General features: G+C 37.5%; 3 protein-coding genes, 1 long non-coding RNA gene, 1 other non-coding gene and 1 pseudogene across 15 annotated transcripts; 2 read left to right on the top strand and 4 right to left on the bottom strand.

Moving 5' to 3' along the window:
* Nucleotides 1-24324: 24324 nt before the first annotated feature.
* LOC133081893 (thymosin beta-4-like) lies at nucleotides 24325-25359 on the bottom strand. The gene is made up of 2 exons (XM_061178214.1): nucleotides 25347-25359; nucleotides 24325-24706 (listed from the first exon to the last, which is right to left on the bottom strand). The coding sequence occupies exons 1-2, from the start codon at nucleotides 25357-25359 to the stop codon at nucleotides 24498-24500; spliced, it is 222 nt and encodes a 73-aa protein (XP_061034197.1). The 3' UTR covers nucleotides 24325-24497.
* A 38794-nt stretch (nucleotides 25360-64153) lies between these two features.
* On the bottom strand, nucleotides 64154-179642 carry STAG2 (STAG2 cohesin complex component). 5 transcript variants are annotated; one of them, XM_061179392.1, is made up of 34 exons: nucleotides 179413-179642; nucleotides 139650-139793; nucleotides 136365-136443; nucleotides 132996-133160; nucleotides 127248-127344; nucleotides 122562-122638; nucleotides 119289-119493; nucleotides 117165-117316; nucleotides 114645-114718; nucleotides 113388-113511; nucleotides 112486-112584; nucleotides 112310-112389; nucleotides 106749-106856; nucleotides 105675-105786; nucleotides 101104-101221; nucleotides 100575-100678; nucleotides 99440-99532; nucleotides 99201-99290; nucleotides 98410-98613; nucleotides 96797-96867; nucleotides 96381-96468; nucleotides 96208-96288; nucleotides 93945-94037; nucleotides 91483-91657; nucleotides 87339-87478; nucleotides 85770-85871; nucleotides 83607-83755; nucleotides 81865-81993; nucleotides 78011-78234; nucleotides 75365-75554; nucleotides 75164-75274; nucleotides 71601-71727; nucleotides 70539-70616; nucleotides 64154-66068 (listed from the first exon to the last, which is right to left on the bottom strand). In XM_061179392.1, the coding sequence occupies exons 2-34, from the start codon at nucleotides 139691-139693 to the stop codon at nucleotides 66045-66047; spliced, it is 3807 nt and encodes a 1268-aa protein (XP_061035375.1). In that variant the 5' UTR covers nucleotides 139694-139793; nucleotides 179413-179642; the 3' UTR covers nucleotides 64154-66044. The 5 variants fall into 5 exon arrangements, with proteins under 5 accessions (XP_061035375.1, XP_061035376.1, XP_061035374.1 ...); XM_061179393.1 differs by lacking the exon at nucleotides 179413-179642 and adding an exon at nucleotides 178846-178925; XM_061179391.1 differs by lacking the exon at nucleotides 179413-179642 and adding an exon at nucleotides 178423-178549.
* On the bottom strand, nucleotides 114908-115014 carry LOC133082832 (U6 spliceosomal RNA). The gene has a single exon (XR_009699048.1). It is a non-coding gene; the product is annotated as a U6 spliceosomal RNA (small nuclear RNA).
* On the top strand, nucleotides 179054-200091 carry LOC133082690 (uncharacterized). Its single transcript, XR_009698975.1, has 3 exons — nucleotides 179054-179091; nucleotides 188093-188146; nucleotides 200038-200091. It is a non-coding gene; the product is annotated as an uncharacterized LOC133082690 (long non-coding RNA).
* Nucleotides 200092-214736: 14645 nt separating this feature from the next.
* On the bottom strand, nucleotides 214737-255490 carry XIAP (X-linked inhibitor of apoptosis). 7 transcript variants are annotated; one of them, XM_061177882.1, is made up of 9 exons: nucleotides 255388-255490; nucleotides 254996-255122; nucleotides 254554-254729; nucleotides 231395-232303; nucleotides 230190-230289; nucleotides 228443-228521; nucleotides 226579-226621; nucleotides 222791-222991; nucleotides 214737-216757 (listed from the first exon to the last, which is right to left on the bottom strand). In XM_061177882.1, the coding sequence occupies exons 4-9, from the start codon at nucleotides 232269-232271 to the stop codon at nucleotides 216564-216566; spliced, it is 1494 nt and encodes a 497-aa protein (XP_061033865.1). In that variant the 5' UTR covers nucleotides 232272-232303; nucleotides 254554-254729; nucleotides 254996-255122; nucleotides 255388-255490; the 3' UTR covers nucleotides 214737-216563. The 7 variants fall into 7 exon arrangements, with proteins under 7 accessions (XP_061033865.1, XP_061033866.1, XP_061033863.1 ...); XM_061177883.1 differs by lacking the exon at nucleotides 254554-254729 and having other exon boundaries at nucleotides 254774-255122; XM_061177880.1 differs by lacking the exon at nucleotides 254554-254729.
* Nucleotides 240043-241590, top strand: LOC133081892 (partitioning defective 6 homolog beta-like; annotated as a pseudogene).
* Nucleotides 255491-288358: the final 32868 nt, after the last annotated feature.

The following is a 288358-nucleotide window of genomic DNA, read 5'->3' as shown; positions in this document are numbered from 1 at the left end:
GTAACTCTATGTTATTTGAACCTTTAGAACAGCAGTGAATTCAGCTCACTAAAAAAAATCATCTAGTTCAAAAACTTGTTTAAGATAAGCTTTTAGACAACATTAACACACATTGGGATGGGGGAAATCAGTAGTAGCCCCATTACTCTAGCAGCAACAAGCATAATTAGAGAATGCCAGAGCCCAGCGTGAATTTATAGATCACAACCTCAAGAGATGCGACTCGCCCAAGTTGACATAGTGAGTTAGTGACAAAGTTAAGTGTACACCCAGGTCTCCTCAATGCCATAGGAAAACTGTATTCGAAAACCACAGAGAAAACTGGAAATGATAGTAGGAACCAGTGAACCACTAAATCTGAGACGCGTGCCGCCCAGTCCTCCATCTCAGTGAACAGTGAAAGAGAGAAGGACAGAGGCTTGTTATGACACCACGGAAGGTATCAGGTTGGAGGTGTTCAAGAAGAGGCTGTGCATTTTGCCTTCTCGGAGGCTTCCAGTGCTGGTACCTGTCACTTAGAATTCCCCCAAAGAGCTGTTTGACAATTAGAAAAGGAAATTAAGCACCTCAACGGTATCTGCGGAGTCACCGACTTTAAAAGAGCCCCATGCCATGTTTAGCTCTTCGAAGCAGCAGCAGTAACAAGCTGTTCTCTCTCTTCGAGGTATACCTTTTTACTAATTGTTTTACTCAGAGAAGCTAGGAGAAGGGCGGCAGAATCCAACTCTGGCTCATTTGAGTAAAAAGGGAATTTACTGGAATGGCCTGGTCGGTGGTACACTGGTAAATATTTAACAACCAGCTCTTCAGAACAACAACAACAAAAAATCTGACTCGTACGGTTTACTTATTTCCATCATATAAATACTCCCACCATGGCCAATTGCAAGCTACTGATGTGACATTATCTGGTTCCCAAAATTCCTGAAAAGTTAACAATAGGCCCTCAGAGCTGATAGGGAGAAGCTCACAGGATGGAAGGGAGACAGAAGAAGGTCAGCAACTAGGCAGTACCAGAGGGTCTTCATAGCAAGAACTACTCAACATCACAGTCGGGTCACCACCATATTAGCCTCTCTACGCAGACCTCTATACTGCCCCGACCACCTCTCATAGGCTTTATGCCCTGTAGGGGGAAAGTCACTCATTCACCTCAATATCCATAAACTATGCAATCCAAAACTAATGCTCATGGCCACACACTTACATCTCAAAATACCCTTACTTCTGGGCCCCAGTTCATACTTGCAAGCCCCAACTTGCAAGGTCCCTTCCTGCTAGCTCCTAAGCTGTAGAAAACGAGTTTGTAACAAGAAATTGGGGCAACATCTAAATTCAGGGTTTCTTACTGTTTTTTGTCTTTTTACAACATTTTCTTATGGAAAATTCCCACACACATATAGAAAGTAGAGGGAAGAGTACAATGAACCCACGTTCTCAATAATCATCAACTTATGGCCAATTTTGTTCCATCTATATTCCCATTCTTTTTTTTTATGGAAGAAAAGCATCACAAGAAAGATCAGAAGAGTGGTTAAGACTGTTACTTGGAATTGGAATAACCTGGTAAAATAATAATAGTTACAATTTTCAGCGTAACTATGGGTTAAGTGCTTTACATAAATTATCTTGTCAGATCTTCACGACAGCCCTGCTAGATTGGCATTATTATCTTAGTTTTTCAGATGAGGAAATTAAGGCTAGGAAAAGTTAAAAACTTGCCCAAAGTCAAAAAGCATTAGCAGAGTCAGAATTCAAACTTGGAAGGTTATAAACTATATTGTACCCAAAGTGTTCATGGTGGTTGCCTCAGGATGGCAGAATTGTGGGATTTTACTTTCTTGTTTTTGCTCATTTTCCCTTATTTCTCTGGAATTAACATTCCTGGGCAGCATATCGGTGCAGACACGCTGGTGGGCGCTAAGATGTTTTCTTTCACAGGCACAACTGGTTTGCTGCCAGTGCGTCCCTTTGAAGCAGCTTCAAGAAAATGCAATTAAGCAAGCTTCTGGACTTTTTTTGTGGGGTTTGTGAGGAGTAGAAGTGAGCTCAACAGTCATCATGGAGCTATTGCTATCATGTTCCCAAATGTGGTCTGAGCTCAGTGGACTACGTTCAGATAAGCATAGCATCCCGGCCAAAGAAAGAATCCCTCCAACTCTCTTCTGCACCAGTCTGTGTGCACGATTGAACCCAATGCCAATTTGACTGCATCCAGAAGACTGACCAGGAGAGTGATTAGTATAGAAACCACGTTAATGGATCAATGACTAAGCACCTACTCTGTGCCAAGCCTTAAGGTATAGTTCCTGCTGTCAAAAAGCGGACTCAAAGCGGACCGTGAGGAACAGCTGAGGGAACTGGGAAGTATGTCTAGTCTGAAAAAGAGATGGCTCCAAGGTAGAGGGAAGGAACGAGGTCAAGCAGAGTCTGAAGCTTGTTTTAAACTCTTGAAAGGAATGTTGTATAAAAGAGGAATTGACTTATTCTACCTTATTCCAAAAGGCAGAATAATTCATACCTTGAGAACACAGCAAAATGTAGTCCACAAACAGCACTGGGAAGGGCTATAGTTGGAAATTTGCTAGGCCCCCTGTGATGGGATATAAATAATTGAGGAAAGGTGAACTTCTGGATTGAGCTGAAGGTCTGGGGATAAACTAAGCTGGCAGACATGTGATGAACATCTCACTTCTGTCCACCCAGCATCTGCGTCCCCTGCACTTCTTAGGATTCTGTTGTACTGCCAATCACTAGCACACAAGGATGCGCACGTGACCCGAGCCAGACCAACTTAACTCCCTCTTCCAGGAATCTGACTCAAGGGGAGACACATAAGTGCCGAAGGAGATGGGAGTTGTGTAAATCAATGACAGCGCTCTAAAGATTTGGTTCATGAGTCCCCACTCAGAAGCTTCTCTGTTTTCTATCCTCTTAGTGCCTCATATGTGGGCTGCAGTGAGAACGTGGTGAGAGCAAAAGTGTACCTCACTCAGGCCCCAGTTATCAAACCTGAAGGAGACTGGGTCTCAAGAAGAAGGCAGCTGACCAGTTATCAGAAGTGGGACCTGAACTTGAGGCTGGCCCAGAAGCAAGAGTGACCTGAGGAAGAGTGTCAGAGTGCTGGCTTACCATCACTGACTTCCCTCTGGCCTGTGGTCAGGGTGGGTCCTAGAGCCTGGGACAGAGCTGACACTGTAGCTCAGGAACTGGATGATCCCCTAGTAAATGGTCCCAGCAGGGGGAGTGCATCAGTCAGGGTTTAATTCAAGAAGCAGAGGCGCTAGGAGTGGCCCTAGCCACTAGGAGCCACTATACCTACATATATATCCTGTATATATGTAGGTTATATGGGTTTGCTACAGAGATTTGACATTATATAATTGTGAAAGCTGGTTAAGCATTCTCTGGATCTCTATCAGGCTGTGGTCTTTGCATCGGATATTCCAGCTTGAAGTCCACAGGGCAGGCAGTTGGCAAGGGAAGATGGATGTAAAATGCAGCAGAGCAAAGACACGCTGAAACCCACAAGCACAAGCTGAAGCCCGGGAGGACAAACCAAAACCCGTGTCAGTTCTGGTCGCCACTGACTTTGGTAGTATGGGTGTCCTGAGAAACACACACACCTGTCCCAGGAGTTGGAGATGCTGAAGAGAGATCCGTGGGAAGGTGGGGCAGTGGCAGGCCCAGACTTTGCCTCATACCAGCGAAGTGAGTCAACAGATGAGCAACATGTATGAGCTACAAAATGGCTACTGCTTCATTTCCACCTTGCAAATGTCACACAGGAATCTGTCTTCCCTACACAGGGAAGGAAATTCTGGGAAAGGTAGTTCAGCTTAGCCAAGTGAACTGCACAGTAAGGACAGAAGTAGAGGCTGGAAACCAGGAATGGCCTGATGGGTAGACTTCGGGCTAATAAATGTTACAGGAATAACTGTCAAACAACTTGAGTTATCTGATAATCGTTTTGACTATATCATAAGTCAGGAAGCTCCTCATCTCTGGATGTATTCAAGTAGAGATTTACAGCCAAAATATTTGGAATACTTAAGACAGCTAGGATCCACACTTTGTTTTTAGAACAAAAAACATCATTCATCTGGTAGATGAATCGGAGGAGGTAAGACTTAAGAAAGGGAGACTAGGGACTTCCCTGGTGGCGCAGTGGATAGGACTCCATGCTCCCAATGCAGGGGACCCGGGTTCGATCCCTGGTCAGGGAACTAGATCCCACATGCATGCCGCAACTAAGGAGCCGGCGAACTACAATTAAGTAGGCTGTGAGCTGCAACTAAGGAGCCCACAAGCCACAACTAAGGAGCCTGTGAGCCGCAACTCAGGAGCCCACCTGCTGCAACCAAATAAATAAATAAATGAATAAATATTTTAAAAAAAAGAAAGGGAGACTAGCTAGAAAGCTATTTCAGTAACATGGGGGAAAGGTCATGAGAACTTGAACTGGGCCTTAGTGGTAGCCATGCTGTGGGGAAGAATGGATTTGGAAGACAAGTAGAGGGAGACTCAAAAGGACTTAGCAATGGATTTGAGGTAGGACAGTGTACTCATTTCCTATTACTGCTGTAACAAACTACCACTAATTTAGTGGCTTAAAACAACAGAAATTTATTCTATTATAGTTCTGGAGGCCAGAAATCCAAAAGGAGTCTTATGGGTCTAAATTCAAGGCTTAGGCAAGGCTGGTTCTTTCTGAAGTTTCCAAGGGAGAATCTGTTCCCTGTCTCTTTCAGGTTCCGGTGGCTGCCAGCATTCCTTGCCTTGTGGCTGTGTCACTCCAATCTCTGCCTGCACAGTCACATGGCATTCTCCTCTTCTGTGTCAAATTTCCCTCAGCCTCTCCCTTTTAAGGACACTTGTGATTATATCAGACTCACCCGGATAATTTTCCCATCTCAAGATTGTTAATCAGGGCTTTCCTGGTGGCGCAGTGGTTGAGAATCTGCCTGCCAATGCAGGGCACATGGGTTCGAGCCCTGGTCTGGGAAGATCCCACATGCCGCGGAGCAACTAGGCCCGTGAGCCACAACTACTGAGCCTGCGCGTCTGGAGCCTGCGCTCCGCAACGAGAGGCCGCGATAGTGAGAGGCCCGCGCACCGCGATGAAGAGTGGCCCCCACTTGCCACAACTAGAGAAAGCCCTCGCACAGAAACGAAGACCCAACACAGCCAAAAATAATAAATAAATAAATAAATAAATAAATTTTTTTTAAATGTAAAAAAAAAGATTGTTAATCATATCCGCAAAGTCCCTTTGCCATACAAGACGACATTCACAGGTTCCAGGGATTAGGGTGTGAATATCGTGTGAGGAGCAATTATTCACCTATCACAGGTAGTAAAAAGAAGGAAGGCAACTGTAACTCTGGGACCTCAAATCTGCATGACTCAAATCATGATAGAATTATTAACACAAGTAAGAATATCAACAAGAAGTGAAAACAGTTTGGAGGAGAAGAGTTTAGTTTGGGCTATGTCATATATAATATGAGGGATTGATGGGACATACGTATGGAGATGACCAGGAAAAAAAAAACTAGAAGCTTTGGAAAAGTATCTAGGCTGAAGATAAAGATTTGAGAGCATCTACAGAGATATGATAGAGGAAGCGTATAAAGCCTTTGAAGGTAGGGCTTAGACACTTATAGTTCTATCCTTGGTGTCTAGCATGGGGTTTGGCACATAGTAGATGCTCAACAAACGTTCACTGAATGAATGGATGAAAGTAAGCTCCCAGAGGAGAATGGCAGGGATGGGTAGAGAGTATGGATGAAGGAGTGAGCTTTGGCTGGAAGGAGAAAGCTTTCTTCTTTGAAACAAGAGGTAATAAAAGGGGGAAGAGGAAGCTATGCAAACTAATTTTGAAATGGACAGGATATATTGCAAGATCTCACTGGACAATTTGGGGATTACAAAATGGAAGGTGAAGTCATCAGTAAGAAATGTGACTGGGATTGGATTGAGGTTTGAGGAAAGTAAACCCTAAAATGTCAGGACTTGAAAGGACCTTGGAGAGTATCTACCCCATAGCCCTCATTTTACAGATAGGGCTTAGAGAAAGGAATGTATTTTCTTGGGTCACCAAGCCAAATAGACTTTGGTTCAATTCATGCAATAAATATATATTGAGGGGACTTCCCTAGTGGTCCAGTGGGTAAGAATCTGTGCTCCCAATGCAGGGGACCTGGATTCAATCCCTGGTTTGGGAACTAGATCCCACATGCCACAACTACGAGTTTGCAGGCCGCAACTAAGAGTCTGCAGGCCGCAACTTAGAACCTGCATACCGCAACTAATACCCGGCACAGCCAAAATAAATAAATAAATAAATACGAAAAAAAAAATATATATATATATATATTGAATGCTGACTCTATGCCAGGCAGAGCCTACGCCAGGTGTGGCAAGTACAGTGGAGAACAAGGCAGACTTAGGCCCTGGCCTCATGGAGCTTTTAGGATAGTGGGGAAGACAAAGTAAGCAGGGTGCTAAATGCTATGGAGGGAAAAGCTTAACTTGCTTAGGGGAGCATAGAGGAGGAAGCATGAGGGTCAACAAGAAATGAAGAGTGCAATTGGTGAACTGGAATACCAGCCCGGCTGAGGGTAGACGGTATCTTGGCTGTTAACTGGGTAGCAGTTTCATGACTTAAATGATATTTATAATTCCGAGGAGAAGAAAAGAAGGCAACTCCCAGGACCTTGACTTGGTCCAACATTCCTTTGTACTTGGCTCTTTTCTTCACGTTCCCCAGGCAGACCAGAGCCACAGGACGGGGAGCACTTCAGTACATTGAGTGGTCAACTGGTGGACTAAATCCTATACCTTTGAGCAGATGAACAAATAGGAAAAAAAATTCAAAAGTTTTGTTCCACTTGTCCAAGGACACCCAGGATTAAAGAAGCTGACAGAGCAAGGATTAACTTCCCAAAGAAAATGAGGTTTGCAATGAGATTTGATGTCCACAACAGGCAAGATTAACAGAGAGGGCAGTCCACTTTGTTCCACTCCTGTAATATGTCATCACATCTCTCTTACGGCCAGTTGTGCTCGAAGCCAATAATGACTTAAGGCAATTATGTTTTGGAAAAGAACAAATTAAAAGTGTAAAAAAAAGTATATACCATTTATCTAGCGTGAAGTGAAACAATTAAACTTCTATTACTTTTCTAATTAAATTCTCCCTAGCCCCTCACTTTACCTATCATTGGAATACACTTCTGCCCTCTCTAGGGTGCGTCCTCTCACAAGAGTTCAACAAATCTCAGGGGTACATATTCATTTCAAAGGGTCAGTGCTGGTTTCTGTTGCTTTGAGGAAAGAAAGCTGGAAGCCTGCTCGGTCCACCTAGGAAATGTTTTCTTCAGCTGTTGTCGCTGTTTCTACAACATGGCATTGCTAGGAGCCCAGCAGTCCAACCCCATCCCTGGTGTCATGGTGGTTGAAGCTTGCACAGGCACAGAAGCTTCTCTGGGTATTGGAGGGGGTAGCAGAAGTGTTATATTCAGGTGTGGGCAGGGCATGCCACCCGTAGGCCTCAGCCTCAGAGCCTGTCAAGCCGGAGTAGTAGCAAGCCTCCATCTGCATTCAGATGAAGAAGCCAGAACACTCTGCAACTCTTTCTCTTGAGGAGATGAGTTAAGTTTCTCAAGGAAGAGGGTTAGAATGCTGGAGGGACTTCAGAACAAGTACTGGGGGGACATGAGAGAGAGAGGGGTTGAGAGAGACAATGCAAGGGGACACCCCTCTTCTGAAGGCCTAAAATGGTGAGAGTTCCTCCCATCCTCTTGTGTAGTTCTTGTGAAAGATAAAGCAGAGCTTCCCGACCGACGGGCCTTGGCACACTGGGTGCTGTCAATGGGTGAGAAGTGGGCAAGAATTTTTTATCTTCTCAGGGTTTGGAGCAATCAGACAGGGCTTGGGGGAGCCAGAGCCCCCAGGCCAGTCACCACCAGCTGCTAGCAGCCTTGATAGAGTTTTTTTTCCTTCAGAAGACAGAGCCTGTAGAACAGAATCTGGAATTTTGTCCTACGGTCTTCACGGGCAGCCAGCACTAAGGGCACTTCCGGCTGCTCCACTGTTTCTCGCTGAGTGCACCCAGGACAGAGATTTGAAGGAGGTTGGGGGAGAGAGTGAGGAGGGGAGCTGCTGGGTGGCACAGCTCCAGGTACCAGACTCAAATCCATATCTTCACATGCCACATACTTAACATCTGTTTGATACACCCTTTTAGTTGCATCCAAGTTAGCCACATGTGACTGCATGTGTGTGCTGCAATTTGTAGCATCATCGTTGTTTTGAAATACCGCACTTGACATGAAAAGGTTCGATTGGAATTGAAATCCATTTGTGTCATCATAAGATATTTCATCATAGTATTTATCAATGAAATAAAATGAAAAGCTGTTAGACTCTAAAGATAATTTCAACTGTTGTAAATTTTGGAATGACTGTAAAACACAGTTTAAACTGTCTTTATCACCTACTTGTGGGAACAAAATTCCTTGTCAGTGGTGACCTGGAAGAATTCAAAGAGTCATCACTAAAATCTTGATAGGGAATTGTACATAATCATTTCAAGCACAACACCAGATGTAAAATGTTATATTGAAGGAAGCAACCTCAAGTTTTTCATGAAACATTTTTGAAAATATTTTACTTATAAGTTTGACATATTTAATATCTTCTTGAATATTTTCTATTCATTTTTCTTACCAAAATTGAATGATACAAACAAGTTACGAATGTTGTCCCATATAGACACCCACAAATCCCCTCCAGCTTACCCCCAGGTGCCATACAAATGTAATCACTTTCCATTTGTGTTGTGATGTAAAAGAGTTGGGAAACACTGACATAAAGTCACATTAAAATAAGAATAAGAAGAGAGAGAGTTGCTTAAACCACTTTATTAATCAGGACTCATTTAGTTGTAAGTGGTAGAAGTTCAACTCAAACTAGCCTGAGCCAAATAAGCAATGCGGGTGGGGGAGTACCTTTATTGACTCAAGAACCAAAAATGTATAAATGGCAGGGATGGAGCTGACCTCACTGATGACTGGCTGAAGGGACACAAATACCATTAGCTGGCTCTCGCTCACTATCTCTAGATCTCCATTTCTCTATTTCTCATCGCTGCTTCTCTTGGAATGTTTACTTTTCTACCTCCTGCTGTCAGATTTTCTACACAAGGTAGGGAAGAAGGCTTTAAACAGATCTTGGCTTATATCTTTACAGCTCATGTCCTATATTAGTATGAAAAATTCTGGGGAAGGATTCTGATTAGTCCACTTCAGGCCAGGCGGTCACCTCTTGACTAAGGGTACAGGATCTGTTAGCAAAAGAATAGTCACTGAAGGAATCATGACTCAGATAGCCCTCGAATTTTTGTTTTACAAGACCTACAGTGTAGTTCAGTATGCCTCTGGTCCGGAAGAGACAGGATTGGAGGGTTTCTGGAAGGGAATTGTATCAGCTTACAGATTACCTTCCAGGATTCCAATTGTTATAGGGCTGAGAGGGCACCAGTCCTACCTGGGTTAATTATTAGGTGAAGCCACCAAATAGCCTGAGAGGGAAACTACAGATGGACAGATGGCTCCTCTAGCATAACAGACTTTCGGATTAACATCCCCAATTTCTCCTCTGTATGGTAGCAAGGCCCTTGCTACACCTGTGTGTATCAATTAGGATAAGCTAGGATCTGCTAGGGTAACAACCCTCAAATCTCAGTGGCTTAAAATAACAAATATTTATTTCTCACTCATGCTTCATGTCTGTCATGAGTTGGCAGGGTTCTCTGCTCATTAAGATTGCTCATGGACCCAGCGTGATGGAAAGAGAAAGCTCCAGAGTCCTACCATTGGTAACTAAGTGCTCTGGTCTAGAAATGACATATCATTACCACTGTCTTATTCAGCTTGGGCTGCTATAACAGAAAACCATAGACTGGATGGCTTAACAGAGATTTATTTCTCACAGTTCTAGAGGCTGGGAAGTCCAAGATCAAGGTGCCACCTGATTTGGTTCCTGATGAGAATTCTCTTCCTGGCTTGCAGATGGTCTCCTTCTCACTGTGTCCTCATATGGGAGGGAGAGAGAGCATCTCTCTTGTGTCTCTTCTTTTCTTCTTCTTTCTTTGTTATTCATTACTTTACTCTTTTTTTATTTTTTCACGTCTCTTCTTATAAGAGCACTAATCCCATTCATAAGGGCTCTGCTTTCATGACCTAATTACCACCCAAAGGCCTACCTCCTAATACCGTCACACTGGGGATTAAGGCTTCAATATATGAATTTTGAGGGGACACAAACATTCAGTCCATAGTAACTACTCACAACCTACATGGCCCCACCCAACCCCAAGGAGGCCAAGAAGTGAAATCCTACCATGTGCCCCAGAGAACCCGAAAAACTTGGTTAATAGCACTAATGTCTACAACACTGGTTTACAACTGTACATATTGGAAAGTGGGTGGTTAGAACTTACCAAGAATAATTACATGAGTAACTAATTTCTCAGGATTATTGTACCTGACCTTAGAAAAATCCAATATGAAAAATGCAAATTATTAAACCAGATCAAGTATGGGTTACTTATTCACAATGCATGAATTATCTAGTTTACAAAAGGATTCAGCTTAGAATCTCCTTAAAACTTTGATCTTTTTTAACACAGGTAAATGTTTATTTAGAGATCATTTACTAAAGAATTCTGCAACCCTTGTGTTGAAACTTAGGTTAATTCTTATCACAAACCTTTGAATTTTTACTGTACCTTGCCTATCTCAGTGTTTCTAGGACATAACATATAAATGAATCCATAGGTTCTCTGGGGTGAGTTGTAAAGGGTTCATGGTTAGTTAAACTCCAGGAGAAGACTAAAAGGCACAGTAAAATCAAAACTGTGACATTCATTATACAGAGGGTACGACAAGAGTAATCTCTTCCTCCAGATGTAAAGTGCCCCTTTTTCTTTTCAGAAGTGGCTGGTGGGATTTTCCAAGGAGACTCCGTAGTTGACATGTTTACACATTAAAATGAATAACAAAGACCTGGGGAGAAACTTTATTCCCACAGCAAAGTTGTTATAACAATAACCCAGTATTAGCATATGGCCATGCCCGCACTCAAGAGGACACCCCACACCACTACAAAACAAGGGCAAGAGCACGCTTCTCATCCGGTTATCTTTGCCAGTGAGCCTCAAAATCATCAGCAACCAATCAGCAACGGCCAAACTTTGCTACCTCTGGCAAGGTGAGCTAAACAAAGCATTCAGTCAATCTCCCTGCACACAAACTTTCAATCAGCCCCTGGGGCTGCTGCTTTATCTACTGGTAAGCACTGGGCCAGCAAAGTTGGAGGCCTCCAAAAGTAGTAGAAAACTTGGCACCAGTCCTCATGGAATTGGCATTCCACTTGAGAGAGACAGATGTGATATGAAGAAAAATTTTAGGAATCACTATGTTGTGCACCTAGAACTAACATAGTGTCATAGGTCAATTATACTTTAATTTAAAAAAATCTCTGTGATGCAAGAGGCAATGGCCATGACACTGAGGACCCAAAAATGAAGAGGAAATGCTGTAGGTAGTGTAAATGAATAACTATACTAGTGTAAATGAATAACTAATCACTAGAAAGTGATTCCTGCGCATATCTTTATGATAACATTTATTACATTGTGTTGAAATTGTCTAAAAAATTTTGTAATTACAAGTATGAATAAAACAGCCTTCATCTACACAGGCAATACTACTAACCTACCAGGAACACAAGCACCACCACTGCCCTATTGCCTCATCCTCCAACCCCTGAACTTGGCTGCTTTGCCCTGTGTGTATCTGGAAGATTGTGCCGCATGTATGGGTCAAATTAAACAAGAAAATCGGTGGGAGTTCCTTCCCAGGAAAACTCAGCAGTTTCTTTGGAGGCTGAGGTACCGGGAGAATCCTGACATCAGGAGTTACAGAATGTCTGACATTCATTCATTCCTTTACTTAGTAATTCATTCACAAACGTTTATGAACACCCATTAATTGCTAAGCCATGTGCTAGGCATTGGACAAGACAGACGTGGTGGTCTCTGCCCTTATGGAGCTCACATCCTGGTGAGGAAGACAAACTGTCCTTTCTCCAGGGGATGGAGAGAGCCCACATGACAAATGACCTTGTCAGTGCTGACCAGAAAGTTCCAGACTGGGTGATGAAGATTACATTTCCAGTGAATGTCAAAATTGCAATTATGTTAGGCATTAAATCTAGGTTTGGTATCATAGGCCTTAGCACAAGTGACGCTATTTTGGGCCTGGAGCTTTTCTTTTTAACAAGGTAGTGGGGAGCCTTGCAAACCATGAAATCAGAACTTGGACTTTATCCTAATGGCAGTAGGAGTGGGAGTGAGTTTTTCTAAAAACAAATGGCTCCTTCGTCTACACCGTGTGCCACAGCCATACATCTGACAGGCTTGTATTTTGTGGCTAAGAACCATACATTTCCACTTATGTTTTATGACACAATAACTTGCAAGACAGGGAAAGAGCCTCAGTTGTGCACCTCTGTGGTAGAGACTTCTCACGCTCATTGATGTCTGATTCTCCTCTCCTTCCAAGCACATAGGAGATTACACTTCTCCATCTATCATGAACTTGGTCAGGGCCATATGACAAGTTTGGCCAGTGGCTTACGGGCTGAAGTGGCATGTATCACTTCTGGAACAGAGTTTTTTTTTTTTTTTTAATATTTATTTATTTATTTTATTTATGGCTGTGTTGGGTCTTCGTTTCTGTGCGAGGGCTTTCTCTAGTTGTGGCAAGTGGGGACCACTCTTCATCGCGGTGCGCGGGCCTCTCACTATCGCGGCCTCTCTTGTTGCGGAGCACAGGCTCCAGACGCGCAGGCTCAGTAATTGTGGCTCACGGGCCTAGTTGCTCCGTGGCATGTGGGATCTTCCCAGACCAGGGCTCGAACCTGTGTCCCCTGCATTGGCAGGCAGATTCTCAACCACTGCGCCACCAGGGAAGCCCCCTGGAACAGAGTATTTAATTACTTGTGCAAGATCCTCAAACTCTCTTTCTTCCCATATTACACCAACTAAGGTTAAAACAACCAGATGTTTAAGAGGGTACGATTATCGGATGGCAAAGTCGCCATCAGTCTGGAGGGAATAGTTACCACATAGAGGTACAGTTGCGCTAGGAAGTCCCTCAGACCTACATTGGATATGAGAGACAAATACATCTTTGTTGCATTAAGGCACTAACATTGGGAGTTATTTGTTACCATGTCATAACCTAGAATATCCTCAACGAATGTCCCTACAGACTTGGAGGGACAGGAGGAGGCAGGTGGCCAGCTTTAACCAAATTGTCCATTCTTCTCCTTTGCCTAAGAAGCAACTGACTCCCTCCCTCCCTCCCTTCATCCTTTTTTCTGATGGATTTTCTATTACACAGAGACACTCTCCCTCCATTTCCCATCCATACCCACTATACAAAATTCCTCGTGTTAAAACGAATTGTTCTAAAACTCAATATTTTAAGATGCTTCTTTGAAACATCCTGTACTTATATCAAATAATGAATGAAAACTTGCTAGACAGTGAGCACTAATTTTCAAATTTAAAAACCATTAGAGAGCCCCTTCAAGTACCACCCTCTTTCTTATTCATATTCTTCCTTATTCATTATTCTTCCTATTCAGTAAACACCTCAGCTTGGGCTTCTTAGCCAGCCAAAACACAAGACCAAAAAATGTAAAGCTAAACAGTTGACTCCATTGTACTAAGGGCAATTAACCAAAACAATTGCATTTCTGGCAGGTACTGGTAGAATGGAAATAGCATCATTGGAATAAAATATTGCCACAGAGGTGCCTGTTTTTTATAAGCAAATGTGTTGGCAAGACCTATTCAGCAACAGGCAGCTTTTATGAAAGGCAGCATTGCAGGTTATCAACTTTTGTTCCATTTAAACTATCCAAGGTTGGGAACATGAACAATAGAGGAAAGAGTCAGTTGGACTCTGCCTGTTAATGATGGAAAGTTAACAAGGTGCCTAGAATGAATTGTGAGGTCTAGGAATTTTTTGAAAATATTGGTGCATAAAAGTTGAGAAGGTTGTTATTTACAAAAAACAAGCACAGAGCTCGGAAACTGGAAATGTGAATCCATCTTTAATTCAAACTGCTCCTTCCTGGGGAGAGGTTGGGGAGAACCCTTGAATGGGCCCTTCAGTTCCATACATGCAAAGCAAATAATGATACTTTGTTTGTTTTGTTTTGTTTTTTGGCTGCGTTGGGTCTGCGTTGCTGCACGCAGGCTTTCTCTAGTTGAGGCGAGCGGGAGCCACTCTTCATTTCTGTGCGTGGGCTTCTCACTGCATTGGCAGGCGGATTCTTAACCGCTGCACCACCAGGGAAGCCCAGATGCTTTGTTCTTGAAGGAAACTATGAAGCAACCTGAATGAAGATGTTTTTAGACTGATGAACTGAGTTCTGTTGGGTAATGTAAACTGTTGCAAAAATCGTTGGGTGTAGTTGAACTAGAGTTACCTTATGTTTCTGCAGGTTTTTGTTTTGTTTTTTTGCCCTGGGGAACTGTCCTTTGCCTTATAACTACTGCTTATTCTTGTGGAAATATATCTTCACATACAGGAGATGAGAAACTGAGCCTGAAAGAACAGACAGGAATGGCTCTCACCTTGCAGAAGAGATAGAAAATAAAATGGGATGGAATTAAATGCTAGCTTCCTAATTCTGGTCATTGAGGGCTAGATTATTTGGACAACCCTCCTACTGAAAACAACTGAAAACCCTGGATAAAAATATAAAAATTACCATCTTAAAAGCATAAAAGACCCAACAAGACAGTGTGGAACTACCAGACCAAAAGTAACGGGAAAATATTCACCAGAGAGGTGAATAAGAACAAAAGGAACTTCTTCCCTGGGGGTTTTTGACAATTCCAAAAATTTCATATTTTCACATTGGAAACTCACAGAACAAGTGGCAGCAGGACAGAAGTCAAAGCCCAGAGCCCTCACAAACAGGAGACTCTCCCCACAATAAGCTTGGACCCCAAAATGCTACACCCTCAGGGAAATGGTGAACCAGAATTGGGACAGTCCTTACATAGGATACAGCCCAAATCTGACTCTTTGGGTCATTCTGAGAACTTCAATCCTTGAACTAGACTTAAGGCAGTCCCATATTGCTGGTACCCCCAAGTGCCTAACAGAAACAAATCCATATCCTCTTCGGAGGAAGACACCTTTACTCTTTTTTTTTTTTTTTAATTGAAGTATAGTTGATTTACAATGTTGTGTTAGTTTCTGGTGTACAGTAAAGTGACTCAGTTACATATATATACATATATATGTATATATATATTCTTTTTCATATTCCTTTCCATTATGGTTTATTACAGTATATTGAATATAGTTCCCTGTGCTATACAGTAGGACCTTGCTGTTTATTTTATATTTAGTTGTTTGTATCTGCCAATCCCAAACTCCTAATTTATTCCTCCTCCACCGCCTTTCTCCTTTGGTAACCATAAGTTTTTTATATCTGTGAGACTGTTTCTATTTTATAAATAAGTTCATCTGTGTCATATTTTAGATTCCATGTATAGGTGATATCGTATGGTATTTGTCTTTCTCTTTCAGACTTACTTCACTTAATATGATAATCTCTAGGTCTATCCATGTTGCTGAAAATGGCATTATTTCATTCTTTTTTATGGCTGAGTAATATTCCATTTCATATATATATGTGTGTGTGTGTGTGTATATAAATATATAAATATAAATATATATAGACCACATCTTTATCCATTCATCTGTTGATGGACATTTAGGTTGCTTCCATGCCTTGGCTATTGTGAATAGTGCTGCAATGAACATTGGGGTGCATGTATCTTTTCGAATTAGAGTTTTCTTTGGATATTATGACCAGGAGTGGGATCGCTGGATCATATGGTGGGTCTATTTTTAGTATTTTAAGGAACCTCCATACTGTTTTCCATAGTGGCTGCATCAGCTTATATTCCTACCAACAGAAAACACCTTTACTCTTGATCTCAAATTATTCTTACAAAAAAAATTAAATACAATGAGCAAGACACAGTCCAAGATGACCAAGCACACAAGGAAACTAGACTCCAAGAGCAAGAACCAGTAGAAATAACCAACAAAATCAACATTGCATTTTAAACAAAGTGCAAAAAACATGATACTAAATAGGCTGCAAAAAGGACACTTGTTTATAGTAGGAGAGCTGAAACAAGAAGGCAGAGCATCACCTTGTTTGACCTCAGCTGGGAACATGCACATCAAGTGACTCAAATTTTTTGCCACTCTGCGCATGTCCAGGAATGCCCACAAAACACTACAAAGTATTGATTTTGCGGTTACAAATAAATTTTAGCAAGTAGGTGAATTTGCAAATATGGAATCCACAAATAATGAGGATTTACTGTATTTCATAAGAGTTCCATAGAGAGAGGAGAGAAAGATTGGACAAAGACAATATACAGGAAAGTAATGACTGAGAATTTTCCAGAACCTATGAAGGACAGCAATAAACAGATTAAAGAAACCTGATGATTCCCAAGCAGAATACATATAAAGAAAGATACTTCTTCACATATCACAGACAGCACAACTAAATGTATGATGGTCCTGGGGTGGTTCATGGATTTTTAAAAAATGTGTAAAGGACATTATTGGAATAATTGGGGAAATGTAAATGTGGACTTAATGTTTGGTAATAATATTGTATTAACATTAGCATCCTGTAATAATTATTTTGTGGTAATACAGGAGAATGTCTATGTTCTCAAGAGATACATACTGAAGAATTAGGTGTGAAGTGTCATAATATCTACAATGTACTCTTAATTGGGTTAGTGTTAACAAGAAAGAGAAAAAGAAGAGGAAGAAAAAGGAGGAGAGAGGAAGAAGAAGGGAGGAAGAGAAAGAGGGGAAGAAAATGAGAAGAAGAAAGAAAATGTAGCAAAACATTAACAGTTAGTGAATCCAGGTAAAGAGTATACAGGCTGTCAATTTCTCTGTAGGACTGACAGTTTTCAAAATTAAAGGAAAAAACTATACAAACAAGAACAACAATAAAATAAAGCAAAATTTGATATTGAGTGAAAAAGGAAACAATAAGAAAGTAATGATGACACTGTTCATTTTTTACATGTACTTTTTGGTAATTCCAATTTAAATTTTGAGATGAAATAAAGACATTTCTAGACAAGCAAAACCTAAGAGAGCTTGCTAGCAAGAGACTCACACTAAAGGAAATTCTAAAAGACATACCTCAGGCAGAAGGAAAATTATTCCAGATATAAAACCTGAGATTTAGAAAGAAATGATGATCAAAAATATATATATATGTATGAGTACATAGGTAAGTGTAAGTGAATATTGACTATATAAAATGATATTAATAATTCTTATGGAGATTTGTGAAAATTAAATAATAATATTTAGTAACATGAAACATTTATCCCAATAAGAAAAACACAGGCTAATTTCACTAACAGAACCCAATATGCCATAGTTGGATAGTTGGATATAGTCATGAGGTATAGTGAATATCAAATATGAGTAATGGAATTTTTTAGCGTAGCAACTTGTTTAATGTATTATAAAAGGAAGAGCTAAAAGGAGAAAGTTTAAAATACAAGGGTTTTAGGATTAATATTATGTGAAGCAAAATTCATTTTAAGCATGAGTCTCTAGAAAAGGCAAATCTTTTTTTTTTTAGATTTTTGAAACATTTTATTTTGACATAATTTCAGACATAAGAAAGTTGCAAGAATGCTAAAAAAGAATTCCCATATACCTTTCACCCAGATTCCTCAAATGTAGATGTATTACCACATCTCTCGCTCTTTCTCTCTCTTTATTTACACACACACACACACAAAGATAACTAGAAAATGTCCATATGCTTAGGAATTTGAAAATAGACTTCCAAACAACTCAAAGGTTAAAAAAGGAAGAAAGAAATCATAAATTATATTAAAATAAGAAAATATATTGAACTGAATGATAACAAAAATTCTAAGTATCAAATCTTGTGGGATTGTCCCACCAACAAAATTAAACAGATATTGATAATTTACCTTATTTGCTTTACATCTTTATTTATAGTTTAAAGTTTTCTTTGTAAGAAATAAAATATTACACATATATCCCTTTACCTCCTTTCCTTCCCAGAGGTAACTACTACCCTGAAATTGGTGTGTATATTTCCCATGTATGACTTGTACTTTTACTACCAATAAATGCACTCATAAACAATAAATAACTTTGTAATATCATTTTTTTTAACTTGTGGGAAATATTGCTTACAGCAAACCTTTTTAGCCTTAAGTATTAGAATGAATCACATTAAACTGCCAATATTTGATCATCATTTTCCTATAAAAAAGACAATTTTATATAGCCCAGCCTAATATATATATGTATATATATATATATAAAAAAGGCTGAAAATCAATGAATTAAAACAAAAACCAAAGTGCAGAAGAAAGAGAAAAAAAAATAGAGACTAGTGACATAGAAACTATACATAAAATAGAAAAAATCAACAAATCCAAATTTTTTGAGATTAATAAAATTGGTAAAATTTTGGTGAGATTATTCAAGGAAAAAAGGAAGAAGACATAAATAAGGAAGACAAGATCAGAAGTGAAAAGTAGATTTCATGCATATGTTGAAAACACTTTTAAAAGGGACTTCCCTGGTGGCACAGTGGTTAAGAATCCACCTGCTGAGGCAGGGGACACGGGTTTGATCCCTGGTCCAGGAAGATCTCACGTGCTGTGAAGCAACTAAGCCTGTGAGCCACAACTACTGAACCCACGTGCCACAACTACTGAAGCCTGTGCACCTAGAGACTGTGCTCTGCAACAAGAGAAGCCACCGCAATGAGAAGCCCACACACCGCAACGAAGAGTAGTCCCTGCTCGCCACAACTAGAGAAAGTCTGCGTGCAGCAACGAAGACCCAACTCAGCCAAAAATTAATTAATTAATTTTTAAAAAAACACTTTTAAAAAATAAGTAAGATAAAAATTACTGAAACTGACTTGAGAAGAAATAGAAAATTTGAACAGATCTATAACAAGTAAAGAAATGGTATCAGTAATCAAAAACCTTCCAGGGACTTCCCTGGCAGTCCAGTGGTTAAGACTCTGTGCTTCCAATGCAGGGGGTGCGGGTTCGATACCTGGTCAGGGAACTAAGATCCCACATGCTGCAGCATGGCCTAAAATACAAACAAACAAAAACAAGGGGAAAAAAAAAAAACCTTCCAATAAAGAAAAACCCAGGACCAGATGTCAATACTGGTGAATCTTACCAAACATTTAAAAAATAATTAACACCAACCCTTCTCAAACTCTCCCCAAAAAATAGAATTAGAGAGAATACTTTCTAATTCTTGAAGCTAGCATTACCCTGACACCAAAGCCAGACAAAGCCATCACAAGAAAGGAAATTTACAGACCAACATCCTTTATGAATATAAATGTAAAAATCCTCAAGAAAATAGTATCAGACCAGATTCTGCAGTGTATCAGAAGGATTATAAACCATGACCAGGTGAGATTTATCCCACAAGTGCAAGGGTAGTTCAACATAAGAAAATCAATCAATGTAGTAATACGCCACATTAGTAGAATGAAGGAAAAAGTCTACACAATCATCTCAACTGATGCAGAAAAAAATTTACAAAACTTAACACTCTTTCAGGATAAAACACTCAGAAAACTAGGAATATAAAGGAAATTTCTCAACCTGATAAAGGGCATTTATAAAAAATTCACAGCTGACATCATACACAGTGGTAAAAGACTGAAAGCTTTCCTCCTAAATTCAGGAACAAGACAAAGATATCTCTTCTCCACTGCTATTCAACATAGTACTGGAAGTTCTAGTCAGGTCAATTTGGCAAGAAAAAGAAAAGGCATCCAGGACTTCCCTGGTGGTGCAGTGGTTAAGAATTCACCCACCAATGCAGGGGACACGGGTTCGAGCCCTGGTCCGGGAAGATCCCACATGCCGCGGAGCAACTAAACCCGTGCGCCACAACTACTGAGCCTGCGCTCTAGAGCCTGCAAGCCACAACTACTGAGCCCACGTGCTGCAGCTACTGAAGCCCACGTGCCTAGAGCCTGTGCTCCGCAACAAGAGAAGCCACTGCAATGAGAAGCCTGTGCACTGCAATGAAGAGCAGCCCCCACTCGCCGCAACTAGAGAAAGCCCACACGCAGCAACGAAGACTCAACGCAGCCAAAAATAAATTAATTAATTAATTAAATAAATCTATTTTTTAGAAAAAGCTACAGTTTAAAAAAAAGAAAGAAAAAGAAAAGTCATCCAAATTGGAAAGGAAGAAAAATTTATTCACAGATGACATGATCCTGTATACAGAAAATTACAAAGACTACAGAAAAATCTACTTAGGCTAATAAATAAATGCAGCAAATTTGCAGAATACAAGATCAACATCCAAAAATCAATTGTATTTCTATGCATTAGCAATGAACAATCCAAAAAGAAAATTAAGAAAACATTTGCATTTACCATAGCATCCAAAAGAATGAAATCCTTAAGAATAAATTAAACCAAAGAGGTCCAAGACTTGTGTACTGAAAACTGCAAAACATTGCTGAATAAAATTAAAGAAGACCTAACTAAATGGAAAGACACCCCATATTGATGGATTGGAAGGCAATATTGTTTAAGATGGCAATACTATCCAAAGTGATCTGCAGATTCAAAGCAATCCCTATCAAAATTTCAATGGCCTTTCTTGCAGAAATGGAAAGGCCAATCCTCAAGTTCATATGGAACTGCAAAGGACCCTGAATAGCTGAAACAATCTTGAAAAGGACAAAGTTGGAGGACTCACACTTCCTGGTTTCAATACTATGAAGTTACAGTAATCAAAAACAGTGTAGTATTGGCTTAAGGGCAGACATACAGGCCAATGGGACAGAACTGAGAGTACAGAAATAAACCCACATATCTCTGGCCAATTGATTTTCAACAAGGGTACCAAAACCATTCAATGGGGAAAGAATAATCTCTTCATCAATTGGTGCTGAGACAACTGGATAGACATATGCAAAAGAATGAAGTTGGATCCCTAACTCACACCATATATAAAAATCAACTCAAAATATATCAATGACAAATATAAGAGCTAAAAATCTTAAAATTCTTAGAAGGAAACATAGGAGTAAATCATGTTCATTAGCAATGGTTTCTTAGATATGACACCAAAAGCACAAGAAACAAAAGAAAAAAATAGATAATTTAGACTTCATTAAAATTAAAAACTTTATGCTTCAAAGAATACCAGCAAAAAAGTGAAAAGAAACCCTAAAGAATGAGAGATAAATATTTGCAAATCATATATCTGATAATGGTATTGTATTCAGAATATATAAAGAACTCTTAGAACTCAACTGCAACAACAACAACAAAAAAACAATTAAAAAATGGACAAAGAACTTGAATAGACATTTATCCTAATAAGATATACAAATGGCCAAGTAGCATATGAACAGATGCTCAACATCTTTAGTCATCAGGGAAATGAAAATCAAAACCCCACAATGAGATACCACTTCACACCAACTAGGATGGCTATTAAAAAAATAAAACACAGAAAGTAACAAGTGTCGGTGAGGATGTGGACAAATAGGATCCCTCATACATTGCAGATGACCATATAAAATAGTGTAGCTGCTGTGAAAACCAGTTTGGTGGTTCCTGAGTCAGTTAAACATAGAGATAGCATATGACCCATCAACTCCCCTCCTAGGCATATGCCCAAGAGAAGTGAAAACATTCACACAAAAACTTGTAACAAACCTTCATAGTAGCATTATTCATAATAGCCAAAAAGTAGAAACAACTCAAATGTACACTGACTGATAACTGGATAAACACAATGTGGTATATCCACATAATGGAATATTATTCAACCATATAAGGGAATGAAGTACTGATACATGCCGCAATATGGGTGAATCTTGAAAACATTACACTAAGTGAAAGAAGCCAGACACAAAAAGTCATATATGATTCCATTTATATGAAATGTCTAGAATAGGCAAATCTGTAAATATAGGAACCAGACTAGTGTTTGCCAGTGTGGCTTATGGGAGAGAGGAATGGGAAATGACTAATTAATGGGTACAAGGTTTCTTTCTGAGGTGATGAAAATATTCTGGAATTAGACAATAGTAATGGTTGCACAGCACTGTGGATATATTAAAAACCACTGAAATGGTATACTTTAAAATAATTAAAGTGATGAATTTTATCTCAATTTTTAAAAAATTCCTAGGGCCATTAACTCTGATTATGCTAGACTTAACTACTGATCCAATATGGTGTCTGGCACCTATTATATGCTCAATAAACATTTATTGAATGAATGCTCAAATGAGTAAATGAATAAACAGAAATACCCATCAAGCATACTAGATTGTAATCTCCTTCAGGACAGACATTTTTGTCTGTTCTGTGTATTTTATTCACTGCAGTATTTCCCAGTGCCTGTAACAGTGCCTAGCATGTGGTCAGTATGCAATAAATACTTCCTGAAGGAATGGATAAAAGAGTTTTGCTGATCTCTTATAGGGGCTATTGCCTGGGTGGGATCACAATAGTCTAGGGTCTGATCCTCACTTCTGGAGGTCTAGAAACTTGGTTCAGTCAGGGTACCAAGACTTGCTCAGTCTCTACAGAACTACTGCACACTAATCAAACTGGCAGGAAGTTCTTTTTTGTGGTAGGGTGCTGGTGAAAAGGGTAACTTGAACAAATTATTATTTTCTTAAATCAAAAAGAAAACTGCCATCTTCTTCCCTGTAGAGGAGATTCAGAAAATTCTGTTGGATCACATTCATTCAGGGAGAGTGTCTTGAAGAGTGCCTCTCTCTCAAAGGAGAGGAGTGGAGCTAGCTAATACTCTAAATAAAAGGATAACAGGATCTTTCATGTCCTCACAACATCTGCCCCTCAGGCACGCAGAGCTGGGAAAAAGACCATAGAGCGTAGAGCCTTCTGGGGTGGAAGGGAATGAGAAGGGAACTGCTCACTTTCAGATTCTAAGTTCAGGAAACCTGTCAAGTTAGACCCAGCCGCAAAGGCCCTTACCAAAACAGTGCCCTGTTTCTCCACCCCCAAGTCAACACAATTATCAATCTTCTCAATTTTTATCAATCGAAGAGATAAAAATGATCTCAATGTTGTATTAATTTGTATCCCTTTGATTATTAGTGAGGTTGAGCATTTTTATGTGTCCATCGACCATTTGGGTTTTTTTTTTTTAATGAATTACTCTTTCATATATGTTGTGGAAATAAAACCACAGCCTTGGAAATTTTGAAGTATGGCTTTTGTCATGGATCAGCATGCAAGAAGAAATGAGAGGGATTGAGTGAAACCAACCAGAATTCAGCAACTATCACACTCTCAGATCTTAGCACATCACTTCTACATTTCTTTTCAAATGAGTACAAAGATCTATCCCCGTATCTTTTCATGTATTCTTTTGGGATCCACAGGAAAGGGAGGCCATTGTGCTCACAAGTAAACATATTTCAAAAGGTAAATGTACATTTGAAAAGCAGTTGAAGTATACATTTTGAAAACAAGGGCAGTCAAAATAAAGACGGCAAAATATTCATCTGAACAGAGATTCAGATTATGTATTTGAGAAAAGATTCAGTCTTGGTCCAGAAAAACAAAGGAGATTAAAAAAATAAAGTATGAGAGGATTTTTAGTTGAATTTTTTTAACATCTATAATACTTGACAAAGTTATTTGATTATGGAGAGACTAATCAGGTAATCAACATCCATTGGCCATTTTTTAATTCTGGTGTTGGGCTTTTTCTTACTGGATTTAAAAGAGCTCTTTATATACTAAGTAAAATTTCTCTTTATCATAAATGTTGCAAATATTTTCCACAGATCATTGTTTTTATTTTAGTTTTCATGTGCTATTAGGAAGCTATACATTTTTTTTCAGGTTTTAAAACTTTTTATTTGTATATTTAAAAAGTGTGCATTCCAATAATTAAAATCATTTGAACAACAACAAAAAAAATGGCACTCCGATTAAACTGCATTTTACAGCCCACAGGACACCGTGGACCGGCTTGCTTTTTACTCTAGATTTCACTGTCATCCTGCCCAGCTTCCTCCTTCACCAACAAGCAAGTTCTTTTCCTTCCTTGCCAGCCAGACAGGCGGATGGGAGAGGCAGGCGCAGCCTTCGTTGTCAGTAGTTGTCCATTCTCTGATGTGAAAAGAGGCAGCACAGTCATTTAAACTTGATCCAACCTCTTTGCATCTTACAAAGTTAAACAGCTAAAATAAGTAAAATAAGAAGGCAATGCTTGTGGAATGTACAGTGCATATTGGCGGTGCACGCCTCATTACAACTCGCCTGCTTGCTTCTCCTGTTCAATCGTTTCTTTTGAAGGCAGTGGATTTTTCTCTTGCGTTTCTGTTTTCTTCAATTTCGACTTATCAAATTTCTCTGTCTCAGCCATATCAGGTTTATCAGACATGGCTGCCGAGGAAGCGGAGCGAGTTGCCAGCGAGCGAAGTCCGGCTTGTGCGGTGGTTGCCGCCGAGTAGGAAGCTATACATTTTTTGTTGTTTCTGAGTTTAGGATAATATCAATACCTATATTTTCTTCTAATACTTTTGTTTTAATATTTAAATCTTTGATCCATCTGGAATTTATTTGGTATAAGGAATGAGGTAGGGATCAGTTTGCCCCCGCCCCCCCAAGGCTAACTAATTGTTCCGACATCATTTCCTGAAAAGTCCATCCTTTCTATACTGGTTTGAAATGCTACTTGCATCATGTAATTAATTTCCCAAGAGATTTGGGTCTGTTTCTGAACTCTTTATTCTAATTTATGAATTTTAAGTGGAGTTCTATTTTTCCAGTTACCATTTTATTTCTGCTCACCGCTCTGAATATTCCTTTCCTGATATGGTATCTCTAAGACCAAGTCAGAAAACAACTTGGTAAGCATGAAATGAGAATAAAAAGAAACACATGGCTCAGGAATATTTCATCCAAGCTATATGTACCATCCTTGCCCAACAAGAGAAAACACCTCTCTAGTGATCAGTGGTATACAAAACCCTTTTGTGATCTAGCTCTTGTCCCTTTCCAACATCATCTCTGGCCACTCCTCATCCTCTCCTCCCATCACCATTTGCCTATAAGTATCCAAAACATCTTGTCATTTCACATCTTCTTGTCTTACACTTGCTATTCATTCTGCCTGAGAGCTCTTCTCTTCCTTGTCCACCTGGCAAAGTCCTATTCAAACCTTTTACACCCAGTCACACATATAAATTGTCTGTCACTCCTCCCACCCCATGATGTCCCTTAAAAGAGTGAACTCTTTGAGTCAGGGACTATCATATTCATATTTGTATTTCCGATGCCTAAAACAAGGAGCACACAGATGTTCAACTAATGTTTGTTGAATGAAAGAGTTAATTCAAATCATGCCAAAGTTTCCATTGTTATAGGTGTTTTTTTTTTCTTTTCTTTTTTTTAACATCTTTATTGGAGTATAATTGCTTTACAATGGTGTGTTAGTTTCTGCTTTATAACAAAGTGAATCAGTTATACATATACATATGTTCCCATATCTCTTCCCCCTTGCATCTCCCTCCCTCCCACCCTCCCTATCCCACCCCTCTAGGTGGTCACAAAGCACCAAGCTGATCTCCCTGTGCTATGCGGATGCTTCCCACTAGCTATCTATTTTACGTTTCGTAGTGTATGTATGTCCATGCCACTCTCTCATGTTCTCCAAGCTTACCTTTCCCCCTCCCCGTATCCTCAAGTCCATTCTCTAGTAGGTCTGCATCTTTATTCGCGTCTTGCCCCTAGGTTCTTCTGACCATTTTTTTTTCTTTTTTTTTTTAGATTCCATATATATGTGTTAGCATACGGTATTTGTTTTTCTCTTTCTGACTTACTTCACTCTGTATGACAGTCTCTAGGTCCATCCACCTCACTACAAATAACTCAGTTTCGTTCCTTTTGATGCCTGAGTAATATTCCATTGTATATACGTGCCACATCTTCTTTATCCATTCATCTGTTGATGGACACTTAGGTTGCTTCCATGTCCTGGCTATAGTAAATAGAGCTGCAATGAATATTTTGGTACATGGCTCTTTTTCAATTATGGTTTTCTCAGGGTATATGCCCAGTAGTGGGATTGCTGGGTCGTATGGTAGTTCTATTCTTAGTTTTTTAAGGAACCTCCATACGGTTCTCCACAGTGGCTGTATCAATTTACATTCCCACCAACACTGCAAGAGGGTTCCCTTTTCCCCACACCCTCTCCAGCATTTACTGTTTGTAGATTTTTTGATGATGGCCATTCTGACCGGGGTGAGATGATATCTCATTGTAGTTTTGATTTGCATTTCTCTAATGATTAGTGATGTTGAGCATCCTTTCATGTGTTTGTTGGCAATCTGTATATCTTCTTTGGAGAAATGTCTATTTAGGTCTTCTGCCCATTTTTGGATTGGGTTGTTTGTTTTTTTGATATTGAACTGCATGAGTTGCTTGTATGTTTTGGAGGTTAATCCTTTGTCAGTTGCTTCATTGGCAAACATTTTCTCCCATTCTGAGGGTTGTCTTTTCGTCTTGTTTATGGTTTCCTTTGCTGTGCAAAAGCTTTTAAGTTTCATTAGGTCCCATTTGTTTAGTTTTGTTTTTATTTGCATTTCTCTAGGAGGTGGGTCAAAAAGGATCTTGCTGTCATTTATGTCATAGAGTGTTCTGCCTATGTTTTCCTCTAAGAGTTTGATGGTGTCTGGCCTTACATTTAGGTCTTTAATCCATTTTGAGTTTATTTTTGTGTACGGTGTTAGGGAGTGTTCTAATTTCATTCTTTTACATGTAGCTTTCCAGTTTTCCCAGCACCACTTATTGAAGAGGCTGTCTTTTCTCCATCGTATATGCTTGCCTCCTTTATCAAAGATAAGGTGACCATATGTGCATGGGTTTATCTCTGGGCTTTCTATCCTGTTCCATTGATCTCTATTTCTGTTTTTGTGCCAGTACCATACTGTCTTGATTACTGTAGCTTTGTAGTATAGTCTGAAGTCAGGGAACCTGATTCCTCCAGCTCCGTTTTTCTTTCTCAAGATTGCTTTGGCTATTCGGGGTCTTTTGTGTTTCCATACAAATTGTGAAATGTTTTGTTCTAGTTCTGTGAAAAATGGCAGTGATAGTTTGATAGGGATTGTATTGAATCTGTAGATTGCTTTGGGTAGCAGAGTCATTTTCACAATGTTGATTCTTCCAATCCGAGAACATGGTATATCTCTCTATCTATTTGTATCATCTTTAATTTCTTTCATCAGTGTCTTATAATTTTCTGCATACAGGTCTTTTGTCTCCATAGGTAGGTTTATTCCTAGATATTTTATTCTTTTTGTTGCATTGGTAAATGGGAGTGTTTTCTTAATTTCACTTTCAGATTTTTCATCATTAGTGTATAGGAATGCCAGAGATTTCTGTGCATTAATTTTGTATCCTGCTACTTTACCAAATTCATTGATTAGCTCTAGTAGTTTTCTGGTAGCATCTTTAGGATACTCTATGTGTAGTATCATGTCATCTGCAAACAGTGACAGTTTTACTTCTTCTTTTCCAATTTGTATTCCTTTTATTTCTTTTTCTTCTCTGATTGCTGTGGCTAAAACTTCCAAAACTATGTTGAGTAATAGTGGTGAGACTGGGCAACCTTGTCTTGTTCCTTATCTTAGTGGAAATGGTTTCAGTTTTTCACCATTGAGGACGATGTTGGCTGTGGGTTTGTCATATATGGCCTTTATTATGTTGAGGTAAGTTCCCTCTATGCCTACTTTCTGGAGGGTTTTTATCATAAATGGGTGTTGAATTTTGTCAAAAGCTTTCTCTGCATCTATTGAGATGATCATATGGTTTTTCTCCTTCAGTTTGTTAACATGGTGTATCACATTGATTGATTTGCGTATATTGAAGAATCCTTTCATTCCTGGGATAAACCCCACTTGATCATAGTGTATGATCCTTTTAATGTGCTGTTGGATTCTGTTTGCTAGTATTTTGTTGAGGATTTTTGCATCTATGTTCATCAGTGATATTGGCCTGTAGTTTTCTTTCTTTGTGACATCTTTGTCTGGTTTTGGTATCAGGGTGATGGTGGCCTCGCAGAATGAGTTTGGGAGTGTTCCTCCCTCTGCTATATTTTGGAAGAGTTTGAGAAGGATAGGTGTTAGCTCTTCTCTAAATGTTTGATAGAATTTGCCTGTGAAGCCATCTGGTCCTGGGCTTTTGTTTGTTGGAAGGTTTTTAATCACAGTTTCAATTTCAGTGCTTGTGATTGTTCTGTTCATATTTTCTATTTCTTCCTGGTTCAGTCTCGGAAGGTTGTGCATTTCTAAGAATTTGTCCATTTCTTCCATGTTGTCCATTTTTTTTTGGCATATAGTTGCTTGTAGTAGTCTCTCATGATCCTCTGTATTTCTGCAGTGTCAGTTGTTACTTCTCCTTTTTCATTTCTAATTCTATTGATTTGAGTCTTCTCCCTTTTTTTCTTGATCAGTCTAGCTAATGGTTTATCAATTTTGTTTATTTTCTCAAAGAACCAGCTTTTAGTTTTATTGATCTTTGCTATCATTTCCTTCATTTCTTTTTCATTTATTTCTGATCTGATCTTTATGATTTCTTTCCTTCTGCTAACTTTGGGGGTTTTTTTGTTCTTCTTTCTCTAATTGCTTTAGGTGTAAGGTTAGATTGTTTATTTGAGATGTTTCTTGTTTCTTAAGGCAGGATTGTATTGCTATCAACTTCCCTCTTAGAACTGCTTTTGCTGCATCCCATAGGTTTGGGGTCATTGTGTTTTCATTGTCATTTGTTTCTAGGTATTTTTTGTTTCCTCTTTGATTTCTTCACTGATCTCTTGGTTATTAAGTAGTGTGTTGTTTAGCCTCCATGTGTTTGTATTTCTTACAGATTTTTTCCTGTAATTGATATCTAGTCTCATAGCATTGTGGTCGGAAAACATACTTGATAGGATTTCAATTTTCTTAAATTTACCAAGCCTTGATTTGTGACCCAAGATATGATCTATCCTGGAGAATGTTCCATGAGCACTTGAGAAGAATGTGTATTCTGTTGTTTTTGGGTGGGATGGCCTATAAATATCAATTAAGTCCATCTTCTTTAATGTATCATTTAAAGCTTGTGTTTCCTTATTTATTTTCATTTTGGATGATCTGTCCATTGGTGAAAGTGGGGTGTTTTAGTCCCCTACTATGATTGTGTTACTGTCGATTTCCCCTTTTATGGCTGTTAGTATTTGCCTTATGTATTGAGGTGCTCCTATGTTGAGTGCATAAATATTTACAATTGTTATATCTTCTTCTTGGATTGATCCCTTGATCATTATGTAGTGTCCTTCTTTGTCTCTTGTAATAGTCTTTGTTTTAAAGTCTATTTTGTCTGATATGAGAATTGCTACTCCAGCCTTCTTTTGATTTCCATTTGCATGGAATATCTTTTTCCATCCCCTCACTTTCAGTCTGTATGTGTCCCTAGGTCTGAAGTGGGTCTCTTGTAGACAGCATATATATGGGTCTTGTTTTTGTATCCATTCAGCCAGTCTATGTCTTTTGGTTGGAGCATTTAATCCATTTATAGTCACTGTAAACACTGTTCATCACTGTTTGTTTGCTCTTTAGTTCTTCTAGGTCCTTGTTAAAAGTTTCTTGTATTTTCTCCATTCTATTTCCAAGATTTTGGATCATCTTTACTATCATTATTCTGAATTCTTTTTCAGGTAGACTGCCTATTTCCTCTTCATTTGTTAAGTCTGGTGGGTTTTTGCCTTGCTCCTTCATCTGCTGTGTGTTTCTCTGGCTTCTCATTTTGCTTAACTTACTGTGTTTGGGGTCTCCTTTTCGCAGGCTGCACGTTCGCAGTTTCCATTGTTTTTGGTGTCTGTCCCCAGTGGCTAAGGTTGGTTCAGTGGGTTGTGTAGGCTTTCTGGTGGAGGGGACTAGTGCCTGTGTTCTGGTGGATGAGGCTGGATCTTGTCTTTCTGTGGGGCAGGTCCACATCTGGTGGTGTGTTTTGGGGTGTCTGGGGCCTTATTATTATTTTAGGCACCCTCTGTTCTAATGGATGGGGTTTTGTTCCTGTCTTGCTAGTTGTTTGGCATAGGGTGTCCAGCACTGTTGCTTGCTGGTCGTTGAGTGGAGCTGGGTCTTGGCGTTGAGATGGAGATCTCTGGGAGATTTTCGCCATTTGATATTACATGAAGCTGGGAGGTCTCTTGTGGACCAGTGTCCTGAACTTGGCTCTCCCACCTCAGAGGCACAGCCCTGACGCCTGGCTGGAGCACCAAGAGCCTGTCCTCCACACGGCTCAGAATAAAAGGTAGGAAAAAAAGAAAGAAAGAAAGAAAGAAGATGATAAAATAAAATAAAATAAAGTTATTAAAATAAAAAATAATAAATATTAAGAAAAAAATTTTTTAATTAAAAAAAAACAAACGGACAGACAGAACCCTAGGACAAATGGTAAAAGCAAAGCTATACAGACAAAATCACACACAGAAGCGTACACATACACACTCACAAAAAGAGAAAAAAGGGAAAAAATATATATATCGTTGCTGCCAAAGTCCACCTCTTCAATTTGGGATGATTCGTTGTCTATTCAGGTATTCCACAGATGCAGGTACATCAAGTTGTTTGTGCAACTTTAATCCGCTGCTTCTGAGGCTGCTGGGAGAGATTTCCCTTTCTCTTCTTTGTTCCCACAGCTCCCGGGGTTCAGCTTTGGATTTGGACCCGCCCCTGCGTGTAGGTCGCCTGAGGGCGTCTGTTCCCGCTCACACAGGACGGGGTTAAAGGAGCAGCTGCTTCAGGGGCTCTGGCTCACTCAGGCCGGGGGGGAGGGAGGGGTACGGATGCGGGGCGAGGCTGCAGCAGCTGAGGCCTGCATGACGTTGCACCAGCCTGAGGCGCGCCGTGCGTTCTCCCGGGGAAGTTGTCCCTGGATCACGGGAGCCTGGCAGTGGCGGGCTGCACAGGCTCCCGGGAGGGGCGGTGTGGAGAGTGACCCGTGCTCGCACACAGGCTTCTTGGTGGCGGCAGCAGCAGCCTTAGCGTCTCATGCCCGTCTCTGGGGTCCGCGCTCATAGCCGCGGCTCGCGCCCGTCTCTGGAGCTCGTTTAGGCGGCGCTCTGAATCCCCTCTCCTCGCGCACCAGGAAACAAAGAGGCAAGAAAAAGTCTCTTGCCTGTTCGGCAGCTCCAGACCTTTTCCCGGACTCCCTCCCGGCTAGCTGTGGCGCACTAGCCCCCTTCAGGCTGTGTTCACGCAGCCAACCCCAGTCCTCTCCCTGCGATCCGACCGAAGCCCGAGCCTCAGCTCCCAGCCCCGCCCGCCCCGGCGGGTGAGCAGACAAGCCTCTCGGGCTGGTGAGCGCTGCTCGGCGCCGAGCCTCCGTGCAGGAATCTCTCCGCTTTGCCCTCTGCACCCCTGTGGCTGCGCTCTCCTCCGTGGCTCCGAAGCTTCCCCCCCCCACCCAACCCCCCATCTCCGCCAGTGAAGGGGCTTCCTAGTGTGTGGTAACCTTTCCTCCTTCACAGCTCCCTCCCACTGGTGCAGGCCCCGTCCCTATTCTTTTGTCTCTGTTTTTTCTTTTTTCTTTTGACTTACCTGGTTACGTGGGGAGTTTCGTGCCTTTTGGGAGGTCTGACGTCTTCTGCCAGCGTTCAGTAGGTGTTCTATAGGAGCAGTTCCACGTGTAGCTGTATTTCTGCTGTACTTGTGGGGAGGAAGGTGATCTCTGCCTCTTACTCTTCCGCCATCTTGAAGCTCCTCCTCTGTTACAGGTGTTTTTATACTGCCCTGAGGTGGTTTGCATTCAGCAATTTTTCAGAAAAAAGTTTACTCCAACCAATATATCACTCCTTCCCACCCCATCCCATTGGTCTAGTACACTTTACTGAACTGGGCAGGGGTGAGGATGGGGACAAAAGAGGGAAAAGGGGGGAGGGAAAAATGAGCAGCCTCCTTAATCAGCAGAACCATATTAGACAATATCAGTGGAGGATAATAGGATTCTATTTCCATGTGTATTTTTCTGAATTCATTGCTAATGTAAAATAAGGCATACCATAAAAGCAGCAGGGTATCAATACTGTAATAGCAGGGTATTGAAATTCTTATAATGGAATTAAGTCAGATATGGTGCCGTTTTGATTGGACAAATAGTAAAAAATAATTGAACTGTTTTCTTATACTGATAGGTACCTTATGGTATAGTTTTGAAACTAGAGACAGTTTCTCTCATAAAATAATGTTCATTTGGGCCCAAAGAGACCTTTATTTGCATGAGCTACATTTCTAAAAAATAAAAATTTTAGTAGCAAATGTGAGCTTTAAAGTCTTCTCAGAATTTTACTAAAAATATGGCTGACATAGAAAAGTACTTATGCATTCAAATCCCTTCTCTCCAGGGACTAGTCATTTTAATCTGGTTTAGACACACAGTCCTTGGAGTCAATTGTACTGTATTATAAAATGACAAAGGTTGACTTGAATTCTGTCAAATTGTCCTCCAAGTTCTCCGTGTAATTTTTTAATCTCAATATTTCACTTTAAATTTTTTCCTCTTGATTTATCAGCATACTTTTCACCATATACAACCACTATCTAATTTTATAGAAACAAAAGGTGAGGTTATTACCAGGTGATGAAGACATGGTTGATTTGTGTTAAAACCAGCAGTGAAAACTCCATAATTCATTTTGTTTCTCTTAAACATATTTCTTCGAAGTGGAATATATAAAGACTTCCTTAAAACCTAATGTATTTACTTTGCATGACCTTTTCTGATGGTATTGTTCACAGAATGATGGAGGAAATAGGAAGGTTTATCTGGATAAATTGCTTTGAACCAGTCAAAGCAGGCAATCTAGCCACTGAGTTATTTCCACCCTCTGATGATTTGTTTGGAACAGCTGAGGAGGGATGAGCAGTAGCTTTGTATATTTCACTTTGGCAGAGCTGTTCAGCCTCCACCACTGGTCTTGTTAGCAGACATCAATCGGCAGGTGGCTGGGATGTCATTGAAGAGAAGGGAAGCAGTGTGATGTGGTAGTGGTAAGCCTCTCTGACATGGTGCTTATGGTCCGTTTTTACTTTCTATCTTGGTCTTTTAAAATGTCCTATGTTTACACTGTCATAGAATAAATAGAACCATGACATATTTTACCAGCTTTCCCCCACCCAACATCTTTTATATGGGTAATCTGATCTCATTAAACTGAGACACATTCTTGCTAATCCCTGATGTCATCACCATATCTTACAACAAATACTATTGAACACCATCTTGGCCAGGCTTGGTTAATAATACCCCAAAGCAAGGACTCTAATAAGAAATTTCCTGGCATCAGACCAGCCAGAGAGCTATTTTGGGGTGGGAGGAAGAGGCTACACAGATGACTGGCTCTTCTGACGGAGTTAGAGTGTCTTTTTCTCAGTATATTCCCTAATCTTGATCCTTCAGTCAACTGAAGATTTATTTACAGGATTCTGCAAGAATGAGGAAAGTTGGTATGAGTATAAGCCTTTATAGGACTTTAAAAAGAAAACATAGGATCACATAAAATAAAAATTAAAAAAAAAAGAAAAAGACAACAGAGGGTTTAATCTTTGCCATTAAGACTTTTACAGAAGCTTTCTGGGAACCGAAGTTAGGGGAGACTTCAGAACACTTGGCAACAACCTGAACTAAGTGAGGTAACTTCCAGTGGCCTCTCACCATCTCATTCTACACCTCATCATTCACCTCCACAGACCCCCAAAGGGGCTATTGCCCATACTCTATACTGAAGATCTTTTCGGATTTCTCATCCAAGTTTACCAGTCTCTAGGATAAGATAAACCAATCTATGCTAAGGTATGCTTGATCATACAGTATTCCAAAGAGCAGTTGCACTCAAATAGGGTAGTCCAGATAGCATATGCTTTTTTCAAAAGGAATTTGTGGAGCAATGTTCATAAAAATGACCAGAGGGGATGAGATTGTGTCTTTTGGCCCACCTATGGTGGGGCAGGACCTGGAAGTGCTGGGCTTAATTAGATCACTGCTGCACAGATTTCTTCAAACAACTTCTTTGTTGAGACACAGTAGTTGGACTTTTAACCCTATGCCCTTCCATAGCCCCTACAGTCTTCATACTATATAAGATAAAACTAACACCAGTATGCGTTTACCCCATTAATAAAATGGACCTTGAATCAAAAGATAAACAAAAAGCTTTAATTCTAGACATGAACTCCAGTAGAACTTAACATCTGTACTACTTGATATTTAATATTATACTCCCTTGTAGTGTTGGTTTATTTTCTCATAGACACATCTTCCTAACTCAAGTGAGGGCTGAGACCATATCCAATACTTCTTTTCTGCCCATGGTACTTAGCCAAACCTATGCACAAAGTAAATATTCAATATTCTTTGAGGAATTGAAGCAACATTTGATGCTTAACTCTAAGAGGATGTTCAATATCACATGGTTTGTGTGCTTGTGTGGGTTTCACACAACAATCAGATCTCTTCTTTCTGCTCTGCATTATGGTTATCACCATTTCCTTTAGTAGATAACCTTTGAGGTGTCTGCATAGCTCACAGCACTTCTTGTTTCTCTCAGTACTATTCTACTTATATGGATAGGAAGCCACGCTTACACTATGTGGCTCTGCCTCCATGGTTTCAGTTTATTAGACTAAGGGTCGTGTCTGCCAGAGTTAGCCAATCAGATTTTTTTCTCTCTGGCGAATTTTTCATGGGGCCTAGAGTCAGACAGTCAGTCTCTGTGTAGACAGAGAAGCCAAGAAAGTCATTCTGCAAAGAGAAGCAAAGATGAGAGGCCAAAAGAGAGTATGCTTCCTGGGTTCCTTGCTGGCTTTCTGGTTCCTGGTTCTAGTTTCCGCCTGAGACCCACCTACATTCTTGCCTGTGGATACCATGAGGCCTGCACCATTTCCTTTTTGTAAATGACAATGTATAGGTTTTTTGCTTAAGCTGGCTTGAGGCACTATTTACTATCTAAAACCAAAATCTTACCCAGTCCACCTTCCATTATCCAAGTCTACCAAAAGGGAGTGAGGCAACTAAACTGGTTGGCTGGCACAATTTACACACCTAGCATTAGAGAGCAGGCTAGGTGGTGGAATGTCTTGTGACTTGTTACACGCGTAGTAACCATTCAGAAATCCAAGAAGTTGTGATCTAAGGCCCAGCCATCATTTACAGACTCAGGGGACATGAAGAAGGCCTAGTCTCATTACCAAAGCATGCTTCTTGTATTATGTGGTTTTAAAAAAAAAAGGTGGATGTGGTTTATGATCATGTTTGAAGCTGTTTAATTTTTTAAATGCAGAATTTGATACTACGAAACAACATGCTAAGAAGAAAAAAATTGAACCATCTCACTCAAAAACTAGAGTTTAACTGCAGCTCACATCTATAGGGAAGAAGGGAAGAAATATATCTGGTGTCCTGTAACTCTCACCAAAGGTGGCAAGTATCAGTTCCATGTGAACTGAACATTGGCTAATGACTAAAGGATAACCTATGTTAGAGAATGAGTTTGTATTAGGCCAACCATTACTATTTCATTATAAAACGCATATTACTATTGAGGTATTTTCCTTAAAATTTATACTAAGTACCCCGATGCGAGTCTGCCCACTTCTTTCCTTAATTGTGTTCCATCCCCTTACTTTCTAGTCCATACCTAGAGCAGTCCTTTCATCTTTCTAATCTGACCTCTGTTGAGTCTGTCTTGCCCCAAAGGCAACACTTCTCTACCAAAACCCAGCATCCTTCTTTCAAATTGAAGCCTTCTTTTTTTACCCCCAGCTTTAGTTATTTTTAAGTTTTTTTAGTAATTTTAGATATACAGAAAATTTGTACAGAGAATTCCCATTTACCTCCACTCAGTTTCCCCCAAGGTTACTATCTTATATAACCATGGTACATTTGCCAAAACCAAGAAACCAACATTGGTACATTACTATTAAGTAAACTCCAGACTTAGGTTTCACCAGTTTTTTCCACTAATGTCCTTTTTCTGTCCCAGGATCCAATCCAGGAAACCGCATTGCATTCAGCAGGCCTTCCTTTTAATCTGCAATAGACAACCAGGAGCTGGAAGGAAACCCATCTTTTGTGCTTTGTTATAGCAAAGTGATTCTCACTTTTTACAAAACCATAAAGACATCAAACTGGAAAGTCTGCCTAGTAAGAATGTTTGCTGGTTTCAGAGAATATCATCATTCCATTGGTTTTTCCTCCTCACTGCTCCTGAGATCCTGCCTCAGCAACTTTCTTCAACATTTAACGTGGCTTCTTCCACCAAACAGTGTTTTCCTTAAAACTTAACAATTTTCACGCCCATACCTAGGGGAAATTAGAAACAATGAGTAACCTCCAACAATTGTTTAATAACTCAAACGATGCCCTACCTCTGCAGCCTTCTATTCTCTAAAGAAAACCAGAGTCCTCCCTGGTTCTTCTCATATCCTCTCTTAGTCAAGTTCGTTCATCTCTTTCTAGTATCTCTCTTTCCCCACTACAGGTGCACTCCCCACTTACTGTCCCCCCCTATTAATCTTAAAAGAACCCAGCTCACAAATGGAAGAGATTAGTGTTTCTTGGGGCAGGTATGGGGTGTTAGTGAAAACACATGATGCTATGTGGAAGTGGAGCTGAATGAAGCAGGATTTTATGATGTTCCTCTGTGTGCTGCTATGGATAAAAATCATCCCAGAACTTTTTCAAGTCACATAATCCAGGAAAGTTCTGGAGCAGGGGAATTACTGAATGTCAACTGTAGGGGTGTACTGAAGTATTTGGCCAAAATCTCTCAGCTATGGCCTCACTCTTTTAAAGGCCAAATGTCGACCTCAATATCATTTCTGCCATCCTGGAACACGTGCAGAATGGAATCATGTATGTTACCATCATTTATAATCAGTCTCCAAATGTCAGAAAAAATGAACAAAGAATATCACCTGCATTTATTTTTAATAGCTAAACATTTATTTTCAAATATAGGTAAGCATTCTAGACATCAGTTGGAGTGAAAAATCTCCCTATATGCTTTATATGTTGAAACCTCTCAGTCATTTGAAGTATAAATGCATATTTATCATGGCAGGAGTAAAATGCTATGATACTTATTGATGATTATGAAAACTTTCAATTTTATGTACAAAAATAATTATTAGGAACTTACAGTTAAATAGGGAAACATATGAAGTCAACACAATTATTAAGAAAACCTGAAGTGACCAAATAACTTTAAAAGTATCGTCTTCTTTGAGCCAATAATTTTTAAATTAAAGACAAAAATAAAAATTAGATACCATATGCTAACCTTTGTAGAGTTGTCTTTTGTATTAGCATTCATAACAGTAAGCAAAATAGCCTTTAAGGACTATATTTGATTTTTAATTATTTAATTATAATGAATGTTTTAAGAAAAAGCCTTATTTGAAAATCCTTCATGGTGTATGAAGCTGTAATAAAAGCTAAATGTCAACTTTTCCATCTCAAAATTTTATAACGAAGAAAATTTTCAAAACCATGCACAACACCCATGATAAATTGTGTTCTATCCAAATGTAGTGATAAAGATTGTAGTGACTATAAAGAGAAGGTATTAGAGACAAGTGAGATAGCCAAAGATTGATTCTCACTAAGCAAACTTCAAAACAACAGACTTTACAGGAATGCTTTCAACTTCTTCATAATTTTAGGTCTATGGAGTTCAAAAATCTAAACAAAACTTGTTGAAATGATGCTTATAGACTGCCAACGATTTTCAGTAGTTGAAATGGAAGGATTTTGAGATGTGCCCAAGCTATAAATCCCAGGTACAAAGTTTCTGCTAGAAATTAAGTTACTGGAAAACGTTTTTTTTCTGAATTATATTCTACTGTGCACAAAATGATTAGTGATACCATTAGATGTGCTATTTTTTAAGTTTTGTGCATCATACACTTGGACATGCAGAAACACCCAGAAAAAAATTTTTAATCAGACAGCACAATGGATTAATGCTTTTGTTTTACTTGCTTACAGAATCAGCTATTTCTATGTTAAAAAAAAAAAAAAAACTACCCCAAAGCTTAGTGGCTTAATAATATAACAATCATTTATTTAGCTCACAATTTTTTGGGTTGGCAGTTCAGTCTGTGCTCAGCTGGGCAGTTCTGGTCTCAGCTGAGCTTCTTCATGTGTCTATGAGCAGTTGTGGGTCAACTAGGTAAATCTGCCTCTGGGGGTTGATTGGATATATACATGCAATGAATACTAAGATATAGGTGGAAATTCATAGATGATTTTAATACCTTGAGTCAATTACATCACTCCATTGTCACATTTCTAGATCCAAAAATTAAAGGCAAATTTTCTTAAATGATTTTAAAAAACAGCAAGGGCTGGTTTCCATTCCTGCTAAGATGTATACACTCCATTCTGTCTCTCTCACTGAATGCAGCTATAAAACCTGGACAGAATGCATGGAGCAGCTATTTAAGAACTCTGTAAAGTAAGTGCTAGCACACATCTTGGAAAATAAGAATTCAAAGTACCACCAAATTGGCACCCCTAAGCAATCCTGTGATGGCAGGGGAAACAGCACTGACAGTAGCAGTAACAGGGACCCGTGGAGGCCTAATACTCTCAGAGAGGGGAACCTTCCTCTTCAGGAAGATGTAGTACCAAAAGGGTGAGGCAAACTACCATTGCTTTTTTTCTCTTTACTCCAGACATGGACACAATCACAAGAGGTACGTGGCAGAACAGGGTAACGAAAGTCCCAGCTTTCTGTCCAGAGGACCGAATAGGGGAGCCCTAGGAACCAGAAAGGACCAGGGAGTTGGTGGAGAGGGAGGGACTCAGGAAAATGACACTAGAAAGTGGTTTATGGACTCCTTATAGAACTATACACCAAAAATAAAGTAATTTTACTGTATGTTAAATTGAGAAATAGAAGAAAAATAAGATAAACACTATTTAAAATAAAAATTAATCAAAAGATATTGCTAAGACCAATGTCAAAGAATCTACTGCATATGTTTTCTTCTAGGATTTTTATGTTTTCAGGTCTTATAATCAAGTCAATCCATTTTGAGTTGATTTTTGTGTATGATTTTTGTGAGATAGTGGTCTAGTTTCATTCTTTTGCATGTGGCTGTCCAGTTTTCCCAATACCATTTATTGAAGAGACTATCCTTTCTCTATTGTATGTTCTTTGCTCCTCTGCCATAAATTAATTGTCCATATATATGCAGGTTTATTTCTGGGTTCTCAATTCTGTTTCATTGATCTATGTGTCTATTTTTCTGCCAATACCATGCTGCAGCCACTATGGAAAACAGTATAAAGAGAGTCCTCAAAAAATTAAGTATAGAACTACCATATGATCCAGCTATTCCACTTCTGGGAGTTTACCCAAAGAATACAAAAACACTAATTTGAAAAGATATATGCACCCCTATGTTCACTGCAGCATTATTACAGTAGCCAAGGTATGGAAACAAACTAAACGCCCATTGACAGATGAATGGATAAAGAAGATGTGGTTGGTATAGAAACACACACACACACACACACACACACACAATGGAATACTACTCAGGCATTTAAAAAAGGTGAAATCTTGCCATTTGCAACAACATAGTTGGATCTTGAGGTTACTATGCTAAGTGAACTAAGTCAGATGGAGAAAGACAAATACTATACAATTTCACTCAGATGTGGAACAAAACCAAAACAAAGTAAGTCAACAAACCAAACCAAACACAAACAAACACATAGATACAGAGAACAGAGTAGTGATTACCAGAGGGGAAGGGGGTTGCAGGAGGGTGAAATGGGTAAAGGGGATCAACTGTGTGGTGATGCATGGAAACTAAACTCCTGGTGGTGAGCACACTGTAGGGTATACAGAAGTCGAAATGTAATATTATACACATGAAACATATAATGTTACAAACCAATAACAATAAATAAATAAAATTAATCAAAAGGAAGAAAACACCAAGGGCATACAAAATATCAGAAACAAAAACATAAATGAGGGCAGCAATCTTAAAATGGCATCTAAAAAATCTTAAGAAAGCAAAACTTCCAGTTTCCAGTCCAGCATGAAAGAAGTTTGTAAGTCTCCACTAGGAGGGAAAATAGTTCTTTTCCTATATTTGATACTATACATTTGGGCGAAGAATTGGGGAGTTCATGAGGAGGCTATAAAACATTTGAAGATCTCACTGAGGACATCTGTGAGTTGTTTTGCCAATACTCATTCTTTCATTCATTTATTCTCTCACTTAACAAGTATTAGCTGAGCACCTATTATGTGCCAGGCGTTATGTAAGTTGCTGAGTTTATGACAAAGTTCAAGACACAGTTTCTGGCCTAAAGGATCTCAGAGATTACTAACAATACAGGTCCAGTTTCCAGTCCAACATGTAAGGAACTTAGAAGTCACCTCTCCAACCTAACAAGTAAAAGGCTGAACAGACTGAAAACTCAGCAACTCTTCTTAGATCCGTGACAGAAATGATGTCACAGGGCAGACTGCTGCTCACCAAATGGGAGAGACTAACGGGTGAATGCAGGAGAATCACAACTTACCTGAGCAGAAACTTCCGTGGGAACCAGTGCTGGGCAGGGAAACCTAAGCTGTAATTGACGAATTGCTGGAGGCTCCGTGTGGCCAAGTCTGAGAGTTTAAAACTGCAGGGGGTTAGATTGTTTATTTCAGATTTTTCTTGTTTCTTGAGGTGAGATTGAATTGCTATAAACTTCCCTCTTAGAACTGCTTCTGCTGCATCCCATAGGTTTTGGGTCACTGTGTTTTCATTGTCATTTGTTTCTATGTATTTTTTTATTTCCTCTTTGATTTCTTCAGTGATCTCTTGATTACTTAGCAGTGCACTGTTTAGCCTCCATGCGTTTGTGTTTTTTACGGTTTTTTTCCTGTAATTGACTTCTAATCTTAGAGTGCTATGGTCGGAAAAGATGCTTCATATGATTTCAATTTTCTTAAATTTTCCAAGGCTTGATTTGTGAACCAAGATGTGCTCTATCCTGGAGAATGTTCCATGTGCACTTGAGAAGAATGTGTATTCTGCTGCTTTCATGTGGGATGTCCTATAAATATCAATAAAATCTGTCTGGTCTATTGTGTCATTTAAAGCTTGTGTTTCCCTATTTATTTTCTGTCTGGACGATCTGTCCATTGGTGTAAGTGGGGTGCTAAAGTCCCCCACTATTATTGTGTTACTGTCGATTTCCCCTTTTATGGCTGTTAGCATTTGCCTTATGTATTGAGGTGCTCCCATGTTGGGTGCATAAATATTTACAATTGTTATATCTTCTTCTTGGATTGATCCCTTGATCATTATGTAGTGTCCTTCCTTATCTCTTTTTTTTTAACATCTTTATTGGAGTATAATTGCTTTACAATGGTGTGTTAGTTTCTGCTTTATAACAAAGTGAATCAGCTATAAATATACATATGTCCCCATATCTCCTCCCTCTTGCATCTCCCTCCCACCCTCCCTATCCCACCCCTCTAGGTGGTCACAAACCACTGAGCTGATCTCCCTGTGCTATGTGGCTGCTTCTCACTAGCTATCTATTTTACATTTGGTAGTGTACATATGTCCATGCCACTCTCTCACTTCATGCCAGCTTACCCTTCCCCCTCCCCATGTCCTCAAGTCCATTCTCTACATCTGCGTCTTCCTTATATCTTGTAACAGTCTTTATTTTAAAGTCTATTTTATCTGATATGAGTATTGCTACTCCAGCTTTCTTTTGATTTCCATTTGCATGGAATATCTTTTTCCATCCCCTTACTTTCAGTCTGTGTGTGTCCCTAGATCTGAAGTGGGTCTCTTGTAGATAGCATATATACGGGTCTTATTTTTGTATCCGTTCAGCCAGTCTGTGTCTTTTGGTTGGAGCATTTAATCCATTTACATTCAAGGTAATTATCGATATGTATTTTCCTATTACCACTTTCTTAATGGTTTTGGGTTTGTTTTTGTGAGTCTTTTTCTTCTCTTGTGTTTCCCACCGAGAGAAGTTCCTTTAGCATTTGTTGTAGAGCTGGTTTGGTGGTGCTGAATTCTCTTAGCTTTTGCTTGTCTGTAAAGCTTTTGATTTCATCTTCAACTCTGAATGAGTGCTGGGTAGAGTAATCTTGGTTGTAGGTTTTTCCCTTTCATCACTTTAAGTATATCCTGCCACTCCCTTCTGGCCTGCAGAGTTTCTGCTGAAAAATCAGCTGATAACCCTTGTGTGTTATTTGTTGGGGGATTCCCTTGTATGTTATTTGTTGCTTTTCCCTTGCTGCTTTTCATATTTTTTCTTTGAATTTAATTTTTGTTAGTTTGACTAATATGTGTCTTTGTGTGTTTCTCTTAGGGTTTATCCTGTATGGGACTCTCTGTGCTTCTTGGACTTGGGTGGCTATTTCCTTTCCCATGATAGGGAAGTTTTCCACCATAATCTCTTCAAAAATTTTCTCAGACCCTTTCTTTTTCTCTTCTTCTTCTGGGACCCCTATAATTCGAATGTTGGTGTGTTTAATGTTGTCCCAGAGGTCTCTGAGACTGTCCTCAATTATTTTCATTCTTTTTTCTTTATTCTGCTCCTCAGCAGTTATTTCCACCGTTCCATCTTCCAGCTCACTTATTTGTTCTTCTGCCTCAGTTATTCTGCTACTGATTCCTTCTAGTGTATTTTTCATTTCAGTTATTGTGTTGTTCATCACTGTTTGTTCTTTAGTTCTTCTAGGTGTTTGTTAAACATTTCTTGTATTTTCTCGATCCGTGCCTCCACTCTATTTCTGAGATTTTGGATCATCTTTACTATCACTACTCTAAATTCTTTTTCACGTAGGTTGACTATTTCCTCTTCATTTATTTGGCCTTGTAGGGTTTTACCTTGCTCCTTCATCTGTAACATATTTTTTGTTGTCCTTAAAACTGCAGGGGGACCCAGCCATCAGGGGTCCCCCAGACTTTTGTGAGTTTTACCTCCTGGATCTCTACCAGGTTCTCATAGTGAATGTCAGAGAACAATCCCCTCCTGCTTCCAGCAAGGGGAGGGGAAAAGGAAATACGCTGGAGCATTCTTTTCTCCTTAACAAGCTCTGCCCTCAGGATAAACTATTTAATAACTAAAGCCTAACTTGCTGGGGTTTTATCAGAGCCTAACTGACCTGGAGAAGGGAAATAAATACAGCCAACTCTAGCCTTCCACCTGGGAAAAGGGAAATACCCAACTCCAGTCCACTCAAGCCATCTTGTCCCACCTAGGGGGGAGAAAAAAAACCTGAGAAGCACATGTGAAGTGCACAGTCCAGAGGGACAGGTCTCCCTTAAAGTCTGAGATCTGTCAACCCCCAAAAAATGCACAACCTAAAAGGTGAGAATTATGTTTTATTTGGAGGAATTTCTGAGGACTTAAACCCAGAAGACAGCCTCTTAGATAGCGCTGAGGGACTGCTCCAAAGAGGTAAGGGAGGAGCCAGGATATATAGGAGTTTTTGCAGCAAAAACCAGGTAGTTGGAACATCAAAAGATTGCTGGTAATTAAAGAAAACCAGACATCTCAAGTTAATGAATTTAGCACTTTTCTAAGTATAGAAAAATGTAAGAGTCTGGGCTCATTGAAATCATTCCTTTGATACGCACCTTAAGGGCAAGTACCCTGCTTTTCTCTATCCTGAATCCCCTCAGGGGGCACAGTTGAGGGTGGCTGCAGTGGCTGAAGGCTTGATGGCATCTTTTGTTTACTGATATTGCAGACAACATTCTTCCACAGATCTAATACAGGACTATAGAGTCCGTCCCCTTCCCCCACACCCTATCACCACACCACTAAAGGCCTATTTACAGCCGTTCCTTTTACACAGTACATCATACCTGCCTATCAAGAAAAAATTACAAGACATTAAAGGGCAAAAAAACAGTTTGAAAATATAGAGCAAGAATCATAATCAAACTCAGACATGGCAGGGATGTAGGAATTATCAGGCCAGGAATTTAAAACAACAATGATTAATATGCTAAGAACTCTAATGGATAAAGTAGACAGCATGCAAGAACAGATGGACGATGTAAACAAAGAAAGAACCAAAAAGAAATGCTAGAGATCAAAAACACTAACAAAAATGAAGAATGCTTTTGATGGGCTTATTAGTAGACTAGAAATGGCTGAGAAAAGAATCTCTAAGCTTGAGGATATCTCAATAGAAACCTCCAAAACTGAAAAGCAAGCAGATAAAAGATTGAACCTACCCCCCAATATCCAAGAACTGTGGAACAACTACAAAGGATGTAATATTTGCATAATGGGAATACTGGAAGGAGAAGAAAGAGAGGAAGGAACAGAAGAAATATTTGAAACAATAATTACTGAGAATTTCCCCAAATTCGTATCAGACACCAAACCACAGACCCAGGAAGCTTAGAGAACATCAAACAGGATAAATGCCAAAAAACTACACCTAAGCATATTATTTTCAAGTTATAGAAAATTAAAGATAAAGAAAAAACTCCTGAAAGAAATCAAAGGGAAAAAAAACACCTTACCCATAAAGGAGCAAAGATAAGATTTATATCCAACTTCTCAGAAACCCTGCAAGCAAGAAGAGAGTGAGTATATTTAAAATGTTGAGTGAAAAAAAAAAAGAAAACCACCAATCTAGAATTCTGTACTCTGCAACAGAATCCTTCAAAAATGAAAGAGAAATAGAGACTTTCTCAAAAAAAAAAAAAATTGAGGGAATTTGTTGCCAGTACACTTGCCTTGCAAGAAATGTTAAAAGAAGTTCTTTAAAGAAAAGGAAAATTATAGAGGTCAGAAACTCAGATCTATATAAAGAAAGGAAGAGCATCAGAGAAGGAATAATTGAAGGTAAAATTAAAACTTTAATTTCTATTAGTCTTAATTGATCTAACATATAATAGTTTGTCCAAAATAATAATAGCAACACTGTATTCAACTATTATGCCTGTGTGTATGTGTGTGTGTGTACAGGCACACCTTGGACATATTGCAGCTTCAGTTCCAGACCACAGTAAAGCATATATTGCAATAAAGCTAGTCACACAAATTTTTTGTTTTCCCGGTGCATATAAAAGTTATGTTTACACTATAGTGCAGTCTATTAAGTGTGTAATAGCATTATGTCTTAAAAAACAATGTATATACCTTAATTTAAAAATATTTCATTACTAAAAAATGCTAATCATCATCTGAGTCTTCAGCAACTCATTATAGTAACATCAAAGGGTGCTGATCACAGATCATCATAACAAATACAATAATAATGAAAAAACTTGAAATATTTCAAGAATTACCAAAATGTGACACAGAGACACAACACAAACAAATGCTGTTGAGAAAATGGTGCCATAGACTTGCTCGATGAAGAGTTGCCACAAACCTTCAATTTGTAAAGTACATAATATCTATGAAGTGCAATGAAGTGAGGAGCAATAAAATGAGATATGTATACGCTTATGTATAAGTGAAATAAATGACAGCAATAACGCAGAAGACAGGAGGGATGTATTAGGATTATCTTGTTATTATAAGGTACTTGTATTACCTGTGAAGCAGTATAGTCTTATTTTAAAGTGAACTTGGATTCTTCACAAATGTATATTGCAAACTCTAGGGCAACCACTAAAAAAAGTTTTAAAAAAAAGTATAACTGATATGCTTAGAAAGGAGAGAAAATGGAATTACATAAAATGTTCAATTAAAACCATAAAAGGCCAAAAAAGAGGAGAAGACAAAAATAGGAACAAAGAACAAGGATAAGTAGTAAAAAACAGTAACAAACATGGTGGATATTAATCCAACTATATCAATAATCACTTTGAATATCAAGAGTCTAAATGCAACAATTAAAAGACAGAGATAGCGTGGACTGAAAAAACAAGACCCAACTATATGTTGTCTACAAGTAGCCCACTTTAAATATAAAGACACATATAAATTAAAAGTAAATGGATGGAGAAAGATATACCATGCTAACACTAATCAAAAGAAAGTAGGAGTAGTTATATTAATTTCAGACAGAGCAGACTTCAGACCAAGGAAGGTTATCAGGGATAAAGAAGGGCATTACATAATGATAAAGGGGTTGATTCTCCAAAAAGACATAACAGTCCTTAATGTGTATGTGCTCAAAATCAGAGCATCAAACCAGTGAGGCAAAAACAGATAGAACTGCACAGAGAAATAGATGAACTCATTATCATAGTTGGAGACGTCAACACCCCTGTATCAGAAATAGATCCAGCAGGTACATGTAAAAGTATGAAATTAGAACACTCCCTAACACCATACACAAAAATAAACTCAAAATGGATTAAAGACCTATATGTAAGGCCAGACACTATCAAACTCTTAGAGGAAAACATAGGCAGAACCCTCTATGACATAAATCACAGCAAGATCCTTTTTGACCCACCTCCTAGAGAAATGGAAATAAAAACAAAACAAAACATATGGGACCTAATGAAACTTAAAAGCTTTTGCACAGCAAAGGAAACCATAAACAAGATGAAAAGACAACCTTCAGAATGGGAGAAAATATTTGCCAGTGAAGCAACTGACAAAGGATTAATCTCCAAAATTTACAAGCAGCTCATGCAGCTCAATAACAATAAACAAACAACCCAATCCCAAAATGGGCAGAAGACCTAAATAGACATTTCTCCAAAGAAGATATACAGATTGCCAACAAACACGTGAAAGAATGCTCAACGTCATTAATCATTAGAGAAATGCAAATCAAAACTACAATGAGATATCATCTCACACTGGTCAGAATGGCCATCATCAAAAAATCTAGAAACAATAAATGCTGGACAGGGTGTGGAGAAAAGGGAACACTCTTGCACTGTTGGTGGGAATGTAAATTGATACAGCCACTATGGAGAACAGTATGGAGGTTCCTTAAAAAAGTAAAAATAGAACTACCATACGACCCAGCAATCCCACTACTGGGCATATACCCTGAGAAAACCATAATTCAAAAAGAGACATGAAAAAAAAAAAAAAAAAAAAAGAGACATGTACCAAAATGTTCATTGCAGCTCTATTTACAATAGCCAGGACATGGAAGCAACCTAAGTGTCCATCAACAGATGAATGGATAAAGAAGATGTGGCACATATATACAATGGAATATTACTCAGCCATCAAAAGAAACGAAATTGAGTTATTTGTAGTGAGGTGGATGGACCTAGAGTATGTCATACAGAGTGAAGTATGTCAGAAAGAGAAAAACAAATACCATATGCTAACACGTATATATGGAATCTAAGAAAAAAAAAAAAAGGTCATGAAGAACCTAGGGGTAAGACGAGAATAAAGACACAGACCTACTAGAGCATGGACTTGAGGTTATGGGGAGGGGGAAGGGTAAGCTGTGACAAAGTGAGAGAGTGGCATGGACATATATACACTACCAAACGTAAAATAGATAGCTAGTGGGAAGCAGCCGCATGGCACAGGGAGATCAGCTAGGTGGTTTGTGACCACCTAGAGGGGTGGGATAGGGAGGGTGGGAGACGCAAGAGGGAAGAGATATGGGAACATATGTATATGTATAACTGATTCACTTTGTTATAAAGCAGAAACTAACACACCATTGTAAAGCAATTATACTCCAATAAAGATGTTAAAAAAAAAAAAAAGAAGAAATAGATCCAGCAGGCAAAAAATCAGTAAGGACAAAGTTGAACTCAACACCACCATCAACCAGCTAGATATAATGGACATCTATAGACTACTTCATCAAACAACAGCAGAATACACATTATTCCCAAGCTCACATGGAACATTCACCAAGATAGACCACATTCTGGGCCAAAAACCACACCTTAACAAATTTAAAAGAGTAGAAATCATACAATGTATGCGTTCAGACTACAATGGAATTAAGCTAGAAATCAATAACAACAACAACAAAAAGTAGATGGAAAATTCCGAAATACAACCCATTTCCAAATAACACATGGGTCAAAGAAGAAATCTCGATAGAAATTTGAAAATATTTTGAACTAAATTAAAATGAAAACCTAACTTGTCAAAATTTGTAAAGTACAGTAAAAGCAGTGCTTAGAGGGAAAATTACAGCATTGAATGCATATATTAGAAAAGAAAAAAGATGTAAAATCAATAATCTAAGCTTCCACTTTAGCATACTAGAAAAAGAAAAGCAAATTAAATCCAAAGTTAGCAGAAGGGAAAAAATAATAAGAATTAGAGCAGAGGGACTTCCCTGGTGGTGCAGTGGTTAAGAATCCGCCTGCCAATGCAGGGGACATGGGTTCGAGCCCTGGTCTGGGAAGATCCCACGTGCCTTGGAGCAACTAAGCCCGTGCGCCACAACTACTGAGCCTGCTCTCTAGAGCCCATGAGCCACAACTACTGAGCTTGCGTGCCACAACTACTGAAGCTTGTGCGCCTAGAGCCTGTACTCCTCAAGAGAAGCCACCGCAATGAGAAGCCCGCACACCACAATGAAGAGTAGCCCCCGCTCGCTGCAACTAGAGAAAGCCCACATGCAGCAACAAAAACCCAACACAACCAAAAATTAATTTATTAATTAATTAATTTAAAAAATAATTAGAGCAGAAATCAATGAAAATGAAAACAGGAAATCAACAGAGAAAAATCACTGAAACCAAAAGCTGGTTCCTTGAAAAGATCAATGAAAGTGATAAGCCTCTAGCCAGGCTAATTAAAAAAAAAGAGAGAAGATGCAAATTACTAATATCTGGAATGAAAGAAAGAACTATAGATCTGATAGTCATTAAAAACGTAACACAGGAAGGCATACCACCAACAACTTTATGCCAACAAATGTGATAACCTAGATGTAGTGAACCAATTCCTTGAAAGATACAATCCACCAAAACTCACGTTAAGAAGCAATAGACGATCTGTGGTGGGAATGTAAATTCATACAGTCACTATGGAGAACAGTATGGAGGTTCCCTAAAAAAACTAAAAATAGAACTATCATATGACCCAGCAATCCCACTACTGGTCATATACCCTGAGAAAACCATAATTCAAAAAGAGTCATGTACCACAGTGTTCATTGCAGCTCTATTTACAATAGCCAGGACATGGAAGCAACCTAAGTGTCCATCAACAGATGAACGGATAAAGAAGATGTGGCACATATATACAATGGAATATTACTCAGCCATAAAAAGAAACAAAATTGAGTTACTTGTAGTGAGGTGGATGGACCTAGAGTCTGTCATACAGAGTGAAGTAAGTCAGAAAGAGAAAAACAAATACCGTATGCTAACACATATATACGGAATCTAAAAAAAAAAAAAAAAAAAAACAAGGTTCTGAAGAACCTAGGGGTAGGACAGGAATAAAGATGCAGACGTAGAGCAAGAAGCAAGAACTATAATCCTGCAGCCTCTGGAACAAAAACCACATTCACAGAAAGATAGACAAGACGAAAAGGCAGAGGGCTATGTACCAGATGAAGGAACAAGATAAAACCCCAGAAAAACAACTAAATGAAGTGGAGATAGGCAACCTTCCAGAAAAAGAATTCAGAATAATGATAGTGAAGATGATCCAGGACCTCGGAAAAAGAATGGAGGCAAAGATCGAGAAGATGCAAGAAATGTTTAACAAAGACCTAGAAGAATTAAAGAACAAACAAACAGAGATGAACAATACAATAACTGAAATGAAAACTACACTAGAAGGAATCAATAGCAGAATAACTGAGGCAGAAGGGGTGGGGAGGAACAATATAGGGGACGGGGAGCAGGAGGTACAAAGTATTGTAAGATAGGCTCAATATGTATTGTACAACACGGGGAATATAGGGAATATTTTGTAATAACTGTAAATGGAAAGTAACTTTAAAAATTGTAAAAAATAAAATAAACTTTTAATTAAAAAAAAGAAGAAATAGACGATCTGAATAGGCCTATATCTATTAATAAAATTGAACCAATAATTAATAACCTTTCAAAACAGAAAGCACTAGGCCCAGATGAATTCTACCAAATATTTAATACCAATTCTCTACAATCTCTTTCAGAAGATAGAAGCAGAGGAAATACTTCGTAATTCATTGTGTGAGACCAGCGTTACCCTAATACCAAAACCACACAAAGACATTAGAAGAAAAGTACAGACCAGTATCTCTCATGAGCATAGATGCAAAAATCCTCAACAAAATATTAGCAAATCAAATCCAACAATGCATAAAATGAATTATACACCACAACCAAGTGGGATTTATCTCAGATATGCAAAACTGGTTCAACATTCAAAAATCAGTTATTTAACCCATCACATCAATAGGCTAAAGAGGAAAAATCACATGATCATATCAGTAGATGAAGAAAAAGCATTTGACAAAATCCAACACCCATTCATGATAAAAACTCTCAGTAAACTAAGAATAGAGGGGAAATTTCTTCAACTTTTGTAGAAAGCATATCTACAAAAATCTTATAGCTAACATCACACTTAATGGTGAGAAGCTTGGAGCTTTCCCACTAAGAACAGGAACAAGGCAACATGTCCCCCTCACCACTGTTTTTTAACATCATAAACTCTAGCAAATGCAACAAGACAAGAAAAGGAAATAATAGGTATACAGAAGATTGGGAAGGAAGAAATAAATTGTCTTTATTCCAGATGACATGATTGTCTATGTAGAAAATCTGAATGCATAGACCAAAAAAAAAAACAAAAGAACTCCTGGAATTAATAAGCAATTATAGTAGCAAGGTTGCAGGATACAAGGTTAGTATACAAAAGTAGTCAGTTGCTTTCCTATATACCAACAATGAATAAGTGGAATTTAAAATTTAAAATGCAATGTCATTTACATTACCACACCAAAAAATGTAAAACTTAGCTATAAATCTAACAAAACATATACAAGATCTATATAAGGAAAACTATAAAACTCTGATGAAAGAAATCAAAGAACTAAATAAATGGAATGATATTCCACGTTCATGTATAGTAAGACTCAATATTGTCAAGATGTCAGTTCTTCCCAGATTGATCTGCAGATTCAATGTAATCCCAATTAAAACCCCAGTAAGTTATTTTGTGGATATCAACAAATTGATTCCAAAGTTTACATGGAGAGGCAAAAGACCCAGAATAGTCAGCACAGTATTGAAGGAGAGAAACAAAGTTAGAGAACTGACAGTACCCAACTTCAAGACTTACTATAAAGTAGTCAAGACAGTGTGGTATTGGTCAAAGAACAGACAAGTAGATCAATGGAACAGAATAGAGAGCCCAGGAATAGATCCACATAAATATAGTCAGCTGATCTTTGACAAAGGAGCAAAAGGAATACAATGGAGCAAAAATAGTTTCTTCAACAAATAGTGCTGAAACAGGTGGACATCCACATGCAAAAAAGAAAAAAGAATCTACACACAGACCTTCAAGAAACTAGCTCAAAATGGATCACAGATCTAAATGTAGAATGTAAAACTATAAAACTAGAATATAACTTAGGAGAAAATCTAGATGATCTTGGATTTGATGGTGACTTTTTAGATACAACACCAAAGGCACAGTTCATAAAAGGAAGGATTAATAAACCAGACTTCATTAAAATTAATACTTTTCTGCTCTGCAAAAGACACTGTCAAGAGAATGAAAAGTTGATTCACAGACTGGGAGAAAATATTTGCAAAAGACATATCTGATAAAGGATTGTTATCCAAAATACACAAAGAAGTCTTAAAACTAAACGAGAAAACAAAAAACCTGATTTAAAAAAATGGGCCAAAGACCTTAATAGCCATCTCACCAAAGCAGCTATACAGATGGCAAATAAGCATATGAAAAGATGCTACACATCATATGTCATCAGGGAAATGCAAATTAAAATAATAATGAGATACCACTACATACCTATTAGAATGGCCAAAATCCAGAACACAGACAACACCAGTTGCTGGCAAGGATGTGGAGCAACAGGCACTCTCAGTCATTGCTGCTGGGAATGCAAAATGGTACAGCCAGTTTGGAAGACAGTTTGGTGGTTTCTTAAAAAACTAAACATACTCTTACCATACAATTCAGCAATCATGCTCCTTGGTATTTACCCAAAGAAGCTGAAAACAGGTCCACGTAAAGACCTGCGCACAGATGTTTATAGCAGCTTTATTCATAATTCTGAAAACTTGGAAGCAACCATGATGTCTTTCAGCAGGTAAATAGATAAACTGGTACATTTAGACAATGGGATATTATTTAGTGCTAAAAACAAATAAGCTATCAAGCCATAAGAAGACATGGGAGAATCTTAAATGCATATTACTAAGTGAAAGAAGCCAATCTGAAAAGGCTACATACTGTATGAATCCAACTATACGACATTCCGAAAAAGGCAAAACTATGGAGATGGTAAAAAGATCAGCGGCTGCCTGGGGTTGGGGGTGGGGATGAGGGATGAATAGGTGGACCACAGAGGATTTTTAGGGCAGTGAAAATACTCTTTTTGATACTCCAATGATGGATACATGTCATTATACATTTGTCCAAACCCATGGAATGTACAACACCAAGAGTGAACCCTAATGTAAACTATGGACTTTGGATGATAATCATGTATCAATATAGATTGATTGATTTTAACAAATGTATCACTGTGGTGCAGAGTGTGGATAATGGGGGAGGCTATGCATGTGAGGGGGCAGGAGGTATATAAGAAATCTCTATATCTTCCACTTAGTTTTGCTGTGAACCTGAAACTGCTCTAAAAAATAAAGTCTATTAAAAAATATTCAGAAAACATTTTCTTCAAGCAGTGCACAAAACTGACAGTGCTGAGAAATTAGTGTTCCTGCATCATAATGTCAAAATGTTTTAATGTGAAAAACCTCATTTTTAAACAAAAATTTAAAATAATTTTTCAATAAAATTTTGGATTTACTCTTCTATTGCAGAAGTTTTTTCTACGATAGTGTTATTTAGTTTTGGCCTTAGCTTCAGGAAAATATTGTTTTTAACATGTGGCCATTTAACATTTTGCCTAAATGTATATTCAGTGCACCTCTAGCCACCAAGTAAACAAGAACAGCAGAATCACTAGGAATATTTCACTTAACCCATTGTAAGTTTTCTGATTCATCCAATGGGCACGTATTCTAGCTCCTCCTCAGTTTAGGTGTACCTTCATAACTTAATATCACTTTTAAAAAATCAAAGTCACCATTTTGGGTAGACATTCCCCAACATTTATCAAGTTCAGCACTAACAATCTTATTCAGTAAGTCAATTCATTCGGTTACCTGGGCATACCTTCTACAACTAGTTCCTCTTCGGTGGCTGGCTCATCAGGAAGTCACACTGTTCAAAGCTAAATCTTTCCTGCTGTTCTTTTTTCATGGCAGATTTGGTTACTGCTTTAAATTTTTTCCAGCCTAAAATTGCTATAGTGTTGCTCTCTACTTTAGAATTTGGGGATCTGATTCATCTGTGTGCTAAAGCAAATCCCAACTTAATTCTTGAGACTTATATTGGCCCTGACAGTGAGTATTCCCTTGGCCTGCCTTCACACTGAAGGGCAGTGGCTTTCTACTCCGGGATGGGTTCTTGTTTGGGTCATCTTTTACTTAGGCTGACTTTTAAAACACATGGCTCTGTACTTTGGCAGACACAGACTAGTTGTGCTCTAAGGACTTGTCAGACCGCATACCCTCAAACCCACAGTTGCTCAACTTATCAAAAGCTCTGCTGAGAGAAATCAAATTTTATGGAGGATTGCCTGAAGGCTATGAAGTCCATCCATTTCTCTGGTCTAAAATTTATCCCTGGATAAAAGTGTACCCCTGAATACAAGAAAACTGTATCCCTGGACTGAAGTGCTTTGGCCCCGACTTAACTGCTTTTTAAAAAATTGAGATATAATTCACATACCATAAAATTCTCCTATTTAAAATGTACAATTTGGGCTTCCCTGGTGGTGCAGTGGTTGACAATCCACCTGCCAATGCAGGGGACATGGGTTCGAGCCCTGGTCCGGGAAGATCCCACATGCCGCGGAGGAACTAAGCCCGCAAGCCACAACTACTGAGCCTGCACTCTAGAGCCCGTGAGCCACAACTACTGAAGCCTGAGAGCCTAGAGCCCGTGCTCTGCAACAAGAGAAGCCACGGCAATGAGAAGCCCAGGCACCGCAACGAAGAGTAGCCCCCACTCGCCGCAACTAGAGAAATCCCGCGTGCAGCAACAAAGACCCAACAGAGCCAAAAAAAATAAATAAATTTATTATAAAAAATAAATAAAATGTACAATTCAATGTTTTTTTAGTATATTCACAGAGTTGTGTAACCATCACCACAGTTAGTCTTTGGAACATTTTCATCACCCCCCTCCAAAAAAAATCCCATACCCATTAGCTGTCACACCCCCTTTCCCCTCACCAACCACCACCATCATCCACTGCAAACCACTTCTCTTTTCTCTTATAGATTTGCCTTTTCTAAATGGTTCATGAATGGAATCATCCAATATGTGGTCTTTTCTGACTGGAGTCTTTCACTAAGTATATTTTCAAGGTTCATCCATGTTGTAGCATGTATCATTACTTCATTCCTTTTTTTTTTTTAATAAACCACTTTATTGAGATAATATATCACACAATTCTCCCATTTAAAGTACACAGTTCAATGGTTTATAGTATATTCACAGACTTGTACAACTTCATTCCTTTTTTATGGATGAATAATATTCCATTTGTGGATATGCCAAATTTTACTCATTCATTCATCAGTTGATGGACACTTGGGTTGCTTCCACTTTCTGACTATTGTGAATAATGCTGCTGTGGAACTACTTTTTTTTTTTTTGGCCATGCTTTGTGGCTTGTGGGATCTTAGTTCCCCTACTAGGGATCGAACCTGGGCCCCTGCAGTGAAAAGAACCAAGTCCTAACCACCGGACAATCAGGGAATTCCCTGGAATTACTTCTAATGAATTGCACTTTAGCATTACACTAGTAGCTTACACTGAGGGATGTCACAAGAAATATACTAGAAATGTGAGATTTTTGACAGTAAGTAAAATTTATTGCCCAGGATCCTATTTATAAGAATTCATAAGAGTTAAGCTTAATCTGAAAAACTGGTTTTGGTTTAGATGCTTAGAGACACTGAATCCTGTAACTATTTTTTCACTCTTGGTGTTCACCTTTAGAAAGCTCGGAAACAAGTTTATGGCCCACTTCTAGCAGGTATAGAGGACCTTGATTTTGTACTTGTAATTGTCTTTTGTCCTGCTTGCTTGCTTATTTTTATATTGTTGTATTATCCTTTTTTGAACAGCATGGGGTATAAACATTAGTGGCCATTTAGCCCCCTCTACAAGTCATGACTGAACAGAAACAAGGCCTTGAATATTGAGAGAAAGCAAACTAGAAGTCATTTGGGCAAGAGGACATTATACACATCCTCTTAAATTTCAATAACTGCCTTCAAGGCAGAGGTGGAAAATCGTAAGTTACCAAGACATAAATTAAAAAATCATTTTACCTTTATCCACATTTTCTAAAATGGGATCCTAGAAATAGTAGAGATTCTTCAGTTAAATGTTTTCTACCAGAGATTCAAACTACCTACGGAACTCATTTGTTATTTTCATCCATTTCACATATAGGGGTTCCATGTACAATTTCAGTTTACAAAATAGTTCTAAAATGTTTGAAAATCCCTGGGAGTGAGAAAAACAAGAGACAGGGAGTTGGAAAACTTGGGTTTGCCCTTAACTTGCTTTGTTATTCCCTGGGCATGCTTTCTTCTGTGTAGAACGAGGTGAGTTGGATTAGAAATTTCTGAGGTTCTTTCCAGCTCTGCCACTCTATGATAAGTCACAAAAATTAAATAGCTTTCTGAATGCAGCCACACTACCAATTATTTAACAAGGCAAAATCTTATTTAAATAGATTGCATTGATTTAAGTTTGAGGAGTTCTGCCATAGGGGAAGTGAATAAGCCATCAGTGGTGTTCTTGTTGCTTTTTTACTTAAACTCTTGAATTAAAACCGTATGTATTTTTTAAAACAATGGTAAATTAAGTGGTCTTCCAAAACCGTATACTGTCTGCGTACGATCGGTGAACTACCTAGTCTCTTTATTTGGTACTAGGAACAGATTGTTAACCTTCCTTGTTTCCACGGACCACATAGTCCTAGCTTAAAGCTAGTGATAAGTGATTCTTCCCTCTCCCTCTCTTCTTCTCCTCCCCTCCTCCACCCTTCCTCTCTGCTCATTCCTTCCTGTTCAACATTTTGCTATGGAGATTTTCAAACACAGAAGTTGAAAGATTTCTACAATGAACACTCATATTCCCACCACCTGGAGACTACAACATTTTAACTACACATATCTATCCATCTAATCCAGCTCATCCATGAATTACTCTTATTTTTGGTACGTTTTGAAATAAGACAGCAGTTCATTTCACACCTAAACACTTCAGTATAAATATTAACTAGAGTTAAATGTTTGTTTATGGTTTTTGTTATTAGGTAAAATATAAATAATGTGAAATGCACAAATCTTAAGTCTAAGCGTTTGAGTCACACAGGACAAAGTTTATCCATCACCACATATTGTTCGCTTGTGTCACTGTCCAGTCAATCCTGGCCTCTACACAGTGGAGACAACCACTGTTACGATTTTTTCCACCATTTCTTTTTATTGCTGAGTCATATTTACTGTATAAATATACCTCGGTTTACTTATCCATTTTCCTGTTGATGGAACTTGGGCTATTTCCAGTTTGGGGCTATTATAACTAAAGCTGCTATGAATATTCTTGTTCAAGTCATTTTATAGACATATGCTTTCACTTCTCTTGGGTGAACACCTAAGAGTAGAATTGCTGGTTCATAGGGTATGTATGTGTATGTTTAGTTTCCTAAGAAACTGCCAGACTTTTTTCCAAAACAAAATAGCAGTTTCACTTTCTCCACATCCTTACCAATATTTTATGCCGCCAGTCTTTTTGATTTTGACCATTCTGGTGGGTGTGTAGTGGTATCTCATTCTAATTTGCATTTCCCTCATGACTAATACTATAGAACACGTTTTTCATGGGTTTTTTTTCCCCACTCGTCTATCTTTCACGGTGAAGTGTGTGTTCAAATTTTTGCCCATTTTTATTGGGTATTTATTTCATTTGAGTTGTCAGGAGTTTTTTTTTTATATATCCTGGATACCAGTCCTTTTTCAGACATATGTTTTGTATTTTCTCCCACTCTATAGCTTGCCTATATATTTTCTTAATGGTGTCATTTCAATAGCACAAATTTTAAATTTTGATGCAGTCTATTTTATCAATTTTTTCTTTGGTAAATATTGTTATCTATGTCCTAAGAAACCTTTGCCTACCACCAAATAACAAAGATATTCCCCTCTGTTTTCTTTCTTTCTTTTTTTTTTAAGATACTGATGATGTATTTTCTTTTCTTTTTTTTTTAATAAATTTTGTTTATTTATTTTTGGCTGCGTTGGGTCTTCGTTGCCGCGCGCAGGCTTTCTCTAGTTGTGGCAAGCAGGGGTTACTCTTCGTTGCGGTGAGCGAGCTTCTCATTGCGGTGGCTTCTCTTGTTGTGGAGCACGGGCTCTAGGCACACAGGCTTCAGTAGCTGTGGCACACGGGCTCAGTAGTTGTGGCTCGCGGGCTCTAGAGCGCAGGCTCAGTAGTTGTGGCGCATGAGCTTAGTTGCTCCGTAGCATGTGGGATCTTCCCGGACCAGGGATTGAACCTGTGTCCCCTGCACTGGCAGGCGGATTCTTAACCACTTGCCACCAGGGAAGTCCCTCCCCTCTGTCTTCTTTTAGAAGCTTTAGATCTATAATCCATATCAGATTGATTTTGTGCATAGTGTGAGATAAGGGTTGAGGTTAACCAGTTATTCCAACACCATCTTATCCAGTAAGATAGCAGAATATAAAAGTGAGATACAGAAATGAATAGCCTTCATATACACAAGCAATAATAGGGGAGATAATGGTAGAGGAAAACCCCATTCAACTTGCAATAATGAAGATAAAATACTTAGAAATAAACTTAACAAGAAATGTGCAAAACCTATGTGAGGAAAACATTAAAACGCTCCTGAAAGATACAAAGCAGACTTGAACAAATGGAAAGATACCCCTTGTTCTTGAATAGAACAGCTTAACATTATAAAGATATCAGTTTTCCTCGTGTTAATTTTTAAATTTAACGCAGTAAAATACTAAAAAGTAGTTGCAAAAAATGACAGAACTTCTCACTGTCAGCCTGGATAACCACATAGGAGTGACATCCTAACCTAGAACAGCTACCCTGGATTATAGAAGAGCAGGAAAAAACCCTCTTATGTAAGCCACTGTATGTAAGCCATTGTTGGATCTTAACAGCAGGGTATCCTGCACCAACTAGTACAGATCAGGTACCTTAAAGCGGCATGCTGCCAAACAAAATAAAGTATTTGGCATTGCCCAATTCAGAGGTGGTCATGGAGAATAAAGAACAAGGAAAAACTTCCAGGAGGAGGATAAGGAAGACAAAGGATAAGGAAATCCCATCCAGAGAGCAGAACGAGAATCTGACCAAAGGACTTCCTCCACTGCCATCCTTCTCTCTTCTGAATGTGGGTCATTGCGGTTATTCTGTCCATGCTGCGCTATTCTATATTGGGTGTTAGAGGATATCCATCTGTATCTGGACCTGATGGAGAAGACTGAGCATAACGCAGAGAAACTAAATTTTGAGTTGCATGTAGTAACTGGATAGGACTTTGGATTGTTTCCCTTGGGGAATGGGGCAAGCACGTCCTAAGAATGGCGAGAGGGATGTACACGGATGGCCAGAGGGGAAAGTCTGAGGCAAAGAATGTCAGTGGTCAGCCAAAATCCATTCCTCCCTTCTTCCTGGGCATATGGCTAGGCTACATTTTCCAGCCCCCTTGCAAGTTAGGTGTGGCCATATAACAAAGTTCTCTCCAATGAAATGTGAACAGAAGTGATGTGTGCGATTTTCAGGCGCACATCCATGATCTTTCCCCACCTCCTGTGGACTAGAATGGCGATGACCAAACAACCTTGGAAGCCATGTATTAAAGATGTCAGAGTCGCCTGCCATTAGCCTGTGTCTTTAAACAACCACATAGAGAAAAGGCACCTGCCAATTTGGAAGAGCTGTCCTGAATTGCTACCAGCGGGAGAAAATTTATGTATTAAACCAGTGAATTGCTATTGAGTCTCTCCTTGCAACAGCTTAGCCTTCTGAAGTTAATACAGAGGCCACTGGGGCTCTCAGAGCAGACAATTCTTAACAAAGGGCTTTTGAAGGTGCTAAAATCCTAAGAAATGCCAGATAAACCTTTAAATGCTATGGAAGGGCCAGTTAAATGTGTCTACACTTACACTGAAACTTGGTACAAAGGACACTGGTCCCAAGAGATTTAGAATCAGAAAATGAATCTGACCCAAACAGGTTTTGGCAGGCGTGAAATCGAGTGCCACGCTCTGCTCCAAGCTTAATCTGAACACCCCATCCAAACCTCTCTCAACTCACTATCAAAGCCATTTGCAAAGGAGGAGATGATGAAATTGGTTGCTTCATTAACAAGGAAAGCCAGGAAATCACTGGCAAGTTTCCATGTGGCATAAGCCAGACCCTGACAGCTATGGAGGTTGGGGGCTTCATATAACAGTTATAAGTTGTTACTATTGCACAGGCTATGGGAAAGCCACATGGGAACACCCTTCTGTCGGTTCCCTGAGAGATGGCTGCCAAAGAAATGCATCCCCAGAACTCCACCAAAAGGGTGCGATTCTCAACCTGCCATCAATGAGTTAGCTTGGGGCACAGAGCGAGAAATTGTGATTTGGAGGAGGAAACAAAGCTCTGTAGATAGGTTAGAGAGAATATTGGTAAGGAAATCCAGCAAAATGAAGGTCACTGGGACATGGAAGAGTTTCATTGGAGTGGTAGGAAGGAAGGCCTGATTGGAGAGCTTTCAAGAGAGAATCGGAGAAGAGGAAGTCCAGACAGCAAAAGGAGAAAAACAGGGCAGTGGCTAAAGGGAGATGTTTAATCCAGGGAATGCTTTTTTCCCTAGTTTTGAAGATGGAAGGTTTGCATGTTGTTAGGAATGATCGAGTTGAGGGGAAAACTGATAACGCACGGAGGGGAGAGAGGGAAATCCAGTGTCTTAGATACAGGGACAGTTTATCCACTGTAACAAAAGGAAATGCAGTGTATACAAATAGAGGCAAGTAGCTGGGTACATTTAGTAGCACAAAGATGAAGAGAGGTGGTTTAAGAGCATGCACTGTGGAGTCAGATGATGGGTTCAATCTAAATTCCATCACTTTGGAGTTATGTGCCCTTAGGCAAGTTGATTTAACCTGTGCGTCATTTCCTTATCTGTAAAATGTGGACAATATCAACTAGAAATCTGATGCAAGAATTAACTACCAGTGAAGTGCTTTGAATAGTTTGGCATACAGTAAACATCCAACAAATATTGGCTGTTATTTCTTCAAAATTAGTTATAATTTTGCTATAAGTACCGTAAAATTATTTAAAAGCTAACTTGCCAAAGATTCACTAAACTCCTCCCGCCTATCCTGAACTTAAGATGGAAGAGGTAAAATAAAAAGCAAGTAAACTTACTGTAGCTGACCCTCCATTTTAAGTTTGCTCGATCAGCCCCAAACTGACTTCTACTGAGGAACCTACTTCTCAGGAATTTAATACAACTACACAACTGAAACTGTAGGAAATGTATTATTTTTCTCAATGGTAGAATAAGGCCTAATGTGACTAATCCATATTAGTATACAAATCAATTTGTTACAGCTCATTTAAAGGCACATTACTACTATTATCTTGGATATTTGCCAATTCTGAGAACACTGCATGTAACAATGAAGTGACCAAAGGTACAGCTGTGAATGCCCTTTTTCTTTTTTAAAGCTGATGTGAGGTAGTGGGTGGCCAACTATCTTCCAGTTTTGCCCCACCCACTCCTAAGTGGCTACTAAATAGTTCTTACACCCATGATGGCCACTTTTTAAAAAACTGAAGTACAGGTGACTTACAGTGTTGTCCATGATGGTCATTTATGCTGTCCCCTTTGCCTGGAATTCTTGGCCTTGGTCACCCTGCCCCCATTTCTCCTAGCCCACCTTTCAGCTTTTAAAATTCAACTCAAGTAGCAGCTTTATTCATAAGTCAAAAAGTGGAAACAACCCAGATGTCCATTAGCTATTGAACAAATAAACTGTTGATACACACAGTATGGATAAATCTCAAAAACAGGCTGAGTGAAAGAAACCTGGCACAAAAGGATATTGTATGATTCCATTCATATCTAGTTCTAGAACAGCCAAATTTTATCTATGGTGGAAAGATAAACAAGAGTTGTTGCAGAGGGGATGAAAGCAGAGATTGATTGGTAAGGATTACAAACGAACTTTCTGGATTGATGGTAATGTTCAGTATCTTTGATAGGGGTTTGGGTTAAACAGCTGTAAACATTTGTTACAACTCAGCAAATATATACTTACAGTTTGTGTATTTCATCATATATGAATTTTATACTGAAAGGAAAACATGGTAAATATTAAACTCCTAATGATAAATGCTGGAATATTTAGGGGATAGTGTACCCATGTTTGCAATTTACTTTTAAACTACATGAAAAAGACATATTGATAGATGGATATATGGTAAAGCAAGAATGTAAAATGTGTTCACTGTAAAATTCAGCGTTGCTGCGTGAAATTTTTCATAGTAAAACGCTGAGGGAAAAACTCAAGTGTCAGCCTTATAGGAAGCCTCCCAGAGCACACCCACAGTAAGTGCCCCTCCTCTGGGCTCCCATAACACCCAGTAAAAACATTGAACTTACCCCATTTTATTAGTTCTGCATCTGCACCCCAACGCCCAGCAGAACTGTAATTAACTTGAAAACAAAGTCTGTCTTCTTGGTCTCAGCAGCTAGCACAAGGCTAGGCACACAGTAGACACTAAGATTTGGTGACCTGAAGTGATGCTTAGTGAACTCATCTCCTAGTTTCCTTATAGTCAAAGACCTTGGCTCATTTTCTTTTGCTGAATCATTACAGCTCCCAGAATAATCTACCTGACCCGGAATTCATCCATGTGAATCCTTACAAGTTCCCTTTTTGGCAAGATTTTGAAGACATCCCTTCTGGTTAATCCTACTCCTCTTCCCCAGTCTCTCAACTTTAAAAACTATTAACTAGTAACTATCGATGGGCTCAGGGCTCAGATTTAATTTATACTCTTTACAGAAGCCAGCTGGGTAGCATATTAAGGACTATGTTGACTCATACTACTCAATTCTATAGCCACCTGGACTCCTTAAAGATGCTCCATTTCCTCACCATGGCACAATGAATATGTGCCATTTTATCTTTATGCAATTATCTATGTAATCCTTATGTATCAAATAGTTTCCATACTGCCAGGACTTAATGCAGCCAGACTGTCTGGGCTTGAGTGCCAACCGCATCACCTACTAGCCATATAACCTTGCCCAAGGTGTTTTAACTTTTTTGTGCTTCATTTTCCTCACTGCCTCCTGATTTAAAAAGTCGAGGGGAGGGACAGGGGTGGTGTAGGGGAGGGGGGATGATAATAACATGTTTCACCTGTTGTCATGAGCCTTATTAGTAAGTTACTGCATGTAAACCAAACAGTGCCCAGCTTTTAGCTGTCATTTAGTATGTTCAGTTCCACATCACCAATGGCAGAAGACTGGGCTTATAATATCTACAAAGTAGCCTAAACGACCAGTGTGCCAGTGTTACATTGATATAAATCATTTTTTAAGAGTACAATGCAGGGTGGTGACTATAGTTAATAATACTGTATTGTATATGTGAATGTTGCTAAGAGAGTAGATCTTAAATGTTCTCACCATATACACAAAAAATGGTAATTATATGAGGTGGTAGATGTGTTAACTAATCTTTGTGGTAATAATTTCACAATATATGCATGTATCAAATATTCACGTTGTACACTTTAAACTTACACAATGTTATATGTTAATTACATTTCAATAAAGCTGGGGAAAAAACGGGGAAAAAAAAAGGGTACAATGCAGGGAACTCCCTGGCGGTCCAGTGGTTAGGACTCGGTGCTTTCACAGCCATGGCCTGGGTTCAATCCCTGGCCAGGGAACTAAGACCCCACAAGCTGCGTGGCGCGGCCAAAAATTTTAAAAAAAATTTAAAAAATTAAAGAGTACAATGCAAATCTTAACACTTTGAAGACTAAGAGTTTTCAATAAGAATTCAATTAGTAAATTCTTTTTCAATTATGGGCTTTCACTCACCTCCAAGCATCAGTCCCTTATCTAAGGGAGGTTTTACACACACACAAACTCTTTCTCTCACTCTCTAGCTCAGCACACCCTGCTGGTTTCCTTCCTAACACTTATTACAAGTTTAATTATTTTATTTGATTCTTTCCTTATTTGTTTGCCACACTAGATCTATGAGGGAGGGGCCCTGTCTATCTTGTTCACTACTAGATCTCTAACACATGCCTTAGCATATAGCGGGCATACTCAAATGTATCCTGGATGAACAATGCAGATATTTTAAAGAGCGTTTAACTCATACCAGATAAAAATTAAAGTAATAATGGTCACAGGTTTCTATTTTAAAGTAATAACCCAATTAGGGATTTAGTCTCATTTAAAAAAACATACGATTTATTAAAAATATAAAATGGCAATGCTTTCTATAAATTATTCCCACCCAAACATGTTAAAAGATATGATAACAGGTACACTTTCTAAACCATTTATAGCCACCCTCCTCCTTCAATTACAAAAGATAAAACATACAACATACTGTAGGTTTATTTTTATTCAAAAAGTTACTGTCTCAAGACATAAATACAAATCAGAAAACAGTACAATTAGGACAATAGAATGTGGAGGACAACAGGTTAGAGTAATATATAAAACATTTTTAGCTGGTTGAAAACAAAGCTGTAAGAACTGCTTTCACAAAGAAGTACTCCTTTCAAGAGTGAGAAAAAAAATCAACTTAGGTTTAAAATCATATATACAGTCCTCTCAGCAGTTCTAGTAAATGCAGTGGTGTGAAAAACAACATAGGCAATACTTTTTTGCACATAACAATATTTGTTGATGGAAAATCTGTTAGACAAGTCTGATTTCATTTGTTATTAACCATGATTTAATAAAATAATTGTATTTTATCATGATCTTTAGCTAACCTATGGTTTTTGGCTACCACAGCCCAATGCTTGTTGATTTCTGACTCTAAGAACTGGAAGCCTTTTGGTATTCACCCATCTGAAGATATTCTTGTATTGCAAGCATATTAAGGCATGGAATGATTAAAATAATATACCTCAAGAACTGAGAGACGACTGACAAAAGATAGATACACATGTAATATAAGTTAATATTTTGTTTTAAACGATGTCTAGCTGCCTAAGCCTCGCAAAATGAGTTGATGTCAAAATGGCAAGTAGCCACTTTCTGTTTTAAACTAATTTGTGAAAGGACATAAAATGAAGTTTAAAGCTTAGCTTTCAAAGAATATTATGGGTTATGAATTCTATTATCCCATCTAATTTACATACAGAGGAAATGTACTGTAACCTGTTAGAAGTATCTTTAACCTGAAGACTGCTTGCAAAGACAGATAGATAAAACAATATAAAATACAAATTTAAAAATCATTTTAAAGCATGAACACTCATGCTTTTCTATTTTTAAACATTGTTAAACTTTCAATATATTTCTGAAACCTCATAATTTTAAGTTGGAATTTAAAAGTAAGAAAAAACTAAACAAACTGCGCAATTATAAAATCAGCACCAATTTATATATATATATAATTTTATTTAAAATTTAGATCCCTATTCCCACACTCTAATAAGCTGTATAATTTTTGTTTAGAATTTTTCTGCAAACATACTACAATAAGCTTCTTTTATTTGGAGACAAAATACAGTGGCACTACTGGAAGGAATATCACAACATTACATTTTTATCTTAAAGGACAAGCAAACTTTCAGGGTTGATAATGGGATAAGCATGTTTGAGACTGGTTACCTTCTGGCAGTTCACTGCATCTGGGTATTTCTGAAAAGTATAGAGAAGCTCTTGGATTTTAAAAATATCTTAAAATACATTTTAGATGAAAAAATTGTAAAAGTTCTGCTTATAAGTTTACTTTTCTCCACAATTACAATATTTTAAAAGAAAGCTTTGTTGATTGATGTTTCAAGCATTTAAATTTAGAATGCTAAAAACAATTCTATCCTATAATTTCAGGGTAGGGGAATAAATTCATCCTTAACTTTGTTTCTTGGATGTAAACAGAAATCCAGCAGAGGTCATCATTACTTAGTACACCCAGTAAATAAATGTGAGAGGATTCATGTCTGTACCAAATGCCTCTTCAGATTGTTATATTTTCTTTAAAAAAAGCATGAAATAATTGATTCAAAAGCCAACTAACAGCGCATAAATAAAATATTTACTTTCTAAGAAAAACTGTAGCTTATCATCAAATTGTTTACTTGTCCTTTACTTTTTTCAGGCAAACAAAACTGCCCCTCAAATGCACTTGATCTTGGTAAGTATAAGCACGTCATATTCTCCTTAGAGAAAAATCTGTACAGAATTTCACTGTATCTACCACACTTTATTTTAAAATTTCCTCTTCCACTTAGAAAATGACTTCACCACAGATTTAATTGTGTACTGGTATTAAAACATTGACACCCCAAGAACCTAATGAGAGAGAGGAAAAAAAATCTTGTTAAAATTGTCATTCATTTCTTTGTAAAATATATTACATTGATACTTGGTAATATTAAGTTTAATAACATGCTAAAAATCACTTTGAAAAATTCCCCTCTCCTCAGATATATAATTCTAAAATTGTAATTACCATTAACATATAATGAAATAACATCAGGCCTAACCACAATGCTACTTACCTCACAAATATAACTAAAAGCAAAGATCATGTCTCATTTATATGTTTATACACACCCCTAATGCCTAGACAATGCCCTGAACATAGGCACCCGACATCTGTTGAATGAACAAATGAATGTGCTTCTTGACATACACTTCTGGCACAAGATGTACGGCAAACTCGGTCATTTGCACTGTGAAGTGGTTATAGTTTTTAAAAAGGCATTTGAACATGCAGACCAAAAACATCCTAAAACAATATAAATATGTAGAAAACAGGAAGCTTTCTGAGTGAATGAACAGGACTACAAATTTTAAGAAATCAAATAAGTACGGTAAACTCTGAGCAAACAAAGTTATATTGATGCTTTTCGTTACATTTCAGTTGGGAAAAGAATGTTAAGTAAAATCTAATAACTACTTGTCACTAACTTAAAAAAGTAAAAGCAGGTAATAAATGGAGCAACTCCCTCTCGTTCATTAAATAAGAATAAGATATAACCTTCAGTTGTATATACTAAAAGTTAGGCTCTTCAATTAAAATTCCAGCACTTACTATGACAATTAAGTAATATTTTAAAATACTATAATAAACTAGTAAAAAACTGATATTAAAGCCAGAGGTAATGAGCTAAGACTGAGATTACGAAGGGCTATTACTTGTAAATTATTAAACCTCACTTTAACAAAAGTCATAGAACTCATGAATTGTTCTGATCTGAATTGAAGGAATTGTGTATTTTCAGACCAGAAAACAAATATCTATCTCATTGCAGGCTCATTGTAGTAAATTATCAAGTAAAGTGTTTGGAATCCCCAGTAATGAAAGCAATAGAGAATTAATGTACCCCATTTCTTACCTGTCATCCACCAAAACCACCACCACTACTCACCCCTTGCCCGCCCCCACCCAAGTTTCAGGGTTCTCCTTTTTTGGTTAGAGTCAGAATTTGGGTGATTAGAATGTTTCCACCAAAGAGGCCTAGGTGATACGTGATGTTTAAAGATCCCTTCTAGCCATAACACTCTGTGACTCTGGGTAAAGGAAGATCTAATGGTGAATGAAAGGATAAAATCTTAATTAGCAATTTTAGTGTAGAGTGTGGCATGAAGATGAACTCAAGTTCTTTCCAAACCAAGTGCCTACCTAGAAATGGCCTGAACAGGTTTTTTTTTGTTTTCTCCTGTGTTTGTACAGACTAGGTTATAAGTAGATTCTTCTATTAGAACAGTTAAATTAGCTCAATTATACCAAACCCTTCTTTTACCAATTTTATACTACAGATAATTCTAATAAGTGTCTCAACACAGAAGAATGATATTAGTGATACTTATTCTCTTTCTGTGCTAACATAAGCTACACCTGTTTCTGGTGTTAACATTAATAACCACTTAAGCATATACTTTAAAAGTACCAATAGCAAGCTTTGGTGTGTTGAGACAATACTGGCCCACTAGTAGCAGAAAGCAACCACTGGCACAATGGGATAAACCAATGGTGACACCGTTTCCAAATATGAAACTAAATAAATCATAAATCTAGAATGTTGTATATATGCAACCCCAAACTGATCTGCTCAGAGTTTTCATATTACCACTTCTGAATTACATGGGTAACATGTTACGAAAAACACATTTAGGATTTATTTAGTATCTATACTAGGATGCTAGTATCTATAGTAAGATGCTTTGGGTTACTTCACTTAAAATTAGAGAATCTTAGAACTGAGTATAAAAGGATTTAAAGTCCCAATTTTACTATTGTTTTGATGACTCATTTATCATAGGCTTGGGTAAAAACAGACGTAAGCTATTGTAGAAAAGCAAATGCAGATTTTTACATTTAAAAATTTCTATTATTCCCCTTCTTAAGTTATTGTTGAGATAATGAGGTAAAGTTTAATGTATATTTTAAAACAAACTAGTATTAACTTAAATATTTATGCATGGTCAAAGACAGCTAAAGATACCTGCACTTTTAAAGATATTGAGCACTCAGTTATGTGACTGCTGCCATCATGTGGTAATACTATAAAACTACAGGTACAGACGCATGTGCTCATTTTCCCAATTTTAGGAGAAGCAGCAAAACTATCCTCTTAGTTATAACATATTCAATAAACACAAGAATGCCAAAATTTTTCTATAAATAACAAATAATTATTAGGTCCCTATCTTTGGCCTCACTCAGATTATAGTTTTCCCTAAATGTTAAATGTCAAAAATATACACACATTTACATTGCTGTTCAACTACTGTAGTAACCTGAAGTGAAGAGCACCTTTTTGCAAATCTAGTAAGAGACTAAGGAAACAAATGCCTACAGTTTTCCTGACTTTAGATGAACACATGAAAAAATAAGGAGATCTCTGCCCACATCAATTTTGACTACAGTTAATCATTCCAATTTCTAAAATATTTTTCTTGGTATTTCTTCCACAGTAGAGGCAGCATGAGATTTTTAAATCAAAAGGAACTCAGGTCAAATTACTACTCTGACACTAAAGTTGTATAACTCTGAGCAAGTCACTGAACCACCTCTTCAGTCCAAGTTTGCCTGAGTGTAAAAGTGGGATCCCACCACCTTTCTTACAAGGTTGCTGATTAGATCAAACTAAATCATGCTTAGCATAGTGTCAGGCACAAAAGTTTTCAAATACTAGCTTCCATCCCTTTTCACCTCAAAGTGATAGTACAGTTGGACTAGAATACAAACCCCTTGAGAGCAGGGGGAGCATCTTATTCATTTTAGTACCAATTTCCAACTCGATAAACTGCGGAATTAATGCATTTCATCATATCTGCTTGAAAAGATCCTCTTTTGTTCCTCATCACAATCACTACCTAAATGTTTTATTTAACGAACTGGAAGACACATACTCCTAGATTATAAGGGAAACCACATACTTCAATAGGCACTTAAACTACAGACTTAAGGGTAGGCCTAGGTCACCTATGTTACTCAAATTACGGTCTTGTTAGAGATGCAGAATGTCAGGCCACACTTCGGACCTACTAAAGCAGAACCTACATTTTAATAAGATCTCCAGATGATTCATATGCACCTTAGAGATTGAGAAACACTGGTTTAAAGGATCCCAAGGTGGCTTGTCCAAAGATTTCTATACCCGCTGATCTATGAAATATTTGTCTTTTAGCTCAAATAGCTGGCCTTATTAATATAAATATGTTAGCATGAGTTAGTTTGTCAAAATTCTTCCAAGAGCTATCTGAAAGCAGATATGAGGCAAGAACAGGGCAAGGAGAGAATGGCAGAGATAGGGGCACAGAAGGCAGGCCTCAGAGGATGATACAACAGTCACGTGAGGCAGGAGGTGTTAGAAAGAAGGAGCATAAATGGGTAGACACTGAAAAGTGAGATAGAAGGGCACTTAACCGATTTATTAATTTGACAAACAAAACTAAACACCTACTAAGCTAGGCAAAACTCAAAATGAATAAAATCTTCACTGCCTGGAGTTCAGTCTATTGAGTGAAGTGTAATATCTTATTTCACTACACCAATCTGGTAGTTATCAAAATAGAAGTATATACAAAGTGTTATGGGAACTGAGAATAAAGTATCTATCTAAAAAGGTTAGGAAAAACTCCGCAGGTAATGTCCAAACTGACTACTGAAGAAAGAATTCACTACGAGGAAAAGGAAAGGGGCAATTCTGACAGAGAGAAAAGCTTTTACAAGGTCATGGAGTCATGAAAGAGCATAGTGTGTCTAAGAGAAACTATAAGATTTGAACCAAGGCATTCTCAGGGAGAACATGGTAACAGGGACTGATAGAAGAAACAGAATTGACAATACCTAGCAATAACCAATTATCTCAATCCCCTTATCTTTATTACCAAAGCCTCTGTTCAAGTTCTATTTTTCACCATGCCTTCATATTATGATTATGACTATTATGATTATTTTTCTTCTCATTCATCCTATCCAAGGAAATCTTTCTGAAACACAATTCTGATCATGCCGCTCCCTCATTCAAAATCCTTCAATACGTAACTCAAGCCTACAGGAAAAGTCCAAATTCCTTAACATATCACGTCCCAGGTGGCCAGGGATTCAAAGGCACTTTGAATCTGTTACCACCACTGCATAACCCCTCCCCAACCCTATCCCGAAATCCTTCCTGCCTGCCTCTTTTCCTCCTGTCCAGTTGTTTTTATCCATTCTCAATGTATTGTCCCAGCTCTTCAACCTCAGACTTAGGGACTGCCTATTACTTTTGATTTTATAATCTTGAGGCATATTTAAATTAAACCTACTGATTCATCCATAATTGAAGCTGGATCAAAGAAATCAGGCTTAAGTTCTGTTCTCTCTCGTCTGTTCTTTGATGGTGGCTAAGGGAGAAAAAAGGAAGTTAGTTGACAATTGTCGTATCTATAATAAGCCAAATAGTAACTGAAAATATTGAAATTATCATTAAGTGTTCACATGGTCCATGTAATTGCAATTGTACCCTACAATATTTCAAATGCTATATATTCAAACTACAGACTGTTTAAACATGCAAAACCAGTTCATTCATGGAAAATTATTCTTAAAGATGAAAACTGGAGAACCAATTTTTTTGTTTTACTTTAAAAATGTCTCTCTCAACTTTCCTTTCAAGATACCGAATTACGCTATTCTGAAGAGAAGCCATATTTAATTATTTCTTCCCTTTAAGGAGAATACACCAAGGTATACTGAGAAATGGAATCAGAAGACCTGGTTTATAATGAATCTCAGCTTTACTGCTTACTAGTTTTGTCTCCTTGGATAGGCTGTCTAAGCTTCAATATCCTCAATGCTTTCAACCTACCTCACAAAGCTGAATGAGCTGTGTGGCAAAATGAAATATGTACAAGCATTTTGTATACAATAAAGCCCTAATTGTATATATGATGTAATTATCAAAGAATATACCTTCATATATATTAAATTTCCAAGTTTAAGTATTTTACTTTATTATCTGATATGGAAGTTGATCTCAATAACAGGGTAGATCATATTAACAATGTATTACTCTGATAGTGGTAAAAAGATGGCAAATTATAAGGTGATATTATACTTAGTATACTATTAAGCAAAAAAAATCCTTTAAATCTATGTATTCCTAAATTAATCTGAAAGTTCATCACCTTAAATTAGGACCTAACACCCCCACTAACCTCACCCTCTTCCTCAATCCCTTCTCATGTATCTAAACTCCTGGCAACTATTTTATTTAAGAATTTTGCAAAACTTACTTTTCATAGCAAGTATTTCTCTCCTCTAGTAAATATCCAACTTAATTTCCAAAAAATCTAAATAGAAAATCCTACAGAATCATTGTATCTTACCAAGTCTATATCCATGGTGTCGAAATCCATCCCCTCATTAAGATCTTCAATCCTCCCTTCTGAGGACATCATAACATCTTCAACAATTGGCTCCTCATCATCTTCCATTAGGCTTGTACCACGCCGACTAGAGAAATACAAAACAAGGTCAAGATCTGAACCAAAGTTGTGACTATTAATATATTGGCAGCAACTATGTGGCTCTGTCTATTCAAGTGTAATGGAAAATGATGGAATTAAAGGTCAGGGAAAATGATTAGGCATTGATCATGTCATCAATGATGTCAAAACCCCAATGTTCAGTTGTCTAAAAATGCTAAGGAGTTATGTTTATTCGATATTACTTCAATATATTTAGCTTGATAGTTCTGATATCCCATTTAGAAGCTCAATGAGAATTTCCCACATGGGAACAGACAAGATACCTCAAATCCTTTTTGAAAGTAGGCAGGGTACAAATTAATAAACAAGTATAAAACAGAGACCAAAGAAATGGCATTTTCAGAATACATATATTTTCATGAACATATAATGTTAATTTTACCCATCACTCACTCACTCTCTCAGTACCTAACATGTACCAGGCACTCACTCACTCATTCACACAGTGCCTACTATGTGCCAGGCTTCTACTGTGTCCTATGGATGCAAAATAAAAGATGAATAAGACATGGTTCCTGCCCTCAAGGAGCTCACAGTCTACTCTGGGAAACAGAGATAATTAATTATGACAAAGTGTGATAAATATTTCAAGAGAAATATGCCTTTAGTGCTATAAAGATATACTGAAAGAAGAGATTAATTTTCCTTCAGGAAGAAATGAGCAACATTTATGCTGAAACTTGCATTCTGTATCCTATAAAACTCAAAACTGAGACATATATAGAAAAGTAAAATAAAAATTAAGACCAAAAATTCTGTTATCACATTATTATAAGGAAAAAACTCAAATTTCAAGTTCACAGATTAGCCCAGATCAGCATAAAAGAGTCAACATAATAGTGAAATTGAGGGTGACTTCTTATTCCCCGGTTTGGCTAACATTTCCTTCTTTTCTCACTCATTTAAAGATTCCACCTCAAAAATCAATTATTTATTGAATGCTTGCTTACAATTTACACAATACCATGTTGAGTCTTAAAAGATAAAGATAGCAAGACGTGATGTCTAGTCCAGACTACCTGGACAAATATGTTGACAATGGTCCCTATTTCCCAAGAGTTCTGGATAGTAAGTGACAATTTTACTATATTTGGTGGAGGCAACTGTGAAGGGGATATGTGTGCTTTGGGGACCATATATTATAGAAAAACAGAAATTCATTCAGCACTTCATTTGAAGTATAAGAAAGATATATGTGATACAAACTATGAGAGAGAGAGAGAGAGAGAGAGAGAGAGAGGGAGGGAGGGAGAATTTGGAAGTGTTTTCAGTTATAGGGCAGATACCATTACAGAACAATTGTTGTAAAACAAAAATATTTTAAAGTCTCAGGCAATAGAACACTTATGGTACAACAACCAAAAGGATCTTCTGGTAATAATTATTTAACTGGGATAATTTCTTAGTCACCTGAGGAAGTTTATCTCTAAGAAGAATTAAAACTAACTACAAACATTGTATCTATATGAGACGACGGATGTTCACTAAACTTATTGTGGTCATCATTTCAGGATGTATGTAAGTCACATCATTATGCTGTGCATCTTAAACTTATACAGTGCTGTATGTCAATTTTATCTCCATAAAACTTGAAGAAAAAAAGTTAATCCATCAATCTACAAACAAAAGAATAATGATAAATGGTACTGAGTAATGAGATGCTGTGGAAGATCTTGGGCACCGGTGGGAAAGTTTTCAGGGGAGACATTAAGGACCAAATGATTGCATGGCAGAATTCTGAAGTGTTTGGACTGGTGACTGGTCAGAAGCTAAGAAACCACTTGTTGAATTCAGCGTGAAATAAGAACATATATTAAAGGGAATGTGGCTACAGAAACAGAATAGGGGACAGAATCAAGGGATAGTATAGAGAATGAACATATTAGACATACTCGGATCAGAATCTATAGATGTGATAAAGTATACCTTGTCTGTAGAGGTTCTTAACACCACTACAGATAACTAAAGTGAATTTAAATAGACTACCACTCATGTGATAAATGATCATTTCTTAAGAAATATAGGTAAAATTCTCATCATTCAAAAACCAATAAAATGAAACAAAATATAAATTTAAAAAAGGTAACAATTATTATCTCCCAGCATTAAAACATATACCACATTATGTTACAAATACAAAGCTTTCAAACTAAAAAACTTAATCAGAATCATCAGATCTTCCCCCTTTGTACCAGTCATCTAAAGACTGCTTATATGCCATTTCTTTTGGAGCCAAAGCTAATAAAGATTTATAAAACTCTCATACAGATTCCAGTAAAAACAAAGTATTTGAAAATTAAACTACAATTTTTTTTTAGCATTGGACATTTACTCATTCAATGAACATTTACTTAGTACTTTTTAATGTGCTGAGCACTAACAGGAAACGAAAGTAGTCCCTATTAAGTGGTACAAACTATTATGTATAAAATAAGCTACAAGGATATACTGTACAACACAGGGAAATGTCAATATTTTATAATAACTATAAATGGAGTATAACCTTAAAACCTGTGAATCACTAAATTGTACACCTGTAACTTATATAATATTGTACATCAACTATACTTCAATTAAAAAAAGAGAAAGAAAGAAAGAGGTCCCTGCCCTTAAGGAGCTCACAGTCTAGAGAAAGGGACAAATTCATAAACAAATTACAATACAGTGTGGTAAGTGCTATAAGAAATAGGAGTATACATAGTGTTATGGGAGCATAGATGACACCACAGCTTCACATAAGGTGACACCTGAGCTTGTTCTTTTATGATGATTTTACCAGTTGCCAGGGAATAGGATATGATACTAAAATGTAGGCAGGGGCCATATTTAGAAAGATCTTGCATGCCATGAGCTAAGGAGTTTGAACTGTATCTTGCAGGCAATGGGGATCCATGGAAAGGTTTTAAGGAAAAGAGTTACATTATCAGATTTTTATTCTAGAACAGCAATTCTTGATGGCAGTGTGAATGATGGAGTGGTGGTGAGGGGAGTGAGGGAAGGGGTTGGTGAGAGGATAAATGGGAGATTTGAGGGAAGAAAACGAGTTAGAAAGCTAATATAATGGTTCAGGTGAGAGATGAGGGCCTGAACTAAGGTAGGGATCAATTAAGATGTAACAAAACTGAATTTTTAGCTATAGTTCTGTGTACCAAAATAAACAAGGATTCATATTTAAACTTTTCCAACAGATCAACCTACGATCAGTCCTTTAGCTAACTAGTTAATATTTAACTTTAAAAGTTTTTTTTTTCTGTTGGAAAGACCAATTTTTAGTTCCTTGATTATTTCAGCTTAGTTACTCTAGAGAGTTTGCTGAAATTTTTAGATAAGGCACACATTAAAATATGTTAAAATGAATTAGTGAACTTCCTGTACTCAGACAATAAGGCACTCTCACTTACATGGCATGCTGAAGATTAGTTCGCAGTTTAACATAGCTCATTGCTGCTCTCTCCTGCTGTTGCCTTGCTTCCTCTTGTTGTCTTTGAGCTAACATCCATGTTACCTGCGTGCTTCAAGGAGAATTTTATTCTTCTTTTAACTTAACTTTTTTCTATGTAATTAATAAAGTTATAGTACAGAAAATGATCAAGTGTACTTACTTATAATCAAGAGGAGTTTGATGATGTTCAGTCTGCATTGGATAGACACTCATGAAACTGTCCTCAGGTCGTAATCTTTTAGGCTCTCTCATAATTGTTGAGGTGAGTTGTGGTGTCTGCATCATAACTGGGGTGTGCAGTGTTTGTTCTCTGCTTAGCCACATACTGTCACTACTACTGCTTTCTTCAGCTGAGAAAGAAAATTAACAGCAATGAAGTTCAGTCACTAATTTTGATTAACCAAGTGTCTGATACAATGTGTTCAGGTCAAAAAACAACTGTTTGCTTTCCACATGCGAGAGCTTGGAACAGAAGGATACAAAGGTATGTAAGGTGCAGTCCCTGCCATGCCTTTACAGCCTAGTTGTGGAAAAAGAAAACACAGGCAATTATAACACAGTGTGGTAAGTGCTAAAAGAGAGGGAAGCACAGGTAGAATGGGAACAATGAGAGGGATCAGAGCCAGCTACCCAGAAGTTACTTCTGACTAGAGTAGATACTGTGTGGACTGTGAAGTCTCCTAGGCAGCGGGGAGGACATAAGCAAAAGCACCGAGGCATGAAACAACAATGACTGAACCATACTAATTTGCTGATATTCAGCAATTTTTGACCTGCAAAAATGGTAATTTCATATGGTTCAAACTAAGAGTTTAGTACTCCTGGAGTAGACGGCAAAAGGTAAGGCTGAATAAAGAGGCAGGTATCAATTTATGCAAAGTCTTATAAGCTGTGCTAAGGTGACAGGAACTACTGCTGAAGGTTTTATGGGAAGCAATGTGGTGAGTTACATGTTTTAGACAAAGTATGTAGTGGTAGTGTGGAGGGTGGACTTAAGAATATGAAGACTAGTAAGCAAACAGGCCACTTAGGAGGTTAACTGTGTAGACCAGGTGAGTTAGAGGTTCAGAACGTTTTAAAATGTATAGTGGCATGCAGGGAATACATCTTTTAATTTGATAACTTTTCTATTTAAAAAAAGGAAATTTTGGGCTTCCCTGGTGGCGCAATGGTTGAGAATCTGCCTGCCAATGCATGGGACACGGGTTCGAGCCCTGGTCTGGGAAGATCCCACATGCCGCGGAGCAACTAGGCCCGTGAGCCACAACTACTGAGCCTGCGCGTCTGGAGCCTGTGCTCCGCAACAAGAGAGGCCGCGATAGTGAGAGGCCCGCGCACCATGATGAAGAGTGGCCCCCGCTTGCCACAACTAGAGAAAGCCCTAGCACAGAAACGAAGACCCAACACAGCCAAAAATAAAAATAAATTTTAAAAACAAAAACAAACAAACAAACAAACAAAAAACTCCTTTAAAAAAAAGGAAATTTTATTTTAACTTGCTATCAAGCCCTAACTATTTTAACTGGTCAGGGACACTGTAAGAGATATTTCTCCACAGACTGGGATGTTGGGACTATATGACCAATCAAGTCCAAATCTAAGTTACAAGTTTAAGTTATAAGTTACAAGTTTATGCATTTATATTATTGGACAAAAAGTACTAAAACCATTAATCAATGTGGCAATTTAACAATATGGCCCCTAAAAAAATAAATAAAATTAAAATATGGCCCCCAAATCTTTGACACTCCTCCCATTAACAGGTGGGGGATGATGTCCCATTCCCTTGAATCTGTGCCCTGTGATTGCTTGGTCCATAGAATATGATGGAAATTATGCTATGCCAATTCCTGGCCTTAAGAAAATGGCAGCTTCCAGAGTTCTTGTCTCTTGAGACACTTGCTCTTGGAGCCCAGTCACATGCTGTGAGGAAGCCAAATAGCCACATGGAAAGGACATGTGTGAGGTGGTCCTGGCAGACAATCCCGCTGAGGTCCCAGCTGACAGCCAGTATCAGATACATCTGTAAATGCAGATGCCTCCGTATGATTCCAGTCACCAGCCTTTGAGTATTCCTAGCGGAAGCACCAGACATCATGTCCCTGCTATGTCGTAAGTTTTGGGGGTAGTTTGTTACTCAGGAATAACAGCTGGAGCAAATTTTGGCAACTATGCTAATTTGTTTAAAGTTTCCTAAGGAGAGGAAAAAAGTTCCCAGACCCATTTTGAACCAACCCTGGAGTACTAAGAGTCCAAGAGATTCAAGTGTCATAATGTATTCTTAACCCTAAGATTATAGACAGCAACTTGTATTTCTATCAAGTTCTTTATGATTAATGCTCTTCTTCATAAAAATTCAAAAGTTGGGACCTCTCTGAATCTGTTGCACCACTTAAACTAGATGATTTGATCTCTTAGGTAATGATTAGCTCTAAAATATTGAGTCCATATCCCTATACATAGAGTATAGTGCAGTGATTTAAAAGCAGGTGCTCTAGAGTGAGACTGCCTGGCTCTGCTACTTAATATCGGTGTGACCTTAGGGAAAAGTTACTTAACTTCTCTGTACCAGCTTTCACATTTGAAAAATGAGTATGTACCTAAAGAGTTGTAAGAACTGCATTTATGTATGTAAAATGCTTAGAACAGTACATGTACACATAATTGGAGGACACATTGTTCAAGATATTATTTAACAACACATATCTCAAATTTAAAAATAAGGTGACCCTTAATGACAATTCAGTCATTAGGGTTTACGGTAAACATAAAGGACAAATATAAAGAGAATAAACTATATTCTTACTGAGTGCAAGCTGCATGCCTTCAACCACTTTCCGTTTTCCTGTAGATGGCTTTGATTTTTTACTCCGCACAGTTGACCCCCGACTGCTGATTCCACTAATGACTGACATGGTGTCATCATCACCACCAGCTAGCAAAGAATTTCGGTATGACATCAGTGGAAGCCACACATCTTCTCTTCGGAGTGACATCTGAAAGGTCATGAACTTTTCCAAGTAAACATACCTTAAAAAGGAGTAGAAACCATTAGCTTTCATACATTACATTGACATAGCTTTTTTTTTTCCTTTTTGCTTATTCCTATAGGCTCACACACTATAATGGAACATACAATGATTTAATGAGAGTTGAATAAAAAGTAAATTAGAATGAAAATAATGGTTGATGGGTCTACATTTCCTCAAAGCATACAGTAACAATTGAAGGATTATTAGTGTTCTCTTTCTCGAGACGTCTCTGTTCTATCCTAACTTTTACAAGTCCTCTGTTAGAAGAACAAACCTGAGTCATATTTCTGGAAAGAGGATTGGATTTAAAAATTACACAACTTGGGTTCTAGTCCCAGTTCTACCAACCCCTAGCTGTGTGAGCATAGGCATATTACTTCACTACTCAATCTAAGACTCATCAGTACATTGATGAACAATTTTGTCTCTATCAAGATTCTCACATTAAATGAAATAATTCATAGCATTTCAGCTTATTACTTGTTGAGCATCTATGTCCCAGGCAATGGGGATAGATACAAAGGTCAATCAGATATGGTCCCTACCTGCACAATATTTTCAGCCTGATGGAAGTCATACATCTACCCTTGGATTCAAGTATCACAAGGATTTTATGACTTATATATAATATAGCAATCAAAAATCAACTAACATTTGTGTGACTACTGTGTGCTAGGCATTTTCCTCTTGGGTTCTTTAACTTTACTCTTACAGTCTTGTGAGGGAGACATTCTCCCCATTTGACAGATAAGGAGAGAAAGGATAAGAAAAGTTAAGTAATATATCCATGGTCATAAAAATGAGAAAGCAGTATAACCATGATTCAAATCCCAGGCTTTTGACACTAAGAGTTCAGTGCTTTATTGTGTAAATTATGCTTCACACAAGTTTCATCAACTAACTGTAAAGTGCAAACCAAATTTTGCTGTCATAATAATGGCTAATTCGAATCAATTCAGAATTACCAGTTTTGAACACCATAAGAGAAAGGACAGGAGAGATGAGTTACAAACATACTGCTTAGTGTTAGTTGTATATATTGTAAATATATTTCAGCTACACACAGTAGTACAGTACTCATCAAAGTGTGGTCTGGAAGTTGGCTATTAGTCTGAGAACTTACCAGCCTGACACAAGATGTGCAGTCTGAGCCAAAATATACTCACTAGTTGAGAGATTTACAACTATGTATCCACCACAAAGCTTAACAGAACATTCCAGATAAGTAGCCCTCCCTGATGCTACTTCCCTTTGTCCTCTTTCCAGCCACAGAGGTTGCCATTAACCTGAACTTGCTATTTTTTGTCCCCATTTGTAATGTTTTAATACCTACTTGTCTGTAAACATCACAGCACCATTTTGTACTTAGCTTTTTGCACTCAACATTATAATTTTAAAATCTAACCATTTTGGAAGAGAGACGTCAGCTAACACTATGGTGGCAATCATTTTCCAATAATGTAAGTGTATCAAATCAACATGTTGTACACCTCAAACTTACAACAGTATTATATGTCAACTATTTCTCAATGAAGTCAGAAAAAAAAATTTTTTTAAGATGAACGAGATCTGAGGGTCTAATGTATAACATGGTGGCTACAGTTGATGATACTGTGTACTTAAATAGTACCATATAATTGAAATTTGCTAAAAGAGTAGAGCTTAAATGTTCTGATCAAAAAAATGGTAAATATGTGAGGTGATAAATATGTTAATTAACTTGATTATGGGAATCCTTCCACAATGTATATGAAATCATCATGTTGTACACTTTAAATATATTACAATTTTATGTGTCAATTACAGCTCAATAAACTTGAAAAAATTTTTTAAGATTTTAAAAGCAGATCAATTGGATTGTGTGAATCTTATTTCAATCCCAATTCAATCAAATAAAAGTCATTGATGACATCTGAGACTAGAAATTTGAACAATTAAATGGGTTTTTAATAAAATTAAGGAATTGTGTTTACTTTTTAAAAATCTAACCATTTTGACCACTGTATAGTATTCCATTGTATATTAATCTATTGATACCATTTTCTAGTTGACAGATGTTTAGTCAGTTTTGAGTTTTTCCCTATTCAAACAATGCAACAGTCAAATACTTTGTTATCCTTCTACACATGTGTAAGAGTTCCCCTAGGGCATCTACCTATGAATGGAATTACTGGATCATGAGGTAGGGAGAATCTTAAACTTTACTAGACATTGCCAAATATCTCCAAAGTGGTCTTGTACCAATTTACTCTGCCACCAGCAATGTATAAAAGCCTCTATTGCTCCACATCCTTGGCAATACTTGGCGTTATCAGACGTCTTAAGTTTTGCTAATATGCTAAGTGAGAAATGTTTTTTTTATTGTTTTAATTTTTATTTCTCTAATTAATAGTGTCAATGCAATTTGGGGGGGGGGCGCACTGCACAGCTTGTGGAACCTTAGTCCCCTGACCAGGGACTGAACCCGGACCCTTGGCACTGAAAGCGTGGCATCCTAACCACTGGACCACCAGGTAATTCCTCAATGCAATTTTTAACTGGGATAAATTTATATATAATAAAATGCACAGAAATTAACAGTAAAGTTGGATCAGTTTTGCAAATGAATGCAGCCATGTAACCCATACACCTATCAAGATACAGGACATTCCCATGACCCTACAGAGTACCCTGTATCCCTTTTCCCATTCAGTCTCCCCAACCCCAAGAAGTTAACCACTATTGTGATTTCTATCACCGTTTTGTCTGCTTTAGAATTTCATATAATATCTATACAATGTTTTCTTTTTAAAGACTTTTTTGACGTGGACCATTTTTAAAGTCTTTATTGAATTTGTTACAATACTGCTTCTTTTTTATGTTTTGGTTTTTTGGCCGCGAGGCATGTGGGATCTTAGCTCCCCAACCAGGGACTGAACCTGCACCCCTGGCAGTGGAAGGTGAAGTCTTAACCACTGGACCACCAGGAAGTCCCCAAGATCTATACAATCTTTAAAAGCAAAATACTGGTGGGCTTTCAGAAGACATTACCTATGAGTTATTCATATTCTTCTGTCTTTTTATACCTCAAAGCCCGGGGTTGGGGGGTGGGGGTGGAAGAGATGAAAGAAGATTTTGAGACTTTAATTCCATTTGTTGGGCTCTCTTAGAACGTAAGTCACCATTTTAGAAGACCAAACCATAAAAGTATCCTGTTTAAATGGCCTGTTGAGAACAGGACTTGTAGTTAAAGTACAAAGATAAAAGAGGGGGACTTCTACTTTCCAGTGTAGTCACGGCTCAGGACACAGACTAAGATGCTCCTGATGGATCAGCGATATTATTATCTGTTAAATGCTCCTTCCTTAGTTAGGCTGAGCCAAGAACTCAAATAGGAATACACAAAGCATTCCAGTTACACCTCTAAAGCCACAACTACACTGTAAGGGGAACTCACAGAATTAAAATGGAGTATTATGCATAAAACAGTTATAATCCTTAAATTATAAAATTTCTGAAGTATAAAGTTTTTTGTGCATTAATGCAATTCTACAAATCTAATCTAATCTGAGAGGGAAACCGAGTGTAACAATTAATCTTTAAGAATTCCAAAACAAAATTAAATAGAGTATTTCTAGCAAATACATACACTGTTCTTTTGTCTTGTCGAAGTAGTTTAGAAGAAAATTCACTGAGAATATCAAGAAATGCCAAATTTAAAGGTGGATGGCTCTCTCCTTGTGGATTAGGCTCTTTAAAAGCAAATTCTATGCCATCTCTGCAACAAAAACAACAACAAAAAAAGACAAATATTTAAAGGACTACAATACAAAATTGAATAACTTAGGGAATTTCTCTATACTTTTTCATCCCACTACTAAGATGTTTCCTTTGTCATGCATTTAATCTGAGGAATAGAGAGAATAAGGAGGCTATAGTGCGAGAATGAGCAAATATATTTACATTTGATGCCACTTTTACTTTGTTTGTTTTGGTTTTTATTTTTATTTTTTGGCGGGGGGTGGGGGGCATGCTGCGCCACGTAGCTTGCAGGATCTTAGTTTCCCGACCAGGGACTGAACCCTCGCCCCAGCAGTGAAAGCGCCAAGTCCTAACCACTGGACCGCCAGGGAACTCCCAACTGTTACTTTCTTTAAAACAAAACAGACACACACATACACACACCAGCTGGTCTTTATTTAAAATATGGTTTGGTATATCTACATTCTCTCCTCAGTTCTCTTTTCCATAGAAAATAACCCAAATCCTTTCACATAATGATCAGTACATTTTCTGTATTTTTCAAGACACAAAGGAGATCAACTATAACACATAGGATCAACTTAAAAATAATGATTCAAGACTATCTGTAATGACCCACTGAAGAGTAAAGTTTAAAAATTAAACTCCACTCAGGGCCCACTTTATATTTATTTAACAATAACTACCTCTATTAATCAAGACAACTACCCAACATTATATATATATATGAAGTAAATAATATATTACTTCTCAAAATAATTACTACATGTGTGGTCCTTAAATATTACCTAAAATTCTCATCCAAAGTATTAAAAGGCATAAAAAGAAATTTGAGACTTTTAGAGCAAAGTGAAAAGGAGAGAGTAAATTAAAGTTGAGGAAGGTATAGGACTAACAAAGAGCAGAACAATTTCTGAAGGGAGACATTTAACACTTCATAATTAAGTAAGCAACAGGAATTTTAAAAAGACACAAAACAGAGAGCTTTCAATGAAACAGAGCCCAAGCCTCTTGATTTCTCCAAAGGCAAGGCTCTTTATCCACAATAAAGACATAAAGGGTATTAATAACCACATGTTGGTTATGTTAGAGCTCTAAAATATACTTAAAAGTATAATTGATCACTAAATTACATGCCTAAAATAAAATCAGATGATTTCCAATTTTGATAAGGCAAAGAAAACATGCAGACAAAATAAAGATTGTGGCTCAAAACAAGAGAAAAGGTCACTACAAAATAGAGAACAGAACCAGAAACAGAAAACTTGAAACAAAGAAATCAAATCTCAAAAAATTATCTACCCAGCAAGAGAGATTATGACAAAAACTGTTAAAAGAGATTCTATAATACCTGATGAATATATGTTGCTTTTCTTCACGTAATTTATAAAGATTTCGTATGGTTTTAATTAAAGCAAAGACTTTTCTATAAAAGGTGTTTTAGTCCCAATTCATGTGTTAACAGAGATAGCACTATAACTGGTTCTTAAGAAAGGAGACATGCCACAGATTTGTAAACAAGTAATAAAGCATCAATTGAACTTGGTTATTCTAAACAAAAGAGCAAGATACAAAAAAAACTTCATTGATTAACAAACAGAAGAGCTGAATAAAATATTTGGAAATTACTTGTGTAGCATAGCAATGGCCTCTCTCGTTTTCAACTGATCGAGTCCAAAAGTTAAAGCAAAACGTCGAGCAAGTTCTTTTATGCCGCTGAATGTTGAGGATGACCTATCAAAATTATAGCCATTTTCCTGTATCATTTCATTAAAAAGCTGTTTGGAAAGAAAGAAAGCACATTAAAGTTTTTTAATAACTATGGATTATTAACATCTAATTTTAAAATACTACATTTTATACTTAAAATATACTTGATGTTCTATAAATAAGGCATTGTACTTCATTCTAAAACATGGATTTTTAAAAACATGATACAAATGACCAAAATTGTAGCACTTCATATATTCAGACTAGAGGTAGTTATTGACATTAGAAACTCCTTAGATTAGTTATGACAGAATTCTTTTCTGCCGGTATTAACTGGATATTAAAATAGCATATAAAAATATAAAGAAAAAGGAAACCAACTAACAACTATGCTCTTATTGACATTTAAATGATGGATGTTCACATCAAGAACTTTCATCATAAAGCAAAACAAAATACAATCTTTCAACTATCAAGCTGCCAAGATTTTTAACAGATAATGGCTACTACTTAAGAATACAGTACAATGGGCACTGATCTGCTGGGAACATAAACTGAGATAACCTTTCTTTCTACAGAGCAATCTGGCAATGTGTAGTGAAAGCTTTAGAATTTTCATGCCCTTTGAGTAAGTAATTGTTATTATCAGACTTTATCCAAAAGGAATGATAACAGTAATATTTGTATACAATACATAAGTACAAAAATGTCTGTCTTAGTGCTATTTATAATGGCAAGAATTGTAAAAAACCTCAACATCAAACGAGAAGAGATCTTGGTTAAATTATAGTCCCTCTATAAAGTGGAATACTACACAGTCATTAAAAATGCAGAGGAAAGTATTTAACGGCATGAAAGTGTTCAGGATTTATTAATAGGAAAAATTCAGGATTTCAAGACAATGCACAATATGATTTTTTATTTTTGTAAAATAAGATTTCATGTAGGCATAAAAAAGATTAGGAAGTTAAAAATTAAAACATTGTTAAGTGAAAAAATTAAGGATAAGTTGTATTTTTTCTAGTTTTCCTATATTTTCTAAACTTTCTACAGCAAACAGCTATTATTTTACAGCAAAAGTTATTTAAATGCTGCCTTTAAAACCTTTTAAATTCTATTAATTTTAATAAAGAATATCAAAATATGCAAATGAAATTAAGAACTTTCATACCTAGATCTCTAAAAAGCAAGAAAGTTTATCAAAGTGAAATGGGTTGGGTTATGTTCTGCATGCATTTGGTCTCTACAGACAAAAGTATACAAAGCAAATGATTTTTGCCTAATTAAACATGCCTTGACACTGCCAAAATGAAAATGACTGGTGCATTTTGATTATAAGGTTGATAAATGCTCATTAAAATACATGTGCAAATGTACAAAGAATAAAGTAAAATTCACCTGAAACCTACCAAAGCAAGTTAACCACAGCTAACATTTTGGTGATTATTTTTTCCAAACAGGTACACAGAGATGTGCACAATTTTATAGAGATGCTATACTGCAATCTTTTTTTTATTCTCAAACTATATATTGTAGAGATCTTTACAAATTAACGAATACAGACCTACACCAATTTTAAGCGCTACACAACAGCCACTGCAGAGAAATACTACACAATATATTCATCTAATATCCTATTGACAGGCATTTGGATTATTTTCTAATTTCTTGCTATTATAAATAACTTTGCAATGTATAATCTTCTACACTCATTTTTGCAAACTTATCCTATTTACCACTGTGGATGAACTTCTAAAAGTAGAATTGCTGCCTCAAATGGCATACACATTATAAATTTTGACATATATTGCCAAACTGCCTGCCAGGAAGGTTGAACCAATATACCTTGCTGACAGAACCTGTTTCTCCCATACCTTAGGCGGCTATAGGTTTTGCCAATCTTGCCAGTCTCAAAGCAAAAAATGATCTCACTTGTACAATGTCTACTAGTGAGATTGAGTATTTTTCATTTCCACTTTTATGAACTGTCTATTGCATCCTTTGCCCAGTTTTCAACTGTTACCTTGAAAACTATTAAGTGCTTATTTTGTTAGCCTAAACCTGGTACTCTTCATGTCTTACCTGTTGCAAACTGAGAATAAGGGTCTTTGCACACTGAATTTTGTCTATCTGCCTTGTTTTACTCATTGTTTCTTTGATGATATCACCATAGTCATTATAATACTAGAAAAGAAATTTGTACAAATTAGGCCTTTGTCTCTTAAAACTATTGGACAATAAGACTAATTTTAGGTTAGTCACATAAGCATATCACAAGAATGTTATTTGGCTAGAATTATGCCTTCAAAGACACGAAAGAATGTTACTAAAACTTCATTATAATCTTTAAACACATAATCCCTAACATCAGTAAATTCAGAAACATCAGACAGTTAAGATCTAATCACATTAAGCTCCACAGTTGGTTTTAAGGAGGTATATTGTTTAACAATAATTAAGTTATACAGATTTTCAGAAATAAAACAAAGGACAGAAACAAAGTTCTTGTGCTCTTTGTGAACTATTAAGACAATGAATGTAACCAGTTACTTTCATAACTTATTCATTGCTAACGGCATGTAGTTCATGAGCAGTTTCCAAATTTATTGATTTGGCTTATAGAAACTAACAGCCTGTTAACAACATTTAAAAGAAAACTTACTGTATGTGGCATTTACATTACACACTGCACAGGAATTTTTTTTCTAATTTAAGATCTTGTTTCAAAATGCATACATTAACAACTACCAGAGATAACAGGATAACCATGCCCCTATATGACTAACAAAATTGACTTTAATCTAGAATACCTAAGTCTAAAAGTTTAAAATGTGCAAAATGACTTCAAAAACAACCTTAGTTTAAAAAAAAAAATCTAACAAGTATCAGGCCAAATAACTTAAGTTCCAAAGTACTTTATTAATGGTTCTATCATATAGGAAAGTATTCTGAAGAGAGAATTAACTAGGTTTTGATAAATGTATTACATATTTTATCCTGTAAAAGCAAAAGCTTAAAAAATGTTTACATTTATAATTAGATTTTACTTGAAAAAGGATTACAGAAAAATCATCACACCGTATTTAGTCACATTCTGTTAGTACAATCAACAATATCCTTTCTACTACTACTTAAAAGTTAAAGAATCTCACATATATTTATGACAATTTGTGAATAACCCACTGTGACTCAAATCAGATTTTCAGAGCTTAAGGAACCTTAGCTATCACAGTGGAACAGATGAAGAAATGCAGGACACAAAAGGTATTGAATTACTCGAGGTCACAAGCTGCATAGCAACCAAGCCAAAACTGTATTATCTAGTTCTCTGACTCCTAAACACTTTTTAATGTTACATCAAGCAGGGGAGGGACACCATCCTGCTGTTTTAAACTAAATCACAAAAGCAATTTCTATTAGTGACAGTTAACCTAAGACAAGCTATTTGCAATATTCCAAACACAAATGAACTCAATAAACCCAAAATGTCCATTAATGGAGGATCGGAGGTATGAGAAAATTTACTGAAAATGTTAAATATTTTAAGAGATTTCTTTTACACTAGAAAAGTAATTTACTATTAAAAAATTCAATGGCAACCAAACATAAAGGCGACGTGAAAATATCTCGCTATCCATTTTTCAACTTTACCTTCATATACTGCTTAAAGATATCTGCAGCTGTATTCATCTCCACCACAGTATATACAATTAGCTTACAAAATGCTGCAAGTAAATTTCTCCTTTTGTGCAGAGCTTCAATTTTACTGGCTTCATCTTCCTGCTGACCATCTGGGGAAAAAGGTTTCCAACGTTAAGCCATCTGTATTTTACTTCAGCCTTATGTGTGTGTGTGTGTGCGTGCGCGTGCGTGCGTATGTGTGTGTGTGTGTATATCAAATTCAATATAAAACATCTTTATTTTGGAGAATTTGAAAAATTAAGGAAAAAACATTTAAATAAAATAAAAATTATAATCACTCAATATCTTCATGAATGACCAGCCCACTTATTCCAATACACAAAATTTTTGTGACGTCAAATCAGAAGGCTGTTTAGTGAACATGGAACAGGAACAAGTGGAGTGAGTGAGAGGAACTGATGTTTAGTGAAATCAGGCTAAGCTTGCCTAACACATTAATCTACTTCCCTAGCAGGATAGTTTGACGATGAGACCTGCATATTCAGTATCTGCTGGGTAAGGCTCTTTCTTCCCTAGGGGCAGACAACCTCAGAAATTCTCCTATCCCTTCTAAAGATGACCCCACCCAACCTCAAACCCAACTTTTATTGACAGATACTTCCTTTATACATATTACAGATATTCAGTTAGACTGGCCTAGAAACCATTCTGTCTTTTTAAGGTAACTTCACATATATCTGCTCTGATCCATTATGTGAGATCTTGATATTCAGTTATCAAAGGGACAAAATTATTTCCAAATTCACAGTTGAGAAAGCCGGATTACAGCCTCCAAGTACTGCCAAAGGATTTTCAAATTATTTGATACTGTGCATAAAATTGTAATGAAGCCTTTTACATAAAAAGCTATGCAAAGAATTTTCCTCTTGACAAATTTTACAAATGAAATTACTTACATAAAAAATACTGTGTATAAAATAAGAACTCTTTTTAAACAAGTATTTATTTCGCCCTGTCTCTGATAATCCTTGATAACTGCTAGTAAATAAAAACCAAATTTTAAGAATAGGAATTTGTTTAAGACAGACCATCCGAAAAGTTTCTGTTATCAAAAGTGCCTATTCCAGAATGCCAAAGTCATTTGCTTAGACACCTAAAACGTACTGTTCATTCTTTTAAAAGAGTACACTGAACATATAAGCTAACTTTTTCTTAATGACTCTGTGATTATAATGGATTTCTAAACAATATTGTTTCCAATCATTGTTTGGTACTGTTCTCAGGAACTAGAGGGATACAGACTTATTCCCCCTACAGACTAAGTTACCCAGATATTAAGAGTTTTTTGAGTCCTGATTTTTAGGTTTCTTCACTTCTTACTTATCAAAAATTAGCCACCGTTTTCTCTTGTGGGGATTAAAGAATGTTAGAGAAGTGTCTAACACACTGGGCCTTTCACAATGTCAGTTGCCATTATTATTATGTGTTGCCAGTGCCTCTAGAAGCATTCCCTATTTTATTCTCCCCTTCTAGTCTGATGTGGGCTAACAAATCAAATAACCATGGGTCTACAATACCAGGGGTTAGATGAGTATGAAAAGCAATGGAAACTATCATATGTTGCTGGTGGGAGGATAAAAGAATAAAACCACTTTGGAAAATAATTTGGCAACTTGTGGTCAAGTTTAAGATGCACACAGACTATATAATCTAGCAATGCCACTCAGGTATACAGGCACACCTCGGAGATATTGCAGGTTTGATTAGACCACCGCAATAAAGGGAATACTACAATGAGTCACATGAATTTTTTGGTTTCCCAGTTCATATAAAAGTTATGTTTACACTATACTGTAGTCTTACTAAGTGTGCAATAGCATTATGTCTAAAAACATGTACATACGTTAATTAAACACTTCATTGCTAAAAAAATGCTAATCATCTAAGCTTTCATGCGAGTTGTAGTAGTAACATCAAAGATCACTGATCACAGATCACCATGACAAATATAATAATAATGGAAAAGTTTGAAATGTTGCCAGAATTACCAAAAAAAGACACAGAAAAATGAAGAGAACAAATGCTGTTGGAAAAATGGCACCCATAGACATGTGTGATGAAGGGTTGTCACAAACCTTCAATTTGTAAAAATACACAGTATCTACGAAGTGCAATAAAAGGAGGTATGCCTGTACACTAGAAAAGCATTTGCACATGTGCTCAAGGAGATAAGTATAAGAACATTTTTGTAACACTATTTATAATAGGAGAAAAGATGGAAACAACCTAAATGTTCGTCAATATGAAAATGGATAAAGTGTGGTTAATTCATATCACATAATATTCAGCAGTCAGGATGAATAAGCTATAACCACATGTCAATACTGACAAATTTCACAAATAATGTTAACTCAAAAAAGCAAGATGAAAAATAAAATGTTCAACATGATACCATTTATGTGGAAGCTAGCAACAGAAAATAAACTATATATTGTTAAAAGATACATAAATTCCTAGTAAAATAAAATTAAAATGCAAAGGCATGATAAACAGCAAATTCAGGATAGCAGTTATCTCTAGGGAAAAAGAATAATGGGATGGGGAGGGATACAAACAAGGGCTTCTTTTGTATCTATCTATTCCTTTAAAAAACAAATCTGAAACAGAGCAAAATTTGACAAATGCTGGTGGTTGGTATATACAAATGTGTTACATTTTATTCTTTTCCATAGAACTGGAATACATTTCATTTTTAAAGTGGAAATAGAAAAACACGAAGTCCAAGGAGGTAAGACAAAGTGTAATTCCAGGAAGCTCCCAGAAAATTTAGGAGTATTGGCAAGCTTATTCTCATTCCTATTTCCTATGATCTAAATGAAGTTGAGGTAGTCCCCAACTAACAAAAGGGTTATAGACCAAAACCAATTTTGTATCAGTTTTGGGAATATAACTATGTTTTCCTATAGAAGTTTTAAAAACTCCTACTCATCTTTTAGGATCCATTTCTGATGTTAGCTTATTTCAATGGTGTTTTGACTCCTACAGAACAGTTAGAACTTCCTCTACATGCCCACAACACTTTGTACCTACCTCTATTACTTATCAAGTTACATTATAATTACTTGTTTTTAGATACGTCTTTTCCACTTGAATTGAATTCTTAAAGGAAAAGACCATGTCTCATTTTTTTTATATTCATAGCATCTAGTATACTGCCTGCTGACCAATAAATGTCAAATGAATGTTAAAAATAAAGTGTAACTAAACCAAGAGCTGAAAGTGAATGGTGGAAAATTCTAAGTATATAATCTTTAGTACATGGATTTTGATATCTGTTTTGGCTACTTAGGTTTCTCAATTCTGTTCTGGTTAAGTTTTTAATACTTGAGAACAAAGCTCTCTATTGATAAAAAATAAGCTACAAGCCATGTCTAGAATTATATATAGTTAAAGCTTTGCAGTGATGTGTCAGTTTATGTATGGACATACACATACTGATGTTATATATCCTTCAAGTTTAACTTCAAATTGGAAAAAAAAAAAAACACCCCAGAAGAAGTCACCAAATACTGTTTTTCCACGATTTCTTGTTCAAGTAAGGCATCTGTGTATGCAATTAGGGTGCGAAGAGTAACTTAACACTAGGCAAGGCTGGTTTGATTATTTACCTGTAACATTCTGTACTGCCCCAGACTTTTACAGAAAAATTATGCTATGAAAGTATACAACAAAAAGGTCATTTATAGAAACACTATATTCTGCTCTAATTACTTGAATATTGGTATTACCAATGATTAAGGGGAAAGAGAAGTAAATTTTGTTGAGTACCTACCTACTACATGCCCAGGCACTATACTAGTCACTTTGCTCAATTTAATTAACTTGTACAGTTCTGTAAGGTAGCTACAAATTAGAAAAACAAGCTCACAACTAGTGAGAAACAAAGATTTGATTCCAAAGCCTATACTCTGTGATACCACATTGTCTTTACAATGTTACAAGCAATGAACACAAATTGCACTGGAAAATGTACCTGTGTTTCATGTTTTAAGAATAAAATATCAAACAGTAGTGTAACACTTTACATTGCTGTTAATTAAATTTGATTTATAGTAGATACACAGATTTAACAAAAAGATGGCAATAAAATTACCTGCACTGTTATTGTCATCATCCTGTTCAATGAAGACATGATCCAGAATAAAGCTGAGCAACTCAGACTGCAATGAAGAATCAGGGGTGTAAACTAATGGCTCTAACATGTCACGCCCTCCTGACATAATCTGATGGCTGAAGATCATCAAAATATCACATAGAATAGTGAAGGCCTAGTATAAAAAAAAATAAAAAATAATAAAAAAAAAAGGATAGCATGCCATAAACCAAAGTTTCTCACGAACTGCCACAAGTAACTTACATATTTAATGTGGAAATAAAATCCAACTTTCTATATTTGAAACTCACAAGAAAAAGCAATGTCTAGTATTTTCCTAAGATTTTAAAGGTGAAGAGTGTAATTTTTCAACAATAACTACTGATATTTGCATTGTGATTTACTAACTGCAAGATAATTTCACAAATATTCTTTTTAGTTTTCAGCAATTTTCTTTTAATTTTTTAAGTGATTTGTACAATGTTAACATCATCAAAACATGCAATCAGGACTCAGTCTCAGGTTTTCTGACTCCAAACCCCAACCTTTACACTACACCACAATGTCTCATGGTATACATTCTCAAATATCAAATAATGTATAAACTTGGTACCATTCTTTTCTTCTATGGAAGAAAAACACTTATACCAAGAAGATGAATATCTCCTAGAAGCTCTCTTAGAAGAGAGATCACAAAATCTATAGGACTTTTTAAGCACTCTCATTGTCAGTATATGTGATGATTAAGTAAAAAAAACATAACCAAGTGTGGGTCTGCTTACTAATCATCAGGCAAACCTGACAGTATAATAAACATAAGGCTGAAGTGGGACTTCCCTGGTGGTCCAGTGGCTCCATGCTCCCAATGCAGGGGGTCTGGGTTCGATCCCTGGTCAGGGAACTAGATCCCCCATGTCGCAACTAAGAGTTCGTATGCCACAACTAAATATCCCACGTGACACAACTAAGACCTGGCACAGCTAAATAAATAAATAAACAAACAAATAAATAAATAAAGCAATAAAGCTGAAGTTATATCTTTTTTTTTTTTTTTTGGATGAAGTTATATCTTGAGGAGCTTTATAAAAACTCTGCCAGGAGTTTTAAATAGAGTCAAACACTGGTAAAGGTAGTCAGAAGGTAACTGGAAAAAATTTAATTATTTGTTGGGAAGGGATAAGGAAAATAAAATTTTGTGATCACAAAGTCAACAGAAAATTACATTTAATGGAAGACTACTACTAGAAGGACAGATTATAATATAGAGCTCAAAGCAGATTTTAATAATAGCTTTGCCTTTTTGGAACTAACCACATTTATTTTTTCTCTATGCTTTTACCTCTTCTTTTGGTCTCTTCCTCTCATTTTATTACTATAGTAATAATTTATACCTATCAAGATATCTGAGTTTACAAAAGCTTTTGCAACATACACAGTAAGGATACACAGTGATAAGCGTGGTGACATTTACTAATTAGGTGAACTGACAGGTCTTGTGAGCTAACCAGGACATATTCCTGGAAGCTGTTAGGAAGACTAATACACAGGCTATTTAATGACCAAATAATTAATCTCTAAGGCCTGAACAACAGATTATATACAAAGGAGATTACACACAATAACCCATAAGGAATTATGTGCTAACACTGTAAGAAATATGGAATATTAAGCTGAGTATCTTGGTGGCCTATGAAAATATATCAAGTAATACTTCATGTATTAAGTTTGGATCAGTGTATACTTCATTGAAATCCTATTCTAAGACATTAACTATAAACTCATTTTACTACCTTCTGAAAGTTTGTCCCTCTTCTCTGAATTGTAGAGAAGAAAATGTCCCAAGTCCTTTATTGTTACAGTTCAAAACTAAATAGGCTCTTGGTCCCAGGATCAGAAGTTATTTTACAGATGGGAAAACTACCCATGGCACCAAGTAACAATATATTTCCAGATTGAGAAGCTTGGCAGCAATGGAATCAAGAGGGCATATGTGGTGGGAAGGTAACACTCTGAAGACGGACGTGATTAAAATTTTTATTTCAAAGTCCACACAAGAAAAAATAACCCACACAATCGGGATGGGCAGGAATGCCAACATCTGATAATACTCTCAGAGATAACAAAACCAGATGGACCTTTCCTCCCTGAGGCATACCTGTTATACTTGTTGCTTTCAGGAATAATTTATGTAACTGCATACACCTACTTTGTATATATGGGTCTGTTTACCATGTGTGGCATAAAGAAACAATAACACAGAATAACTGCAACATGAGGGTAATCTATAATGCTCCACATGGAATTAATGTTAATCTATTTTTTGAGCATGGTATATATACAGATACAAGATATTTCTACTTTGCCCAATTTCAGTATTTCTTAAATTTTCTATATTAGTTCAGATATTTATTCAGGGTTGCTTACAAAAGACTGCTAGACTGCTATCTATAGTAATTACTAACCTGTTCTTTAACGGTGGTATTCACGTTGGTCAGGTAATGCTGACATATCTGACAGAATACCCTCATCTGTTTCTTTAAACGCAGCAAGTCCTCCTTGAAAAAATTTAACATGAGCATTTTAAAATACTGTATTAAAAACTCATTCAGTATTTAAGATATTTTAAATTACATAAAACATCACCATATATTTAACTATGTTAACTCTGCTTGTACATTAGATTTAAATTCTTTATTATTTATCAAAAAGGAAAACAAAAACCACTTTTAAAATCTCAACAAATTGCAGCCTTAAAAACACCAGGTATATTCATGATAATTAGCTGACATTTAAAAATATTGTTTATATCATCTTTAACTCAGCCATTTTCAATTTCCATTTCTCTGTTCATTCTGTAATACACTTAATTTACTATGTACTTAATATTGTAGGCCTAGTACTTAAAATCCTCAGACTATTAGTACATGCATATCATTAATGAATATATAAATACTGGTGGTGTAGTAAATATATGTTTTCACAAAGCTGAGTGTTAGAATATTCACTCAAAGCCAAATATCATCATATAGAAAAAGCATCTGTATATAAGAATAAAATTTTATCAAAAAAAAAATACCAGGTATATTAACGGATAATATCCTACGTGATCTGGGTCCTTTAGAATGAGAAAACTTATATGACTATATATGGCTATCCATATAAATCCACTACCTCAGAATGCTTAACAAGTAAAGATTTATGTTCCATCCTCGCTTTGTAATTTGATGGGTGGCCGACTGATGAATGGAATAAAATAAATGATAAAAAAGGGACAGCATGTTCCATTTTTCATTTGTAGGACAGTGGTTGTGCTTTTTAAAAACAGAGAGGGACCAAACAAAAATTAGTTTTGTGGTATTACTCCACTTAAGAAAAAAAAAATTTTAAGTGTCTCATAAACCTACACTAAAAGGATGAATCTTTTTTTTCTTTTTCTAAATTTTTTTTAGAATTTTTTTTCTTTTTCTAAATATTTACACCAGTTAATTTAAAATAGAAAACTACTTTATAAAGATCAGCCACACTAATTTATTTAAGGCATAACCTCTGGCCCGTCTCCTGATACTGGATGCCAAACGATAGAGTATCACTACACATTTGGTATATGTAATAGACAAGTTAAATAAAAACAGGTTTAACTTAGAGATTGATTTGGTGAAGAAAACTCAACCAAGCTTCAGTAGAAATAATTTTTGCATTTAATAACCATTTTTACCCTCTTTCCTCTACTAAAAGTATTACCTTTTTTCCCATGTTAATTTTTAACTCAATGCTTTTGATTTAGGTGAGCAATCATATTTGCTAATACAGTCACTGTTCCTACTACAAGCTTGATATTGAATTAAACTTTTTGGGTGTCTGACAATAAGTACGCTATTTTAACAACAGTACTACATTGTCTTTTCAAGGGGGAAAATATCCATTTGTAGATGTAATTGCATCTTGTGCTTAAAAACCTCAAAAAAATTCTAAAATTATTCTGTGATTTTATGCAAGACAAACTGATTATCAAGAGGATTCCTTTTTGAGGAAAATAACTATGAACAGCTAATTCTATAGCTTACAGAAATTACTTAATATTTATAAAAATGTGCCCAAATAATATTTAAGGCAACACCTACTACTACAAGTACGAAGTTTAAGTTTCTAATTTACAAATGAAAAAGGCAGTACTGTTTAGTTCAATTACTAAACACATCAAGGATTACCATTACAGATAAAAATTCGAAAGTTCTATGACCTAGTAGCTGGCACATTACACTCAACCAGAAAGTGATTTATCATGAATTTGGAACATCAGTACAGAGATCCTGAGTATGAATAAGGAGATCCCAAAACAATACAAGGCATAAGATCTAGGGACAGGTGGTTTGTAATAATTAATTTATATAACCCAATAGCTGTATCTGTAAGTTTCAAAGGCTCTCGGTCATGATTTACAAAATCTGTAGTTCTTTATGTACCCAGCACTTTTGAGAATGATATGGAAATCCATAAATTATGCCACGTAGAAATGTGATTTTTAAAATTTAGAATCATACCCTAAACAAAACATATTAATGTTGTTTCACTGAATATACATCAAACTACAAGTAACTGTTTTTAAAAGTACACATGCCTAAATAGTAGATTAGAAATAAGCAAGATTTTATTGAAATGTCTTATGTTTAAGTTTGCTGAAAAGTTAATGCTATTTAATAAAGACGCCACTGAACCACCACAAACCTTTGTAGAGCTGCTTTCAGTTATCTTTGCAAGCTGCCAAAGGATTACATAGTGAGTGCATTGCAGTGCGTGAATAACAATCTATAAAAGAACAAAGAGAACACAGTTAAATTTTAAAAGTCACAAGTCTTCTTTCTCAAAGTTAAATATGTAACATGTAAATAAATAAAAACCTGTTCAGGCATGTCTCCATTTTCAATTCCGGTTTTCAATAGTTTGTAATTACAAGCAAACAAATCCCACTTTGAAAGATCATGGGCACTGTAAAAAAGAATTAAGTTATATTAAAAAGTTAAGCTTAATCACATTTGTTCTGGACTTGACTGTTAACGGAATACTATTAAAGTAAAATGTAGTAAACTTTCTAACATGCGCCCACAAGAACAACAAAAAAAAATGTGTATTTTTAAAAAGTATATTAGTTGATAATTTGTTGTTCCCCAATTCACAACATGACTCTATCAAGTACTTTTTTCCCAAAAGCACAAGAAATCCAGCAAAAAATGTGACACTATAATCCCAAAACATGCAAGTTGGTTCTGATTTTGCTACAGTTTTAAGAAATCAGAAACTTTAAGATTCAACTTACTTATGAAAAGCAGTGATTCTCTTCAATGTTGACAATACCTGATATGCATCATCTTCATCAGGTTCTTCACCCTATGAATGTTAATTATATCATATTAAACATTAATAACCACAAAAGTGAAAAATCTTAGGCTATCACATTGGTGATTTCCACACCTTGAAAATAAAGAATAACCTAATTAAAAACCACAAAATAACTCTGTCATTCAATACTTAGACCTGGCCAAATTTAAAGCAAGGTGGCCAGAATAATGGGTCAACACAGAGTTGTTATAACAGATACATTATACCCAAGAGAGAAAAACTGAATGACATTCTCCTTTTTTCCTTTAAGTGATCTTGACACAAAACAATGAAGACATCTACTCTTTCACCGTAATAAATGCATTGGAACAATAAAGAGAAATATATTAGAGGACAAGCAAGAGATCATAAAAGATAATACCTAAAGGACAAAATCTACTAAGTAAATGAAACATAGTGCTCAAGAAAGATATATCAGACCAATTAAAATTAATTTGGAAAAAATCCTCTGCATAAGGACTAGATATACTAATCCTTTTTCTGGGTATCAACTTTTCAATTTAGAGTAACTTAAGTTTTTGAAAATTTTATGAGTCTCACTATAAGAAACTTACAAATTTTAAAAAATACTATCGAACTTACTGTATTAAACCCCAGGTCTCTCAAAAAAATGCTTGTTTTTCACCATCAGTTTTTATACAAGGTAAGTAATTAAACTTAATTAACAAACCATAGCTTGATTTTAAATTAACTTGTCCTAATCAGAATCATATCCAGCTAAGAGTAGAGCCATTACAATTTTTAAGAATGTGATCATTGTACATCAACATATTTGCACAAACCTCCAATTAAGCAAAACATAGTAAGCATGAAATGTTATACACAGAAATAAGAAAGTTAAAGAAGTAACTGCTAAACAAAATAACTGGAAATTACAAAAGTCCATATCATTTTTGCAGCATTAATGACAAAAGTGATGTGGAAAAGGCTAAATGCATTAATTTGAGAATCACAACTTTTTACTTTATGCAAATCAATTAACCTGTTAAGTGTACCTTTCCAGAAAAGATAAAAATCACAATAAAAATACAAGTGTATTTGACTACCACACTTAAGCCTCTTTGGAAATACAACAGAACAACAAAACAACAAAATCGACAGTGGCTATAATTTATCAAGGCTTTATAATATCAAAGACCATAAATAAACTTCCAAAATGTTAAGAAACACCCCAATTTTTGAGGTTACATGGCCACAGTCTAGCTCAACTTTTCTGTTCTGTTAACACCCTGTTCCCTAACAGCCTCTTGTTCAACTAAACCCTGGAAACTTCCCAGATCATTTCTTTAAATTAAAAAAAGGGGAAAGATGTTAGCTTTGCTTTCACCTTCTCTTAGTCGCAGATTCTTGCCACCTTCCTATTTTGGTGGATGAATAATAGTATCACGATGAATCATAGAACAAAAAGTCTGAATGACTTTTCAACATACTGCTAGGGATTATCACCAAGACTGGTGATTAATTTGGTTCCGGGGGGTGGGGTGGGGGTGCGCAGTGGGGCACAGCTGACAAAATACTTGTAATATATACCTCTTGCAGAAAATCTTCAAGAAGCCGGTTAAATTTATCAGCCAACTCGTCTATCAGTTGACTTCTTGAAATATCTACTCTGTTGAAAATTGTGAACTCTTCATTACAGAGTGCGTGATAAGTTTTAGAACACGCTTCCAAAACATCAGTATCTGTGTGCTTCTCTACAATATTCCGGATCTGTCGTAATAAGGCATCCAAATGCTGCAAAATCAAAGTTTTCTTCATTAAAACTAAAGTATATATGATAGGCATAAAATGACTACACAACCGGGATGAAAAGCTTCAAACACAGTAACTTTACAACCAGTAGGGCATACATTAAGTTCTTCTAGTCATAATAAATAAATGCACTGACCCACCCAAACTTATTTCCCCAACTTCAACAGGAATAATATTACCTATCTCACAGGGCCTTGGTGAGATGTTAATACACATAAATACATATGTTCCTGGAACACAGTAAATGTATTCAATGGATATTAGCTGCTTTTATTTTGCAATTGTTATTATCCAGTTACCCACCCCTAATCTCCATAAATGATCAGTGATATAGTCACATAATGGCTAGCAATGATGGTACGGATATGGGCATGAATCAAAGAGAAACCTCATTAGTGCCATTCTCTAAATCCACCTTATCTAAAATATATATGGCATACAAGATACAGGTTTCCTTTTACATTAAAAGTTACAAAAACATATTTCAAAAAATATAAATAAACAATATGATGGGATGAACTAAGTTAACAATTTTTCTTCAACGTTTTTTATACACAGAAACACCATACCTTTTCTAATCGTCCAGTGGTATATATTTCCAAATCAAAGTATTGTGGCAATTGCAACAAGTTAGTCACCTTTTCAGCATCTACAGAGTACTTCGAAATAAAGAAAAAAAAAGAAAATCATGTCAAAAACATCACAATAATGGTAAGTAAATATTATGATAAGTGCAAAATTCTGTGTGGCACTTCCCAACAAAACTTGTAATTTCTTAGTAACACTCCTGATACTGACACAAACTTACTTTAGCTAATAACTGAGGAAGGGCCACAGCAAAAAGTTCAGTGATTTTTGTCCTGTCGTCCAACTGGGTCTTCTTCTCCTTTGCTGTTAGCACCTAAGGTAACACAACAAAGTTTCTAAGTATTTATTAATAAGCCCACTGACACTGTTAGGTGCTCAACTTTAAGTTAAGATATCCAAAATAAGTAATAAAATGACATTTTAAATTATGGATACAAGAATTTCTACTATAAAACTTGAAACCCAAAAGTAACAAAGAGAATAGCTTGCACATTATATTTTTAAAAAATAGCAACACTTTGAATAGGTCTAGAGGCAAAATCAATACCCAATTAGATTAACTAACTCTACCTTTGGATGAAAGGAGAAGCAGTTAGGAAATGTAGTTTAGGAGCTTATATAATAATAGGATTGAGTAGGATTTCAGTCTACTGTAAGTTGTGCCATGATCCATGAGTTATGAATTCAACATAGGTAACGACCAGCAATTAGAAAAACAAGAAAAAAAAACACGAAAAAATAGAATGCATCACATAAGTTGCAGTATTGTTTGATGAAATTGTTTCAGTTATACACAAACACATATATATAGATGTGTACTAGGTCACAATATAAAAATGTATTTTTGTGCTTCACAAAGTTTGAAAGCCTGTGCAACTTTGGTCTACAATACAAATATATGTGAACTTTGAAATAATGCATTAAAATCAAATCCCAGGAAATAGGAATTTCCCCCATTTTAATGAATGATTATCCTGTTTTTATTTCTAACTTTTATTAAAAGAAAAAGAAAGCAAATCTATAAATAAACCAAAACAGACAAATACACCATTCTAAAATGTGGCACAACATGCGGTCTTAAAGGCAGGGACTGTCAACCACTGTATCTCCTGTAGTTACTGTCAACCACTGCATCTCCTGTAGTTAACTAACAAAGTATCTTATGGAAGGAATGTGGATTTCGCAAATTGCTAATGCTTTAAAATTTACTTCTAACACATATTTATAAGCAAAGATCGCCTGAAAAATAAAATTTAAGATTCAAAAATTTGATTATATGGTTACAAATAAGAACTTTAAAAAAGATATTGAAAAAGAGACATATAATTTAGAATACTGAAAATATGTTGGCATACCCTTTTTCCTGTCCCTCTCCCCACAGGAGGATGACATTCAGCAGCTTGTCTAATGGTACAAAGCATTATTTCAATCAGAGCACTCTCTTGTCTGTCCGTTAGCGCTGCAAAAAAAAATCAGAAAGTTAACCTATTTCTTTTCTTTATATGCCATTTATAATATTACATAACAGTTCCTTCTGCCTGTGACAGAATCCGACCTAATGTACTAAAGAAAATCCCATTACTATATCACAAAAAGGATCAGAACAAGTTAAACCTTCCTAAGCATTACAAATCTGTAAAACACTGCTCCACAATTTGAGAAATGAAAATATGAACAGATACAAAAAAATAAAATATAATAAAACAAAATAAAGAATATTGACAGCAACTACATCTTTCTACATAATATTCATGTGTATGAAAACAAAATTATTCAAAGACTTTGAATCATTATTTTAATGCTAAAAGATAAAGAAATGGAATAAGTAAACTCTATTTTCAAAATTATCTAGACAACAAAAATACCATAATTAAACATCCTTACCTTCCTCTCCACTAAGTGGCTCCTCCAGCAACAAGCTATTCATACATTCCCAGTCTTTCAGCAGCTCAGTAGCACAGTCCCACATGCTATCCACAAGGTACGCTGCGTGCTCATGTAACTAAAATTTAAAAAGAGCAATGTGCTCTTAGACAAATATCATACTAGCCTTAATCAAAAGAATGGAAGCTTTGTTGGCACCATGTGCAAACTCAAACAACAATTTGTTTTTTGAGGTCAAATGGAAGAAAGGACAGAGAAGAACTGCCTTAGCTTTGCTATGTATAAGTAAACCCTGCTAGGTAGTAACATTTCTCACAATAATCATTAAATCATTCACATGAAAATTATATTTGAAGAGACTATATGCATGCATATTTAGTACCTGACTCAATACAGTCATCCTTCTGTATCTAAGGAGGATTGGTTCCAGGACCCCCCGTCAGATTCTCCGAGGATGCTCAAGTTCCTTATATAAAATGGTGTAGTATCTGCACATAACCTACGCTCATCCTTCCATATACTTTAAATCATCTCTAGATTACTTATAATACCTAATACAATGTAAATGCTATGTAAATAGTTGCCAGTATATGGCAAATTCAAGTTTTGCTTCTTGGAACTTCCCGGAATTTTTCAAAAAATATTTTCAATCCACTATTGGTTGAATCCCCTGCTGGTTGAATCCACAGATGCAGAACCCACAGCTATGGGGGGCCAACTGTATTACACGGGTGAACTACTCTCAGTTATAAAATATACTACAAATTTATTGTAACTTAATGGGAGTTGTAACGATTACTTAAAATACAAAATACATGATTACTTATCAATTCAATATATAACTAAATCATTTCTCTTCATTCTATGAAGCTTAAAAAGGCCCTACAGCTTCCCAACTCATTTTAGGGAACAAGCATTACCATGATACCGAAACCCATCAAAGACATTACAATTAAATATATATATATACCAACACCCCGCATGAACATGGAGGAAATGTTCTCAAAAAATTTGCAAACTAAAACCAGCAATATATAAAAAGTATAACAGATCATGACCAAGTAGGGGTTATCCTAGGAATGCAAGGTTGATTCAACATTCAAAACAACAATCAACATAATTCATCACATTAATGTAATGAAAGATAAAATAATCATCTCAAGGGATGAAGAAAAAAGCATTGGACAGAATTCAACATCCGTTCATGATAAAACGTCTCAGCACCCACACACCTATGGATAATTAATCTTCGACAAAGGAGACAACAATATACGATGGGGAAGAGACAGTCTCTTCAGCAAGTGGTGCTGGGAAAGCTGGACAGCCACATGTAAATCAATGAAGCTAGAACACACCCTCACACCATGCACAAAAATAAACTCAAAATGGCTTAAAGACTTAAATATAAGACAAGACACCATAAAACTCCTAGAAGAGAAACACAGGCAAAACATTCTGACATAAATCGCACCAATGTTTCAGTCTCCTAAGGCAATAGGAATAAAAGTAAAAATAAACAACGGGACCTAATCAAACTTATAAGCTTTTGCAAGCAAAGGAACCCATAAACAAAACAAAAAGACATCCTACAGACTGGGAGAAAATATTAGCAAATGATGCGACTGAAAAGGGCTTAATTTCCAAAATATACAAACAGTTCATACAACTCAATATCAAACAAACAACCCAATCAAAAAATGGGTGAAAGACCTAAATAGACATTTCTCCAAAGAAGACATACAGATGGCCAATAGGCACATGAAAAGATGTTCAACATCGCTAATTATTAGAGAAATGCAAATCAAAACTACAATGAGGTATCCCCTCACATCAGTAAGAATGGCCATCATTAAAATGTCTACAAATAATAAATGCTGGAGAGGGTGGGGAGAAAAGGGATTCCTCTTAACACTGTTGGTGGGAATGTAAACTGGTGCAGCCACTATGTAAAACAGTATGGAGGTTCCTCAAAATACTAAAAATAGAGTTGCCATATGATCCAGCAATTCCACTCCTGGGCATATACCCAGACAAAACTATAATTTGAAAAGACACATGCACCCCTATGTTCATAGCAGCACTACTTACAATAGCAAAGACATGGAAACAACCTACATGTCCACTGACAGATGAATGGATAAAGAAGATGTGGTACATATATACAATGGAATATTACTCAGCCATAAAAAGAAACGAAATTGAGTTATTTATAGTGAGGTGGATGGACCTAGAGTCTGTCATACAGAGTGAAGTAAGTCAGAAAGAGAAAAACAAATACCGTACGCTAACCACATATATACGGAATCTAAAAAAAAAAAAAACAAAACAAAAGGTCATGAAGAACCTAGGGGCAGGACGGGAATAAAGACGCAGACCTACTAGAGAATGGACTTGAGGACACGAGGAGGGGGAAGGGTAAGCTGGGACAAAGTGAGAGACTGGCATGGACATATATACACTGCCAAATGTAAAACCGATACCTAGTGGGAAGCAGCCGCATAGCACAGGGAATCAGCTCGGTGCTTTGTGACCACCTAGAGGGGGTGTGATAGGGAGGGTGGGAGGGAGGGAGATGCAAGAGGGAAGAGGTATGGGGATATATGTATAGCTGATTCACTTTGTTATAAAGCAGAAACTAACACACTATTGTAAAGCAATTATACTCCAATAAAGACGTTAAAAAAAAAAAAAAAAGACTCCACGCTTCCACTGCAGGGGGCACGGGTTCGATCCCTGGTCAGGAAACTAAGATCCTGCAAGCCCTGCGGGGCAGCCCAAAAAAAAAAAAAAAAAAGAGAGAGAAAGATATGTGTGTGTGTGTGTATATACACACATACATACAATGGAATATTACTCAGTCACAAAAAAGAACGAAATAATGCCATTTGCAGCAACATGGATGGACCTAGAGATTATCATACTAAGCAAAGTCAGTCAGAAAGAGAAAGACAAATACCATATGATATCACTTATATGTGGAATCTAAAATACGACACAAATGAACGTATCTATGAAACAAAAACAGACTTACAGATATAGAGAACAGGCTTGTGGTTGCCAAGGGGGAGGGGAGGTGGGGGAGGTGAGGTGAGGGAGGGAAGGACTGGGAGTCTGGGATATTAGCAGATGCAAACTATTATGTATAAAATGGATAAACAACAAGGTCCTACTACAGCAAGGGAACTATATTCAGTATCCTGTGATAAACCATAACAAAAAAATATGAAAAAGAATATACATATGTATAACTGAGTCACTTTGCTGCAGAGGAGAAATTAAACACAACACTATAAATCAACTGTATTTCAATAAAATTAAAAAAAACTTCTCGGGCTTCCCTGGTGGCGCAGTGGTTGAGAATCTGCCTGCCAATGCAGGGGGCACGGGTTCGAGCCCTGGTATGGGAAGATCCCACATGCCGCAGAGCAACTAGGCCCGTGAGCCACAACTACTGAGCCTGCGCGTCTGGAGCCTGTGCTCCGCAACAAGAGAGGCCGCGACAGTGAGAGGCCCACGCACCGCGATGAAGAGTGGCCCCCGCTCGCCACAACTAGAGAAAGCCCTCGCACAGAAACGAAGACCCAACACAGCCAAAAATAAATAAATAAATAAAACTTCTCAGCAAAAAAAGGTATAGGAGGAAACATCCTCCATATAATAGGTAGCTACACAACACTTATAACTAACAACGTAATTAATGTTGAAATATTGGATGCTTTTCCCCTAAGATCAGGAACAATCCTAAAGCTATCCATTCTCACCACTTCTATTCAACATTCTACTGGATGTCCTAGCCAGTACAATAAGGCTGGGGAAAAAATGGCATAAATGTAGGAAAGGAAGAAGTAAAATCATCATTATTTACAAATGAGTTGATTGTATATTATAGAAAATACTAAGAATTTTATTAAAAGCTTACTTTAAAAAGTGAATTTAGCAAAATTGCAGATAAGAGGTCAATATGCAAAAACCAACTGTATTTCTATATATAGAAACAATTAGAAAATCTAATTAAAAGGCCCTAACACTGATTAAATAATACACATATACTAAAAATGTATGTTGGGCCCTCTCAAATTCTGGTGAACAGGTAGGTTTTCAACCTAACGGAGACCTAAAACAGCTGATGTTAAATGTAAATCTGTATCTGCAACAACAATAATAATCACAGGTACCAAATATTGAGAACTAACAAAATGCTAGGTCTGTGCTAATAGTTTTACATGGATTATCTCAGCGTTATCTAAGAAATTATTATCCACATTTTTATAAGGAAAATGGGCTTAGAAAGATTAAGTAACTGAATCAAGGTTATACAAATAATAAGTAGGGAAGCCCAATTGGTAATCAGGTCTTTCTGGCTCCAAAATTCATGCTCTTAGCACTACATATAAATATACTATTTGAGTATCTTACTAACATAGAAAAAATTTTTTTTGGTGTGGAATTGGTAGAACTCTATTTTATCCAACACTCACTGTGATATTTGGAAGATTTTAAGATTTACATCATTTGAACCCCACCTCCAAATTGTTTTGAACATAAGTATAACATGAACAACATCAACTAACCTCACTTTCCAGAAAGAAAAAAACCAATGTCTTAACAAGGTTGGCATTTGGACCTTGTCGTCCCCTTCTTTTCATCATTCCATCCTCCTCTGGATCTCGACGACTGAAGAGCCTATGATAAATGCAAAATACTTACTTTTAAAACAAACAAAAATTTCCTAATTTAAAAAAACTGTCTGAATTCCATATTTAAGCATTCAACAAAGGAGTACATGGGAGCTGCGTAGGTACAGTATTTTCCAACTTTATACTAAGTAATTGCTATAAACCTTTTTCATTTCACACTTGGTGGTACCTCTAAATCCTTCTAAATTAACTTCTCAAGTTAGTTGCATTGTGAATTATTTCTTTTTAAAACCCTTACTGCATTTTAAGCAAGCATTTCTTTTTATAAAAGTATCACAATGACTAACCTATACCATTTATGCACATAAATCTATAATAAACATTCTTCTCTTTAAAAATGACATCTTTTCCTTCTATCCTTCTTGAACAATTTATCCCAAAGTCTGAACTCAGTGGCCTCTTTCTACGGGTATCATGATCATTCTTCCTTATAAACAACAAAAGTTATCAATGGATAACAATGAACAGAAAACTGTAGTGTAAATGTTTTACATCATGTACTCTTTCTAATAAATGCTTCACCCCAAATGAGCATTTTAATAAAATCTTTAAGATTTTACAATCTTAAAATCTTACAGTTTAGTCCATGTGGTTCAAATTGTTCTCTTTAAAAGCCATTACATAACATTTGCTAAATATTTTCGGTGATTAGATATTCACACTGCTATCTATATACTACCTAATCTGAGGTGTTAAACAGCAACATAAAAGTAAAGAGACTAAAGGATTCTTGTGGCTCTTATATCAAACTGTTATCAAAGTACTCGAAGTAAAACCTTTTATTATTTTGAAAAATATTTTTTTGTAATGTAAAAATAGGCTTAAGACCTGTACTGAATAATTTTTAATAAGTTATATTTATATATATTTTAATATAAATTATAACACAATAAATTACTTCCATTAAAGTATACTTTAGAAAAATGAACAACAGAAATACAGATTTACTTTTTGTAGAGAAATTCTCCAGCTGCTACTGCTACTGGCCGATGAGCTGAATAAACCAGATGATAGACATTTTCACAATCTTCTGCAGTAAGAACTTCTTCACTACTCCTAAAAAGAAATAAGCAATAGCAGTTTTCAAAGTAATGTTGTAATTTTAAGCATACTGATTACAAAAATTCATATTCATACATTAAAAAATAGTACACTTTCACTTTTAAACTTGTGTTTAAAAAAAAAAACCTTCATTAAGAAGTTCTGTTGAAAGGAGAAATCAACCTTATTTGATTATCGTCTATCAGTAAAAGCATCCCCTGACAAAACAGCTGAGTATTTTGTTAACACCTACGATCAATGGGAGGTAAAATTAGAGTGAATACCGAGTATAATGAAACATATACTAAGAGAAATAACAATGTGACAAATATGCTAAAGGGAAATGAAGACAAAATAATATAAACTAATGTAGGAAAAAAAGTGGTGGTATGCTAAGAGCTTAGAGTTAATAATCACAGAGAACATTTTGCATGTATTTCATAGTAATATTAAGGAAAGAGACAATATTGCAACATTAAAATATACTAACACCCCAGTTATCTCACAATGAAGAATAATACTTCATTCACCATGTACTAAACACCATATAAGGCAATGCAAAAGCATTTTAGCAAATAATTAAAATTTAAGTGCCAAAGACCTTTACAATGTATCATTAAAAAAATCTTACTAAAATGCAGTGCTCATTTTACTGACCTTATTTTAAAAGAACAAAATAAACCTAACAAAATCTTGGTAAATCAAAGTCATTATTAGGCCCATCAACCACAGTACCCCAGGGTAAACCTTGTTGGGTTCTTCCATAGTGGAACTCTGCATTCGAAGTCCTGACCTCTGGCACCTCTTTCCCTCCTAATATGCTTTTAGTCTACTGTGAGATAAACAATCTAGATTTTTACCACTATATGTAAATTAGGAATCATAGGACCACCATCAGAGAAAAAAGCCTAAGGATAGCAGATGGTTAGTTCAGGAGCTCAGATCCTTTTTGGTTTTCTGCTGTGCACAAGGTTTCCAGAAGTCTGATGTCTAAGGAAATATTACTTCTTTTTGAGAAAAATGAAACCAAAATGTTGAAAGTTTCAAAAGCACTTTAATTTAAATTAACTCGATGTGTAATACTGGATCGTTTTTGGAAAAACCACTTGTGCCATCTTATAATAAAATATATACATATACATATATATTGAATCAAATCAGTGAAACTATAGTAAATGTGTAGTAGTTCACTCATTTTAACCAATAAGGAATGTTCCTGACAAGTTTCAGTTATTAGGTATATACATGGCTGAATCAACAAAAATGGCCATTACTCTTCATTAAAATACCAGAAACAACAAAAAAAGATGTCCACAGGGTATTACGGAGGAAGAGGGGAGAAGCTGTAGAAATATAAGTAGGATACTATTATTTTCTTATTTACTTCAGGATTCTTTCAATACTTTTATGACGTGCATATAATAATTTATAATTTTTAAATCCGATTAAAGAAAAATGCAACAGTATAAGTAGAGCACTATTATTTGCTTATTTACTTCAGGATTCTTTCAATATTTTTATAACATGTGCATATAATAATTTATAATTTTTTTTTTTTAAGGGAACACTATTTATTTATTTTGGCTGTGTTGGGTCTTCGTTTCTGTGCGAGGGCTTTCTCTAGTTGCGGCGAGCAGGGGCCACTCTTCATCACGGTGCGCGGGCCTCTCACTGTCGCGGCCTCCCTTGTTGCGGAGCACAGGCTCCAGACGTGCAGGCTCAGTAGTTGTGGCTCACGGGCCTAGTTGCTCCGCAGCATGTGGGATCTTCCCAGACCAGGGCTCGAACCCGTGTCCCCTGCATTGGCAGGCAGATTCTCAACCACTGCGCCACCAGGGAAGCCCCAATTTATAATTTTTAAATCCAATTAAAAATTAAAGAAAAATGCAATTGTTAAGACTGCTCAAAATCCCCCCAGTTAAGTGAATTCTCAGAAAATGTCAGTGTATCTAGAGCTGCCTTCTTTTTTTTTCTGATTTTTTTAAATTTAATTTTTATTTTATATTGGAGTATAGTAGATTTACTATGTTGTGTTAGTTTCAGGTGTACAGCAAAGTGATTTAGTTATACATATACATATATCTATTCTTTTTCAGATTCTTTTCCCATATAGGTTATTACAGAGTGCTGAGCAAAGTTCCCTGTGCTATACAGTATGTCCTTGTTGATTATCTATTTTATATATAGTAGTGTGTGTGTGTGTGTATATATATATATATATATATATATATATATATATATATCCCAACCACCTAATTTAAATTTTGAGGTAGAGCTGCCTTCTTTTTAATGACTGCAATGTAGTCCATTTCATATAAATGGGGTTAACAACCATGCTCCTCACAGAGGACTGCTGCATTAAATGAGATAACCCCTATGAGGTGCTTCTATTAGTTATTATATATCAATTTAATTCTTCCTCTATTAATAATCATCTAGAATATTTCCAAAATTCTATTACAAATAGTACTATGTTAGAGAATGTAAGCATTTTATATTTTGAATAGATACTGCCAAGCTTTGCTCCAAAGAGGTTCTACCAATTCATAGTCCCATCAATAACGTATAAGGGTCTGTTTTTGCATAGCCTTACCAACATAGTGTATTACCAAACACATTTTGTATCTTTGTCAAGAAATAGGTAAAAGATGGTCTCATTTTAATATACATGTCTCTAAGTACGGCTAAACATCTTTTCATATGTTTAAATTTTAATTTTCTTTTCTGTCAATGACGTGGTTCCTAACTTTTGACTCTTTTCCTATTGGGTTTCTGTTCTTTTTATTGATTTATTGAAAGTGACTCCTATGATGCAAATATTTTGCCCAGTCTGTCATCTGTTTTCTGAGTTTGTTTATATTTTATGTCATATACACACTTCTAGTTTTTTTTTCTTCTAGTTTTTCATGTAGTTAAAATTCAGTATTTTTTTTAATCTCTAGGTTTTATGTCATGCTCAGAAAGATATTGCTCAGTTTACATATAAAATATAAATGTTTAATCCTCCCCTAAGTTTTCATCTAGCACTTTAATGGTCTCATTTATCTACATTTAAACATTTCGTCCACCTGGAAATCATTTCTATATAAGGTCGAAATATGAATCCAATTTAATTTCCCCCCAAATAGAACCTAAGTGTCACAAAACCATTTATTTTCTGATAGGAAATGACCCTTACCCTACACTAGGTTCCTGGATGCATTTAAGTTTGTCTCTATTCTTTATTCTGTGCCACTGATTTCTGTCTATTCACATACCAGTGCCAAAATTTAAAAGTTACTATGGTAGGGGGAGGGAGGGATAAATTAGGAGTTTGAGATTAACATATACACACTGCTATGTATAAAATAGATAACCAGCAAGGACCTACTGTATATATGTATAACCGAAACACTTTGCTGTACACCTGAAATTAACACAACACTGTAAATCAACTATACTCCAATTTTAAAAATTAATAATAATAATAAAAGTTACTGTGGTTTTACAATATGACTTAAAATCATACCGGGTAGTCATCTCTCATTAGTTTTTATCAGAATTTTGCTGGCTACTCTTACATGATGACTTTTCCATACATATGAGCGTCAGAATTAGCATGCTATGATTTTTTTTTGAAAAGGCCCTTTTGCAATTATTTGGATCATGTTAACAACCTAAATGTCCATTAATAGATGAATGAATAAATAAAATGTGTTATACATACAATGGAATATACTGAGTCTCCAAAAGGAATAAAATTCTGATACATAACCTAACATGGATGAACTCTGAAGACATTATGCTAAGTGAAATAAGCCTGCTACAAAAGGGCAAATATTGTATAATTCCACTTATATGAGGTACCTAAAATAATCAAATTCAGAGATAAAGAGTAGACAATATGACTTAAAATCACACTTGGCAGTCGTCTACAGAGTATCAGTATGGGAAGATAAAAAAGGTTCTGGAGATGGGTAATGGTGATGGCTGCACAACAATATGAGTGTACTTAATTCCACTGATCTGTACTCTTAAGTATGTTTAAATGGTAAATCATATATATCATCACATCTTTTTAAAAAGGAAAAAAGTGAATTCCATCACTTTTACATTTTAACATAATAGAATACGTTTTAAATTCAGATTGTTTACAGATAAGTTTCAGTAAATACTAATTTCTAAAAGTGTGACAAGGGACTTCCCTGGTGGTCCAGTGGTAAAGAATCTGCCTTACAATGCAGGGGACACAGGTTTGATCCCTGGTCAGGGAACTAAGGTCCCACATGCCAAGGGGCAACGAGCACGCCACAACTACTGAGCTCTCGCACCTCAACTAGAGCCTGCGTGCCGCAAACTACAGAGCCCATGCACTCTGGAACCCGTGCGCCACAACTACAGAGCCCACGCGCCCTGGAGCCTGCACGCCACAACTAGAGAGAGAAAACCCGCACGCCACAATTAAAGAGAAACCCACGCACCACAACGAAAGATCCCGCATGCCTCAACGAAGATCCTGCATGCCGCAACTAAGACCCAACACAGCCAAAAATAAATAAGATAAATAAAATCTTAAAAAAAAAGAAGTGTGACAAAATATGATAGGCATATTTAACACATTCAAGTGTTTAACTTTATTTCAAGAGCATCTAAAGACAGTAAAATTGAAAGGAAACCAGTCAAGAGAATGAGAACACATGAATTCCTAGCTCAGAATTTTCTAGTCCAATGGTTCTCTCTTTCTGTTTTCTCAACTTTACATGAAAAAATTAAACTTCTTGCTGTAAAACCCCAAGTTATTAAAATTTACATCTAGATAAATTTAAACCAAGTATTCTAATGTATTATTTAGATAACTAGACATTAGCAATATGCAATAAATACATACTTACTGTTGGACTTCCCTGGTGGCCCAGTGGTTAAGACTCCGCACTCCCAATGCAGGGAGCCCGGGTTCGATCCCCGGTCAGGGAACTAGGTCCCACATGCATGTTACAACTAAGAGCCCGCATGCCACAACTAAAAGATCCCACATGCCGCAACTAAGACCCAGGGCAGCCAAATAAATAAATAAATTTTTTTCCTTCTTTCTTTTTTTTTTTTAAAAATTAATTAATTTATTTTATTTATCTTTGGCTTCATTGGGTCTTCATTGCTGCGCACGGGCTTTCTCTAGTTGCGGCGAGCCTGGGCTACTCTTCATTGCAGTGCGCGGGCTTCTCATTGTGGTGGTTTCTCATTGCGGAGCATGGGCTCTAGGCGCACGGGCTTCGGTAGGTGTGCCACGCAGGCTCAGTAGTTGTGGCTCGCAGGCTCTAGAGCGCAGGCTCAGTAGTTGTGGTGCCCAGGCTTAGTTGCTCCGCAGCATGTGGGATCTTCCTGGACCAGGGCTCAAACCCGTGTCCCCTGCACCGGCAGGCGGGTTCTTAACCACTGCGCCACCAGGGAAGCCCTAAATAAATATTTTTTTAAAAAAAAAACATACTTACTGTAAAACAAGAGTGAGTAATTTTATTGCTTGTACTGCAACATCATATTCTTTGTCAAGGGTCATAGACACAATTCTATCCTAAGGACAAAAATAATTAAAATATTCTTAAAGGGAAAGCCAGAAAAAATACTTTCAAATAACAGGTAATTTTTAAATACTTAGAGTAATACTAACCTTGAACCGACTGGTAAATAGCTCCAGTTTGGAATTAAGCTCTTTGTTATAATAAAGCCCTTGTAGAGCAGTGAGACATTTGAGTCTTACCTCACCTTGCTGAATGAAACAAGAGGAGAAAATGCATTAAAACTCTGCATATTTTCAACCTGAACATTCAAGATACTTACAGTATTTTCTACTTTAAATATGTTCTATACAATAGCATTTCTTCAGAAACTCTCATCTTTGATAATGCAAAAATAGGAATCAATACATAAACATTTAAAACTAAATACCTTTGGGGTTACTACTGCTGTAGGTCAAATGAAAATTTTTTGAAAATTTTTTCAGAGCAATACTATTGTGAAAGACGATAGTAGCATATTTCACAGTAAGTTTTCCTTTACAGAAAGTAATATTTGTAAGGAATATATACAAAGAACTTCAAGGCTTGTGAAGAGGCAGACTAAGAGAAAGGTAGATTAATTAAAAAAAAATAAAAAAGGTCAGAAGCCAAGTTGTAACTTATAATCTGGCTAAGATACATGTTTATCAAGAGAATCAAAATTAAAGAAATTTTAAAATGTATATAGCACTTACATATTAACAGAGTAAGAATTCTTCTTACTGCTCTAAGAAATGTCTCACCACCACCACCATCACCTACATGATCCAATTGTTTCAGTACAAAAATTGTTTCAAGATTGAAGGCTAAATCAGTGGCCAAGATTCAAAAAACTAGGGGACTTTATGTGATAGAGACCATATTTTCATGGAGCGGACAGAAAAGAATAAAGGAGAGAGGCCTATAGGAATGTGCTCCCAGTTATACCTACATGCAGATAAGTCACTACGAATGAGAGCAGCAGATAGCTATGCCTATGTGTAAAAAGAAAAGCAGTCTATAAGGCATATCTTACCTTATCATGCATAGTCCAACCAACATATTTTAAATAACTGTCATTAAGAAAGGCATCACTATACATTTTCATCCAAATGCCAATTTCTTCAATGCAAATAGCTCGGATTTCAGCTATTGCATCCCTGCATGGAGGAAGGAAAATTATGCATATTAGTGCCAGTATACCACAGGACTTGTGGTTTATTTAAGCAGCGCCAAATACTTCATACCTACTATGAATATACCACTACCTTAAGTATTACTGGGGATTTAAAAGCAGAATTGAAGCATGGCCCCCGAATGCCAAGAGCTTACAGTCTAGTTGTCAAAGCATAATTATCACCATATAAATATTTAAAGTTAAATAAACCTACAAACAGAATCCAATCCCCACCTTTTATACCATGCCATACCCCAGCCTTTGTTCACACCTCCTGGGCATGGTGTGTTCAGACAGCAGGAACACTAGTCTGGTTAGAGAATATTTTCCAGGTGAGAATTAGTTACACCTAATATTGAGGCCAAGCTCAATTTGGATTTGAATGTCAGACTAAATTATTTTGAATTCATCCTGTAGGTAATGGTAAGTCATTCACGGCTTTTGAGCAGAAGAATGATGCAACAAAAGAACATTTTAAGACAACTGCAATAATCTCTAGGCATGAGAATGATGAGGGAACAGACTAAGGTAATGGTGACAACAGAAATAAAAAGGTAAGAATAGACAAAGGGATATTACAAAGGAAGTATTAACCTGATTCAATAACTGCCAAGTTAAGGAAATGACGGAGAAGTTAAATAAACATGCCACCAAAATTTAAAGAATAGGTTACAGCAGAAATGGTGGTAAGATTACCTATTTCTTTCCTCTATTCATTCAAAATAAGGGAAACATCTCACTTAAATCTATCCAGCTTTTCCCACTGATATTCAAATGGAAGAGGAAAGAGTCAGGAATCAGAACGTACAGTCTCTACTAACATAGTACCTCCAAAATCAGTTAAGTACTTTGTACCCTGACTCCTAATAACAGCAGTAGCTTCCATTTTCTGGGCATCTACAAGTCAAGCACAGCATTACCCCATTTTTCAGATAGAAAACAAAGTTGAGAGCAGTTAAGTAACCTGCCTAGAGTGTCTCAATCAGTGGAAGAGCTTAGATTCTAACACTGATCTTACTCTAACATGATTTCCACTAAATTTATATTGCCTAAACCACTAAATATCCAAACTTGAACAGAATAAGAGTTACATTAAAAAAAACTGTCCTGACTTACCGGTATCTATGTACAAACACTCCCTTAAATATTGCATTCATCATATTTTCTATTTCATCTTGATTTTCTTGAAGCTGAAAAGAACACATCATTTCTTTTCAATTGTAATGGAAGAAAACCAAAAGGACATCTAAAAGTTGTTACAAGCACAAATGCAGGTTTCTCCAGTGTTTTGGTTATTACACCCAATTCCTTTTTTTTTTTTAACATCTTTATTGGAGTATAATTGCTTTACAATGGTGTGTTAGTTTCTGCTTTATAACAAAAATATGGAATGCTTCACGAATTTGCATGTCATCCTTGCGCAGGGGCCATGCTAATCTTCTCCGTATCGTTCCAATTTTAGTATATGTGCTGCCGAAGCGAGCACCCAATTCTTAATTCCACTAAACGAAGTGTCCACATACAAAAATTAACAGCTGTTGTCTATCAGGTAGCCACAGTCCCTTGATACCTGGAATATTTGTACTTGGTTTTTAATGTTTAGCTGGTAGACTAATTTTTTAAATGGTCACATATTTTCATTGTATAAATGTACATAAAGAAATCTGTTATGTAGTTTATTATAATACATATCTATTATATAACATATAATCAAGAAAGCATAACAATGTTTCATTATCTTGGTCTTTAGCATCTGAAAAATAAGTCATGTTAACTAGTACCTGCTCAAAGAACAAAAACGATTTGAGTAAAATAACTTGGCAAAAAATTTGTCTCCCTGCTAAATATTTTTGAGGGAAACAAGGCCCACTTGAAATAATCAACTAAACATTTCAAATCTTGGTTGACTTATTTACTCCCATATATTTTCAATTCAGAGCTTGAGAGTTAAGAGAAAATTGTTTCAGAGCTTGAGAATTACAAGGAAAATCTTTCACACGCTAAGTATTAATTAGCTTTTAGATTATGTTCTGTTTCTGTAAAATGTTTTTTTTCTTTTCATGAATATAATCTCACATTTCCAAATAATGCTAACAAGGGCATGCACTTGTATTCATTAGCACAGTCAAAGGCACAGGTGGTCTTTCAACATGTTTAAAAACTTAACCCAAGCTAGAAGTATTAATATCTTATATTTGTACAAGAATTTTAAACTCAAAACCCGTTTTTACCTATATCCACTCATTCTATGTTCAGAATCTTAGAATCAGGCCATAATTTCATGCATTATGTTCATCTAATAAAGCATCCAATGCAATTTATTAACTAAGTTAAGGGGCAAAAAGGTCAATTCTTCATTTCAACTACAGTTGACCCTTGAACAACGCAGAGGCTAGGGACGTTGACCCTCCACACAGTTGAAAATCCAAATAAAACTTATAGTCGGCCCTCCGTATATGCAGTTTCTCTGTATCCACAGTTTCTCCACATACAAGGTTCCACAACCAAAGATTCAACCAACCGTGGATCATGTAAGTACTGTAATATTTACTACTGAAAAAAAATCCAAGTATAAATGGATTTGCACAGTTCAAACCTGTATTGTTCAAGGGTCAACCGTACGTGAAAAAGATGAGGAGTTTAGGCATGGTGGAAATGTGGGCAAGATTTTTCTGGCTTTTCTTGAGCAGGGGGCATTTTAAAAAGTTATTGGCTATCTCAGAAATAACCAACTTTTAAATTATAGTTACCACTACCCCCCAAAAAAATGTCAAACTCAAGTAAGTAATTTATGGAATACCACGGCAAATATTTTAACTCAACTGCATTACTAATATCTCTGAAACATCAGACTTTGCCTATTAGAAATAAAAATAAACATCCCCAATATCAGATAGCAAAATATTACATCACCAATGAAGGAGGAATTTAAATCAAAAACACAACATCAAGGGAATTCCCTGGCAGTCCAGTGGTTAGGACTCGGCACTTTCACTGCCAGGGCCTGGGTTCAATCCCTGGTCAGGGAACTAAGATCCCACAAGCTGCACGGCATGGGGGCAGGGGAGACAGCAACAACAATGACCAAAAAACACAACATCGAAAGATTTTATTTATTATTATTTAGCATAAAACTGAAAAAATATATTTTCCTCATTCAAAGTTGAATTTGGTGGTCATTAATGTTAACCAAGTGCCTCTTACACTACAAAAAAACCAAAAACACAGATTATGACAGCATAAATAGCTTATAAGTTATTTTTCAAAGTGACTTTACATAAGTGAAACCTCATTTCATCCTGACAATAAGCTGAGGGAGGAAGTTAGGAGAGATATTTTCACAGTAGAGATGAATAACACTAAAGCATTAAGCAGCTTGTCAGACTGGCCCAGGACTCCTTATGTGAAGCCTTGAACTCTTAATCCTAGTCCACACAGAAAGAATATATACACAGAAGGTATTGTTGGCATGAATAATCAACAAAAATAAGTTAGATGTATAAACAACCTGAAACATGTTGTTTAACTTTTTCAAAAAAAATTATCTGATGAACTAGCAAAGTTATATCATAATTAATGGTGACCAAGTTAGTTACAGATTAATAGCTTAAATATTCAGTGCAAAAGTGTACGTACCTCTTTCCGCTTCTGTAGCAGGAGTTCTAGTCTCTCATTGGCTCGTTTTCCAATCATTTTATTCCGTTCTGCCTCATATTGTCTTTGTGTATTATCCATATTAATGCTAAGATTTAGTGCCACATTCACCAAAGCTGTCATCAACTTCATAGCTATTTTTAAATGGAAAATGTTGAACTTAGTCTCACAGATACAAAAATTTACAAGTTAAGATCAAATTAAGAGAAATTAAAAACAAGATGGGCTGTTCCGCTTCTAACAGAAAAGAAAAATATAGCTGCTACAAATGACAACAACAATAGTAAAACAACAGCTAATGTGTATTGAATACTTACTATATGTCAGTTACCTATGCTAAATACTTCTCATGGATTAACTCCTAATCCTTACAACAGCCCTCAAAGTTAAGTATTATCCTCATTTCATTCATGAAGAACCTGAAGCTCAGGGAGATTAAGAAATTTGCCTCAGACTACACAGTTCATATACATAGTTAAACCAAGATTCAAAACTAGGTAATCTGACTCTAGACTATGCTCAAATCCCACTATACTATGATATACATGTCCCCTACAATGACCTTTTCCAGAGACCATGATTCACCTTCTAAATAAATTTTGATTCATACAGCAGTCATTTAGCTATCCAGTAACCAAAGGGGGAGGGAACTTAAGTGCTTTTTATCAAAGTACAGTGTGTAGAAATGTTGGACAGTTTTATCAGTATTTGATTTCCTTTAATTTTACTCTATTACATATCATCATAAAGACAATGGTGCGATTATGAAGGACAGATCTAGATAAAAAGTCAAAAGTACAAAGAGTAAAATATCACTCAATAAAGTGCTTTTTATCAGAGTTCCTCCAGATCTCTACCTTCTGTTACTGAACTCTTGCTACTGAGACAAGACTCACTGCCTGTGATTTCAAACTTATTAATTGAAATATCTGAACACTTTATGCTTAATATAGCTTAGTCTAGACTATGTCTCAGACCTGGTTCACTGCAATGATAGAACACCACAAAACTAAACTTTAATTTGTGGCTATTGGCTCTCTTTAAAAGAAATTCCCAATCTTCTGCTCTGAGCTATTCCACACCTTCAGCAAACCAGTTTGTCATTCTGATCTAAAATTACCCACCTTACCCCATCATATATATTTTAATTTACTTTAACTGTTCAAGTTCTTAACATCAAAGCTACCTAAATTCACAGAGCAAGATCACGTTCATATTTTGTGACCTCAAATCTAAAAGCAAAACCTACAGGGAGATTGTATGCATTTTATTTTTTTTTAAATGGAGGGCTGAGCAGAAGTACATCTTTAATCATAGCTTTAATTCTCTGGGGAAATACTCTAAAGGAAAAAAACATCCCCACACTTAGAGAAAGAAAAATTTTTGTAGAAATCAAAATATTCTATCATTAAGGCTTAGAATACTATAGTAACAATTAATGCCTAGTTGATTTATTCAAACTCAAACCAAAAAGCACATATTCAATAATAGTACTTTCAGCACAAAAGAGAAACCAAAACATTTTATCAACATCAACACTAAAAATCACTGTTCTAGAATTAATCATGTGAGCCTTAAAAATGTAACTCATTTCATTAAAATTTAAAGATCAAAGAATTTGACTCAGCCTAAAGTTACTCAGAAGCGTAAGAAAAATCAACTTTTTGTGGTGTGATTAAATAAGCATCATCCTGTAGTGACCATCATACCAGGAGGGACTATGCTAGCAGAGACTATGCATAAAGGTCATTTAGAACTACATATCCAAAATGACTGTTCCCCAAATTTACTGTCAATACCTTCCTTGATAAAACATATTTCAAGAACCCAACAGATCACTATGCCACAGAAAGGGAGAAGAGGTGGATAGGAAACAAGTAGGTTTACCACAAGAAAATTAATTGTAGTATGCCTTCAGAGAATCAAAACTGAAAATATCACTCCATTCCCAGTAATTCGTGAGGGCTGAAGGAGAGGGGAGAGTGTCCTCTTAGGGGCTACTTAATAAACAAAATTAATTTGTCACCATTATTTCATTTCTTTTAATGAAAATCATTTTCATCTCTAACCTAAGAAAATGCACAGAAAATATTTCTAAATACTGACCTGCCAGGGTGCTTGTGTGTCGAAATGCTCTGACTTGTGAGTCAGACAATCCTGTAAGAAGTGAAATGACCGTATCCATCATGTACTCATCATATATGATACTATATTGACATTGCCGTACTAATACGCCAATGAATTCACAGAAACTGGATTTGAACTTCTTCCACTGAGGACCAGCCATGGTAAGTGGATAATCTCCACTATCCTAAAACAGAAATTTTAAACAGCAATTTCATTTAAAACACATGACTTAATAAACTTTTACTTTTTTTCAAATACCCTAGGCAGAAGCTAAAAGACTCCTTTATCGGACCTCCCTGGCGGCGCAGTGGTTAAGAATCCGGCGGCCAATGCAGGGGACACAGGTTCGAGCCCTGGTCCGAGAAGATCTCACATGTCACAGAGCAACTAAGCCCGTGCGCCACAACTACTGAGCCTGTGCTCTGGAGCCCGCAAGCCACGACTACTGAGCCCACGTGCCACAACTACTGAAGTCCACACACCTAGAGCCCATGCTCTGCAACGAGAAGCCACCGCAATGAGAAACCCGCGCACCGCAACGAAAAGTAGCCCCCGCTTGCCGCAACTAGAGAAAGCCCGCGCACAGCAATGAAGATCCAATGCAGCCAAAAATAAAATATAAATAAATAAACAGATTTATAAAGACTCCTTTATCTCATCTTTCTTCTGTAATAAATCCTCAAAGTAGGCAGAAGAATAATATGCAAAGGTAGAGGTACCTTTGAACACATCTCTTTTATTTAAGATCAAAATGGATGGGACTTTCCTGGTGGTCCAGTGGTAAAGAATCCGCCTTACAATATGCAGGGGACACAGGTTCGATCCCTAGACAGGGAACTGGGATACCATATGCCGCGGGGCAACTAAGCCCGCGAGCCACAACTACTGAACTCGCGCCTCAACTAGAGAGCCCGCATGCCGCAAACTACAGAGCCCACGTACTCTGGAACCCGCGCTCCACAACTAAAGAGAAGCCCGTGAGCCGCAAATAAAGATCCCACATGCCTCAACAAAGATCCCTCATGCTGCAACTAAGACCCGATGCAGCCCTAAATAAATAAATAAATAAATAAACAAACAAATAAATAATCTTTAAAGAAAACAAAATGGATATTCTGAATTCACTCTAACCAATGAAAACATATACCAATTACATACCAAAATAAAAAGCCTCTCCCATCAAACAAAACATTATTCTGATAAGCAAAGATACGGTTACTAAATTTCTTTAAAACAAAACCAAACCAACATCAAACCAAAGTTATATGTTTTAATGGATTCAAAATGATGAAATCACATTCTCAGCCAGTCTAATGGATTGATGTATGAGTTATAAATAATCGAAGGATTACAATGTATGTTTTCATTAGCTTCAGGACATCAAATAGTCGGCAGATGCAAACAATGAGATAATTTTTTAAAAAATGGAAATGTAGCTAGAATGACCTGGGAAGACAGGTACTCAAGTACTCCTATATATAAGATGGGGCATTCACCAATGAAGATACATTGAGGTCCTCCATAAATCATTAAAAACAAGCAAGTCATAAAGATAAAAACAGAGATCAATACTACACAGAATCTCTAAAAGTAAGAGTTTCTGACAAGAATGTCCTAGAAACTTAAGGTCATTTTATCAGTATGGTTTAGTAAAATTTTTAACAATTAAATTTTGTCGTTAGAGCCATACATTTTTAAAAATTTTAAGTCATGCCATTAACAAGTTGAACTATGTCTCATCTGAGAATAAGGTCCTAATACTCCACAAAAAGGTTTTCTTCCACATTTTCTGATTGGCTCATTTAGTGTTATATTGAAAAGTGTCATCTTAATTGCTGTTAGCAACTTGGTTTGCTGATATTTTCAAATCTTATTTCAGGATTCTTGTTTCAAATAGCTGTTTAGAAGAAAGAAAGTTCTCACTAAAACATTTAATATCAGAAGGTTAAAATAATACCATTCCTCATAATTATATCTCAATTACTTAGAGACTGATTAATAGCACTTAGTGATCATCAAAGCCATTTTAACAACTCTTGTCTATCTTTTAGAATGATAGTTGAAAGCTCCTTCATCTGAGTAAGCAAAAAAAAAAAAAAAGATCAAATAAAACTCAAATGAGACAAGGCTTTCTACTTGAAAATTCATGGTGAAAAGCTTTAAAGAGTAAAACTACTGGTGCTGGAATACAGCTGTGAACAAAACAAACAAAAATCCCTGCCCTGAAGGAGTTTATATTATAGTAAATCTAAATATGTCTTTATTGGCAACAATACTTCAAAGACATCACTGTGATAAAGGATCAACTAAAGTCTAAGCTACTACTTATTATGGATTTGTATTATTCTTACTACTCATATTTGAAACATAAATAAGACTTTAAACAATTTTATATATATATATATATGTATGTATGTATTTTCCTTTGCCTAAGCTTCCACCTGGTTCCCCAAGTATTTATCGAATCTTCCTTCTACAACATTCTAAGGTATGTTTGTAGGCACTTAATTTTATTCTTCCTTGAAATTTTAATTTTTTGACAAATAGAAACAGCTACCATTTATTAAGTTCTTACTATATGCCAGGCATTGTAAAATGCTAAGGAATTTTTCAAACATTACTGCATTCAATTTTCATAACAGCCTTATAAGTATTTTTATATTTATTATTTATTTATAAATTTATTTATTTTATTTATTTATTTTTGGCTGCGTTGGGTCTTCGTTGCTACGCGCGGGCTTTCTCTAGTTGCGGCGAGCGGGGGCTACTCTTCCTTGCGGTGCGCAGGCTTCTCATTGCGGTGGCTTCTCTTGTTGCAGAGCACGGGCTCTAGGCGCGTGGGCTTCAGTAGTTGTGGCACACGGGCTCAGTAGTTGTGGCTCGTGGGCTCAGTAGTTGTGGCTCGCGGGCTCTAGAGTGCAGGCTCAGTAGTTGTGGCGCACAGGCTTAGTTGCTCCGTGGCACGTGGGATCTTCCCGGACCAGGGCTCGAACCCGTGTCCCCTGCATTGGCAGGCGGATTCTTAACCAGTGCGCCACCAGGGAAGCCCTTAATAAGTATTTTTAGCTCCATTTTACAGATGATGAAACTGATGCTAAGACAATTTGCCCAAGGTCACATGGCCATCATTTGATTGGATTTCTACTGCCAAAGCTCTTACCCACAACACTAATATTCAGAATTTAATACTCTGAAGAGTAAATCAAGATCAAGATGCATAAAATTATCATAACATTTAGGGTAATAACTTACCTCATCAAACTCTTCAGTCATTTTTCGAATTATTTCAGAGTTCTGCATATGTCTAAACATTTCTGCTGTGACAACACCTGAAATTTGCAAGTGTAAGAAGTTAACGGTAAATTAAAAAAATAACTTCTAAGTCCATCTCTAACACTAAAATGTCTACAATCGCACAATAAGGTGTACTTCAATATCACCTGATCTTTACCATGTTACTCAACCCTATAAAGCACAAATGCCATTCTCAACACATACAAGAAAACAGCCCCACACTTCTGACAGGTATCTTTTTTTCCTAGAACAATCAGCCTTAGCCATTTCTACTTGACTTACTTTACTCATGCCTAGAATGACTAAGACCCTTTAATATAAAGCATATGTCATCAAGCATGAGGCAGCAGCCAGGGTAACATTTAAAACCTTGAGGATGAACCTGAAGAAAATAAGGGAAAGAGTAATAGGTAGACTTCCCTTTAGCCAGGTTTCTTTATTAAGTACAACAATATGTAAGGCAACTACATGCCATCATCCCCTCAAAGGGCTTCAAATAAACATAAGTAGTAAGCTGTAGTTCCTGCTCATCCAGAAGCCTGTAATCTAGTTGTAAGTTTAAACAAAGAATGGGGGGGGGGAGCAGAGAGAAAGGGAAAAATAAAGTATTAAAGTTAGTACATAATAAATGCCCAAATGAGTTGAAAAGCCAAGAAAGGCTATAGCTCAGACAAAAGAAAAAGATCTGGATAAGTAGGTGTTTCTTATAAGGACATTTAGAGTTTTAAAGGAGGATGGAAGAGGCGAGGAGAAAGGATGCACATTACAAGAAGTAGTATAATTGTATCACTTTGCTGTACACCTGAAATTAACACAACACTGCAAATCAACTGTATTTCAAAAAAAAAAGTAGTAAAAGTTAGCCAGGTATAGGTCAAATATCAAAAAAGGGGTTTCTAGGAAAAAGTTATGAGCAGGAGACAATGCAAGAAGAAGTCATACAAGAATTTCCACTGATGGGGTGTCAGATTTTTTTTAAAAAAAGAAAAAATGTAAAAAGTGAATTTCCTAAACCACATTTCTAATGCTAGATTATTTATTCTTTGCCAGTCTAATCACTATGAATACCATAAATATAGTAACATCTAAAAGAATGTCTTGGGGCTTCCCTGGCAGTCCAGTGGTTAAGACTCCACACTCCCAATGCAGAGGGCAAGGGTTCGATCCCTGGTTGGGGAACTAAGCCCCTACATGCAGCACGGCACAGCTAAACAAAAAAATTTTTTTAATTTAAAAATAAAAGAATGTCTTGGTACAGGAACATGAGATTTATTATAAAAGTTAGATATATTTCAATTGACCAAGCTCTATTTTATATATGCATGCACACGTGTGTGTGCGTATAAATTTAAAAACAACAATAGAACATCATACTCTCTTTCCAACCCCAAATCTGAAAAGAACAACCGCTATGTGAGCTCCCTCTCTATGGGCATACAATCTGAAGACCTTCCAGTAGCGTAACAAAACCAGCAGGAGTAGAATAGGAACTAACATCCATTGAGCCGCCTATGCACCAGCCACTTCAGCCCTGGTAACAAGCCTATATAGGAGGTACTATAATCCTGGCTTTACAGATGAGGAAACCGATGCTAAGGCAAAGAGAAGTTAAATAATTTGTATGAGATTATTAGTCTACATCTTGCTGCCCAGCCCCAGGTGAGATCAATTTCTACTGGTACTGTGAAAGAGCCCTTACTTACCACATTAAAAAACCAAATGATTGTTTAAAAATATTAACAAATTTGAAAGAAAGCATGATTTCCCTGACTAAAGAAGCACATTCTCGAAAACCTTTCGAGGGGTTTTTAATTTATATCTAGAGCCACGGATGTATCTCCAGAACCTTCTCACACTTTATACCCAGGTACTGTAAATTTGGCAGTGCTAGAGAAGGACAAATAACTCAATCCCTGAAATTATTTCTACGAAATAAGCATTTATATATAAATAAATCTCAAAGTAAACATATTGCATACATTTTGACAAACTTCTAAAGCTCCTCCTCTCATCTCATAGACCATATAACAGCCATAAACCCAAATATAAGCAGAAAACAAAATAGCTATCACAAACTCTATGCATATAATAACTCCTGAGGCAGGTGTAAAGGAGCCATCAGGACATCAGGCCAGCTCCCACTGCCTTAAAAGTGTGGGGGACATGAAGCAAGACTGCTTTAAAAACTGGTAAACTGAAAAGTGACAGCTGACCAGGAAAGAAAGAAGGAAACAACACTGGCCACAGAATCACCAACCACAGAGCAGTCTGGAGCCATTCAGTGTAGGGTCAAACATCTCTCCACATACCTCAATACTGCAGAAGGCATAACTACAGTAAAATAACTGATGCTCATAATAACAATCCTAAATCCAAAGGAAACAGTACACTGTATATACTTAAGCATGTTTCTAACTCATTTATAAAAGAATTCTACCAAAATATTTTTGAGTATGTTTTGTAAGTACTTAATGACCTTAACTTTGATTACATGGTAAATTCCTCTTTATGGAGCTTCCTTGCTTCTAAAATAAATATTATAGCAGTGTTTAAATCTACCTGTTTTCAACACCTTCAATTTTAAAAAATTTTCACAACCTTGTTTGTGACAAGGTATGTCCAAATGTTTAATGGGCAAGCTCCTGATTTATAAATACAGTGATGCCAGAAAAGGAATGTATCTGATAAAGGGGAATGCTCTGACTACGGCATTGTTTTAAAACTGCAATTCAGAAGCCTAGTTAGGAAACTAAAACTGATCAAACTATGGTATAATAGGTAAGACTGAATATAAAAATTAGAATTTCAACTCATTAAATTATTTCTGGCACCTGTTCAGTTGTTCTGCAATCAACCTTCCATTTTCAAAGAATCTAAAGAGAAAGGACATTGCCCTTGATTATATAACACCACAAACAGGTACTTGTACCCTTCTACTCCAGAAAGATGGAATGGACATAGACAAAAAAAAAATAACATCAACATATCTCATTTTCTAAAGAGTTAATCTGGTTCATCATACTGTCATTACTACAACACTTCCTCTGAGCAGATTCAGTAGAATTTTCTAATACTGATTTACAGCTACCTTTAGCTAAGAAGTAAACTAGGCATTAAAATTTCTCAAAAACGGCCATATTAATGGCATTATGAAGACCATAGACTCAAGAAGTTAATAAATTTGTCTATCAGGCCTCACATATATAACATTTAATATGCAGACTGCACTGAAAGTTGTGATCGACCTCATAAAATGCATCAGTTCTTAAAATGTTACTTGTTTTCCAATTCCAATGACAGGATTTTTAAAGAAGTTTTGTAGAATTAAAGGAGTAGACATAAGTAAATTGTTTCCTGGGATCTCTTTTCAGATTTGTTTATTAAATCAGTCATTCTTTAGCACCTTAATTTTTTAGATCTACTTTTAGGCAATCTTCCCTCCTCCTAACTTCTAATGCCCATGTTTTTGGTGCCATTTTCATTAAAAAATGTAATACCCTTGGAAAACTCTGTAACATTTATTAGCCTGTGCATCTTCTAGAATTTCAAGGATGGGCCAAGTATTAGGGAGACACAGAATAAATCAGAACCTGCCCATGATCTTGACTAACTCATTTACTGATCCAGATCAGGATGTATGACTCCCCAACTTACACAATTTTGTCCCCCTGGCCAAATGTGTGTGCTACATGTTTTTGTCTCAGGGAAGACATTTTATATTTTCCCTACTCTTACTTCAAAATCTTTTAAAATAAAGTATAAACACTTTTAAAAAGACCCCGCTCCCCACTCCAGTTTCTCTACCTTTTAGGAAAAAAAACCTGTAAATGTCACCAATACCTTACTTTACTTACTTACTTAGTTACTTACTTACCTACTTACTTACTGTTATTCATGGCACTTTTTAACTCCCTACACTTTACAATTCCCTGTCACTTGAACCTGTATCTCTTCATTATCTTCCTCCTCCCTTCTTAATCCATTTCTTTGCTCCTAAAACCAGATGCTGAAAGTGGGAAATATATCTAATAAAGTAACATAACAATTATAAATTGCCAAGTTTTTTTTTTAAGTTTTTTTTGGTTATATTTATTTATTTATTTATTTATTAGAGAGCTCCTGACTTAATTATTTATTTATTTACTTTATTTTTTTGGCTGTGCTGGGTCTTCGTTTCTTTGCGAGGGCTTTCTCTAGTTGTGGCAAGTGGGGGCCACTCTTCATCGCGGTGCGCGGGCCTTTCACTGTCGCGGCCTCTCTTGTTGCAGGGCACAGGCTCCAGATGCGCAGGCTCAGTAGTTGTGGCTCACGGGCCTAGTTGCTCCGCGGCATGTGGGATCTTCCCAGACCAGGGCTCAAACCCGTGTCCCCTGCATTAGCAGGCAGATTCTCAACCACTGCGCCACCAGGGAAGCCCAATTGCCAAGTTTTTAGTTAACTTTCACATATGAATATAACAGTCTCAACAGACTTTCTCTCTTTGTTCTTTGCTCTTTTTTCCTTACATACATTTTGTATGGTTATAATGCAAATAACTCAGTATCATGGCATTAGTTTCCACATAAAGTGCTAATAATCTTTAGGTGAAACAAAAAAGGAGAGAACATTTGAGAACATTCTGCTTCCAAAATAAATATATCTTACCTTTACAGCCTGAACACTGAATAAAAAAGTTGATGAGGTCAAGAAGTGCTATATCTCGGTCATGCTTGTATGACTCTATCCAATCATCTACCACCGACTACAGCAGAGGGGGAAAAGAACCATTAGTTTTTTCTAACGTTCTTAGAGTTAATTAAGTCAGATTAAAGTCGTTAAGATTCAACATTAAGTGGTATCACATTATTTCAATAAATACATACACTTGTATACTAAAATGTAAAGTTAAATTTTAACAATAAAATGGAATCAAATTCAGTAAATTAATCACCTGATTGTACATAAATGATCCATCTTCCTTATTTTTGCATTAAAAGGAATCTGAAAACTAAATATGGGACCCAACTCTATAAACTGAAATTTCTTAGTGATATTATAGATATCTTAGAAAATACTGATATTTGACTAAAATATTGTACTAAGTAATATCTAAGTATTAACACTGCAATGGAATGAAAATTTTACAAAATTTTTAAAAAGAAGTGAATGCCTGGGTCAATGAGGAAATGCAAATAAAATAACACCTTTCCTCAACAGTGAGCACTAATAGTCCCATATTAATAAGAAATAAGCATCAAAAGAAAGTAGGATAGTTCATGGATCCGGAGACTTAATATTGTTAGATGACAGTACCCTCCAAATTGATCTACAGACTCAATGCAATCCCTATCAAAATCCCAGCTGGCTTCTTAGCAGAAATTGAAAAGTTGATCCTAAAATCCTTAGGGTAATGCAAGGTATCCAGAATAGTCAAAACAGTCTTGAAAAAAGAACAAAGTTGAAGGACTCACACTTCATGATTTTAAAACCTACTACAAAGCTACAGTAATCAAGACAGTACAGTACTGGCATAAGGACAGATATGTAGATTAATGGAATAAAACTGAGAGTCCAGAAATAAACCCTTAGATTGATGGTCATTTGATTTTTGACAAGGATGCCAACCCAATTCAATAGCGAAAGACTAGTCTTTTCAATAAATGGTGCTGGGACAACTGGATATCTGTATGCAAAAGAATGAAGCTGGACCCTATCTCACATATACACAATCAAAGACCTAAATGTAAGAGTTAAACCTATGAAACACAGAAGTAAATCTTCATAACCATTGAGTTAGGCAAACCCTTCTTATATATTAGACCAAAAGCACAAGAGACAAAAGAAAAAATAAATTTGACTTATTCAAAATTAAAACTTTGTTCTTGAAAGGACTCCATCAAGGAAGTGAAAAGACAACCCACAGAAAGGGAGAAAATACTTGCAAATCATATATCTGATATGGAACTTGTGCCCAGAAAATATAAAGAACTACAATTCAATAATTTTAAAAAGCCAAATAACTCAATTAAAAATATAGGCAAAGGATCGGAATAGACAGTTCTATACAGAAGATATACAAATGGCCCTTAGCACATGCAAAGATGCTCAGTGTAATTGGCCACAAAGGAAATGGAAATCAAAACCACAATAAGATACCACTTCACTCCCACTAAGATGGCTATAATAAAAAGTACAGACAATAATAAATGCTGGCAAGAATTTGGAGAAATGGAATGCTAAAACACTGCTTGTAAAAAAGTAAAATGGTGCTGCCACTTTGTAAAAACAGTTTGGCAGCTCCTCAAAAGGCTAAAGAGTTAAATGACCCTGGAACTCAACTCCTAGGTATTTATTACCCAAGAGAAATGAAAACGTTATGTCCAAACAAAAACTTGTACAATAATACTCATAACAGCATTATTCACAACAGCCAAAAAGTGGAAACAAACCACAGGTACATCAAGGGATGAATGGATAAATAAAGCATGGCATATCCATACAAGGGAATGTTACTTGGCAATAAAAAAGAATGAAGTTATAATACATGCCACACCATGGATGAACCTTAAAAACACGCTAAGTCAAAGAAGCCACTCAAAAATGACCATATATTTATATGACCTCGTTTATATGAAATGTCCAGAATAGGCAAATTTATAGAAAGTAGATTCATGGTTGCCTAGACCTGGGGGCAGGTGAGGAGAAAGTGACTGCTAATGGGCACAAGGTTTCTTTCTGGGGTATTGAAAAAATTCTAAAATTAGATTGTGGTGATGGCTGCACAACTCTGTGAATGTACCAATACTAAAAATCATTGAATTTACACTTTAAAAGGGTGAATTTTATGGTTTGTGAAGTATATTTCAATATAGCAATTTTTTAAAAAACAACTAAAAAATAAAAGCAGCACTGTATTCCTTCGTGGACAAAAGAGGAAACCACAAAACAGATAAAAACAATTTTTAAATAAACAAAATTTTAAAAATTAAGATGATAAATTACAGCTAATATAAAAAATGAAAAGTCAGGAGGGAAAATGTTTTAAGTTATATACCAATAAATACGGAATTTGGGTATGAACTGAATGAATAAAATATGTACAATTTGATGTACAAAAAAGATAATATGATCACATGAAAAAGAAAAGAAAAAGAAAATATTATTTAAGAATCACCTGGCTCAGAGAGATTTACTGGACATATTCTAAAATGTTGCTTAATTTCTAGATTTCAGTCCTTTTCTATATTTTATAGCAGCTTGTGTATGTTAACCAACACAATTTATGAAAGAAATGTTTCTAAGATGATCCCCAAATATGATATGGGCAGTATCAAGAGAATATATTATGTGATATGGGAGTTTTTTTTTTTTTTTAAAACATCTTTATTTAAGTATAATTGCTTTACAATGGTGTGTTAGTTTCTGCTTTATAACAAAGTGAATCAGTTATACAATATGGGAGTTTTAAAACATGGCCCCAAGTTGTTTGACATTGCTCCCCAAAAAGAAGTGAGGTCTATGTCCCCTTCTCCAGAACAGAGTGCAGCAGAAATGATGCTTCCAAGATTAGGTCATAGAAGGCTGTTCAACTTCTGCATTGAGTTCTTGCAGTACTACAGAACTAGACACTTCCTCTCAGGATAGTCTCTCCAAACCCAGAAGCCATACTGTAAGAAGCCAAAGCCACGTGGAAGGACCATTTGTAGGTACTCCAGGTAACAGTTCCAGCTGAGCCCAGCCTTCAAATCACTCCTGACTAGGTACCAAACATGAATAAAGAAGTCTCCAGATGGTTATAGTCCCTAACTGTTTTTGTCACCTCCAGGCATTCAAGCTATCTCAGCTAAGACCCCAGGCATCATGGACGGAAGCACAGAAGAGACATCCCTATTTACCTCTGTCTGAATTCTAGATCCACAGAATCACTAAGCATAATAAAATGGTTGTTCTTTTACATCACTGAGTTTGGGGTGGTATGTTATGCAGCAATAGATAACTAGAACAAGGGCTATTCTCATCAATAAAGATACAAAAATATTTAATGAAATCTTACAAAAAAATCACATCACATCAAAAAGTTATTCATGAAGATCAAGAAGAGTTTATACTAGAGTTTATATAAGGTGCTGTAATAAATACAAATAAAATACAAATAGTAAAACTAATACAAGCTATCACAATGAAATATATTTAAAATTTTTAATCATCAAATAGTATACTAAAAACTCATTCAATAAAATTCAACATCTATTATCTAATAGAACTAGGGGCACATGCATGATTTCTTCTTTCTTAAAATTTAAGAACTATTTTAAAACCAACAGCGAGTCTTATACTTATTCACTCTCACTCATAATCACCGAAATAGGGATATCCTGGGGATACAAAAAAATGAATAATACACAGTCCCCAATCAAGGAATTAACAATCTAGAAGCAAATACAGACATGTGCATAACTATAATACAATATACTAAGTGCTATACTGGAAAGAGAAAAATAAGAAATACATTCAAGGGGAGAAGGAGATAGAGTCCAAAAATGTTTCCCCAAAAAAGAGTGACATTTGAGTTAGTCAATCCTGTGATATGGAAGGGAGAAAAATAAGACTATTCCAGGCAGTAAGAAAAACAAAAAGAAAGGTCTAGGGGCAGAGAACATATGGCGGCTAGAGAACAGCAAGTATGCCATAAGGAAATCTGGGCTGGAACTTTTAGATAAGGAAGAACTCTTAGAAGTTTGTAAACAGGAGACTTCCTTGATCAAATTTGGTTTTAGAAAGATAACACAAGTGGGAGTACACAAAACAAACTGGAGGTGGAGAGATGATTCAGGGAAATCAATGGAGAGATACTGCGGATATACTGCTTTTAAGCGGGAAAGCACACTTAGAAATAGGAAAACAAATGGCATAGAGGTACAATCTTAACATATGACAAACTATAAGCAACACAAAAATAAGGAAAATGTTCACTCTTTAAACACTGAGATATGATTAACAAAAAGAAATATAAAGCTAAGCCCTCACATTTTCTATTAAAAAATTCTGATGAGCCAAAAAGTTAAAAAAAAAAAAAAACAAACCCTACAGACTAGACAAAAATAGAATAGCCTAATTAGCTGCAGATATAAGTTGAGATTTCTGATGTTAACAAAAATGATAAGATATTAGAAAAAAAATTAATGCATTTAACCACTTAGAACAAAATACTATAGAGAAAAGTATAATATAAATATAAAAAGGAAAGTAATGAAATGGTATACAATTTAACAGAGATAATTTATCCCTTCAATAAAATTAACCAAAAATGGGAACCAGAGAGGAGGATAATTTTTTAAATTAGGAAATGACTAAATAAACCATAGCACAGTAATATAATAAGACATTATTTCTTTCAAATGTGTACACAAAATAATCATTTAAAACATTAAACAAGAAATAAAATCCACATTCTAATCACAACCATATGAAAGCTAACCATATATGGATAAGTGACAGTGAATTTGAATTTAAGAAAATACGTTGCACTATACAATTGATGATAGTTCAAAAGCTAACAATTCTTTTTCATTTTACGTGTAAAAAATGTGCCTTATTAGTTCCAATTGATATTTTAAAATTTATTTACAAAACCATACATATTTAGATAAATGCATATTTATAATCAAGATTTACATTTCAGTTATTCATTAATAACAAAAAGTTTAATGGCTAGCCTTCCCTAAACCATCCATGTGCACCTTTTGTTGATGAAAGTTAATTCCATGAAGGAAAAAAACTATTCCCTATAGCTTTTATAAATTAAATAATAATTTCATTAAGCGTGTATATTGAGTATAGTGTTGATTCAATTTTTTAAAACCATATGGGTTTAGCCTCCAGTGTAAAGCTGAAATGCTTCTACTGTCATAAAATTATGAAGAAACAAAATTAGGATGATTTGACATGGATATGACTCCAACTCCGTACTCTTCTGGTAAGAAACAGCACAAGTAATAAAATTTGTAATAGACAACAGTGATCAAAAGAATTCACTAAAGTGGACAGTGATTACATTAGGTCACTCAGCCAAGAATTCTGTATGTGCAAAGAACTTCATGCTTTAACAGCCACTATATAAACTCAAAGGAAATTGAAATGTCACAGTCAGGGTTTACATCAGCATATTTTTTGACATATTTTTTATTATATGCCATTAAAAGAAAATAATGCAGCAGAAAATGACTCAAGACACAGCTTAAAGGTCTTATGTCTGAATAGATAGATCCATTTTCTGACTAGTTTGTTGCTTTTTTCTAATACGCAGTATTAAAAATTTTTAAAACACAATTAGAAAAATCAGGGATATATTTTATATAACTCACTTAAGTTCAAAATGTACAAATGAACCAGGAAGAACACAATAAACATTACCTGCATAGCACTCTTGCCCATTTTAACAACTTCAAACAACATCATGTTTTCCACTCCATTCTGCTGGTGATGACCATTCATTCGGTTTGGACCAGAAGGAGGTTTTCCTCCTCCATTTCCACCTTTGCCCTTTTCTCCTGGGCCTTTTTTGCCTTTTTTACAAGTCTGCATAAAAATACAAGTTGCTTAAGTTATATCCTTATCCTTGAGAGTTCAAAATAAAGCTACAGCAGGAGCAGCTGATAGCGTGCATAATTATAAAACACTTAAACCTGACCTAAAGGGGAGTGCCATACACATGCGTCATAATAAAATGATATGGTTGTGACAGCCTCTTTGTGGTATCAATTTTTTTAACTTATACTACCATATACCTCATGTGACACTGCAGTTAGGAGCACAGTCTCTGTAGACTGACAGACTGCATAGGTCCCAAATTTCTATTCCTGTTAGGCTGAGTGATCTTGGGCAAGTTACTTAACCACACTGTGCTTCAGAGAGATTTTCTAATTTGTAAAGTGAGGATAAAAGTAAAAAAAAAAAAAAAAAAGTGCCTACTTCATAGGATTGTTGCTTTAGGGTGCAGACTGTAGTGGGCAGCAAGAATAACAAAACTCTATGAAATAAGTAACTCGTAATTAGTTCAACATTTTAACTTGATGTCTATTGTTAGTCTTATAAATCATTGCAGTGCATTGACAAAGGAATTCTAAACAGTATGAATAGGTATATCAACCTCTTTCTTGTTCTGGGCCTTCCCTCCAACACTTATTTATCATGAAAGTTCAATTAACGAACACTATGGAAATGAAGCCCCTTTATAAGAAAGTTAACATTGGGTGGAGGGACTTCATAAATCAGTGAAAAGGCTGCCTACATGCCTCAGATATAAAACACCTCCAACAGCATTTATACCTTATTATTAAAAAAAAAGTCACTCCCCAACTCAGAGTCCTCATTTCTAAAATGCCAGAGTTGTATCAATATCTTTACAGGTTAGAATAGATGATTTCGAGGGTCTCTTTTAGATCTACACATTTCTATGATCTAGAGCAACAGTCAGCAAACTTTCTGTAAAGTACCAGATAGTAAATATTTTAAGGCTCTGCAGGCCACATACTGTCTCTGTCACATATTCTTTATTTTTACTATCCTTTAAAACTGTAAATACCATTCTTAACTCGTGGGTAGTACAAAAACAGGCCATAGTTTGCAGATCCCTATCTATAGCCAGATCTACAAATTTATTTCCACTGACTGTATGTTTCTGTACTTTGTTCCATAAAGGGTCCTTTCTCCTTCTTCAAGAATCTAAAACCACCCTACTCTTACGAACTACTTCAGGGGCTTCCCTGGTGGCGCAGTGGTTAAGAATCCACCTGCCAATGCAGGGGACACGGGTTCAATCCCTGGTCCAGGAAGATCCCATATGCTGCGGAGCAACTAAGCCCGTGCACCACAACTACTGAGCCTGCGCTCTAGAGCCCGCAAGCCACAACTACTGAGCCCACGAGCCACAACTACTGAAGGCCACGTGCCTAGAGCCCGTGCTCCGCAGCAAGAGAAGCCACTGCGATGCCCGTGCACCACAACAAAGAGTAGCCCATGCTCGCCGCAACTAGAGAAAGTCCATGCACAGCAATGAAGACCCAACACAGCCAAAAATAAATAAATAAATTTTATTAAAAAAAAAAAAAGACTATGAGGTAGTATACTATAGTGGATTAAGAGTATACCACCTTTCAACAGATGTGGGCTCAAATCCTTAACGACTAAGCTTCTCTAGACCTCAGTTTCCTATCTATAAAAATAAAGTTTTCTAATCTACAGGGTTGTTCAAATATTAAATTAGATAACATGTAAAATTATTAGCACAGTGCATGGAACATACATAGTATAGGGTCAAAACATTATTATTGTTATAATAAATCATTGATCTGACGCCTAACACCTCATCACAGCAGTGGCTACTCTATTCAGATGCCACTAAAGACTTATCCCAGCTTGCAAATTAAAGCCAAAAGCAGAGTTTCGGTTTTGAAAGAAGATTGCAGAACAAGGAAAAGTGGTTTTCTAATGAATAAGCATATACTACCCACTAGAATTATGGCTGTCTTTGGATAGTCATGAGTTAACATTTGTATTCATTCACATTCTCTCCCCTCCGCCAAACTACCACTTTCTAAGGGACTAAGAATGCATACGAAATTATGAAACACATGGATTATGTGCACTCTAAAAAGATATTCCAAGGACTAGTTAAATAAATTATGTTCCATACATAAAATGGGATCCTATGACACCATTAAAAATTACAGACAGGAAAAATTCACTGATAGGAAAGCTGCTGACAACATGCCATTAAGTTTTAAAAGCAAATGAAACAGTTTGCACAGTATGATTCCATTTAAGTAAAATTCTATGTGCATTTTTATATATAGGTGTATATATACATGTGTATGTTCATCAAAATGTTTACATATTTAAAATGGGAAATTTTTACTTTGCTCATTGTACATTTCTGCATTATTTAGACTTTTTAAAAGTAAATGTGGATTGACATATATACACATATGTATAAAATAGATAACTAATAAGAACCTGCTGTATACACAGGGAACTCTACTTCACTTCGCTATACAGTAGAAACTAACACAACATTGTAAAACAACTATACCCCAATAAAAATAAATAAGAGAATCATCAAAAAAAAAGAGCGAGAAAAAAAAAAGTAAATGTGTCATGAGAAAATATAAATCCAAAATTCATTTTGGCAAAGAAAATGCTGAACAAAAGCAAGTCATCTTTTGCACAATGTATTTACACATGCACGGAGTCAAATGTACTTTCCAAAATAGCAAAATGATTTAACCATTCACTAAGTTACCCACACCTCTCAGGCTACCCACTCATACTCTAAACTTGCATTCTATTGACTCAGAACTTCACTTTGTTAGTTTTTATCCTTGACATTACTTATAAAGAGTCACTGTCAACAGTAACCCATTAGACTTAAACGCTTGTAGGTTACATTTTTAGGGTGCTTTAGAATAAGAAATTTACTGATTTGCTTTATATTGGACTACTCATGTACAAATAAAAATAAAGCAAACAGAATATCACATTTTGCTTAGCATACTATGCTTTATAAAATAAACTACTAGAAACAATGACGTATTAATTTCAACTTTATAGTAGTAGAAGTGTTCAAAGGCTTGCCATACCAGTCAGGGCAAAAAAGCATTTTTAAAAGACAACAACATCTGAGACATAACTAAAACAACTATATATAGTATATAATTATATTTATTCATATATGTATATTTATGACCGTAAGAACCAAAATAAAGACACATATTCTATACTTACTTTTCCTTTGCCTTGCTTTTGGTTTTTTCCTTCAATGTCTTCAAAATCTGTGTCAGAAGAAAAATGTGTTTCTGACTCCCTATGACAAAAAGATAAGCAATTATTTAAAACCTTCCTTAGAAATGTAGTGGAGTTTCTAAATTTTGCCATATTTTCTAAAAGAAAGGCTTGGTTAACTCATTACAAAACTATATTAGCATTAAATGTAATTAAGATGCTTTCCCAAAGCAACATATTGTAGCATATTACCAAACATTTAAAATTATATAACACAAAAACATTAATCTAAAACACAAATGTCTAAGCATGTTTTTATTTTGTTAATTTTTAACCAAAGCATAAAAAGAAAACCAGGGGCTCTCAAACTTTTAACTCTAGGAACCGTGGTGTTCTATTGGAATGGCTGGTTTCATTTTCTGATTCAAAGACCATGGTGTTCAGGTAAAACTGTATTTTAGCACTAGGCATGGGATAATCTTTATTAGGGAATTTTACCAATATTAAGGATCTTATGACCTTTCCTATATCACACAAAAATATTCATAATCTAAGTGTAACTATACAAAACATGTATTTCTGAAAGAATATACATAAAACATTTTTACAAACTAAATCATTTGAAACAGGGTAGGGAAGTGTGCTAATTGATCAAAATCCTTTATGAAGCAAAAAGCTGTTGAGCTATAGTCAAGAAAACTGGTTCTAGTTAATACGGTACTAGGAAACTGTGTGATCTTGGACAACTGACAACCACTCAATCTTCTCATCTACAAACAATGTTTATGCAGGAAAGAATGAAATCTCTGAAGTCTCTTTAATCTCTAAAATATAGATTTATAGTTCTAAGAAACTGTCCCTCATTTTGGAGTAGGAGGGGTGCTTTGTATAATCTGGATTTTCTAAGGCAAAGTGGAAGTAAACCAATTTAAATACACATGTGTGATGCTTCCTATATATGTAAACATGGGTCTATCTATCTAAATAGTAGTAACAGACCCACACTTAAATGCTTAAGGCAAGGCATACTTAGTATCAATATTTGGGTCACAATGGATTTTAGAACTGAACAACACACATAAAAGATAAAGGTTTTACCATTTTAAATGTGTAAAACTATTGTCGGTTTTGTTTAAAATAAATAGAATCAAAGTGTAAGACTATCTTTCTAAAGCTAGTCTTCTCTAACTAGATTTCTTCTATTTCCATTTTTATTGCTATAATAACCAGTTGTCCAGAGGCTGTGAGTTAGGAATACTTTATAAATCTAAAATAATGGTTAAGATGCTAGCAGGGGAAAAAAATTACTATTTATAGCACTTACCTACAAAGTTATTTAAACAATGTATTGAAGATAGTGGCAATCCTAACTATGTCCTATAATGTTGGAGGAAAAGAGCCTGTAATAAACACCATTTCCCATAGTTAATGCACCAAAAACTGAATGACTACTTAATATTAACCTTGAAACTCATGCCTCTTACATCTTAAGAAGACTGTTGTCATCAATAATCTTCCCACATGCCTATATGGCTTTGCAAAAAAAAATTTGAAAATGGTTTTAAACATCCTGGTGTGTAAGTAGTCTTCTTTCTTCCCCAAGATATCTGTGGGACACTAGCTCTCTCAGAGAGCTCAGTAAATGCTCTAAGTCTGCAATCACTAGTCTTTGCCAATATTCTGATGGCCAAAGAGTAATCAAAGGCTCAATTACATTCTTAATCCTCATCTCCAGGCTATCCCAACTAAAAGAATGAGCCACTAGAGGCTTAATTACTAACTGGAAAACCTTCTGAAGAAAACTGAAGTGAGTAAATGGGGTAAGAGCCTAAAATATCCCCAACCAGAGAAGAAATATTCTTGTGAGTCTGTCTTTCTCTAATGCTTCCTTCTGTTTTTAAGATCAAAAGAACAACAACAAAAACCTATCCTAGGTGAAATTAACATATGCTAATATGTTTGCGGGGTATACTGGGTTCACCTTTTAGTGGCTGGAAACTTCATGAGCCATCCATCACATGACTGAATCTTCCACTCCTTTCTCTTTACCCTGCCCCCACCTCACATACCCAATCAAATACTGTCTATTCTACCTCCACAACATCGATTCCCTCTTATCCATTATCCTATTTCAGGCCCTAATTACTCGAGATATTCTAATGGTCAACAGTCTAGTTTATAACGCAAACCTTTTTAATTACCTCTACTGTATTAATGTATTTGAGAAATTTCATAAGATAATTTTATAGTAGTCAGACCAAAAATTAATTTTTTTCTCAGACTATCCCATATCTTCCCTCAAACAAAAAGAAAAACAAGAAATTTTCCTCAAGAATCTAAAAGTAGAGTCAATATAAACTGGGATTAAAATCACATTAAAAATCATACTTTGAAATATTGGCAATATCCCAGCAGACCCTTAACACTCTGAAAATAATAAAATTATTTTAAAAATGAAAATCTAGAAAACATCAGAAGCAGACACTGGCCACCATTATGTACAAGGATATCTGCTGTTTTCAAAATTTTTAGCAACCAGACTCTGTTTTTAAATCAAGTCTTATAAAGACCCTAGTATGTGGTATATGTGTGCGTAAAGTTAACGGGGTCCATGAGCAGTTTAAAGGTTCACTCTTCACATAGGTACCTCATGAAACTGGAGCTTAGTATGAAAACCACTACTGCATATAGCAGCTCAAATTCTTTCCTACATCAAAACACCAAAGAGTAATGAGAATAAAAGCTGAATAAGGAGTATAGTAGCTTTTAAGACAAGGGTAAAGAAAATAGCTATGTTGAAGTCACTTTATGGACCAATGAGCATATAATTTGTTTCTGGGGGGTTAAAAAAAAAAAAAGGAAAGCATGTCCTACCCTCCTACATTCGTTTTAGCCTGTCATTTGATTTTAAACAGAAATCTGACATTACATCCTAAATACTATTGCATGGTATATATTCCTTACTAATGAGAACACTTAACATTTTAAGAATTTCATGACACTCCCTTCAAAACAGTTGCTATTGTAAAACCAAGTATGGACTCAAAGAACTGAACAGCAAAAATAATAAATTTTCCAGGATCTGAATTATAAAATATACTACAAAAAAAGGCATGGAATTACTGTTACAGAACCCAATAAGCATTGATATAAACTATTTCCAAGTATGCATGCTATTTTATACTGAAACATTATATCTTCTCAAACAGAAGTAACTTTAACTGAAGTTAATACAGTTCCCATTTTGTGGAAAAAACAAGTATTTAGAAATTATCATAATATACTTACTGAAGTAGATTAAAATCAGTTGGTATTTCTGGAGCTGCTATCATTTCTTTATCATCTTCTGGAACGCCCCAATGTCAGAAATATATTCATATATTTACGTGGGTAAAATGATGGTTTGCTTCTTTCTTCTAAGACAGACAATTCCTTTAAAAGGGACAGGGGGGTGGGGGGGGGGGGTTGAACGCCATATTTATTATAAACACACCAAAAATATTGGGAAGGGTATCTACCCCAAAACTAAATTTCCAAGTGTCTGCTAATGTGTTTTAGTAAATAAGGATTTCTTTCCCTTGCATTTGACTGCTTTTTCTAGATATGGATTTGTTACAACTGTTGTAGCCCCACGACAGTAACAACAAATACAAAGAAAGAAGCTTCTATTACAATTATTTTTTTAAATTTGTTATGATTCTCCAGCCTGGCTTAAAAAGACAGATGCCCTAACTAGGAACAGAATGTGACTTTTACTCATCCTAAAATCTTTATGACAAGTTTAAACCATAATACAAGATGCCTGAAAATTCTATAGCTTTCTGCTTATGATGTACAGTATAGTTAAAAGGAGCTAATAAAAAAAACTAAGATATAATTTTAAAATACTTTAAAAACAGGTTCTTCTACCATAGAAGAAACATACGGTCCAAAAGCCTGGCTTATTAATAAATAACTACACTTCATGATAATACCACCTGCGTTGAACAGGAAAGGGGAAAAAATGTTAGCTCTGATCCATTCCCTCAAGGAACTTATAATCAATTTAAATACGAATGCCATTTGTAACCAGAGTAAGTTTGGCCATAGGAAGATGCAGCTCCTAAACAAGAGAGTGACCTAAAAGCAAATGACAAGTCTATAACAAAAAAGAGAAAATAGACTGGGTTTGAAGCTCTGAATCTTATGTATAACTTTCTTTTAAAATTTTATGCTTTTATTTCCAAGCAAATCTCATACTTGGTGGCCACCTAAAGACTAAACATATCCAATTAATAATAAATATTCAAATATCACATAGTGATGAACTTCTAATGATCTCTTCCAGCAGAGTAAACTTTATACAAGAAACTGTTCATTCAATTTTTCCATTAAGTTTAAATCTCTAAAAAACATCATAAATGGCTACTAATATATAATTAATATACAAAAGTTGAAAACACTGCATTTGCTTGCTCACTCTAATTAAGCTACTATGAATAGCAAAATAATGAAGAGGAGAAACAAGAATCAGTAATATACAAATTAAGCCCTAATCAAGGGTTGTCTATACCACCACTTTGAGTTTCTTTTTTTCTGAAGAATACTCATACTGTAAAATCTTTATTTAGATATCACTGTTAGTATAGTCTTCTCACACTAAATCATGGTCCCAGGATTGTTCCCCTCCAAGACCACTAATTGTTAATTTGGTTTTATTTTTATTGTAACCTAAGGAATTATCTAAGTAGTATATCAGAGTTCTGAGACTTGCCATCACATGTAGGATACACTCTAGCCTCCTAAAAGTCCCAACTAATTTAAAAAAGAAAACTATTTTTTAAAAAGAAAACAATTTTGTTTTTTTAAGTGAGCTGGAGAGGTAGAGAGATAATAAGTTCTAACCAACACATCAGGTCATCTAGATGGCAAGATGGAAATAAAGAGCTTGCTGTGTCTGTCTGCCTACCTGCCCCCTCCCCTCTCTCTCTAAGCATTTTATAAAACCAAACTTGATGCATTCCTTAAATATACAGTTTTTAAGCAGACTTTAAAGATAGTTCATAAATGTATTCTACTAAACGACATAAAGAATGAATCAGCTCTGAAAAGCAGAGAGCACTAAATAAAACAGGTACTGTATGATATACTACATTCCTCTAAACAGCACAAAATTAATTTCTAGTGTACAAGAAGTCTTGCCAGGTCAAATTATTTTTCTCAAAGTATGGCTATACTAACATGTACTTGGTAATTAGAAACCAAAGAAAACACAAAAGAAAAACAGAATTTATAAAGATGTGAGTCTCCCAGACAAGGTGTCTGTATTTTAAAAAGAAATATCATGCCAGGGTCTGATAGGTTTAGAAAAAATTATTAAACTAGCCAACTCCCTATCCCAGTGAAACACCTGTTTTTAAAAGTTTCTAAATATTAAAAATCCATCCAACCAAGTAAAAGTATCTACCATGTGCCAAATGCAGCAGTGGGCACTGGGCTTACAGTAGTGAACAGGAGAGCAATGATCCTTGCCCTTATGGAACTACCTGTAACAGTAAATGTGAGAATATATTTCTAGGAAAAGGCACCTACCTCTATTGCAACCTATTATTAAACATAATATTAAATTCCATGTATCTTGAGTTTTTACTACTGTAATCATGCTCTAAATAACCAATTTGCCACCAAAACAGTTCTTCATAGCTCAAAAAATTATATATATTTAAGTTGTTTTGTAATTTAAAGGGGTAGGGGGAACGATGGATATGTTAGCATTGGTTTGCGTTTTTTTTTCTTCAAGAATATAAACTTTATCTGCAGGAAGAACTTCGAATTTTTCCCTTTTTATTTTAAATGTCTACAGCTATACATAAATACAATTTGCTTCCCCCAAAGATTTTCATTAAAAAATTCACAAACAAGGTCTTTAAATGTACTTAATGCCATTTGACCTAAGTTGGGAATCCCCAAACTGTAAGAATACATAATGCTCAAATAAAAGTATAAGTTTAATAATCAAACTCACCACACCATTTCTGGCCTACTGTATGTAGGTTATTAATTTTTAAGAAATATGCTCAAAGATCACAAGGTGGAGCTCTCACCTAATGTCAAAGAAAAACTCTGAGATTTTTAGCATTTGTACCAATTCTCTATAACTACCATAAGAGAGTTAACATTCCAACAGCTTTGGAGGATAAAGCACAGAAATGAAATTTGCTTTAACTCTCAATCACTATGTCCCTTTTGGGAAAAAATATATCCACTAACAACTAGCTTCTGCTTCTTCTTACTGAAAACTAAGCAAACACATTTATCGATAGGTTGAATAACATACTTTAAAGTAAAACCACTTCCTTAGGCTCAAGTGTGTAATACACTGCCATTAAAGATTTATTAAAATTAAAAAGTAATAGGTGATTATATATATTTTAATTCTATACCTTAAATTCAAGTAAACGCTCTCAGCAGTACTGCTTTTGATATAAACAGAGATCTAAAAGCTGAAATTTGATCACCATACTTTTCAAGTTATCTATAATGAATCTATGTTTAGGGCCTGTTACTCAGTTTAGATCCCGAGTTAACTAATTCAATAACAAAAAAACTTTCTTCTTCCACTTCTGAAAACCTGTTGGATACCTACTACTCTAGCACATAAACAAAAATATATACTAAATATATATAATTATGCTTGCATCCTTAACTCCAAAAAATGACTTAATTAAAATTATCCACCCACCGCCAAAAAAGTAAAAATACACAAAAAACAACCCGTTTTTCTTTGATATTGTTTAAAAAACTTAAAGTAATTCTGACTTCTTTTTATAAAGGAATGATTGTTTCAAAGTTCCTTTAATTCAATCCCAAGTGGTTTCAAGATAGAAAATAAAAAGCTACAAAACTAACAAGGTCCCTCAGAACCCACATGTTATTGGGGAGTGGGGGGAGCACTTAAAGTAGCTGGTGTATTAATTCTTTCCCTAAAAATGCAGAAATATTCAACTGCTAAAAGCTAGCAAATTCAGCACATATACCACACGTCACACCCTTATCTTAACACTAGCCCAAAAGGGTTACGTTCTTCTATCTATAAGGATCACATCTTGGAAATGTATATACCCTTCTGAAATGCCACCATCATTATAACGCAAACACTTAAAAATACGAACTACTTAAATGCCCAGCCATGGATTAACTTACGGTACAAAAATGTAATTCATATTCATACACTGAAACTACATATGATGACTGTGTAGCAACATGGGTAAAGTTTGATAAGTTAAAAGCCTTATATTAGGATACAATATTAACCAAAAAACAAAACAAAGGAAAACAGTTAACATATCAGAGTGGTGAAAATGTGGTTGATTTTTCAATTTTTAATTACGATGTTATCGTTAGTAAGAAAAAAAGTAAATTATGAGGGTGGAAATTTATTTTTCAATGTCTTCTCTTAAAATCTGAACTGAGAGGAACTACAAAATTATCTCTGCTGCTAAAACCTGATCTATTCATATTTCAGATACATAATGTCAAAGTTAAACATCTACAAAAAGAAACTGAGTTCTATCATAAAATTATCTTTATTATGTTCACCTACTCAAGATTAGCAGGGAACAGAAACTTTCATATGAACTCCTGACAAGACCCAAAGGTATGTTCCTTTTATTGGCTTATCTACTTTCTTAGGAGATAGCAGACAGAAGTCTGTCATTTAGGATGAGACTGTGAAAGAAAAGGGAGACTAGTTCCCGGAGTTATTTAATCAAAACAGGAAAGTCACTATCATTCCTTATGTCAAATGATACATGGCAACTTTAAGTACATAGGTAGGGCAAGAAATGAAAAAAGCCTTTAAAAAAGATTTCTCCTTGCTCAAAAAGATATTTTTCCTCCCTCTGTTTATCTCCCTAATTTCTGCTAACAGTCTTCTAAGTAAACGACAGGGTGAAAAGAATGACAAATCAAAACAATGATCATGTATATTCAGGCCAGCAACACAATTTTAACCTAGGTGTTTCTTGATAGCATACTCACATTACACCTACCACATAAATCATTTGCAAATATATTTTCCTTTCCACAAACTAGGAAGGAGTCCTAAAGAATTTCTAATGGAAGCACCTGCTCTAGTGCAGGAATAGGTAATCTGGAGAAGGTAGGACTAGAAGAAATCTAAATACGTAAAAGAATTAATAATCCTGTCTACATTTCCTAACTAACAGTAGGAGAGGTCAAATATCTGCCCTTACAAACTTAAAAAATAATATACAGAAGAAAGGGAAGGCCAAAAGTAAAAAAAAAAAAACTCTCTAAAATAACTAAGTAGACAAAGTGAACACACCTAATGCCACAACACTTCAAAAACAACTTTTACTTTCAGGAAGAGGGGAAGGAGCAAGCTGGGGCAGTCTACACACATCTGGCATCACTATACACTGCCAGAAACTAAGCCAGATAGAACTGGAAACATCCACCTGTTCCCCTCCTATTTTTAAATGTACGATAGTATATGCTCAGCAATCTTCCTTATTTTCTTGTCTACCCACATTCCCCAATACTTTCCAAATGTGACTCAAGTACTAACCACAATTAGGATCACCTGGCCCAACCTACTCAGCTTGCCCCAGTTCTCGACCATCAGTTCTGATTTCTGTAGAAAAATTTAGCACTCCATCGTTAACTTCACACGCACAGAGTGCTACCATTTTGAGGAGGGGGGAAAGGGGGGGGAGATAAGAAAAGGCTTCTGCCTTATTCCTGCAGACCCACTACTCTATCACTCTGTACTCAGTCGTACCCTGTGCCTTAGTCATCCAAGGATCAATACTCTGCCTTGTTCTTGTGGTAATATATCTACCAGCTCCATCCCAGGAACTGGAATCCTGCCCCTAAACCTACCCTAAAAAGTCTCCCTGTGTCTCTCCAGTTGCCCTAATCCAAATGCCACAATACTGTCCTCCTCTCATCTGTCTACCATACTGACACTGACTGCTGCTAGACACTGGATACCATATCATACCTGATACAGTGGACATATATAAACTATCTAATTCCAAGTCTGCTACTTCCCCAGTTTGCCTAACCAGCTGCTGCTGACTAGACATTATCTGGCCCTATCACAAAATAAATATCAAAACAGGTAAATATTTGTTTTATCATATACTATCACCTCAAAAATCATACCTCAGGACTTCCCTGGTGGCGCAGTGGTTAAGAATCTGCCTGCCAACGCAGGGGACACGGGTTCAAGCCCTGGTCCAGGAAGATCCCACATGCCGCAGAGCAACTAAGCCCGCGAGCCACAACTACTGAGCCTGCGCTCTAGAGCCCATGAGTCACAACTCCTGAGCCCTTGAGCCACAACTACTGAAGCCCACACGCCTAGAGCCTACGCTCCGCAACAAGAGAAACCACTGCAATGAGAAGTCCACGCACCGCAATGAAGAGTAGCCCCCCGCTCGCCGCAACTAGAGAAAGCCCGCGCGCAGCAACAAAGACCCAACGCAGCCAAAAATAAATAAATAAATAATCATACCTCAGTCTGCAAGGTCAACAGCTAAATCATGAATCATTTTTTAAAGTACTGTCAATGTTCACTCTTCATCTCACTTATACTTGAATATCATACTCTGAAGTTAGCCTTCTGCAATAATTTAAAGTATGTATGTGCCCCACTGACATAACTTTCTGTATGTTAAGACACGAGTAAACAGCAGCAATTACTACTGGGTGTAGTGGCTTTCGACATTTCAGAGGTGAGACAAAATTAGCTGGTATAAATGAATGTCTAGATCGGAAAATCAAATTTACAACAACGAGTTAATTTCATGTGTTAACACTTGTGTAAATGGTATACAGCATGATATAAGCACAGTGCATCATTACCATCAAATCCACTTCACACTGGGCACCACTGGCTCACTGGCAGATTTCAATCAATAACGGTTATCAAGGCAGATTTCATAACAAAGTTGATGAAGACAGGATAATCCCGCCCAGATTTTGAGGGAAATCCAAATTTTTATTTCATATACTCTGACTGATTACACCAAAAAAAACTTTCACATTTATTCAAGGCACTAAAAAGTATCTAAATGAAATCTTGAGTGTTTATTAATAACTCACATGAAGATGGAGACACAATTCGGTTAATAAACAAAGTGTAAAATAAATCATTTTATAGAGGACAGTGGGAAATTTTAATCTAAGATTTAGAACTGCAGTTACTACTACCAAGCACAGTATTTTTTATTCATTTTATTATGGCAGCAAACATAACATACATGCTACATATTTAATACCTTTTTTTTTTTTTTGGCTGCACCACGTGGCATGTGGGATCTTAGTTCCCCAACCAGGGATTGAACACGCAACCCCTGCAGTGGAAGCGTGGAGTCTCAACCACTGGACCACCAGGGAAGTCCTATATTTAATATTTCTTGTCCCTTCCACTTCTGATTAGGTAACACTTTATTAAAATACCTAGCATTCGCATCCACTTGATATAAACCACTAACCTTCCTACTAACTAACATCCACAGTACACAATTCACAGGCTTGAATTATATTCATATTAAAGTTCAGAAATCATGTTTTCACAATAAAGTTTATGAACACAGTATAGGTACTTCCAATTTCTCATTTCAAATCTAAAAGGCTGGTAATTCTACACAATGACAATGACAGGAGGGTCACATATATGTTGTCCTCCAAAATTATTTTAATTCTCTCTAAACTTAAGCTTTCCTAAATAAAGATTAAAACATGTAAATTACTTTTTAAAAACTAAATCTAAGCCAGATAAAGACACTACAAAGAACGACAGACCAATATCCCTGATGAACACCGATACAAATATCCTCAACAAAATATTAGCAAACCAAATTCAATAGCATATTAAAAGTTATTATACACCATGACCAAAGTAGGATTTATTCCCGGAATGCAAGGCTGGTTCAGCACATGAAAATCAATTACTGTAATGTACATATTAACAGAATGAAAGGCAAAAACCCCTCATGATCATCTCAACTGATACAGAGAAAGCATTTGATAAGATTCAACACCTTGGGACTTCCCTAGTGGCACAGTGGTTAAGAATCCACCTGCCAATGCAGGGGACACAGGTTCAAGCCCTGGTCCGGGAAGATCCCACATGCCGCAGAGCAACTAAATGCATGTGCCACAACTACCGAGCCTGCGTGCCACAACTACTGAAGCCCACGCACCTAGAGCTCGTGCTCCTCAACAAGAGAAGCCACCACAATGAGAAGCCCACGCACCACAAGGAAGAGTAGCCCCCGCTCGCCGCAACTAGAGAAAGCCCGCGCGCAGCAACGAAGACCCAACACAGCCAAAAATAAATAAATAAATAAAAAGATTCAACACTTTTTCATGATAAAAACACTCAACAAACTACACAATGAAGGAAAATACCTCAACATAATAAAGAACACTTATGAAAAGCCCGCAGCTAATATCATACCTAACGGTAAAAGCCTAAAAGCTTTCCCTCTAAGATCAGGAACAAGGCAATGATGCCCTCTCTCTCCACTGCTATTCAACACGGTACTGGAAGTCCTATCCAAAATAATTAGGCAAGAAAAAGAAATAAAAGCCACCCATATCAGAAAAAAAGAAGCAAAATTATCTCTGTTCACGGATGATACAGTCTTACACGTAGAACACTCTAAAGATTTCACCCCCACCACCAAAAAAACTGTTACAATAAACAAATTCAGCAAATTGCAGGATATAAAGTCAACACACAAAAGTCAGTTGTGCTTCTATACACTAAAAATGAACAATCCAAAAAGGAAACCATTCCATTTACAATACCACCAAAAAGAATATTTAGGAACAAACCTAACCAACGAGGTGGAAGACTCAAACACTGAAATTTATAAAACACTGCTGAATGAAATTAAAGAAGTCACAAATAAATGGAAAGACACTCCATGTTCAGTGATTAGAAGGCTTAATATTAAGATGTCCATACTACCCAAAGCAATATACAGATTCAAAGCAATCCCTATCAAAATCCCAAGAGCCTTTTTGGGCAGAAACAGAAAATTTCCTCATAAAATTCAAGGGACTCCAAATAACCAAAACAGTTTAGGAAAAAAGGAACAAAGTTGGAGGAAACACACTTTCTGACTTCAAAACATATCACAAAGGTGCAATACTAGCATAAAGACAGACATACAGGGCTTCCCTGGTGGCACAGTGGTTAAGAATCCGCCTGCCAATGCAGGGGACACGGGTTTGATCCCTGGTCCAGGAAGACCCCACATGCCGTGGAGCAACTAAGCCGGTGAGCCACAACTACTGAGCTTGCACTCTAGAGCCCACGAGCCACAACTACGGAGTTGGCGTGCCACAACTACTGAAGCCTGAGCGCCTAGAGCCCATGCTCCACAAGAGAAGCCACCACAATGAGAAGCCCGCGCACTGCAATGAAGAGTAGCCCCCACTCGCCACAACTAAAGAAAGCCCACGTGCAGCAACAAAAGACCCAACACAGCCAAAAATAAAATTAATTAATTAATTAATTAAAAAATAAAAAGACAGACATACAGACCAATGAAATAGAATGGAGAGACCAGAAATAAACCCTTGAATACACATTCAAATGATTTTTGACAAAGGTGCCAAGACCACTCCATGGGGTTTCTCTTCAAAAAACTGCTGCTGCGAAAACTGGATATCCACAAGCAAAAGAATGAAGTTGGATCATTCATTACCTCACACCATATACAAAAATTAACTCAAAATGGATTAAAGATCTAAATGTAAGACCTAAAACTATAAAACTCATAGAATAGAACTTAGGGGAAGAGCTTCATAACACTGGACGTGGCAATGATTTCTTGGATATGACACCAAAAGCACAAATAGACAAATGGGACTACATCAAAACTTTTACACAACAAAGGACACAACCACCAGAGTGAAAGGCAACCTACAGAATGGGAGAAAAGATTTGCAAATCATACCTGATTAGAGGTTAATATCCAGAATATACAAAGAATTCCTACAACTCAACAACAAAAAAATCAAATAACACAAATTTAAAAAGGGACAAAGCACTTGAATTGAAACCAAATCAAAACTACAATGAAATACCACTTCACACCCTCTGGGATGGCTAGAATAAAAAAGACATAACAACAAGTGCCTGCAAGGATGTGGAAAAAATTGAACACTTGTGCACTGTTGGTAGGACTGTAAAATTGTGCGACTGCATTGGAAAACCGTCTGGAGGTACCTCAAAAATTTTTAAATAGAACTGCCATATAATCCAGCAAATCTCCACTTCCAGGTATATATTCCAAATATTTGAAAGCTGGGTCTCCAAGAGATATCTGCACACCCATATTCAGAGCAGAAAATTCACAGTAGCCAAGAGGTGGAAGCAGCCCACATGCCCATTAACAGCTGAATGGATAAACAAAATATGGCGTATACATACATTGGAATATTATTCATCCTTAACAAAAGAGGAAGTCCTGTCACATGCTACAACATGGATGAACCTTCAAGACATTATTGTAAATGAAATAAGCCAGTTAGTCACAAAAAACAAATACTGCACGATTCCACTTACATGAGGTATCTAAAGTATCAAATTCATAGAAACAGGAAGTAGAATGGTAGTTACCACATTTTGCGGGGGGCAGGAAAGGGGAAGATGTTTAATGGGTACAGAGTTTCAGAATTGCAAGATGAAAAAGTTCTGGAGATCAGTTTCACAGCAATGTCAATTTACTTAACACTGCTGAACTGTCCACCTAAAAATGGTTAAGATGGTAAACTTTACGGTTTTTTTTTTACCACAATAAAATAATTTAAATGTAAACCCTTTTATCAAGCGTCTCTTGTATCAAATACTCACAAGATTTTACCAATCACTTGAGAACACCTTTCTAGTGAACAAGCATACTATACAACATAACTACTGATATCTTTTAAAATGTAATTTTATAAATTAAGACACTGACAATTGATATCTACACTCAGAATACTGTATTTGTCTCCTATTTATACAGTAAAAAGGAAACAAAGCTTGTATCTTTATGGCAAAACAGTCAAAGAAATATCTAGCTTTAAAAAAAAAATCAGTTCTACTTAATGCAGTGTGGTGACCTAAATGGGAAGGAAATCCAAAAAAGAGGTGATATATGTATATGTATAGCTGATTCACTTTGCTGTACAGTAGAAACTAACATAACATTGTAAAGCAACTACACTCCAATAAAAATTAATTCTTAAAAAATTGAAGTATTTGGTTGAACAATGTAAGGTAGTCTCAGCTATATCTTTACTCTGGTAAAGAGTTTAGCAGTTTCTTCTAAAAACCATACAGCTCACCACAAAAAAAAGAAATGATAATTATGTAACGGAATAGAAGTGTCAGCTAAAGCTACTGTGGTAATCATATTTGCAATATATAAATGTATCAAATCAGCACATTGTATACCTTAAACTTATTCAACGTTATATATAGATTATTTTGATAAAAAATTTTAAAAATTAAAACCATACACGCATTTGCCATAAAAACCAGCAATCTTACTTGTGAGCATTTATCCCAGAAAACTGAAAATCTATGTCCACACAAAAATGAATACATGAATGTTCATAGCAGCTTTATTTGTAATAGCCAAATACTGGAAACAACTCTGTTATAGGTTGAATTGTGTCCCCCCCCCACCAAACTCCTATTTCGAAGTCCTAACCCCCAGTACCTTGAAATATGACTTTATTTGAAGTTAGGTTCTTTACAAAAGTTATCAAGTTAAAATGAGGTCATCAGGATGGGCCCTAATCCAGTATGACTGGTATTCTTATAAAAGGGGGAGCTTGCAGACAGACACACACAGTGAGAATGTCATGTGAAGATGAAGGTGGAGACCTGGGTGATGCTTCTATAAACCAAGAAACCCCAAAGATTTCCAGCAAACCACCAGAAGCTAGGGAAGAGGTATGGAATGGATTCTCATTGCCCTCAGGAGGAACCAACTTGGCTGACACCTTGATCTTGGATTTCTAGCCTCCAGAACCGTGAAACAATAAATTTGTTGAAACCACCTAGTTTGTGGTGCTTTGTAATGGCAGCCCAAGCAAACTAATACAAACCCAAATATCCTTCAATGGGTGAATGGTTAAACAAACCATGGTACGTGGAATATGAGTCATCAATAGAAAGGAATTAACTGTTGGGATGCAACAACTTGCGTGAATCTCAAGGGAATTATTTTGAGTGAAAAAAAGTCAATCTCAACAATATATACTGTATGATTTCCACTTATGGAACAGCCTCCAAAATGACAAAATTATGGAGAACAGATTAGTGGTTGCCAGGGATTAGGAACAGAATAGAAGAAGGTGAGAGAGGGGGATGAATGTAACAATAAAGGAGTAGTATGAGGGATCTTTGCGATGATGGAACAGATCTGTATCTTGATGGTGGTGGTGGTTACATCTATCTATACATGTGTTAAATTGCACAAAATTAAAAACACACAAAGACAGTCACACAGAAAAGCACACATATAATTGCAAAATCTGAATACACTGTGGATTGCACCAATGTCAATGTCCTGGTCTTTATATTGTACTACAATTATGCAAGACGTTTCCATTGGTAGGAACTAAGTGAAGGATATACATGGGACCTCTCTCCTGTTTTTGCAACTTCCTATGAATCAAGTATTAATTATACCAAAATCAAACTTTAAAATGTCTAATCAAAATCCTAGAAAAGTTTTTTTTCCCCCAAAAAAATCAACAAACTGATTCTTAGATGAAAAGGTAAAGGAATCAGAAAAGCCAAAACAATTTTGAAAAAGAACAAATTTGGAGAACTCACACTATACACTGTATCAAGGCTTACTATAAAGCTACAGTAATCAAGACGTTGTAAATGGTGATTATGACAGATCAATGGAATAGAGACCTCAAATAGACCCACACACATATGGTCACTCACTTTTTGACAGAGGCACCAAGGCATTTCAATGAAGAAAGACTGTCTTTTCAAACGACTGTATATCCATTTGCCAAAAAAGCTCCTTAATCCATACTTTGTACCATATGCAAAAATTAACTCAAAATGAATCCTAGACTCAAATGTAAAAACCTTCAACTATAAAATTGGGTGGCTTTTTTAAAAATAGCTTTCTAATATGATTTTTTAAGTTTATTTTTTTAGGCTGCGTTGGGTCTTCGTTGCTGCGCGCGGGCTTTCTCTAGTTGCGGCGAGCAGGGGCTACTCTTCATTGCCGTGCACAGGCTTCTCATTGTGGTGGCTTCTCTTGTTGCAGAGCATGGGCTCTAGGCGCGCGGGCTTCAGTAGTTGTGGCACGTGGGCTCAGTAGTTGTGGCTCGCGGGCTCTAGAGCGCAGGCTCAGTAGTTGTGGCACACGGGCTTAGTTGCTCCGCGGCATGTGGGATCTTCCTGGACCAGGGCTCGAACTCGTGTCCCCTGCATTGGCAGGTGGATTCTTAACCACTGTGCCACCAGGGAAGCCCTAAAATTGGGTGGCTTTATTTGTAATCACCAAAAGGTGGAAAGCAACCCAAATGTCTTCAACTGGTGAATGGATAAGCAAATTATGTTATATCCATACAATGGACTACTACTCAACAGTAAAAAAGGAACAAACTTCAGATATATCGCGTCAGCTGAATCTCAAATGTATTCTGCTAAGTAAAAGCAGCCACACTCAACAGGCTGCTTATTCTATGATTCCATTTATATGACAGTCTGGAAAAGGCAAAAAAACCTATGGATGGAAAATAGATTAGTGGTTGCCAGGGGCTCAGATTGGGGAAAAAGAGCAACACACACCAAGGAGTTTTGGAGGGATTCGGGGGTAGAGATATTGGAACTGTAATATATGTTGCTGTGATAATGGTGATACAACTATATACATTTGCCCAAACTCACAGAACTGTACACTAAAAAGAGTGACTTGGACTTTATGTAAATGATATCTTAATAAAAAATTTTTAAATCTGTGTCCATCAGTGCTGTCCCCCCCTCCACCACCCAAATGCTTTCTTCCAATTAATTTCTTCAACATCTATACTAGAACACCAGAACTATCTGTTTTAACCACTTGAACAATATTTAATTCCATGTTGCTCTGGTCATTTTAGTCAATTAACACATAAGCTGTCCCTCATACCAACTGGTACATGATTGCAGATTTTGACCAAAAGCCATATGCATTTGTAATATTAACAAATAATATTAAAATTGGCCTCCATACACAAAGGTTATACCAATTTGTACTTCCACCAGCAACCAACCTATGTATGGGTGTGTTTCTGTACAGCTAAGAGCACCGTTAAGACTTTCAAATTTTTGCCAATCTGCTAAAATGAAAAATGATAATTCAGGTTATAGGTGAATCTCCCTACACAAAATTTTACTTCACAAACTCAGAAACCAAACATACATTTTCAATAAATCCCTTGTTATTCAAAACCTGTAAACCAGAAGATTTGGATAATGCAGTATTTGCCCACTAATAAAAATCAGGAACCAAATAGGTCTGGCTAAGAAGCAATACTTGTAGTTTTAATTTGCACTTCTCTAATTTCCTTATACTTAAGAGCCATTCTTACTGTCTTTTCCATAAACTCTCCCTGCTCATGTCATTTGCCCACATTCCTAACGGGCTGATGACCTCTTTCTTGCTGACTTCAAAAAGCAAAACATTCTCTCCACTGCTTCCAAGGAGACAGATCACTTCCTGCTATAATGGCGTCTTTGCGCAATAGTTATTACATACTGCCCTACCATCTCTCCTAATCTGACCTTGTCCACGAGGGCTTTATCTTCCAGCCCGCTCACCTCCTTATCTACTCCCATTGCCACATACAAAGGATGTTATTATCTTTTGCACTTGAGATTTCTCAGATCAGCCATCCCTGGGCTAACTAGCTCACTACTCTCCATGCTTCTTTGATGCACTACCCACCCCCACCCTTACACATTTTTTGTGATTTGCACGTTTTATGTCTCCAAGTATGTAAAAAAGAAAAAAAGGAATTTAGTTGCAGAGGGCTTTTTTCTGTTCTCCTTGTTATTTCTATATTAGACGCAAGAAGAAAAACACCCTCACGCCACCATGGTAAGACCAGAAGTCTTACCAAAATACTTAAGTAATGAAATGGTTTCCATAACACATCATTGACTTCCCCTAAACACTCCTAAGATTATTTTCTAAAAGATTAAAAGTCTTGCCCAGTGTCACACAGCTAGTCAGAGATAAAACTCTGGGCTTGAACCTGCCTTCTGCATGTTTGCTTCACAAATAGATGGGTGCCCTGTTAGGATAATCCACATATCAGCTCTTCAGAACAAATGAGATTATGCTCTTAAAGTCCTGTGAATCAGTCAATTTCAAATATAAGAGAGGTGTTAGTTTCCCTCCTCTATGTTTACGTAAATGTCTAAAACTATCACATAGGAAACCCCTGAAATATCTTACACACCTTGTTCAATACATGCAATAAAAACAATATTTTTTCCTTACACTTGTGTACACAAAATGATCTCTAGCAAAATCTTGAGCAGCAGAAAATCCCCAACAGCTACACTTTACCATCAATCTTATAAAGCAAATAGGCACTTATTGTTTGTACGTCCCCAAAGGGGAACAGTAGCTCCACCACCATACTTATAGGTGATCACGTAATAAATAATGGAAAAGTCTATCTATAAGAGAGTGCTTCTCTTAAATTCCAGTGGGCATAAGAATCATATAAACGCTTGTTTAAATGCAGGGTCACAGGACCCACAACTAGGGACTCATTCAGTAGACCTGTATACAAGTGCCAGGCATCTTATATTATTCACAAATCCCCTATGTAGGTGGGTCCAATCCCACTTTAAGAAAAGCTGCTGTTAAGTCATGGAATAAGCAACTTCTGATATACAGAATGACCCAATTTTAGAGACAGAGAAGGCATGAGTAGTTAGGGAAGAAAAGCAAACACACTTCCCCCTTCCTGCTTGGGCCACTTAATCATCTGAACCTTATTCACACAAATGCCAGAAACCCACAGCTCAATGATGCATTTCCCCCAGAATGTCCTTAAGAAGCTTCCTAAAGTCTAAGCCACCAGTGGTCACCATACCACTCGTCTTTCCACAAGAAAGAAATGTGCCTTTCCTAAAAGATACTGCCCAAGTTTAAGCTAACCACGATTGAAATCTCCACGAAGTTTATTCCATATAGACTTCAATTTGCCACTGGGATCTTCTTTCCAATTTCTACCTTCTACAGAAACACCAGGAGCTGCCAGTTTCTAGAAATTCTGAATAACCCAAGACAAAAGTTTACTCAAATGGAAAAAAGCATTAAAGAATATATTTCTAAAACTGAGTTTAAGAAAAATACAAGATAGCCTCTTTGGACACTTGTTATATTTTAACACCACCAAGCCCCTTCGCAATCCTGACCAGATCCTGCAAAGACCACAAATCAATGCTTTTTTCATTAATGAAATTGAACCTACGGCTGCAATCACAATTTTTGTTTCAGTATTCCATGAAAGGTGCTCATTCCCATCTCTGCTTCTCCAACCTATAACCATAACTGCCCCCTTCTACTTAACCTAAAATCGTTCTTTAAGGCCCAATTAAAATCCTAGCACAGTCAGTTCCTGGTATCCTTCCAACTTAGCTATCCCTCCCAACCCTATCCCCTAAATCCACTGCCTAACTGCCCTTTTCTGTTTACATAGCATTTATTTCAGCCTTTGAACAATAAATTATTCTAATAACCATAATAATTATCCTTATTCTATTAAATTCTCTCTACTCCAGCCCTTAATGAATTGCTCCTTTCAAGTGCAATACACTTATAGTTAAATTCACAAAATTAAGAATTTCAATTCAAATATTACTAAGCACCTCTGTACTAGCACTGCGATAGCCCTGATGATAAAAATAACAGGCACAATTTTCAAAATGTAAATAAAAGGGTAAAAATGAATAAAACATGAACTCCATTTAATGACCTTAATGCTGAAGTCTGTAGGGTTGACAGGCACTAATGTCTGCAACTTACTTTGAAATCCATCAAAAAAAAAAAGGATGATCAATGGATAGAAGGGAGCAATGGTCGGGTGGATATTTGACAAAGCAAATATAGCAAAATGTTAAAGGTAGAATGTAGGTGATGGGTATATGGGTGATTGTTGTACAATTATATATACTGGAAATTTTTCATAATAAAATGTTGGGGGAAATGAATAAAACATAGTTGTCCCCCACCTCATGAGTCTACAATACAGTGAAGGTGTCACATAAGCAATTACAATTGAGTACAATGAAAGTACACTGGGGACTTCCCTGGTGGCACAGTGGTTAAGAATCCGCCTGCCAATGCAGGGGACACGGGTTCAAGCCCTGGTCCGGGAAGATCCCACATGCCGCGGAGCAACTAAGCCCGTGTGCCACAACTACTGAGCCTGCACTCTAGAGCCCGTGCGCCACAACTACTGAGCCCGCGCGCCACAACTACTGAAGCCTGTGCGCTCTACAGCCCTCGTGTCGCAACTACTGAGCCCACCTGCTGCAACCACTGAAGCCCGCGCACCTAGAGCCCGTGCTCCGCAACAAGAGAAGCCACTGCAATGAGAAGCCCGTGCACCGCAACGAAGAGCAGCCCCCGCCAGCTACAACTAGAGAAAGCGCGCACGCAGCAACGAAGACCCAATGCAGCCTAAATAAATAAATAAATTGTTGAAATAAATAAATAAATAAATAAATAAATAAAATACATAAGAGAGACAGACAGACACACAGAGAATCCACCCTTAACTGGAAACAACTGAAAAAGCAGCATTCTGGTAACTTTTCAAACCACCAAGACCATCATACCATTTATCCAGGCAAATTCTTTCTAACAAGCTTGTTTTAAAATCAGAATATAAATGAGAAATGCAAGAATCAATGGTGCACTGTGTCTTGTAGTACTCACAGATAAATGGAAAAACAGAAGGAATCAAACTAACACCTAAACCAGTCTTTTTTATGGAAGCAATGAAACAGAAAAGAACACACATACCATAAAATATATCAACCGTAAAGTATATGAAGTAATTCGGAAGGCAGAGAGCAGTAAAGTATTTGCTTTGCTGATTGACAAGACAAGAAAAAGTAATGGGCAAAAAAGATTACAATGGATGGTTTCCCTCATAATACTGCAGTGGGACATATATCTGGGGTTTAAAGCCCAAGAACTTGAAGATTCTCAAATAAATCCATTAAGGTACAAAAGTAGTTATATAATATATAGGTCTACTTGTGGTGGCTATCACGTTCAAGAACAAGGAGAAGGAAAAAAAAAAACTAAAATTCCATTGCAAAATGCAATGGGTTGAATGATAATGTGTGCTGAGAGTTTACTAAAAGAATAAAAAGCCAATAGTTGAGATTACTTGAAGTGTCCACAAAGTATAAGAAACATTATACTGGACCCCGTCATCTAGGTCAAACCCGCTGAATGTTTTAAGGGCAATCAATGTCCTTCAGTGCACACTACACAGGAAGCATATGACCTTGGTTCCCACAAAATGACACAGGAAATTACCTTTAAAACACTTAGAATAATCATATAGCATCCATTACACTAATAAATCACTTTTTCTCATTTTTCTTCCCAGGCTTTGTCCATATGTGCATGCCTGAATGTCTAGGTGTAAAAATTTCAAAACTATAACCACAGAATGAATGTAACTGTGCATAATTTTTTATCTCTATATGCATTTCTACCATTTCTGTAATATTCGTAATAACTACTACTAATAGTTTCAAGAAATTCCACCACATGTGATGTACTATAACCTACTTATTGTTAGACATTAAGATTGACCCCAGTATTTCATTACAATAACTAATACCACTTCCTGTGTACATACTTTATGTTTAATTATTCCCTATCTTATCATTATTAGATCCAAGTAGATCAACATTTATTTTAGGGCTCTTGGTTAGCGATAAGGTGCATGCCTACAATTTTTTGCTATTTGTAAAGTGAGGAGATTTGCACCTGTACTTTGCGTGGTTCCTGCTTAAGGATTTAAAATGACAGATTTGGGCTTCCCTGGTGGCACAGTGGTTAAGAATCCGCCTGCCAGTGCAGGGGACACGGGTTCGAGCCCTGGTCCGAGAAGATCCCACATGCCACGGAGCAACTAAGCCCATGCGCCACAACTACTGAGCCTGCACTCTAGAGCCCGCGAGCCATAACTACTGAGCCTGCGTGCCACAACTACTGAAACCCGCGTGCCTAGAGCCCGTGCTCCGCAACAAGAGAAGCCACCGCAATAAGAAGCCCACGCACTGCAACGAAGAGTAGCCCCCGCTCGCTGCAACTAGAGAAAACCCGCGCGCAGCAACGAAGACCCAACACAGCCAAAAATAAATAAAAATAAAATAAATAAATGTATTAAAAAATATATTTAAAAAATAAATAAAATGACAGATTTATCAAGCACTTAGCTTAGTGCCTAGCACCCAATAAAAATCAACAGGTAGTAGTAATAATATTGAAAACTTCATATCTACTAACGTTTAAGATCATTAACAGTTGTTCATATCAATTTGTATGAATGTTAAATAAAACAATGGTAACATTATCGAGCATATTCCATGTGTCAGGAACTTAACATACTACACTATCTTTGATTATTTCAAGGTAGGTAATATCCTGCCCATTTTATAGATGAGGAAACAAAGAAGTTAGGTAATTTCCACAAGGTCACAGTTAATGAGGAAAGAAGTCATAGGATTCCAACTTAAATCTGCTAGGCTCTAAGGCTTATGTTCTTTCCACTATCTCAAGCTGCCTCAAAATACATTTAAATGTTTTTGGAAGCTATTCACCATTACAAACATAGATGTGAATCAGAAAAATATTAAGAAACCCAAATACCTTTGTTATCAGACAGCCAGTTCATCCAGTAGCATACACATCTCCAAAATCAAAGACAGGGAAGACTAGAAACAATACAGATCCGATCTGAGGAGAAGACCTGGGTTAGAATCCTGGCACATCAGCTTTGTTATGTTAAATTCATATATATATATATATATATATATATATATATATACATACACACACACACACACACACGTGTGTGTATACATATATATACACACATATATATATGTGTATATATATGTATGTATATATATAGTTTAGAATCTTTAAGGCTTCTTCCTGATCTAAAATTCTATGGTTCTAAAGAACACAGAACCAGAACACATAAGATGTATGTTCTAGTGTTTACTAATTCTAGTTGTGTGACCTTGGGCCGTGTTGTTTGGCTCCTCCAAAAGGGTAATTCCTCATTTGTAAAATAGCATGAATACCACAAGACCTCCCTCCCTAAAGGATTATTATGAGAACAAAGTGGAAGTGCTATGTAAACTCTACAATGCACTAAAACTACGATGGAATCATCACTACTATTACATTTGACTAACACACGTAATGACCAGCACACTCAGAATTTGGTATTAGGTAATAGGTTCAACACAGGAGAACACAGTGAAAGCAAACATACCTCCCCCTCCGTCAATCCCCCTACAAGATGGTGGCAAAACGGCAATATAGTTTTCTAACTACTCTTCTCACCTGCTTCAGATTTCTTAACTTTTGCAACTTGTAAAAGAAACTTGTCTAAGTTTGGAAATACACCAAATCAGATGCTTAAGAGTAAAAGCTTGTCTTAACTTGTGAAGATAAAACTGATAAGAAAATATGCTAATAGTCATAGCTCACATAATGAGTTTAGACATAGTTACACACAGCAAAAAATTTACTTAATGATCTTTGGAGACTGGTGCCTTTTTAGCCTTACCTCTAATTTCTTGTATTCTATAGTAACACTGACAAGCCTCTCAGATCTTTTTCCCACTTCTCAAACTGATTTAAAAAATAAAAAAACAAAAAACTCTGAGACATTCTTAATTAAGTTCAGAAGTTTAGTTACATTCACAAGTAGGACTGAATTTATTTCTGAATATTTCAATCATATCCAGCTAAATTAGTGAATAATTCATTCATTCAACAAGTATTTCTTAAGGACCTACTATATACCAGGCACTGTTAGAAACACTGCAGTTACAGCATTAAACAGTAAAGCCCCTGTTCCCATGGTGCTTAAATTCCAGTAGGGCGAAGACCACAAAGAAATAAGAAAATACCAAGCAGTGGTAAAGCTACCATGAAAATAAAACAAGGTGATTGGGTTGAGAGGGGAGCAGGGATCCATTCACTACATTTAAACGTAATATAACATGCATGATCATTTTAACTAAAGCTGTAAGTAATACATTTTATGTTCCTAACTAAAGTCAGTCCTAATCCCCAAAAAAATGCTTGCAAATTATTCTATATTTCCACTTGCCCTGAACTTCTCTCCCTGGACCTGAACATTTTTTCACTACGAAGCTGCTAATGTAGCTTTAATCACTCTAAAGTTAGATAGTCCAGAACATTCTCAGATATCTAAAGAAGAGTATCTTTTACCATTGGTTTCACAATGCCTTGACACTGACAAATTCTCAGTAGGGGAAGTCTATGAACTTACTATCTGGAAGCAGTCTATGGACTGACTACTACATGGCACAACCATTAATGCAATCAGGTAATTATTTTTTTCCAAAGAACGACGTCGAACAGCCAATTTCACTTTATCTACCCTGATCATGACTAAGAATAATCATTACTATCAAGAAACAGGCTGAGGGCTTCCGTGGTGACGCAGTGGTTAAGAATCCACCTGCCAATGCAGGGGACACAGGTTCGAGCCCTGGCCCGGGAAGATCCCACGTGCCGCGGAGCAACTAAGCCCGTGCGCCACAACTACTGAGCCTGCACTCTAGAGCCCGCGAGCCACAACTACTGAAGCCTGTGCACCTAGAGCCTGTGCTCCGCAACGAGAAGCCACCGCAATGAGAAGCCCGCGCACCGCAACAAAAAGTAGCCCCGGCTCGCCACAACTAGAGAAAGCCCGCGTGCAGCAACAAAGACTCAACGCAGCCAAAAATAAATAAACTAATTAATTTTTTAAAAAAAAAGAAAGAAAAACAGGCTGAACTACTAATAAAAATTTAATTTCACTGTCGGCTGCATTGCTAAGAAGATTACCCTGCAGTGAGAAAAAAAATCTGGGCTTTTCCCACTGGTTCTCTCATACTCCGTTTACAAAACACTTGAGCACAGCTCATCCACAAACTGTCCACTGAATGCAACTTAACACTACTGGGCTAGACAAGTGGATGGATAGATTATTGCAGGTTTCCTAAGCAAGTGCTGTTCGTAAATTGAAATGAACTAACACCATGAATAAGGTGAACAGACATTACAAAACAATACACAAATCCAATTTAAAATAATTAGATACTTCTATTGAGACTTAATACTAAAAACCATCACTACCAGTAATTAACCAGAAAACTACTGTATACTCATAATTAAAAGGCCCTCAGGTTAAACTTAAGTGTTGGCTGTCACATTCAAAATACCTTGCTCAAAAATAAGGGGAAATGTTCATTCTAGTTATTAATCAAAGAAATGCAAATTAAAGGACTCTGAGATACCACTAGCAAAACTGCTTAAAATAACATCTCCAAAGCAGGGATAATGTGGTTACCATACACGACAGCAACGGTGGGACTGTAAGGTAGGTACGACCCTACTGGAAAACAACACACCTTCACTTACAAGGAGCTTCAAAAAGTTCATACTCAATGACAGCATGATCCCACTGCTGGACATAACTAGATAAGGGGAAAAAACAAAGTTACTCATAGAAGCTGTGCCTTCTAAAACAGAGGAGGAAAGAGACAGACAAATGTACAGCAAAGAAAATAATTAGGTAGTTGATGGTATGGCACACACACAAAAAGACAAAAATGTGTAGAGCTAAACTGGTTCTGAGACCCAATTCCAATGTTGTGTTGGGGGCAGGGGTGAGAGGGTGGGGATATCTCATACAGCACCAAGTAATTCTCCAGACATCAGCTGGGAGTTCTGCAATTCAGCTCAATTCTGACACTGTCTACCCAGAGACTGCATCAGATTCCACAGGTTTAAGGGTTCAGTCCTAACAGGACTGCCCCAGCCCAACCCCACTTCAGAGGGCAGTCGCAAGTCCAGGTTGTTACCAGTACTTCTGACCGACTGGCTATAAATTAGAGGTTCCTAATGTTAATGAAAAATGTTGCCTGCCATATCAGCAAACAAAGGATGCTATGGCCATCAAGCCATCAGCCACTACCGCTGCCCCGATGGTGAGCCCTGAGGGAACTCAGGATGGAGACAAACGGGCTTCCCACTGCCAAACCCTCAGCCACAGCAGCCACCCTGCAATGGTGCACCCTGAGGGGACTGAGGACGGGAAAGAACAGGATAGTGCCCCTAGATAAGGTGCCTATCAAAGGAATGACTTCAATGAGCCCAGATTCTTGCATCTTCCCATACAAGAAAAGTGCTAAATTCATTAACTTGAGATGTCTGGTTTTCTTTAACTAACAGTAATCTTTTGATGTTCTAACTACCTGTTTTTTGCTGCAAAACTCCTATTTATCCTGGCTCCTCCCTTACCTCTTTGGAGCAGTCCCTCAGAGCTATCTCAGAGGCTGTCTTGCGGGTTTAAGTCCTCAGAAATTCCTCCAAATAAAACATAATTCTCAACTTTTAGGTTGTGCATTTTTTTTGACACTAAGAACCCCTCCTTGGGTTCAATTAATTTGCTATAGCGGCTCACGAAACTCAGAAACATTTTACTTAGTAGATCACCAGTTTATTGTAAAAGGAACTCAGGAACAGCCAGATGAAAGAGATACAGGGCAAGGTACAGGGAAAGGGCGAGGAAGCTTCCAAGCCCTCTTGGAACTCGCCATTCTCCCCAAATTTCCTCAAGTTCACCAAACCAGAAGCTCTCTGAACCCTTTCCTGTCGGGTTTTTATGGAGGCTTCAGGATTGATTAAATCATTGGTCATTGGTGATTGCATTCCATGCCCCCAGAGGTGGGGGTGGGGTGGGGGCTGAAAGTTCTAACCCTCTAACCACAGCTGGCTCCACTAGCAACCAACCAGTCCCCACCCTAAGGTGCTTTCTAAAAGTCACCTTATTGATATAACAAAAGATACCTCTATCACTCTGAACACTGAGGAAATTCGAAGGGTTTGGGGAGCTCTGTGCCAGAAATAGAGAAGACCAAATATATACTGCTTATAAACCACAATAGCACAATAGCCCTACATCACATCAGAGTCAAAAATATATTCCAGATGCATTAAATTTTTAAATGTGGCTGGGGGGTGAAAAAAAAATTTCCATGTGGTGATAGGTTGGCGAGTGAGGTGCTGCAGGGGATATCAGAATATGAAAGAGCATTTGATGTTTTGTATTCTTTTTACTTTAACAATATATACATTATTACGACCATATAAAATATACACATGGCACTCTGTACTTGCCCTTTTGTAACACTTACTATACTTAATTGTAACTGCTTATTTAATATCTTTTTTCCCTACTAGACTGTAAATTCTGAGGGCAGGGACCAGGCCTGCCTTGTTCACTGATATCCCCAGTGCTTAGCACAGTGCCTGCCACTTATAGACACTCAAATATTTGTGGAGCAATTCTACTTCTCAGTATACACACAAAAGAACTGAAAGTAGAGACTCAAACAGATATTTGTATACCATGTCCATGGCAGCATTATTCACAACAGCCAAAAGGTGGAAGCAACCCAAGTGTCCATCATGGATGAATGAACAAAATGTGGTATATACAGAAATGGAATATTATACATCCTTAAAAGGGAAGAAAATTCTGACACATGCTACAACACGGATGAACCTTGAAAACGTGCTAAGTGAAATAAGCCAGTCACAAAAGGATAAATATCTATGCTTCCTCCTACATGAGGTACCTAGTCAAATACATAGGAACACGAAGCAGAACGCTGGTTACCAGGAACTGTTTGAGGGCACAGGGGAGATATGGAACTGTTTAATGGGTAGAGAGTTTTATTATGGAATGATGAAAAAGTTCTGGAGATGGATGGTGGTGATGTTTGGACCACTATGTGAATGTAACTAATGCCATTAAGCTGTATACTTAAAATGGTAAAATTTTATATTTTACCAAAATTTTAAAAAATAAAGTTTTGGATTGAAGCAAGTAGAATTATGAGTAGTTTTTTAGACTGATAACAATAATTTCTCTTTGAAATATTATCCCAAGAAGCAGAAAAGTGAGAAAATTTTGTAAGATAGTCACGTCTGGCATTATTTCTACCCAAGACAGTTTTTCCACAAAATTTGAAGAAAAGTGAAGTGGTTGCCTACACACTTATCTCATATAAAAGAACAGAGGAAAAAAAGAAAAGGTTTTCCTTTTCAAAATAGACTCCAGCAAATCCAATCATAATTTTCACAGCTATTTTGAAGAGGACATCAAATTGCAGTATATTATCTAATACCACTCATATTTAAGTACAATCAATTCTTTGATTATCCACAGCTCCATACAAAGTAATTCCAGTAAAATTTTCATTGACTTTTCAGAATGCAATAAGCCAGATATGCCCTCCCTTCTTGTCCCAGACCACTTCCCAGCTTAGTCTGGTAACCTGGGACCCAGGGTGGAAGAAGAACCCAACTCCCAAGAGATGCCACAAAGAAAACAATCTACATAAGGATAACCATTGATTATATCAGCTTTAAAGATAATTTCATCTTGACATAATTGAAACAACAGTTTTTATACTGTATACAATTTAAAAGCATCTCCCAGATGGGAGAACATGCCATCTGGATTCTTTTCAAATTTTAGATGCTTATGGATTTTATGCTACATTTTCCTAGATTTTCTCCTATATCCCTGACCAGTCTATCAATGTTCCTACTTCTTCCTCCTACCCAATTAATAATAAGGTTTTCATTCCTGGCCTTCTGCTCCTCTTTATTTATAACTTCTCCCCTCTAAAGACCAATGTACAGTATGCACAGGGATCCCTAAGGTCTATCTCCTACTCTTATATCTGCTGAACTCCAGTTGCCCTAATATCAGCTTAAGATTGAAATATCTAAAAATACAATTTTGTCTTTCTCTCAAAAATCAGCTACCATTTAAATGCAAGAGCATGGTACAGTGTTATCACTACCATGTTCCAACTACATACATTATTGCAACAAATTTTATGAGAAGCAGAAAGAAAGAAAGAGGTATGAATTCCAAGACATCAGAAAATAATGATTTTATGTGCTATCAAAATATTAACTAAAACAATTATTTAAAGTTTCAGTACATAGCTGTTCTCTTTTTTTTTTTTACCATACATACATATTTATGTACATATTATGGCAAAGCTAGGAATCTTCCTGTATGAAGCCAACTCCCTGCTTCACAGCTCCACACTGCGCACATCACAAATACACTATAAATGGTCAATGAACAAATCTTTAGGCAAAATGAGGGGTTGAAAGTTAAGACAGTAAGAAGCTGGAAAGCAGACCTCTACCAAGAGATAAAAGGCTTCACAGAACCTAGAAGATGACCTGAGGGCACATACTCCTCCCGGAATTCAAGGCAATTCATGAGAGCAGACTTCTAAAAACTACAACATGAGACTGCACTGCCTCCCCACTCCCACCCCAAAACAGCCCCAAGCACAATCCTCATCACATCTCTGTTTTGGAAAATGCCCATCTTGGTCCCTTAAGATTAAATCAGTCTAATTCAGGATCAGCTTGCAAGTAAGCCTAGTGAGTCTCGGGATACCACATAATGCATCCACTCAACAAATATTATACAACCTACCTATGTCCCAACCACTGTTCTAGGTGCTGGGGTTAAGGCAATGAACAAGACAAATATCCTTGCCCTCAATGAGTTTACATTCTAAGGTGGGGAAAGAGATAACCCACATAAAACTATGTTTGATAATGAAAAGAGCCATGCAGAGAAATACAGTAAGGAGAAAAGGAAGTGTTGGGGGTAAAAGATATTTTACATGATATGGCCAAGGAATACTTCACTGAAAGGCTAATTACTTGAGTGAGCAAAATGTCCTGAAGAAATGAGCAACCGCACCAGACAGAGGGAACAGTAAATACAACGGCCGAGAGGTAAGAACGTATTTGGGCAAATTACTAAATTTCTTTAGGCCTCAGTTTTCTGTAAAATGAGTACAATATCCCCGATACAATGTAAGATGTAAAAGTCGTATATTACATCAAGTATCTGACATACAGAATGTACTCAATAAATGAAAATATTACAGTTATCTGGGGGCCTATCATGCCAGCAAAACCCTAGGCATATTGTCTGGCACACAGAAAACACTCAGAAAAGTATTGTTATCTAATCCCCATAATAACATAAGGCATGCAGGATTACCCATTTTATAGCTAGGAAACCTGAGGATCAGAAATTTTCCCAATCCTCTGCTGACCTCTAAAATTCTTATTAGAATGAGCAAACATACTTCACGATTAAAGAGAGGATTTAAAATAAATACACTGCCAAGATGAGGAAACCATTCACATTAATGTCAACAATCAGCAGTATGGTACTGTAGTGCTAAGAACATGGGACACTAATCAGATTGCCTGGGTTCACATCAAGTCTCCACCGCTTTCCTAGGTATGTGTCCTTGCGCAATTTTACCTTTTTGTTTTGCACCTGTTTCCTCACCTGTAAACAGGAAACAATAGCAGTACCTACCTCAGAGAGTTGCTGGGAGCATAAAATGGGTTTATTTTTGAAATCACTTCTATTTCAGTGCCTAGCATATGGAGTTATATAGTATTATTAGTAAAAGCATAAAAGTAAAAAAAGGAAATCATCATCAAAACAGTTCTACTTTCCATGGAGAATTTTAGAAATTGTACAGATACTGGAGATGGAAATGCAACAGAAAAGGGGTGCTGGAGAAAAATGAAAATCAAAACAGAACAGAAGAACATAAAAGTAGCATCATGATGTTATCTGGATTTAGACCAATTTACCTGAACAGATTTTGCTCCCATTAGTCCTTTAGTAGGAACACTACTAGTGAGACATATGCCAACAATGCTTTGGATAACATTTTGTTTCATAGTTTATTTTATAAGAAGTTTAATTCCTTAAAATTAATTCAGATGTCACTTTACTGGGGATTAAAACAAATTCAATGTAACAAACTTTATCATCTTCCCCCACCCAACCCTCTTCTAGGTGTTATTTGATGCTTATTATAAAATACGAAACATATCACATCTAACTTCAGACTGAGAATAATTTATTCCCTATCAGCTCTTGGTAGAAAATAAGCCTTTCCCCTACCTAATTTCCAAAAGTTTTCTACTTTGAGAAGTCTAACTTCCTCAGTCTCATCAAGTTAGGATGCTTGCCCCCTCTTACTCTTCCCCCCCGCCAAAAGTTATCACTACACAAGTCTACAAATCATCCCACTGGAAGGCAGTGTATCACTGTGTAAAGAAGTGTGCTGGAATTAGGCAGAATTGGATTCAAAAGTAGGCTCTGCCACTAACTAGCTGAGTGAACTTGGGCAAGTCACTTAACTATTTTGAACCTCAGTAAATGAAAATACCACCAACTACCTCACATGGTTGTTTTAAGAAATAAAAATTAAATGTTAGGGAGCCTTGCTGTGTAGTAGATCCTATAAATGGTATCCTGTAGATACACAAAGTTTATCATTAATGCAAAGCCAACTAGAGGAAACTGACTACTTCTCTTCCAACATACAGGTCTTGAAGATGAGATATTAATAATGTAATTATAATGTAGGGTTACTTTTCTAGAAAACCTAAGGTTTTAATTACCATTTCAGAATCTGTATGATACATATTACACAATGAGACAAGAATTCAAAATCAGATAAAAACGTAATTCCTTGTCTGAAAAAGGTAAACTAGTTATAAGACATAAGTTTGGATATTCACCAATATTGTACATATAAACATTACATATTTATACACACAAATAATTATCTCTCATGTTAGGTTTGCTATTTTTCCGCAGCAACCTGGGTAACTGTTTCAGTCTAACTTCAAAGGTTTAGGAACTAATTCCCTACTAAACGATCTTTTCTAATATAATCCTGTATTGTCCAGATAATCCCTCTGAAATTTTTCAAGTATATTTAGAACACCCAAATATGAATGCAACCACTGAATACTCCTCAATGAATAGTAGCACTTTACGCATTGACATGTAATCAAAACTCAAAAAAGTACATATACTCAAACTGGAAAAATCCATTTGTCATTGACAAATTTGCTTTTCAAAAACATACCTCTACTTCCCTGCCAGCCATGGCTACCACCACTTCCTCAATTCTCCTGCCAGGAATAAAGTCTGAGGAATGTCTTTTGGCCTGAATGAGTGGTGGAAACAGGGAGGGACATATCCCAAAGGAAAAATATTATGGCTTTGCTAATATTTCCTACATTTTCTCTACTTCTTTAGCATAGAAGGGAAATTCTCAAAGGTTCATGTTCCCAACTATCTTTAATACTACTTCTTTAAATCACAAAAAAGGCCTTTTTTAGTAAGAGAATATTAAATGTGTTCTTTGCAGTAACATTCTAATCACCATAAAGTTTGCAAATTAGTTACAAGGCAGGAGATACACTGGTGAGTGTGGAAAAATTCTTGCTTCTGAAAAGAGAAAAACGTTAGAAACCCAGGAAAAGAGGGTATCATATATCCCAATCCTGAAATGGAAATACTACTTTAAATATACCAAACCTACATCATCATATATATGTAGAGAATGAATTTAATGAGTATCATATACTGCTACAAAGACATTTCAAGCTAACACTCCAACAAAGAATCCAAAGTCAAAAAGCAAAACACAAGCATGGATAAATTTAAGTTCCTATTTAAACGCAAGCATTTACAACTTGAGGTAGAGAAAGACACACAAGAGTCCCATACAACGGAGTGACTGTTGATTGCCTCTTTTTCTTTTACACAGAAGCACAATATCACTTTAGAAGGTCTCAACCTTTGGATAACAGTAACTGGTTACAGGGAATGATCATGGGCTCCTTTAACTTAGTTTATTAACAACCACCGAAGACTGAACTGAAGCATTGCAATGCTACATCAACAGTCCTTAACTGTTATTTTCCCCCAAAGCTTTTCAGAGTAGTCCTTATTTTTAAATACTTGTCACTAATCTTAAATTAAGGACACTATCAAAACTGCATTGATGGCTATTGGTTTTAGCTTAGTATTCTTTAATATACAGTAATCCCAGTACATAATGTTTCCAAAATGGGTTAGTTTTAACCCTTTTGGGGTGATAAAACTCAACTGACAACATTGACTGAGGGCAGAGACTATGTAGTTTACCACTGTATATCCCACCCCTGAAGGCACTTTAAGTACCAGCTGAAAAAACAACAAATGAACTCTTTTGAGAACTTGAATAAATGCAGTTATACATTTTGTACATTAATTTCACAGGGTTCTCACACCTCCACCCTATCCATGGGCCCCATATTAAAACCCAGCAATAGCCTTTTTAAAAAACCAACTGTATTAATTTCTGTAATAAATCAAATCCACAAAATAACCTTTTGTTTACCAGTCATTATGCGGCCCACAAATTCCTTCCTCTGGTCAGATATGCAGTCCCCGCCTTCCAACTTCACGATGGCTTTAATGAACTAAATAAATGACTTTAAGAATTGAATAGACCTACTTAATAGCCTCTCAGTTGTTTATAAGATAGTGATGCCAACAAAACTTACAAAAGTGAACTAGCTACCGGAAAAAAAACCAAATTCCTCAATGAAATATTAAAATAGCTAAGTATGAAGTCCTCTTAAGATCAGCTGTCTACTACTCACCCTCACTAAAAGAAAAAAGAGGGAAAAAAATCTTATTTTACAAAATAGTAAAATCTGTGATTATGCTGAAATCATTTCACCAAATGTTTGAATCATTTGGGGGGGGGGTGTACCACAAACATAAACAGGCTGGGAATACAAAGCAATTGCAAAAGAAGACTTAATTTTCAAATTATGGTACAGAATCAGTTTAACTTCGAATAAGTCTCTAAACTAGACCTTTTTCTTTCTTTTCTAATACTACTTCTCCTTAGTCACAAAACTGTGTCTCTTTCAGCTTTCTTCTCAGAAGAAATTTTCCATCTAAGAGCCCCCATGAAATATCATACAATTCACATTTCCTCCTAAGAAACCCGTAAAGGGAGTCTAAACAATGTAAGGAAAACAAATACAGATGTAAACAGTAAAAGTAGTTATCATGGAGTTTTCTGCTTTTATTTAGGAGGACCTCACTCAGAGAAGTTGCTTTTCAACATTAAGACATCATCACTTAAGTCTTAAGAGTCACTTGAAAAAAGCCAACTGGAAATTCTACTGGGTTTTTAAAAACACTGTATCTTGTCTTTTACTGTCGACCCCATACTAATAAAAACTCCTCCAAAAGAGTAAAAATAAACAAACTCTAAGAATATGGCAGTGTAAAGTAATTTAAATCACGTTCATGCCCAAAGAAATCTCCATAGGGGTTTCGAATCTCTTCCTACCACTTACTAACTGGGCAAGTTACTTGGCCTCCTATGCTTTGGTTTTCTTTTCTAAAAAAGGGGGGGGGGTTGTTAATTAGGGTCATCATACATCCTAGTTACTCTGGGACAGTCCTAGTTTATACTATTATCCTAGCATGCCATCCAGTTAGTGCCCCCTTTCACTCTCAACAGTATCCTGGTTTGAACAAAAAATCATATGGTCATCCTACTTCAGAGGGTTATGAAGACTAAGTGAGCCAATACACATAAAGCATTTGTAATAGTGTCCGGCACACAGTAAGAGTACAGTTAGTGTCACCTATTGTTAATGTTAGTCACTGTCAAAGACTTCTTATTAAAGGCTTTGAATAATAATGAACAGAGCTCCTACAATATTCTTTTTTACAAATGAAATTATGCATTTAACTTCCCACATTCAATATTCAATTCTTTAAAACAACTAAGTAGCACTAACTGCTTGAAATCAACACTGACCAATTTATCCCACAGAAATGGCAGTATCAGCAACTGCATTCACTTTTTATCAAACGTAAGTTTTAAGTAGAGGCTATATTAGGGTTACTGACAGGAAAGAAATCATGAAAAGTAAAACCTTGTTTGGCACCAAACCAAGTCCCTTAATATTCTAGCAGCCTTTCTCAACCAGGGTTCCTCATGTTATTAACCACAGAACTCAGAAAATGATTTGAGTGACAATTTCCTGAATTCTCCCAAGAACAGTACATAGCTAGTATCTTTCTAGATGCACTGGAGAGAAACTAATTTATTATATACAATGGATGCCTTGGGGCATAATTCTGTGGTAGAACACCAGTGGTATTCTTGGACTACAAAGGGGAAAATATGGATGAAAAGACTCAATATTGAGTCTGGGTAGAAGACAGTATCACCTGGAAAAAATATTTCCTACAGAATGAAGTTTAAGGAAATGATTAACATAAAATATATAAATTTGACTCATGGCTGTGAAAAGCACTAATATTTTCGGTTTTACCCCATCTCCACTAACTTATCTTCGGCCAGCTATATGATATCTAGCATTCCTTCAGATTAGAGAAGTTCTAGTTATAGTTTATGAAAAGCAGGAAGGAGAAAGAGGAAAAGCAAAGAAAGCTGAGACCAAGATTCTGATCACTAATGAACCAAATAATCCAGGGCAGCAATATTAACTATTACCTGATAAAAAATAAGAACAAGAAATTTTAATTAAGTGAAAAGAACTAGAATAGAAAGTAGAAACAGAGAAGGTACTAACACTTAGAAGAAAATATTTTTAAGGTACCATTAAATAACAAAAAAATCCCCCTACAGAACCAATCAGAGCAGTGAATTATAAGAGTCATCTAAATTCTCTTTTCAAATCACTCGATAAACATGCTGAATGATTGGGGAACTATTCTCAGACACATTTAGCTCCATTCTATATAGAGCTTAAATGACAAAAGAAAAAGAAATCAGTGAAACCACTCTATCTACCATAGTATGACTCCCCAAAAATCAAGAATACAATTCAACATATTATCCCAACTAAAAATATATATATATTATTCCACAAACTTTTGTATAATGAGCATACTCAAACAAAACTAAAGCTCAGATTTATTTCAACTATTTCAACTATAAGTATAAAACACAATTTAGACCGTTCATCAGGCAGCAACTCATCTAACCCTACATTAAAAATCTGCATTAACCCTGTACTATACGTGAAAAAAATCTTCATTTTGTAACAATGAAAAGATACATGCTTTCTAGTGATAGATATCCCAAGACCTAACAGAGTTAAGAGAAACTACTGAGTTTAACAAAAAAGTACAAAGGTTTTGAGGCCAGACTAATATGGGTGTGAATTCAGGCTGTCAATTATTATCATGTGACAAGTCATTTATTCTCTGAGAGCCTCAATTTCCCCATCTGTAAAATGACAACCATCTATCTTGCAAGGTAGCAGACAAGTTTAAACAATACCTGTTAAAACACACAGTACAGTTATTGGCATTTAAAAGTCACTCAAATGGCAACTAAATTAAGAGTTTCTTAGACTATCTCAGGATTCAACAAGTTATAGGTCAAATCCCATTACAACAAATGTTATTCATGCAAAAGTGTAAATAGGACCTACTTTTTCCCCCTCTAACAACATTCAACAGAATTTGAACAATATTTTTTTTTTTTTTGCGATCACAAGCTGTTTATATTTACCAGTGTTTGGGTGTTCCTGAAGAATTTAAAGGGATACAGCAGGGAGCCAGTCGCAAAGATTGAACAATATATTTTTATAAAGGAATTTTACCTTTGAGTTGTACATTAGATTATCCAGAGTTTACAGAAATCGCTCTAGTTTGTCTCATCAAGCCTAGTCGTGTATTTTCCAATTAAAATAAAAAAGAACAGACCATCAACATTATTCACCCTCCCCTCATTTGGGGGAGCGGGTGGGGCTTAAAACAATTTCAATAATCTCTAGACTAGACCAACCATATGTAAAGATTTGTTTTCTTCTGGCTAGTACCAAAGATAGAACTATAGCAAGCATACATTAAAAATACAGTTCAGGGCTTCCCTGGTGGCACAGTGGTTGAGAATCTGCCTGCCAATGCAGGGGACACAGGTTCGAGCCCTGGTCTGGGAAGATCCCACATGCCACGGAGCAACTAGGCCCGTGAGCCACAACTACTGAGCCTGCGCGTCTGGAGCTTGTGCTCCACAACAAGAGAGGCCGCCACAGTGAGAGGCCCGCGCACCGTGATGAAGAGTGGTCCCCGCTCGCTGCAACTAGAGAAAGCCCTTGCACAGAAACGAAGACCCAACACAGCCAAAAATAAATAAATAAAAATTTTTTAAAAAAAGAAAAAAAAAGAATTAAACACACACACACACTAAAGCTGTAGAGAGAATATTAAAATTATTTTAAAAAAAAATACAGTTCAGGTAGCAGATTACCATAGCTGCTAAAGAGATGTAGTTTTTTTTTAAAATGCACATATACAAAAATTAAGACTCCACCAAGCAACACCACTCATACTGACAAAATATAAAATTTGGTTAAATTAAAGGCAAAACAGGCAACTCAGGAGACTGAAAAATATCAAGCTGACAATTTTGTTTTCTCACGTATCTTTGGCAAAGAGAACACGCAATAACCGCCACTCATGATAGCCGGAGATATAGAAAATTATTATACAGGAGCAGTACTGAACCACAAATTAAAAGTCCTAAATATGTATCAAATGTAGAAATTACACAAATAAAATACATGTAAAGAACTTTTAAAATGATCTGTATCTTTAAAGTTTCTTCTTTACTCTCTGATAATTAACGGTGTTTCAATATATACTGACACCCATAGATAACTGGGACTATCCCTTGCCTTTGCTATGCTCCCCAACTCCCAAAATAGGTATAGGATAGTGCTCCACTACACAGTAAACTGTTGTGTTCAAGTCTTCAAATAATCTAATAGCGATGTCAAGTACTAACACAAGACCAGTTTTTTTAACATGTGAGACAAAAATGTCACATTAAAGATATGAACCTTATCCCACTGAGATGTAACAGATCACTGCGTCCATCTAATGTAAATTTTAAGCTCGAAAGTTAACTTGCAGCATCAAAAACTGAAGTCTTCCATCTATTATAAAGAACCCAAAGAAGAATATGCTATTCACTGTTTACTCCCTTCCCACACATGACTGTGGGTGGCATCAGTTAAACATGCAGAGTATTAAGCATTACTAAACTGTCCAAGGTGTATTTTCACATCTAACCCTATATTCCCAAAGGATAGTTTGAGCCTGAGCCTGTCCCCCACCCCAACCCACCCATTTTAATTCATAGGTTCTCAGGAGACCACCGACGTCATTAAGGTTCAAAAAGAAAACAATGAAAAAATAATGTATAATTTAATTTCATTAAAATCTTGAGTACTTTGGCTTTAAAAAAAAAATCCTAACTAGACTTCAAAGTTACCAAACTCATAATTTGTTGCTTTAGTAGTTTAGCTCTTGCCTCACAATAAAATAAATCTGAAGTCACAATCCTCAACATTTAAGATTATTCGCATACAAGAGTTCAAAATACATAATCTATCTTCTCTTAACATCCTTCTAAAGCTAAAATGATGAATATGAAATATACAAACAGACTAATATTAACAATTACGAAATGTCTGTCCCCAGCCTAGGGTGGAATTTTTGCTTTAATGATGATTAGGGAACACACTTCGCCAAATACAGAAGTTAAATATCCATTATTTTGGGTTCCCTTTAAAACTCTGACGTATGTTCAAAAATACATCTTACAGGGTGAAAAAACCTGCCACTGAACAACACAAAATCGCAGAAAATAAGGCACTTAACTTCAAATGATCTACAAATTCTTTGTAGGAGCAATTTACAAATACACTAATTAAGGAGACCGAGGGTTTTAATGGCAACGCATTTTTACTTTACTGTTGATGGGTAATGGTCAGATGTTCTTAATATAAAACATTAAAATATTTTACATATCAACTTTTAACTATTTACAGCATCAGATGGTTAAAAGTGGGGGGAGGGGAGCTTTAACTCATTTTGTATGTAAACATTCATTTTCAGATCAATTTTTTTAAAAACCACCCCACCCCCACTGCCCGTCTCTGATACCTTAGGATGCTATAGTTATTTCACAGTGGGAAAGAATAGGTAAGAAGTAGATTTCTTTTCCAATCCTCTTCTCTACCCATTCATTAAACACCAAATACTGAAACTGAATTCAACTCCTACCTCGATCTTCTTACCAGGAATGCTCCCTAGGGCACCCGAATCCCTTCCACTGTCACTTATTCCAACTGCCAAAGCCCCTCCTATTAATAGTAAATCCCTTTCATACTGACTCACTGGAACTCCAACTTAATGAAATAGACACCAAGCAGAATTTACAAAATTTGCTAATGGAATTTTCCTATTTTCAAAGGATTAAAAAAGAAACTAAAAGTAGAGCACATTCAGACTAAGTTACAAACATTTAAAGTTCAACCAATTTATAACCATTTATCTTGCTTATTCTATACTGGTTCAATTTAAATATTTTTTGAGTTTGTAAGTCAGACATTGTGTAATTACTTATACACAAGGCCAAGTTTCCCAGGCAAATAATATGTAAATATAAACTTAAGTCATTACACCAAAATTGCAAGACAATCTGAATTTTTTTCTTCCAAATTTTTTCTGTTTAATTATGGAAACGTTCAAGTACACGCAAAAGTAGAGAGAATAGTACAATGAGCTCTCCTGTACTCATCACCCAGCTACAATCATCAACTCAAGGCCACTTTTGTTTCATCTCTACCTCCCACCTCTCCCCCAATTATCTTCAGAAAAGAATTAAGAGGAAGACACTGTGCTCAGTATGTACAGAGAAAAATCCAAAGATAAAAAAGTATCAAAGACTAGCAAGAAGTCAAGAATCTAACAATGTAACTGTACAGCCACCCTATACAACTCCTTGTTAGGTGGTAAATTTTTTTAAGAATTCGGATTTTTTTAAAAAAGGGAAATACCCATCTTTAAGAATCTAATAAAGCCAATATGATCCCAAGGACATATTTAAAATTACATCTAAAGGGGTAAATAAGAATATGTGATGAAAATGAACTTAAGCATTTACAATTAGCTTGCATTCACGTAGCACCTTGGCTCAAAACTAAAAAAAACCAAAAAGACTATTTAACATAATGTGTCATAAAATTACAATTCAACCACTTGAAAAACCGCTGAACACTTATGCCTTAACTGGTCCTTCTGATTCCTAATTATAGATTGATATCAGTGTAGAAAAAAAACCAGGCATTTTAACGTAAGTGGTTTAAAATGTTCAAAATTACCCCACCGTTCACTGGAAAATATATGAAATCAAGTCTAAACTACCTGAATTGTATGTCATTAAAGAGAAATGTATCCACTTTCCAGGGCCGATTTTTTTTTTTAATAAGTTCACATATACCCTTAAACGCAACGCGCTAGGCTACAGATAGAATTAGGAGACCGCCTCCTGCTTTTGCTCCTAACCAATACGCAGGGAGAGAAGGTTGGCAGGAAAGTGCTGCGAGGACAGTAACAAACACCAGCAGCTCCCGAGCAGGCCCTGCTAGAGCCAGGAATGACGCACTTCGGTAACCCGACTCTTTCTCCCCTCCACCCCCGCCCCCAGCAGCGGTGCTGACACCGCCAACAGCCCGGAGTAGGAAAAAAGACAACAGAAAAAAGGCAGAGGTTGGACCGCACCAGGTTTCATCAAGAAACCTCGATTATTCCTCTTTCGACACTAACCACTAGGACTAAACAGGAAAAGAAGCTTCGTGCTTAAGCAAGTCCCATCATGGTGGTTTAAGAGTCACTAAATTAAGCTGATAATGAGCCCAATCCACAGAGACAAATACAGGGTGTGGCTGCCGTGAAATACGGCGGTCCGTGGGAGAAAAGGGGTATGGAATTTACACTCCAGTGTGAGGGGAAGATGGGGCTCTACGGGGGGGGGGGGAGGGAGAGCGGCCCGCGCATTTTAAGGAACCATTTCAAACCAACACGAGCTCTTCGTTTACTTAAATCTAATCGTACACATCAAAAGTTTCTAATAGATATATCACGTAAACTGTAAATAACCATTTAATCAAGTACCATGACCCTCAATTAACAAACTACATCCAAGAGAAAGGGGGGGGGGCGGTAGGCAACAACATATAAAACATTTCTAGGCCACGGAAGAGAAAGTCTCACAAACCAGATGAAACTACTAATGCAATATTAAAAATTAAAGCTGAACACTGCAGCACGAAAAATCACACGATAAAACCCATTACAGTTCATGATTAAAAATAAAATGACATATACACCAAGGGGGAGCGGAAACTAAATGTCGAAAGTACAGCGGTTTATAAAAAAAACTAAAGGCAAAACAAGACATTCTCGCGACGGGGGAAAAAAAGGGCAGAAATCAACAATACGTTTACGAATGTAGGCCAGAAGAAAATGAGAACGGGGCTCAAAGTTTTGCGGAACTACTTGATGCTGTTTCCCACACCTTCTCTCTCCCATGGCCCATCCGACCCTTTCCGTCCTAAAATCGCCGTCCACAGATCACCGGGTACGTGAGAGAAGAAAAAATAAAGTCGACCCCAAGCAAGAATAAAAGTGTGGAGGGAAAAAGCAGAAGCTGCCTACCTGGGGCAAGGATCAGCTCAGTTCGTGCCTTGAGAAAGACAGTGCGGGTGGGGGTGGGAACGAAAAGCAGCACTAAAACTAAAACAAAAGTGGCGCCAAAACCCCCCAACAAACAGCCTTCCACTCCCGCCCTTCCCCCCTCCTCCCATGCCAGGCAGGCAGGGCCCCCTTCGGGGCAAGGTCTGCACGCGGGGGCCAACACCGCCAGACCCCAACCTATTCAGAAAATTGTTGCCCGAAGAAAACTGACCGAAGTCGGGCCTCGGAAGGGATGGAGAGATCGATGCCAATCGCTTTCCCCGGCAGTTCCCCCACCACGCGCTGGAGATGATGGGGCGGGGGAGAAGCAGAGGGGCCCGTCACATGAATGTTGTTCCCTCTCTAGGAAGGGAGGAAGAGAGGGAGGGAGAGGAGGGAGGGAGGAAAGGAAGGAGGGGAAGGGAGAAGGGAGGGGGCACGAGGGAGGGGTGTGATCAGAGTAGATTTTCCCTCGCCTCCCTCGGTCCGAGGCCCAAATATACACAAGCGAGCCTCCTCGCCTCCCCTCCCCCCTAGGTTCCCAGCACCACCATTTTGCTCTCTTCCTTCCCCTCGCCGTGATGCCGCGCTCTCCCCCACCCCAACCGCGGCCGCCCGGCCTTCCTCCCCCACTACGGCTCGCACCCCACCCCACCTCCAGTTCGGGCTCTCCCAGGCTTAAGAGCCTGCCGGAGAAAAGGCACCTAAATCTAACACTACACCGAGAAGCAGAGCCTCCATCTTGCGCTGCTCCGCGTTCTCCATTTTGGGCCACCCATGGGGGGGGGGGTCTCCGTAGAGGCCCCGAGGGAGAGTGGGGCGAGGGAAGGAAGAGAAAACCTTCAGCGAGGGTAGTCGAAAAGAAGAGTCCTGCGGTAGAAAGCCACTCTAGGAGTAGGAGGTAGGGAGGAAGGGGGGCTGGAAGTTCCTTGGTAGTGCTGAGGGAGCCACTTGGGGGAAGAGGGGAGAAAGAAGGGCTGGGGGTTACGCGGGGACGAGGAGGCTTCTCCCCGCCTTCACTTGACCGCCCGCTCCACGGCGGGCCCCGCTGGAGGCAAAGGAAGAAGAGAGGAAATTAAACGGCAGGAGTGCCCAATCTCTTTCCCTCCCAACTCCTCTCTCGCGCCCTGTTTCAACCACACGCGCCTCACGGTGGGCCCCGCGCCCTCCGGGTGCCCCTCCAAACTTCTAGAAGCTTCGCCTCCGCCATTTTATAACTTACCTCCCCCCTCAGCGTATACAGAGGCAGCAACGAGACTGTTCGCCTCCCCCACTCCTCCTTCCTTCTTTCTCAGGCCGGGGGCTTCTTCACCCCTGGGCTGGTACAAGATATTTTTCCCTTCCTCTTCTTTACACCCTCGAATTCTACTCAGGGACGGAAGCTCCCGCGGTTCTAGAGCGGTGGGGGGTTTTGAAAGTGGCGGTCGGATCCGGCGGGTTTTTTTTTTTTTTTCTCTCTCTCTCTCTTTTTTTTTTTTTTTTTTTTTTTTTTTTTTTTGGTGGCGCTTCGGGATTGTTTGGGGTGTTCGCTCTTCGGCGACTTGGAGGCGAATGGAACGCGCAGGCGCCATCTGTCGGCCGCGAACCCGCGCCCGGCTCCCGTTGGGAGGGAGCGTCATCTAGCGGCAGAGAGTCGCCACTGCAACGCCTGGCCCCCTGCCCTCCCACCCAGCGTCCTCCTCCCAATCTCCAGCCAATCGGGGCCGACTGCCTCCCGGGTTCAGCGTCTCCGACGCCGCCTCCCAACGAGGCGCCCGCAGGGGCGCGCCGCCGAGTGGGGTAAACAAGGTGCCGTGCCCGCGCCTGACTTACTCATTCGTTTAGCAGCGCTTCCGCCGCGCAGCCGGTCGCGCCGCGTTTCCTCTTTCTTTATTGGGGGGGGGGGTCGAGGGGAGGGCGGTAGGAACGTCCGGAGGAGCCCCTGTGCTGTGGGAAATCGGAAACTGGGCTCGCTGGGGACTCGTGCTTCGGTCCTCTCTGCCCCCCGCGCAGCCCGAGGTGGCAGCCTAGTCGGGCATCACCCTCCGACGTCCAGTTCTGTGACAGGCCCCAGCGAGAGGGCCTTCGGCCCTAGATTCCGGACCCTCGCTTCACCGCGCTGCCTACTCCTTCCCACCGAAAGAACTCAACTCGCGTAACTCCGGCACCTGATCCTAAGTGATTTAGGGGGGTGGTTTTTTGAGTTTTTTTGTTTTGTCTTGGTTTGCTTGTTTTTTGCTTCGGGTGTGGAGAGAAAGCGAGCTGATTCTCTACCGGGAAGACCTGGCACTGGAGAAAAAAAATTTTTGTTTTTCTTTATAACACTAGTCCCGTCTCCCAGAAAACGTGGTCTGTCTCTCTCCAGGGTCTAGGAGACTTAGGGAACTGGGCTACTAGGCTAGGCCGGGCGCTGGACCAATTTATTCTCCACTCTTGGGGTGGAGGGGAGGAACAGGACGGAGCGAAGTGGAGGGAAATCGAAATTCGGGCAGAAGGAGTCGAGGAGCACCTACCCGGTGTTCCCCGCCTCCCCCGCTTATCCACAGTCTTCCTGGAAGCGTGGGTGGAGGCGGCCTCGCGACTTAGTTAAGAATTTTGGTTCCTTCTTATCCTGCCTCCTCACCCCTCCCTCAAGATGTTTGAAATGCGAAAGGATCCCCTATCGCTCCTTCGACCCCAGTTAACTCTAAGTCTTGATCCTTCTTATTTATTTTTCTGTTTGTTTCGAATCCAGTGTCCCGGACCTTTGACCGCCGAAAGCTCTCTACGGGGGGGGGGGGGAGCGGGGGGGGAGGATCAACTCGGGGACGGCTTGTCCTCCGAAGCGCCGCTTTTCCTAGGACGGGAAGAAGTGACCTATTACAGTGTTTCCCTTGCTGTTACAAATTTATACAATAGTGTTTAGTTAATAAGAGCTGTTTGTTTCTGTTTCTTTTTTTTTAATTTTTAGTTAAGCTATTTTAATATTAAATTAGATTTCAATTAGAAGGAAAAAATGTATTTAATAACAAGACAAATTTTCCAAATGAGAAATAATGCAAGCCCCGTGTAAATCGTGAATTCACCCGATATCGCTTCTAAAACATTCCTAATGCAATATAATGATTATTTTCAATCCTTAAATTATGTCCTTATCACGCCTGTGTCTTAGGATAGGAGAGAAACTCTGTGTTCACAGGTTTTTTAAATTTTTTCTGCAACTTTAAAAAAGTTGTATATTTAATCAACCGAACAATAAAAGTTAAACAGAAACATCTAAATATCAATAACAAGAAATAAAATCTGAGACATTTTTACTTACCTCAGAAACTTTGGGGAGTGGAATACTGTTCAAAATAAATTTCCGTTTCTTTTATAGACCATCTTTGGTAGAATGTTATTCAGTTTTTAACAGATTCAAGTCACAGAATGATGCAGCTAGAACATTAGGGAGTAGTGGAAAATTTACAGTTATATAAGTTAATGCAAAATTCCACTTAAAGTAATAGAAAAATTGGGCTCTGTACCAAATCATTTTACATTAATTTAGTTCAATTGTGCCAATTTAATATCAATTGATATTAAATGATTTCCGTTTTAGTATTAGCTGAAAATTACTGATTTTCTGGTCCAAACATCACATTGATAGTACATGGTACAAATAGTTTTTCATTTATTTTATAAATTAACATTCTCAGCTGATTGTCTGTGTAGCAACTGCGACTTCTTTAAACAATTTTATACTTTGAACAAAATTGAAAAGTTCCTCTGTTTAGTAAACTTACTTTCATTTTGTAAAAAATACCACTGAAGAAAATTAGTAAGTGTAACTGGTGTAACATCAGAAATTTTATAGCAAATATATACCAATATTTGAGAATGTTTCACAGTAGCCCCTCTTTTTTTCTAGAGTTCATTCAAAAAATATTTTTTAAACCTTCAATACGTGCAGACCACAGTGCTGTGTGCCCCAGTCCTATCTGAGAAGTGGAATTTATTTCCTAGGGTACTGAAAGACCAAGAGTACACCCTTAGAATTTGAGGACAAAGTGAGAAAATGTCATCAAATGAAATATGTAACTGATGTAAAGTAAGCTTTAATCTTAATTATTTGTAGCATGTCCTTCATGAGATAATATTGTAATGGCAGACGCTTTTGGTGCCTGATAAGAAATACTGAGAAAGTAAAGTTGAATAGTTAGAATATTTGATACTGTGTAAGGGGCAAGACAGTATTTGATGCAAAAATATTTTGTTATTTAGAAATGCATACCCCACTGTGTAGCAGAGATGATCCTCCAATCTTACCACAGTCTGAATAAAGCATACCACAATTCTCTTTGCTCTGACTCCATGTAAATGGAGCAAGCTTCTGATTATAATTAAGTTTTCCAGATAGTCTCTTACTTTATGCAGCATACATATATATTTTTTTTACTTTTTTTAAAAAAAGTATTTATTTATTTATTTATGGCTGTGTTGGGTCTTCGTTTCTGTGCGAGGGCTTTCTCTAGTTGTGGCAAGCGGGGACCACTCTTCATCGCGGTGCGCGGGCCTCTCACTATCGCGGCCTCTCTTGTTGCGGAGCACAGGCTCCAGACGCGCAGGCTCAGTAATTGTGGCTCACGGGCCCAGCTGCTCCGCGGCACGTGGGATCTTCCCAGACCAGGGCTCGAACCCGTGTCCCCTGCATTGGCAGGCAGACTCTCAACCACTGCGCCACCAGGGAAGCCCTATATTTTTTATTTTCTAACACCGTTCTATATGTTACCTAAAATCCAGAAGCCTAAAGATGAATATGTTTGAGTCCACAGAAATTTAAAATTATGTATATCAAAATACCATAAACAAAGTCAAAAGATAAACTGTAAGTTGTGAGGAAATATTTGCTACATGAATGAAAGAGGCTCATTTCCTTATATACAAAGAACTCTCACAAATCAATAAGATAAAAATACTCCAGTAGAAAACTGAACAAAGGATATAAACTGTCAACTTATTGGACAAGAAATGCACATGGCTAGTAAATATATAAAATATATAAAATAGTGCTCAACTTCATTCACCACTAAGACATGCAAATTAAATACCACTTTTACCAGATTGGCAAGAGATTTTAAATTTTTTTTTTAATTTATCTATTTATTTATTTATTTTTGGCTGTGTTGGGTCTTCATTGCTGCACGCGGGCTTTCTCTAGTTGTGGTGATCAGGGGCCACTGTTCGTTGCGGTGTGCAAGTTTCTCATTGCGGTGGCTTCTCTTGTTGCGGAGCATGGGCTCTAGGCGCGCAGGCTTCAGTAGTTGTGGCACACGGGCTTCAGTAGTTGTGGGTTCACGGGCTCTAGAGCGCAGGCTCAGTAATTGTGGTGCACGGGCTTAGTTGCTCCGCGGCATGTGGGATCTTCCCGGACCAGGGCTCGAACCCGTGTCCCCTGCGTTAGCAGGCAGGTTCTTAACCACTGCACCACCAGGGAAGCCCTTAAATTCTGATAATACTCAGTGTTGGTGAAGAACTAAGAATTCTTATACACCATTGGTGGGAGTGTAAATTGTTTGGAAAAAAAGTGTCATAACATAAAAAATTGACCTAGCATTTCCATTTCTAGGAATCTATCACACAGAGATGCTCATGCAAATTATACAGAGATTATGTAGAAGATTTTCATTATAGCTTTGTAATAAAGAGAAACTGACAATGATAGAAATGGCGTCATTAGGGAACTGGTTAAGGAAATTGTGATACATCCATACAATAGGGTTTTATGCCCACCATTAAGGCAATTAAGTATGTATTTATCTACTGATACACAAATATGTCTAGGATGGGTTAAGTGAAAAAAAAATCAAGTTGCAAATAGCTTGTATAGTATGATCCCATTTGTGAATATGTGTATTTACAAACACATATATGTGCTTGTATAGGCATAAAACATTCCTGAAGAACATACAGGAAACCTAACAGGTTATCAATACCTCTCAGGAAATAGGTGGTACAGGGTTCCAGGGCTTATTATATTTTAACTTTTCACTTTATACATTGTTATGTTAATTTTATTTTATTTATTTATTTTTTACAGTGAGCATATATTACTTAGGTAATTTTTAAGATCTTGTACTCGTTACTCCAGAAAACAGTTTGGCAGTTTCTTATAAAGTGAAACATACAGGGCTTCCCTGGTGGCTCAGTGGTTAAGAATCCGCCTGCCAATGCAGGGGACACGGGTTCGAGCCCTGGTCCGGGAAGATCCCACATACTGCTGAGCAACTAAGCCTATGCGCCACAGCTACGGAGGCTGCGCTCTAGAGCCCGGGAGGCACAACTACTGAAGCCCGCACACCTAAGAGCCCGTGCTCCACAACAAGAGAAGCCACTGCAATGAGAAGCCGGCGCACCGCAGCAAAGAGTAGCCCCTGCTCGCCGCAACTAGAGAAAGCCCGTGCGCAGCAACAAAGACCCAACTCAGCCATAAATAAATAAATAAATAAATTTTAAAAAAGTAAATAAACATACACTTACCCTATGACCAGCAATCTTACTCCTGACCATTTATCCCAGAGAAATGAAAACTTATGTTTACACAAAAACCTGTACATAAATGCTCATGGCAAATGTACTTTAAATGGCCAAAATCAAGAAATAGCCCAAATGTCTATAAACTGGTAAATGGCTAAACAAACTATGGTACATTTATACCATGGAATACTACTCAACAATGAAAAGGAGCTATTGATACATGCAACAACTGAGATGGACCTCAAGGGCATTATGCTGAGTGGAAAAAGCCAATCTCAAAGAGCCACACAGTATGATTCCATTGTATAAATTCTCAGAATGATAAAATGATAGTGATGGAGAACAGATTAGTGGTTTCCAATGGTTAGGGTTAGGGAAAGGGTGTAACTATTAAGGAGTAATGGGAGAGAGTTTCTTTGTAGTGATGGAACAGTTGTGTATCCTGATTGTGGTGATGTTAACTTAAATCTACACATGTGATAAAATTTTATAGAACTTGGGACTTCTCTGGCAGTCCAGTGGTTAATACTCCTCACTTCCAATGCAGGGGAGGCGGGTTCGATCCCTGGTCGGGGAACTAAGATCTCACATGACCCGCAGCATGGCCAAAAAAATAATTTTATTGAACTACACACAGACACACACACACACACACACACACACACACGACTGTATGAAAAAACTGGTGAAATCCAAATAATGTCTGTACTTGAGTTAATAGTATTGTATCAATGTCAATTTCCTGGGTTTGACATCATACTATGGTTATGTAAGCTGTTATCGTTGGGAAAAGCTGTGTGAAGGGTACATGGAATTCTCTGTATTATTTTTGCAACTTCTTGTAAGTTCTAAACTATTTCAAAATAAAAAGTTGTAATAAAAAATTTAATGCTGGTAATAAAAGAAAAAATCTCTGGTTAGTAGAAAGGTAATTACTCCATTATAAATTAATAGACTGAATTTCTCATATACAAATCAACTTCTTGTGAACTGAGGTATAATGACTTAATTTCTGGAATCCTTATCAATATTCTATGAACTTATATGATTAAGGGCCTGATACTTTGATACTCAGGAGAAGACTGTGGACTGTGGTGTCAACAGGAACTAGACATACCAATAAGCCTTATCTAAAATGAATAGCTGGTACCTACTGAGACATCTCAAATGTTATGTTACTGAATTTGCTGATTTTTTTTCTTACTTTGAATAACATACAATATTTCCAGTATCAGTTAATGGAACTGAAGCTATATCTTTATACGAGAGATTCAATCTCTCACATCCAACCCTTCCTACTTCTCGTCTGAGCTGCAATAATAGTCCTATGTCCAGTTTCTTTTGCATCCAATCCAATCCTGATTAGAATACTCTACCTTACTTCCTTACTTTTATGCTTACTTACTTGCTTCTTTCTTCCTCCCTTACTTACTCTAACTCATTCACTTACATATTCTCTTATTGGCTCACCTGGCCAACAATGCTCCGCAAACACTAATGTGCTTAAGAATTACCTGGGAATCTTGCTAAAATGCAAATTCTGATTCAGTGAGCCTGAGGCTAGGGCGGTACCTCAGATTCTGCATTTCTGACAAACTCCCAGTTCGTGCCCAGCCCACGCTGCTGGTCTAAAGTCCACACTTTGAGTGTGAGGGCCTGAGGAACAAAGTACAAACTCTTTAGGGTAGTTTTTAGTGCCTTCCACAGAGTCTTATCCAAATCTCATCACTCATAACTGTGAACTTTGCTGGGGCAGTGTCTGTATAGGTCACTGTTGTATCCTCAGCGCTTAGTATTGAGCCTGAAACAAGATAGGTGCTCAAAAAACATTAGATGGATGATTGAAGGAATGAATGACTGAACTAAACAACAGTTCCCTGCTTATATACCGTACATTCTAAGCAAACTAAATTACTTCCCATTTTCCTAGTACTTTCCCACGCATACCTTTTCTCACACTATTTTCTCTCCTTTCCTAAGATTTGCCCCATTCAAATTCTCTTCATCATTTTTGTTTTTTTGTTTTGTTTTTGCTTTTTTTTGGCTGCACCTCATAGCTTGTGGGATCTTAGTTCCCCAACCAGGGATCGAACCTGCGCCTGAGGCAGTGAAAGCACAGTCTTACCAATGGACCACCAGAGAATTCCCAAATTCTCTTCATCTTTAAATGCCCAGTTTAAAGGAGAAAAATCTCCATAAAGCCTTCCCCGATGTCCCAGTACGGAAATGATCTCTCTCATTTTGCAAGCCTCCTCCCTACCAGATTTTGAATGCCTTGCAAATAATAACGATAGTGTTCATGTTTTGTTCATATTTGCTATAACCACCATGCCTAGCACAAATGTTAGCATATAGTAGAAAATCAATGTTTATATTAAACTGAAATGGGAGAATAAAAGAATTATCTAGATCAACACTATGTATTAGAACTTTTTGCAATGATGGCAAGTTCATAATCTGTGCGGTCCAGTATGGTAGCCACAAGTAGCTACTGAGCACATGAAATGTGGCTAGTACAACTGAGGAACTGAATTTATTTTATTTAATTAAAATGTAAATGGCCAAATGTGGCTAGTGGCTACGTATTGGACCATGGCTATCTAGATAATTGTAGTTACAATTGTTCTTCATTCAGCAGTATTTACTGAGTACCTCTGATGTGCCAGACACAAAATAGGCTAGGAGCTGATGATACAAACATGAATAATTCATGGTCCTTGACCTCAAAGAGCTTGCAACCTATTAAGAAAAGACAGGATCAAATAAATCCAATCAAGTGTTAGAGGTGCTATTATAGAAGATTGACAAAGTAGAATGTGTGTACAAAGGTGAATATGGGCAGGAGTCAGAAGAGGGTTTGTAAGCAAAGTAAGATTAGTATTCATCAGGTAAACAAAAGATAAAAAGCTTTGCCCAGGGAGGAGGGCAAACAAAGGCATGGAAGTCAAAGCAGAGAGACCCTCTCCTGGAACTACAAGTAGTTCGTTTGATTTACACCTAGGAATTGGAAGGCAGAGAGCTCTATTAAAAGGAGAGCTGGAGAAGTTTGTGCTGGAGTCATAGGCAGGAGCCCAGTCCCAGAGGGTCCTTGGAATGCCTTGCTAAGGAAGGAGCCGGGTATCCCACAGGCCATGGGAAGACATGGAAGCCACCTGCTCATTTTGACATTTTAGAAAGATGTCTCTGGAAGACAGATTGGAAAGGGTTAGACAGTCTGAGAGGTGATGGGGCTTGGACTAAATAAGCAGTGGCAGTGAAAATGTAGTCAGGATTTAGATAGGGTATATGTGCTTTTTAGCTTGAAATAATATGATTATTACAGTGAACATCTTTGTTTTGTCTTTATTTGATAATCCATTCGATTTTCCTCTTTTTTCTTTTCTTTCTTTCTTTTTTCTTTTTTCTTTTCTTTTCCTTTTCGCATACAGAGACACAGCCTTCACTGAATGGCCAGATCTCCATGGAAGCAAAATCGAAACCTGGTATGACTATCTGGAAATTTCAAGGAAAAAACTACTTTCTGCTTAAATCATTTGAGAAACGGTAGCCAAAATAACTCATTCCTATCAGCAGCTAATACTTTCATCACTTAATGCTGCCACTGATCCTAGCTATTTGTATTAAGTAGTTAAACATATCATAGGATTTGTTTACGTAGACAGATGACATTTGCCTTATTTTTTGAGCGCCAACATTTAATAAACAACAAAAAAGACATCATGGCACAGGCAGACCTATCAACTCAAACTTATGGATTACTTTAAAGGTCCTATTGTGATGCAGGATTTTTCAGTATGTTCAAGAGACATTTATCATTTCAAATCCATATGCATTTAATGGTTACATTATTTTTCATTTTGTTTGTTGCCGTTGTGGAACTGTTGCTGGGTATTCACTTTTATAGAAATAGCAATTTTTGGAAGCAGTAGCATTGTTGTTAGCAGAACAACACACCAACACACCCACCCCAAATAAACATTTTTAGCTATTTCCCTATATTGCGGAAAGTGATTTGGTTAAATTTAGCATTGCCCAGGGACTTCCCTGGTGGTCCAGTGGCTAAGACCCCGCGCTCCCAATGCAGGGGGCCCGAGGTTGATCCCTGGTCAGGGAACTAGATCCCACATGCCGCAACTAAAGATCCTTAAAGATCCCACATGCCGCAACTAAAGATCCCTAAAGATCCCACGAGCCACAACTAAGACCCAGCGCAGCCAAATAAATAAATAAATATTTAAAATAAATAAATAAATGAATAAATTTAGCATTGCCCAGAACCTCCAATAAGACTCTCTTTTACTGGCATGCATGCAAATTTATAAAGCCAAGGTCATATTAGTAGCTAAGAGGGACACTAACTTTAATAGCAACAAAGGCGACTCCTTGAATTTAAGTGCAGTATTTCTTACTAGTAACTACCAATATTAAGTAAAATTCAAATTCTAGAACCACTGTCAACATTTGATGTCTATCATTGGTAGCAAGTTTACTGTTATATGCTGATAGCACTTCTAATGTTAGACTCTAGAAATTAATGCTAGAATTGCTTGTGGAAAGATTAAGAGGTGTGAAGAAAGGATGAAGGGAAATTTGCAAAGTGGAAGAGGGCTAGAGATAGAAACTTCGGAGAAAATACATTTTATCCCCAAAATATAGACAATACTGGATTAGATTCTGGACCAAACCTTTTTTTTTTTCTTTTTAAGCTATAAAGGGCATTATTGGGGCAATTGGCAACATTGAATACAGTCTAGTAGAGTATATAATAATTCTGTATCAGTGTTAATTTCCTAATTTTGATAATTGTATTGTAGTTACTTAAGTGGATGTCTTTATTCTTAAGAGATACATACACACTGGAGTACTTAAGGATAAAAGGGGCATTACGTCCTCAACTTATACTCAAATGGTTCAGAAAGAAAGGTAAATACATTCTTTATATACACGTTATATATTATGGTAGCATGCTAGAACCTGCCAACACCAGCTCCCTAGAGCTGATTGTATACATGTCTTCCCAGCTCCAGTTAGTGACCTCACAGTGAGAGCTTGAAATCAGCCATGGTGAGAGCATTTACACCATGAAAATCAGCAAATGCTATAGATCAGGGCTGTTTTTTCCCCTGGAGAGCCAATTGTTAAAACATATTTGCCATGGATCAAAATCAAAGATAATGTCTAGATTCATGAAATTTTTCTGTTATTATAATTTGCTTTTAACCTGAGTTGATACATTCAAAAAGATCTAGTGCTGCTAAATACTCAATAATAATAATAATAATAATAATAATAATATTTCTAATATGTCATCCTCTAATCACCTGAAAATATCTTTCAAACTTATCTTTCAAAAAAAGTAGGTAAATATATACATTATCTTAGTTTTGTAGTTATTTATTGTATACTGTAAACTAAAAGCAATCACATATCTAACAGTAGAAATCAATTTAGTTATGCCCAAACACTGCTTGCCTCCCAAGCATCTGAATTCTTCCTGGCACTTTGTGAAGCCTCATGTCTTCCATAAGGTCTCTCTTGAATACCACATTCCACATTGGTCCCTTCCTTACAGTTCATAGAACTGTGTGGAAGGTACGTAGAAGAGCATCCAGACTACCCCCCCTCGTTTTTCAGAGGAGAAACTGAAGACCAAGAGACTCACGTCCCCAGTATAACACAATGTCCGGTGACAGAGTGAGGAGCACACCGTCCTCCTCTCTTCCCCAAACCCTGAGCTATTTCTCTCCGCCCCTAGAGCACACACTTGCCAGACCAGACTTAAATATTAGATCATAGTCTTCTGCTTCCTGGCCAAACTTAGTATGCTTACTCCCTCCGAGAGTAGGAACATCTATCTAGCACAGTAGATGCTCAATGAATAAAATTTGGTGCTCAATAAGCACTTGATATATCCATTAGTTTGGAATGCCTTTCGCGTACTCTTTTTTTTTTTCAAAGATGCCTTTTGATTTATTTACGAAGCTATAAAACCTGACATGTATTTTCTTAGAGCTGTAAATGAAGAGCTGGCTACCAACAATGAAAGTAGATGACTTGTTTGCCAGAGGGTGGGACATCCAAATGTCTAGGTGCCGAATTATAAAATGAGATCAGCCTTGGAATCTTTATTGAGGTTTTATTCTTTCAGATTTAAATATGGTTTATAGAACACTTTGAGAATCAATTTAAAGTCACTTTACAGGGCAAAACATTATAGCCATTTAGGTATTCTTAAAGGAGAAGTGTATTAATTAGTAGCACAAGAAAATGCAAAAACTAATGGCTATCAGAAGTTGTCTGTCCCTATTTATAAAACATAACACTTTCTTACAATCTTCAGAAAGAGAAAATGATAAAATTTGAATACATTTTCAAAAGGACTACCAGATGAAACTTAATGAGGTTAGTAGTCTAAGATCCCAATCATCAGAGACTTTTAACTGGGGTATTTATTCCTTTATGAGTTGTTGAAACATTCTTAAGGTTTACAGCCTACCATTCAGTAAGTTAAGACCAATAAAACAGCCACTTGACCAATTCAGTCGTTTCCCAAGAAGATATAACAAAACACTCAGAGTTTGAAAAGACATTCATTAGTTACAACTGTTGTGACATAGACCTCAAAACCTTTGAAGTATAGTGATCAGATTTTTTATACATAGTAGAAAAATTGTGTGCTGTTTGATTTGAGGTCAGGTTCTATCCTTCAATTTGCAGATAACAGTATGTTAAAAATAAAAGGCAATCAAAAATTAATTAATGAGGGACTTCCCTGGTGGTCCAGTGGTAAAGAATCCGCCCTCCAATGCAGGGGACGTGGGTTCGATCCCTGGTTGGGAAACTTAAGATCCCACATGCCACGGGGCAACTAGGCCCACGTACCTCGACAAGAGGGCCTGCGTGCCGCAAGCTACGGAGCCCACGCGCCCTGGAGCCCTCATGCCACAACTAGAGAAGACAAAACCCGCACACCACAACTAGACAGAAGCCTGCACCACAACAAAGAGCCTGTGCCACAACGAAAGATCCCACATGCTGCAACTAAGACCCAACGCAGCCAAAAAAATAAAGAAAATTTTAAAAATTAATGAGACCAGTATTTGCTGTCGTGCCATCATTATTTCAACCAAATTGTGATTTTGATGCTCAAGAGGATAGCTGCAAATGTTTAGAAAGTCACAAGCACTGTTGATTTTGAAGACACTGGAATGGATAAAACACATACATAGTTCCTTTGCCTGTGAAAAAGAAATCAGAGCCATATTTCCTAAAAATGTATCTTTCTAGAAATAGTTAATTAAAAATGGAGAAATCTAGAGAAATTCTCTCATATATGTACACAAGAAGACACGTACGGGCTTCCCTGGTGGTGCAGTGGTTAAGAATCCGCCTGCCAATGCAGGGGACATGGGTTCGTGCCCTGGTCCGGGAGGATCCCCCGTGCCACGGAGCAACTAAGCCCGTGCGCACAACTACTGAGCCTGCGCTCTAGAGCCCGTGAGCCAAAACTACTGAGCCCGCGTGCCTAGAGCCCGTGCTCCACAACAAGAGAGGCCACCGTGATGAGAAGCCCATGCACCGCAACGAAGAGTGGCCCCCATTTGCCGCAACTAGAGAAGGCCCGTGTGCAGCAACGAAGACCCGACACAGCCAAAAATATAAATAAATAAATAAATAATTTTTTTTTTTTAAAAAGACACGTACAAGGATGTTCATTGCCGCACTTTTTATAATGGAAACAACCTAAATGTCCATCACAAAAGAGTAGATGTATTGCAGTATATTCATATGATAGAATACTATGCAGTGGTGAAAATGAACTAATGCTACATGTATCAACATGGATAAATCTCAAAAATGTTATGTTAAAAAAAGCAAGGTGCAGAATAATACTAACACATCATGCTTAGTTTATTATGTTCTAAGTGCTTTGTATGGTATCAACTCATTTAGTCTTTAAAACAACCTTACATTGTAGGTATTATTATGAATTTCCATTTTATAGATGAGAAAAATGAGGCACAGAGAGATTAAGTAATTTGTCCAAGGTCACACAGCTGGTAACATGTACAGCAGATATTCTAGACCACCTTTGGCTCCAATGTTTGTGCTCTTATTCACTGCACTATACTACCTCTACTACTGATTGTATGATACCATTTAATAAAGCTTAAAATATGCAAAACGATGTTCTATACAGTTTATGGATAGACACATATGTGGTAAAAATATGAAAACATGCATGGAAATGAAAGGCATCAAATCCACAAATGTGGCTCCTTCTGAGAAAGGGAGACGGTAAATGAATGGAGGCAGGAAACTTCAGCTATATCCATAAAGTCTTATTTCTTTTAAAAAAAAGATCTTCAGTAAATATGGGAAACATTTAAGATTTGACAATGCTGGGTAGTGAGTACAATGAAGCTTATATTATTCTCTATGAAGCTTATTATATTATTCTCTCTATATCTTTATTTGTAAAACATTTCATAATTTTTAAAACAGAAGTTTTAAGCAGAAGAAATGAAAAGGTATATTATAAAGCCAGAGTATGTGTCTTGGATCTCCAATGTACTAAACAATTCTGATTGTAGTTTTAAATATTTATACAAATAATGCAAAATAAAGATTCTGTGAAATTCAGAAACCCTTTTTCATTTCAGTTGAAATGCACTTGGATATTTAATAAAAGCTCAGTGATACAATCTAAAAAAATTAGTTTCTACAGATAAAAGTAATGTAACTTCACAATAAAATATTATTAGCATACATTCATATAAGCACAACATATACAGTATCTTGAGAGACCATGTCCAAATTCAAACCAGAAGTCCACATAACCATTTTGGAATACAATACTGTTGTTTATACATTTAAATTACATTTTTTAAAGAAAGTTGTACTTAATCAAGGAAAAGGAAGGATTCTGAAAACAGCTTTCAGAAGTATCCTGATAAAAGATCAGGTTTGAAAAGATGCATAATTCTATTTGAATAATAGGACATTTTATTTGTGTAACAACTAATCCCACGTTTTAATTTAAAGGTCAAGTCATTGATTTGGAGCGAGGCAGAGGAGAAGAGAGACTGTTCTATCTCCCTGTTTATAGACATTCAGGTAGTTACAGGAGACCTCCTAAAATCTAAGATGAGGTAACTTTCTCTTAATTTGGTGGAAAGGGGGTTTCTGGTTTTGCTGACAACAGAAAGAAACACTTTTATTCTTATTTTCCCCTCTTTAGTAAAACAGAAAATCCCACAGATTTCATGTCAATATCTCTTCCCCTAGAAACACAGACAACAAAGTCAAGAGAGCGGATATTTTATAAATATTCGTGTAGTTTTTTCCCCCTTTTAATTTTTTTTCTGCCTTCCTCTTACTTACACATTTCAAAGCACATTTTTCCTGTCCAGAAGAATTATCCCCATCCTTTAACCTGGGTGTGAGAGGAATTTTCCACTGCAAATGTTGTTGTCTAGCTACTGTGCCCATGAATTATGTTTCTGAAGCATTGATTGTCAATGATTTCCAAAGCAGTATTCACTCCACACTCTGGGGGTCAGAAAACTTTTAGCACATCCTCAAAACTTGAAAGGAACATGGGGTTAATTACCATGTATATGAGACATTTGTTGCCTCCTCTTTCTTCCTGTATGTGTGTGAGCTCACCCCTTTGGTGTGGAAGATCTGAGAAAAGGTGAGAAGGAAAAATCAAGAAATGATAATACCTTTAATTTCTAACAAGGAGCTCCAAATACTGTTATTTTATAATGTTGCATTTGTCTTTGCAAGTGCGAACTGTGATGGGGAAGCTAAGGGGAAGGACTGTGCCCATCATTTAACCTTTCAGTTTCATTATCTGTTAACTGGGAATAATAATACAGGCTTGACATACTTTGGTTCTTTGAAGATACATTTAATAATAAATGTAATAAATGAATAGTCTCCTTTTTAAAAATCAGGACATTAAAAAGATAAAGGTGGGAATTCCCTGGTGGTGCAGTGGATAAGACTCCGCGCTCCCAATGCAGGGGGCCAGGGTTTGATCCCTGGTCAGGGAACTAGATCCCACATTCATGCTGCAACTAAGAGCTCTCATGCCACAACTAAGGAGCCCACATGCTGCAACTAAGGAGCCCGCCTGCTGCAACTAAGACCCCGCACAACCAAATAAATAAATAAATAAATAAATAAATATTTAAAAAGAAAAAAGATAAAGGTAAAATCCTTGCATCAATCAGTATTCTCCAGAGAAACAGAACCTACAGGATCCATATCTGTATCCATAGCTATATCTATAATCTATATCTATATCTATATCTATATCTGTGTGTGTGGAGAGAGAGAGAGATTGATTATAAGGAATTGGCTCAACACAATTATGGAGGCTGAGAGATCCCAAGATCTGCTGTTGGAAAGCTGGAAACTCAGGAGAGCCAACAGTCTAGTTCCAATTCGAGAGCGAACAGGCTTGGAGACCCAAGAAGAGCTGATGTTTCAGTTTGAGCAGCTCAAACAATCAGGCAGCAGGGAGGGTCAGCCTTTTTATTCTATTCTGGCCTTCAACTGATTGGATGAGGACCGCCCATGTTAGAGAGGGCAATCTGCTTGACTCAGTCTACCAATTCAAATGTTAATCTCACCCCAAAACATCCTCACAGACACACCCAGAATAATCTTAGACCAAATAACTAGCAACCCCATGGCCTGCTCAAGTTGACACATAAAACTGATTATCACAGTCCCCTTGGCCACCTCCCCAACTTGCTCCCCTCCCTTCTTCCCATAGATAACCATTTTTGAGTTTGATGCTCATTCTTCCAGATAAATCGTTTAAATACTTCTACCTAAATAGGTAGAGAAAAATACATAGTATTGTATTGTAGTATTTGACATAAATGGTATCAGATCATACATATCCTTTTGTGGCTTGTGGTTTTCATTCACATATGTTTTTTGTTTTTTTGTTTTTTTAATTTATTTTTGGCTGCGTTGGGTCTTCGTTGCTGCGCACGGGCTTTCTCTAGTTGCGGCGAGCGGGGGCTACTTTTCGTTGTGGTGCATGGCTTCCCATTGCGGTGGCTTCTCTTGTTGTGGAGCACAGGCTCTAAGTGCACGGGCTTCAGTAGTTGTGGCACACAGGCTCAGTAGTTGTGGCACACTGGCTTAGTTGCTCCATGGCATGTGGGATCTTCCCGGACCAGGGCTCGAACCCGTGTCCCCTGCATTGGCAGGCAGATTCTTAACCACTGAGCCACCAGGGAAGTCCAGTAATTCTTTTGATGGGAGAGAACTAAACTAGTTTAATGAAAATTGATTGTAAAGTTTTAAGCTAGTCCTTTTGGTTTGTGTGTAATCTTATGAATTGATGCTTTTTGATAAAGATTCTTGAGGTAGAGATGGTATGGCAAGAGGCCAGCTCTCCACCCAAACAGGGCTTTTCAGAGTGGCTGTACTTTAGAAAGAATCAACTTAATTCTGGATCCAGAACTCATTTCTGCATATCCAGGACCTAATTTTTTCAGTGAACCCATCGTGATACCGTGTTTCCAATATCCAAGTACTGTTGAAGCCACCTCAGGTATAAGTAGGTAGATTCTTCTTATTTTACATTTTCCAGAGTACTTCATGTTCTTTTTACAAAAATTTCTTCTCAAAGTCTTTGGGATCACACCAGATTATTTGAGCCTTTTGATGGCTGTGACTCCTAAATTAGGTTGTCATTCATAAATATGAGCTTTGTTTTTTCAGAGCTCACAAACCAGAATACTAATTTTTAAATTGGTTTTTAGACCTGGGTATAAGTGAACAAACCCCCTCATTCTATAAGTAGGTACTATTATCCCTGTTTTACAGATATGGAAACTGAGGCTCAGAGAGGTTAAGGGAATTTCCCCCAGGTCACAAAGCTCTGAAATGGTCGAGCCAGGATTCAGCCCCAGGTCTGGTTGACTTCAAGTCCAATGCTTTTTCCACAGTATACTGCAGGTTTTCATGACATATTTTCTTTCTCTATCCCCAACTCACTTTGCAACAATATGTATGTATATATTTGAGGCATATAAAAGGTCAAGTAGATAACAAGTAAAACTACCATTTAAAAAAAAAAACAAAAAAAACTACCATTTATTGTCTACCCATTCTATGTCAAGCACTGGGCTAGGCATGGTACCTTATCTATAAAACCTCATAACATCCTTCTAAGGTAGATATTATGATCTCCATATTACAGTTGAGAAAACTGAGGTTCAGAGTTTAAATGACTTTCACAGAGAGTGCCACGGCAGGATTCAAACTCATATCTATTAGGGTGCAAAATGTATGTACTTTCTACTACAACCAAGACCTTTCAGTATATTATTGTATTATATTTCTATGTATTATTAATATCTTTATTCTGGTCAAGCTTATATCTTTCTTAGGCAGCCTTTGTGTCCCTCTCTAGCTTCCCTTAATAGTAGGTTTCATTTCATGTCTTACCTTAATGGGGAGAAGTTGAAGGAAGAATTAAACTCTTACTGTTATCTAGTGCCTTTTTTATTAGACTGTTGCATATTTTTTCTTAATAAAATTATTTTGCTTGCATTTTTTAAACTGCTGACAGAACATCAGTAAACAGAAAATTTATCACCTGTGAACAGTTCTCTGTTCTTTTCCTTAATATAATTTGGGTCTTTATCGAAGTATGTTTCTAGTTCTATAAGCATTTTTTTATCTTTAAAAAATGGCTAAAACAACAGAGCAAGAAGAATCACTCATAAATTTCAGGAGTCATTCATTCGTTCATTTGTCCACCCATCCATTCAACTCATATTTTTAGAGTGCCTATTATGTGGCAGGCACTATGTTAGTTTCTGAGGATAAAAAGATAAATGTGACATAATTTCTCTTGAGAAACTCACAATCGGTGGGGGAGACCTATAGATAAATTGACATTTACAGTACAGAGTGATGAGTGCTGTGCCTGAGCGAGAAAATAGTATAGTGCTTTCAACAGTAGGTCCTTGGGCCACCTGGGTTCATATCCTGGCTCCCTCATTTACTAGCTGTCACTATAAGAATCTACTTCATACAGTTGATACAAGAATTGAGTTATTCACGTGAGTGATCAATAAATAGTATTATTCTGATAGCCATAAGCACTGGGTGATATTGCAACACAGAAAAGGGGCGCCTAACCCAGATTGAGAGGGGGGTTTGGGCAGTAGTCCTAGAGATAGAGTCTTGAAAGAAAACTGGGAGTTACCCAAGCAGAGAAGGGGACAATGGTTTTTGACACAGAGTCTAGCATGGGCAAAGGCACCAAGACATAAGGGGATACGGCATGAGTCGAGGAACGACAAGAAGTATAGTATTGCTGAAATATAAAGGGCAAGGGCAGGAGGGCAGTAGAGTGAGATTAGACAGGGACCAAATTGTGGAGGGACCTTGTAATCAGTGCCAAAGAGTTTGAACTTAATCTTGAGAGTGATAGAAATCCATGAAGGCTTATAATGAGGGGGCTAACATCAGCAGATGATTCTGGTGGAATCATGGACGATGGACAAGGGGGCAAGACTAGTATCAGGGAAACTTGTTAATAGGCTGTGACAATAGGTCAAAGGAGAAATGATGAGGGAGGCCCTGGACTAAAGCTATGGCAGTGTAGATGGGAGCATGGGACAGAGTCAAGAGATATTTAGGAATTGTAAGAAGTAGCAGCACTTAGAGGCCATTTGGATAAGGTGGGTAAAAGATGTGAATCCTTATTTCTACCATTCACCCAGATAGGAAATATAGGAGAAGCAGTTTGGGGAGAGATTTTCTTTCTTTTTTTTTTTTTTTTTTTTTAAATAAATGTATTTATTTATTTATTTATTTTTGGCTGTGTTGGGTCTTCATTGCTGCACGCGGGCTTTTTGCGGTGCACAGGCTTCTCATTGTGGTGGCTTCTCTTGTTGTGGAGCATGGGCTCTAGGCGCACGGGCTTCAGTAGTTGTGGCACACGGGCTCAGTAGCTGTGGCTTGCGGACTCTAGAGCAAAGGCTCGGTAGTTGTGGCACAGGGGCTTAGGTGCTCCGCGGCATGTGGGATCTTCCCCGACCAGGGCTCGAACCCATGTCCCCTGCATTGGCAGGCGGATTCTTAACCACCGCGCCACCAGGGAAGTCCGGGAGAGATTTTCTTGACTTCAGTTCTGAATGCTTGCAAAATAAAATCTAAATTTCTTAGTACGGCATTCAAGGTCCCCCACGATCTGGCCCCAAATTATATTTTCAACTGTATCTCATGAGTATAGCTTTCCCCAGTCAGATTACAGAAAGTGGTCCTTTCAGGCTGTTTTCCTAAACCCCTGCCTACTTCAAACAGACATAGACACAGGTAATGAGATAATGTCAATGAGATAATGTGATTTCTCTCTCTCTCTCTATCCATATATATATATATACGTATATATATATATATAAAACACAAATGATGAATAAAGAGGTGACATTTCAGCTGTATGATTGTTAAAAATGACATCCAGCGAATTATACCTCCCTGTGCTCATGTCCCTTCACAATGTGATGCTACGACTCCTCCTATCAAGAGGTGAAGTCTATTTCCTCTCCCCCTTGAATCTGGGCTGACCGTGTAACTTGCGTTGACCAGTAAAATGCAGCAAAAGTGACATTCTGGGATTTCTGAGCCTAGGCAGGCCTTAAGAGAATTAGCAGTTTCTGCTTTTGCTCTTGGAACCCAGTTGCCATGGAAAAAAAGCCCAGGCTACTCTGCTGGAAAGAGGCTATGTGGAGAGAGAGGCCATGGGGGAAGAGAGACCACGTGGAGAGAGAGGACCAGGTGTGAGAGTGTCCCAGCTGAGCCCAGCCCCCAGATGACCCACCTGCTGACTGCAGCCACACAAGTGAGCCCGAGAGGACCAACAGAACTGCCCAGCCAACCCAAAGAATCTTGGGAAATAATAAATCAGGTTGCTTTAAGCCACTCAGTTTAGGGGGAGTTTGTTATGCAGCAATAGGTAAGTGAGACAAACTGGCAATGGAAAGGTGAATAAGGAATCCTCCAGGAAGATAATGGAAGCAAGAGCTTTCCAGGCAAGGTGAATATAATGAACCAAGGCACAGAGGAGTCAAAGTGCACAACCTATCTCAGGAAGGGCAAGTGGTATTGTGTGGTTAAAGGAAAACAGGAGGTACACTGCAGGGAGGAGCTGATGAAAGGGGAAGCTGGATGTAAGTCTGGAAGGGAAAAGTCTTGTTACCAGTTGCAGTTTAATGTTATCGTATCTTAGAACATCACACAGGAATTGTGCTTCTCTTGTATTGTTCCTTTCCTTTGTGAACTCTTTTCTCCCAAACCTCCTCAAAGAAATTGTTTGTTCGTTATCTAGTTTCTTCAATGTCATCATGCAGAGATTACTAAAAAACACTTTCAGAATTTAGCTGCCTGCCCAGTGGGTAAGTTAACATTGCCTTTCATTTTTGCTAAATTTTCTTTGCTGTTCATTTATTAAAGAAGCAAACATTTATTGATTTCCTAGCATATGCCAGGCACTTGGGATTCAGAGAAAGTAAGCCACCGTTCTTACCTTCTAGAAGTCTATAGTCTATTGGGTGAAATTGACAGGCAGTAGATTACAATACAGCATGCTTAGCCCCAGAAAAGAAGGAGAGGTTTTCATATAATTATTATTATCTAAGACAATACTGTATTTACAGAAAGAATTGCCATCAAGATCCTTTATATGTTTCTGAAATAATAGACTCTAGGTTTTTAAGTGGCCATGAAACTGTGATTGGCTTAATGCCACCAGATTTGGTAAGAGACCACCTGGAATACTTGAATGTCAAAGTAAACTTTGCGCCAAAAAAGCCAAATTACATATGGCCAGACTCCTTTTTCAGTTACTATGTCATACTTTTCTGAAATCCTCATTTTTAAGTTCTTATTATTTTTCTTTCACTTTCTTCTTACAGCCTAGGACCGGTTCATTCATGTATAATTTCCCAGGCATTTGGAGGTCTTGGAATCAGTTCTGTGCTAATATTCACAGCCTCTGGATCTGGAGCTCTTCATTGCTTCTTTCCCCCTTTTTGCTTTCAAGAATACTGTTTTTCAATTCCCTCCACCCAGTTTCTTTTCTGGCTCATTAGAAATCACTGTATAGCCCTTTAATTCTTTTATAGTGTACCTAGCTGACAGTTCCATTTTGCCGTGTCTTTGCAAACCTCTAGGAGAGCAGCCCTTCCCTTTCTCCCATGTTTTCCCCAATGTGGTAATCTTGATCTTGTGTCTGCTAAGTTATGAGCTCTCTCCTATTCCACGCTGGTGCTGAGATCCCTAACTCAGCCTCCAGGAAATTATTTTCCTTTTTGCTTGGATGATATCCTTCGTCTTTGTGGGGATGGAAAATATCATCCTGTTGAGCCTTCAGGATGTTGTTTGAAAGAATGCTGTTATAGGCCAGGAATATCCATACAGTAGTTGGACTTCCAGCATATACATTATTCATTATTGTTCAGCCACACCTAGTCTTGCATATTATACCAATAGGATACTAGGCAGAGATTTGACTTTGACCCGGAATTCTTTTCAGTTCTATATCAAGGTGTTTATTAGTTTGATTCTATCTGAATTACCTCATTATTGACTCACACAGGATAATTTAATTGGAGAATCTTTTAATACTTAAACAGATGGGCTAAGCTGGTTTTTCCCCTTTCATTCCCTCAGGATAATAATTATCTAACTGAGAATATCAGTGGCTACAACTAGAGTCTTTTGCATCTCACTTTGGTCTTATCTACTGCTACCTTTTTGGTTCAAATATATATTCAAAACCTAGACTAAATATTTTTCTTCATTTCCAAAAAAAAAATCTGTATCTACATTTGCTGACACTTGATACTCTTAGTGTGAAAATTTAACCTTTATAAGATTTATTCATTTCTCCAAACAAATCTGAAGCAGTCATTTCACAGTGATGGCACCTGGGTTAAGACAAATTTCTGCCCAGACATCAGCATGATTTCCTCACCCTTATTCATAAAAATAGAATTCTATAATAAAAGAATTAAATAGGCATTAGGAGGTACAGTTATTTGTTTTTTTTACTTGAAGTATAGTTGATTTACAGTGTTTCAGGTATATAGCAAAGTGATTCATTTATACATATATATATAAAATATGTTCTTTTTCAGATTCTTTTCCGTTATGGGTTATTACAAGATATTGAATATAGTTCCCTGTGCTATACAGTAAGTCCTTGTCTACAGTTGTTGTTTTTTTTAACATCTTTATTGGAGTATAATTGCTTTACATTGTTGTGTTAGTTTCTGCTGTATAACAAAGTGAATCAGCTATATGTATACATATATCCCCATATCCCATCCCTCTTGAGCCTCCCTCCCACCCTCCCTATCCCATCCCTCTAGGTGGTCACAAAGCACCGAGCTGATCTCCCTCTACAGTTGTATTTATTTTTAATTTATATTTTTATTGAAGTAAAATGGACAAATTATATTAGTATCAGGTGTACAACATAGTGATTCATTATTTTTATAGATTATACTCCATTTATAGTTATTATAAAATTTTGGCTATATTCCCTGTGCTGTACATTACATCTTTTTATCTTACTTATTTTTTTTTAAACATCTTTATTGGAGTATAGCTGCTTTACAATGGTGTGTTAGTTTCTGCTTTATAACAAAGTGAATCAGCTATACATATACATATATATATCCCCATTACAGTTGTATTTTAAAGTTCATATCTTAGACCAACTTTGTCTTTTTCTTCTTTAATAAATTTTACCGGGCTTCCCTGGTGGCGCAGTGGTTGAGAATCTGCCTGCCAATGCAGGGGACACGGGTTCGAGCCCTGGTCTGGGAAGATCCCACATGCTGCGGAGCGACTAGGCCCGTGAGCCACAATTGCTGAGCCTGCGCGTCTGGAGCCTGTGCTCCGCAACAAGAGAGGCCGCGATAGTGAGAGGCCCGCACACCGCGATGAAGAGTGGCCCCCGATTGCCGCAACTGGAGAAAGCCCTCGTACAGAAACGAAGACCCAACACGGCCATAAATAAATAAATAAATAAAATTAAAAAAAAAAAAACAAGTAACTTTAAAAAAAAACAAAAATAAATAAATTTTACCATTTCTTTTTTTAAAATTTTTTTAAAAATTTATTTATTTTATTTATTTATTTTTGGATGTGTTGGGTCTGTGTTGCTGCGTGCAGGCTTTCTCCATTTGTGGCGAGCGGGGGCTACTCTTCGTTGCGGTGCACAGGCTTCTCATTGCAGTGGCTTCTCTTTGTTGCGGAGCACAGGCTGTAGGCACGCAGGCTTCAGTAGTTGTGGCACATGGGTTCAGTAGTTGTGGCTCACAGGCTCTAGAGCGCAGGCTCAGTAGTTGTGGCGCACGGGCTTAGTTGCTCCGCGGCATGTGGGATCTTCCCGGACCAGGGCTCGAACCCGTGTCCCCAGCATTGGCAGGCGGATTCTTAACCACTGTGCCACCAGGGAAGCCCTAGACCAACTTTAAAGAGAAATAAATATTGTACAATTCAGCATCTTTTTTACTAATTTGTAAACTAAATCCTTTACATGGAATGTTAAGTTGTAACCAAAAACCTTTTTTTCTTCTTTTCTGATTTATCAAACTCTGGTTCTGGGTCAGTCAGTCTTCAGGGTCCAGCTTTCTTCTCTTTATCTCAGCCATGGGTAGTCTCTTTGCCTATGCTATTTGAGTGGGGCCTAGAAAAGACCTGGTTAACTATTTTAAAATTGAAAATTTTATTGTGATAATTGTAGACTTGCCTACAATTATAAGAAATAATACAGAGAGATCCCTTGTACACTTTGCCCAGGTCTTCCCAGTGTTAACATCTTGTAAAACTGTAGTATTATATCCCAATGGAATATTGACATTGATGCAATCCACTGGTCTTATTCTGATTTCCTCAGTTTTAATTGTACTAATTTGTGTACGTGTGTTTGTGTGTGCATGCATGCATGTTTGTATTAATTTATATACAATTTTATCACCCGTGTAGATTCATGTATCTACCACCACAGTCAAGATACAGAACAGTTCCACACCACAAGGATTCCTCAAGTTGCCTTTTTATAACCACACCCACCTCCCTCTGATCTCCCCTTCTCATTATATAAAAAAAAGTCTGTATTTTGTATCTTTTCAAAACATACAATGGCAGAGCTACTAATAAAATCTATTTCTTTTGATTTTTAGTTCAGTGACCTTTACATCTTGTTTCTTACACGTCCCTTTTTTGGAAAAGCACTGGCTAGGCGGTCAGATTAGTGGCAACCACTAATCCGTCCTCCATTTCTTACATTTCGTCATTTCCAAAATGTTATATAAATAGATACTTTTCAAAAGTTTTCTGCACTTAGAGTGAGAAGCATATGCAGTGCTACAGTATTTCAAGAACGGTAAAAGCCCTCTTTGCGTTTTTTACTCCATTTGAAGGAAAATATTTCCTACCAGCAAAGTAAAAGAGTAAAATTGACCCAGTCTCTGGATATTTTACTCTGGTAAAGTTCTAATTTAGTGACGGTAACTGAAACCCTTCAGCATGGGCACTGCTTCAGGCAGTGGTTTCTATTAAAGGAAACTCTGCCCCCTCCCCCCACCAGGCAGTGCAGACAGAACATTGGGGTTGGGGGGAATGAAGGAAAGCTTTTGCCCGAGATTCAGATGTTGAAATTGTAACACATATTGATAAATGACAGAATTCAAAAGGCGCTTAAGAAAAGCTTGATTTATACTCATAGTCTCAGATTCCATTTCATATTCCATCTTGGAACCAAACGTTCAGAAGAAGTGTGCTTTCCTTTGAACATAAAGATGTCACTGTGAATCCAAGGGCATTACGAAATATACGCTTGACGTTGTTTTTCCTGTGATGCGGAGCAATACCACGTTCTCTTGCTTCCTTCTCTCAAATGGCAAAATGGCAAAAGGAGTTTGTGGGAAGGCTGCCCAGGTTAGGGGTCAATGGTTCTTTTCTCATGTGTTCTCAGTTGGTTTTGTTGTTCTAGGTTTCCCCTTACTACCCAGATAGACTTGGATGTTGTCACAACATCTTGCTCCCATCTCCCCTCTTGTTTTCTGCTTGGCCAATCCTAGCCTCTTTCCTCCCCCCACTCAACAACTCAACATTTGGATTTCAGCATCTCTTTTCTTCTCCTGCTGTGGAGTCATCTAAAGAATTTCACCTGCTGGGTGTTTCCAACAGGCCAATTAAAATGGGGGAGAGGGGAGGAGGGAAAGAAGAGGAATAAGAACAGCAAAGAAGAAATTATCAAGTATTAAGCAAAGCAAAGAGGGACCTCCTGTTTGGTTTCAGTGAAGCCACTGAGCTGATCTTTTACAATCTGTTGGGACTGGCGTCAGAGAGGAGATAAGTGAGCCAACTGAAGTGGAAAGATTGAGAGTGAAGGTAGAGGGTGATCTGGAAAACTAAGCTCCCCCAAAGAAAAGACTTTAAGAATCCTAAAGCCAAAGGATTAGTGGTCTTTACTGCTACTGTGGGTTGTATTCTAAACATTTTAAAGGCGACTGGTATCAGTGGCTAAAAAATGTAGTAGCAACTTGAGAACAAGGAAAACCTACCTGAACTGGGTCATTTTAAATACCTATGAAAGACTGAGTAGAGGAAACCAGCCTGAGAGACTCACTGTGGTGTGTAATTATGCACTTTGAAAGCGCAGTTCATCCATGGATCTCAAAGCACATTACCAACTTTAATTATTTTTCATAACACCTCTGTGAGACCATTATTTCCTACAGACAGATGAAGAAACTGTCATAGAAAGGGTACCAGGCCCTTTCAATCACACCATGAATCACCTGCTGAGTTGCTCCCGTTCCTGATGTGTTATTTGAATTAATTGACCATTTCCCAATGAAGAGGGAATGCTTGAGCAGGACTTTGAGGGAATTTTGGCTTCTAATTTTTCCTTAGAAGCAATGGAGGCTGAATTCCTTTTAAGATGAAATGCTGTTCAAAGAGTCATTATTTAATGGAATGTGTATGGAAATATATTAAAATATTATTCAAGACACATGCCAGAACACACACAGAAGCCTATAGCATAACAGCCCAAGTGGGTACTTTTGTCCTCCATTAACCTTGCATAGAAAACAAAACAAAACAACAACAACAACAAATATATCACATACAATCATAAAATTTTAGTATCTGAACAGCCTTCAACAATCTCAGGTCCTGTAGCTTTGGTCGCACCACTCTGATGAAACCTGCTCCAATTATTGGGCCACACCCTCATTTGTCCTTCTTTGTTCCTGTAATAATGTTAGTCTATACCACACAATCTAGCTCTGTATCACACTATATTTACACTCTTTTGTTCCTTTGATTTGTTTTGAGTTAAACAACACCGTGGTTACCAATGGCCGCTGCATTATGTTTGGAATGGGGGAATACCTTGTGAATGATGAATGTAAATCTCTTTCTGCTACCAAGACTATAAACTGCAGGAAGGACCCAGCCTGGGTGTTACTTTCTTCTATCACTTATCTCCCAGAATTTCTGTGTACACTGCAAGCAATTAATACACACTGTTGGTATGATTAAATAGGATTAAGAGACACTGGTGGAGGTCAACGATGAAGTGAAACAAGGTTTCATTAAACGTATTAAACAAGGTGGCTTAATTTGAATATATATTTCAAATAAAAAGAAACTTGTGTGAGCCTTGTATATACCGTCCAGCCTCAGCAAAGGCTTAGAAAAGGTGATGGTTGCTTGGTGAGTGAATATCCTTTCCTTTATACCCCAACATACCTCACAAAACCTGCTTTAGAAAAAACTTACCGGTTTCGTGCTCAGAAATTCAAAACCCGTCATACCATCTTGAATTTCTCTAATCTGTAGGGGGAAAGAAAACCAAACTGATCCAAAATTTGTACCCAAGGAGACCTAGCACACACAAAATGGCCTTGAGGATTCCCAGCAAATGCCTTTAGACCTCTCATTCAAAACCTCCATTTTTAGTCTTCAGATATGTCAGACTTTCTTGATTCTGAGCTCTGCACATGCTTCTCTCCTAGGCAGAAATCCCTTCCACCACCTCCTTGACTACTGCAAGGGCCCCGTACTCCAGAATACTGCCCCCCAACACCCTCCCCAAAGTTTGAATTAGATACAGTTCCCATTGCCCTTCAGTGATAGAATGGACTCCCTAGCATCTAGCACAGAGCCTGGTACATAGTAGGTGTTTAATGTTGGTGCATTAAAAAAACAAAAATGAAATTTGTAGAAAGTCAGTATTGATTCCAAATTGTATTATACTTGTCAATGCACAACTTTTAGATGAGGCTTTCCCACTCCGTTCATTTACTAATTTGTTCTTTCATTCCTTCACTCATACATCTATGTATTGAAAAAATTAACTCTGCTTATTAATGGACTAGACAGCATGCTAGTCATTGGGAACACAGTGATTAGGAAGACATGGTTCCTGACCTCCAAGGTTTGTCTTGGCAACATAGTGAAACATTCTCTTCCTCATTTCCAAATTCTTAAGATCAGAAACATAGTTAATCAATTTTGTTTTTTAGAATTACTTTAATTTTTCAATTCTAGTTGAGTAGACATGCTAAGGACCACATATACCTATTTATTACTTCTATTTGGCTTTGTGGTTTGGTATCACATGGACAGCCAGGTCTTGCTGTACAAAAAAAAGCCTGGATTTGGACATATACACTCAAAGTTCAGACAGTGAGGCAGCCAATTTAGCTAATTCATGCCAAAAATTAGCCAGAAACATATTCACTGCCTATAAGAACAGCTCGACTCGTGATTCACCATATGATTTAGGTGAGTCAGGTAACCTCTATGTCTGGGGTTCTTCAGCTGTAAATTATAGAGGTGCTGTGACTATAATGAATGAGAGACACAACAGCATAGTGCAAGAGTACCAGACCAATTATTTTATCCTCCCTGAATTTATCTGTTTCATATAGTCTTATTTTCATATGTTAGAAAACAGAGCTGGCCTGACTGCCCAAGTAAATCTATTTAAGGGCCACTTGAATGGCAGGGTTTATGAACACAATTTCCACAATTGTACAGCAACAATTTCTCCAATTATCTCTGTGCCATTACCCATACACTTCTGATTTAAACACAGGAGTAACCATGTAGAGAGTGGAAGGCAAAGAGATAATGTATGTAAAGGATTTTGAGAGCCACGGAAATGGCCAAGAAACTGTATAAGTGAATTTCATCACTATACATCCTTGATTAATCAGATACTGGTCCACAACTGTTTCATTTTGTATGAAACTAACCCATAATTAGTAAACTCTAATTAGAGGAATGATTCCTTGGGCTTATATAGTTTATACTGTTTGAAGCTCTTTCATGTACATTTACTCATATGATCCTTGCAACAATCCTCTGAGGTAGGTGGAGCAGGGATACTTATCCCCATGTATTAATATTTTTGTTACATTTCGTTACATATAAATGACCATATATTGATTTATAACTCATACTAAGTATAGGTCTTTTTACTTAATTCTTTTTTTAAAATTTATTTATTTTATTAAAAAAAATTTTTTTTGGCTGCATTGGGTCTTCGTTGCTGTGCGCAGGCTTTCTCTAGTTGCGGCAAGTGGGGGCTACTCTTCGTTGCGGTGCACAGGCTTCTCATTGAGGTGGCTTCTCTTGTTGCGGAGCACGGGCTCTAGGCACGTGGGCTCAGTAGTTGTGGCTCGTGGGCTCTAGAGCGCAGGCTCAGTAGTTGTGGCGCACGGGCTTAGTTGCTCCGCAGCATGTGGGATCTTCCCAAGCCAGGGATCAAACCCGTGTCCCCTGCATTGGCAGGCGGATTCTTAACCACTATGCCACCAAGGAAGTCCTTTACATCTTATATGAGCTATAAGAACATAATGTATCTGAAATATTTACAGTAGAAAACCAAGAAAGGCATAAGTACAGTACATTCTTTTTAGTAGTCAAATAACAAACAAAAATCTAGGTGAAAGAAAAACAAGTTTTTCCAGGTGAGTCAGGTCATTCTCTTAATGATTTACACAGGCCTTTGTTAAATTTCTGCTAGGAAATCCCTGCACAATGTTTATTTAATGAAAAATAAAATAATTTTTAGCAAGTTTTTCTCCACTTCAGATTAATTTTACGGGGGAAATTTGGGGTCTTTGTTTTCAACTTAAGTTCCTCTGAAACATCAGTAATTGTTCATGAACATACTCGTGTGTTCTTTTTTCCTTCCTCAATCCAATTGTCAGTAATCTGGCAGAAGGAGAGCCTAATCACTGCCAAACAAAATTCCAATATTTAATGAGAAAATACATTTTTGATGCTTTAGCCAAAAATGCAAAGCCCCTTATTTAAGCTAATGGAATTCAAAAGAAATCCCTAGTACCTAGTAACGAAATAAAGTTAAAACACAACACAGACTTTAAAAAAAAGCTCAAAAGTTTTTGTAACAAATGGACATTTATAATTTTGCATGTAAAAAATATTTTTGAAACATAAAATTCTCTGAAACAAGAAGTAGATTTTGAAGCAAGATCATTGTTTAAGTACTATTACCTCAATTAATTATACCCTAGTCTTTTTTTGAATATTTAAATTCTTCTGGGAAAATAAAAGGGGGAAATAAAGTTTGGTTTCTCTTGGGGTTCTTATTCCTTATTTGTTTTGAACCAGTATTCTTCTACTATTTATTCATAAGCCTAAAGTTAACAAGCATAGGCCCGTGCAAAAGATTTCTTATGCTGTAGTCACTAGTTATGGTGCATATAGGGTCTTGGAAATATCAAATTAAACAGAATAAGATTGGAAAAAAAAACTCTAAACAGACCAAATCTATACAAAGCCAAATGGCTAGGTTATGGAAGTGTTTGTTATAAGCAAATTAGTAGTTTGCAGGAAAATAAAAGAAAACTAAGTCTGACTTTCATCTAGCCTTTATCTACCTTAAGATTTTTATTTTGGATACAGTTAGAGACCAATATTGACCTTAGTGTGGATTTATGCAACTCTGAAGACCTTTAGAGACCTAAAACCACTACAAGAATTTTCTTTTGTGCCACACTTTAAAAATTTCAGACCTAAAAAAAGAATTCAGAACTGCTACTTATTATGAATTAGAGAGGCTGACCACTTCCAACTCTATCATTTGTAGATTAACTGCTCACATTTCACTGAAGCTTTGGCTCTTTCTAGAAGTGCAGGTCTGTTCTGTACAATTTCAACTAATTGCTGTCACACTAGTGCTTGTAAGTGAGACTTCAAATACTTAACCCTTTCACTGCTTGATTGGAGGACAGTTTAATGGCAATGAGCAATGTGAGGCTATTCTGAACTTGGCAGTGTAGGGGCTGAAGAATGATTTTCATTATCAAATTCAAAGAGTACTGTATGCAAGAAAATTTTGTTGAAAAGTGGAATCAGAAGTGATTTTCAGGATGTTGCATTTTAAGTCTTCGCATTTTGGTAGCAGGAGAAAATACAGGACTGGATCAGCAATGAGTTACAAGGAGAAGAAAGGTTAAGGATGACAGTCATCTGCAGAGAGCTACATCAATTTAACTTACAGGTTTCAGCCATTTAGTTATCTCTGGATTTGGACCCCATACCATATGCCAGTGGTTTTCAAACTTTAGCCTGTATCAGAACCACCTAGAGGGTTTGTTAAAACACCGACTGCTGTGTTATACCCCAGAGTTTCTGATTCACTAGGTTTAGGTTGGGGCCCAACAATTTGTATTTCTGACAAGTTCCCAGGTGATGCAGGTGCTGCTGGTCCCCAGACCACACTTTGAGAACCACTAGGTATCCATACACCATGCAGTTAGCCTACCTTTATTTTTTTTAATTTTAAAAATTTTAAATAGAAGTTTGGTGGATTTACAATATTTTATTAGTTTCAGGTGTACAACACCATGATTCAATATTTTTAGATTATACTCCATTTAAAGTTATTACAAAATAATGGCTATATTTCCCTGTGCTGTATAATATATCCTTGTTGCTTATTTTATACATAGTAGTTTGTATCTCTTAATCCCATACCCCTATCTTGTCCCTTACCTGCTCCCTCACCCCTAGTTTGTTCTCTGTATTTGTGAATCTGTTTGTTATATATTAGTTTTATTTTTTAGATTCCACAAATACGTGATATCATACAGTATTTGTCTTTCTCTGACTTATTTCACTAAGTATAATACTCTCTAGGTCCATCCATGTTGCAAGTTAGCCTATCAACTTTTAATAGGCACCACATTTACTCTACAATCTATAAGCAAACTACAAATGAAATAGTGAGACTATCATTTAAATTTTTTTTTTCTTTTTGGCTGCACCACGTGGCTTGTGGGATCTTTAGCTCCCCGACCAGGGACTGAATCCGGGCCACGGCAGTGAAAGCGCTGAGTCTTAACCACTGGATGCCCAGGGAACTCCCTAAAAGCATTTTTTAAATGATAGTATCAGTTTTGAGGGGGTTTATTTACCTTAATCTTCAAATAGGGTGAAAGGGGGAATAAAGTTGCCTTTAATTCTTATTTAGATGTCCATTAAAATTTAGCAGTAATAGCGGTGCTAAAAATTCACAATTTAAAAAATGTTCTAATCTGGTATAGGTATGTAACAAGGTAATTACAGGAGAAATAATATAATGTCTAGGATTTATTCTAGAATGTATCAGCAATAAATAAATAAATTAAATCTAAAAATAAATAAATAAAGGGAGGGAGAGTCCTAGATGAAACAAGACTGGCAAAATGTTATTTGTTGAAGCTGAATGATGATTACCATGGGGCTCATTATATTTCCCTTTCTACTTTTATGTAAGTTTGAAAATTTCTGTAAGAGAAAGCTTTGAAAATTCACATCTTCATCAATATTCATTGAAAGTGTAGTTGACAGGTACTAAATGTGGACTGCATTTAAAACAAAGTCTTAATGGTATATCTCAGATAAGAGTGATAACATAGTCAAGGATTCAGTAATCAGTCACTATACAGACTAGGCCTGAAATACAAATCTCAATTTAGGAACTTCCATTGTGGGCAGGCAGGGGTAGGGGAAATAGCCCTCTTATAAATTTCTCTCTCTCTTTAAAGATCCTTTATTCCCTCACTTTTTATTCCACCAGATTTGCTTGTAGCTTCTGAAACTCTCTGGGCAGCTGCCTCTACAGACTCACAAAAATCCTTCTCTGCTGCCTGCCTCAAACGGGCAGTGGCTTCTTAGGTCTCTTGCTTGTTCAAGCCTTGTTATGGTGACTATACTATATCTTGAGTCAACCAGGCCAATCTTTGTGGGGAGGGGGGGGTTGATATTTTTACACATGTTAAAAATTAACTTTTCATGCACTTATAGAATTCTATAAATTAATGTGAAAGCAGATGTCTTTTTTTTTTTTTAAATATGATCTGACTTGATGTGTACCTTATTGCCTGGCCCAATGGCATAGGATATATTTAGGAGGTTACATTTTAGTATTTTTAAGTATTTTATTTTCTTCTGAGAAAATGAAACTAAGTAATAAGATATCATTTTAAAGAATACGGCTTTATTGAATAAGTTTTATTCACAGAAAAATAAGCTTTAATCTATGATGACTGCCAGATTTTACAGTAGAAAGCAATTTTCTTAGTTTTCCATACTGATGGAAAGGTTTCTACTAAATGAAAACAGCCATAAAATTATATTCACAAATATAGTACTCTCTCTCACACATTTCACATGATTATTCACAACACTAATACAATGACATAAGAATCAGTCATTTTGTCAGGTTAGATAAAGTATAACAGTAATGAAAAAAATGCAAACTCTTCTAACAAAAATTACATTAAAGCCTTTGTTACATCAAATAAAAAATGCAAATTTGTTGCTAAGTATAGACAGAATGACAAAATATATAGTAATTTTAAATGTTGCATCAATGATACACAAGAATGTAATAAATGCCAAAAAATCTATATGCATTTCTGCAAACTTTAGACTTCAAAATAGAATCTTACCGCCCAAACATTAATGCAGTATTGTACAATTTGAAGCTATATGTATTTAAGATTGTCCTATTGTATTACTTATAAAGTATCATTTAATATGCAGTGAAGGTTATGGTATACAATAAAAAATAAACATTTGAGACCTCCCTGGAGAGGTAGCTTGAAGTTTTTCACCTTCAAACTATGTCCCAGTCTGGGCTATCACTAATTAGCTATATAGCTTTGAACAAATCATTTCACCTTTCAGCCTCAGTTGCCTTATCTGTAAAACAAGAGGGATGAATTTAGATACTCTCTAAGGTCTCTTCTAGCTCTGACACCCTATGATTCTATTATGCTGCAAATGAAATTCACATTGTGCTAAGTGTACAAGAATCAAACTGAAACTGATTATCAAAGTGGGAATAAGCCAACTGTTTCTATTAGGAAAGCTCAACTAAATTTGGTAAGAATATTTTTTTCAAGTTATTAAAACAGGAATTTAAATATTTTTAAGGACTTGACCTACTTGTTCATTGTAATTTGCATCTTGACTATGACAAACAACAAAAAAGATGAGTAAGAGTCACTGAAAGAGTTATCATCTAAGTTTTAGCCCATATTTCCAGAGTCAAGGCATATCCATGGAAGGTAAGAGTGTTAGGTAGGGAATTAACATTTATAACAGGTATTTTACACATATGGCCTCCTTGAACTCATAACTTTGTAAGACACGTACTATTCTCATTTCACAGATGAAGAAATGGTTACCTCTTTTTTTCTTTTTTAAAGCAGATTTGGCTAAAAATAACCATATTTGTCAAATATTCCCTCCTGTTTTCTTATTTTTCTAATGGAAATGATACACAACCTATCCTACTTCTCCCACCCCTCCACCCCTTTTCCCCATATTCAACAACTGGGTGAGCAGGAAATAAAACAATGATTTTGGTCTAAAGGGTACGATACGTGGAACTAATGCTGTGGTGGTAGTCTCCATTCAGAGTTCAAAATACCAATTTTATCCACTAAAATGAAAACAGGAAAAAAGCTACCAACATTTAAATAATATAACAACAAAAGATCATAATACACAGGGCCAAATCACATCATATACATTCACTACACCCATCCTACCCCATCTTAGCCCCAAACCAAAGGGAAAAAAAAATAAAAACAAACAAAAAATCTAGTAGGAAAGGCAATACAAAGCTACTAATTAATAAACTGGAATTTATTTTATAAACACTAAACCCATTTCTCAAAAATTAAGACAAGATTATTAAGACAAGCACACCAGATTATTACGACAAGCACACCAGATTATTACGAATAAAGGTAATTATTTATTACAAAACAACTTGACTCTTCGCATGACTAAAATGTAGTAAAATAGGTGGTGCCTTTTGAAATCTTAGAGTGAACTTTATACAGAAAAGGAATGTCTACATGTAGATACTGAGAACTATTTTGGGAAGGGGAGGCAGAGATTTGGATCTGGCTATATTTTTGACCTTGCAAGTGATCATTCTTTGCACAATTAGATGGGAAGGATCCAGGGCTTTTCATAGTGCAAACACAGACAAACACTGGTAAGTCTTTAAAAATTTGATTAGAAGTTGGAGTGCTGAGTGATTTAAGAACCTGAAGCAACAGCATTTCTAAACAATTCTTAAAATAAACTTGTTAGCCACATCAGCTTCATGCATTAAATTTCACAACTCATGGGGAGAAAAAAGGTCTTGCTTAACTCTAAACATACAAGTTTTAAAAGAGTTTTAATGAACTGAGGCTTCCAGAACTGGAAAAGCCTTATGTTAAAACAATTCAGTCCTTGGCCAACAACTAGATTGAACTAACTACCTGACTTGGAGCTGACGTGTCCTGGAAAACACATTTTTAAAACTTTAACACTTTTCTCCCCTTGTAATTTAAGTTTAAATTTAAAGCTTAGACTATACATGTAAAATTTAACTTAATGAATATATAACTAAACCTAAGTAGAAGAAAGTGCAAAGGTAAAGAACTGAGGATTTACATAGTAAAACAAAAACAGGGCAGTCATTATTTGATTTTAAAAATTCTCATTTAAATTTGCAGTGCTTTAAATGAATATCAAAGTAGTAATCAACAGAGGTTAAGAGACCATAATACTCTTTCTCTTAGAAAATACAACAAAAATATAACTTTTAACAGTTCCACTCTCAAACTTTTCTCTACAGTAAAATGCCTCACTCACCTCTACAACAGGTTGTTGTGAGAATCTCTGCCTGGGTGTTCTATGAAGCATTTTTAAACTTTCATTTTCTTTTTTAATATATACTGGTTCTTATTCAAGTTTTATTTTCTCTTTAATATTCAAACAACTATTCTTCTTTTCTCGTCAATATTTTATAATTTCCAAGAGGTTTTTAAGTATCTTGAGAGAACATTTATTTCAAAAGTATCTACTACTATTACTAGACAAGAAAACAAAAAACTTAGGTAAAGACTTGACATTTTGTCCTATATACATCTTAATCATCCTAAAGGTAAAAACTCACATGAAACTTTAAGATACAAGATGATATGAGAATCTCAACATGGAAAGCTGTCACTATAACTATGAGCAGTGTACAAACATGCTTCTACTTTTACCTACATAAGCTGACAGATGTTTAAAATACTGGGTTAACGAAGATCTTTTAGTAAAGTGACTTAGGCAGGCTTAAACTAGCAAGGATTAAGGATGAATCCTTACTAATTAATTGGAAGATCTGAGACATATTTTATATTTCATTTTACAAAATCAGGAGTATTTATTTTGAAACAAGAGAAGAAGACATGGTCTACCTGTCAGAAAACTACCACTCAGAAATATTTTTCATCCACAAAGCAGGAAAAACATATAAACATTTAAATTTCACATTGGCACCAAAAAGGTTAACTGCCCTGCCTTCTTGGATTAGAAAAACTGATGCTGAGCAGTAAGTAGTTTTGCAGGCGTTTGAACATGCCTAAGCCTTTAAATCAGTAAAATACTTTCTAAAAATTCTGATTACAAAAGTAATACAGACTTACAAAAAATTCAAACAGAACAAAATAAAAAAAGTGAAAGGTCCCTCCCTGTAAAGCCCCTCTGGGACCCATCCCCCCCCCCAAAGAAACCACATTTAACAGTTTGGTGCCTGTCTTTCCAAATCTTCTGTTCTATACGTATATAAAACACACACACCTCACTTGGCTCATTCTATACACAGTGTTTTGCCACTTGATTTTACACTTAATATACCTTTGACATCTTTCCATGTCAGTACATGTAGGCTAGATGGTATTCAATCATTAAATACCCTTTTAACAATGGCAAAATCATTTTTAAAAATCATCCACCCAAGTACATGTGTATAATTTTAAAAGAAAATGGACAAAATCCTAAAACACAAACATCTAAAAATAATCTCTATCTTTCTACCAGTGTAGAATAGTTCATTCCTTTTTCACACAAAACAAATTATGTGATTGGGGAGATTAATCTGTACGTTTACAAAGAAGGCTCCATTTGTTAAGCCTATCTAAAAAGGATGAAAAAGTCAGTTGATTAATTCACTTACATTTAGAAATCTAAGTCAGTATACTACAAATACACATTGTGATCAGTTATAATAATATGATGCTTCTTAGTCTAGGGTTTCAATTAAATAACAGTGAAAAAATAGGACAGATAATACAGCTAAAATCCTGAAAAATCCAGAAATTCAAATTTTAGATTGCTAACTATAACATCACAGTTTACATTTTTTTCCTACTTGGTAGCAAATGCTAATGGAATTCAATGTTGATTTCTTAAAGTTGGTTCACATCACACATTCAATCAGGGTAATAAGAATATAACACGCCTACTGTAGTTAGATTAAGACATAAAAATTTTTTGCTTGAAAGTAATGACTGTGTAGCACATGGGACATTTGTCCACTGCTTCAGCACACTGTTTACAAGTGACCAGATGTCCACAAGGAATAAAAGCTACAGCAATATTTCTATCCATACAGATTTTGCAAAGCTTCTCCTCTTGCAGGAGCTTTAGCTGCTCTTCAGTACTAATCTCTGTACAAAGAGAAAAAAAAAGTGTTAATTTTAGACTTTCTTAGTTGTTTAAATTCACTGAAATAATGTGAACCCCTACTATGTGCCAGACACTAATCAAGTGTTGGGAGATAGGATGACTCACATATGGCATCTGCTCTTAAGTAGTTCGCATGCTAGTGGGAGAGAAAGACGTGAGCTGAGGCTACGGAGGTAAGCACAAAGTGATAAGTGCTATAATAAAGTTACACACAAAGTGCTCTGGGACAAGACCACAGAACAAGTTCTTCTGTTCAGACTAGCTGGGGAAGGCTTCACGGGTTGGCGGCTGTTGGATGGGGGAGGGGGAAGTGGAAGAGTGACATTTAAAAATAGCAATTCGCTAAGCAGAGAAACAAGGCTTAGGTAAAAGAAGTAGCATATAGAAAAGGCATGGCTTATTCCAGAAATGGAGGGATGGATTTGAGGGCCACTTCTGAAGTGGGACAAGTAGGATTTGGTGACTGGATGTGAGGGATGAGGAAGAAAGGAAATAAAGTCGATTTCAAGATTTCTAGCATGGCTGACAAGGGGATGGTGATGTCAATAGGAAATATAAAAGGAGGTACAGGTTTGGGATTTTCAAGATTTTTTGAGGTGTTTGCACAGCATCCATATAAAAATGTTCAACAGGCAATCGGAGAGTCAAGTCTTGAGATCAGAAGAAGTCAGGGCTAAAGATAGAGATTTGGGTGTCATCAATACACAGGTGGCACTGAAGTTCTTGCTTAATTCAGCCTTTGTCAAACTAAGTTTTGTGAAATGTTAACAAATATGCCATAGAAATGTGTTTCACTGTCATATATAACTATTATGACAACAACATCAACAACAGCAGCAATTAACAGTAATATAGCACTTCTACTATGTGCTAGGCACTATTCCAAATGCATTACATATTATAACAACCTTTGTAATCACTGTATACCAGTGTATACCAAATTTAGCCTCACATGAGAATCACTTGGGGCATTTTTTTAACAATAGATTCCTTGGCCCCATTCACTGAATCTAAAATTTATGGTGTTGAGCACACTGGCATTTGGGAACCATGACTATCAAGTTCAGGGCAGTGTAACAAAGCATATATGCCCTCTTAGAAATTCAAAATGCATTTCCCTATTTAACTACAGAGTTCATTTTTCATGGCATCTCTTTTAACATTCTGGGAACACTATTCTGAAAACAAGTTTGGGAAACAGTGGTCTAATTTTATTCAACAAATACTTACTGAACACTTAGCTAGGTTCTAGGCATTAGAGATAGAACAATTAACAAATATATAGACCCTGGGCTCCCAATCATTCATAGACAAGTAAGGAACACAAGCAGACAGGAAATTATAATACAGTGTGATGATAAAAAGTAATTATAATGTGTTATGAAGAACACAGGAAGGGTGTCCGTGCACACACACATAAAGGGGAGGCCTCCCAGAAAAAATTATACCTAAACTGGGTCCTAAAGGATGAGTAGGAGTAAAGTAGGAGAGGAAGATGGCCTTGGGGGACAAGAGCAATGGGAGAAGAGGGTTCTGGGCAGAGGAAATGACATAAGCAGGCACCAAGGAGAGAGACAGAACCAGGCCTGCAAGTGCACAGGTAAGGCTTGTGAAGAGAATCTGAGGTGGAAATAGCACGACATGAGGCTACAGAAGGTTAGCAGGAGCCTGATCATGAAGGATTTGGCAACCCATGTAAAGGAGTTTGGACTTGACACCGAGGACCCCAGGAGCCAGTGAAGGGTTTTAACCTGGAAAAAGATATCAGAATTGCTTCAGAAAGGTTTTCTTGATTAGCGGTGGAGAAAAGGATTATATAATATCTTTTTTCTTAAAAGGCAACTTCCTGGGCATAATCAAAACTCAAACATGGAACACAGAGATAAGAAGATAAACTGCCTGCCCCCAAGAAGCTTGTCTAATGGGCAGGAGAGAAAAGAAAACAGTTCCAAAATGATGTTACAATTGCTTTAACAGCAGAGAGAGTAGAGGGAGCTGCAAACTCTGCTATGGGTATTGGAGAAAACTTCAAAGAAGTGACCTTTGAGCTGAGCCTTGAAGGATGAGTTCAAGAAATGGATTTAAGGAACTGGGGGTGGAGTGGGGCATCAGATGAGGTATACAAACAGGAAAAAGGCATTCGGGGCATAGGAAACAACAGAAGTAAAGGGATGGCATTATAAACTGATTTATATTATATGGAAGCATCTGACCAAAAAAGTCAGAATAAAGTATATATTCATGCCATCACCAAGACTGTGGTAACCAGTGCGAGCTAGCCTGCCAGAGGAATATGGAAAAGCAGAGTGACTTGGTTAAGGGAAAGCACTTGAGATAACAGGCTTTCTGCTGCCGTCCACAAGCAGAGGGACTTGGAGATCATGCAGCAGAAGCAGAAAAAGGCAAATGAGAATGAAGAACCCAAGTAACTTCATGTCCAATCCTCTTGCACTTCTGTGTGCCTGGAGCCAGTCCCACCATGCTAGAGTTTCCTCCTGTAGTGCTCACAGGTCCCAGCACGGCATTCCCTTTGCCCTGAGTCTACAGCAGGTCTCTTTTGTGCTTCCTTCCCTTCAGGTAGTCTCTCTACACCTGGGCCAGTCCTGGGGGTAAGGGGACTACCCCGTCCCAGTGTTTTTTAAAAGTAGCTTTGTAATTCCAAGAAAAATCAAAAAAAGGAAGACAATTAAGTAATTTACACATTACTTTTGGATGTAATGCCACAATGAATAAAAAAGGACACTGGATCAGATACCTCTAGTAGTCGAATTTACAGAGACAGAAAGCAGAATGGTGGTTGCCAGGGGAGGGGGAAATGGGAGTTGTTGTTTAATAGGTAGAGTTTCCGTTTTGTAGATAAAAAGAGTTCTGGAGATGGATTGCACTACAGTGTGAATGTACTTAAAACTACTGAACTGTACACTTAAAAATGGTTCAGAAGGTAAATTTTATGTGTATTTACCACAATTGCTTTGTTTTTGGCTGCGCTGCGTGGCTTGCTGGATCTTAGTTCCCTGACCAGGGCTGGAACCCAGGCCCCTCAGCAGTGAAAGCACCAAGTCCTAACCACTGGACCACCAGGGAATTCCCCACAATTTTTTAGAAAGTAAAAAAAAAAAACAAGAAAAAACAGGAACACTGGACCAGAAGTCAGGAAACCTGAATTTTACTCCCAACTATCTGAGTGACCTTGAGTAACAGCATATCTGCACTTCAGTTTTCTCTGAAGTAATGAAAATTTTATATGATCTTTAAGGTTCCTTTCATTCCGATTGTTTGCGATTCCATGTTTGCAGACCACAATGGATGAAATGTCATGCCTACCAAACACAGATATCATCAACTCCACTTTTCCTACCTTATTTCAGGCTTGCATACAGACACTTACTTGAGATGGTGATGGTCTGGGCATTCTTTCCAGACTAATAGTTTACCTCTGGCAATTACTTCCCTCTAGCCTTTAGAGTAACTATTGGGTTCTTTCCTTTCCTGAGGTACCTTTCCCCTTCTACTTCCTACAAGGCCCCCTTCTAGGTCGGGAGGTTCTGGCACATAGCAATAAAGGCAACAGCTAGATAATCTTTGATGTTATTTGCTAATATTTTTACTACATTATTTTAAACCACTTGTAGAATAAACTGATGTTATTAATGTTCCTATCAGAGCAGATTCATGTGGAAAGACAGACTGATAAGAAATGTGTATGGGTTATTTGATTTTTACATTATGTTCTGTAATATACACATAAGGATTAAAGCAAGTGCCTTAGCACACACATGAAGTAAAGGGCTTTATATCATACTATGTTGTTTTTAAAAAGAAAGAAAAAAAGATACTAATTTGGTACTATCTTTAGAAGACGGGGGTATTCTCTGTCACAGAGCCAATGGGATAAAAACTAGTATTGAATCTAGGATTTCTCAATGAGTAACAATAACATTGTACTTTTTTCTAATAACTTCCATCTGCTTTACTTCAACTAGGCCCACCCTCTATTTTGTATAGAATTAAAAGATTCTTAGTGCCAGTCTTTCCTCATCAGCTTTTGGGAAGAGAAATAGACAGCAGTCCTCCATGAGAAGATAGCCTGTAACAATTACTTGCCTCTCAATTTTGTGAGACTAAGGAGAGATCAACTGATGAATTCTAACCTGTGCCCCTGAGAGCTGGCATTTGTTTAGGCTCTCCTTCCCACACTACCCTGGCTTGTAGTCTCAGTAATAAGAACCCCCCACCAACTCCTGTTGGATAGAGGACAAACATGCCCCAATGCACTCTGTCCCTTGTTCTCTTCCTACTGCAACCCACTAAATCTTTCTGTTGTAAACACCTTCAGGTATAAAAACTAACACCTTATTGTCAAACTTAATTAAGCTTGAGTTGTAGTTACGGGGAGAATGGCACAATCACTTGTATCACAAGTAAATGGTTTGTTTCACCATCACCAAGACACATGGAGCTATTATAGGTTTTAAATACATGCATCTTTAAGGAAAATATGCTTTCTGCTGAATCTTTTACATCAACTAATGTAATTTAAAACATCATTAATGTTATACTGTTTTATGACTTATGTAATTATCTGAATAATGTTTCAAAAGCATCTGAAATAACCTAAAGATCAAAAGGGTCTTTAAGGTAAAAAAAAAAAAAAAAAAAAAAAAAGGGAACTTTTAGGTTCATTAGCCCTTGGAGAATTCTCATCTTTTGATACAGGTGGTCAAAAGCTTAGAGAATGATTATAATAAAGTACCCCAAGAATGTATTCAGTTTGAAACCTTTTCTTTAACCTCCAATGTTGTTGGCAAGCTCTAGAGTAGCTGTCATCCTTAAAGGAGAAACTTGTATTTTTTATCTTTTTTTTTCCTAAAAGGAGGTTATATACTTCTCTTCTACATTATTTAATACACTTTCTATATATGATTCATAGTATTAAGATGCCATTAATTCAAGTTCTATTTAGCAATATGACCCCTTTATATATTTACATCATATGAAAAGTTGCAGAACACTCTAAATCCAAAGAGTTTCAACTACAAAACTTACAGTCTACACACAATGATAAAAGTTAGTCTTTGTTGTTCTTTATCTAAAATAGAGCATAAACTCACACTTTTAAAATGAATGGATCACTGGATCTTACTTGGACCCTGAGTAGAACAAATGAACTGTAAAAACATTTTAAGACAATGAGGAAAATTAAAACCAACTGAATTTCAGATGATATGGAATTACTGTTAATTTTGTTAAGTGTGACAATAGTATGTTATGGGCTAAATGTCTGTCTCTCCAAAATTCATACGTTGAACCCCTGACCCACTGTGTGATGGTACTTGGAGGTGGGGCCTTTGGGAGGTAATTGGTTTAGATGAGGTAATGAGGATGGGACTCCATGATGGGATCAAGGTCCTTATAAGAAGAGGAATAGAAAGCGGAGTGCTCTCTCTCTTGGCCATGTGAGGACTTAGAGAAGGCAGCCATCTGCAAGCCTGGAAGAGAGTCTTCACCAGGAACCAAATCTGCCTGCACCTTGGTGTTGCACTTCCCAGCCTCCAGAACTATGAGAAACAAATGTCTGTTGTTTAAGCCACCCAGTTTACAGTACTGTTATAACAGTCTGAGCAGATTAACACACAGTATTAAGGTGACGTTAAAAGAAGTCCCTATCTGTTACATATTTATTGAAGTATTTATAGGTAAATGATATATAGGATGTCTGGGATTTACTTTGAAATACTACAGCAAAGAAAAAAAGGTGGGGGAAGAAGTGAAACAAGATTGGAAAAGTGCTGACAATTATCGAAGATGGTCAATGCGTACGTGAGGGTTCATTATACTACTCTCTCCACTTTTGAGTATGTTTGACATTTTTCATAATAAAAAGTTTTAAAAAACATTTATCCTAAGGGGAATATGAGAGGAGGGAAATGAATGGGCCACAAAGTCATGTAAGATACTATCCATAATGAAGTGATGTTAGGTGTGTTTTGCTTTTTAAAAACAGGCATGCGTACCTTTCTGTAATGAAGTCTGACCTGATTCATCTTGTGTATTGTCTTTCTGAGCACTCACTAGATCTGCAACCAGAACCTCAAGTGATTTATAGTTGCTCCCAGATGTCTTAATTTTTTCCTCCATTATTTTCTTAATGTCCTTGAAACTGAATCCCATTCGTATAGCTTCTTGTACCATAGGATTTTGGAATATGGTATCATCTGAAATGAAAATTGGTGAGGAAAAAGATCATAGAGTTTAATTATTTTCATTAACACAACAACAGCAAAGTATAATTAAAAAGAAAAATTTAAGCAACAAGCAAAAAATCAAAACCAGGGACTCCCCTGGTGGTCTAGCAGCTAAGACTCTGTGCTCCCAATGCAGGGGGCCCAGGTTTGATCCCTGGTCAGGGAGCTAGATCCCACATGCTGCAACTAAAAAAAAAAAAAAAAAAAAAAAAAAAAAAAAAAATCCCGAGTGCCGCAACTAAGACCCAACGCAGCCAAATAAATAAACAACAACAACTATAAAAAATCAAAACCAAACCACCAAACCAAAGCTGCTTTGGGAAGAGGATTTAGAAATACTTGGGGCATTGAAGAATCACTTTCAGAATCTTACAACAGTTGAAAATGCAATGAGTATGTATTTTGTAGCATTATGAATTGAGATTAGGTGCTTTAAAGACTACATGAACAGTACAAGATAAGGTAAAACAGATAAGAAAAGGGTTAAGTGCTTCAAAAATCTGAAAAGTGTGGATGCCTTTAGTGAATCACCAGCAATTATTTTGAAAAAATCATGGGAAATAGAGGAAGACCCAGTCTTTGACCTTAAATGTATCAGTTTCCTATCTCTCTGACTTAGTTTCTGCAGCTGGGGGTGGGGGGTGGACTAGATAAGGCAAGAAAGCAAATAGAAAGTCACTTTAATGACACTCAAAGTAGGAATACAGATTGTGTAGTGATGTGCTAAAAGAGGAGACTTCTCCTCTGACTCATCAATTCTACTCTTTGGTATTTTTTTTTTTCTTTTCCATGCCGCACAGCTTGCAGGATCTTAGTTCCCCGACCAGGGATTGAACCTGGGCCCCGGCAGTGAAAGCACCGAGTCCTGACCACTGGACCGCCAGGGACTTCCCCACTCTTGGGTATTAAAAATGAGTACATATATCCACCAAAGACATACACAAGAATATTCACAGCACTGTTATTTATAACAGGCCCAAACTGGAAACAACTCAAATGCCCATCATCAGGTGAATGGATAAGTAAATTCTGGTATATTCAAATATTACACAGCAAGAAAGAAAAATGAACTACTGCCACAGACAACATGGATCAATCACATAGATATGATAAACAAAACATCATCATAATGATGAACCAGAGACAAAAGAGTGCATACTGTATGATTACATTTTTAAGATGTTCAAATCTAATCTACGGTAACAGAAGTCAGAATATAACTTGAGGGTGGATATTGATTGGGAAGGGGCCTGAAGGAGCTTTCCAGGGTGGTGGTAATGTTCTATATCTTGATCTGGGTGATGGTTAGATGGACCTCTACCTCATACCATATACAAAAATTAACTCAAAATGGATGAAAGACCTGAATGTAAGAGCTAAAACCATAAAACTCTTAGAAGAAAACACAGGTGACCTTGGATTAGGCAATGATTTCTTAGATACGACACCAAAAGTATAAGCAACAAAAAACAGACAAATTGAACTTCATCAAAATTAAAAAGTAATATGCTTCAAAGGACACCAACAAGAAAGTGAAAAGACAACCCACAGAATGGGAGAAAATATTTGCAAATCATATACTTGACAAGGGACTTATATGTATAATGTATAAAGAACTAAAATATAAAGAACTATTACAACTCCATAATAAAAAAAAAAGTAACCCAACTAAAAAAAGGGCAAAGGAGATGAACAGACATTTCTCCAAAGAAGACATACAAATGGCCCATAAGCACATAAAAAAATGCCCAACATCATTAGCTATCAGGGAAATGCAAATCAAAACCACAATGAGATACGCTTCACACACCACTAGGAGAGCTGTAATAAGGAGACAGACAACAAGTGTTAACAAGGATGTGGAAAAACTAACTGAAACCCTCATACACTGCTGGTGGGAATATAAAATGGTGCAGCCACTTTGGAAAACCGTCTGGCAGTTTATCAAAAGTTTAAACATAGAGTTACCACATGACCCAGCAACTCCATCCCTAAACATATACCCAAGAGAATTAAAACATATGCCCACACAAAAACTTGAACACAAACGTTCATAGCAGCATCAGCATCATTCATAATAGCCAAAGAGTGGAAACACCCCAAATGTCCACTGACTAATGAATGGATAAACAAAATGTGGTATTATCCATATAAAGGAATATTTTCCACCATAAAAAATAATGAAGTACTCATATATGATAAGGGTTGAACTTATATGACTGGATGAACCTTGAAACCACACATTATTATTCCATTTATATGATATGTCCAGGATAGGCAAATCCATAGAAACAGAAGTAGATAAGTGGTTGTTTGTGCTTGGGGGTCGAGGGGCTGCAATGGTGAATGACTGCTAAGGAGTATGGGGTTTCTTTCTGGGGTTATGATAATGTTTTGCAATTAAGTAGTAGTTATGGTTGTACAACCCTGTGAATATACCAAAACCCACTAAAGTGTATACTTTATATGGGTGAAATTTTTGCTGTAATGAATTATATCTTCATTTAAAAACACTAATCCTAAACCAGAGCAAGAGTCTTACTAGATAAAAGGAATAGTATGCAGTATAAGGATGATTATTATCAAGAAATGTTATAGAATCTCTGTTTCTCGATAATTTCAAAAATACAGGCTGGAAAAAATGATTTCTTAAACTACCATTTATGCACATTACAAAACCTTAATCAAATAGTATCAAAGTGGCTCTCCTTCTCTAGCATACGTATGAATATATATAGTATTCCCTTGCCTTCTAATCCTTAAGATACTAAATAGATGATGTTATGAGTATAGGGAGTCACCTATCATCAGACACCAGATATATTCTAAATTAAACTTTACTATTTTTGAAACATGATGCCTAGGTTGAGAATGAGATCTGTAGTGTGATGTAGGATTCAGAAGACCTTCTTTACAGTCCTAGTTCCACTAATGCTTTGTAATGTAACCGTGGGCAGGTCACTTAACCTCTCTGTTTCTTCATCCGAAAAGTGGGATAACAATATCTTCTTTGTTTCACATATCTTTCTCTGCACACTTTAGTTTTTAAAGATGTCTATGATGAGTAAATAATCTTTGTGATAAAAATCCTCTACCTCTCTAAAAGGTAATAGGAGGTAAACAAACCAAACCATACTCCTTTGTGAAGAAGCTGGGGAAGGCAAAAAGATGGCATGGAATAAGGAAGCAGGAAGGTTAGGGCTGATCATTGTGATGGCACATTAGTAGAGCACTGGATTCACAATCCTGGCTAACTAAAGAAACCCCATTGACAAAAATACACTTAACGCTTTTTGTGATTTTAACAGAAATAACAATGGACAGCCTACAGCTGTTCCTCTCAAACTTGGAAAAACTGTCCAACCTCTGAACCAATGTTCCCAGTATATAAATATCCAACTTAAATTTATAGGCACTTCATTAATTCTTAAGTCTATAGCAATCTCATCTCAAAGAAATATACCTTGAAAGAATCAGTTTACCTTTCCACCTTATAAATAACAAGTATAATAAATTGGCAATGAAATTAAAGTATTTATTTTAATAAGAATATTTACCAATTCTTTTAGTTAATGATGGTGTTTTTTCAGCAGTTCTCGTCTGAAATAGAAATATGAATTATAAGTTAGAATTCCTTTTGGTAGAAGACAATTACTTCAATTTGAGAAGTTATGTTAATCATGAGTTTATAAATTAGCTTTATTCCAGTTCGACATATGAATATTCACAAGAGGCATATAGCCTGATGAAGCTAGAAGTTAAAAGATCATCTAACCCAATCCATTCACTTTACAGACAAGAAGCTGAGGCTCAGGGAGATTAAACAACTTGATCGAGGCAATACAGTTCATGGCAGGGCCATAATGGCAACTCTTGTGTCTCATTCTAGTCCAGGGCTCTTTCCACAAAGTACTGATGCTTTGGCCACCCCAGGCCACACTATCAATATAGATACCTTTTTGAGATTTTAAATATTGTCTGTGAAAAGTTAAAGACTAGTAGTACAAAACACATTATACAAGTCTAATTTCAGAAGGCTGAGGGATTTAAGTGTTTTAGTTCTTCAAGCCCATTTTCGCCTACAGTGATACTTAAATCAGTTCATCCGGATTCCCTTTTCACAAATTTGCTTTAGCTTAAGAAAAACAAGCACTCTTCAAGATCTCCCCTTTAAGCTCACCATACATTACTGTTTTACTTTAAAATTTTTATTTTATATTGGAGTATAGTTGATTTACAATGTTGTGTTAGTTTCAGGTGTACAGCAAGGTGATTCAGTTATACATATACATATATCTATTCTTTTTCAAATTCTTTTCCCATTTAGCTTATTACAGAATATTGAGCAGAGTTCCCTGTGCTATACAGTAGGTCCTTGTTGGTTATCTATTTTATTTATTTATTTTAATAAATTTATTTATTTTTGGCTGTGTTGGGTCTTCATTGCTGCGCGCGGGCTTGCTCTAGTTGGCGGCGAGCTGGGGCTACTCTTCATTGGGGTGCATGGGCTTCTCAGTGCAGTGGCTTCTCTTTGTTGCGGAGCACAGGCTCTAGGGGCGCGGGCTTCAGTAGTTGTGGCACAAGGGCTCAGTAGTTGTGGTACAAGGGCTCAGTAGTTGTGGCTTGCGTGCTCTAGAGCACAGGCTCAGTAGTTGTGGTGCACGGGCTTAGTTGCTCCGCGGCATGTGGGATCTTCCCGGACCAGGGCTCGAACCCGTGTCCCCTGCATTGGCAGGCGGATTCTTAACCAGTGCGCCACCAGGGAAGTCCCAGTTATCTATTTTAAATATAGTAGTTTGTATATGTTAAACCCAAACTCCTAATTTAGCCCCCTCCCCACCTTTTCCCTTTGGTAACCATAAGTTTGTTTTCTAAGTCTGTGAGTCTGTTTCTGTTTTGTTAAATAAGTTCATTTGTATCATTTTTGCTGACTTCCTTTTGGTCACACATACCTTCTTTTGGTGTCTTAACACCTCTATCAAGCCTTCTGCCCTGGGAGCGATTCTGTTTCTTCAGGTGATTTTGCATAACTCTCCTCTGAACCATTATATTTTGTTTAGCGATGTAACAAAGTTAATATTTTTTAACAACTACTTTTTAAAGACTGTTTAGGTACACAGTAAAATTGAGGGGAAGATACAGAGATTTCCCATGTACCCCTTGCCCCAGCACATGTGTTCCCTCCCTCATTATCAACATCCTTCCCAGAGTGGCACACTTGTTAAAATCAGTGAACCTACACTGATACGTCATAATCACCCAAAGTCTATAGTTTACATTAGGGTTCACCCTTGTTGTTTTACATTCTATCACCATACATTATTAATCTAAAATACTATACTGTGAATTTTATACCAAGAAATCATTGCAAAACAAATTATGTAATATTTGAAACTATATATTCTACAATATGTGACTTACCAGAGACTCCTCAATTGAATGGGTTAAATGAATATTGTTTATGTATTCTTGTCCTTTCTCTTCTAACAGATATCTACACCTAAACAAATAAAAGGTTAAACTTTAGTAGCTCATAAATTAGTAAAGTATAATTAAAGATATAACCTCCATCATGTTAATTCCATTAACATGCTTTTTGATATTTCTAAGGAGCCACAAAATAAAATGTTACTCAATTCCCTATCAAACTATCATTTTAAGGTTAAAAAAATGTTCCCTTTGTTATCCTAATATGCTAATGTCAGTAGAGCAAAAATATCAACTTGAGAACTTTCAGCTTTTACGCAAGTTATTAAATTAGCACCTTGACATTTAAAAACAAGTTTTAAGTAATCTTAATGAGTTTTATTTAGAGATTAACCAATTGTACATTTTAAAGGAATTCTTTAGGCTTTCAGCCTTTCCTTTTAAGGCTGTTTAAGGTTAAGATTTATTTCCAAATGATCATTCTGAAGTTTTAAGTTGTACTATTTTGTAGGCCAAAAATTCACATCACTGTACACTGTACACATCTGTGTACTTTATTTTAAAGAGGCAAGATGGCAAAGAGACGTTTAGAATATGTCATCCTTCTAAGATGCCACTGAGTGTAAGCAGCATGATTATATTATATACTACCACTGCCAATTAAATTATGACCCACCACCAGATGTGTCCTGATTTCAGAGATCTGAAAATGTGACCAACTGTGTGCCTTAGAATCAGTGAGATTCAGTAATATTTGTTAGAGGGCGTGATGGATTCTTAAGGAATCTCCTTGGCAACATGGGCTCTCATGCCCATCATTAAAGAGCCTACTTCCCGCAGTGGATAAGAATCCGCCTGCCAATGCAGGGGACATGGGTTCGACCCCTGGTCCAGGAAGATCCCACATGCTGCAGAGCAACTAAGCCCGTGCGCCACAACTGAACCCGCGTGCTGCAACTACCACAATGAGAAGCCCGCGCACCGCAATGAAGAGTAGCCCCCACTCACCACAACTAGAGAAAGCCGCACAGCAACAAAGACCCAACGCGGACAAAAAAATTTTTTTAAATAAAAAAAATAAAGAGCCTACTTCCAACAACAACAAAAGCATACATTCCTTTTTTTAAAAAAAAGTAATTAATTAATTTGGCTGCACTGGGTCATCGTTACTGCACGGGGGCTTTCTCTAGTTGCGGCGAGCAGGCGCTACTCTTCGTTGTGGTGCGCGGGCTTCTCATTGCGGTGGCTTCTCTTGTTGCGGAGCATGGGCTGTAGGTGCGTGGGCTTCTGTAGTTGTGGCTCACAGGCTCAGTAGTTGTGGCTGGCAGGCTCCAGAGCGCAGGCTCAGTAGTTGTGGCACATGGGCTTAGTTGCTCTGTGGCATGTGGGATCTTTCTGCACCAGGGCTCAAACCTGTGTCCCCTGCTTTGGTAGGCGGATTCTTAACCACTGCGCCACCAGGGAAGTCCCATACATTCCTAATTTGGTGTTTAGAAATAGAATCATCTGAACATCATAGATATGATACATAAGTAATGAATGGTTTGGTCACTGGAGAAGGCTTAGGTGTTTTTTTTTAATGTATATAAAGTAGGTGACCCCATTTTTATAAACCTGGTGCAAATTTCAAATGTCAACTGGTGAAGGCAAAAATAGCTGACGTGAAAAGTTATTCAAGTCTTCCCACTGCTTATGTACTGTCCAACTTGCCTGTCACTGAAGGAACATTTAAATACCTTACCCTGGATACCACCTAGCATGTTGTTCCCAAGGGTCTTCACTGGGCTTCCAATCAGTTAGCCCTCCTCCACAGTGAAAGCACTTTACTTTATCACCTTCACCTAAGAAACACACAAGTAAAAATACATGTATTTGTGCAATTACAAGCTTACCCCAAAATATCCTTTTAAATACTATAAAATTAAGCATTTCTAAATTACATGAAAGTCTCATAGCTTAAAAGAAGATATCTGAATTCACATCTAAGTAACAGATAAGATCATTTGAGGAGGAAATACACACTAAATTCACTGATTCAATTTGAGGTATTTTACAGAAGACAAAAATAAAATTTCCAATTTTTATGTGAAAAATCTCAATTGCTTTAACATATGTCATTTGGGGCCATCAATGCTACATTTACTTTTTCAAACTGTGAAACTTTAACAATAAAGTTCAGCATAATGAAATTACAGGATAAGTTTCTCTAAGGTTATAGCTATATGACACTAAACAAACTTTTAAGATTGCTATATGATACTAAGTAAATAAAATATTGAAATAACTTATATTTTGTATTTTGGCACTATTCAATCTTAAAGTAACTGGGTCAGATATATAACGGTATAATTTTTCTGAATATTCCTGGAAGCCATCACACTAATGGCCCTTCCTTCCCTACTGACATGTCTACAGCAATCCATTTGAAAAGTGCTCATTTTAAGCAATAAAGCATCTTTCGAATATACAGGGCATCTTTCAAATATATAGTCTATGTACAAAAGGCAGGTATCAATTTTAACATCAGCCAAAGTAAACTCCCTAATGTTAACTCTTCTTACAGGGTTGTTGTGAGGCATAGGGAAAATGCATGTAATATACGTATTGAGCACATATAGTAGGTGTGCAATAAATTATAGTTAGTATTACTCTCAGACCTATTCTTCTATCAGGGATATCTATCATCTTTTGCATGTCATTCTTCTCCAAAACACAATTACATAAAGATAAATATGACTCATAATATGGTAATCTTTTCCACGTAAATTCAGTGGTTATATTACAGATTCAACATAAGGGTTCACAGAATAAACTAATATAAATAATGATGTCAGCCTACACCTAAATATTTACCAGTTCAGGGGGCAAATAGCATCTATTTACTTTTTAGGAGCCCTGGGATAGTTGGAAAGTTATTTATTAGCCTAATTTTATAATAAAGTTTACCTAAAGCATAAAATCCAGCTCTTGCAAGCTGCTCCTTGTTAACTGAGTATATCCACGTCCCAAATGTAATGATCCGTGCTTCGTAATCTGCCATGGCTGGATATCTTGGAGGATTTGTTGAATTTGGGAAATTCCTATCAGAACTCACGACATCAGATTCACTTTGAATATTAAAATTCCGGCCCAATACAAAGAAGCAATTAGGAAAGTGTCGCCTGTGTTCTGACCATGCACGATCACAAGGTTCCCAATTTTTCAGTTTCCCGCCACAACAAAAGCATTGTACTTGATCATCAATACCCGTGTAGTAGAGTCCAGCACTAGCTAACTCTCTTGGGGTTAAGTGGGCATAGTCTGGCCAGTTCTGAAATGACTTTAATCTAGCTTCTTCACTACACATGGCAGGGTTCCTTGGGTATATGGTGTCTGATAAATCTACAACCTGTCCAGTTCTCAAAAGATAGTCTGCATGAGTCTCAGATGGCCTTTCTAAAACAAAATGATTTCTGTTTCCCAGACAGTTTTCAGCTTTGTACTGACCATTTTGGACACCAGGATTTGTAGGCTGTGCAGCATTATTTTCGAAATAAAAGCCATTGATAAATCTGCAATTTGGGGATACTTTCCTGTGTCTTCCAACTGCTGAGTCTCCATACTGCCATCTATCTACTGCTGCATGACAACTAAAGCACCGCACGGTGTCTCCTTCACCAGTGTATAGAAAACCAGCTCGTGCTAGTGTTGATGCTGAAACAGGACTGCTACTTGGAAAATTAGCAAAAGTTTTTAATCTATTAAACTCTTCTACAAATTCTTCATCCTTACTGATGTCTGCAGGTACACAAGTTTTAGATCCTTCAAAACTGTTAAAAGTCATCTTCTCTTGAAAATAGGACTTGTCCACCTTTTCTAAAAAGAGAACATTACATTAGGAAATCCAAAAATGTCAAACACAAGCAATATACTTTTGATATTAGGAGTTAACAAATTACCCACTGATGACACAATCTTTAAGAAACATTCTAATTCTAAAAACTAGAATTCTACATTACCACATGATTCAGATTATAAAGTAAAAACTAGCATTTTTGTTTTCTCTTTTAGAGGAAAGTAATATTTAAGCAGGTAGATCAGAACTATTCATTTTTAAGTGCTTATTTTACATAAATATGAAAACTATGTGATGCAGAATATATTAAAATTATTAACCATGTAAAATCATTAATTAGGAAAAACACGAAAGAAGCATAAAATATGCAGATTCTTAAAGTCTATGCATAGTTGTTATAATGGATCATTGTATATTCAAGGCATCTAAGTTCAGTTTTTACAATTAAAAAAAAGAATGTTCAGAATATTCTTTATTGATTAGCAAAAGATAAGTTTTATTCACAATGTTGGTTCCAATGTATTCTTTAAGAGCATCAAATGTTTATGATTTTCACATACAAACAGAGTCCATTTTTGTTAGAATTGGATCATTTCAAATGTATATAATACTGCCCTCTAGAGGGTGGCTCAGGAAAAATACTAAGTACTTGTAGACCTTAACTGCAGTTACTTTTGCTATCAACTGCCCACGGTCAAGAAACAATCTATTCAAATGGAAGAGAAGTACTATTGCAGCCTCATTAGAGCTGCCAAATTACAGCTGTGTAATATTTAACCAAGATAAAATACTAAAAGGAACTGGTTGGATTATGAGAAGAGTGGCCAAGATAATTTATCCTCCAAACCTGAACTCTTTTGAAAGTGAAAAATGATGCTACTAATAATTACATTGGGACAAGAGGCACAAATCAGGGTTGCCCCAGGCAAACCTGGTTCTCTAGAACCTCACACTGTTCCTGACACTGTGTTCAGTACATGCTTGCCAAATGCAAAATGAAAGAATGGTCACAATGACTCTGTCTCTACTTCATATGTATAGTAACTGATTTCTTGGGAAGAATTAGCAGCTCTTTTGGCATTATGTTGGCACAATATGTCTTGGAACATCATCTCTCTTGGAGTTAATGTTCAACAAAAGGCTTCTGTCTTGCAGGCTGGCAATGGACTTCAGTCTTTCCTGGACCCAATTTACAATGGTATGAATTCATATACACCTCAAGAGCTGAGTTATATCTGCATACAACAATTTTTGGAAGACAGTCTCCATGATTTTTGATTATTGTTTCCCAGATGTCTGAAAACATTCCAACACTAGCTTCAAGACTCTTTGTTGAATCAGCATAAGCTAGATGACAAAAACCAAGGTTCAAAGAAACCAAGGCTGGCTGATAGGCTAATGAGATAAAATAGGGATATGTGTAAAGTCTTATATTCTGACTTTAAAAATCTGTGGTACAACTAAAGGAAGATGGAATCTTGGTTTGGAAAGAAGTCATGTGAAGGGAAACCTCCAGATTAAAGTCTTGGGATTTGAGTTAATTACAAACTTATCATGAGCCAACAATACACGGCAGCTAAAAAACTTGACGTAACTTCAGTCTGCATTAACGTCCAGGTGTGCAACATCCAGATTCAATTCTGCTACATACTGAGTATTATTTTTAATTCTGAACACATTTTAGAAGGGACATTAACAAAGTATAACGTCCATAGAGAGCACGCAGGATGATGAAAATGGTATCCTATGAAGAACAGTTGGAAGAGTCAAGTATTTATCTCAAAGGGAAAAGAAAATTGTAGGGAGAGGGGTGTAGAGGATAGAATAACTATCTAAAAGGCAGTCATGTAGAAAAGGGATCCAAATTCTGTTTAGCTTGAGGGCAGAATTAAAGTTAATGAATATAATTAAAGCCAGTAGATTTTAACCCAATACAAGGATGAACAGCTACAACAATCAATATCAGTATAAAATGGATTGGGTTGTCTTGTAGCTTATGAATTCCTCTCATCACTGGAAGGGACTTTGGCATGGACTAGGAGACAGGATTAAACATTTCCAAGTCTATAATTATGCTGAAGAATAAATGCTGAATATAATCTAAAACATATGAAAGTTACCTTCTCTGAGGTGGTTAAGTTTTGTTTCTCAGGTCAACCAAAATAGAAGTGTAAAATCAATGATCTATTCTCATTTCGTAATAGTGAATATTTTGCATGGTTCAAGTAGTCATCCCATTTCAGATAATATTAGGTAAAGCTCCATCATTCAACACTAGCAGGAGAATCTCTATTTGAAGCTTTCAAGTGGAGACCTCATCTTCCCAGGGGTTATTTCCATGCTAACAGTTTAGATTTCACTGTTTTGAAAAGCAGATATTTATTCAGAAGCACTCAACTGAAAACTACATATACATTATCAGAGTGTGAGCTTTTGGAGAAGGGTGAGAAAACAGAACTACCAGAAAGGTTAAAAGAGAGAAAACCGATTGACAAAAGACAGAAACCTTGGGACTGGAGGAAAGCGCCAAAAGAAAGGGATGGGAGATGATTAAAAAAAAAAAAGTATTTAAGTGAAATGCAGGTGGGGAAGATGATATTTAGAAAATAAGTATATGAGGGGCACAGGAATTGTGAATACAGAAGAAAATGAGGTATGAATAATGGAGAAGATTTTGGATGTGAAAAGGTCTGAGTGGAATAAAGTATGCTGAGGTAACTTAAGGCCTCGTTGTGAAAGCACATTCAGGCTTTGTACCGGGTAAGAAGAAAAGTAAGAAGGCACACAGAGAGAAAGATGTCCAAGAAAGCTTTGACATAAAGGGGCCAGACAGTCAGAATTCTTGAGGGAACAGTGGTTGGGAAAAATGGCACTCTGAAAGCCAACACTGGCATAAAAAGAATCAGCAAGCGGTGGTACACGTTTATATGAGGGGTATGGAAGATTTCAAGATGGTGAGATGTTGTGTTTAAAACATAATTATAATGATGACCCAAAACCTATGGGATGCAGCAAAAGCAGTTCTAAGAGGGAAGTTTATAATAATACAATCCTACCTCAAGAAACAAGAAACATCTCAAATAAACAACCTAACCTTACACCTAAAGCAATTAGAGAAAGAAGAACAAAAAACCCGCAAAGTTAGCAGAAGGAAAGAAATCATAAAGATCAGATCACAAATAAATGAAAAAGAAATGAAGGAAATAATAGCAAAGATCAATAAAAACTAAAAGCTGGTTCTTTGAGAAGATAAACAAAATTGATAAACCATTAGCCAGACTCATCAAGAAAAAAGGGAGAAGACTCAAATCAACAGAATTAGAAATGAAAAAGGAGAAGTAACAACTGACACTGCAGAAATACAAAGGATCATGAGAGACTACTACAAGCAACTATATGCCAATAAAATGGACAACCTGGAAGAAATGGACAAATTCTTAGAAAAGTACAACCTTCCAAGATTGAACCAGGAAGAAATAGAAAATATGAAGAGACCAATCACAAGCACTGAAATTGAAACTGTGGTTAAAAATCTTCCAACAAACAAAAGCCCAGGACCAGATGGCTTCACAGGTGAATTCTATCAAATATTTAGAGAAGAGCTAACACTTATCCTTCTCAAACTCTTCCAAACTATAGCAGAGGGAGGAACACTCCCAAACTCATTCTATGAGGCCACCATCACCCTGATACCAAAACCAGAAAAAGATGCCACAAAAAAGAAAACTACGGGCCAATATCACTCATGAACATAGATGCAAAAATCCTCAACAAAATACTAGCAAACAGAATCCAAGAGCACATTAAAAGGATCATACACTATGATCAAGTGGGGTTTATCCCAGGAATGCAAGGATTCTTCAATATACGAAAATCAATCAATGTGATACACCATATTAACAAGCTGAAGAATAAAAACCGTATGATCATCTCAATAGATGCAGAAAAAGCTTTCGACAAAGTTCAACACCCATTTATGATAAAAACACTCCAGAAAGTGGACATACAGGGAACCTACCTCAACATAATAAAGACCATATATGACAAACCCACAGCCAACATCATTCTCAATGGTGAAAAACTGAAACCATTTCCTCTAAGATCAAGAACAAGACAAGGTTGCCCACTCTCACCGCTACTATTCAACATAGTTTTGGAAGTTTTAGCCACAGCAATCAGAGAAGAAAAAGAAATAAAAGGAATCCAAATCAGAAAAGAAGAAGTAAAGCTGTCACTGTTTGCAGATGACATGACACTATACATAGAGAATCCTAAAGATGCTACCAGAAAACTACTAGAGGTAATCAATGAATTTGGTAAAGTAGCAGGATACAAAATGCAGAGAAATCTCTTGCATTCCTATACACTAACAATAAAAAATCTGAAAGAGAAAATAAGACACTGATGAAAGAAATTAAAGATGATACAAACAGATGGAGGGATATACCATGTTCTTGGATTGGAAGAATCAACACTGTGAAAATGACTATACTAACCAAAGCAATCTACAGATTCAATGCAATCCCTATCAAACTACCAATGGCAGTTTTCACATAACTAGAACAAAAATTTCACAATTTGTATGGAAACACAAAAGACCCCGAATAGCCAAAGCAATCTTGAGAAAGAAAAACAGAGCTGGAGGAATCAGGCTCCCTGACTTCAGACAATACCACAAAGCTACAGTAATCAAAACAGCATGGTACTGGCACAAAAACAGAAATATAGATCACTGGAACAGGATACAAAGCCCAGAGACAAACCCATGCACATTTCGCCACCTTATCTTTGACAACGGAGGCAAGAATATACAATGGCGAAGAGACAGCGTCTTCAATAAGTGGTGCTGGGAAAACTGCACAGCTACATGTAAAAGAATGAAATTAGAACACTTCCTAACACCATGAACAAAAATAAACTCAAAACGGATTAAAGACCTAAATGTAAGGCCAGACACTATAAATCTCTTAGAGGAAACCATAGGCAGAACACTCCATGACATAAATCACAGCAAGATCCTTTTTGACCCACTTCCTAGAGCAATGGAAATAAAAACAAAAAATAAACAAATGGGGGCTTCCCTGGTGGCACAGTGATTAAGAATCCGCCTGCCAATGCAGGGGACGGGGGTTCGAGCCCTGGTCCGGGAAGATCCCACATGCCGCAGAGCAACTAAGCCCGTGCACCACAACTACTGAGCCTGCGCTCTAGAGCCCGCGAGCCACAACTACTGGAGCCCACGTGCCACAACTACTGAAGCCTGCGTGCCTAGAGCCTGTGCTCTGCCACAAGAGAAGCCACTGCAATGAGAAGTCTGTGCACCACAATGAAGAGTAGCCCCCGCTCGCCGCAACTAGAGAAAGCCCACGTGCAGCAACAAAGACACAACGCAGCCAAAAATAAATAAATAAATAAATAAATAAATTTGTTTAAAAATAAACAAACAAATGGGACCTAATGAAACTTAAAAGCTTTTGCACAGCAAAGGAAACCATAAACAAGACAAAAAGACAACCCTCAGAATGGGAGAAAATATTTGCAAACGAAGCAACTGACAAAGGATTAATCTCCAAAATATACAACAGCTCATGCGGCTCAATATCAAAAAAACAAACAACCCAATCCAAAAATGGGCAGAAGACCTAAATAGACATTTCTCCAAAGATATACAGATTGCCAACAAACACATGAAAGGATGCTCAACATCACTAATCATTAGAGAAATGCAAATCAAAGCCACAACGAGGTACCACCTCACGCCGGTCAGAATGGCCATCATCAAAAAATCTACAAACAATAAATCATGGAAAGGGTGTGGAGAAAAGAGAACCCTCTTGCACTGTTGGTGGGAATGTAAAGTGATACAGCCACTATGGAGAACAGTATGGAGGTTCCTTAAAAAGCTAAAAATAGAACTGCCATATGACCCAGCAATCCCACTACTGGGCATATACCCTGAGAAAACCGTAATTCAAAAAGAGTCATGGACCACAACGTTCACTGCAGCACTATTTACAATAGCCAGGACATGGAAGCAACCTAAGTGTCCATCGACAGATGAATGGATAAAGAAGATGTGGCACATATATACAATGGAATATTACTCAGCCATAAAAAGAAACGAAATTGAGTTATTTGTAGTGAGGTGGATGGACCTAGAGTCTGTCATACAGAGTGATGTCAGAAGGAGAAAAACAAATACCGTATGCTAACACATACATATGGAATCTAAAAGAAAATGGTTCTGATGAACCTAGGGGCAGGACAGGAATAAAGACCCAGAGGTAGAGATTGGACCTGAGGACACGGGGAGGGGGAAGGGTAAGCTGGGACAAAGTGAAAGAGTAGCACTGACATATATACACTACCAAATGTAAAACAGATAGCTAGTGGGAAGCAGCTGCATAGTACAGGGAGATCAGCTCGTGCTTTGTGACCACCTAGAGGGGTGGGATAGGGAAGGTGGGAGGGAGACGCAAGAGGGAGGGGATATGGGGATATATGTATACATATAACCGATTCACTTTGTTATACAGCAGAAACTAATACAACATTGTAAAGCAATTATACTCCAATAAAGATGTTAAAAAAAAAAAGCAAAACACTCAGTTACAGGTAACTTGTTACAGCAGCTATAGGAAACTAACTCACGTTGTTTCTATTTCTTTTTGGTTAGACGCTGCCTAAATGTTGAGGATTTCTTTTAATTTCTCTAGTTACGTTCCTCTTTGGACAAGTGAGTATAATTTAACCAACTGGATTTCATCTAACATCTACATCTGTCAAGCAACTGGGACTGCTAACATATTACCAGTGCATGTTAGCCAAGTGACACCTATTTAAAATAGGACTCAAATTACTTTTATAGCATAACAAGTTGATTTTAAAATTTATGACTGTTTTAAAGCACAGAAAACTTTTTATTCTAAGAGGGAAAGATTTAAAAATTCCTGGGGAGGGGCTTCTCTGGTGGCGCAGTGGTTAAGAATCCGCCTGCCAATGCAGGGGACACGGGTTCGAGCCCTGGTCCGGGAAGATCCCACATGCCGCGGAGCAACTAAGCCCATGTGCCACAACTACTGAGCCTGCGCTCTAGAGCCTGTGAGCCACAACTACTGAAGCCCATGCACCTAGAGCCTGTGCTCCGCAACGAGAAGCCACCACAATGAGAAGCCCATGCACTGCAACGAAGAGTAGCCCCTCCTCTCCACAACTAGAGAAAGCCCGCGCGCAGCAACGAAGACCCAATGCAGCCAAAAATAAAATAAATTTTTAAAAAATGTTAAAAAAAAATGAAGGCTTAATAAGCTTCAAAGAAAAAAATAAAACATACATATACCTGTACATATACATACACACAGTATACGTGTGTGTGTGTGTGTGTGTATTTATTTAGCCTAGTCAGCTGGGTAAAGATAGCTATGGGCATGTGCCAAGGAGAGGAGACTGACTGCTTCTCTAGCAATAATGCGGGAATATGGGGAGTTGGAGGGGAGAAAAAAACACACAGAAAACCCACTTACCTGGTATTTGCACACAATACAAAAGTTTCTATTTCCCTCAGGTTTTTATTATTAAAGTTGTCAAATATATAGAACAAAGGTTATTTTAAATGTGAAAAGGATATAAAGTAGGATGTACATCTGACTGCAACTGTGTGAAAATATATACTCATGGACAAACCTGGAGGTAATTTTCAATATACGGGTAAAATATGTTAGTTAAGGTGACAGGATTATAGGTGACCTTTTTCTCCAAAATGTCTTTAATAATATTTTTACTTAAAGTCTCTCCGGTTAGCACCACTGGCCTGGGTCAGGAGCCTGGTCATGGGGAAGGCAGCCGAGAGCAAAGAGGTAGATGGGCTAGTTGCCCCCTCATCCTCCTCCACCAGGGTTTTGCAGTCACCAAAGCAGAGGGAGATAGGATGGAGTTGTGTCTCCACTTGCACCACAGACAGGCTGCCCCAGCCACCCTGTGGAGCTCAGCATTGAGACCCAAGCCACCTCTGCAGGTGCGTTTGGTGAGTTGCAGGCTTCTGGGCTGCAGCCCCTGCACTCAGCATGACTGCGGCTGCCAGGGCATCCTAGAGAAGAGCAGGTTTGGCACTGAATTTCATCAGTTTTTGATAGAAAGAGCAAAACTTGGACATTTTGAGGAGTTTTATGGATTACTGCAACATGTTCATAAGATACCTAATGTTGACATTTTATTAGGCTATACAGACATCCAGGGATACTTACTATCTATAAATAAAGATGATAATTATCACATAACTGCTTCAACAACCAACCTGCTGCTTAGGATTTTTACACAGAAAAAAAGGAAGAAGCAAACAGTGCCTTTGGTACAGACATGCTAATGAAGAAGGAAACTGTTTTAACCAATGTTCTGTCAACCACAGAAAAAAGCCAGATCTAGTAATTGGTATGCACCAAGACTTCAGATGTGTGTCTTCTATTACAGATGTTGACATTCCCCCAGAAACACACCATAGGATTAGTTCATCTTTACAAACACAACACTGAACATTCCCTACGGACTCTATAGCTGGGATGGTTTCATTCTAAGGGAGACACTACATGGCTTAGAGAAGGTCCCAGGGATCTTTTGTGTGTGTGTGTGTGCTATTTTTGTTTTTTTAATTTTTGACCATGCTGTGTGGCATGTGGGATCATAGTTCCCCGACCAGGGATTGAACCTGCATTGGAAGCACAGAGTCTTAACCTCTGGACGGCCAAGGAAGTCCCTTCCTCCCCCCACCCACCCCCCCGCCAGGGATCTTTATATCCTGGCTTATTCCAGGAGGTCTGGCTCGCAGCACAGGACTATACTGGCTGTTAATGATGAAGTGTTAGAAGTTAATGGTATAGAAGTTTCAGGGAAGAGCTTTGATCAAGTAATAGGATGACTGCAAACAGCTACAACCTCACCATAATAGAAGGCAAGTAAACAGGAGAATAACCTTAGGAACAGTAGGACTTCTGGCAGCTCTAGCCAATCTACTGATAATAGCTTTCTTGGCTATCCACAGCAGATTGAACCAAACATTGAGCCAAAGGATGAAGATGACATTATTACTGAAGACAGCGGTGTGCCACACTAGATTCCTAAAGCTGTTCCTACTATCAAAAGACTGGAAATGGTTAACCCAAATAGAACAAACTCAGTTTTGAGTCTGGACAGAATAGTTTTATTCCATCTAATTAAATGAGTTTAGCACCCCTAGCAAATGGTACAAATAGAATTTGAAACACATGTTCCAGATCAAAAACTCTTAGAAGACGGAACAATCATAACATCATGAAACCATCGTTTGAATGTTTTCTGAGTGAGGATGTCACAGGACTTGTAAATTTGGCTAGTTTAAGAACTTTTAAACCTCCGAGCCAATGACCTGGAATAGGCATGAGAACAATAATGTTGTAAGTTTAAAATGTTCTTAAAATAAATAGAAACAGAAAATAGATTAGTGGTTGCTTACAGCTGGGAGAGGAGGGGAATGGGGAATAACTGCAAATGGTTACCGACTGGGTTTCTTTTTGGAGTAATGAAAATATTCTAAATTAGATTGTAATGGTGGTTGTGCAACTCTGAATATACTAAAATCACTGAACTGTACACCTTAAAATTAATTTTATGGTATGTGAATTATATCTCAATAAAGCTGTTTAAATGCTTTTCAAATAGTAGTTTGGCAATTGTTAGTACAAACTTTGGTGGATCAAAGGTGATTTTAAGTCTAAAACAAAGGGAGCTCTGCTAATCAAATTATATGCTTTTGATATGGAAAACTAGATGCTACAGTACATTTTCAGAACTATGTGAGAGGACTAAATTATTTCTGTTTGAAGTGGTTAAATATTTAACCTGTTACAAAGATTCCAGTTAGTTTTTCCTTTAACCACATTCTTTAAATTTTAATGTGAAGTCTGATTCTCTTTTGGTACTCTGAGGACCTCAGTTCTTGTGTACCCCGTAGTTTATTTCTTAATGTTGTTCTTTTGTTGCTAATTGTTACAAATCATTTTCTGAAATGCATTATTTTCTAACTTCTAAGAAATCAAACCAATTGGCTGTTCTTAGGAGTTTCTTTCCACATTATGAAGCACTGAAGCTATGTTCCTAAATTATGAAATTCTGTGACAGTTTTTCACATTGATGTTTGTCCATCCTATAGATTATATATTTATAAAATAATTCCAAATAGGTATAACTTATGTTTTAAAATGCAGTTAATTTCATTGACTCTGGTAATATAGGAGACACTCTCCTTTAATTCTTATCCTCATTCCTAATCTCATTGGAAAGCATTCCTTTTGTTTTGGGTGTGTGTATCTATATATATGTTGGTAGGCTTTTGAACTTTTTAAATGTACATATGGTCCCCAACTTACAGTGGTCTGACTTATGATTTTTCCAGTTTATAATCGTGCGAAAGTGATACGCATTCAGTAGAAACCTTACTTCGAATTTTGATCTTTTCCTGGGCTAGCATAGTTTGATACTCTGTAGTGATGCTGGGCAGCACGGCGAGCCACAGCTACCAGTCAGCCCAGGAGATCATGAGGGTCAATAACTGATATACTCATAACTTTTCTGTACCTTACAACCATTCCATTTTTCACTTTCAGTACAGTATTTGATAAATTACATGAGACATTCCACACTTTATTATAAAATAGGCTTTGCGTTACATGATTTTGCCCAACTGTAAGCTAATGTAAGTGTTCTGAGCACACTTAAAGTAGGCTAGGCTAAGCTATGATGTTTGGTAGGTTAGGTGTATTAAATGAATCTTCAGCTTATGATACTTTCAACTTAGGATGGTTTTATTGGGATGTAACCTCATTGTAAGTTGAGGAAGATCTGTATTCAAGTAGTGCAAATTGTTCTGGATATAAAGTGCACTTAGACTAAAAGGTTTTTACACACAGGACAAACCTGTGCACTTTTTTGTGCAAAGATTTTGGATTTTCTTCAGTGGGATTATTCTGGGAACACTGCCTACACTTTAAGAGAAAGCTGTGGTATTTACCACTGACAAGTAAAGTTTATCTATATTATTTTCATTAGGCTATTTATTTCCCACACATCCACTTAGAACAAGTAAGTGTGAGGCTGCGAACTTTCATTCTTTACCTGATTTCTTTGGTATTTATCATTGTACAATGTGCATAAGCACTACAGTATGCATGTACATAGAAATTAAGAATATTATGAAGTTCCCTGTGGTTTATAGATAATTCCCCCCAAAATTATTAATTCATCTTATAATAGGGCTAGTATGGATGCCTTTGTAACAGTTGTGTGCTATTAAAACAATGAAGGATCAAATGATTCCCTTTTAAAGGATAGCTTCTCTAAATGGTTAAAAAAATATGAAGAAATAAATTCTTGATTAATTGAAAAAAAAAAAAAAACCTCTAATGTTAAAGCAATAGAAAAAAAAAATCCCATGCAGGGAAACATTTCTGTGAGATTTAATATCAGAACACTACTCAGAAATGTATTTAAGTATTAAGCTTTCTAATAAAAATCTTACTTGAAATGAAAATTAACAGTAATTTCTTAAAGTGACTACTATTTGGTAGTCAATTATTACAGTGTAAGTAATTTAAAAAAACAATCTATCCCATAATATCGTAAGTTTCAGTTATCACAGCATCTTAGAACAAAATAAGCAAGCAGTTTTATATGTGTACAAGACACTGAAGAAAGTAATTTTGAAGATTAATATAAATTTAATTACTTAAGATGGTATACTAGGGAACTATCTCTGATGACTGAAAGTTAACAATTACAAATACTTATTATATCTTTTTAAGACAAAGTAGCACCTGAATAACAAATCACCGTTCTTAACAAATAAGCAGCAAAACCTTTAGTCTTTTTCTATTGAGCTCATAGATCTCTACAACCTGTCTGTGTTTCACCCTTATGGTCTCTGGAAGAAATTCATTCAGTCACTGTAGACTCATTTAATGAACTAAAAATACTTATCGTCCCTGCAACCAAGGGCTTTGCTAATCTCTCATCATGAAAAAGCATTTCTTAAGTAACTATATTGACGTGGCACATTAAAAGGGAATTAAATGATTGTTATGGGTTGAATTGTGCCCCCTCAAAACTATGTTGAAGTCCTAACCACTGGTTAGGAATGTGACCTTATTTGGATATAGGGTCCTTGCAGATATAATCAAGTTCAGACAAGGTCATTAGGATGCCCTCATCCAATATGACTGATATTCTTGTAGGAAAAGGAGAAGAAACACAGGGAACATGGCCATGTGAAGATAGAGGCAGAGACTGGAGTGATGATGTATTGACGAACCAAGGAACACCAAGGATCAATGGCAACACCAGAAGCTAAGAGAAAGCCATGGAACAGGTTCTCCCCAGCACCTTCAGAGACAGCATGGCCCTGCCAACACCTTGATTTTGGATGTCTAGCTACCAGAACTGTGAGAAAATTAATTTCTTATTTTTTTCTTTTTTTGGCTGTGCCACGCGGCATGTGGGATCTTAGTTCCCTGACCAGGCATCAAACCCGGGCCTCCTGCAGTGGAAGCATGGTTTTAACCACTGGACCACCAGGGAAGTCCCTGAATTTCTGTTGTTTTAAGTCACTCAGTTTGTGGTACTTTATTATGGCAGCCCTAAGAAACTAATATTGGGTTGGCCAGAAAGTTCATTTGGGTTTTTCCGTAAGAGCATACGGAAAAACCTGAAAGAACTTTTTGGTCAACCCACTACAATGATGTTAAAAATATGACAAAAATTAAGCAAACAATATAACCCTATTAGCTCCCACTGCAGTACTACCACGCTAACTGAAACACATTATGTAATTAAATGAGGGCATCTGTTAAAAACTCAGAAAACATGTTTTTAGAATCTCACCTATGATATCTTTCCTGATTCCTCCATTCAAAACCCTAGTAGAATGACTACTCTTTGTGCCCTCACTATATCCTCTAAATAATCTGCTGAGGGGGCTTCCCTGGTGGTCCAGTGGTTAAGACTCCATGCTTCCACTGCAGGGGGCACGGGTTCAATCCCTGGTTGGGGAACTAAGATCCCGCATGCTGCGCAGTGCGGAAAGAGAGAGAAAGAGAGAGAGAGGGTAAAAGAAAGAAAGAGAGAAAGAAAGAGAGAAAGGAAGAGAGAAAGAAAGAAAAAGAAAGAAAGAAAGAAAAAGAAAGGAAGAAAGAAAGGAAGAAAAATAGCTCAGGAGCCAAGTTGTACTAGAACAAGACTGAATAATTTCTGCATGTGTGTATGTTTGTAGGTATACCTATATGTACATTGTTTGAAGGAAGGTCCTTTATAACAAGGGCTCTGTCTTATCACATTTGTATTCCCAATGCCTAAAGCAATGCGTGACACACAGTAGTGCTTCATCAACGTTGGGCAAAAGAATGAATGTTGGAGCACCTCTATTAGGTCACTGCTGTCACTATCCCACATCCCACCCACCACCTCCATTGGACTCTTTAGATCACTGTGAGGACTAAAAATTGGTAATGTGCCATTGTGCCCAGGAAATGTGACCGAACTAGGAAATACATGCATACCAAGCAAACAGTACAACTCAGTGATAAAAACCTATACTAAAATCACATTTCAAAAATATAAGATTTGTAAAACTTTTCATAGTAACATCATAAAAATCTTATATGTGCTAACCCAAAACACCATCATAATTTAAAATTTATCTTAAAATTCTCTCTTTGCTCATTATACGTAGAAATATTGTAAGATTTTTCTCATCAGTTGCTTTTTTCCCCTATAGAGGATCCAGCATAGAGATCTTGTCAAACAAGCAACATTCTCCTTGACCCAGTGGAGGTCAATCCCTTTTTTTTTTTTAAGATTATTATTTTTTAGATTTATTTTTGGCTGTGTTGGGTCTTAGTTGTGGCACGTGGGATCTTTCATTGCGGCGCACGGGCTCCTTGTTGCGGTGCATGGCTTTCTCTAGTTGTGGCGTGCGGGTTTTCTTTTCTCTAGTTGTGGTGCACAGGCTCCAGGGCGCGTGGGCTCTGTAGTTGTAGCGTGGGGGTTCCAGAGCGCATGGGCTCTGTAGTTTGCGGCACGCAGGCTCTCTAGTTGAGGTGCGCAAGCTCAGTAGTTGTGGCGTGGCGGGCTTAGTTGCCCCGTGGCATGTGGGATCTTAGTTCCCTGACTAGGGATCGAACCTGCGTCCCATGCATTGGAGGGCAGATTCTTTACCACTGGACCACCAGGGAAGTCCCTCAATCCTTCTTTTAATGATCTTAAAGTGTTAGTTCCCTGCTTAGAAATAGCATTTTGATTTACAAAGCTGTAGTATCTAAGAAATGTATCTACGTAAAAATGTGACATAGTATAAAAAAGCTGTATTTTAAAAATGACATGCCCTAAACAAAAAGGGTATATATATATATATATATATATATACACATACATATATATGTGTATATATATGATTTTTAAAATTCAGCTTTTATACTATGATACATTTACATAAAAATTCAACTTTTAGGACTTCCCTGGTGGTGCAGTGGTTAAGAATCCGCCTGCCAATGCAGGGGACACGGGTTCGATCCCTGGTCCGGGAAGATCCCACATGCCGCGGAGCAACTAAGCCGGTGAGCCACAACTCCTGAGCCTGAGTTCTAGAGCCCGCGAGCCACAACTACTGAAGCACGTGCGCCTAGAGCCTGTGCTCCACAACAAGAGAAGCCACCGCAATAAGAAGCCCGCACACAGCAACAAAGACCCAATGCAGCCAAAATAAATAAATAAATAAAATTAAAAATTCAACTTTTAGCCAAATCGTTGATTTATACTACTAGGTTCTTCAAACTATGAGGCATATTTTCATTTAACTTTAAGTTAAATGGTCAATAAAACATTTTTGAGGTTAATTACATTCAGTCAAATCAAAAGTTCTCTCCCTAAAATTAAGCACTAGAGCCATTCAAATAACTGAATGGCATTAATGAGCACTTAGCCCATAAGCTCAGTCAATAACATCAACTTATTAATACTGCTGCCTACAATATATGCTTGATCATGAAGCCTACTTCTGTAAACACCTGAAAGGCCATACTGATAATCCACAAAGGGAGTATCAATTACATGTTCTATACTTAATTTAGAAAGTCATAGTAATACTTAAATTTGAGCCCCGACCTCCAATATTTGCCAAATTATTTATAATAATTAACTCCACAGGTACAGTTCTCTCAGAATGGACCCACAGTAAGGTATTCCCTCATCTTTTTCTTTGTTTTTTTTTTACTCTCATCTTTTTCAACAAATTGCTGGAATGTGTTCCCCAAAAGAATGTTCTGCATGAAGAATACACGGGTTTGGGCTCAAGAATTCACTCAAGATAATAAAAAGGCTCAAGATCACTAGTATCCCCTCCTCCATTTTACTGAAAACTGTTCAGAACTTAAAGACAATTTATAGTGCTCGTTAATCAAGTCTTTGATTCAAAAACAAACCATCTATATAACCCAAACTGTAGATCCATAACACAGATTAATACTATTTATGCCTATTCAGAGTCTAGATTAAAACCTTTGCTAAAATCAGAACAGGCAGAAAAACAAAATCTCATGATGGATATCAACCCAATATTTAATACAAACAACTGTTTTCCTTTTTAAAAGAGAGGGGAAAAAAGAATCCTACTATCCAGGCTGTGAATACTTTAATATGTTTATCCTTTAAGAACCTTTTCTGTGTGCATGTAACACATGCACGTTATAAATATTTCTAAAGGGGATTTATAGTATATGGTATTTTTATAATTTGCTTTTTTCTATTTAACAATATATCATAAGCATCTCTCCACATCAATTTTTATCTAGATTAGAACATTATTTTAAATGGATGACTAGTACCTGACTGTATGAATGTATTTATCATAACCTCACCAATTCCATATTGCTGAACATTAATTTTAGATGTATATTTTTAAAAAGAGAAAATACACACATGATCAAATAATTCAAGAGGTACAAAAGCTGCATCCATTCCACCCCTTATACCTTAAACCTCTGGTTCCCTTCCTAGAAGCAGTCACTCTTACCAGTTTCTTCTGCATTCCTCCAGAGATAGGTTTTAAAAAACACAAATATCGGACTTCCCTGGTGGCACAGTGGTTAAGAATAAGCCTGCCAATGCAGGGGACATGGGTTCTAGCCCTGGTCCAGGAAGATCCCGCATGCCGCGGAGCAACTAAGCCCGTGCGCCACAACTACTGAGCCTGCGCTGTAGAGCCTGCGAGCCACAACTACTGAAGCCCGCGCGCCTAGAGTCCGTGCTCCGCAACAAGAGAAGCCACCCGCTCGCTGCAACTAGAGAAAGCCCGTGCGCAGCAACGAAGACCCAATGCAGCGAAAAATAAAACAAATTAAAAAAAACCCTCAAATGTTAACATAGTCTATATATATACAGTTATGCACCTTCATTGCTGGACATTTATAAAGCTAACAATTTTTTGCTATTATAAAGAATGTTGGAGTGAATATCCTTCTGTTTATTTGCTTTTAACATCAATATTAAGTGGTCTCAAACAGGAGTGTATCCTATCACCAGCTATTTTTAATCTATCTTGTTTTTGACTAAGAATAGTCTTAAGAAAAAGCTTGAAAGCACTTATTAATCTACGATGAACATCTCTATAGAAAATAGACAAATTTACAAATGGCAAATACTAATGGCCAACAAACGTATGCAAAAATGTTAAATATCATTAGTAATCAAAGAAATAAACACTTTAAAAGATACCATTTTTGTCCTGTTTGGCAGAGATTGCCATCACTACCAACAGTAAAAATCCAGCAGTGAAAGTATGGGACAATAGGCACTCTTGCTGGTGGAACTAAAAACTGGTACACCTTTTCTAGAAAGCAATCTGACAATATATTCTAAAAGTCTTAAAATATACTAGTTTCTGAACCAGCCATTCTAGTACTAAGCATTAACGCTAAGGAAATGATCAGTATATATAAGGATGTTCAATACAGTGCTATTTATAAAAACAAAAAAACTCAATTCTAACAAAAGAGAACAACACTTTGGTAATGTGTATACTACAGGTTGTAGAAGAATACTAAAGAACACAGATATGTGTTCATGATGTTGTATTAGGTGAAATGAGCTGGTTATAAACCAGTACTGTTCAGTATGATCCCAATTATAAAAAATACCAATATAGAAAGACTTAGGCTAAATTACACATCAAAATTCTACTGTGGTTATTATCTCTGTGCACTGGGATTACTGGTTTTCATTTTCTTCTTTGTGGTTTTCTTAATTTTCTAAATTTTATCCAGCAAATATATTAGATTCTAATCAAAAGAAAAAAGCAGTTGGACTCTTGATTAGTCAAGGTGCCTTATATAATTCTGCCCAGCAGGCTGGGGGTGTTATCTGGCTATTTGCCATGTGACAATGCTTCCTTCATCTGTGAATAAACTGGCCCAGTAAGATATCAATAGCGGGGCCTGCTATTGCAAGGTTTTGGCTCTTCTTTCACAGAAGATATTTTTTATAACTTATTACAAGGAGAGGAAAGAATATACTCTTAGGTCCTTATCTTTTTGCCTATCCTGAGAATTTCTGCCAACTTGATACTTTGTAATATTACTGTCAAACATCAGGTTAAAAAAAAAAAATACAGGTCAACTCCCAGAGGTAAAAGCAGTAACCAGGTCATGTCCACAGTGGTTGGCCATGAACACATGTCTTCTGGTTCACTGCCTGGGTGGCAGTAAATCATTAGCAGAGAGGGCTGAGAAACACAGGTAATAATAATACCTGACTGCTACTTATTGTTAACTTGAGTTGAAAATAAAAGATTTCATTGAAAAATGTTCAGAGCGATGTCTATCGCTGGAGTTCTAAACTTGTTCACTCAATGCCTTAAAAAATAATAAACTGGACTTCCCTGGTGGTGCAGTAGTTAAGAATCCACCTGCCAATGCAGGTGACATGGGTCCGATCCCTGCTCCAGGAAGATCCCACATGCTGTGGAGCAACTAAGCCCGTGCACCACAACTACTGAGCCTGTGCTCTAGAGCCCGCGTGCCACAACTACTGAAGCCCATGTGCTTAGAGCCTGTGCTCCGCAACAAGAGAAGCCACCGCAATGAGAAGCTCGCACACCACAATAAGGAGTAGCCCCCCTCTAGCCACAACTAGAGAAAGCCCGCGCATAGCAATGAAGACCCAACACAGCCAAAAATAAATAAATAAATTTATATAATAATAATAATAATAAATTAATTTGGGGGACTGGTAAGAAAGGAGTCTCCCCTGATCCTTGGTCAAAAAAAATTTCCCTAAAATAATTTTTACAAAAGGGTAGCTCAGAATCAAGTACACTGAAAAGTAAAATCATTATATTTTGTAGACATCCACAAGCAAAACTTGTTCAACATAATTTACTTATATTTGTAATGAATAGGATAATAGAAATCACTCTTTCATTTTAAGATAAGGAAACTAAAGCATAAGGAAGTTAAATGAATCTACTAAGGCCATAGAATCTGGAACTTATTCTGTTTGATACTCATCCAGATAACTTATTCTGACAGAGTGATTAGGATGCAGTACTGAAAAAAATCAGATGGTTCCACAAGTGCTATTCTGAAGTTCTTTTGATGGATGATTCGGTGAATGGGTGCTACCTACCGTAGATCTTTCTCAGAATTAAGTATTCTCTTCCATGATCATGTTGGGATCTCAAGCAAGTGCTGAAACAAGTGCTTGATAAAAGCCAACATCTTTTCTTTTTCCCCAGTAAAAATATTTTGTCCTATCTAAAAGACACTCTGTTGTCTATAAGCAAACATTTAGTAGGTTTGTCTTCCATTGGGCTTGAGTTAAAAAATGACAACAAAGTAAAGGAAACTGCCACAAGTGACTATAAGGCAAATTAAAACAGTACAACATACTTAATGAATGCTCACGTGTTCTAAACACTATCTATAAACTAATTTTCATTTCCTTTCACCCCATCATTTTAGCTACATGTATTTTCTCTAATCTACTAAAACATGCTGAATTGAAACTAAGTTTCTAATCCTATTTGTTTTAACAAGGTCAAAATTTAAACATGAGCTTGTCTGATTCCACAGCCCATCCTCTTTTACCATGTTACCTCTGATAATAACTAAAATATGTAATGTACTTCACAATTTAGAATTTTTTCATATATGGTAGCTAATTTAACCTACACAGCACATCATACCCCCTTTTGAAATATGAGGAAACTGGTTTTCTGACTGGTGGTTACTCATCAAAGATCATGTGGCCTGTAAATGACAGTAAAAAAAGCAAACCCAGTGATTATGACCAATATAAGTACAGGAAATTACTATAAGGATTACTGGCAGAAAGGGTAGTCCAGTGAGGTAGAAAATGTTAGGCTCTGTACCCTTTCAAGGCTTAAAAAATTAGGTGGAGCCACACAAAGGTATATCACATAGCAATATATGCTGAGAAGCCTGTGTTTTGAGGTCAACAAAATTATTACAGGAATAAGCATAAAAGTTCAAACCATATATAAGTATTTATAGATATGCCAGGGAATACACAGCAGCACCACCTTTGCCCAGTTTAGGAAATCAGCCTTAACTTACTCAGTTCAACTTCTGTCTGACCATCTGAGTTCAAGCTACTCATAGTCTATGCAGGTAAACCTCACTTTTCACCAAATCCCATATCCTTGAGAATACATTATGGAAGCAGATCATAATAGTGAATCACATGTATCCATAACAAAGACTGGGTACCAATCACACCAAATCAAATCTCAAAATGTATTAAATAGCAGAGCTACAACTGTACCATAATTAAAAATAATAAAAGTCCACACCAAGTCCTACAAAATGGACATAAATATGCTTTTATCACACAAAGGACAATCTATTAAGTATACACAAAGTAGATAAAACATATAACTCTTAAGTTTGGCCTCAAATTCTTATGGTAGATACATTTCTTTTATAATATATAATATTCCAAATGCTCTTTTCATGCTTTGAATTAAGTGGAATAAATATACTTAAAAATTTATGAGAAAGAAAAAAGAAACATGGAGGCAACGAGGTTGAGTGATTTGCTCACAATCCCACAGCTAATTGGAAACAAAGCCAGCACAAGAACTCAGGCTTTCAATCTAGTGTTCTTTCCACTCTACCACATGACCTCTAAGACATGAAAATAATATTTGTTCAATTCAATGTCAACTTATGTTACCACTACTGTTTTTATCTCCTCAAATCTACTCACACAATGACCTTAAACAGTGCTACAGATTACATTCTGTAATATGTAATACTATTACCAGATTAGACCACAGAGACAAACCTTGAGAATTGACAGCTCATGATAATCTCCCATCCTCAAAAAAACAAGGGCATCTATTTTGCCATATTCATCTTTTGAATTCTACCACATAGTACAATACCTGGCAGATATAGTAGGTGCTCAGTAAGTTGTTTCTTATTTTTTAAATAAATCATAGCACTTTTTTTTTTCTGTAAGCACCAGCTACCAGGCTTAAATATGAGACCAAACAAAAACAGTGAAATACCATTAGTTCATATTTGGAGTCTCTAAGCATTTATAATATAAACAAATGATTTACTAAACAAGTTAATGTTTACAACCAAATATAAGGGGAACATTTACATTACTAAAATATTTCAAGCACTATACAAGTTAACTGAGACATTAATTACAATAATTCTTATCTACTGAAATGGGCCTAACTAACCTTTAGTCAGCATTACTTTGTCCCCCTCGTTGGAGTCATCGAATGCACCAGAAAGCAATAAAATTACAGGTGTAGTACAATCGGCACCGGACTAGGACCTAGACTCTAGTACGAGCTCTGTTAATAATCAGATATATAACCTTGGGCAATTCACTTTTTGTGTCTTAACCTGTTCATAAAAACAAAAGAGCTGAACTACTAATCACCAGGGACCTTTACAGTCTTAAATTTTTTTTTAATGATTCTTACCCACAAAGATTCTACATTCAGAATTTTTTCATTGTGCCAAATTTGATATCCTGAATGTTATAATTTGCTACATAATTCAATAATTAAAAGCTTAGCACATTTTCTAAAAATATATAAAGACTAATATAATATTGTTACCTTCTCACATTAGGGGCAATAGGAGCAAACCAAAGAGGAAATATGAGCATCCAATAATCAGGCCTGCTTTGCCAGTTGGGCTGACATGAACCACTCTGGATTTTACAATACAAATCACTGATACATAAATACATATATGTATATAAATATATATACACATACCATTGATACTTGCTTATACTGATACACATATGTGTGCAAACTTTAAAACTTGTTTTTAGTTATAAAATCAATACTTGTTTATGGTAAGGAATTCAAACAGTACATTAGGTCACATTTGAGGTGCAAAGTAAAAAGCTTCCCACGCCCCTCCATCCTCCATAAGTAACCACTGTTAACATTTTTCTTGTGCATCCTTCAAGAAGTTATCTGAGCATATACAAGTAGATGTGTGTGCACATATAAATCTTTTTAACCTAAACTACTGCCACTTTCTTCTGGCTTCATAAGCATATTAAATATATTGAAAGAAGGTAGAACAGTTGTATGGCACAAAGTTGTACATGCTTCACAAATGTGCACTGAATATTTAATTTTCTTGCTTGGAGGCTATGTGGAGCAGTTGTGCAGAAAGAGCAGTGAGCAAGGAGCCAGACAACCTGGGTTCTAATCTAAGTAATGGAGTAGCCTTAGGCAAGCCATGAAATATTCCTGTGCCTTAGTTTCTGCTTTTGTAAAATATCATGCTTGGACTAAGATCCCTTCCAACTCTAAAATGTTGTAATTCTAAAATGGCCGTCTGTAACAGTGTTCTCTTGAACTGGATATAACAAATGTTAAGTAAAAAAAGAGAAGAAAGAAACACTAATAGCAACCTCCAATCTTACAAGAGTAAATTTCTATGTGTCATTAACTATCAAGGTAGTACATTTGTGTCATAAGTAGTGACGTAGTTATATTTGAAAGCAAAGTAGTAGATTATTAAAATCTGATGCGTTTTTACAAAGTTTTGATTGACGTTTTTCTTTTTTTGGAGGTGGAGAGGGCTGTTGCTTAGTGTCAGCAATAACCACTCCCCCTCCTCCCGATTAGAAAACAAGGGTATTATGGAGTTAAAATAATGAAACTGAAAGTTAGACTGAATTTTGTTTTACTCACAGAATATGCTGGGGAGGTGACAAGGGCAGCAAAGGTTGGAAAGAATTACTAGCTAATTTCCTCTTCCGGAAGGTCTTTGGCTCCTATTCTTTCGGTTCACACGCCCTCGCCAAACACACTGCACCCAGCTCCGTACCTGCCACAGGCGTCAGAATGGGGTGGGGGTGGGGAGTCCCCTTTGATCATTAAAAAAAGAAAAAAGTTCTTTGACTCGATTTACCTTAGGGGTCACGGGGTTTCCGGAGGCACCCGGGCGGCCTGAAGCCACCCACGCCTTTCTTCCGCAGTCCCGGGAACCTGGGCACCGGGCTCCGGGCTGGTCACCTGCGCAGGGCAGGGGCTGCCTTCCCGCCCTCCCCCGCAGCGCGGGACCCGAGGGGAGAGAGGGGAGAGGAGAGAAGGAAAGGGGAGGGAGGAGGAAGCCCGTACGGGCAGTACCCACCGCGCCAGGAGAGCCGGCCTGGATCGCCCGCGGCGCCCGGAGCAGTGCTGAGGGGCGGGTCCTGGAGGAGGGGCGGCCCGAGCCCCAATATGGAAATGCCAACCCCTCTCGGCGGTCAGGCCCCAGCCTGGAAGGAAACGGAAGTCCCTTCGTCTCCCTCACTCGCACCCACCAGCCCGCCCACTCCCCGGAGGAACCCCGAGTCGGGGAATCCAAAGTGCGTCCACGCCAAGGCCTCAAAGAGACAAGGCACGCGGGGCGGCCCGTCCGTTTCCGGCCCCCGCCGCGCCGCTGGGCCCCCCCACGGTCTCCTGGCCTCAGCCCCACCACTAGGCCAGCCTCCCGCCCAGTAAAACCCCTCCTTCTTCCCCCTCCGCCATTTTCGAAGTTACCCCTCCAGCCCTCGCTTAGCGCTGAGCCCGCCTGGGACTCCGCCGAGGTCCTGCCACTTCCCCGGGCCGGAAAAGGGTAACCGGGACAAACGAAGCCCTGTTTGCCCCTACACCCCACCCCCCCAGCTGGAAACCAGAACCTGACGGAGCGGGTGCGCATGCGCAATAGGCACCGCGCAGTCCCCGCCCCCAGCTCAAACGTTTCCGCTTTTAGTCTTGAGGTGATTTTTCCCACGGTTTTTACCCGCTGAGCTCCGGGGTGGAGGAGTCGGGGAATAGAGGTAAAAGGATGAAAAGACAGAGAAGACAGCGAACATGTTGAGTTCTTGCTAGAGACCAGGCACTGTGGTCGGCGTGTTCTTTGTTGTAATTTTGACAACCCTCTAAGGTAGGCACTCTCATATGAAACCCATTTTAACAGAGGAAATTTGAGGCCCAGAGAGGCTAACTGCCCCAATAGCACGCAGCTAATAAACGAGAGAACTGAGATTAGAATATGAGCTGTATCCAAGGAGGGAAGGTGAAAGGAAAAAGGAAGACAGTCAGTGGGAGCGGGAAAGGGATTGGGAGATGAAGGGAAAATGAATAGGGAAGAAAGAAAGCAGAAGGAAGGAAAACAAAGGAAATCTGTGTACATAAAATGCTGATCATATCCTGAATTTATTTCAAATATGCTGTAGGAACCGACAGATAAATCAGACTGACAGATGAATTGTGTTTCAGAAACTTGGGCTCCCTTACAGGCTAGTGTAGTGAGTTGAGAGGTTCTGAATGAAAATGTTTCATGTCGAGGGGAAGATCATTAAGTATCACCTGGATCCTCAAATGATGCTGACCTGGGCTTCCCTGGTGGCGCAGTGGTTGAGAATCTGCCTGCCAATGCAGGGGACACGGGTTCGAGCCCTGGTCCGGGAAGATCCCACGTGCCGCGGAGCAGCTGGGCCCGTGAGCCACAGTTACTGAGCCTGCGCGTCTGGAGCCTGTGCTCCGCAACAAGAGAGGCCGCGGTAATGAGAGGCCCGCGCACCGCGATGAAGAGTGGCCCCCACTTGCCGCAACTAGAGAAAGCCCTCGCACAGAAACGAAGACCCAACACAGCCATAAATAAAAAAAAAAAAAAAATGATGCTGACCTTCATGAAATTATTATCCTGATAAGTCAGATCATTGTCATTTCTGTGCTCAAATCCCCTCAAAGTAAAAGCCACAGACTTATAATGGCTTACAAAGGCTGTGGTAGCCAGCCACCAAGATGATTTCCAACGATCCTTATCTCTTGCTCTTCACACCCTTGGGTACTTCTCTTATACAATGAACCAGGGCTGATCTGTTTAACCAAGAGAATATGGTGGGAGTGACAGTGTGTCATAAAGGCTAGGTCATAAAAGGCATTGTGGTTTCTGCCTTGCTGTCTCTTGGATTGGTTGCTCTGGAGGAAGCCAGCTGTCATGTCATAAGGATACTAAAACAGCATTTGGAGAGCACGTGGCAAAAGACTGAGTCCTCCCCTTCTTCTCATCTCCTCCTCCCCCACCCAAAACAAACACCAACTTGCCAACAATGTGAGTGAGCCACCTTGTAAGAGGATTCTTCAGGATAAGACTTCAGAGCCACAACCTCCCAGCCAAGCCACTCTTGAATTCCTGTGTATTGTTTTATTACTTATTTAATAAATTTACTTATTTATTTTTGGCTGCGTTGGGTCTTCGTTGCCGCGTGCGGGCTTTCTCTAGTTGCGGCAAGCGGGGGCTACTCTTCGTTGCGGTGCGCAGGCTTCTTGTTGCGGAGCATGGGCTCTAGGCACGTGGGCTTCAGTAGTTGTGGTGCACGGGCTCAGTAGTTGTGGCACGTGGGCTCTAGAATGCAGGCTCGGTAGTTGTGGCGCATGGGCTTAGTTGCTCCGTGGCATGTGGGATCTTCCCAGACCAGGGCTCAAACCCATGTCCCGGGCTTCCCTGGTGGCGCAGTGGTTGAGAATCTGCCTGCCAATGCAGGGGACACGGGTTCGAGCCCTGGTCTGGGAAGATCCCACATGCCACGGAGCAGCTGGGCCCGTGAGCCACAATTACTGAGCCTGTGCGTCTGGAGCCTGTGCTCCGCAACAAGAGAGGCCACGATAATGAGAGGCCTGTGCACCACGATGAAGAGTGGTCCCCACTTGCCGCAACTAGAGAAAGCCCTTGCACAGAAACGAAGACCCAACACAGCCATAAATAAATAAATAAATAAAAATTAAAAAAAAAAAAACCCATGTCCCCTGCATTGGCAGGTAGATTCTTAACCACTACGCCATGAGGGAAGCCCCTGTGTATTGTTTTAAAAAGCTAAATTTTAGGGCAATTTGTTATCAGACAGTAGATAACAAATACAAAGGCCCTACGCAATCAGGATCCTTCTTACTTTTATGTCCTCATATCCTACTACTCTATTCCCTTGTCCTTTTAGCTTTCCTGCCTCAGGGTCTTTGTACTTGCTCTTTATTCTGCCTGAAACACTTCCCCCAGATGTCTCCATGGCTGTCCTTCACCCCCTTCAAGTCTTTGTTTAGTTGTCACTTTCTCAGTAAGACCTACCATAACCACCACATTTAAAATTATAATTTCTCAGGACCTCCCTGGTGGTCCAGTGTTTAAGAATCTGCCTTCCATTGCAGGGGGACGTGGGTTCGATCCTCAATCAGGGAACCAAGGATCCCACATGTTGAAGGGCAACTAAGCCCGCGCGCCACAACTACTGAGCATACAAACCACAACTAGAGAGCCTGCCACAACTACAGAGCCCACTCACTCTGGAGCCCACACACCGCAACGAAGATCCTGCATGCCGCAATGAAGACCCAACGCAGCCAAGAATAAAATAAATAAATAAATATAAAAAAAAAAATTTTTAAGGGACTTCCCTGGTGGTGCAGTGGTTAAGGATCTGCCTGCCAATGCAGAGGACACGGGTTCGTGCCCTGGTCCAGGAAGATTCCCACATGCTGTGGAGCAACTAAGCCTGTGTGCCACAACTACTGAGCCTGTGCTCTAGAGCCCACGTGCTACAACAACTGAAGCCCGCACACCTAGAGCCCGTGCTCCGCAACAAAGAGAAGCCACCACAATGAGAAGCCCGCGCACCGTAAGGAAGAGTAGCCTCCACTCGCCGCAACTAGAGAAAGCCCACGCACAGCAATGAAGACCCAACTCAGCCATAAATAAATAAATTTATTTATTTAAAAAAAATTTTTTTAAAAAAATAAATTTATTTATTTATTTTTGGCTGTGTTGGGTCTTCGTTTCTGTGCGAGGACTTTCTCTAGTTGCGGCAAGCGGGGGCCACTCTTCATCGCGGTGCGCGGGCCTTTCACTGTCGTGGCCTCTCTTGTTGCGGAGCACAGGCTCCAGACGCGCAGGCTCGGTAGTTGTGGCTCACGGGCCTAGTGGCTCCACGGCATGTGGGATCTTCCCAGACCAGGGCTCGAACCCGTGTCCCCTGCATCGGCAGGCAGATTCTCAACCACTGTGCCACCAGGGAAGCCCTGGAACAGTTCTTTGCTCAAAAAAATAAAAAGTTTTGGGAAAATGGAATTATGAAGTTCCCTGAAAAATGGCAGAAGGTAGTGGAACAAAAGGGTGAATACATTGTTCAGTAAAGTTCGTGGTGAAAATGAAAAATGTGTTTTTACTTAAAAACCAAAGGTGGGACTTCCCTGGTGGCGCCGTGGTTAAGAATCCGCCTGCCAATGCAGGGGACACGGGTTTGAGCCCTGGTCTGGGAAGATCCCACATGCTGCGAAGCAACTAAGCCTGTGCGCCACCACTACTGAAGCCCGTGCACCTAGAGCCCATGCTCCGCAACAAGAGAAACCACCGCAATGAGAAGCCTGCGCACTGCAACAAAGAGTAGCCCCCACTCGCTGCAACTAGAGAAAGCCCGCGTGTAGCAACGAAGACCCAATGCAGCCAAAAATAAATAAATAAAATAGAGGCTCTTGGCTGGGACTAATGGAGAACTCCTGGAGGGCTCATGCCAAGGAGTACTTCCCAGAACTTCTGCTGCCAGTGTCCTTTTCCCCACGGTGAGCCACAGCCACCCCCTGCCTCTGCAGGAGACCCTCCAACACTAGCAGATCGTTAGTGCTTCCACAGTGGAAAAGCTATGAACCTCTACTGGACTGGGAAATTACATTACTTAGACAATGCAGAGCGCAAGAGTGCTGGAGACCTAGATAACGTGATCTTCTCTAAGGTGAAATAGAGGAGGAGCTTCAAGATGGCGGAGGAGTGAGACGTGGAGATCGCCTTCCTCCCCACAAATGCATCAGAAATACATCTACAAATGGAACAACTCCTACAGAACACCTACTGAACGCTGGCAGAAGACCTCAGACCTCCCAAAAGCCGTGTGGCTGACAGGGTCTTGGTGCTCCGGCCGGGTATCAGGCCTGTGCCTCTGAGGTGGGAGAGCCGAGTTCAGGACATTGGTCCACCAGAGACCTCCTGGCTCCACATTATATCAAACGGCGAAAGCTCTCCCAGAGATCTCCATCTCAACGCTAAGACCCAGCTCCACTCAACGACCAGCAAGCTACAGTGCTGGACACCCTATGCCAAACAGCTAGCAAGACAGGAACACAACCCCACCCATTAGCAGAGAGGCTACCTAAAATCATAATAAGGTCACAGACATCCCAAAACACACCACCAGATGCAGCCCTGCCCACCAGAAATACAAGATCCAGCCTCATCCACCAGAACACAGGCACTAGTCCCCTCCACCAGGAAGCCTACACAACCCACTGAACCAACCTTACCAACTGGGGACAGACACCAAAAACAACGGGAACTACGAACCTGCAGCCTGCGAGAAGGAGACCCCAAACACAGTAAGTTAAGCAAAATGAGAAGACAGAGAAACACACAGCAGATGAAGGAGCAAGGCAAAAACCAATCAGACCAAACAAATGAAGAGGAAATAGGAAGTCTACCTGAAAAAGAATTCAGAGTAATGACAGTAAAGATGATCCAAAATCTTGGAAATAGAATGGAGAAAATACAAGAAACATTTAACAAGGACCTAGAAGAACTAAAGAGCAAACAAACAATGATGAACAACACAATAAATGAAATTAAAAATTCTCTAGAAGGAATCAATGGCAGGATAACTGAGGCAGAAGAACAGATACGTGACCTGGAAGATAAAATAGTGGAAATAACTACTGCAGAGCAGAATAAAGAAAAAAGAATGAAAAGAATTGAGGACAGTCTCAGAGACCTCTGGGACAACATTAAACACACCAACATTCGAATTATAGGGGTCCCAGAAGAAGAAGGGAAAAAGAAAGGGGCTGAGAAAATATTTGAAGAGATTATAGTCGAAAACTTCTCTAATAGGGGAAAGGAAATAGTCAATCAAGTCCAGGAAGCGCAGAGAGTCCCTTACAGGATAAATCCAAGGAGAAACACGCCAAGACACATACTAATCAAACTATCAAAAATCAAATACAAAGAAAAAATATTAAAAGCAGCAAGGGAAAAACAACAAATAACATACAAGGGAATCCCCATAAGGTTAACAGCTGATCTTTCAACAGAAACTCTGCAAGCCAGAAGGGAGTGGCAGGACATATTTAAAGTGATGAAAGGGAAAAACCTACAACCAAGATTACTGTACCTCGATGGAAATAAATAAATAAATAAAATAAATTTTTTAAAAAACTGAAGGCACTTTTTGGCCATCCCAATACAATAGCCAAGACATGGAAGCAACCCAAATGCCCATCAACAGATAATTGGATTAAGAAGATGTGGTATACATACAATGGAATATTACTCAGCCATAAAAAAAGATTGAAATATTGCCATTTGCAGCAACATGGATGGACCTAGAAAATATTCTGCTCAGTGAAATAAGTCAGAGAAAGACAAATACTATGTGATAGGACTTACCTGTGGAATCTAAAAAATAATACAAATGAATCTATATACAAAACAGAAACAGACTCACAAACTTATGGTTACCAAAGGGGAGAGGGAGGGGAGGAGGAACAAGTTAGGGGCAAGGGATTAACAGATACAAACTACTATACATAAAATAGATAAGCAACAAGGATTTACTATATAGCACAGGGAATTTTTGACCCAATATCTTGTAATAACCCATAATGGAATATAATCTGCAAAAAACAAAACAATGAATCACTATGCTGTACACCTGAAACTAACACAATATTATAAATCAACTATACTTTAATAAATTAAATTAAATTAAATTAAATTACAGCTTCTCCTCTTAGCACTCCCTGTCTCCCTTCCCTGCTCTACTTTGTCTTTTTCCCATGGTATCTTTCACTTTCTAACGTGCTATATGGTTATCTTATTTATTATGTTTATTGTATGTCTCCTTCCTCCCACCCCTGCTAGAGTATAGGCTCCAAGAGGATGGAGATCTTTGTTTTGTTCACTGATATTCCAAGTGCTTAGAACAGTGTCTGGCACAGTGTAGGTACTCAGAAGATATTTGTTGAATGAGTGAACAAAAATGTCATAAACATGCCAGACCCTTGGTAAATACTTGTTGGGTGAATTGTCATTTGGGAGATATGAACACCAAAGGCAGATATATCTGGGGTATGGTGTCTAGATTTTATATTTAGGGACACATAGAGCTCTGAGGTTAGAAAAAACCCAATCTATGGAGATGTTACTCTAACCTGTCGAAGGATTTTTTTTGTAATTGTTTTTGGTTGAGGAGAAGGCAAATTTACAGAGGGAAAGAACAAAGCTATATTAGTCTGAACCATATGAAACTGCCAATGTTCCACCATTGCTAAATGTCCCAAACAGCAATTTAATATGGTTCAACCTAGTAGGAGAAAGGAAATTTGATGGCATAAAGACTCAGAGGAAATGAGAAAGAGATGGGATCAAGCATGAGTAGTGGCATTAGCCTTGAACAGGGTAAAGGACACATACTCAGAGGCTCAAGGGCATGAGATGTAGGTAAGGAGAGAGGAATGTTGAGAGTGGTTACCATACCTCAGTGGTGGCTGGCTTCTATGGAAAGTAAAATATGTAGTTATCTGCTGAGGGAAACAGCAAAGGTTTAGCGCTGTAACACTTTTTGCAAAAGAAGTTATAAGTGAAAGTCCAAATAAATAAATGTAGAAGAGAATTGCCTTGAGTGAAGGGAGGTGGGGTGAGCCCTGACTTCCAGGCCTTACCCTTGGAGCCATCAGTTTTATGTACCTTCTTCTGGCAGGAAGGGGTGTACATCTGCGTATGATTACTCTTGACTCATCCTCAGGAAACAGCTTTTGTGAAGGTCATTCATGTTGAACAGCACCTATCGGCAGCACCTGCCCCTCAGTCTCCTGACTTTTGCTCGGGTGTCTTGATTGCTAACCTCTCGTTCCCTCCTTGTTTCCACTAAGACTGTGACTGTAATTTCCTCTCTTTGAGCAGTCATAAAGGTGACTGCCCTTATCTTGTGCCAGCAAAACTAGCATCTCCAACCAGTCCTCCCTTTCCCTTCTCTGCCTTTATCTGCCAGGGACCCAGTCATAGAGAAGAGACCTGTTGCTTGTCTGGGGTGGGGACAGAGGAGCACAGTCTTGTCTCAAGCTAATGGAAAATTCCACCTGGGCTTTCTAGTTATGAATCTAGTTGTATGTTTGTCTATTCAGTCTGCAAAAATCCAACAATCCAACAACAAAGTCAAGGTCAGGATGTTGTCACACTGTGTCTGGAGTAGGGTAGAAGTGAAAGCTACCGGAGTTGAGATCCAGGAGAGAGGCTAGCATGTTGGAGGGGTCATCCCCCAGAGCGGTTGTGGGATTTGTGTTTAGAGTGGAAGACTGAGCAAGAGGCCAAAGACGTCAGTGGATGTGAGGTAGTGTACTGAATATAGATAGATAATAATAGCATTTGCTGAGTGTTTGCCATATGCCAGGCACTGTCTTAAGTGCTTGGCACACTTTATCTCTCGTAATACTCTCAGTAACCCTATGAGCTAAGTGTTTTTTTTATTCTCATTTTGACTCAGACCCTAGAATGGTGCTTGGCATATAAAGGGTACTTAAGCCAGATCAGGTCGGTCCTCCACCTGAAACCCTGCAATGGCTTCTCACTTGGTAGAGGCAAGCACAGGGTGCTGTGGGAGCCCAGGGTGGGGCTCTGGACTGGGGGAAGAGCGGGCTGCACCAGGAATTCAGTCTTGAAGGGCAACCAAGAGATAGCTAGGTGAAGCAGTGAGAGAAAGGCATTCTAAGCAAACATATCAGCATGTGCTAAGTCACGGAAGTGAAACCAGACAGCATGCATTTAGAGAATGGCAGTTAATGCCTTTTGGCTGGAGTGTAGCTGCTAACATTTATTGAATGTTTTATACGTTCACACTGTGTTAAATGCATTACAGAGATGATCATTTTACAGATAAGAAAACTGGGTACAGAGAGGTTAGGTTGCTCAAGGTCTCAAAACTAGTAAGTGGTGGAGGTGTGGGTGGGTGATGGTGGGGGGATGGCTGGAGCCTGACAGCGAACTGAGGCTCCAGAGAGGTAGCCAGGGCCTGGATTCAATCCTTGTGTATTTGGTTGCTTGGGCTGCCATAACAAAATACCACAGACTGGGTGGCTTACACACTAGAACTGCATTTTCTCACAGTTCTGGAGGCTGGAAGTCTGACATCAACGTGTTGGCAGGTTCACTTTCTTTTGAGGTCTCTCCTCTTGGCTTGCAGATGGCCGTCTTCTCCCTGTATCTCTACATGGTCTTCCCTCTTGGTCTGTCTGTATCCTAATCTCCTCTTATACAGATGTCAGTCATATTTGATTAGGGCCCACCCTGACCACCTCATTTTAACTTAATTACCTCTTCAAAGGCCCTGTCTCCAAATACAGTCACATTCTGAGGTACTGGGGGTTAGGACTTCAGCATATGAATTTTGGAGGAATAGAATTCAGTCTGTAACACCTTGCACAGCACATTAAATAATTTGGCTTCTATCATATAAATCAGTGGTTCCCAAATGGGGTGATGAATTGGAATCACCTGAAGAGCTTTTTGAAACTACTGATTTGGGGACACTCCCTCCTCCTGTGATTCAGAGTCAGTGAATGTGGGCTATGTTTGGGGAAGATGTAAAGCTTCCCCATGCTTTCCAGTTGGTTTTGGTGCTTTCCAAACCTGCTTTCCAGCCAGGTTTGAAAACCACTTCTGGAAGCAACAGAACCATCAAAAGGTTTTAAGTAGGGTAGTGAAATGATGAGAGTTGGGTTTTAGAAAAATCACCCTGGTGTAGTAACGTAGAGAATGGATTGGAGGGAAGTGGTGGTGAGATGACTTAGGAAGCAAGTGAGTGCAGTAACCAGGAAATGAGGAAGGTCCCAGCAGAGGCAGTGGCAGTATGAACGGAGTGTAAAGGCATGATTTCAAGAGCTGTGAAAAGGGGATATTTGTGAGAGGAAGAAGGGGGAAGCTGAGTATGAGTCATGTCTTCCCATCTAAGACAGGTCCCTTTAAAGACCCTTCACAGAAGCCTTATGGAGCTTGCACTTACACCTCGTTGACTATTCCTAGCTGCAAGGGAGAGTGAACAGTGTATTCTTTCTTTTTTTTTTTAAATTTATTTATTTATTTGTTTTTATATTTGGCTGTGTTGGGTCTTTATTGCTGTGCGCGGGCTTTCTCTAGTTGCAGCGAGCGGGGGCTACTCTTCGTTGCCGTGTGCGGGCTTCGCATTGTCCTGGCTTCTCTTGTTGCGGAGCACGGGCTCTAGGCGCGCGGGCTGCAGTAGTTGTGGCTCGTGGGCTCAGTAGTTATGGCTCGCAAGCTCTAGAGCGCAGGCTCAGTAGTTGTGGCACCCGGGCTTAGTTGCTCCAGGGCATGTGGAATCTTCCCGGACCAGGGCTTGAACCCATGTCCCCTGCACTGGCAGGCAGATTCCCAACCACTGCACCACCAGGGAAGCCCAAACAGTGTATTCTTTTATCTGGGTACATTTCCACCCAAAATAAATCAGGGTTCTGTTAGGAAGGAAAAGAGAGTGAATACTGAGTAGACAACTAGCTGTCTATGCCTCCACAATATTCATGGATTGGAAAACTCAGTATCATAAAGTTATTTTCCCCAAGTGAATCTCAATTTCCAATAAAAATCCCAAGAGAAATTTTAATGGAATATGGCAAACTAATTCTGAAATTCATATGGAAGACCAAGCAAGCAAGAATAGCCAAGACAATTTTGAGGAAGAGGAACAAGGTGTGGGGACTTGCCCTTCTAGATATCAAGACTTATTGTAAAGGCTATAGTGATTTAGACAATGTGATGGTCCACACAAAGGCAAAGAGGCCAATGAAATAGAAAGGAATGCCCAAAATAAACCCACATGTTTCCATGTGGAAACTCGATGTATGACCAAGGTGGCATTACAAATCGGTGAGGAAAGAATGGATGGGCCAGTCAAGAAATGATGCTGGGCTTCCCTGGTGGCGCAGTGGTTAAGAATCCACCTGCCAATGCAGGAGACACGGGTTCGAGCCCTGGTCCGGGAAGATCCCACATGCCGCAGAGCAACTAAGCCCGTGCGCCACAACTACAGAGCCTGCGCTCTAGAGCCTGCGAGCCACAACTACGGAAGGCCGTGCGCCTAGAGCCCGTGCTCGGCAACAAGAGAAGCCACCGCAATGAGAAGCCCGCGCACCACAACGAAAAGTAGCCCCCGCTCGCCGCAACTAGAGAAAGCCCACGCGCAGCAACGAAGACCCAACGCAGCCAAAAATAAATGTAAAGAAAATAAATAAATTTACAAAAAAAGAAATGATGCTGTGTCAGGGACTTCCCTGTGGCTAAGACTCTGCACTCCCAATGCAGTGAGCCCAGGTTCGATCCCTGGTAGGAGAACTAGATCCCACATGCCGCAACTAAGAGATCACATACTGCAACTAAAGACCCCGCATGCTGCAACTAAAGATGCCGCACGCCGCAAAGAAGATCCCGCATGTGGCAATGAAGATCCCGCGTGCTGCAACTAAGACTCTGCGCAGCCAAATAAATTAAAAAAAGAAAAAAAATAGAAACGATGATATGGTTTCTGGGCTATGTTTTGGGGAAAAATATATTTCTCTACTTCACATTCTATTAAAAAAAAATCAATTCCAGGTTGATTAGAGACATAGATGTAAGAAGCAAAACTTTTACATTTTTAAAGAAAATTTAAGAGAATATAATTTCATCACAGGGTAGAAAAAGATTTCTTAGGCTAGTAGTTTTCATGTTTTTGCTCTCATATCTCTAAAAGGACTTTGAAAAATTGTGCATCCTCTTTCACGTGTTTAATATGACATAAAAATGTTTTCATTATACATTAAAATAATTACAAAGGATATAATTTCCAATATATTGTAAATGTTGGCATAAAAACCAAATCCATGGTTATTTTATTTATTTATTTTTAAAAATTTATTTATTTTATTTATTTATTCTTGGCTGCGTTGGGTCTTCGTTGCTGCACACGGGCTTTCTCTAGTTGCAGTGAGCGGGCGCTACTGTTCTTGGTGGTGCACGGGCTTCTCATTGCGGTGGCTTCTCTTGTTGCGGAGCACAGGCTCTAGGCACACGGGCTTCAGTAGTTGTGGCTCACAGGTTCTAGAGCTCAGGCTCAGTAGTTGTGGTGCACGGACTCAGTTGCTCCGCGGCATGTGGGATCTTCCCAGACCAGGGCTTGAACCCGTGTCCCCTGCATTGGCAGGCGGATTCTTAACCACTGCACCACCAGGGAAGCCCTCCATGGTTATTTTAAATGAAATCAAAATACTATAGTGCTTTGATACTCATGTCACCCATTTGAAAATTAAAGGAATAAGCTCTTCTTTAACAGCCAGAATATTTATATCTATTTTTGTCTTTACTTCATTTTTCCATTCCACTTCCCTCATAGAATTTTATCTTAATGTGATATCTTTTATTCTTTTTTAAAAATTAATTAATTAATTTTTATTTTATTTTTGGTTGCGTTGGGTCTTCACTGCTGCACGTGGGCTTTCTCTAGTTGCAGTGAGCGGGGGCTACTCTTCGTTGTGGTGCATGGGCTTCTCATTGCAGTGGCTTCTCTTGTTGCAGAGCACGGGCTCTAGGCACACGGGCCTCAGTAGTTGTGGCACGCAGGCTCAGTAGTTGTGGCTTGCGGGCTCTAGAGCACAGGCTCAGTAGTTGTGGCACACAGGCTCAGTTGCTCTGCGGCATGTGGGATCTTCCCGGACCAGGGCTCGAACCCGTGTCCCCTGCATTGGCAGGTGGATTCTTAACCATTGCACCACCAGGGAAGCCCCATGATATATTTTTTTCTTAAAAGTCTTTTATTTATCACCTTCATAGTTCTTTGCAGCAAAAATGTGAATATAAAATAAAATTTTAGCAAATGTCCTGTAAATATACGTTTTCAGCTATTAAAAATTTCTCTGAGGGACTTCCCTGGCGGTCCAGTGGCTAGGACTCTGCACTTCCACTGCAGGGGCCACTGGGTTCAATCCCTGGTCGTGGAACTAAAATGCTGCAAGCCACGTGGTGTGGCCAAAAAAAAAATTTCTCTGGATTGAGTTATTGTAACAATTATTATTGGTATAAAATTGCTCAAAACATAATTTTTTTAATAAATTTTGGTAAATGAACTGAAAGCATAAAAAGTCCAATTTTATTGGAAATGCACTCTTGAATGAGCTGGATTTTTTTTCCTCCCATGTGGCTATGGATGAATACTACTTGTTGCTAGAATGAGAACTCAGTTTCAATTCTATTTCTGTTTTGATTTTTATAGATATACACACTGAGAAACTTGTTCAAACATATAAGAATATAGGAATATAAATAGTAGTGTAATAGCCATGTAATTTGATTATTTGAACACTTTCTGAGTTGTTTGCCAAAATCACATAGTGATCTATCAGAAATGTCTTTTTAGGGACTTCCCTGGCGGTCCAGTGGTTAAGACTCCGAGCTTCCACTGCACGGGGCACAGGTTGGATCCCTGGTGAGGGAACTAAGATCCTGCATGCTGCGCGGCACGGCTAAAAAAAAAAGAAATGTCTTTTTGTGATCTTTTGTCTGACTACCTGATTAGATTTTCCTTCAAATTGGTTGAAAGCAAAGGATTGGCAACCACCTGAATTGCAAAAAGATTTGTTGCTCTTTCTCTAGAGCCATTTACTTTCTCAGTTTCTAGGAACTATACCAAAAAGGCTTTTTAGGTGACTAGTAACTATACCTATTTACTTTTTCTCTTAGAGGTAACTTATTTAACCTGATGTGTTCAGAAAGGGTTGGAAAAATAAAAATATTGTTAATTTGAATGAATTTTTGCCAATACAGTATTTTAAAATAAAATGCTTCTGTTTTATCTTGTGTTTTAAATATATTATCTTCAAAACTTTGGGGAGGGCTTCCCTGGTGGCGCAGTGGTTGAGAATCCGCCTGCCAATGAAGGGGACACGGGTTCGAGCCCTGGTCTGGGAAGATCCCACATGCCGCGGAGCAACTAGGCCCGTGAGCCACAACTACCGAGCCTGCGCGTCTGGAGCCTGTGCTCCGCAACGAGAGGCCGTGATAGTGAGAGGCCAGCGCACTGCGATGAAGAGTGGCCCCCGCTTGCTGCAACTAGAGAAAGCCCTCGCACAGAAACGAAGACCCAACACAGCCATAAATAAATAAATAAATAAAAATTAAAAAAAAAACAAAAACTTTGGGGAGCTGCTGATTTAAGTTTAGTCAGTTTATGTAAAATGCCCACCATATATTCTAATTGGCAGTGTCAGTTCTATTCATAAAAAAAAAAGTCAAATGAGACTTACTTCGTTTTAAAAAGTCTGAGTTTGAAACTCAAATAAAAATGTGTTGATGCATTCCTTGTAACGAGCTATCTCATTTCTGAATTCTAAGATAGATGTTGCCTAGATGAAATAACGCATTGCCATCTTCAGTATTTCTTACCCAGGCTCTTATTGCTTTGTTCTCATGGACCTCTCAGGAGCAGAGAAAGACACAAGAGTTTGATTAGAGGAGACTTCCTCAGCATCAGTAGTTTTCTACATTTTATTCCTTTCCCCTAACATGTTATTATGGAAATTTAAAAACAAATAGAGAAGTTGATAGAATTGTACACAAATGTCCATATCCTCGGCACCTAGATTCTGTAATTAGCATGTTGCTATGTTTACTTTATTACCTGTCTTTCCATCTACCCAGCCTTCTATCCATCCATTAACCCATCTTATGTTTTTAATGCATTTCAAAGTAAGTTTCAGGCATTAGTACACTTCACTCCTAAATACTTCAACATGCATATTATTTGCTCTTGTGGGGTTTTTTTGTTTGTTTGTTTGAGGCAGTCAATCTTCATTCCCACCCCAGAAGCAACCACTGTTCTGATTTTCACTATGAATTCATCTTCCCTGTTCTATAATTTTATATATACACAGAATATACACTTTTAACACCAATATTTTGATTTGCCCCTTTGTTTGTCTCACCAGAGGTTTTATACTTGGGACAATGAACAATACTAAGATTCAGGTTGGGGAAAAAGGATACAGGCATTTGTGAAAAGAAAGATGGAAAAAGAGACCCAGAATGAGGCCACCACGCAGGCATTCTGAAATATTTCATTTTAAGAAAGAATAGCTATGGAAGTTGAGGATCTAAAAATCGATTCCTTCAAAGCCATCCATACTCTTAAATACCTTAGAAAGTTTTCACATACCCCTAGGGAATGTGTACCTTAGACCAAAGGTCACTGCCATAGACAAGATGGATAAAGTACAAAATGTAAAGGAAGGATACAAAATTAATGCACAGAAATCTCTTGCATTCCTATACACTAACAACAAAAAATCAGAAAGAGAAATTAAGGAAACACTCCCATTTATCATTGCAACAAAAAGAATAAAATACCTAGGAATAAACCTACCTAAGGAGACAAAAGACCTGTATGCAGAAAACTATAAGACACTGATGAAAGAAATCAAAGATGATACAAACAAATGGAGACACATACCATGTTCTTGGATTGGAAGAATCAATATTGTGAAAATGAGCATACTACCCAAAGCAATCTACAGATTCAATGCAATCCCTATCAAATTACCAATGGCATTTTTCACAGAACTAGAACAAAAAATTTTACAATTTGTATGGAAACCTCGAATAGCCAAAGCAATCTTGAGAAAGAAAAACAGAGCTGGAGGAATCAGGTACCCTGACTTCAGACACTACCACAAAGCTACAGTAATCAAGACAGTATGGTACTGGCACAAAAACAGAAATATAGATCAGTGGAACAGATAGAAAGCCCAGAGACAAACCCACGCACATATGGCCACCTTATCTTTGACAAAGGAGGCAAGAATATACAATGGAGAAAAGACAGCCTATTCAATAAGTGATGCTGGGAAAACTGGACAGCTACATGTGAAAGAATGAAATTAGAACACTTCCTAACACCATACACAAAAATAAACTCAAAATGGATTAAAAACCTAAATGTAAGGCCAGACACTATAAAACTCTTAGAGGAAACCATAGGCAGAACACTCCATGACATAAATCACAGCAAGATCCTTTTTGACCCACCTCCTAGAGAAATGGAAATAAAAACAAAAATAAACAAATGAGACTTAATGAAACTTAAAAGCTTTTGCACAACAAAGGAAACCATAAACAAGATGAAAAGACAACCCTCAGAATGGGAGAAAATATTTGCAAGCGAAGCAACTGACAAAGGATTAATCTCCAAAATTTACAAGCAGCTCATGCAGCTCAATATCAAAAAAACAAACAACCCAATCCAAAAATGGGCACAAGACCTAAATAGACATTTCTCCCAAGAAGATATACAGATTGTCAACAAACACATGAAAAGATGCTTAACATCACTAATCATTAGAGAAATGCAAATCAAAACCACAATGAGATATCACCTCACACCAGTCAGAATGGCCATCATCAAAAAATCTACAAACAATAAATGATGGAAAGGGTGTGGTGAAAAGGGAACCCTCCTACACTGTTGGTGGGAATGTAAATTGATAAAACCACTATAGAGAACAGTAGGGAGGTTCCTTAAAAAGCTAAAAATAGAACTACCATATGACCCAGCAATCCCACTACTGGGCATATACCCTGAGAAAACCATAATTCAAAAAGAGTCATGTACCACAATGTTCATTGCAGCACTATTTACAATAGCCAGGACATGGAAGCAACCTAAGTGTCCATCATCGGATGAATAGATAAAGAAGATGTGGCACATATATACAATGGAATATTACTCAGCCATAAAAAGAAATGAAATTGAGTTATTTGTAGTGAGGTGGATGGATCTAGAGACTGTCATACAGAGTGAAGTAAGTCAGAAAGAGTAAAACAAATACCGTATGCTAATGCATATATATGGAATCTAAAAAAAACAGTACAGATGAACCTAGGGGCAGGGCAGGAATAAAGATGCAGACGTAGAGAACAGACTTGAGGACACAGGGGGAAGGGGAAGCTGGGACGAAGTGAGAGAGTAGCATTGACATATATACACAACCAAATGTAAAATGGATGGCTAGTGGGAAGCTGCTGCATAGCACAGGGAGATCAACTCGATGCTTTGTGACGACCTAGAGGGGTGGGATAGGGAGGGTGGGAGGGAGGCTCAAGAGGGAGGGGATATGGGGATATATGTATACATATTGCTGATTCCCTCTGTTGTACAGCAGAAACTAACACAACATTGCAAAGCAATTATACGCCAATAAAGATGTGAAAAAAAATGTAAAGGAAAAATGATTAAATTTGACTGTATTAAAATTTAAAACTTCTGCATAAGAATACATCCCATAAACAAAATGGAAAGACAAGTTATTTGCAACATGTAAGAGATACATGATTAGCATCCAAATAAAGAGCTTCTTAAGAAAAGTAAAGACAGGGACTTCCCTCGTGGCACAGTGGTTAAGAAGCCTCCTGCCAGTGCAGGGGACACGGGTTCAAGCCCTGGTCTGGGAAGATCCCACATGCCGCGGAGCAACTAAGCCCTTGTGCCACAACTACTGATCTTGCACTCTAGAGCCCATGAGCCACAAATACTGAGCCTGCGTGCCACAACTACTGAAACCTGCACACCTAGGGCCTGTGCTCTGCAACAAGAGAAGCTCCCGCTCGCTGCAACTAGAGATAGCCCGCAAGCAACAACGAAGACCCAACGCAGCCAAAAATAAATAAATAAATTTATTAAAAAAAATTAAAGACAAACAGCTCAACAGAAAAATGAACAAAAGATACAAGTAGACAATATATAAAATGAAATATGGTTAATATGAAAATATGTTCAATTTCATTAGTAATCAGAGACATGCAGATTAAACAATAAGAACCCAAGAGGGATGAAAAGATATGTCTACAAAAGACTTGGCAAGAATGTTCTTAGCAGCCTCATTTATAAAGCCAAACACAGAAAAGACACAGTGTCCATCACCAGAAAAATGGATAAACAAGCTGTGGCATACAATGGAATTCTAGTCAGCAATAAAAAGAAACAAACCAGTGATAGATGCAGCAACCTGGATGAATCTCACAAACATGCTGAGTGAAGGAGATTTTCCACAGAAGAATACATATTATATCTAGAACAGATAAAAACTAATGTGTCATGAAAGCAAAAACCAAAACAGAATAGTGTTACCTGGTGGGAGTGGGACCAGGGATTGACTTGGAGGGGAATTAGGGAACTTTCTACGGGCAATGGTAATGTTCTATATTTGATGGAGGTTTGGGTTACACAGGTGTATATGCATTTGTTAGAACTCAGTGAGTATATAATTATGGTTTGAACATTCCACTGTAAATAAATTTTACCTTAAAAATCTGTAAGCAAATGTCGAACTCTTATTAATAATATGCATGCATGCTGAAGTGTTTAGGAGTAAAGTATACTGATGGATTCAATTTACTTTTAAATACATTACAAAATATGATGGATTGAATTATGGCTAGAGGGATGGATAGATATATGATAAAGCAAATAGGACAGTATGCTCATATAGCCACCACCTGAATTCACTACATACTTAAAAAAACTTTACTATGTGTTTAAATTTTTTTCATAATAAAATGTTGGGGAAAAAGCAATAATGTGACACTTACACCCATCAGATTGGCATAAATGAGAACTGACAGTGTTGTGTGAAGATGTGGTGAAATGTAGTGGAAGTATAAACTGATACAACCACTTCAGAGAGTAATTTAGCAAAATTTAGTAAAGCTACAGATGCTCATCTTTATGACTCAGAAATCCTACTTCTGAGTATATAACCTAGAGTTTCATGTGCCCAAGAAGATATGTGCAAAAATGTTCTTTGCAACATGATTATCATGTTTTGAAACATTTAAAATACTAAGCTGCAAGAACAGTGCAATGGATATCTGCACACCCCTTATCAATTGTAAGCATGTTGCCACATTTGCTTTATCTATGTGTAGATATACATTTTTTTTCCTGAATCATTTGAGAGCAAATTGCACTTAATTCCTAAATACTTCAGCATGTATTTCCTAAAGCAAAGGCATTCTTCTACATAACCACAATACATTGATCACATTCAGGGCATTTTAATGTTTATCATTATACTATTACCTAATTTACAATCCATATTCACATTTCTCCAATTATTGTAGTAATCTGCTTTTGTGTGGTTTTTTTTTTTTTAATTTTGTTTTTTAGATTTATTTATTGATTGATTGATTGCTATGTTGGGTCTTCGTTTCTGTGCTAGGGCTTTCTCTAGTTGCGGCAAGCGGGGGCCACTCTTCATCGCGGTGCGCGGGCCTCTCACTACCGTGGCCTCTCTTGTTGCGGAGCACAGGCTCCAGACGCGCAGGCTCAGTAGTTGTGGCTCACGGGCCTAGTTGCTCCGTGGCATGTGGGATCTTCCCAGACCAGGGCTCGAACCCGTGTCCCTTGCATTAGCAGGCAGATTCTCAACCACTGCGCCACCAGGGAAGCCCTGCTTTAGTGTTGTTTTAAACGCCATCTAGAATCCACTCAAACATCACACATTGTATTTAGTTGTCATTTCATTTAGTCTCTAATCTAGTAAAGTTCCACTGCCTTTTTTGTGCCTTTCATGACATTGACTTTTTTGAAGAGTCTAGGCAAATTGGGGTTTCTCCGTTTGTTTTTAGATTTTAGAGATTTCATTTATTTATTTATCTATTTATTTGTATTGAAGTATAGTTGATTTACAATATTATATTAGTTTCAGGTGTACAACATAGTGACTCAATATTTTTATAGATTATACTCCATTTAAAGTTACTATAAAATATTGGCTATATTCCCTGTGCTGTACAATAGGCAAATTGTTTTTGAAGAATATTCCTACATTTGGATTTGCAACATTTTTAAAGAGTAAACATTTTATTTCAGAATTGCTTTAGATTTAAAGAAAAATTGCAAGCATAATACAGAGAGGTAACATATACCAGTACACAGTTTTCCCTATCATTAAGTTCTTGTAAGTAGGATGGTACATTTGTCACAATTAATGAATCAATACTGGTACATTATTATTAACTAAAGTACATATCTCGTTCAGATTTCCTTAGTTTTTACCTAATGTCCTTTTACTATTCCAGGAACCCATCCAGGTTACCACATTACATTTAGTTGTCATGCCTCCTTACACTCTTCTTGGCTGTGATATTTTCCTGAACTTTCCTTACTTTTGAGGAGTACTGGTACAGTACTGTTTTGAGGAGTACTGGTCAGGTACTTTGTAGAATGTTCCTCAATTGAGATTTGTCTGATATTTTTTCTCATGATTAAACTGGGGTTATGTGTTTTAGGGAGGAAGGACATAGAGGTAAAATCTCATTCTCATCACACCATATGAAAGGTACATGTTAGCAACATGACTTACCATGTTGATGTTGATCTTGATCACCTGGCTGAGGTAGTATTTTTCAGATTTCTCCACTGTAAAGTTACTTGTTTGTGACCCTTTCCATACTATACTGTTTGGAAGGCTGTCACTATGCTTAGCCCACACTAAGGAGTGGGTAGTCATGCTCTACCACCGTGAGGGTGGAATATACACATAAATTATTTGGAATTCTTCTGCACGGGATATTTATCCCTTCTCTTCCATTTATTTATTCAATCATTTATTTATATCAGTATAGACTAATGGATAAATACTTCTTTATTTGGTTGCTCAAATTGTTCTAGATTTGGCTAAAGGGAGTTCGTTCAGCTGCCTCCTGTGTCCCTTTGATATACCTCAATCATCATTGCATTGGTTTTTTGTTTCTTTGTTTTTTAGCACTTCCTTACTTTCTGGCAATACAAGATGGTCCAGGTTCATCTTGTATATTTCTTGGCCCATTCCTAGAATTAGCCATTTCTCCAAGGAGCCCTCATTCCTTTTATTGGTATTAGAAACCAAGATCTGGGTGCTAGGTGTGCTTGTTGCTACTGGATTGTCATTGCTACTAGGATCTCTCAACTGACAGATCAAGGAGATATATGTATGTATACTAACCCATGTATGTGCACATATTTATAAATATTTCTATATATAACCATCAGTATCTGTATTAAGCTAAAGATAAGTTCATACTGATGTCTCCAACTCTAATCCATCACCACATGGATCATTCTAGCCTCTTCCTCTTGCTTATCTGTAATCTCTCACTCCAACAGCAAGAAACATGTCTCCTACTATCCACTTTCCATTTACTTATTGTTCAATCCCAGTATACATGTGCAACGGTTTCAGAATTGTTAATCCATATCCCCATGGGAAACAACTTTGCCAACCAGAGTTCAGTGCTTATGAACAGTTCATTTTGCCTTTAGTCTTACAGACTTCATTCATTTCCAAAGGTACTTAGGTTAGCACCTTTCCTTCATCCTCTTTAGCGAGGTTATGTCATACATTTGAAATACAGCTATATTTTTTTTTGTCATAGTCTGCACCCCATTCTGGGATTCCCCTGATCTCCTAAATGATTTTTTTCTTAATTTGCATACATCGTTTCACTCTTTGTGCTCTAAGATTCTAGGGGTTTTGACAAATAATAGCCCAAAGCTGGAAGCAGCCAAGATACCCTTCAATAGGTGAATAGATAAACTGTGGTACACGCTTACAATGGAATCTTCTTTTGCAATAAAAAGGAATATACTATCAATCCACACAACAGTATGGATGAATCTTAAAGGCATATAGTTAAGCAAAAGAAGCCAATCTGAAAAGGCTACATACTGTGTGATTCCAACTATATGACAGGAAGGCAAAACTATGGAGACAATAAAAAAGGTCAGTGGTTCAGGAGTTGGGGGGAGAGAGGGATGAATAGGCAGATGTTGGTTTGAAAATTGGCCCTCGTACATGGAGAGCAAGGAGAGACCAAAGAAAGAGGCAGACCACCCCAGATTGGTAGGTGGTGGTTTTAATAAGCAAGGGAACTTAAACATGAGGCTTGTCTTGGGTGGCTACAAGATGAGTAGATCTCCGCACCCTCTGGCCAGAACGTTAAAAGTTTACATAGAGGTCTTAACTGGGTTCAGTCATGTATACTGTCCAGATGGTCTCAGCAACACATTACTCTCTCAAGGGTGTGTCTTTGAAAATGGCTCCCACTGTGGGAATGGTGGGCAGAATGTACATTCCAAGGACAGGGGAGGGGTGAGGAGCATCTGATTGCCTGGGTCCAGCTTGTGGGGTCAACTGGCAGTCACATCCCCTCAATGACCTCCAACAGCAGAGAACAAAGGATTTTTAGGGCAGCAAAATTACTCTGTATACTATAGTGGTGGATATATGTCATTATACATTTGTTCAAACCTATACAATGTATAACACCAGGAGTGAACGAACCCTAACGTAAACTATGGACTTTGAGTGATTATGCTATGTCAATGTAGATTCATCAGTTGTAACAAATGTACAGTGCTGGTGAGAGATGTTGATAATAGGGGAGGCTATGTATCCGTGGGGCAAGGGATATATGAGAACTCTGTACTTTCTGCTTCGTTTTGTTGGGAACCTACAACTGCTCTAAAAAGTAAAGTCTATATAAAAGGGAAAAAAATGAATGGAGGGTTATACAGGTATTTTATTATTCTCTATACTTGTTTGTATGTTTGAAGTATTCTATAATAAAAGGAAAAGAAGATGCTTGCATACAGGCATTTCTTCAGGATTCAAAACAATGTTGAATTATATGCAAATGTTCATAGCAGTTTTATTAATAAACTATAAACAAGTTGTCCTGAGGAGCTGAGCTGCCACTACAGGTTTTACGTTCTGCAGCTCTGTTCTGAAGGAGTATGTTGGAAAGCTCCACACCTAATCAGAACCAGGGAGGGAATGCAAAACTATCTCATGACAGCCTCCCAGCGTGGGTAGGGAGGCCAGTGGGAGATGGCCTCGTAATAGCTCCTTACAGGCCTCCTGTCCTCGTGTGTTCCAGGAGGATCAAAAGGCATTCTGCCAAAACTCAGATAGTCCAAGCCTTTGCCTCTGTGGTTATGTGCAACGTTGCCATGGCAGAGCCATCTCCCTAATAAGGCTATTTCTCTATTGACAATGGATTGAAACAGTAGCAGCTGGATGAGTGGAAGGGCTCAGGCCTCTTTTGAGGGATCTGGCATTGACCTGGATTGATCATGATTTGGAGGAAATCCAAGTTCAGATTTTTCAGGTAACTGGATATGTTAGTTCCTAGAATCCTTGTGTTGCCCTAGAATATGAATCACTTCCCTTTGCCAATACTTTGCTAAGGGAGAGAAGGAATTAGTGGCAGTTCACAAGTTTAGCCTTTATATTAATTGCAATATGCTTTGCATTCTATTGTATTCTTCTTTCTTTCTTTTTTACACAGAGTGTAGGTTCCTTTTTCTCAATTCATTCTTCAGGTGTTTTTTTTGTTTGTTTTTTGTTTTTTTTTTAGAAATTCCTGAGCAAAGATCTCTTTCTGTGTGAAGGAAAGAGCTCTTAACTGGTGGTTGAGCCTGAAAAACAGTTGCAGGCTGGTTTCTGTCCACAGAGAGCACACTAAGTCAACAGTTCTTCAGGATGGTGTCTGAACAAGGCCTATTCCTGTTTGGGTATGCCACATGTTACAGGACATTAGGAAAATTAAGACTAACATTCAAAAAGTCAATAAGCTGCAGGAAGCCTGTGGACTATTTAAAAAATACCTTATTGGAAGCCTGAGAAAATGTATGCCAACGGTCAAAAATACTAGGCACCTGGGAAATGAAATATGCAACTTGGTTAACTGGCAAAGTCAAAGAGGCTATTGTAAGGGGGAAAAAGGGGTCTTTCAAAAAATGGAAATATAGTTTCTAAAGAGGAGAACCAGGAAGTCTAGAAAATATGGCAGCTCAGATGCAAAGTAGAAATTACATGGCCTCAAAAAGAATGGTGAGTTCTTTGCCAGGCACTCTAAAGCTCCTCTCTGAAATACATACAGGAGAAAGCCAGCTAGAGAATCAGTGGGATTACAAGGATTTAAAAGGGATTTGACTGTGGTAGGAGCCTGGGAGGTGGAGGTTTCAGGTTGCTGGTGGCTTAAATGAGAGGGCTTTGGGTGAGGCCCTGGAGAGGTGATTGAGTAAGAAAAGTTTTACCTTTCCCTCTCTCTCAGTCTCTCCTTTCCTCCTCCTATTTCATTCTCTCCCTAGCCTTTTCCAGAATTGGCTTTGCTTTGCCCCTCTTTGCTTTTTTTTTAATTAAATTAAATTTAATTTAATTTTTATACAGCAGGTTCTTATTAGTTATCCATTTTATACACATCAGTGTATACATGTCAATCCCAATCTCCCAATCCATCCCACCACCACCACCACCCCCCTTGCCACTTTCCCCCCTTGGTGTCCATACGTTTGTTCTCTACATCTGTGTCTCAATTTCTGCCCTGCAAACTGGTTTATCTGTACCATTTTTCTAGGTTCCACATATATGCGTTAATATACGATATTTGTTTTTCTCTTTCTGACTTACTTCACTCTGTATGACAGTCTCTAGGTCCATCCACGCCTCTACAAATGACCCAATTTCGTTCCTTTTTATGGCTGAGTAATATTCCATTGTATATATGTACCACATCTTCTTTATCCATTCATCTGTTGATGGACACTTAGGTTGCTTCCATGACCTGGCTATTGTAAATAGTGCTGCAATGAACATTGGGGTGCACGTGTCTTTTTGAATTATGGGTTTCTCTGGGTATATGCCCAGTAGTGGGATTGCGGGGTCATATGGTAATTCTATTTTTAGTCTTTAAAGGAACCTCCATACTGTTCTCCATAGTGGCTGTATCAATTTACATTCCCACCTGCCCCTCTTTGCCTTTAATGTCCTTTTTCTGTTTCTCCTTGACCAGATCTTGGTCATTTCCACATTGTGGTGCCTAGGGAGACTGCAAAACACTTCCAACTGGGCTTACCCTGTAGGCACACAAGTTCTCACCTGAAGTCGGTGCCAAGAAATTTCTGCACCTAAGTAGCTCTGATCAGGAATAGGTGAGGAGCAAATAGTTGCGAAGTTCTTTGCTCCTTCCTCTCCTGTTGGAGAGGTTAGACGACTGGTCACCCTTGGCCTGGTAGGGTTTAGCTAGGGGAGGCTGACACCTGGTGGTCACACATGGGAGGTGCAGAAGAGTTCATAATAGCCCCACGCCTTTACCATTTACTTACCATTTATTGAGCTATTTGCTTTATATGAATTATCTCATTTAAAACTCACAACAAACCTGTGAAGTGAGTATCATGATTTCAGCTTGACACATGAATGATTTATCTAAGCATTTATGAACTGATTTAAGCAATGGGGTCAGGGTTTTTTTTTTTTCCATTTTTCTTTTCTTAGCTCCTGGGACAGTACCTGGCTCATAGTAGATTCTCAGGAAATATTTATTGAAATAATATTTTTTACTTATCAACATCATGAAACATTAATTCAGAGGGCAGTCTCTTCGTAATAGAGTTGATTTGAATATTGTGCCACCCACCAGATAAGCCTAATCTCAGTCTGCTGCAACTCTTGCTTAAATACCTTTCCCCAGAAATCTCGCCACCTCAGATACTTGGAGACCAAGTCTGCTGCGAGAAATATTCAAATCTATTGAAACTCTACTCAACTACAATCATCCTACACCCTCTGTCCTGGACACCACGAGGCTGGGTCTCTGTCCAAACGTAGACATTTCAAGTTGAGAAACCACCAAGAAACCACAAGGTTTAGTCAGCTGAGGCTGTTCAAATGCTGCATTCTTAGAATCCCCGCGAAACATTAGGTGCCCAGGATGGATGCTTGCTGATAAGAACACTGAAGTTGCCCAGGATAGCGGCCAATGTATTAGAGAGGAAGACTGTGAGTCAAGTGACAACATATTCAACCAATGAGAGAGAGAGAGAAAGAGAGAGAGATTGGCCAGGAGGCTATTAGACTGTCACAATGAAGAAGAGAAAATAGATGGAATAACTTCAAGGAAGCAATATTGAAAGAGTTATGGCTTGGAAGTAGTGATGAGGTAGGAGGAGAATGCCAACTGTAATATGCGGAGAATGAACGAGCAGCCTCCACTGGAGGGAGATGCAGGGGGAGTGGTATCTTGAGGAGAGAATCATGTTTCATTTAAGGTCAGAAAGTGAGAGAGTTTCCATGGAAGAGAGTCTATCTTTTTTTAAAAAATATTTATTTATTTACTTATTTTGGCTGTGCTGGGTCTTAGTTGAGGCATGTGGGATCTTTTAGTTGTGGCATGTGGACTCTTAGTTGCAGCATGCGTGCAGGATCTAGTTCCCCGACCAGGAATCGAACCCGGGCCCCCTGCATTGGGAGTGCAGAGTCTTACCCACTGGACCACCAGGGAAGTCCCAGTCTGTCTATCTTTGAATGGGAATTCCCTAGGGCCAAGTGGAAAGGTCTGGGAGGGAGAGGTAAAGTGGGAATTTGGGTAGGTGAGGAAGCACAGAACAGGGTGGAGATGAAAGGAAGAGATGATCAAGGGGCTTTATCTTTGATGGTGGCAAAATATGATAGGATGTAAAGAAGGGTGGTATTAACTTTCCTCAAAGCTAAAGCAGGCTGAGGCCCTTGGCTATGGTGGAGAACTGGGACATTTGGAGTCATTATTGTGAAACTTATCAGGGAGGGGTCGGGAGCTATCAAGGTAGAAGTGGTGGTTGCAGAGATAAAAGCAAAACCATCTGAGTGATTAAGTTGTCAAGTAGAAAAGGCAGGGATAGGAAAGTGAGTATTGCCTTGAAAAGGCTGAAGAGTGAAAGCTCTACACATTGGCTGACCCCAAGTGAAAAAGAAGGGTATTTTCAGAAATCAGTAGGTGCCCCACAAGAAATGCTATGCTCTTAATCCCTCAAACCTTATTGGGCTCTTTCCTTGTCTTCTGATTTCAGCATCTACTTAGATGACAGCTTTCTAAACTTTCTTGGAAGGCTCTTGGTGCTTCCTTTTAGACATCTCTTGTTGATCCTCATGGACTCCATTAAGGTCTGTGCCCCTTGAGACCACAGATCGACCATGTCTATCATCTCTCGATTGCCCCTCTGTTTCTGTCTCTGCCCATTTAGCATGTTTTCATCATGAAAGTAAAGGAACGGGAGCAGTTGAAGATCCAGAGAGACTCTGAGGTGAAGAAGAAGGAAATTGAGGAAGCTTATGTTGAAGTCCTCATCCTTTTCTGTACAATGGAAGGCATGGTTGTTGGCTGAAGGTGAGGAGGGTAATTCATACCTCATTCGGTTGTTGTGAGCATTAAACAAGATAGTGGATGCGAGGCATTTAGCACAGTGTGTAGCTCAATAAATTGGAGTTTTAAAAAGCTCCCTGTGGAGAAGTCAAAGTCCTGGCTGGGAATGGCAGTAGTCAAGGCAATTGATGAGTGTTGGGCAAGGTTCAGCACTCAGCAATGGATTAGTGAGCAGATAGGAGCTGGGATCCAAATAAGGAGAGACCAGCAAGCTACTAAAGCTCAAGGAATAAACTGAGGATTCATCACATTGTATAACCTTAAGCAGTGAGTTTTAAGTGAAGCACGGATCCTGGCAAACCATCTGCTAGGCAGGGGGCTGCCTTAGACCCAAAGGTTATACCTTTCCTGGGTTGAATTTCAAGGGCCATTCATTATGACCCATTAGGGTGTCTTGAGAGCCTGACTTTGTACAGAATCCAGAGAGTATGATTTAGAGAGTTTCTTTAATAACACTTAGTAGGTAGGAAGAGGGAGTAGAGAAATTGGGACAGGGCAGGGGACTGGCAAAAGGAAATGTGAATGGGGGAATTTAGGGTAGCAGAAGGCATATTGTTGGAGTGTTTGATAGTGGGATGAAGCAAAAAGAGAGAGAGTGTTTTGTAGGAAACAGAAAAACTACAAAAAAGAAGGGAAGGAGATAGAAAAAAAAGTTATATATCTGTTTTCTCTCCATCAAATATAGTACCTAGAACCCAAGTAAATAATTGCTAGAAATTTAATTCTAAATGAGAACACAGTAACTCTTTAAAATATGAAGTGAATTTATTCATAGAAAATGGATTAAAACTATACTATTAAAATTAAAAAGATGAAAAAACAGAGCAAGCAGGATTGATACAAGACATTACCCCAGGAATTTTTTTTAAAATAAATTTATTTATTTACTTACTTATTTTTGACTGCATTGGGTCTTCATTGCTGCGCGTGGGCTTTCTCTACTTGTGGCGAGCGGGGGCTACTCTTCCTTGTAGTGCGCAGGCTTCTCATTGCAGTGGCTTCTCTTTATTGTGGAGCACAGGCTCTAGGCGTGCGGGCTTCAGTAGTTGTGGAACATGGGCTCAGTAGTTGTGGCGCACAGGCTTAGTTGCTCCACAGCATGTGGGATCTTCCTGGACCAGGGATCGAATCCGTGTCCCCTGCATTGGCAGGTGGATTCTTAACCACTGTGCCACTACGGAAGTCCCTCCCCAGGAATTTATTTATTTATTTATTTATTTAATTTATTTATTTTTGCCTGCATTGAGTCTTCGTACCTGCACGCAGGCTTTCTCTAGTTGCAGAGAGCAGGGGCTACTCTTCCTTGCGGGGCGCGGGCTTCTCATTGCGGTGGCTTCTCTTGTTGTGGAGCACGGGCTCTAGAGCACAGGCTCAGTAGTTGTGGCGCATGGGCTTAGTTGCTCCGCGGCAAATGGGATCTTCCCGGACCAGGGCTCAAACCCGTGTCCCCTGCATTGGCAGGCGGATTCTTAACCACTGTGCGACCAGGGAAGCCCCTCCCCAGGCATTTAAAAAATTCTTTCCCTCTTAGAATAAAAGGTTTTCTGTGCTTTAAAACAGTCGTAAATTTTAAAATTAACTTGTTATTCTATAAAAGTAATCTCAGTCCTATTTTAAATAGGTACTACTTGGCTAACATGCACTGGTAATATATTAGCAGTCCCAGTTGCTTGACAGATGTAGATGTTAGATGAAATCCGGTTGGTTAAATTATACTCACTTGTCCAAAGAGGAACGTAACTAGAGAAATTAAAAGAAATCCTCAACATTTAGGCAGCGTCTAACCAAAAAGAAATAGAAACAACGTGAGTTAGTTTCCTATAGCTCCTGTAACAAGTTACCTGTAACTGAGTGTTTTGTTTTTTTTTTTAACATCTTTATTGGAGTATAATTGCTTTACAATGGTGTGTTACTTTCTGCTGTATAACAAAGTGAATCAGCTATACATATACATACATCCCCGTATCCCTTCCCTCTTGCGTCTCCCTCCCACCTTTCCTATCCCACCCCTCTAGGTGGACACAAAGCACCGAGCTGATCTCCCTGTGCTATGCAGCTGCTTCCCACTAGCTATTTATTTTACATTTGGTAGTGTATATATGTCCATTCCACTCTCTCACTTCGTCCCAGCTTACCCTTCCCACTCCTCGTGTCCTCAAGTCCATTCTCTATGTCTGTGTCTTTATTCCTGTCCTGGCCCTAGGTTCTTCAGAACCTTTTTTTTTTTTAAATTCCATATATATGTGTTAGCATACGGTATTTGTTTTTCTCTTTCTGACCTACTTCACTCTGTATGACAGTCTCTAGGTCCATCCACCTCACTACAAAAGACTCAATTTTGGTTCTTTTTATGGCTGAGTAATATTCCATTGTATATATGCGCCACGTCGTCTTTATCCATTCATCTGTCGATGGACACTTAGGTTGCTTCCATGTCCTGGCTATTGTAAATAGAGCTGCAATGAACATTGTGGTACATGACTCTTTTTGAATTATGGTTTTCTCAGGGTATATGCCCAGTAGTGGGATTGCTGGGTCGTATGGTAGTTCTATTTTTAGTTTTCTGAGGAACCTCCATACTGTTCTCCATAGTGCCTGTATCAATTTACATTCCCACCAACAGTGCAATAGGGTTCCCTTTTCTCCACACCCTCTCCAGCATTTATTGTTCATAGAGTTTTTGATAATGGCCATTATGACTGGTGTGAGGTGATACCTCATTGTAGTTTTGATTTGCATTTCTCTAATGATCAGTGATGTTGAGCATCCTTTCATGTGTTTCTTGGCAATCTGTATATCTTCTTTGGAGAAATGTCTATTTAGGTCTTCTTCCCATTTTTGGATTAGGTTGTTTGTTTTTTTGATAATGAGCTGCATGAGCTGCTTGTATATTTTAGAGATTAATCCTTTGTCAGTTGCTTTGTTTGCAAATATTTTCTCCCATTCCAAGGGTTGTCTTTTTGTCTTGTTTATGGTTTCCTTTGGTGTGCAAAATCTTTTAAGTTTCATTAAGTCCCATTTGTTTATTTTTGTTTTTATTTCCATTTCTCTAGGAGCTGGGTCAAAAAGGATCTTGCTGTGATTTATGTCATAGAGTGTTCTGCCTATGATTTCCTCTAAGAGATTTATAGTGTCTGGCCTTACATTTAGGTCTTTAATCCATTTGGAGTTTATTTTTGTGTATGGTGTTAGGGAGTGTTCTAATTTCATTCTTTTACATGTAGCTGTCCAGTTTTCACAGCACCACTTGTTGAAGAGGCTGTCTTTTCTCCATTGTACATTCTTGCCTCCTTTATCAAAAATAAGGTGACCATATGTGCGTGAGTTTATCTCTGGGCTTTCTATCCTGTTCCATTGATCTATATTTCTGTTTTTGTGCCAGTACCATATTGTCTTAATTACTGTAGCTTTGTAGTATAGTCTGAAGTCAGGGAGTCTGATTCCTCCAGCTCCGTTTTTCTTTCTCAAGATTTCTTTGTCTATTCGGTGTCTTTTGTGTTTCCATACAAATTGTGAAACTTTTTTCTAGTTCTGTAAAAAATGGCAGTGGTAGTTTGATAGGGATTGCACTGAATCTGTAGATTGCTTTGGGTAGTATAGTCATTTTCACAGTGTTGATTCTTCCAATCCAAGAACATGGTATATCTCTCCATCTGTTTGTATCATCCTTCATTTCTTTCATCAGTGTCTTATAGTTTTCTGCAAACAGGTCTTTTGTCTCCTTAGGAAGGTTTATTCCTAGGTGTTTTATTCTTTTTGTTGTAATGGTAAATGGGAGTGTTTCCTTAATTTCTCTTTCAGATTTTTCATCATTAGTGTATAGGAATGCAAGAGATTTCTGTGCATTAATTTTGTATCCTGCTACTTTAGCAAATTCATTGATTAGCTCTAGTAGTCTTCTGGTAGCATCTTTAGGATTCTTGATGTATAGTATCATGTTATCTGCAAACAGTGACAGTTTTACTTCTTCTTTTCTGATTTGGATTCCTTTTATTTCTTTTTCTTCTCTGATTGCTGTGGCTAAAACTTCCAAAACTATGTTGAATAACAGTGGTGAGAGTGGGCAACCTTGTCTTGTTCCTGATCTTAGTGGAAATGGTTTCAGTGTTTCACCATTGAGAACGATGTTGGCTGTGGGTTTGTCATATATGGCCTTTATTATGTTGAGGTAAGGTCCCTGTATGCCTGTGTTCTGGAGAGTTTTTATAAATGGGTGTTGAATTCTGTCAAAAGATTTTTCTGCATCTATTGAGATGATAATATGGTTTTTCTCCTTCAATTGGCTAATATGTTTTATCACATTGATTGATTTGCATATATTGAAGAATCCTTGCATTCCTGGGATAAACCCCACTTGATCATGGTGTATGATCCTTTTAATGTGCTGTTGGATTCTGTTTGCTAGTATTTTGTTGAGGATTTTTGCATCTGTGTTCATCAGTGATATCGGCCTGTAGTTTTCTTTCTTTGTGACATCTTTGTCTGGTTTTGGTATCAAGGTGACAGTGGCCTCATAGAATGAGTTTGGGAGTGTTGCTCCCTCTGCTATATTTTGGAAGAGTTTGAGAGGGATAGGTGTTAGCTCTTCTCTAAAGGTTTGATAGAATTCGCCTGTGAAGCCATCTGGTCCTGGGCTTTTGTTTGTTGGAAGATGTTTAATCACAGTTTCAATTTCAGTGCTTGTGATTGGTCTGTTTATATTTTCTATTTCTTCCTGGTTCAGTCTCAGAAGGTTGTGCTTTTCTAAGAATTTTCCATTTCTTCCAAGTTGTCCATTTTATTGACATATAGTTGCTTGTAGTAATCTCTCATGATCCTTTGTATTTTTGTAGTGTCAGCTGTCACTTCTCCTTTTTCATTTCTAATTCTATTGATTTGAGTCTTCTCCCTTTTTTTCTTGATGAGTCTGGCTAATGGTTTATCAATTTTATTTATCTTCTCAAAGAACCAGCTTTTAGTTTTACTGATCTTTGCTATTATTTCTTTCATTTCTTTTTCATTTATTTCTGATCTGATCTTTATGATTTCTTTCCTTCTGCTAACTTTGGGGTTTTTTTGTTCTGCTTTCTCTAATTGCTTTAGGTGTAAGGTTAGGTTGTTTATTTGAGATGTTTCTTGTTTCTTAAGGTAGGATTGTATTGCTATGAACTTACCTCTTAGAACCGCTTTTGCTGCACCCCATAGGTTTTGGGTTGTCGTGTTTTCATTGTCATTTGTTTCTAGGTAGTTTTTGATTTCCTCTTTGATTTCTTCAGGATCTCTAGATTATTTAGTAGTGTATTGTTTAGCCTCCATGTGTTTGTATTTTTTACAGATTTTTTCCTGTAATTGATATCTAGTCTCATAGCGTTGTGGTCGGAAAAGATACTTGATAGGATTTCAATTTTCTTAAATTTACCAAGGCTTGATTTGTGACCCAAGATATGATCTTTCCTGGAGAATGTTCCATGAGCACTTGAGAAGAAAGTGTAATCTACTGGTTTTGGATGGAATGTCCTATAAATATCAATTAAGTCCATCTTGTTTAATGTACCATTTGAAGCTTCTGTTTCCTTATTTATTTTCATTTTGGATGATCTGTCCATTGGTGAAAGTGGGGTGTTAAAGTCCCCTACTATGATTGTGTTACTGTCGATTTCCCCTTTTATGGCTGTTAACATTTGCCTTATGTATTGAGGGGCTCCTATGTTGGGTGCCTAAATATTTACAATTGTTTTATCTTCTTCTTGTATTGAACCCTTGATCATTATGTAGTGTCCTTCTTTGTCTCTTGTAATAGTCTATTTTAAAGTCTATTTTGTCTGATATGAGAATTACTAGTCCAGCTTTCTTTTGATTTCCATTTGCATGGAATATCTTTTTCCATCCCCTCACTTTCAGTCTGTATGTGTCCCTAGGTCTGAAGTGGGTCTCTTGTAGACAGCATATGTATGGGTCTTGTTTTTGTATCCATTCAGCCAGTCTATATCTTTTGGTTGGAGCATTTAATCCATTTACATTTAAGGTAATTATCGATATGCATGTTCCTATTACCATTTTCTTAATTGTTTTAGTTTTGTTATTGTAGGTCTTTTCCTTCTTTTGTGTTTCTTGCCTAGAGAAGTTCCTTTAGCATTTGCTGTAGAGCTGGTTTAGTGCTGCTGAATTCTCTTAGTTTTGCTTGTCTGAAAAGCTTTT

Source organism: Eubalaena glacialis, chromosome X, assembly GCF_028564815.1.
Source record: "Eubalaena glacialis isolate mEubGla1 chromosome X, mEubGla1.1.hap2.+ XY, whole genome shotgun sequence".
NCBI classification, from domain to species: Eukaryota; Metazoa; Chordata; class Mammalia; order Artiodactyla; family Balaenidae; genus Eubalaena; species Eubalaena glacialis.
Note: the sequence above shows the minus strand (reverse complement) of the source record. Positions and strands in the feature narration are given on the sequence as shown.

Bases quoted from the DNA above. Each gene is read 5' to 3' on its own strand.
- STAG2 (XM_061179392.1), bottom strand. From the start codon at position 139,693: ATGATAGCAGCTCCAGAAATACCAACTGATTTTAATCTACTTCA. The intron at 100,679-101,103 runs GTAAGGATGTTT...TTTTTTTTGCAG, and splicing joins GCCACTTAGTGGAGAGGAAG to CGCTAACGGACAGACAAGAG. The intron at 99,291-99,439 runs GTAAGTTTGTGT...TTTATTTCGAAG, and splicing joins TTCCTCAGTTATTAGCTAAA to TACTCTGTAGATGCTGAAAA.
- XIAP (XM_061177883.1), bottom strand. From the start codon at position 232,271: ATGACTTTTAACAGTTTTGAAGGATCTAAAACTTGTGTACCTGCAGAC. The intron at 228,522-230,189 runs GTAAGGTATTTA...TTATTTGTTTAG, and splicing joins CATGCTAGGTGGTATCCAGG to GTGTAGATATCTGTTAGAAG. The intron at 226,622-228,442 runs GTAAGTCACATA...TTTCTATTTCAG, and splicing joins ATTCAATTGAGGAGTCTCTG to ACGAGAACTGCTGAAAAAAC.